The sequence below is a fragment of the Pelmatolapia mariae genome, linkage group LG8, assembly GCF_036321145.2.
Source record: "Pelmatolapia mariae isolate MD_Pm_ZW linkage group LG8, Pm_UMD_F_2, whole genome shotgun sequence".
NCBI classification, from domain to species: Eukaryota; Metazoa; Chordata; class Actinopteri; order Cichliformes; family Cichlidae; genus Pelmatolapia; species Pelmatolapia mariae.
This window is the reverse complement of record NC_086234.1, coordinates 23,307,463-23,595,820: the sequence shown is the minus strand read 5'-3', so window position 1 is coordinate 23,595,820 and position 288,358 is coordinate 23,307,463. Positions and strand designations below refer to the sequence as shown.

Sequence of the window (288,358 nt, the reverse complement as noted above, 5' to 3'; positions counted from 1 at the left end):
TCATTAATGCTGAATTCTCTCGCAGCTGCTCTATTCCCATCTTCTACTGCGTGACTGACAGCCTTGAGTTTGAAATCCGCTTTGTAAGCATGTCTCTTAACAGGTGCCATTTTGGGGTCCTTATACACACACCATAATACTATGTTGAAGCACAGTACGTATTACTCCGCGAGGCTCCTGACTACGGTAGCCGTAATGCAGCTTCGTAGCTTACCAAAGTTGCACTAAAACATTTTGACAGATTTTTAAGCGCTGTGTACCACATAAAATGGGTTCGAAGTCAGTAAGCACAACCAGAATTAAAACATAAGGTGCACCGGATTATAAGTGCACTGCCGATTTTTGAGAAAATTAAAGGATTTTAAGTGCGCGTTATCATCCGAAAAATACGGTAGTTAAAATAGATAATATAGCCAATTCTACTTCCTAAACACAAATAGATTTAATGAATACATACTTAAAAATGACCTAACATTAAATTATTTTTTAGTATTAAATAAATTGCTCAAAAGAAAGCCACCAAACAGCAAAGTGTATTGCACAAAAAGTTATATTGTTAAGATGAAATGTAACAGCATATAATAACAGTATCTATAGTAAATTAAAGTAATGATTAACCCTCTAATAAACAACGTAATTGCTGAAGTTACCAAATCAATAAATGCATGAAATAGCTAAAAGTAACATATAAATGGTATGTAACCTACATACATCCAAGCCGCTGTCCCTAGAGCTTTAGTCTAACCAAACTAGCCGAAACAGTGATATTATGTCCAGAGCTGAAGTGTAAAAATCCAATTGTTGTAATATTAGGGGTATGTGCTATTGGTAAATAGCATCTACTTAAAAAAACAGTTAAAAGAACATATTTGAAAGACACTTTAGTTTTCTGGCAGGACTGTTGGGGCTTGTCTGAGAGGGAAAAACTGTGTAACACATCAAACCAGTTTAAGAGCACACACGCACTCACGAGAAGGTTCAGATGTTGGTGGAGTACTTGGTACCAACTCTTTGAAAACAACAGAAGGTGGTAACTAGGTCAACAATACACGCACAGAAAAACACCTTAATTCATGAATTATTCATCTCTGCCTCTTACATTTAAAAGGAAAGTTTTTGTTTACTCGACACCTGATTAGCCTCAGTGGGGTGGTATTATTGGCAGGGGAAACTGTCGCTGCGCTCATTTAATAATGTCTCGCACAACAATGTTCCTGTGACTGATGGATTTACTTTTTCTACATTTCCTGTCAAATATCAAAGCTGCAAACACAGTCAATACGATCTCTGCCAGACTTTACAGCACTTCCAAAGAAAAAAAAAAGTGTTAGGCTATATTAGATCCAAACTTTTTCTCTTTATCGTGAATAACTTTTTCTCTTTATCGTGAATAACTCTCAAGCGTCGCTATGTTTTAATAATTTAAAACGGCCCAAAAAATAAGTTTGCTAATTCCACGTATTTATGGTTTGCTATTGTGGCCTATTGTATATCCATTTTTATTACTATGGACTATGGCCCTGACCTCTAAGCTGAACTGTCAGGTCTATCTCAGAAAACAGAGTCAGTTCTTAATACATAATGCATAAAGCTGGTTATATTTTGGTCTTTCTCTCTACTCTGCTCCGACAGCTGTTTGTTTACTTTGGGTTTGTGATTTTGAACTATATTGTTGCCTGTGGATATAAAACATTTAAGCGCCTGAAAAACACACGGTATCTTTGGGTTGATGTCGTGTAAATTTCACGAGATAAAGGAGGCATAGGGTAGGTAGGGATCTACAGTGGTGCATTGAATGTCACATATCTGTCACTTGAAGCATTTTTTGCATCAAATTACGCTCTGAGCCGAAGCCGAGACTCGGTGCAGAACAGAGCAGGCATCAGTGACAGCAGCTATGACAGCGATTTGGTCAGAAACAGGTTTAGGAGCTTAGGTGAAAGTGGGTTGCAAAGAGGCCTGCAGCAACTGAGGGCTGTGTTGGATTTGCCAGTTGAATGTGTGGAAGCTGAGCTGGCTTTGACGCCAGTCGAGCTCGTCTAAATTAATGCTATGCTCAATTTAACAGAATATTTAAGACCATTATCCACTGAGAACAGCGAGCGGCCAGTCTCAAAATGACTCTTCAACATGAAAATACAAATAAGAGCAATGATTACAGAATGTGCCACAAAATTACAATCTCACACAGAGAAAGACAATATCCAAGATCAAATCCACCAGCGCATTTGTACTTCCTAGAGGAAACAATATTAAAAGCAAGGGTTTCATGTCTTGCAGTCTAATGAACTGATGTCTTTGTTTTTAAGCAGCTAGCTGTTCATTAGAGGGAGTGTTTATGTTCCAGGATAATCTCAGTACAACATGAAAGGGAGTTGCTCAGGGAGTCTCTTCCATACATGCTCTATAAACTCAGCTCAGATAAAATCTTTAAAATGATCACATCAGCCTCCGCCACCTGCCCTTCTTAACTTTTACATGGCTTCATTTTCAAACTCTTTTGTATTCCCAACATTGTTTACTCGCTCCTGCCTCACTCCACCGTTTGTTGTAAGAAAATGCAGAACACTGCCTCATACATGGCAACTGGATGTTCTGACTTGGTGTAAAACACACACAAACACAAAAAAAAATGCACGAGTGGTTTTGTCAGGGTGGGTGGCAGCAATAAAAGGCGCCAGTTGTGTTGTGTATTTGTTTGCATTTGTTAGCTGACGGGGTTGAAGGGGAAATCAGATGAATAAATAGCTGTTGGCTGACAAAGCCGTGGACTGGCAGCGGAACAATGTCTTCTGACTTTAGTTCCTCTATTGTTTTTTTGGCCAAAATAAATAAATAAATCACTGAGCTCTACTGGAGAGTCAGCCTCTCTTCTCCCTCATCAGGTTCTTCAGCTCTTCATGTTCGGAAGCACTCTGCATATTTTAACATGTACATGAATCTCATGATTTTTAATGGCTCTAATTGGTTATAGCTCATCGCGCTGGAGTGGGCTTTAATCTTTTGTGTGCCAAGGTCTCGCCTCCCCTGCTGAACCAAAACAAATGAATCACTACTTGTCTCCATTTAACTCATCCGTGTTCATTTGCCTCCCCTCTTCTGTATGCAGAAAATTGCCATGTTCACACTTGTGAAAGAGGGGAAATAATGGATTAGCATGATCAGTCATTTCTGCGAAAGAGCAGCTTTTTGGATAGTTTTGAATAGTATTAACCACTTTTACATGTCAAAACAGCTGCCAGTGAGTCAAATTTTGGTCTTAATTAAGTGTTGACCAAAATATAATTATCTTAGGATTTTGTGCATATGGATTGCAAATAAAATTTGAGTGTAGCCACCGTGATGTCACTCACTTATTAGTGCTTTCCCTTTGTGAATCTTCACGCTGAGCCTTTCTTGTTTTTGGAAATCAAGCGTGATGAGTGAGTGCTGAAGCTGGGAGATACTGCACACTCACAGGCAGCTGCTTGTCGGTCACACGGTAGATGTTAATGAGGACCATAACATACAAAATAAACAGCATTTTGAGTTCACTTAGACTTGAAACTAACAGTTAAGACCATAAATTCACCAACAGAGTGTTTAATGAGGTAATAGATGAGGGAAATGATGCCCCATAACCTTCTATACAACTAGATTTCTTTCTGCAACTTGGGGAATCGCCCCCTGCTGGCCACTAGAAAAAAGGCAGGTTAAAGGTAGTTCTACGCACAATCTTATATCCCAATGTCGGTGTTGTTCGTATACATAACAATAATTTTAGTCTAGGATCTACACTGACCAATGACATTGTCTGAGAATTTGGTGGCCATTTGACAAAATTTGGCTAATGCTATCACTAGCAAATAAAGATGAATAACCAAAATCTGGCTAACAGCAAACTTACCTTGATAATAAATTCATTACATTGTATAAATTGATGGATCTATTTTTTTTCCTTTTTCCCCACATGGCCAAACCATGACATCACAACCATGTGATTAATGTATTTTTTCATTAGCTATACCTCTTTGTTGTTATCATTATCTGCAATATGGCCATAAATAACTATTTACACAATTGTATCTAATGGCAATAATGTAACAGACTATGATCAAATACAGTGAGTATGGACATTTAATAAAAGTCAGCTAACTCCTTCAGATTCAGAAGTTTGAGGCTGTAAAAAGAGCAGGTTGTTATTCGGTCTAAGCTAGTGTTATTTTGGCTGCTGATTGGTGCATTCCCTGCTGCCTGCTTTCTGCTCTGTGTGTGCCTATGTAAGTAGTGTGTGAGTGTGAAGCACAGGTGCGACTGGGGAAGTGAGACCATTAGCATGATAACACCATGACAGCGCCGCTCCCTTCTGGGGCACATGAAGTGTCATGCTTTCTGCTTTTTCTTTAGCTAGCTTCAAGAACAACATGACTGCTGATGGAACAAATTATTAGTTTCTGGCTGAGAAAAAACTCGTCTTTGTCTTGAGTTCTCTCTCCTATATTGAGGCGTCTCTCATATAGGCACCAAGTATTTATCTAGTGATCCCTGTAGACACGTGGATATAATCAATAAAGAATCTTTCATTTGGATACTGTATACAATTCTTTACCTACACGTGGAGATCAGCAAATTATTTCTTGTAACATCCTACCTTTGTTTTTGATTCTTCTTTCATTATTAGTCTATTCTTTCTCATCTTGACCTCCAGTTCTTTGGAGCCCACTGTCCCCAGAGAGATCAATAATTCATCCACCTTCACCTCAGAGTTGAAATAAATGACCAGAAAGTGGTGGCAGCCGAATGGCTTCCAGAAAAATGGCTTGGTGCAGACACCGCTGACCCCCTCACTGTTAACCATTTGACATCTCACTAACGCACGAGACTGGGGTCACAGGATGTGATTTGTGTCATACGCACGGTCATGCTCGCTGCCCAGCTGCTGTATGAATCACGGATTAAGTGGTCGAACATAGGGCAGACTGATGGCTAATGTTACATCACAGGGACACAGTGTGGGAGGAGAGTCGTGTTTCTGTATGGCGACAAGGTATATACTCGCACATGCTTGGTTGCAGAAACGCGAGGGCGTATAAAGACATTTGCATGTAGGAGCTCTGCATGTGCTCAGACAGAAGTGAATACAACTGCGGCATCCCGTGAAAAGGCGAAACAAACCCAGGCATCAGTCGTCGTGCTTCACCGATGGAGTTTTATGGAAATCCGATGGATAGAACACAAACCTCCAGCTAGTTATTTCTGTTCTAAGAACGTATTATCCAAAGCGATGAAGACAATTTTTGAGGTCGCTCCTGCTGGAAAATGCTCGAGACGCCTGCGCGTGCCCCCTCCCTTGAAGAGTCTCTGCTCCCTTCTAATTGCTGCTTCCCAAAACGCTGCTCGCTGACAGTTTTGTAACGAGTTTGACAAAAGCTGTGGGAAGAGGGGAGGAAGTGAGGTATGAAGAAGTGAGAAGAAAGGATGGAGGGTGGGTGTAAAGACAAAAAAAATGGTTAGGTTGAATTGCAAAGACTGAATATCAATATTGTTTTCTTTCAGAGAAATACCGTCAGTTTTAGCCTCAATGCCTGCTGGTGCTTTAGCATCAACCTCCACTGTCAAGAGCTCTGCAGTACCCTCCTGCATGAGGCACTTGGTTTTTATGTATTCATTATTAATCCCCACTGCTTTAAATACGAGCCTCCTCTACCCTGCCTTACTGTACGATATACCATGACCCGAAGGATTAGCCATGCCTTCTGTTTCTAGGTGCAACCTTTAAGGAAATAGGCTATGAGAAAATCCCGCATTTATGTGTCATTTTGAGTGGTCTTCATGGGCGTGCGGTTAAGCTGCGTACAGACTGAAACCAACTGCCAGCTTCAAATGTCATATATCACTCAACGGTATTCTTCACCCTTATTGGTTCACCACAGGTCCCGCCCATTTGGCTTTGCCAGCAGTTGTTTTATCCTTCAGCACTTGAAGTCACCAACTATCATTTACTTTCTATGATTTATGGTTGCCATGGTTGCTGCAAATCACTTTCAGTGTTTTTTTTGTTTTTCATGGAAAGGATGCTAGGATCATCCCCTGAAAACAGTGGACTGTGTATGAAAATGGCTGTAATTCCCCACTGATAATCATATAACTCATAATCAGGATGGCTGTGGATCAGGTGGTAGAGCAGGTCACCTACTAACCGGAAGTTAGCAGGTGACCTGCTACTAACTAATGAAGTTTCCTTGGGCAAGATACTAACCCCATGTTGCTCTCTGACACATTCATTGGAGTGTGAATGTGTGTGAATGTTAGTTAGGAAGCACTCAGAAACAGTGGAGGAAAAAAAAATGCTTGTGTGAATGGGTGAATGCACAAGTTGTGTAAAGTGCTTTGAGTTCTCAAGATAGAGTAGAAAAGCGCTATATAAGACATAGTACATTTACCATTCTCTTGGAAATCATATGACTGTATCTTGAATATTTGCCCTTAGTAGTTTAGCTAGGCTACCACAATGCCAGGACACCTGGAGGACAAGGCTTTAAACTTTTCAGAGCCACCGTTCATTCAGTGGCTTTCAAATATGTGATGGTAAAATGGTATATATAGATATTTTAGAGTATTTCATTAACCTACTTTTAGTATATCCCTCTTCATGGTCTAGTTGATGTCCTCTACAAATGCAGAGAGCCTCCGCAAAGTCTCTCTCAAAAATCGTATGATTTTGTTTCAGATTTTTTATTATTGTAGGGTCTTTACCTTACAGTATAACACCTTGATATGACTCTTGTTGTGATTTAGTGCTGAAATTGATTTAAATCAGCTCATAATCCTAACCCTATGCCATCAGAATACTTATGCTTATTGTTGGATTTTTAAAGGTTTTATCTTTGGACATTGTCAGTCTCTATATTTATTGATCTACCTCCAAGCAAAAAGATTATGTTCTTCTATCTTTCCTTGACGCCTCATTTTGGAGAAACAAGGATCAAGGATCTTTGGAAATATCTGGAAACAGCCTATGAATGGACTAAATTTGGATGGTAAACATAACTTTAAGTGTAGTCATGTGACATACAGCTCCAGAGTCAAGTTGTCGCACTCTGTTTGGCCTTGGATTGACTGGTGAAAACGCAGCTTAATGTGCCTGCAGCCTGCAGGGTTTCGACCCAGTCATCAGCCTCGCTGTGTGGGAAGCTTTCATCAATAAAGTCCCAGGCTGCGGCCTTGCCGGTGACTCCCACCTGCAAACTCTCACTCTGACAGTGTGTAAATACCCCTGTTTTAAAACGACTGAAGGGACCAAATCAGAGCGGTGAGTAAGTAATAGAACTTGTGGGTGGTTTAGTCTTGCATGCATAGTTTTATTGAAAGAACAAACAGTACTAAGGAAAGGATCCATTACTGTGGTTTATGAATCATATGCTGATCTTAATTTCAAGCCCCAGTAACTAAAGACAGACTTGTGTTTATTTGTATTTCATTCTGAATGTACTTTTTAAATGGATTTTCTGTCAATTCCTTCCACTAACATGCCAGTGCCTCAAACACATGGAGCCACGTGTTTTGTTTTCTCTTCTATGATTGCTCTTTTTCCCATTATCAAGCATTCTAGGAACAAATGATATCATCACTGCTTGCAGAGCCGATCGGTTTTGTAGAGGAAGGATATACAAAACGGTTTAAATACAGAAGTCAGCGCCCAACTGGCCAACATGGGTGGATGCAGCTAATATGATACTTAGTTCCCCGCTATCTGTGGGCGGATTTGTCAGTCATGATAACGTTACAGTGAGCTTTAGGCTACATGTTTGAAGGCTGATGCATTGGGACGGTACCGTGGCAACGCAGCAAAGGAGGCAAAACGATGTTATAATCATTATCAAAAGCTCAGTTGTCAAAGCAATTCACAAAAACATAGCAGGTGAAGGAAAAGGAGGAGGAGGAAGAGTGGGGTGTTAATGAAAGGGCAGGGAAAAAATGGCTGTAAAGGAGGAGGAGGAGAAATGGTGCTGTGTTTGGTGACTGATTACAAATTATCTTAATTATCTCCACTCCCTGGAGATGCATTAGACTTCATGTAAACAGCGGCATGGGGAATGGCTGGCTGTTCCCTCCCTCTCATCTAAAGTTGTTTTAGCCTGTACATTTTTTTCTCCATATTAGCTCCATTCCTCCTCTCTTCTGCTCTGTTTGAGTCCACCTTTTCTTTCTTGTTGTCCTGTTCTTGTTGTACTGTTGTCCTACAGTGACTATGTGTTTAAGAGTATATAAGAGATGTCATAAAAATCTGGAAAGAGTTTGATTGATTGTGACATGCAGCGACAGCGTCATCATTTTTAACCAGGCATCAACTATCGTGGCTGTGAGCATGCTGGCAATGAGAAAAGATGAAAATTTATTTAAGTCCAACTTGTATGTTTTTTTTTCCTTTGACTTTTATTCTTCTTCTTCTAGTGCACAATTTCTTGGAAATTATTTTGTACCACCAGAAATAAACAGAACTCCTTTGAGTGATTGGCACAGCAAGTTAACACTTTCTGGGTGGCACGATTGAAAGGCCTGTCCAACTATATATCAGTCCTCGCCTTTATAATGGCCCATAAAGTAAGGAAGTGACGGGAAAAAACATTGTTCAACCATGTTAACAGTGTTGATTTTGCCTAGTTTTCCCACCAGAGGGCACTCTGCAACTTCCCTGTTGGCAATATGATTGAAACATTACAAAAAACAACCACTGGATGCGATCAGATTGTAAAGACTAAGCAAGTAACCAGCGACTCGTCACTTGACAGTGACAATAACACACCAATATTTTTAAATAGTCCTGCCATATTATCTCAGTAAAGACTCGTATATAACTACACATAACAAATGTTAGCGAATCCATATATGTTTTATGTGTGTGCCCAGTATATCAGATTTTTAAACCAACAGATATCGATATCAGTATCGGTCTTAAAAAACCTGTATCGGTCAGGCTCTAGTCGTATGCTCAATTCCAAGTCTATATTTTTATAAATGTTTCTTTTGATTGGCTGCTTTAGGTCAGCGTTCCCCAGCCCCCGGGCCACGGACTGGTACCGGTCCGTGAGTCGTTTGGTACTGGGCCGCGAGGGTGTGAAATTCATGGTTTTCAGGGATTTTATCGGTTTTTAGTATTATTTTTTTTTATCGTTTTTATTGTTAACTCGGTTTCCCTGGTTCTTTTCCTGTGTATTATGAATAAATCTTCTTTTTTGGTACCGGTACTGGTTTTATTTTGTTGTACAGTGGTCCCTCGTTTATCGCGGGAGTTACGTTGTAAATTTAACCTACGATAAGTGAAATCCGTGAAGAAGCCAACTTTATTTTTTACAATTATTATAGATGTTTTAAGGCTGTAAAACCCCTCACTACACACTTTATACACTTTTCTCAGACAGGCATGAACATTTTCAAACTTTTCTCTCTTGTTTAAATGCTCTCAATGTTAAAACCTTGTAGATAAATAAGTGCAGTATTATAGAATGAAACCAAAGGCACCCGCAGCTGACTAGCGATAGAAGATTTATGTAAATGTGACAAGCTGAACGCATTCTGTACTGTACAGGAGACACGACATGAGATTAATTGACAATGGTCTACAGCCAATCGGGACGCAGAACACAATGCGCTGTAAAAAAAAAAAAAAAGCATACAAAATTGCACAAAAAAAATCCGCGAAACAGCAAGGCCGCGAAAGGTGAACCGCGATATAGCAAGGGATGACATTAAGGGGATGTATTTATCCGCGACACCTTAAATATTGTCGAACATCATCCATGGCGCAAAAAAGGTTGGGGACCGCTGCTTTAGAACATTTGAAAAGCAGTCAAGTATCACTGCTCACAGCCTAAACTGTTTCACCAAGAGATTTACAAAAATTGAGCCATTAGAGCAGTCTAACATTTTTTACTTGTACATATTCTGACCTCATTGTTTAAGGCTTTAGCCATTTTCAATGTGAGCAAATAAGTAATGAGCCCACTTTAAAGCTGAATTTATTATTCAAGGCCTTTATTTACAATGACTCGTGCAGGCGGCTTTCACTTTTTACTCTGATGCTGAAATACAAGTTTTAAACATGATCATTTTCAGGCAAGGTCTGGAGCTACAAGGACCATCCCTTTTTATACAATTTCTAAGCAGATTTATAGGCAATTGCAACTGGAAATAGCATATAATGATATCCTCAGGAAGCGAGAGTCATCACGTCTGTGTATTCAGATTTGACTGAGTTATTACTCGGAGTGAGCTGCTGCTGCTCCTTCTGCTGCTGCTTCAAGTGTTGACCACGTAGATAAATTGAAAAATTACACCTCACAAAGTCTTTATTCCTTCTTTCAGCTCTCTCCTCACAACTTTAAAATACCATGTACATATGGAGCCGTGTCAAAAATCGCTGTTTTCTGCCTGTGCCATCCTCTAGCTCTACTGTTCTCTGTAATTTTCCCTTTAATGAGCTGTAAATTGAGATCTCAGACACTACTCATCACCGCTTTGTGTCATCGCTGACAGCTGTAATTTCTTTCCATGCGTAAAATGTGACATGTTGGATCATGAGCGATAAGTAGTGTACGTTACCAAAAAGATTTGAAGTGCTAAATAATAAATAAGGAATAATTGAAGACACTAATGAAGTGTCTCGGTAATGCATTGTTCCAGAGCGTCTTCTGTTTTTTAGATTCTCCAGATCGACCGGAATGGCAAACATCAGTTTTATATTCTCTAACTGGATACTCTGATGATAGCTGTTGTAATATTAAAAGTAGCAGCAGTAGCTTCTATTTAAATCTCGATGGACATATAAAAGACTAATAATCAGACCCAATCTTAACTTAAAGAACTCATAGTAACGAATCACCCCAATGGAGCACTTCGATCAGTCTGTTGGCTTTCTTGTGGTTCCCTAGATATTTAAGAGTAGAATGGGAGGAAGAGCCATCAGCTCCCAGTTTGGATTCAGGAGACAGACACCTGGTCTACTTTTAAGGTTAGTCTTAAGATTAGTCTTAAAATTAGTCTGGATCAGTTAACCCTAAACACTACAGTATGCCTAGGCTGTTGGGAGCTTCCAATGATGCACTGATAATTTCTTATTCACTCACCTCTTTTCACTCTGTGTTTATAAATAACTCTGCATTTAACAATTAGCTATTATGGATCTCTGGCTCTTGTCTTCTGCCCTGTCTCCCTGAGCCGTCTTCCACTTCCTGTTAAAAGGGAGTTTTTCTTTCCCACTGTCACTAAATGCTTGTGTTGTTGTGACTGTTGTTGCGATTTGATGTTATGTAAAACTGAATTGAATTCTGCTGATTCTACTAACTCTGTGACCTCTTATATCATATATAAGGCATCTGTATTTGATGTAGGAAAACTATTGTTGTTCAGCCAATATATAAAAGCCACTGAGGGGCTGCTATACTCAGAAATAAATGGCACACGGTGTCGATACATATCTGGTTTGTACATGTGTGAAATTTCTAACTTTTCAGGAGTAATTCAGCTTACCTGGCTGATTCCGTGACCTAAACCTACATCGTTTTTAGAGAAGTGCAGTGGTGGGGGGAATAGCACAGTTTCAATCCCTTGTTCTACGAGCTCGGTAATAGAGGACAATAAAGTCGATTCATTAAGGGAGGCCTGCACTGTGAATGGCGAGTCACTATTGTATGAACTTGCAGTGCCCCTTAATTTCAGTCAGATCCACCCCTATGATCATAAACTCTGATTTCAAAAAACAGAGATGGTGACGGCTAAAATGATCCATTGGAGCTTTCAAAGGCTATATTCATAAAACCCCTGAGATTACAATTCTCATTTGCCAGGGTGTACTTGACCAGGATAAGCACCATTTTGGATGGAGGGAGAAACTACAGAAGGGTGAACATTAAAACTCCAAACAGAAGAGCCTTGCCTGGGTCCAAACCCAGAACCCCACCACCCAGTACGCCCCAGTATTATATTTGGTGGTAAAAGACTCAGATATCATTTTACTTTTAGCCTGTGAAGTGCCAACAATGTTCCCTCCTGGTTAATCAAGGTTTCATTATGATCACGGTGTTTCCTTAGTCACGCATGCATGCGTGTCTAGTACAATATTCCAACTAAGCTCGTCGTTGTTATGGTTGGCTCTTAATAATGCTGCACTTTGTGCTGAGCTGGAATGGAGCATTAGGCTCAATCCTTAAAATGTGCAGCTGTGTTTGTATCGCAGCGTGACCTTTGAACTACAGAAGATAGAGCATCATTAATGTGCCTTTCCGTGTGCATGTGTGAATAAATATAGTGGTGTGATGGGTGAAGACAGAGGCGACGGCACATTGGAGTGTCCGGTAAATGATGGACTAATTAGCAGCGGTCCAGATCCCCTTTTACTCCCCGTTCAAATCCAGTTTCGGAGCTTGGCTCCGGCGCTGGTCTGGTTTGTTTTTAACTCAAACTGCTCTTCTATTAATGCTTTATGTGCTACTTTTTATTCACTCTGTTTTGCATCCTACCCGTTGGGATGTATGATTGTCATACTTTCCATCTTTTTCGCATTAGCGTTATGGCTCTGACCGTATGACGAGATTGCCCGAGCTCGCCAAGTTTGTGGCTGCAGCTTGAGAACGTGTGTGTGTGGGTCTGTGTGTGCATGTCAGTATCAATGTGTTTTACTCCTGATGTTTGATTGCCCATATTTGTGGCTTTATAGATGATCTCAGCATTGCATGCTTTGTGGGCCTGTGTTGATGTTGTGTGTGTGTGGGTGTGTGGGTGGGTGGGTGTTTGGAGCCGGCGTGAGGCAGGTTTTGGGGCCAGCGTGTTGTGGTGTAGCATGGCCTCCCTCCAAAGCCCTGTGGCTGTTGAACTTTTATGGCGAGTCAATCGCCGCACAGACCTTTCAGTCTACCCGGTGCGCGTCGCGAACACACACACACACACACACACACACACACACACACACACACACACACACACACACACTGCGCACGCACACATCAGCAGCAGCCCAGCCTTCATTAGAAGTGCCACCAGTAGCCAAGCCTGCAGCTTGACACTTCAAAGAGCTCTCTCTCTCTCTCTCTCAGTCTCTTGTCTCTACCCTGTGCTCGTTCTCTCATTTTTGGGACTTGTTTTCTTCCCCTTGCCACTTTCTCCACTCCACTTTATAATTCCTGTCTTTCTTCTGCCTTGCTCATTCTTCTCTTTTGCTCTCTCCAGTCCAGGGAAAACACTTATAATTTGCTCTCTGTGATCTTTTAGAGGAATGCCCCAATGAAAATCTTGCCTTGTGCTGTAAAAACTACCTGCATTTACTTGTAGGCTTCAAAGGTAGCTCTGAAAGCTTTTTGTAGCCTGCTCCTTTGTGAAGAGCAGCACCTGTCGCAACTTGGATCCAAAGCTGGTTGTGCCGGGTTGAACCAAATTCTTTTCTCATAAAATAGATGGAACTGGAGGCTGTGTGAACTTGTCAATATCTTGATGAAAAAATAATTTATTTCTACTGTTTCACTCCTTTCTTATAACTCAGTGCAGGTTCGCCAGCATGTCTTGTAATTATATAAAAATGGAAGGTTAATACAATACCAGTTTTGTATTAGATTACTTTGCTGTCTCTTGCCTCTAAAAATGATGTTATGCATATAGACCAAAACTCTAATTCTTTGTAGGTTAATTAGTTAGTATATTTAGTCAGTTAATGGCTTCATTTATTTAAGAAATTTACTGGTTCCAGCTTCTTAATTGTCAATGTTTTCCTTCGCTTTTGATCTTTCACTGGTTTTTAGCTATTTTATGGCATTTCTTAGACAAACAATAGTGATCCATAATAATCTGGGTAAATGTGTCCATCAAAGTCGACCAATTTTAACATGTTTTTTCATATCACGACTTATCCACCGGGAGCAAATACACTGAAATATCTGACTTTCTGTCACAGTCCATGGTTTTGACTCAGGGTTTGAGTTCAGGACTTTGAATGTTGATCATTTTTTTCTTAATTTTTTATTCACATTTTGACTTTCATGTCTTTAAAGCTTCTTCATTCCAGTTTCTACTGGTGTTAGAGTATAATTGTTCCTCAAAGTTTGATTTCCGTTTAGTCACTGTGTCTTTTATTTTGTTTGTTTTGTCATTACCTTGTTTAATTTCAGCTATGTCTTGTTACCCTGGTGTTTCCAGGTTGTACTTGGTCTCCCTTCAGTCTGTGTCAATGTGTCTGTGTCCCCTTGTGTCTCTTAGTTAATGTTTTGCACTTTCTTGTATTCTCGTCCTTTTGTGCATTTTCTTCTTGTGGTTTCTTACCTGAACAGAAAGGTCAGTTTTACATTTACCTGGTTTGTTTGTGAGTCTTGCACTCTCCACATCACCAGTAAACTGCTTGACACGAGATCTCAGTTGAAGCTTCAGACTAATAAGGAAACATTTGCCTAATTTGGAAGCTCTATATGTATATATTCACACATATTCACATACAGTCATATGACAAAGAGTTTTGACAGGAATCTTTGCAATCCTGTGAAAAATTAAGTCCACCCATGATTTTGTAGCTTGTAGAACCACTTTTAGCTGCAATAACTTGAAATATCATTTTTGGATGATATCAGTGTTTCGCAGCATTGTAAAGGAATTTCACCCCACTCTTCTTTACAATGGTCCAAAACAGCATTGGTTGTTGAGGTCTGGACTCAGTGACTGAGATGCACATGTCCTGTGACACCAAAGTATTTCTGTTTGTACTGTCATGAACCATAAAATGTAACATGCTGAGGTTTGAGATATACCTCTCGCCTTTTTGTTATTTTTCTAAGCTCTGTTTGTTTGACCCCTATGAAAGTTTTGTAGAATACACAGTTTTTTATTGGGACAGAAAAAATATCTAATGAAGAAGTTGTATTTGATGTATTTTCCTTTGGACAGACCCTAGCTTGCGTTTCCTTAAATTTCCAGGCCTTTATATGCTAATTTTAGCACCTGTAGCTTAATATTTATAATTCGTGTGAAAATAAAAGCATTTTAGATTTGGATGAGCAGTCTGTTTTCCGACCCACAGTTTGTGCCAACAGGTGAGCAGTATTTGATATACTTTATGTACTGTACTTAAAATAATTTTCTCATTAAATTCTGTTGCTGGTAGCAGTCGACTGCATGTAGAGAGAGACACACGGCTGGAATCGGTGTTGTTCAGCACAGGCCAAATGGAGTAATATTCTTCAGCGTGCCAAGCAAGATAGAGCTTTCTCATATTCTCATCCTTTCATTATCTTTGTTGTGTCTTCCTCTGGTTTCTGCAGTTAAACAATCAGTAAGCACACACAAAGCACAGAGAGAGAGAGGGATGCCATTTCACACTCCATATATCCCAGTCTGAGGGATGCAGGGTGGTAACGGAGCATTATCAGATCCCAGATATTGATTGATCGTCACACGTATTGTTCCCAGGGAAATATAGCCCCACTGAGGCTAGCTGCAGCTGTGCAGGATGCTCTAGGTGCTATTGCAGTGAAGAAAAGTTTCACTGGGAGCTTGTAGATTATGGCTACGCATGCCATGATTCAGCATGCATGAGGCTTTTCTGATGAATTTCTGTGCTGATTCATAGAGCAATGATTCATAGTTTTGCATGATAACAAGCCTGGAAAAACAAACAAAACTCACACACAGAAAAAACCCGCAGCAGTGATGTACTGCTGAAACTGAAGTTTGCAAATATTTTTTTATGAGTAGAGTGAAATTAAATGCATTAAAAGGAGCATGTTGCTGAAATGAAATCTCTCACCTAAATTTTTGGTGCTCGCATCGCATTGCTGGTTTGGTGTTTCACCAGTGGCCATGTGGTCTCCAGCTGTTTGTATTCCATCACAGACCAGAGGCAAAAACTGTGCCTGGCTCTGACTCAGGGAGACCCCAAATGAGCGTGTCTGCGTGTGCTTGTGTTTGTGTGTGTGTGTAGGTGCATCTAATAGGGGGTAACCCTGACATACTTTGTGACATACTTTAACTTTGTTCTTTCATTGCGGGAAGCATCGCTTGCTTGTTTTCTTTTCAGCTCGTACCCGCTGCGTCTCTTTCTCACTACGAAACTTTTCTCTCTCGCTCACGTGCTCTCTTGCACGCTCATGCGCATGGGGCATTAATAATTCTGCTAATTGTGCAGAATATTTAGTCTAACGCCTGTGTCTACACGAGCAAGAGAGGGAGGAGAAAATGGCTCCCAATTAGCTCAACTTTGAAACTTTGGCCACTTTTCTCGCTCTTTTTTTTTTTCTAGAAAGTTTCCCCTTGCAGCCCCTAGCTAGGGGTGTGTATGTGTTGGTGTGTGTGTGTGCGTGTGTCATGAGCTTGAGGGTCTGGCACTAAGATGGCCAATTAAAACCACTGCCGGCAGCGAAGGACCAATGGGAACAGGGCGCCAATGCACTTCCCCACCGTCAATGTAGTAACGCAAACCAGATGCAGTTGGGCAGTGTGTGTGTGTGTGTCTGTGTGTGTGTGTTTGTCTTTGCTAAAGTCTACTGTATGTGTTTTTGCAAATACCTCTTTGCTGATACACAGTTTCTGCTTGTGCACGTAATGAAAATCTTTACCTTTTTGGAAAAGGAGTTGCAGAGTTTGCAGTTTTATTTATGTGAGAACCAAAAGGGTGCAACAAAAAAGGCTCGGATAACAAAAACACGGGATGAGAAAGAGAGGTATTCCCTCTTTCTTCTCAAAGCTATCCCAAAAAGCACAACAGCCCCTGCCTCTGAAATCTCACAAACACACTGGAGCTGCGCTGGCTGACAATCAGGTCTGACGTTCATCACCTAAAACACATCATCCGTCTTTTATCCTGCTCTGACGGCTTTGAATGGTAATTTCATGCAAAGTGATGTCTTGTTATGGCTTTCTTTTAAGTTTTTCAAAGACTTTTTATTTCATCCTTTTATACAGTTAGATCCTTTTGAAGTTTGAGTGTGAAAAGAAACCCTATTTCTAAAACTTAACAAACCTTCGTTTTGCTTTTTTTTTTTTTTTTTTAACATTGGCTACATATAGCGTTCATTCGCAGTATTATAAGGTTCTGATCATAAACATAATAAAAGGTGGACACTGTGACGTCATCCACCGGTTTATGAAGTCTGGTTACCAGTGAGACGAGCTTTCAATGTAGACATTTTCACATTTTGCAGGTGGATATGATGATGATGATGATGATGATGGGTGGCTCTGACTGAAACTACACACTCCTTGGTTAACAACCTGTCATTCATATCCATTGACCAGTGAGCATGTCTGAAATATAGGATGACCAGAATTTCCCAATTATACTAACAGTTTTGTACAGAGTTTGCAAAATTATCAGGAAGGTTTTTATTGATATTCGGATTAGGATCATAAAAAAACAGTAAATATATTGAATTTAGATCTTAAAACCCGTGGGCTAAAGATTATCATGGCCATAGTTCCATAGTGTGCTTCAAAATTTGTGCAAAAGTCCACTTAGACTGACTATTATATCTTTCAAACTGGTCTTGAGCAACAGCTCTCAGCTTTCTGAAGGTCTTTCAGTGTCCTTCAATGTCCTTTGAATGTCTTTCAAAGAGCCCAGAGAACCTTTCCTGAATACTACTTAAAGAAACTGCAAGACAACTTGCCTAAGGGAGTGGAAGAATAAAGGTAGCCATACCAAATGTTGAGTTTTCAAGCTTTTTGTTAGAGTCTGTTTTCGTCTTACATTCTAATTTCAGCTGTGTCTTGTTTCCCTGGTGTTTTCCAGGTTGTACTTGTCACATATACATACTATATTCCAATTTAGTCCATTTTCTTAGACTTTTGTGCAGTACGACTATTTTTAAATGTACACAAAGTTACCGTTTTCTGTGCAAACATGGCCAGCTTGGCATCACTTACCTTAAATAGCTGATAAAAAGGTTCAAAGTATGTAAATATATACAGTATATATTTACATATAGTAGGAAGAATTACTTGAAAAGCTTTGTTTATTCTGTTTTATTGGAAAATTAAGTAAGCTCAAAATACAAGCTCATGGAAATGGTGAAAAGTCTGTAACCACGGTAATATAAAAGCATGAAATGTGTTATTTATAATCAGGAAGTGTCCCATGAGCTACCCGACTGATCCTATTACGGTTCCTGTTTGCGTCAACCAAACCTTGAGGTGTCTGTCACTTAGCAGACATTCAGATAACTTCAGATAACTCTTTATGATCAAATACTTCCAGTACTAAGTACACGCCTATCAGCCTCAGGATCACATCATAGTCAGTTGTGAACTTAAGAAACCTGCTAAACATCAGCATCTTAGGATCATCGTTGTGAGCATGTTGCCGTGCAGAGATGAATGTCCGTTAGTTCAAAGTAGTTCCAACCTTTATTCTTAAACTTGTCAATCTTGCGACACTTCAGATTTATCGAGGATGTGACTGGCTGTAGAAAATATCTGGCATCTCCTCCAGACTTGCAATTTAAACCAAGATGGTGTCTGGAGATGCTTTCAGCGCTGGGGTACTTTAGGGATGATTAAACACTTACTTTCCCTACACATACACAGACAGATACACACATGCACAACAGCTGTATGCTATATGATGGATCTTAGCATCCCACAAGGCGTAAGAGGAAGAGATAAAGTGGATCAATCTGTGCATGTGCGACCGTCTTTATGGACGTGTTTGCCCTTTGGTTCCGTCTGTTGGCCTCACAACAGACGTACTACAGCTCTCGGGGAAATAGGGAGAGCTGTTTCTGATTACTTCCGCACAATCCGCAATGATAATCATGATGTTTGATTGTCTTTTCTTTCAGCGTGTAAGCACAGATTTTTCCACAAATAAACCAAAACCATGAGGGTGATGAATAACGGCGAAGCCTCTCGGGTCTCACTAGCTCTACGCGTGAACTGAGTCACCTCATTTAGGAGCTTTGACCGACCGTGGCACATTTCATTCTGTGATCAATGGTCTGGGAGTTATAGGCGGAGGAGGTAGTCAGAGGTGGGGCACAGGGATGAAGGATACGTGGAAATACGCAGCGACCTGTACACGATAGCCGGGAGAAGTTGCGCAGGGAGGATGATGCAGAGGGATGGACAGAAAGAGACAGGCGTTGAAAAGGAGGGAGAGGGATGGATGGAGACGCAGATAGAAAGTGACAGTCAGACAATGGGGCGGAGGGACTTCAGACTTCGTTGTCCGTCTCTGGATACAAGAACTCATGATCTGTGAGAGCGATGAAATTGTATTTATTCAGAGCATTATTGCTTTTGCGTCTGCCTCTTTGGGAATTGATGCTGGCAGCTTTTCTTTACTTTGTGCACCTGTGGAAATGTCTCCGAGTTTCATTTTGACTTTTCTAAATTCCAATTTTTCTACTACCAAAGGAATGGTGGTGCAGTAGATTAGATATTAATCTAATCTGTGTTATAACAATCCATCACTTTGCATTTGTGTGACCCGGGTAGGTTTAGGGGTACGTATATGCTCAAGGGTATGTGGTCTTCTCTCCAATGACTCTGATGTATAGATAAGTGTAGTTAACAGAAAGACAACTGTGGCGCGTATAATGGGAGCGTGGACACTGACATTTTGACTCTGTGTAAAGAATGCATAAAAAATTTCTGTACAATGGTACACACAAAGCAGCAAACCCAAAGGCTAAAAGTTTAAGATAAAGTGGAAAGACTGCAATTCCTAGAATAGCTTGATGAGACTCAAAAGCAAGTCCTATAGACTCCCATGCTAAAGAGCCAAAATAAAAAACACTAAAAGAAAAGCTTAGATTAAAAATGGCTTTGTTTTCTGTGAATATTGTCCACCTTTGACCTTCTATCTGGGGTGGGTGTGGCTCAGGAGGTAGAATGGGTTGTCGACCAATCAGAAGGACATCGGAGCGAATCCCAGGCTGCTCCAGTCTGCTGTCAATGCTTAAGTAATATACTGAACCCAGATCAGTTACTTTTTAGTGAGCGACTATGTGCCTACAGTTCACCTGTATGCTTTATGTATGCTCACCAAACAGCTTTCCGAAATATGGTGATCCTGAAAACATTTCTTAATAACATGATATTTACAATTACATAAGTCAAAATGGAAGTTAAAGTCTTGGAAGTCAAACATTATTATTTATGAACGCCTCAACCTTTATAAACACTAATGGGCCTGGTTTCACCAGATGTAATTGACAGTACTGGAAATAAGACAACATGCCTCCTAGTATCATCGCACTTCAGCGTTTTTAGGCATTTAATGCTGGAAAATGTCTAGAGCCCATCTGAGAAGAAGCTACAAGTGGAAATGTGAAGGTTGTACTGTCTGCAGTGGTAGAAAATAAGCACTCACGTACTTTGCTCTTATACAATTTTGAGGTATTTCACTTGAGTATTCTCATTTTCTACTACTGCTCCCATAGCCCTCTGTGTTTTAGGGAGAAATATTGCACTTTTGACTCGTCTGGATTTGTTTGACAGCTACAGTTAGCAGTAATTTTGCAGCTGAAGGCTTATCCTAAAACAGATGCAGTATAATGACTTATTACCTCTGGAAATAATTTTAAAGTAATTGTTTTAGGGTCAAAGTCCAAAATCAAAATATGTAATGTAATTTTTTTCTATAAAAAAACACCTTTTTTTCTTCTTTCATAATATTCCCACAATCCATGTTTATTTTCCCATTACACTTCTATTTGTACCCACTTTATTGGATGTAATCTAAATGTAGCAGAATTTAAACAGACCTATATAATAATAAGCTAGCAAGTTCAAAATAACTTTATACCCATCCTGGACAGTGCCATACATAGACACTGCCTGCCACCATATTGTTGTTTTGGCACTAAAAGTTACCATATTTGGCTGAGAAGGTGAAGTGCTAAAGTATCAGGAAACAGTACACAGACACAGATCACCAAAGACCGCCTCACAAAACCTGCAGCACAAATGTCTTGGATAGTTTATCAGATAATTTCATTAAAAATGGTCCCAAAGGTAGTTTAACAGAGGTGAAACTGAGCAGACAGGGACCAACTACTGCTGTTTTTTACAACAGGGGTGTCAAACATAAGGCCCGGGGCCCAGAATCAGCCCATCAAAGATCTAGCCCAGTCCCAATTTTGGACTTTTAACCATATTTTCCTATGTTTTACAGTTTTTCATGGTCATTTATACTGCACCAAAGTAATTAAGTTATTGATACTGTTTTTTTACAATGTTTTTTTTTACAAGCCAAATAGTCGTTCTGGTACATTTCTTTAATTTACTACAGCAACATTTCTTTGTAATGTAGAAAAACTAAGATGTACTAATGTAATTGCACTTCTTTATCTTATATTAATATTAATATATCAGAGTGATTTAATGACCTAAAGATGTGGGCTGTACATGGCCGACAGTGTAAAATGAGTTTGATGTTGTTGCTTTACAATATCAAATGGATGCGTTAGCCACAGAGATCATGTAAGCATGTTGCTTTCATGGTATGGCACAGGCATTTAAACATAGACTGACTCCATGTCGGAGCCAGCCTCAGGTGCCCACTAAAGGAACTGCAGTGGTCTCTTAAAGCCTTTTTGTGTTGGCCTGACTAGTATAATGACAGAATACCCTGGGCTTGGGATCTTTTTAGTAAACTGCACGTATTTGTTGTTAAGAACTGACAGCTGTGGCCCTGTCACCCGGAGAGGCTCACATTTTAAGCTTAGTTTTTCCAGAAAATGAAAGAAAGTCTCGACGGTTTCAGGTTTTAGATGAATTTTAAAAAGTAAACAAAGGAAAAGCAACAGAGCTTAACAAAAGATTATCTTCCACCATCCTCCCATCTTCCTATCACATCACAGCACTCTCCTTTCGGCTTAATACCCAGAATAGTTTCAGAGTTTCCGACAAACCTGACGGTAAATCCCAAAGCTTTACAGGAATCCTCTGTTAATTAGGATTCACCTTGTGTGGAGCGGATTTTTTCGGATGGCACTGTGGAAAGAAATGCTCATTGAGCTAATGGAACAGAGAGTCTTAGTCTCAAAACACGTTCCATCCCTGCAGTGGAAGAGCGCTGTATGCCTCGGGCCCCTGCGGCTTTATACCTGCTGCCTCCACATCACTGCTCCCAGGTAGCTGCCCACACACATTTACTACTTTTGTGGAAAAGACAACAAGATGACTGTAGTGATGCAGCGGTGCATATAAATGGTGGCAGGCAACAGCTTCCATAAAGCCTTTCGGTTTCACAGCAGCTCTGTTAACTCTGTGCACAACGTCGAGATAGTCTTATCGATCACACATGGAATGCCAGCTGATAATTTAATGCATTAATAGTGAGGTGGATAGGCACATGCGCGCAGATGTCAGCATCCCGGATCATGGATGCTGGGTTTGAGAAGAAAATAAAGCAGTTACCACGCTACAGATACGAGCGTGCACATTTATGTCTTAAAATAGCCTTCGCTATTTGAGTGTTTGTTTGCAGATCAATGCCGTCCTCCTTGTGTTTGTCTCTGAATGAAAAGATTCAGGGATTAAACTACCACTTCTAAACCAAGGAGAAAGACGAAGAAGAGAGAGATGAAGTGTGTGATAGACTTAAAGTCGCAGAGGGAGAAAAAGTAGACCGGCGGTTTAATGAGAAGCCTAGCTCCAATGCAAATGGGAATTGATTGGTGCTGCCGACGTGTCAGGAGATACTTAACTCTGACAGGAGGAGAGGGTTTGTGTGTGAGTGTGTGGGCAAGGATGTGCTTTTGTCTTTTGTCTATCTTATGGTCACCACGTTGTTGCTTTCATCTCCTTTACTTGTCACTTTATGAGCAACCTGCAATTATTCTTTTGTCAGTGCTGATGGATTTTTGACACTTTTGCTTACGCACACATATTACTATCTTTTGGGTTTTTTTTAGGTTCCTTCTTCACCGAGAGCCACAAAGAAAGAATATGAAGCCTACAAGTGTTATTGTGCGAAACCTAGCGAGTTAGCTTTATCGTCTCATGTTAGCAGAAATACCTATGGCTCCTGAGGGACCGCGTGTGACATTTAGAAAAGGCGAAGAAGCAAGGCCCTGTTGATCGATATACTCCAGTGTGCCACTGCAAATAAACAGACTTTCTTCCCCTAGGCCAAAACAGTATAGCAATATGGCGCCCCTGGGGAGCCATGTCTGTGAAAAAAGCATTTAAGAAAGCAATTATTCAGGTAAGAGGATACACACAGCTATTAAGAAACAGACTAAGGGTCATTTTCATTGACAGAAATTAACGGCGGTAATGAAAATGTCAAAAAGTACCAGTCAATCAAGGTCAGAGCTGTTGTTAACCGTTAACACCGGCGTGGCCTGTAAATGATTCGTAAAATTTCGTTTTTATGAACCGTCCTTTGTAGATTAACATCCTACAGCTCAGTCAAACCCTGTCATCTTTGCTCCCCTCCTATTTTTTATTCCTCAAAGCCAAGAGCCCTTTAAAAGTTAACAAAGTGGCCTTCAGCTCTCATTTGCGGACAGATCACTCATTAGGAGCTCCATTAGTGTCTTGTGTTGTGTGATCCCAGGGAATTAGCTGCAATCAAGCCGTCTTACTGATGCTAATCTGGAACAACTGAAAGAGGTTAGCCTAGCTGCTGCCGGCACTTCATTTAAGAGCCGTGTGAGTCACTTAAACAGTTTTCAAATACTGCAATTCAAAAGGCAATTTCTAGGGTACAGAAGGAAATATAAGTTGCACTGGCTTGCACTGGTTCCCTACAGCAGATATAACAGAGCCACTGGAGAAAATATTTGGATGCTAAAGGTCATCTATAGAGTAACTAGCTGTACAGAAATGGTAGAAAAAGGGCAACATAGAATAAGAATTTTGAGATAAATGTGTCCTTTTAACTCAACAGGCACAAAATTATTGTAGAGCAAAAAATGGACAAGTTAAACATGCTAAAGCTAAAAAGGGTCATTGTGTGACTTTAACTGGTGTATTATACACTTGCTTACCTAAGGAGTGCAAATTCATATATGTATGTGTATACGTACAGTATACGTATGGTAAATATGGCGTAAGCTAGTTTAATAGTCTAATAGCAGCTAGCTTGATTAGCCATGCGACTTGTGGCTAATCAATCTCTCTCTCTTGGAGCACATCTAAAACTTTTTACTTAAATTCTTTAACCTTCTTCAGTGACTCAGTGCAAAATTTGTAATGGTTTTTACCGTGATTATGTGTGGGACCATTTCTTAGGCCGATTTCAGGAACTTCCTGGAGTTTCCAATAGTTTCCTGGCAGTCAGTCCTTGCATTATTAATTGAGCTTTGGTGGAGCTGGGAGGAACATTTTGTTATCGTTGGACTGGGCCAGGTTGATTCTTTTCCACTGCTTCCAATTTGCTAAGCTAAGCTAATCAGCTGCTGGCTAATGTTTTTGGTTAAAGTTTAGAAAAATCTGTTTGCAACTAAATAGAATAAAGGCCATCATTGGGTAAATTATCAGTCATTCAGTCATTTGCTCAAGACAGGTATTATGTATTTCTGTGAGTGCACTGATGAATTCCTGAGTTATCATTATTTTTTTCAAATTTTAAAAAGAGTTTTTAGCTCAATGCTGCCAAGTGATACACAAAATTACATTCGTGTTCTATACCCAAATATTAAAAACAAGTTAGACAGTTAATAATATGTAACAAATATACAGTCACTTTGGCAAAAACAGAATTTAAAATGACTTAGTAAATGTAGTAAAAATAGAAACCAATGACAAATTAATTAATACAATGCTCATTTTCTTACTATAAAAGACTGAGGCAAATGCACTCACAATATTGCCTTTCGTCATGCTTGAGAGGCTCTTTGGGCTTCAGGAGAACAAAAACACTTCCACACACACACATACTTCCAAATAAAAGTGTGATGCTACAGTTATCTCGCACTGCTGCAGGACATTAATGGCTATTAGCCAACCGCTGGTATTTACTCAGCACCCATTAGGGCTGATTGTTAGCCTATGTGGCTAATTAGCATTCCCCAGCTGGCTCTTTCACTCTGTTATTAGGGCCCTCTTATCCACTAGGCGCTACGCTCAGAAATCTATCTGTAATGTGCATCTAACCCATCTAACTGACTTCCATGTTTAGCTCTGTGGCTATTAGCAGAATCGCTAATGATCTTCACACAAGTCCAGAGACTTTATTGCTTCAAGGCTGCTTATAATCAATCTTGATCTTTACCACCAGGCTCATGAAAACTTTTCCTTCTATTTGCCATGAGCGTTAAAGCTTCGTAAAGACGGAGAACAAAAACCCACTTCCTACACACGGCCTAAACGACCTCTGATTGTGGTCAGAACTATTGTTGTCCCCGTAAGCAGGTGTCTGTTTCACTGAGAAACAGATCAAACAAATGCAAATCAAACAGGTGCCCGGCAGTTTGGGTAGTAACACCTAAGCAGAAAATAGATATGTGATAGAAAACTCATGAAACAAATTGCCTTCAAAGGATCTAGTAGTGATGGGCTTATGGAAGTGTTTGAGCATTCAGTTTCATTCAAACGCAGCTGAATCAGAAACTTCACAAAGCCACCAGAGGGACCTTCAAATATGAAGCAGACTTATTACCCTGTCGCATTAAAAGTGAAGACTGAACACTGAGGAAAGATAAGTCATGATGTAATTATTCACTATCATGTCCTGGTTCCATTTTTTCCGTAAAATAAATAAATGAATAAAAGGGAGTATTGGCTCCCCAGTGTTTGTCAGAACAGAGAAATGCATGCTCTAATTGTGCTGTAGAGCTCCCTTTCTCTGTCTCGCTCCCCTCTTACTAGTCTCTGTTTCTGTGTCAAAGGCACATTGTTTGTGCCGCGTACACCTGGGAAGGCATCGGACACTTCACACAGTGCAGCCCTGGGTACCCCAGCTGACTGCTCCTCGTAATTCCCACAGCTTTTATTCCCCTGGTTACAGATGAGGCTCAGTTAATGTGTGTATCATTGTTTTATGATACAGATGTTTGCAAAATGGTTGTTTGGGGAATGTGTGTTGCAGAAGCAGCAAGTGTGTTTCCTACTGGAGCTTCCATAAGTTTAAAGTATCCTGTGACAAAAATGCAGAAATGTGCCCTCGTGTTGGTCTCGGTTCATAGATGGTTGGGTTTGGTTGGTGCTTGCTCATGCTTTTTCTGGTGCATGTTGGTAAAACTCTTACGCGCTGAGGGCAGGCGTACATTTCCACAGCCTTTGTATTTTGCGTGTTTGTTTCCTGTTTTATTTTGAAAACATTTTTCCTCGTATTTCTCAGTTGACTTTACTTCCTGTTTTTGTCTTGTTCTGCACATGATCCCTTCATTATTTCCATATCCATGTTTTCATAATCGTTGGATGCCAAAACTGGAATTAACATCAGGCTATTGACTCAGTCCAAGAAGGTTTAATGGATTTTACCAAAAGAGACCCCAAAATACAGGTTTTGATATTACAGGCAGTCAGTTTAAGCCACTGGTTTCCATTCAGTATGGTCTGCATAAAGTGACTTAGCAAAGGAACTTTCCTTATTGATACTTATTGAAAATCAACAGCTGTGGTAAACTCCTTACGTCTTTTCAATGTTCTAAAGACTGCTTCTTGTTTGTTTCTATTCTTTGGATTTTCCTTCATCACCTAATCTTTCCCCAGCTCTTTCTCCATCCATCTGTCTTTCCACCCACTTCTGTTTTTCCCCTGGTGCTTGCTGGTGTTCCCTCATTACAGGGGCTCGCCGGTGGCTGCTTCCCCCCGCTGCACTTCTCTGTGCGGGCTGCACACAGATTCTGTGTGTGTGCACGTGTTTGTCTCGCTGGGTGTGTGCTTGGTGTTGTTGTCGTAGCTCAGTTGGCTGTAAAAAAATGAAAAATCGTATATTGCTTCCAGCCATTTTTTTAGTTTGTTTTTATGCTTTTTGTCACGAGTTAGGAGGCATTTTAAAGAGATATGTCTAAAGATTAAAAGAAGACTCTTTTTCGTATGAATGACTTAATTATTATTAAATCCCTTTCCATTCGGGAGGGAAAAAGCTTTCCGTTTTGTTAAACTAAGAAGGAAAAAAAAACAGCCAATCAAAGCACTCGGTGCCGCTTTAAAGACATGCCATTGGTCAAACATCCAATTTCGAGACACATGATATTCCTGCTGCATCTCTGCATGTGTGTGTTTGTCTAATCACAGCCATATGTGTACACATTCCTGTACTGTACATAACATCAACACACACTCGCAACTCACGATGCCCAAACACAAAGATGCCGACTCCGTTGCCATAGAAACCGGATCCTAGCCAATAACTAGAAGCAGCCTTCTCGGGAGTGTAAACATTTTCTTTGTTGTCATGGAGAAATGGATACTGTTTGCATGCCACGTAACCTTTTTTGTTTTTTTCCTGATTTGTGAGTGTGTGACCTTCGCCGGGTTGCCCAAGGGTGCACAGGAGAGACAGAGAAGATCAGGGCCTTGGTGGTGTATTAATACCAGCACAGATTTATGGCACTCGCAGTGTGGTGTGCTTTTAGGTGGAGAGATGCTCCAGCTGACTCCACGTGTTCTGGACTGGCTGGCGGTTGCGGTTTGGAGCTGACAGCTGATGGCTGATGGCTTTGTACTGGCGTGCAGGTCTGGGGGAGAGGTTATTTAGGGTTGCTCTTCAATAACTGTTTGTTCTCGCTTGGCTTTTGCCACACGCTTGAACTTTATGACAAAGATAGCACCACCGCAGTGGGAGAAGACATTCAAAAGGAGCTTATGAGCTCAAAGATTTAAATTTGCTGTTGTTGCGTTCGCGAGGCCTTCTTATGGAGGTCGGCTTGTTCTCTTCCTCCTTTTCTTTCCCTTTCTGATCCTGGCAGGGGCCAACAACAACACAGACCTGGGATTTTTATATAGCTACAGAGAAAGTTTTGAGTCATCCAACACTTAATATCCACAAGGCATTCTCTGAGATTGGCAAAGCTTTTAGAGTCACTGGGGTTTATAGGCTCTTTCTTTCCCTCACACTCGCTCCCCTCGCCTACCTTGCTCTCCCCTTTCTGAGAAGCAGTTGGAGCCTATAGCCATGGCTTATTTGCTTTGTATAATGGGCTGCTCAGTGCCAGAGGATTGGCTTGGCTAGAAGGAGAGACCGGAGGAGAGGAGAAAGTAGAGTCAAGGGAGGGAGACAAAGCAGAGCTTTGCTCTGAGAAGACTGCTGTTCTGGGCCTGTGGCTTCCCAGGTCTCTATTGTAATGACTGTATCTGTGTGCATTAGCATGAAGTAGTGGTCACGAGCTGCAACCATGTGGAGACTGGGGATACTCAGTGCCCACCAGACATCAAACCACCCTGCCTGCCCTACTTATTATATACTTTTACCTCTCTTGCTAATGTCTTGGCGATGAGAATACACCCGTGCGTTTGAAGTATGGGGAGGAAAAGCTGGCCTCCACAGTAAATATGAGGTTTTTAAGGCTTGGTTTTTGGTTAAGGTTTGATTTGAAGCCTGTAGTGGTTACAGTCAAGGTAGGGGAAAGTCTCAGACACATGAAGTTAAGTCACTCCTTAGTAACAAAACTAAGTTAAATGGTGTGATTGTTGTGTGGGTTACCTTACGCTGCTGTTGTAATACAGCGCATGTTAGCTGTGTGTCTTTAAAGTAAGTTAATGCTGATGCAGTCACATCACATCTGATGTTATGGAAATTTCATACTGATACAGGATGCTTTCATAGCTATTAAACTGAATTTGTTTAGAGCAGACTGTGGTAGTAGGGTAGACAAAGCCAGCTGCAGGCAACAACTCCTCCCAGTTCTTTTAGATGTATAAAATGTTTTCATTGCTAAAGCAGAGTGAAGCTATACAAGAAATAGTCCATTTACCATTTTCCCATGTCGTTAGTCAAAGGCTCCTTTTCCTTCATTCACAATAAGGTTCTGAAATGATCTGGTTCCAGCTTCTAAAGGGATACAAACATCCTTGTATCCCTTAGCAAAAATGAAGGGACACTTTGTCGAAACCTGAGGTTTTGGCAAAGTAACAGGCCCTTGCTATGAGGAGGAACCTTATGTTTTGCATAAAAATGGTTAAAAACAATTGCACTTCCAACAAAACACCTTGAAATGAGCTCTGGTCCCCATGTAGCTGCTTAGTACCTATATTTAACTGCTCCGCTCTGAGTAAGATAGCACCTATCTGTACTGTAGGTGTATGTGTGTGGCAGTGTGCCTACAACCCAAGAACTAAACTTAACATCTCTCTCAACATTAGAAATATATTTCAGTACTAAACCTTTCCACTACCTCTCCCCCGGCGTCTGCAGTTTGAAAAATGTTTCCTTGTGATTCACCAGCTTATCAGCCTCCATCTACCTCACAGGGACATCGCCGTTATCAAAGTCAGAAAGAGATGCTACTGTCCGTGATTTGCGACAGACCATTCTAATACTCCTTTAATCCTTATTTTGAACATGACAGCAGGAGACAGGCAGAACAAGCTGTTCTGGGCTCCTTTAATAATGTTCACATGAGAGGAAGGCACAGACTGAGAAATTGGAGCGACAGTGCACATTGTTGCTGGTACACAGGTGTGAGAGGGACTTCAAGCTTGTCATAGAAAAAAAACGTATTCAGGATTAAAGTCACAATCTTTGTCAAGTTAAATAAAGGGAATTGAGGAAAGCAGTGTAGTAGGTGAGTATGAAGTACAGCGTGACATCCTCTGAAGCAGTGGTTCACTTGAGGTCCACTTACTGGACTTTGTTCTTTCAGAAAAGTAGGTCAGGCATTGGAAACCCAGCCCCAGGTAGCAGGGATAATACAGAATTATCTTCTAATCAACATTATACAATTTTGGTTTCTGTTCAAAGCATTTTACTGTTTCTTTTGAGGAGTTACATCAGTTTTTAAGCTTAAATATCATTTCCCATTGTTAGAACTGATTGCTAATTAGCTTTTCCTAGCCCTCTAAATATTTGGACCGTGTTTCAACACATGAATGTCCTCGATATCCTGCCTATGAAAGCTTTCATGTGTGCTAATTTTTATTATGTGTGTGTGTGTGTGTGTGTGTGAGTGAGAGAGAGAGAGGGAGCGTGGGTGTGTGTGTTTGTGTGCGTTTGTGCAGATTACAGTAGCGTGCCTCCGCTAACTTCCCTGCTATTAGCCTGTGTTCTGTTCCGGGGCCAGATTAGCTGCATTGATAAAGCTGACCTCCTGTTAATCATGCTGATTCTGGCACTGTGCTGCATTTTTCTCATATCGTCATTTCCCTCCATTTGCATATTTTCAATTCTTCACTTCTATTTTTCCTTTTTGTCCTTTAGGCCTTTATTCTCTCATTTTCTTGCTAGCTGACCTCTTGCTAACCTGTCTGTGCTTTACAAGGTGTGTTTTCCTTTTTCTCTCCCTTTCAGAATTAAGGGTCTATTTGTTTGCTGTGGCATTTAAATGGGTTTCCTAAGGACACGTTTATGTGTGCGTGCATTTGGTGCTAATTCCAGTGAAGGAGATGGGGCTCTAAATATATTTGAATACAATAGCAGTGACCGGGTGCAAGCGATAGAGACAGAGAGAAGGACCGAGGGAATGATTGTGTCAATGCTTAATTATCGAGAAGCTCCAGGAAACTGAAACACTGCCTGACCTCTTGCCTCGTTTAACACACTTGTCTGTCACTTAAACTTCCTTCCATACCAGATGCATCTTAAAACTTCTGAGGATATGTTTGGATGTCAGCCTTGAAAACAGGCTGTTTTCAATTTCAGCTATTTGTGGCGAAAGCATATGCTCTGAATTTGTGTATGTGAAAACTCCCTCAAGAGGATTAAAGCTTTATATAGCCTTCAGATCAATTATTCGTTGTTCATTTTGATTTATCTCAATCACTTTTTGCCTGTTTATGTGATCTTTCATCAGCTCCATCTCTGTTTTTATGCCTGTTTTTCAAAATTGGTGTAGCCCTGTTTCGAAGCCTCAGTCTTTAGTTTTATTTGGAGCCAGAAATGACCAAGTTTGGAAACAGTGGAGTGCTAAGTTACTGGCTAATGCTAGTGAGCTTGTTTAGAAATCTGCATAAACAGGCATGGGTACAGAAAAACGAATGATTTCACAAACCAAAACTGAAGAACAGACCTCTTTTAGTATAAATATTAGTTCAGTAACACCAGAATAAAAGTAGAATGTGGACCTCCCTACTTCTAGGAAAAAGTGGTTTTGCTTAGAACTTTGTGCATTTGGTGACTGATTGCATGTAGTTGTGTTGGGTGTAATGTGTTACAGTAATCACATTACATTTTTCAGCAATGCAGTAACCTAACACATTACTGTACTACATTCAATAATTACACTACAGTTACAATTATATAGTTAGCTGGGTTCATCAGTTATCTACATGCTATGTGGTTAGAAAAAAACCCCTCATCAAACAGATGTGCTTTTTTTCTTCCTGTGAACTTGTGCTACTGTCAGATCATTTCAGTTGCTGTGTAGGAGGATAAAAATGGTGGTTAGACTATTGCTTTGGAAGACTGGAGATATTGACGTTACTTTTATTATAATTGCACAAAAGGACGAGCGTGATGGTAAGGTGCAAACTGCATCTAGGAGAGAAACAACCAATCATTATGCTGCTAACTGCAACCGGCAAAGACTGCATGCTAACACAGAGCTAGCCAGGAACCCAGAGTAATGTTAAACCTGAGTGCATGCTGTACCCAGCCCAGCAGCCAGCCTGCCTTTTGTTAACTCCCATCCTCTGTCTTAACTTGTTTGTGATTTTATTACAGTATCACCATTAGGCTGGTTTGCATCTTTGCTTTGTGTTGTTGACCTTGTGTTCATACTTGTTCATACAGAAAGATTTAAATTTGGCAGCCATTTTTGATCATAAGACAGTTGCACGGATTGTAACAGTCTGCAGAAAATTTTTTCAGCTTTCAAGACAGGAGCTGACTGGTATGAGGTATGACGTGGTCGATTAGTGACAGAGACCAAACATTTTTACTTTCTAAACAACATGAAACACATGAAAACATATCTATAAAGAAAGGCTTGTTTTTGAAGTCAGTCTCAAGTGGTGACTCAAGGAACTGCAGGTATTTTTAAGCCCAAGGACTGGGCAGCTGTGGTGTGCTCTCTGCTTTCTGTAGGTCACTCTGCCTTCAAACAAATTTATATACTCTCAGTATATGTGCTTTCTGTTCCCCTGATGTGTGAAAGCTTTTGCCTTCACTCATACTCACACACATACCATACTCGCGAACCGGCCAGTGCATCATGTCAATTAGAATGACAGAGATGGTGCTGTATCTTACCCGACGGACACACATCTGCTAGTTCATAGTCTGGAGGGCGCTTACTGACCGCAGGTGTTTCTGTCAGTGTGTGTGTGCATGCATGTGTGAGTTGTAAAGTGTGGTGTCTATTTTACTTGTGCTTTAATAGATTTGACTATATTGTTGTTTTCTGTGTGAGGTTTTTGTCACTTTCCCATCAAAGGATCATTGCAGTCATATTAATGAGTTTCTTCTTTTGTTAAATTGTTTGACTAAATTAAACAGTTTGCTTCCTATAGAGAAAGTTATAATACGTTCCTGTAAATTTTGTTTATTATTTTGTTATGGATGTAATGGTGGGCTAAGAAAGGACTGAAAACCTTGTCTTATCTTTGTATGAAGAACCCTAACCCCTAACCCTAGACCTTGGACATTTGATCTCTGAGAGCCTAGATCAGTGTCTCCCAACCTTTTGGAGCCACGGCACATATTTCACATTTGAAAAATCACACGGCACACCACCAAACAAAAATGTCACAAAAAAGCATATTGATATTTTTCCCCCACGCTCCAGGCAGAGTGGAATTGCCTCAGTTTGTCCCCAGTATACCTTTTTTGATTTCCTTTGACCACTACTCATGCTAGGGCCTTCATCTGTGTTCAAATTTTCTCCAGGACCCAGGTCAGATTGACTACTTTTTCTTTTCAAATATTTTTCTATTGCTATTACACGCTGCGTCGTCTCACTGTATGACTATTATGTAATTTCTTCTTCATCTTCTTCTGTTTGACTGGCAGTCGGCAACCCATTTAATTAGAACAGCTACTACTGCCCTCTAGTGGAAGAGATTGTAATTGTTCTTACTCATCCAGATCGCTTAGAGTACTAATCAGGTGGAACCAGATAATCTTCAACGGCACACCTGATCATTTCTCACGGCACACCTATGTGCCGCGGCACAGTGGTTGGGAAACACCGTCCTAGGAAACTGAGCTTAGTGTAGTAAGGTGGAAAGCAATATCTTGGTGAGAACAACTGATAGGTGAACTGGTGAAGTAAACTGTCACTAAATCTGTTACATAAATTAGAAAAATCATTATGGCGCTGTCATTGCCGACTGAACCCTCGGGTGGTGCACTTTTCTCCGAGGAGTTTGGATGTTGTGCTTGTGCCTGTTAGGTTATTTGTTAATACGTCTTGATGCATGCTCAATCATCCAGGTAAGTAAATCTCCAAAGTTGATTCTGTTCATCTGGACGTAACGTCCAGATGAACAGAATCAATTTTTGGAGGGTTATTTGTTAATTCTCAATTGCACGGGTGTGAATCTAACACAGAGCTGTTGTATCTTTATGATGTCCAGATTGTCCAGAGTATAAATCAGCAAACAGGATATTTTTGTAAAAAACAACAACAACAAAAACTCTGTCACTCCAGGTTAGGGTTCAGTCTAACTATCCATATATTTTATGTGGCAGTAGGTGGTTTTCTCTGAATGTGTTCCTCTTCCAGTTGCCTGGAAGATTCTAAGAGATTGATGATTTAATTATATTGCTCTCACCTTGTGCTTACTCACACTGGTGAACTCAATAGCATAATCCCTCTGCATTACTCCAAGCGTGAACAGCAAAGTGGCGTAATCGCCACCGAGGATGGCGATTACACTCGGCATTAGAGATTCCCTATTACATAAGTGGCACACAAGAGGTTACTCTGCTTTTGGATAACTGCTGGTTTGACAATCTTAGATGTGTGGGTGAAAAAAAACCAACCTTTGACTGAGCAAATAATGGACATCATAAAAGTATACTGCAAAAATTAGCATATCTGAAGCAGCAGTGGAACGAAATACTGTTTCAACCTGAGATGTGCTGTAGTACAGTGTAGTCTTTTCTTCTGCCTGCACCCTGACTGTAGTGAAGATATTGATATTTCCTCCCATTGCGTCACCAAGGCAGCTGCTATAGTAGTGTAAAATCTCTCTCCCACTCCTTTTATTCTCTCTTTCTTGACTCTAAAAAAACATTTGCTTACTTTTATTTAATTGGATAGAAGACTAATATTTTTCTTCTCTGTGTGGTAGTTATGGCCGGATGCACAAAAACGGTAAATCTAGTCATTCATGGTTATTTCAAGTAGATCATCTATAAATCCAGTTATATGAAAAATGCAATAAACCAGCCTTGGCATATAGTTAAGGTTAAAAAGGAATGGAGCATAGTTCATTTTCTAGATGGTAATTGAAGATTTTGCTAAAAAAAAATGTTAGACATCTCAGACTTTCCAACACCTCCCTCAAAGTTCTGCTCGGTAGCTGCGACAACTCTGCCCATCGCCTCAGCTACAGATACCACAGCAATAGAGATGTGACTTCACAATACTTCCCAATGAAAGCCTGCGTTGCTAAGCAACTCGCAGTCCGCAGTGGCAAGATACAGGGGTGTTTCCTGGCTGATGAGAGTTATATATGTGTGTGTCTGTGTTTGTGTGTGTGCGTGTGGAGGAACTGCTTGTGCTGCGAGCTTAATAGAAACCCTATACCCCCGCATTTTCAATGTAAAACTCACATGTAACAGGCTGACTGCAGCTTAAATGATGCTGCATATCCACAAGGGGACATTTTGGAAGACGAGCTGGTTTTGGTACGGATCTTAACGAGGCAACCAGATAGTGAAGTCAGCCTTTTCTTTCACCACTCTCACATCAAAATTGAGTCTGCGTTGTCTCAGTATAATAGTTGGTGTACTGAACGCATCCATATTCATGAGCGAGGAGCTCGGAAGAAAGTTGCAGCGGATTTAAATAGACAGCAAGTTGGAGCGAGGGATGAATTTATCAATAATGTAAGCTACTAAAAGTTTCATGTTGTTTGCTGTCACCCATATTCCCTCATGGGAAATCGTTTGGTCAACTATCAAGCCCTCGACTCTCCCCTGCGCACACAAATGATTGCTGAGGTACTGTTGCAAAATGCTTTGTAGGGACATTAAACTGATAAGTTTGGCCCCGACTTCCTCGCTGTCTCCTTCTTCTTTCTTAGTCTTTCACATTTGGCCCCATGTACACTTTCTTTCATTCTCCACTTTTTTTGTTACAACCCAACCCCAGAAATCCATCCTATCCCCCCCATCCATCCTTCCCTCTGAGCTCTTTTACAACCCGTGGTAGCCACTGATACAGCCAGTGCAACAATATGCTCCTATTTCCCTTAACCTCCTGACTCAGGCTACTGATAAAGCTTGTCAGCAAGCGGTTGGGATCCACAGTGTTACACTAGCAGGATTTTCCACACCGTGAGCCGGGACGCTACTCTTTAACACAGCAGCCTTTCGCTAGGAGTCATGCCCGAAGCAACACATTTACGAGCACAGTGCTTGTTTTAACTAATAACTCAGAAAAACATGTTGACAGCATGCAGCAGAGCAAAGTATTTTATGACCTCGTATGATTTGTTTTGTCTAACTTTTTGTCTTTCTGGGTTTTGGAGACATTGGAACAGTGCAGCAAAACTGACAAATTTACAAAATGCATTTATTAAAAGCAACCTGTACTAACCTGCAGCGTCAAATGATTGCAGTTACTCATCACTGAGACAGGTTGTTAATTAACTTTCCCCACCTGTAACCCGATCTCGTGGAAGTATTTCAGATGACCACAACCTCTTCAAAGGGCAGCGCTGACAGCCTGAAAACAATTCAGAATGAAAGTAGAATATATTGTCATTCCGGAAAGTCCTCTATGACTGTTCTTCTCCGATGCCAGCCCCCGATGACAGGCTTTGCATTAGGATATCGGAAGTGTAGTGATAGGGGCTCAAAAAGAGTGGAGTTAGGAGTGACAGACCTGTGCCCACTTGCCAGAATCCCATGCATTACACACACTGCCAAAGGAAAACTTGTGCACCACTGTGGTACATCAAAAGCTTTGACACAATGCTATTATCCAAATAGCACTCTCGAATGAAGGGCTCGATTTGGAATGGTTCATGGTGGACACTACAATTCCTTGGAGGTGCAAGAGGTGGAGGTTTAAAGTATGGTGGTGTTTTGAATCAGACATCGAAGTTGATCACTATGGTGAAAACTCCCAGGTGCCAGTGATATAGATGACCCTCTGGTATAATTTCTACTCGTAAGTTAAGCAAATAAAGCTGCAAAATTTACCCGTCCTTTCTACAAACCTCTTAACTCTACAGCCCTTATTTGGTTAGGCTTTAAAAACAAATCTGTGGCGGCACGGTGGTTAGCACTGTTGCCTCACAGCAAGAAGGTCCTGAGTTCAATTCCACCGTCAGGCCAGGGTCTTTCTGTGTGGCGTTTGTGTGCGTTCTCCGTGTACTCCAGCTTCCTCCCACAGTCCAAAGACATGCAGTTAATGGGGATAGGTTAATTGGAAACAATTGCCCATAGGTGTGAATGGTTTTCTCTGTTTATGTGTTAGCCCGGGGGCAGACTGGCGAAGTGTCCAGGGTGTACCCTGCCTCTCGCCCTAAGACAGCTGGGGTAGGCTCCAGCGCCCCCCGTGACCCTGACAAGCGGAGGCGAATGGATGGATGGATAGAACCAAATCTTCTTTGTTTTTTCTGTGGACACTTCTTTTATTTCTTAGAGACTAGCTGCCTGTTTTTTCTAAGATGGAGGCTAAGTTGAAAATAGCTGTTCCAATGTTTCAAGATATTGTTTTATTCAGACATTTCACAGTTCGATGAATCGTGTCTTACCTTATAACTTATGCTTAACATGGAATTTTTAACTACCCTTTCCAGGCAGCAAAAACTACTATCTTGGAATACATCCTAAGGTGCTATGCTAAACTTGTAATTGAAATTGTTGAAACTTCAAAGAAGCCAGCAATCATTATTATTCTCCAAAATCTGGATCTTTGATCATCTCTGCCTCTACAGATCAATAACTGTTGGTAATTTTTATTCATGACCATGAATTTTCTCCAACTTTTAACACGACATTGTTCTGCCTAATCTTTTCTAAACCTTAAAAAATACAAATGGCAAATCCAAGACTTCTCTCTAAAGCACCTGTCCTGTTTAGCTGCTTGTCTTAGATACTGTGCAGTGTACTACTGGACCACCACTTCTAGATTCCTTCTTTAAGGAAACTATAATCTCAGATTTTCATATAAGACAAAGGCTTTTGTAGATACACCACTACATTAACATTCCCGTGCTCAGATGTGGAACAGGAAGACAGCCAAAGAACTGTCATCGATTTTTCTCACAAAGTGGCATTTTTCATGAGGATCTTGCAAAGGAAGACAAATAAATACAGATGTATAAATGCATGCATATCCGTGAGCACACATGCACATATTTATGCACAATGACGGAGATGGATTGTGAATTACAAAGGGCTGCAGCAGTCACCCTCAATATTTCATGAACATCCTTTCACTTTCAGTTCTCTCTTTTTTTATTCTGACATGTTCAGCACTCTTTTTTCCAAAAAAAGGTTTTATTTTTGTCAGTCTCCTCCCTGAAAAAAGCTGGGGTAAGGGAGTGCAGACAGGAAAGTGAAAAGAGAGGGGGGAAAAAAGCAATCACAGAGAAAGAAAAAGAAGCTTTGACGCATTTGGAGAAAGGGGGATTGATGGGAGACGAGCAGAAAAGGTGAGGCAGTAGCAGCGGCTGTCTCTGAACAGAGATGAACCTCACTTTTCACCCTTAGATACCTTCCTTCCTGCCTTGTGCACATTCACATGTGCCGGCTTTGTAAAGTTTACTCTTGGAAGAAAAGGCATTGCAACCCCGAGGAGACAAAGACAAAAACAAGGCTGGTTGTCATGATTGGTAAAGGCGAAAATGGTTTCGTAATATAGCGAGGCCACCGAAGTGAAGCAAAACCAAGGAAGGAGAGAGCGATTTTAATGTCAGCATTTCTCTTCACGGCGGCCATTTTATAATCATCTCCCTGGTGATTTCCTGTCTTCAGACATGAAAAGTTTCTATTTCCTCGCCTCGTTCCAACTAAGTTTGGCTGAATTTAAACTTTTAGATTTGTAGAGTTCATGAGTTCGTATGTTTCAAGTTGTTAAAAATCTGAGATAAATCCTCAATTGAGGTTTCAGAACAGGAGTCCTATTGTATGGGGGGGGGGGGGGGGGGGGGGGGGGACCATCACTACCACGATCAGGTTTGGGGTTCCCAGGAAGTTAATCTGCTTTTGCCCAGCCGCTGGTTTGTTCTGTCTTTGTAGCATTTAGATTCACATTAATAAGAGTCCAAGAGCTCATGTTCGCCTTCAGGGATCCGCGACATATAAGAGTTGATTAATTTGCCTCTGTTTCATGATAGTGATCATGTCAGTAATAATAATTGCATCCTTCAGTCCTGTGGTATTATTTCCTCATGGCTCTGTATATCCTCTTGTACTTGACATAAAGATATGCATGTCAGGGATGGGTGGATAACAGTCCACAAATCTAGATGGTAGACTCCCCATTTCTTATCATCTCCTTCAACTCTGTTATTCCTCCTCTTCCAAGTACAGAATAAATCGAGCCTTATTTCAAAGCAGTATCTGGCTTTCTTTTCTCACCTGGCTCCTTTCCCTTTCTTTAGCCCCGTTTCTCATGTTCACCTACCTTATCTGCTTCCTTTCCTTTCTACTTTCTCCTGCTGTTTCAATCCCGACTGCCTTTTCTTGCACCTCGCTGGAACCTTTTAATGAAGGAACGCACGCACACGTTCAGCTGAATGTCACTGCATTGGCCCAGCTCCCGCTCCGTCTCTCAGCTGCTTCCTGTGCCTAACACCTTGCTGATGTCGGGCTTGGCCTTTGCCGTACTTGAACTTCAGGGAAGAGTGAGTTTTAATCAAGACGACGTGGCTTTTCACATCCTCTTTCAGAGCCACTCTTGACTTTGATCTGAATTCCTTTCATGAGCATAATGGAGAGTTGTGAAGCCTGAATTTCACCAGGTTGCATCAAGCAAATCGTCCCAGTTCTGCACTGTACAAAGTAAGCAATATTCAAGCTGTTTTAGCTTCCATTGAGTATTGGTGATTGGTGGGAGATTGGTGCAACCTATTGTTAATGTATGTATTCGTCTGAGAGTTGTACTATTATAGTGATAATCTTATAAAGAAAAGGGCAAGGCTAAAATGACATAAGGAAGTCAAAGGAACAGAATCTAGTTCATGATTCTTAATTTATTGTTTAGCTAGATGTGTTAGTTGGTGTATCTTCTTTTTAGATTTCTCATGTTTTTGCTCAAATTGCTTACTTTTTCTCTTTTATGTTCAGTTTGTCACAAAAGACTTCACTTCCTGTCTTTGCAACACCCGCAAAGTTTGTTAGGCTCATTTTTTTCTAGTCACGACCACTTTAGTCAAAATAGGACTGCCATTCCATCTGAAGGCATTTAAGTGTGGCAGAATTGCTTTGTTCTGGCTACAGTCTCCCCAAACTATGTACATATATGAAAAGTTTGATGCAGGGTGGTCCACATCCTTGTCCTACCATGCACATGCATGAAGAAATCAGAAGCCTCTCAGAGAACACCGCAGGCATCCCCAAAAGTTCATTCTGTTCATCTGGACGTAGGTTTTCAGTGGGAGAAACATTTCGTTACTCATCCAAGTGACTTCTTCAGTCTCAGCTGACTGCAGGTTTCCCCAGTCTTATGAACAGTACATTTGCGTAATGACTGAAACTAGCACCACTGAATGAACAATGGGCTGACAGGTCAGTTCCTTGATCATTAATATGCAACTTCTCATGACCATTGATCAACAACCACTGATCAAAGCTCATTGATCAAAGACCACTAATCAATGGCCACGAGTACCATTCACAGAGAATAGTGAATGGTACCACCAACAGTGGTACCAACATGTTTGTTAACACTGTGATCAGTTGATCTGCTGGGATTGGCAGATGAGCTTGACTCCGTGGCTCCGTGGCAGATTTATTTGCATGCACTCTTTTTAGTCTTTTAGCGTCTACACATCAACTTTCACATATTATTTTGAACCTTTAAGCAGCTTTAAATTTATTAAAATCATCTATCTATCGATCGATCCGTGTGTGTTGTGTCCTGCTTTTTCCATAGCTTTTAATTAAAATTATATTATGTCCATACATTGCATACATTAAACCCAAGCTTTTTTACCTTTTCAGTTTGGAAAACTTGGAAAGTTAATGTGAAAACACTAACATGAGTGATCTCAATCTATCCTGCTTTTATGTCTGAATATATTTAAGTTGTGTAAGATAAGATATAGCACGTTCAGTATTTGCACATGCATCTTTTATTATATAGCTGTTTCACCCAACTGTAGTATCGTGCCATGAATTCCCCGAGTGAAAGATATAGATTTGGAGAGAGCATACGAAGAGCCAAGGCCAACCGGTATGTGTGGAGATGGGCAAGGCAGAGATGGATGCAGAACCACGTCTTGTGTGAGTTATAGTAAACACAATGAATAATATCTATTCAGAGAGTCTCGTCTATATCGATCGCTCTCAGAGTGCATGTGCGCACCTTATCTCATCCTGCTGAGGATTCATTTCCCTACTCTCATGAAAGAAATAAGAGGTGGAAAGAACTTGATGAGAAGGGTAGAAACTTTTTCTTCTTTTTCTTTTGCAACAAACTTTGCTCTTTTTTTGAATTTTTCTAACTTATTTCTGCTAACATACACACACAGATGTAAAGTTCATATGTACATACATTGATTTCTGTGTGAGATTATTAGGGCACAGAGTCAGCTGAGTGATGTAGCGAGACAGGGGAAGACACAACACTTGCATATTGTTTTTTTTCTCCATTAGTCAAGAAGAACTTGACTAAAGAGGGAAAGGGGGGAGCATGCACGCTGTGTTTGCATGTGTAAGAAAGAAGAAAGGCATTGAAGAACCCAAGAGAGCAGAATACTTGGTGCTGATGAGTTTGATTATGTTGCCTCTCACATAAAACTGTTGTGTGTGTTTTCATGTGTGTGCCTGTGGTGTAGAGCATGTGTGCTCCTTGCTTTCAGAGTTTTGACAGAGCATATCCCCGTGTATCTTTCCTCTAATTGAATCCATCCCTCAGGGTGTCACCGCTTGTTTATATGCTGACACCATGAAGGTGTGTGTGTGTGTGTGTGTGTGTGTGTGTGTGGTTTCACAATGAAGGCAGTACATTGCAAACTTTCTGCCCTTATTGTTTAATTATAGCCCAGCAGCTGGAGAGTCAGAGGAAGAGAACAAGGGCAGAAGAGGAAGAGTTATTGATTGCATTAGTCAGATTATTCATATTTAATGTTTTGCTTTGTCTCTATCTCACTACATAAACCCCCTCCTCTGCCTTTTCTTTATGCCTCCCTGTTATAAATCCACCTCATCCTCTTGTAAGACCTCTAGTAAACAATATTTTGTATGCATCAGTAAAACCTGCCCTTTACATCTTCACCTTTCAAAAGGTTTCCCTGAATTTTGAGTTGTTATTAACTATAAAATTATTTTATTCACAGTCCTTTAAAGTAGGACAAAGCACATACATTTAAAGACTTTTCTATATATTTTACAGTGACAATTTGACTTATAGTCTATAAAATTAAGTGTGTACTCTGTTGGAGCAAGTTGTAATCAGAGGATAAATAAGCAATTATAATATATAGCGTATATAGGCTAGCAGTAGCAGTGCCTGAAGCATTTATTCAGCGCTTGCTAACATTAGCTACTGTCAGACACCAAAAGCTGCTGGCTGTAGTAGACCAAGGCTACCTACAAACAAACCACTAAACACTCAGACACAAACTCACAGAACAGGTGTTCTGTGTCTTTCAGTGAATATCCATTATACGCCCCCAGAGGCTTAGTCAGCAGACTAGCCAGTGGGAGCTAGCCTGTTTTTCCTGTCTAACTCCAGAGGAAAAGCTGCTAATTGGGGATGCTAACTAAGGCTGTCTGTTACACAGTTGTAGACCATGTAGCACGAGTGCGTCTTAGCAGAACTACTTATTTACTTGCTAAAGAGGCTGAAAGATGCTGTATATTTGAGCTACAGAGTCAGATGGTAATTATTTTGTAATCAGGTTATTACTGGCACTGACTCCTTTCACTAGTTAAGAGAACCATTAAACATTGCAGAAGCCCCAACTAAGTTGTTTAATAAAAACACAAAATACAAGCTTGCATTGTTTTTTTTTAAATTATTATACATGTTTTTTCAAGTTCCTTCTTTTAAATGTCCGTTTATGCTTGTTGGTTTCATATCGGCATATACACATAAAGAGGTCGACAGTGAGTCCCTGAAATTTGGTAACATAACAGGGGAAATAACTGTTTAAGGTGAACAATCGAAGCTACTACCAACTGGAACGAAGAATGCTATTTGATTGAGACAGGGTGTTTAAAGGGTTTAACTATGTAACCAGCTCTAACTCTCCAAACCTCAACCTTTCTCTGTATTGATTTAAAACTGCAGCAAAATGGCAGCCTTGCTAAATAACAGATAATATAAAGTCTCCATTGAACCACCTATAGCGTGAGCCACTAAGGATCTATGAAAATATCCATTCATTGATTTGTAGCTAGTGTAGCTACCAACCAGCAAAGGGGAACATCAGATTGCCTAAGGTCTTGGGTATCTGTCTAGGTATTAATCTTCAGCCTGGGCCTACAAAAGCATTGCTAGTTGTTCTTGCTCTTAGATCTTATTCCTTGCTTCCAAAGGTTCATGTGTAAATTTTCAAATTTTCTGTTTTTTACACCATGTAAGTGTTTAATATAAATCATACTCTTCCCTCTCTTACCACTAAGAACATCCCAACTGAAGACGGCTCACAGAGCTTCAAAAATAAGTGGCCTGTCAGCACTCACTAATTTGACAGATCTTCATATTATTGCAGAAGAGATCATTTCTGGTGAAAGCGTAGGAGGCTGAGGGAAGAGGGCAGGGCCAGGGAGAGGTTGATTATCACATAGTGATTCTGCAGAGATGCATGTAGACCTGCCTTTCTTCGTACTGTACTGTAGATTCATGCAAAGTGCATACAGTTCCCTGTTCTATGTCCTTTGGCAGAGTACGTTTGCTTCCTTTATGAATGTTTTCTTGCTGACCTATCTAGTATATACACATTTCCTTAATGAGGACAACTTCTGATTTAATTACAGCACAGGCAGCAGCGTATTCTACAGGTGTAGATTAAACCTGTACTGGAAAAGCAATGTTTGGTTTTCTAAATTTGGAAGAAGCTAATTAGCACACATTATTAATAGATATATTTAAAAACGCATCTTTAACCATTCCCTGTCATATGCAGAAGCATTATTATTTTGTTTCAAAGGTTTTTGGAAATTAATTTATTATCAGTTTGCTATATTATTTTTGCACAAATAGGACCAAATTTGCCTATATTTGAGCTAGAAGGAAAACCAAGTTTCATCAGTGTTTTGTTTTTGTTGTCTTTAAAAATGAGTTCGATACCCCTACTTTAACAAATTAGCTTATAATGATTCGTTTCTGTTTATTCGTGGGCTTCTCAAAGTTTTGATGACTTGAAATTTAGCGGGCTAGTGTATGGTTAAGGGCAACACAGATAAAATGGACGCATTAATTAAAATAACTATTTATTAAACAGTTAGCTGATAAAAAGCTTTCTGACAGCACAGGAGAACCTGCAGAGATGTTGAGTGATTTCTAACCCTGCACATGCTTTCTAGGAAGTGCAGTTTGAAATAGTCCAGTAGTATAACAATCAAGCCTTGGTTGGCCTGAGTAGATATTAAGAAGTGAGTCTAGGTTTAGTTTTTTATGCTAATTTTAAATCATGTTTCAAATTTGGTTCACTCATTTTCTTTGTTTGTTTTTTCTTTCCAGTCATTAGTTAGGCGTCAGGCCCTAGAGACCAGTCTGCAACCTGCTGGTAATCTCCAGTTGTAGGACATGATGTGTATTACACAACTGGTTGGCGAGCGGTTGCCGGCTGTCACCAGGTGAAATTGGTCACTTGCTTCACTAAAGCATTTGCCCACTGCAGGTATTTTTTCTTCGTACGTTACTAATGCAATTTACATTTAAACCTGCTAAACAAAACATTTTCCTATTAATGGTAATTTGTTGGCCAATGAGATAATAAAATTTCTAGCTAGTTTTGTCTGGAGCTTGAAGGAGTTTTATGAGGATGTATGGAGAAACCTAGCGATAATGGTTTGCGCTGGTGAAGACTGCTAATATCAATCGCTTAAACAAACAAGCCCGTAGAGCTCATTATTTTTAATTAGCCCCGCCTTCTTCTTCCTTAACTGCAAAGACATGCTGGCGCTGCCATAGTGTCGATTCCAGTTTGCACTCTTTAAAACTTTTAGTGCCACTCTTCTCAAAGTAGAGGCCCTCGTGGCTGAGCTTTTGTTTCCTGCTTAATGATCCCGCTCCATGTACTGACTGATCTTTTTAATTGCATCCCTTTGGACTCAGAACTTTCTCTGCATTCTCCAGTGTGTGACATAATCAGGCACAGCCTTCCAGATGCAACAATCATTATCCAAGTGATGCTACTGAGGCTTCCATTGGACACAGACTTAAATATCCAGCCTACATCAATCAATACTCCTGTTAAGAACTGTTTGGAACTACCAAAGATTGTTATATTCTTGAATGCTTCTGCATAGCACAGGTAATACTTAGTGTCAATTAATGGAGGCAGTCAAATTCCTGATTTCTTATTTTTATGTATCTGAAACATTTAAGAGTGACAAAAAAAAAGGAAATCAGGAACATCCACACACGTACTCATCATCTAACAGATGCATTGGGGGTAACTTGGGGTTCAGTACCGTGACCAACGATCCCTGAGCACATGGACTGTAGGAGCCCAGGATTGATCCAACAAACTTCAGCTACCACCTGAGCCACAGCCCAGAAAAACGAATTCAAGACTGCTTAGCTGAGACATTTGAGATTCTTTTCTACTTCGTGTAAAGCAATCAAGCCAGCGGAGGCTTATTTGGACTAGCACAACAGAGGGTTGTTTAAAATTCTCTGTTTCACCATTGTCATCTATCCTGCTCTTGCTTTTCTGTGTTGACAGGGCGTGCTGACCCAGCTTCATAATGGGTCAGTGGGATGAACGAGCAAGTGGCGACTAATGCGATAAAAGACAGACAAGTCATTTGTCCTCACGGCCTGCACGCACACTTTTACACACCACATGTGTGAAATGCTCACACTTGGACACACACACATATGACAAACTGTTTTCTTTCTGTCTAACATTGTTAGCCAGACTGGATGCAGGGTGCTGCCTGCAGGTGTAGTGCCATCTATAATATGAGTGGTGTGTGTTTGTTTGCATGCATTCAGTAAAACTGCGGTGTGGTTTTGTGTGTGTGTGTGTGTATTTATTGAAACAGTATTACCCTAATCTGTGTTTAGTCTCATCATTGATTGGTGTCACATTGCTCTAGCTGGCATTTAGCCTAACCACATTAGGTCTGCCCACTTCGACCCCACAGTCAATAAAATTCATGCGCTATGCATCAAGATGTCGCCACGTTCACTAACTGTGGACTTCATCCTCCTTTTAGTCAGCTTTCCAGTCTTCCAGCATTTGCCTTTGTCGTCTTTTGTTCTGCCTCAGACGATCTCATCTAAAGTGCCTATCCATCTCCCTCGCTAACACCCTGAACAATTTCCAACATGCCTTCCTAACGGATCTTTGGTTAAGAGAAATGAGAGCAATGACTGCCACTCTGTACAGTTACAAGCAAGCTTTCCGATTTTCCAATTTTTCCTTCTTGGCTTGTTCTCCTCTCAGAAACAGCTTTTGATATAAAGAGATAAACATGCATCACTTTGTCAGATGAGGCTGGGATAATGAGGTCACTGGAGAAAGCCTTGAGAAATGCATATTTTTCTGCCGATTGTCACTGTAAGCTGCTGTCATCTCTCTGTGTTATATTCCTTAACTACTGTTCTGTACATGGTTCGAGCGAGCGTCCATGCTGGTGATCCTGCTGAACTGTGTGACACTGGGCATGTTTCATCCCTGTGAAGACATCAACTGTGACTCAGAGAGGTGTAAGATCTTACAGGTAAGGCTGTTCCTGGCTCAATATGATATGTATGAACTGTGTAAGTTGTAATTGTGCTTCACTTCCAGGACATCAGAGTTCCTATATATGTGTGTGATTGAACTTGCACAACAACAGCTTACTAAGAGTCAGTAGTTGTCATGTTTAAATTTGTATTTGCTTTTACATATTGTGGATTCAGTGTGTTTACATGAGTTGGGTTACGTGGGAAGAATGATATCCTGTACTTAAAACAAAATTAATTAATTCATTTTTAATCTATCTTAAACTCAATTTTATGAGTTGTCACCGGTAGAGGGAGGCCAAAACCAGTTGTACCAGTTACCAGAGCTAAGCTAACATTATCTGTCAGTTAACCTGCACTGAGCTTTTAATTTTAAATCATGTCTTATATCGGTTGGTTGATTTCATTCATTTATCACTCATATTTTATTAAGCAGGTTTTGAAGTAATTAAGTTTTTAATAATCTGAAGGTAAAAAGTTAATGATTTAATCAGCTCGTTTCTGTTTACATATTTCTCCAAAGGTTCTCGAATGATTTTGTATTGAGCTAATTTTTTAAGAAAGAAATTATAAAAAGGTTACTTAAAAAAAACAGTAATTAATACAATGTTTAATTACTAAATTTAGTGTTAAATTTTACAAGGAATTATGAATGCATGTTGTTGACCGTGCTAGCTAGTTTTAGCTTTAGGTGATAACTCCTCAGGTCAACAATCTTATCCAAATGTGGCAATGATTATGTTCACAGGCTTTGAAATTATGTCTGAAGCCCTTGTTTCTCAGACTTATCATGTAGAATAAAACATATACCCACACTTATACTATTTCAACTCTCTCAGCCTACACAAACCCCCACCCTCCAATCACCTTCAGACTTTAAACTGTATAAAACAACCAGTTGTTAACGTGGCAGATGGGGTGTAGTGGTGCATTGTCCAATATCTGCTTGACAAACTCTAAAATTCAAATTTCCACTTCATAAAATTTCATTTGCAGAGCAGTCCTTACCTTTAAAAATATCCTGACATCTCCCTCTCCTGCTTTGTCTTTCTTACATCTTTCTCCATTACTGGGTGTTGCACGCTGAGCTTTTTTTCCTCGCTCCGGGAAACACTGTCAGCTTGACATTAGCTAGCAGACAGATTTTGTGAGGAACTGCAAAAATGGTTTGTGTGTTTGGTGAGATTTGTTGAGCTGTTTGAAAAGTTGCATTTGAAATTACCACCCACTTAAAAACCTTATTCCTTTTATGCACACTCCTCTTTTGTAGCTCAGCTCAGCTAGTAGCTGAGTACTGCAACTGAACCTTTATTTACATCTGCACCATGAACATAACACAGAGATGAGAAGAAAGAAAGGATGTGTTGATGGGATAACTGATCTGTGGGATGTTATTATTTTCTAATAACTGAGTATCCATGCCACAACTGGAAGTAAAACCAGGCTCCAACACACAAAAAATAGCTAATTTGCAGGTAAATATATGTTTTAGCCAGTCTATCAGATTAACTTGCTCATCAAGTAATGGTACCAGTATAAGTCTGGTCCAGGTAAGCCCCTGGTTGTCAGCTAGGAGGTTAAGAAAATACTAGAATTTCACCCCAAAAAATGGAGCACAGACTTCTTGGGTGGTCTGCGCCTTACAGGAAGCTATAGTCCACTGGTTTGGTAATTCTAACAGAACAAATATGGTCTGAAGGTCAGCTTTACCACAGGTTAAGCTTAGCAGCCAGCTATCAGCTACAGTAGCCAGTGTCAGCACAACCGTCAATCAAAGCAGCCACAAGCCTAACTGTAAGCCTTAATGCTATCCACATGGACGACTTTACTCGCTGCCTGGCAATTTCCAACACTCTTTACAATCCACACCACCCATTTGCAATGCAGGCTTTTAAGTGAACTGTGGTTTAACAATTGTCCAAGAACTCTTTGCCAGATGTCCAAGTGAAAGAAGGAACATACATATGCATGGCAGCAAGACACTTCCTTTACTGGCGCTCATTTATCCTCCATGTTTTCTTTATGAAGACAAAAACAAGCAGTGTAACTGGAAAATATTAAACAGGTATTTCAGGGACAGCATCCACACACTGTATAGCAAGTACATAAGGACAACTAATGCAGAGTGTGGGAAGAAAACATCAGACGTTAATGCTGCGCAAATCCCTGTTTGCGTGGCAGATCATGAGGCAACACAACCATTATTTAAACAAAACTATAGCAGTTGACAAGGAGCAGGAACACTGAAACACTGAGATAAATTCTAAAAATGTCTAAAAGAACAACGCATTTAAAAGAATCCCGGAACGAGCTGCTGCTTTCCAGCATATCTGGTCTCTGCAGCTCCCCCCATTTACATTATCTGAGATGTAAGATAAACAACAATATTATGTGGAGGCGTTTCCATTAATTTACAGACCTGCTTTAACCCAGCAAACACTAATTGAGGAGCGTCGCTGTTCGCACTGTGAAAAGCAGAAGCCTAGAAAACACTTTGTTTTCTGTGCTGAGGGAAACAAGCGGAGTGAGGTGCAGCAGAATGGATCCGCGTTATCTGGCATTGTTCATCTTCTGCGGTGAGGAGATAATGTGCTTGCAAAGTGTTTCCAAATAGATTGAATCAGAACTAAGTCATCTTATTTTCTTGTCCACTGACTCTGAAATTCAGCAGTTTCATTCCAATATGAGATATCTACTTCGTGTATAGTCTCAGATATTAAAGTCGGCTTGGTGGGTAACGCATGTGCTGATCTGGAGTGTTGGAAAGGTAAAGATAGTAGGGAAAAAAAGGGAGGAAAAAGGAAAGCAAATAAATTAAGGTTAGGGGCAAGAAAGGAAAAAAAAAGGGAAATGAACAAGAAGAGGACATTTATGGAAAAAGGAAAAAGACACGATTAAAAGAAATCACAGAAGTAGGACATAGGAGATGAAAAAGAATGCAGGGAAGAAAAGGAAGGTAAAAGAATAAGAAAATGTGAAGCAAGGAAAAGGAGGAAGGGCAATTAATTAATTAATTAAATTAGAGAAAGGAAAAGTACTGAAGAGAAAAGATAATAGAAGTAGGAAAGGAAGAAAGGTGAGGTAACACAGAAAAACAGCAGAGAAGAAAGGAAAGGAAACGAAGAGCAAATAAATGAAAGTGGAGAGGAGAGGACAGAAAAGCAAGGGGATAAAAGCAGGGAGGAAGAGAAGACGTTAAAAAAGAGAAAATGGAAGAAAAAAAAGGGGGTTAAGAAAGGAGAGAAGAGGAAAGGGAAAGATTAGAGAGAAGTGGGAGGAAAAGGGGGAAAAAGAAAAGCAGAGGTGAGAAAAGAGTTACAAAGAAAAATGGGAAATTTGGTGAAAGAAAGTAGGGGCGAATTCGAAGAAAGAAGGTAGAGGAAGCAGGAGAAGGAAAAGGACAGGAAATCAGAAAAATAAAAATGGAAATGCAAAAGAAAAAGAAAAAAGAAGAAAGGAAATATGAGGAAGAGGTGATGATGTGACAGGTGAATATGGAGAACAGGATATGTTGAGTAGATTGTGGGGCGGGGGGAGTAACACACAGAGCAGAGGAGCAGAGCTTTGTGAGGGTGCTGTTGCCAGGGCAGCCCATCCACTCCCTGCATCTCTTCTGCGCGCCGACATGAGATGAGATTTAATTCAGTGGCTCTCCTCTCCGAAGCGCAGATGAATGTACGGCCGAGAGGCTAAACGCATTCTTATTAATTCCTCGCTTCCTCTATTCCAATCTCCCCGTCATTGTAAGCGATCATAAAAGCACACGACCTACACGCTCGCACCGCTCAGCTGTCTTTGCCGCACCGTCTCAGACGTCCTCACTCTCCAGTTTTGTCGGCCTCTTCTCGTTCCTCTTCCTTCTGTTTTCACGCTCAGGGCCCAGTTTGACTTTGTAACCTCTTTAAATGCATTTTTTTCCCCCAACAGTTATTCCTTCTCCATAGCCAAACACAAGCTTTAGAAGGCAGCTACAAGTTGATATTGTTGGCTTTATTCAGCTGGTTCAACAAACTGTAATACTGGTCACTCTCTGTGTTAAGTGTTAGTGTATAATAAATGAGCGATTTTATCAGACTGATGACAAAAGTATGGCCATAACTTTGTTACTGCAATCAGGCCCACAGACAGAGATAACAAAACCCAGTAGCAAAAACATAAATGCACACATTGACTGAGATAGATAAACTGCCATTATAAATAAACCAACTGTAATTACTTCATTTTACATCAGGAATTCTACTTTGTCTCCCTGGGCTAATGCGTTCCCCAGCTATGCTTTCCCTCTTTGGCTGTGTGTGATGACAAGCTTGAAGTCACGAAATTGACGCTTTTAACATTTGCTATTGGCAAAACATTTGTTTAAATATAAAACCTGGCTGTAGTTTCAATATGGATACCGTGCAAAATCTCCCCTCATTCATTATATTTCGCTTCCAAGGAGACAGACTTTCTTTTAAAAAAAGTTGAAAGTAATGAAAGGAGCTGTAGTTCTTCAGGCTTGCTGACGTTTTTCTTTCGACATTATTTGCTTTTTCAATCGTTTTCAGTCCAATCTGTGTACCTGACTGTCTTCAGAGTATTTTGTTGTTTTGTCTCTTGGTTGTTCACTAATTTATAAATCTAATCTATAAATCATTCGAGCATACAACAGTGGATGAACCAGTGTTGTATCCACACATAACAGAAAACTTTAAAAAAAAAACAGTTTTGAATTGCATCTTTAGGCAATTTGTTACCAGCAGCCTTTCATAAAAACACTTCATTTGACTCATTTCTGTAGTTGCATCAATTTGCATCAATACAAAATGAAAACAAAAAAATAAAAATAAAAGAACTCCATCCATTTACACACTAGACAAGTAGAAGATAGAAGAAGTGGTGGCTTTGAAAACTATCTATAGCAGATGAATAGTATCTGAAAGTCATGTTCTTAAGAAGCAGAATAAGAAAAATCTTGCAAAGATGTCACCCGACCTCCTCAAAATAGTCTCAGTGGAAGACTGACTTTCAATAAGCCCTTCCTTCTTAAGGAAAGAAAACATGGGAAAATTAGGTGTGCCAAATTACTAAAGAACTGGACTAAAAATTAGGTTTTATGATCATCAAATCATCAACATGTGTGGAGTAGATCAGAAGAGAAGTACAACAGTGAGTGTCTACAGCCATTTGTAAAACACGGTGGATGCTCTGTCACTGAATTTAAGAGAGTGGTATTTGGGATATTTTCAAAACTGATGGAATAATGAACACATGCAAGTATAATCAGATTTCGATCCACCATGTTGATTGGCAACACATTCATTCTTCTAGCTCAGGAGGCAGGTTAGTGATTGAAAGGTTAGTAGTTTGATCCCTGGCTCCAGTCTGCATGCCAAGTATCCCTGGGCAAGATACTAACCCCAAGTTGCTCTCCGATGCATCCATCAGAGTATGAATGTGTGTAAGTGTTAGCGCCTAGCTAACACTGAAAAGCATTGAAGAAAGTGCTCTTGTGAATGGTATGAATGGGTGAATGTTGTATAAAGCACTTTGAGTGCTCCAAGAGAGCACTAGAAAAGCGCTATATAAGAATCAGTCCATTTACCATTATGACAATGATCCCAAACACAGAGCCAATGCACTAAAAGCAGTCAAAGCATGCATTAAGGTATGCAGTAAAGGTGAACCTGGATGCACAATGGGTCATTATGAGTCATGGTTTGGCCTCCCTAAAGCCTGGAGTGTCATTGAAGCTGTGTGCGATCATCTTAATAGAGAATGGAACAAAAGGCAGCCGTCATCCAAGCTTAAAGAAGCCTGGAGAACTTTTCCTGAAGACTAATCAAAGAAATGACAAGAAAGCTTGCCTATCAGAGTTTAGGCTGAAGAATAAAGAGGCTTCTCACCAAAACCTAAAGAAATGGAAGGTGACTCAAGACTTTTACACACTAGTGTACTCCACATTTCCAAAGTTCTCAAAAAGCCATTTTTAAAGAAATACTTTTTCAAAGTATTTTCTTTAGAAAACACACTGTTGTGTTTTCTAAAGGTATTTGAAGCCCTTAACTTACCCCAATAACCCTCAATCAAACATGAGATCACCATTGCAAGATATTTTAGAAATGCAGAAAATCTTTTCCCTCTTACTTTCGCACTCTTTTAAATGCAGTGGCCTCTCTAGCTGCTCTACTTTAAAGGCCTGATTGATGGCGTGCTGCTGTGATGATTGCCCTTCCTGCAGGTTCTGCTCTCAAAACTGCGAACTACTGAAGCTCTGTTAGAGTGGCGGTAAGCTTCATGAAAAGTGTGTGCCTTTCTAAACTTTACCCAGTCAGTAGACTTTGCCAAAGGTTTCAATTCAGTTCTAGAGTCACTTCAGTGCTTGTTAAAGCAACAGGATTCAGCAAATTTGTGTCTAAAATGTAGTATTTTATAAAGGCTAAATGCTTCCTATCACATTAACGTTAATGGATCTGTGTTCCACAGTTGCAAGTATTAGTGCCTTAGCTCTCAGATCAGGGCTGTGCTTAACACAGATAGCATGAGGGCTAATGAGGGACCATCGCCAAGACTTTGCTCTGAGATGTCTCTAAATGAGCACTCGTCCTGACACGGCTAATGTCGACCGTAATGATCACAGGCCGTCGTGTTGCCGCGGGGTTGGAAGAAGGATGACCCCCTCGTCATTCTGCCGGGATTGTTGAAAGGTTGCCCTTTTTTACAATTTGTTTTAGTGGAAATGAATAGGTCACTTTAAATTCATTTGTTAGCAGTGTCATCGCTGCATGACTAAACAGTATAAAAGGCCATTATTTGGACCATTTTGAGACTGGTATACAATACAGCTTACATTTTTCTTCTCCTTTATGAGCATTATTTGGATCATCCATTCATCCGTTTTACACTTTAAGGTAGTATGGGCTCGAGCCGGAGAAAGTAAGTTCTGACTTTTGATGAGTCAGTGCTTATTTAAGTCTCCTAGCAGCCTGCATATTGACACTATATTAAACAAACCTCTGTTTATTGCACTCTCTCTCTTTTTTAAACTTTAATAGCTGCATCATCACAGTATTCTCATCTGTGCTGTCTGTAGACTAAAATAAGGGGGTTTTGTGCAGTTTGTAAGTGGAGGTCCACAGTAGCAGTGGCTTCATTAATTATGTACATCATTGGACATATCAGTGTGATTCACTGTAGTCTTATTAACTTGGATGTTGTTCTACACAACACAGTTGTGTAGAACAACTGTGTCGACCTCACTGCAGAAACTGCTGTTTCTGCAGTGAGGTCAGTGGGAACAACAGCAGCATGATAACTGTTGCTACATTTTTATGCTCACCAAAAGTCCGCATACCGTTGACACTTGAGTCGTGAACTGTTTTGGGTTTTTTCTGTGTATCAAGCACATTATAGAGTTTCAGTTTTGCTATAATATTTGCAGCAGTGGCATTTGTGGGAGCAGCATTGAATCGATCTGATCTTTTACATTGCAGAAGAGAAAAGACCTAGGATAGCTTGCATCATCACTGAATCAGTTTGTTGTACTCAGTCTGTAAGCTACTTTACATTTACTTTATATGCGTCAGTGCAGATCTCTGTCTGTTCTCTGTTTGCTGAAAGGCAAACAGTAATAAACGCAAGAAAATGGATTTCCCTTAAAATGCATAGCACCCCCCACCCTATTATTTTTTGTCACTGTGACTGTGAACATGTACACTGATATTACCACTTAGCTTAAAGGCATCACACTTGCAAGAAAAGTTGTAGTATTATTATAAATGCATAGTTTGGTTTTGTTATCTTTTTTTGCTGTTACAGGGTGGATGAACTGCATAATCATAACATCATTAAATCAATTAAAATGTCAATAAATTTGTAATCCTTATGTGTGTTTCTGTTGTCAAAAAGACAATAAAAATAGTGTTTGTTCTTTGTTTTCTGTGCTTTATCTCATTCTGAGACATTATCTTCAGTGGTAAACAGACCGGAGATAAAATCTTTGTGAGTACATCAGTCAGCGTTCCAGCTCAGGGTGGAAAACTAAGAGATGAGTGATGACATAGCCAGCACAGTAGTTCTAAAGAAATGCTAAAATCTCTGTAGCTTTAACATTGAGGATTGTCTCTCTCTTTTTTTTTTTTCCCTAAAAGAAAAATGGAGAACATTCTTCTTTAAAAGCTACACTTAACCCTCCATCATCTCCTCTGAAGCAGCTACAGTAGAGAATGTGATGCATGCGGAAAGCTAATAAAATCACTAGCAAAAAGGTGAGTAACAGAGATACAAGTACTATACGGGAGGAATTTCATTTGGAAACGGACAAAAGATGCTTTAAAAAAGATTCTCATATTATAATATCGCAGTCCCACGTATCACACTTTGAAGTTTCTGAGCTGTAGTCTGTAGTGATATGAGGTTTCTGCTGAACAGTAATGAGCGAGAGATGGGCAATGAACAGGAGACCAAATAAGATGAGGAAGACTAGGGGTACACTCAAAAAATGCCTTTTTTGGATTCACTTAAAAGAGGTTATGTCGAGTGGTTCCACACAATTGTATTAGCTAACCCCTAAATAATAGTTTCAATGAGATGCTCTGTTTTGGCAGCTTAACTCAATGACTTGACACAGTTGGGTGGAATCACGTGACATTCACTGAGAGATCTAATTTATGTGTCTTTTAAAATGAAGTATACATGCTGTGTACATACCATTATATTGCTGTAGTTTTTGTTAAATAAATTACTCATTTAATGGTTTTAATTTGCAACTCCTTTATTTTTTTATTTTTTGGCCTCTACTACGGTAGCTTTTCATGATTTACAGTACCAAATAATCCTTATTTATCTCATACTGGACTTTGGTGTAGCAGCCTAATCTGCTCTCCCCCTCCCTTTAAGCCAACTTTCTACTGATTGGTTGCCCCTGACAAACAAAAGATTTGAATAGCAGGTGGGTGGGACTTCTATCCACACAGCCAGAGACGTTTGCCTGAGATGACCATATTAGGATATCTAAGTTACATTATGTATACATATGACATAAAAGGAAATGTGCATTAGGTCAACGTTAATGTTTGATGTTATGAATTAAAATAAGCTTCGATGTAACAATGTACTGTGTTACAACCCTGAGTAGATATCAAATACACACACACATAGCATGTGACTGGAGGATGAGGAGATGTCACATTTTACGTGTGTGTCTGTGTGCACTGTTACTCTTGCCACTATGAAATGTGGTGATTGAGCTGAAAAAAAAATCTCACTACAATATTATCTCTCTCCACCTGTGAGGACTGGATCTCAGCTGAATGGCAGATTACAGTTAGCATATCCCATTGTCCTCACCACACAAGGCCTTCATCGGCAGGTATGGCTGTCTGCCTGCCTATCTGCGGGCGTTTGTGTGTGCATGTGATGAAAGCACCTGACCCCGGTGATAATGGCATTCAGGACTTGTGACAGGCAAAATTAGCATACATAGTGGCTAAGATTTATTTTGGAGACGAGTGGAAAGGAAGTGTTTTCACAGAACTGATGGCACCTGTTTCAGGTACACTGTAGATCCTGTCCTGTCTGTTAAGCTGCCTTTTATAGTAAAGGGCAATAAAAACAAACAAACAAAAAAACCCAGAACAAACAAAAACAGTTATCTTAAGGGAGATACAGACTTCTTTTGGAAGGGCTTCATTGGTCGATATCATTTCAGCTCATTCAAATGGTGACTTCAGCCTAAGAACAGGTGAACATCAGAAGGGTAAACGTACACAGTAGGAATTCGTCTATGTTTGTTATACCTTGATTGGTTTTTCCTGCAAGAAATCCGCTCCTGCAAAACAAGTAATGTGCTCACAATGCTGGCAGTGACTTTAGTGAAGCATAAATCCAAAGTTTGTTGCAAGCTTTAGCCATGAAAGGCACCGTAGCTGAACAGACAAAAGAAACAATAACAGAAGTGCTGAGCTCCGCAGCAGATCCGAGGAAGAAAAGACACGCTGCTTGACTGACTGCTGGGATCCAAAATCCTCACGGTACTTCCACACTGACAAACACAAGAAAGCTGTACAAAAGTTGAACTTTCCTCAACTTTTAGTGCAGTGGTTTCAGGTGTCACCAGGAAATTTACAATAATTGAACTGAATTTTATTTATATTAGCTTAGAATGGGATAAATCTGGTCAGTGTTTTGGTTGATAATTGTGGTTTTATTTAGTCTGGGTATTTGACCATTTATATTGCTAATATGGCTCTTTGATCATGCTGACATGACACTTTCCAGATCCAATTTTAATCATTCAGAAAAGCAAAAACCCCAAATTAGCTGCCTGGAATGCCCATTTTGCTGCATACATCAGGGACCTACACTACATGTACAGCCAGCTAACAAGAACATGAATACCTGAAACAGTAGTTAGTTGCAGTGCAAGCTTATCATGCAATCCATTATATAGGTGATAGCAGGACGTGAGTCAAACTTTACTTTTTACTGTCCAATCAGAAGTGAAAGATGAAGAGAAGATGAGGCTGACAGACTAAAGAGTTGAACATGTTGATGCCTTACTTCTAAAATCTACATGTCTATGCATAAGAACAATCCAGGCAACCACGATTTTAAAAATTGCTTTGGTAAACCATGCTATGAGGTGGTGCATCAACCTTGCTAAAATCAGCTTTTACGAGTTGATTCTCCAAGACTGGTGAGATTAAAGCTAATGCAACAACAAAAAAAGGCATTTAATGTTGTTACTCTCCAGCATGGCGTTGATCAATAGGCTGTGTTGGGTGATGAGGTCACCTGGCAAGTTGTTGCTGAACAATAACTTCAGTACAGCTAGCAAAGCCAACACTGCTAAAGTTAGCTAGTTTATGCTAACACTTGAAAACAATATTTAAAATAAGTCATGTAAAAAAATCGCACCATAGGAGTAGAGGCAGCTCAGACTTGTTCCATTAGTTGCTGTTTTGTTTGACTGCTTGTTTTCCTGAAGATCTAAATTGGAAGTGAACAGTGTTGGCAAGTTAGCATACGACAATGAGCTCCATCATCTGCATCAATGGAAAATATGCTGGGTTGAAATAAACACCTTAAGATGACTCTTACTGTGAGCTGGCACTAAAAATAAAATTAATGCACTAAGATTGTCTCTGGCTAGAATTACGTTGTCAAAGGTCTTACAACTGTTAGCAGGAAGTACCTCAGTTTTGTGTCCTCACTTCAGAAAGTAAGGATAGTTATAGTGTTTGGGTTCCTTTATTTAATTTTAGCAACTACTTCAGCACATACAGATGTGGACCCTTGACAGCATTATGTCAGCAACAACAGATGTTAACATTACATCCACAAATGCCCCACAAACTGTTTCATAGTTACTAATTATGGAACTTGGCAACAAAGGAAACCACTCGAAGGTAAAGTTTTTCTTTGCCACACCTGTTCACAGGTCAGTTGGTATCTTACTTTTCAACAGTCTTGTCTGTTTTAAAAGTCATTTGACTCCCATCCTGTCACGATGCTCTGATGAGTATTTACACACAGAGGCCTGCGCTCATGTCCACAAACACATGGTACTGGTATTCGAATCACGCAAAGGAATGCCTCTGCACATCTTGATTACTCGTCAAGAGCTGCGGCACTGCACTCTTGGGTGCAATACTGTATCTAATAACTGCTTTGACACTTGAGGATTTGTGAGTGAGCCATGTCAAGTCATTAGGGAGTGTTTTAAGTGCACTCAACATTGGTGATTAAGTGCACTTAACGCATAAAGGCTCCGTTCAGGGGGTGATGAGAGGGCGTGCAATGTTGGCACCCGCTTGACGCATTGATAACACGCAATCCAGATTGCTGTACTCGCTGATGTCTGTCTGAGCCTGGCGGACACGTGTGTTTACCCCTGTTCTCAGGCAATGTGAGAAGTAACAGAGGCGTTCACACACACACACACACACAGGGGGCTGTTAAACTGGTGTGTGGTGCCACTGTTTAGGCTGGGAGGTTCATGAAACACTGAATCCACATAGAAACACAGAGAACAAAAAAATGTGTTATGGGTTTAAGTGTGCCCATAAAGGGGAATTACATCTGAGAGATAGACTCACATGGTGGCATATAAACAAAGTTGAAAGTTATTATAAGCAGGTACATGAAAAATATCATAAACAGCAAATACATGCATAAATGGACCGTACCATTACCTGCTCACGCTGTCTCACTGTAGCTGCATACGCTATGAGGTGCACTGGGAGACATAATCACAGCAATGGGGGGAGGCAGTGGGACTTCCTTGTGTCACAGAAGGAGGCAGTGGGAGAAAGAGATAAGAAGCAGACAGATGAGGGAGATGGAAATTAGTGGTGGACTGCCGAGCAGGAGGAGGAGAAATGCCAGTAGTTCGCAAACAACAGGAATCCAATCCAGATGTTGCTGCCAAGAGAAAAAGAATGGGTAAACGCACAAGAAACAGACAGAAGACAAAAAGCTGAGGTCCCAGCTTGGATTTATTAAAAAAAACACTTTATTTATAAAAAGAAACACTTTATTTGCAAGTTTGCATGTGTTGAAAAGATTAAACCAGTTTGATCACATTTATTTACATCTAGAATTAGGATTTTAAGAAAGGAACTTCGCTTTCCATCCAGTGGAGACCTGTTGACATTGGTAGTGTTAATTAAACATAAATAAAGTGTAAATATACAAAGGGATAGTTTGAGGATTGTATTGGAGACAATCCAGGTCTTTAAAAACATAAAGACCTTAATTTTCTGCCTCTAAATTTAGGTTATTGTACTCGGCCCTAAAACCTTAGAAAAGGATGGCGTTGCCTTGACCTCCAGTAACACTGAAAAGCCATTTTTGAAGTCGTTTTGTCCTTCAATACAGATGTTAAACAAATATGTAGGACTGCTTTCTTCTGTTTCCTGAGCCTGGTTCAGGTGGAGGTTTTTTGCTCATATGGGGTCATATGATTGTGACTTTTCATCACCGTAACAACATTGAATTGTTGTTACGGTGAAGAAAAGTATGTTTGCAGTATTTGTGCAAAGACTGTATGTCAAAGATGGACATAGCCACTAGAGATGGAACTCACCAGAGTCCCAACGATACAATAGCTTCACAATGCTTCACTAATAATGCAATATTCTTGTGATTTCTAACATGTTGCAGTACTCGGAATACTGTACTAACAAATATGCAATTTATTACCTTTTTTCAACTGCAAATGATGTCCTGCCATAAATGTTGCCATAAGACAAAGTCAGTCTGATACCAGTCAGCGTTGAATGGGGTCAAGTTGATAGTTGCATGCAATCTTATTTCTGATAATACAGCAATTAACTGTGTTATCTAGTCAAAAATCACATATTTGTTGCTGTTTACAATCACAAACATCCACATTTAAGAGAAATTCACATTCAACTGTTACATTTGTGCTCAGCAGATTTCCTGTTCTATAGAAATATAAGCAGAATACAGCCAGTTAAGTTGAGTGCCCTCGACTTGTGCTCATTTACAAAGACTCATTCATACATGTTGGGAATGTGTCTGTATTTATTAGTTAGGTAGCATTTATTTACAAACTTTTGACAATCAGAGTGATTGCAGTCAGTCTGCAGCTGTTTGCAGAAAGGTTGCCTCCTATCAGACAACCTGTTATCATTCTTCTTGCATTCAAAGTGGTTGTGAGTGTGCAATATCCTCAAGCTCTAAATGTTATTTTACCGGAATACAATTTACAGGCAGGCAGCAATTTTTACTTTGTAGATGCACAGAGATATCTGTCCTATTTTTTTTTTTCATTTGGCTGAACCATTAGCTTAGAGGTAGCTGCGTCAAGCTAAATATGTCCAGTTTTGTTTTTTTGGTTTAACGGATTTAATGTAAGCTTGTGAGTTAGTGGTTGAGACCTCTTATTCATGGTATTCCCAGAGTATTTTAACTTACATGGTCACCATGCAATTAATTTTAAGCCTCAATAATCTTTAATAAATAATCTTTAATCTTCAATAGCTATAAAAATCAATCACCTACATATTAGTCAGACAGGTGAAAACTGCTTTGTATGGCAGTCTTTAAACATTGCATCTGCTCTAAAGTTGGAAAGTTTTTCACAAAAAGAGTCTATGGGGATTGGAACCATCAAAGGTTCATCCCCACTGCCGTCATTCCTCAGCCCGGGAGGACGCTTCTTGGATTCATATGAAAATGCTGTGCTAATGCATGCACGGCGTCTGTATTATCATGAACATGTGCATGCAAGCAGAAAAGGGTCAACATTCTGTACATTTGAATATGTGTAATAGGTTTACATTTGACTAATTAATTGCTACTTAATCATAAACAATCCCATAGAGAGAGTTTAAAGTACAAAGCTTTTACAATAGCTGTTATAAACAGTTTGTGTCTGGTTAGTCTTTACAGGGTCTGTCTGGTGCCCAGGAAGTGAAGGCTTTTCCATATCTGGCAGCAGCCACAGTGCTTTGTTTGGAATAAATATAGAAGGATGAAGAGCGTTACCTGCCACCTACGCAATATCAAAAGACAAAGACTTTACAGTACAGCCAGCACTCTTTCTGTTGGCAAATGATCTCTGGAAAATGAAGGGCAAAAGCAGCGTAGCAATGAACAGAATGAGCAACAGCAGTGCATGCAAAACATGAATGAAATGTTGGCCCTGTTAGGACTGGTTTTTGAGCTGTGATACGCCCATTAATTGGTTTCAATTTGCCAAAGGATACTGTATGACTTGGGTCTCTACTTTTATTTCAGCCATATTTTGATTTGATTTTCTCACATACCCCACCACTCCCAGTCGCCGCAAGTTCTCCCGCTGCCATTCGTTGGTCCATTTCACACTTTTGTGGCTGTCACGCCGAATGAAAGCCAATTTCGTGACGCCCGTCTGAACTGGAATTAGGCCGGATGATATAACATAATTAACTTTTTCGCTTTGTTTTCCCCTAATGTGAAAGTCCCATTATTCATTGGATGCGTGCCAAAAAGTTTGCAGAAAATTTAAAGTGGGGTTAAAGTATTCTGTCTGTCTCTTTAAGTCTCTTCCCGGGGAGAGGATGCAGTGGAGGGTAAAAATTAGGGAGTGTGTGAGCAGTGAGCCGTTCACCACAGGTCACTGGTGTCTATTCCCTCAGAGGCAGACGCATTTGTGTGTTCGTGTGTGTGTTCGTGTGTGTGTTAGGCTTCTCTGGTCTCTGCATGGACGTACAGTCAGTGAACCACAGTGACACACCACGCACAGAGCGACACATTTTCTTTCTAGTAAACACGTAGCTTTAGAGGAAACCTCAGAGACTTGCTTCGATGCCTGTGATTGATGTAGTACCTGCACGGCTTTGGCTGCATGTTTGGACATCGCATCTCATCGTGTTCATCGAGACCACGCTCCACTGATGTGTAATACAAGTTTCGGTAAATCAATATCCAGATTGCAGAGCCTGTAATCGTGTACTGCACCACCAGTACTGTACGCTCCAGTGGGAACGCCTCACGCCAGCCTGTCCTGTTGACTTTGATGAATACAAAATCCCAGCTGTATATAGAGAGTGTGTGTGTGTGTGTGTGTGTGTGTGTGTGTGTGTGTGTGTGCGCGCGCGTGTGTGTGCGCGCGCGTGTGTGTGTGTGTGTGTGTAGGCCTGGTTGGATCAAACACTAGAGAAGATTGAGCTGGCTGACATCCGCTCAGTGTCACTTTAAAGAGTCCCCAAAGGCTTGGTCTCATGTTGTATTTGTTCCAGTATGCATGAACACTGTACATTATCATGACTGTGTGCTGTGCGTCTTCAGTCAGGTGTGTTAAAACCTGTGTGTGTGTGTGTGTGTGTGTGTGTGTGTGTGTGTGTGTGTGTGTGTGTGCGCGTGTTTGTGAGAGAGAATGGGAGACTTAACAGAGTCATAACAGGGGTTTCTTATGTTACAGACTCTGCAGGCATGCATTGACTGTCTAACGTAAAATAGATGAGTAATTACTCCCCAGTGGAGACAGGAGAAATGGGTCCTTTCAGCAGAATAAAACAGAACAGAGATGGAAAGATGGGGTGTTAGAGGAGAAAGCAATTCAGTCGTTTGAGGCTCAGCGTGGCGGTAAATGTCTCTGCTCTTCCTCATTTCACACAACGCTTGTTTTCTTTTGGTCATGCATCTCGGGTTGTAACATCTGTCAATAGCTGGACCGTCATGTTGTTTCTTCCGACAGGCTGTTGCTCCCTGTTATCTAGCGGCTCTATATGCAAAGCATTTTTGGGCAGAAAGATGACTAACAAGGGCACAATGGAGCTTTCGTATGTAGCCTTTATGTAGGCGTACGTAAACCCTTCATAGCTAGTTATGCATGAAGAAATCAGAGTAAACGCATAGTTATTTTGAGTTTCACTGGAGTGGTGTGATTCAGCATACAGTACATTGTAATTTTGCTGAAATCAAAATCTCAGGTCAAGTCAACAATAGAAGGCTGAACTTGAACGGTTGTCAAAGAAATAAATCCTTGTTTATAATGTTTCTCTAATATACATTGTAGTTTTTTGCAGTGTGAATCGTTTCTGGGTTTGGTGACCAAAGGCAACCTGCAGGAAATGTCAAACACTGAATTATGACTGGAGTTCTCTTGAGCTACATGATGGTGTCATTTGGGGCTGGAGGTTGAACTGAGTGAAACTCCTCCTCATGTCAGTGTAGAGAAGTTGAACTACATATATCTGAGATATTTTAATATAAGAGGATGAAGTGCAGTTTCAACAATACATCTACTTTTGTCTGCTTGATAAAGAAACTGGAATAACTCTTGAGTTAAGACCTCAGAAAACAGTTTCCTGCTGACTAGTATCAAACCTTTTCGACTAAAGCACGGCGGCCGTCTTGTTAATTCTGGTCCTGATTAGAATCTAGAAGCACTATAAAGGACTATATGTGCCGCGGTATGACAGGTTGCTAACATATAAGAGTGTTATTCTCAGTCAGATCCGCCACTCCACATCACAGTGAGAATTCAACAAGTACTGTCTATCTTTTATATACAGTCTATGATTGGCCCTATGATTCCTAGTTGAGGCTATTGCTCAAAACAAGGCCTCAGGTTTCAGGCCGTAAACAAACGCTCCATGACAATGTATAAAATCCACATCATACTATCACATGTCAGTTTATGGCCAGTGTGGTCCCTTTCATAGAAGAGTTCCAGCATCCAAACAGTTCAGATTAAATTTAGATCAAACACTGAACACAATGTTTTGGGTTTTTTTTTTCTTCTGTCTTTTCTTTTGGGAGACTATGCATCACTAAGCAATCTGCTCTGAGGCTCTTCTGCCTCTTTGGAGTCAATGAGTGGTGCGTAAAACATCTGGAGTGATGTATGGTCTGCATTAGGGAGTGAACCCGGGGCAGTTATTTGCTCCACAGCAGTCTGATAGGTTGTAACCCTGGAAATAGCAGTGTGACCCTCATGTGTTGAGCATGGGGCGAGGTTTTGTTTAAATGCAGACTACATGAATGATTTCCAAAAATAGAACTGAATAAGATTTGAAATTGTAAACAGACTCTCACATGCATCGATTCCCACGTGAATCTCCATGTTTTACTTGCAGCAAACTTTGGAGCTAGCTTCTCTTTAAGCTAACAGGATTTGATGTATTTATACATTTCTCTCTTCATCTTGCGATGACTCATGTATCAGTGGGTGTCCTGCACCTTGATCTCCTTCCAGAAATTTTCTTGATTTCCTCTTTATTTTTTATTTTACTTTGAGCTGTATCCTTTTCCCTTCTCATTTCCGACTCTTCCTCCCCCCCGTTCATTTATTTATTGATTTTCATATTTTGAGAGTCAAAGTTCTCTTCTTGTACTTTCCTGTCCTCATTCCTCCGCTTGTTTTTGTGTGGAGTCCAGTTTGATAATGATTTGGAGTACCGAGACTCAGTCAGAGAGCCAGACAGACGGTAATGAGGGCAGGAATACTGATTAATGCAATCAGCGGTTTGTTTGGACTGAATGACGTTTCTAGCTTGAGTCTCAGTTAAGGACGAAAAGGTGGCAAAACCATCATTAGTCCCAGGGTCCATTGTGGATGTTGAGCATCTGAGTTGCTGAAGTGCCCTTAAGCAAAACATTAAATCCTTGGCAGCTCCAAGGAGGTTGTTATCTCTTTCTTGAGCCATGGGGAGCCTGACCTTCTAGAGACAGGCTAAAGAGAAAAGAGGATCCCTCTGCAGGAATTAATAAAATATCACGCTCCTGTCAAAGGTTCTCAGTGGGATATTTTTAAACATCAAACATATTGTATGACTAATATTAGAGCCGGAGTCTGGCGTAGATGTCGGCCACTAAAGTAGCAAGAAAGTGCTGTATGGGAATGCAGATATTCTCCATCAGGATAACTGTCGTGAAGGTGCTTATATAAAGAAGTATGTTATAGAAATATGCTGTGCAGCTTTCTTCAGTGATCACATCCCTTCTGTGCCATCATAACTGTGTGACAGACAGATGAATGTTTGTAGGATACGACACAGGCACAAATCCTTAGAGCTCCCGTGTTCAGTCTCAAGTTGTCCAGACTGTGTGCGATCATTTATCTTCCACCTTTTTTGCATATTTCCTGTATCTCTTTGAATGTCACTATCAATCACAGGTAAGGGATGAAGAAGTATAAATAGTTACATGTATCTCACTAATCTTTGGAGAGATTGCCTTAAAATTGTCTACAGACATTCACAGACCCCGTAGGTTGAAGCCTGCTGACACTTACTTGTAGTTGTAAATATATTTTCTTTGTTCCCTGGTGTTTTGTTTTGCCATGGTGTGGTGTAGAGAGGATGGAAAAGGAAAGCGAGCCTTTATTGGCTTATTTTCCTCTGAATTCACCAAATCCAAAACAAGAACAGAGATCCAAGAGAACATTAGGGGTAAAAGTGAAAAAGTGAAAAAGCACTACAGGGAGTTAAATGGATTATCTGACAAAAGACGAAAAGAAAAGATGTTATATACAAAAGAGATTGATTAGTGACACAAGAGAGGAACCAGACACAGGTGAAAGCAGTCAACAACAGCTGAAAGCAGCAGATGGAGAAGCAGTCAATCACACAGGAGGGGAACAAAAGCAGGAAACCTTAAAACAAAATTAAACGGGAAAGAATTGAGCACTGACTGAGACTGAAAAATTAATAAAAGGGAAAATAAAAACCAACAATCAATGTCGATGTCAGTCGATGTTAGGGGAAAACAGTGGTTTGAGACCAAAATTATTTCAACCACATTACTGCTTGGGATCTCATTGGCTTTGAAAATGTATACCAGGTCTGCAACCAGTCACAGTCATTTGCTGTCTTTAAATCATCTTTGGCACATCAAGAACTCCATAAAATGACAATAAGATGCAGTCAGTCTGCTGACATTTTGCAACTTATTGGGGTCAAGTTGGCAAATAATAGTGATAATGAGGCAATGGTGCAGTTATGTACAAACATTTGCCAAGCTGATTGTTTTGCTTGCCACCAGGCGACTTGTGCAATTGCACAGGTAGGTCGCCTCATCTCCTTGCAATCAGTCTCAGACTGTTCCACTTTTTCCCAGTCACAAGGATGTTGCTGTCCTATTTTGAACCTAGTGTAAGCAAAAAAAAAAAAAAGAGAATTACAATAAAATTCCAGATCTATAAACAGTTTCTGTTATTTTTGACAATCCTGTCGCAGAGAACCACTTCTTTAGCACCTCCATATGGTTATCAGCCATAGTTTTGAGTAAAATATCCAGCCCCTACTTAAGTCTTGGTTGTAAAATACTCCTATTTGGTAAATGTCACTGTCGTTACATTTCTAACACACTTGTTGTGGGCAAAATACATCTGATTAGGATGTTTAGAGGTGAAGGTGAGATGTCACATCATCATTTGACACAATTACCATAGTTAACCCTACTGGGTGTGCTTAAATGCCATTGTATAATATTTAATAGTAACTGTCGTAATAGGGATGCATGTAAGCCTAAACTACAGTCTTTCCTAAACCAAACGTAGTAGCCTAAATCTGAAATTAAATCTGGTTCCCAAAGGATGAACCATACATTAAGAGATTTGGTGATCCTCAACATTTCAGCAGAAGGTCAAAAGTCAACGTAGATCAAATCACAACATCATATTACAAATGCAAATCAAAATAAAATGGTCTAGCATAGCATGTTAGCATCGCATTAACATTACTATCTGCAAAAATGAAGACTTTATCTGAAAAACAATGACCATCAATACATATTGGATCTTGGTCCAGTATTTGGATCATCACATTTAAGGTATATTTTCAAAGAAGACTACTGTCAGACATGATTGCCTCTTAATCAACCACAGCTTTGCAGTTCTCATAACTCACTTACATCATACACCTTGTATTTCTGTCTCTTTGTGTCCATGCAGGATTTTGATGACTTCATCTTTGCATTCTTTGCCATCGAGATGGTGATCAAGATGGTGGCTCTAGGGATTTTTGGCAAGAAGTGTTACCTTGGAGACACGTGGAACCGTTTGGATTTCTTCATAGTGTTGGCTGGGTGAGTTACACAATTACACTCGCAAACACAAACACACAGGTGGCCAAGCATAACCGTGCATAAACACCGGAGGCTCGCACAAGGAGCAGCACGCACACATGCAACAAATTTGGATGATAATCAATCTGCAAGGCGGGATCTGGGAAAGCGGTGACAGATTCAAGAACAAGGATAGAATCTGGGGAGCACAAAAAGATGTTTTGAGCTTCTAGATGTAATTGTGTCACTGGAAGCCAAGATGCTGCAGGCAGAGGATCAAACAGTATTAGATTTGAAGCATGAACCTGGTAGAGCAAGCCTTCTAACTCGCACGAGGCCATGTCCCCGTGGGCTTTGCTGGATTTGCCCTTAAATAAATTTACTCTAAGTATGTCGTTAGAGGCTTTTAACTTGAAATCAGTACCACGAACCCTCTTAAATTCTTTAGTGTTCAGATTGTGTAGAAGCTGATGAATGCGTGTCGATTTCTTTTCTAATTATTATTATTTCAACTTTTACAGCACTTACAAATCTGCCCTTGCTCTATAGCACATTTATATACATTTTATGACTATACCGCGCTCATAAAATCAAGCGACACATGCGCGCACACCAATGCACACACACTGTAATTTGATTAAACATGTTACAGAACATAGCCCGCTGCTTTCAGTCTGACATTTTCATCATACTACATCCCCCGCTGGTTTATAATGCCATCCTTCTGCCGCAGCTTCTGTTGTCCATCAGTGGAAACGGGACACATTTCCTTTTGTGTGTGTGTGTGTGTGTGTGTGTGTGCGTGAGTGCACATTGTCCTTAACCATATATATATATATATATATATATATATATATATATATATATATACATATGTGTGTGTGTGTGTGTGTGTGTGTGTGTGTGTGTGTGTGTGTGTGTGTGTGTGTGCATACTGTATATAGAGATATAGAGAGAGCGAGATCATTCTCTTTATTCTACACTGAGCTACTGTTCCACAACTGAAGTGATGCCTTGGGTTATGTCTGCTCTCAGCTCACATTCAGTTAATTCCCGTGGTTTCCTTTCACTCCTCTTCTCTCTACCTGAATCATCTACGTGAGTGGAAGCCTTTATATGATTATGTTAAGAGCTGCGTCCTTCTCGGTCATCATGACTCAGGGAGAATCTGACTCAGTGCCAACGCAACAGAAGGAACTTGATGGGAAACACCTCAGTGTTTGATACGGAGGCATTTATCTCCTGAGTGATGGGGAGGTCGTTAAAAGCAGCTCAGGCTATAGCAGCGACTAAAACATCTGCGGGGGTGACATTGCATCGTTGCAGGGAAGGCTGTATCCTGTATGCTAGGATATCGCATAGGATTACGCATCTGCTGAAGTATTCCAGTGTGAATTTTTGTATTAGATATTTGTAATAGATAACCCAGTTTATTTTTATTGCTAGTAAAATCTTTTATTATTTTTCCAAGCATACATGGAACAGCAGACATCCCACAAAAACCTGAAACCTGAAACAGAGAGAGACATCTACATACCGGAAACAATTCATTTAATTAATCAGTTGTAAAATTTATGGCCCATATTAAATGCACAATTTTAATTTTAACTGGTTGATTTTAGCTGTGTGTAATAAAAGTAGTGGAATGAAAATCAGGTCCTGCTTTGCATGCAATCAGTTGATTGAAAATCCACTATCAGCTGAAATCACCCGCAAACCTCTGTTGGAGACAAACTTCATTTCTGTTCCCTAATCCCGATCAAGGGTTCAGTCAGGACCTCTACATTAAAAAAAATGCTTTTTTTAAATTTATATATCTTTTTGCATATATGAAAGAGCAACGTCTTATCAAATGCAACATGAAATTTAGATTGTGTAAAATGCAGGTTGCAAAGCAGCTTGCAGATATGTAATACCCTATCTGAAGTAATATTTATATTTAGTGGGATGATAAAATTCAAAAAGTATAACCTCTGAATTGGAATGCATATTGTTATGTGAAACCAGTACAAGTAACGTGAAACTTTAACTTTTGGACTTAAGTATGCACTGACACAGATCTTGTATGCATTGTGTTTTTGTCCTCCATTGCTGCTGAACTAGCGTATAAGCAGGGAAATGTTCAAAAATCTTGCTAGGATGTATCCTATGATATATGTGCACATATCACAGTCATGGACAGACTGTGATTAAGGTGGGTTGGTCTTGCAGCCTGCCCTAGCAAGTGTTAAGGATCTTGGTCCGTCCCCCCCCCCCCATCACTCTCTACCCTGTAAAAACCTCTTTACTCTGTAATTAATACCGCAAGAATAATTGATGGAAACGTTTGGCATCAGAAGAGTGTGTGTTTTTATCAGAGCATGCACAATATGGAAAGTGGCAGAAAACCAGTCTTATTTCCATGTCTGTAGCTGCTGGTGTCTGCACGTATGTTGGCTTACATCACAGAGTGTGGGCGTTGAGTGTATGTCAATATGTTTAGCTGTTTTCATGGGTTCTAGTATTTCTGAACAAATTAAAAAAAATAAAAATCTCATCTGTATGGAGAGCCCCCAGACTTGCAGAGACAATGGTAACCAAGGTAACGGCTGGTTGTCGAGCATTTGATATATCCTGGCAACAGTTGTTAAGTCTGCGGAGGAAGGCTCTGATGAACTGTTTGTTTCTTTCCTAGACGATAATTACAGCTAAGCTGCTTTTTCAGCAGGTCTGGACTCTCTTCTGCTAATCACCTCCCTGTCAGGAGGGAATGATGGAGGGATGGCTCCACCGAGCAGGTGGAAGGTGTAGAAAGGCAGATAGATGTGCAGGGGAAGAGTTTCTGATTTGTGAAAGCAGAGTGTTAAATAGATACCGTACCGCATTTGCATGATAAAGAGGGAGACTAGTAGATCGGGGCTTTCTGTCTTAATATGTTCAGAATCATTTGCATGGGACTTGAACGCAACAGCAGTTTTACAAAATGTGAATGGTAGATGGGTGTTGTTTTATTTCTTTCTGTTTCAGAGCATAAAGAAAAGTCAGTGTAGTCACATTAAATGTGCCAGACCTTATCCCTAACCACAGACTGTATATAAAAGATTGGAAGTAGATACCCTGACATTACCCATTGGTTAGTTAACCCTGGACATTTTCACTGTCACCCTCTTGGTGTTTTGAAATTGAGGGGATACAGCACGTTTATGTGGTTTTGAGTCTAGTCGTAGTATGAGTTGAGTTTCTAAATTGGTCATCAGCATTTACTGAGGTTACGGACGACACAATCTGAGGGTCGTTTCCACACAGACTTCTATACAACCAGACTTCTTTTTGCAACTAGAAGAGTCGTCTCCTACTGGACACTGAAATTAATGCTGGTTTAAATACTTTTATATGGAGCATGGGGTAGCCCTGATTGCTATACCGGACAGTCTTTGCCTAATTGCTTGTGATTTTCAAGTAGCTGAAGTCATGGGTAATCAACTTCAAAATGAATTTAATATTCAATTTAATATCACCCAAAGCTGGGTAGCATGGCTGTGTGGTGGTTAGCACTGTTGCCTCTCAGGGGCTGTTCTGTTTGTGTCTGTGTGGGTTGTCTCTGGGTCCAAACACATGCACAGGTATGTCAGTTGATGATTCAAAGTTGACACTCAGTGTGAATGATTGTCTGTTCCTATGTGTTAGCCTTGTAATTGATTAGCAACTTGTAGCTGGGATGGTACTCTAATGCTGAATTGAAGAAGCAGATGAAGTTGATGAATTACCTAATGTTAGCTACTAAGCCCATAAACTCATAAGACAGAGTTTACTGAGGTCAGTGAGGAAAGGAACCCAAGCACTAGTTTCCCATAGGCTTCTTGAACTGAGATCTGCTCAGACAGCTCGTCCCACCACCCAACCCTGGATAAGTGGTAGAAAATAGATGGATGAGTTCTATACATACTCTATTCTATACCGAGTTTTTTGCAGCTTCCAAGGTTGGCACCTGTTAGTCATTAAAAATAATGGAGTTAGATACTTTGGTGTTGGCTTCACTTTTCAGACCTGGAACATATGCCCATTTTCTATCCTATGCAAGGATGCTAAGTCCATCTTTTACTATATATAGGTTTGTATATTCAATTTGTTGGGTCTGCGCGTCCACAGGCCCCGCTGGTTTAGAAACTTATTCCCGTTAACAACAAGGAAGCAAGACGAACATCTTTAACCGGTTTTTACTTGCTAGCAAGGGAGGCCCGCTCGGTGTCTCAGGAAAGCACCCTGAATCCAACCACAGATGACCTCGACTCTGGCCTCTGCTTGCCGCCTTTTATTGAAAACAGTTACAGTACACACAAGCACCTCCTATTGTAAACCCCCCCTATGGTTACAAAAGATAAGGCACTATGTGTGTATGTGTGTGCACGTGTGTGTGTGTGTGTGTGTGTGTAGGTGCATGTGAGTGTTTGTGTTTGGGGGTGCGTTTGTATGACCTCCTGCTCACAAAAGGGTCATAAAGGCACGAAGTTTACTAAGCAAGAAAACAGAACCCTCACATAGATGTCCCTACAATAAAACACTTCAGCTCCCCCGCCGTTCAACAGTCTGGGGAGGTCAACAGAAACAAAGGAAAGTCTTTGATCATGCTGCTTGTACTAAGACTTACAAATTTAAGTAATACAATGACAACATTTAACAATTTGACTCCAACACAAATCAATTCAATTTTATTTCAATGGCGCCAAATCACAACAGTCACCTCAAGGCGCTTTATATTGTAAGGTAGACCCTACAATAATACATACAGAGAAAAACCCAACAATCATAAGACCCCCTATGAGCAAGCACTTTGGCGACAGTGGGAAGGAAAAACTCCCTTTTAACAGGAAGAAACCTCCAGCAGATGGGGGGGGGGGGGGGGGGGGGGGGGGGCATCTGCCACGACCAGTGGGGTGAGAGAAGGAAGACAGAGCAAAAGACGAACCAGAGATTAATAACAACAATAATTCAGTGCAGAGAGGTCTATTAACACATAGTGAGTGAGAAAGGTAACTACATAGGTGTATAAGTCCATGTTTCACTAATATCCATGAACCTCTAACTTATCAAACCTAAACTCATCAACATATGCATGGTAACTGTACTTTGAGATCTGAAAGAACTGATAATAAATAAGCAAAGCTCTGCACTATATTTTGAGAGTCAGCTGTGGAGTAAATTACCCGATAAGGGGGGTGTTTTCATTTATTTATGAATTTATTCATTGATTGCTGCAGTACAGGCCCAATCGATAGCTAAGGGAGTGCAGTGGCACTTACTGTAGCAGACAGGCTATCCTATCAGTACATCACCCTGTCTTTACACTCTCACTGCGGTGGTGATTCCACCCAGAGAGACAGAAAGGGGGGAATGAGGGGAGCAAGGAGGGTACAGGAGGAAGGGCAGACAGAGAAGACGAAGGGAAGTGAGGCAGAGGCAGTCAGGTCGATGCCTTCGTTGGACACCCTTAATATTTAATCTGGTTTGATGCTTGAAGAGTCTTTGGATGAAAATACTGATACTACTTGTACAGTTCACCATGGATAACTTTTCAGTGTAACTTATAACTTCTGCTGAAAAAAAGGCTTTTTAAACATGCAATTTTTCTGAAATTACCCATAAAGTGGCAGTTAAATGAAATAAAACATGTAATATCTCGCCTTTAATCATCCACTATTGTACACTGCCACAACTGAAGTCATTATATTGGATTCAAAATCAACATGCTGGCAATGTATGCAATCACTGCCTTCATCCACCGCTAGCTCTCCATCATTTCTGACCTCCACCATTGTGTTACAGCTGCAAATATACTATTATCTTGTCAGTTACTGTAATCTAAACCCTTTCTGGTATTCCATGAATAATGGCTGTCCTGTCTACTTTTGATGACAGTCCAGAGGAGATTCTAATACCCACTTTAAATGACAGATCTGCGTCCACAGCCAGAACATTTTAAGCCACTGTCATTGATATATTCCGAAATACATGACAACACTGCTGGTGGAAGTTGAAGTAAGAGCTGTGAAATAAATTTGCCCCCTGGAGACTACAAACATTTACACCTGTGGATTTGTCGTTTCATTTCTATCTTTTGGCACAGTTGAAGGAAGTATTTTAAATCACGAAATTAATACTATTTAATTTTGAGACTCTTTATTGGCTCGGCCACACTAGAGTAAAAATAGGATGGCAATCTCCTTGTGGCTAGGAAAAATCAATGGTTGCCTGCAAAATAAAAACTTAAATGTTTTTGTTTTGCTTTTAGAGATGGATGGCAAGTAGCTGCAGAAACCAACTTGTCCAGATGGTTTACGGTGTTCCACGCTCAACCTCGGGGCAAAGAGCTGGTCAAACGCAAGAATCGTGGTCCAGCTTACACTGGCAGCAATCACTCTCAGGAAGTTTGGCAAAGATTTTCAAATAACTGAATTTATATGTACACATTTAATTATATACATTTATAGATACATTTATTACCAAAAAATGATATATGCATGGATGGATTGCCAATCCATCTGCAATCAGTCTCAATGTGCCTGTGCCAATGAGGACAAACCACTGCAAATTGTTTGTATTTTGGCTAGTTCATTTTTATAAAAGTGAGATTGCTGAGCTCCTGTGTGATTTTATAGGATAATTGCCAACCTGCAGCAACTATGTCACTATTTGTCACTACATGACTACTGCCTGGACTCTGAATGTAAGTGCTTTATGTGAAATTCTGGTTAATATGAATTTCTTTGTATGCAGACACAAATAGATTTGCAATGGACAGCAACAGATTTGCAGTTGTCAGCAATCAATCACAGACAGATTTCATGTAGTTGCCAACTTGACTCCACTCAGTCACAGACCGACAGCAGAAGCACTCTGTCTCACAGAGATGGCAGTAATTTGGGTTGTTCTGGGATCTCCAACCACCGTCCCCAGCCTGACTGTAGCAAGATGGTCAGATCATGCCGCTTTTTGTGCTTTACATAATGTGCAACCAAGGTGAAATTGACAGAATATCAGAAGGATTTCATGTGTTGTGTCAGTGAGACCAGAAGTAAAGCTTTCAGAAAACCCCAAAGTATGGGCAGGCTTTACCATCATGTATGAGAGTAGGCTTGCAAAAACAATCACTGGCTAATTTGGGAGGCAGAGTGTTAGATATATATGTAATGTTACATACAATATATAATTTAGAGCAGGATGTGGAATTTATGTATTTATTTTCTTAAAAAGGCTTTTATAAAAGCTGTGGGGTTCATGTATATGCAAGCTGAGCCCAAACGGGAGTGACGGCATGTACCTGCTACAGAACTCTGTGATTCTTGAATGTGGCAAGAGTGGAGAATTAGTCATGAGCAACTTCAGAGATGTAGAAAGACAGAAGCTGTACTGGTATTTTTTGAGCTAGTTTTAGATTGACTGGACATTTTCTCCCCTGTTGGTTCTGACTACATTTTCAAGGCTTAAAGTGATGTACATTTCAAGGTTATGGACTCTACTAGAGGAGCTTTGGTCGACTGGCAGATCATTAAGAAAATCCCTATTCATCGTATCCGTGGCCTCAGGGCAGCATTTATGTTATCCCACTGTCTGACACAAGCTCCTCTGATAGGCTGCCCCTCGCAAACAAAAGATCTGAATAGTGGCTGTGTGCCTGAGTTGACCACATTAAGGATATGACATCTTGCAAAGACAAAAGCAGGAAAAACTGAGCTTTCAAATCACTGTAAAGTCTGAAAGCACTTGCACATAGTGTAAGTTTGTATGTATTTGTTTGGAAATGTGCTGCCTCTTGGCCAGGACTCCCTTGAAAAAGAGGTTTTTAATCTCAATGGGACATTCCTGGTTAAATAAAGGTTAAATAAAAATAAAAACCTCGGTGTTTTAACAGAAAATAAGGAAAAGCGTAATAGGTCCATCTAAGCAGAGTAGTATAAAAGAAGCCCGCATTTGCAGTCAATTAAAAGACGCTGTCCTCCTGATGAAAGTCAGAGGAGTCAAATTTATTCAAATAGTAGAGTTCAGAAAACATTGTGCAGTCTACTAGCCATTATCTTGACCACAATCAATCCATAAAGGTAATTATATGGAGGTATCACTGTGCTGATGCTTTAAAATGCAAGCTGAGCACCTTTAACTGGTTTTAAATACTTTAAAGCATCCTCTTGGATTTCAGACTACACACTAAAAAGAAGAGAAGAGAGAGAACCATTTTTTTCCCTGAGCATCGACTGCTTTCTTCTCGTTATGATTTATTGATGACACTTTGGATACGTTCCAGCTGACGAAAAAAAGAGTGTGAGGATGGAGGAGAGAAGGCGATGTGAGGCACAGAGAGAGGTGGCTGAAGATGTCTGGAGGGAGACAAAGTGAGAAAGGCCGATGGAGGGACAGACGTTGGAAGAGGTCAAAAAAAGTAAAAATAAAAAACAGGAGAAAGGTGAAACAGGAAGACAAGCATTAGTGAGTGAGTTAGTGAAGAAGCTGGATGCATTTTTTAAACCTTAATAAAGTTTTTTTTGTTACAATTTTAAATATGCTCATTTGCTTTCATGAGAAAATCGATATCAGCTTCACACCTTTGGGTTTAGCACAGACAAATGAAGCGTTCCTCGTTGCTTTGATTTCAATAGAATTTGTGTACGGTTAGGATGACTGGACCCGCTGAGCGGAGGCAAGCTGATTAACTAGTATTCTAGCCACTGGCCTAAATACTAATAAGCATCCCTATCTGTGAGGAATACAGGCATTTCTACCTTTATGTGAAATAATTCCCCATGCTTAAATTTTCCATTAATAAGCCTTTCATGGAACTGTGCTGCTGCCAGTTATTAGGTGCCTTGAAGGTGTCTTCTTTTCTTAAGCTCATATTTTGAATGATGTTCTGCTCAAGTTAAATACTTTAGTGATTATTATTATTTAGAGCTTCCAGCAAACCAGAATTTTATCATTCAAATCAAATTCATCTTTCTTATCTTTTTTCTTTCAGTTCATGACTGTATGGGAACTTATGCTAGCTGTCACAGGGTGAAAGGCAGGCAACGTCCTGGATAGCATTCATGCTATCAGAGGGCTAACACTCACAGTTATTAAATAATCATATTCGTACCGACAGGGAACTTAGAACCACCAGTTAATGCATTCCCACTTACAGAATCAGTTTGTTTGCTGACCATATGGGTTTATCCCTTTATTGACCGGCCCTTCAAATTTACCTTGCTCTCCGATGCATCCATCGGAGTATGAATGTGTGTGAATGTTACTTAGAAAGCACTTAGAACAATGTGCTTGTGCGAATGTGGTGTGAATGGGTGAATGCACAAGTTGCGTAAAGCGCTTTGAGTGCTCAGATGAGTAGAAAAGCGCTATATAAGAACCAGTCCATTTACCATTTACCAGTAAAATGGGCCCGCCGGTGGGCCCATGGTCAATAAAGGGTTAAAGGAAGCTAGGAGGCGAGGAAGCATGTACAGGGTGGGCCATTTATATGGATACACTGTAATAACATGGGAATGGTTGGTGATATTAAAGTCCTGTTTGTGGCACATTAGTATATGTGAGGGGGCAAACTCCTCAAGATGGGTGGTGACCATGGTGGCCATTTAGAAGTCGGCCATCTTGGATACATTTTTTTCTTTTTCAATAGGAAGAGGGCCATGTGACACATCAAACTTATTGGTAATGTCACAAGAAAAACAATGGTGTGCTTGGTTTCAACGTAACTTTATTCTTTCATGAGTTATTTACAAATTTCTGACCACTTATAAAATGTGTTCAATGTGCTGCCCATTGTGTTGGATTGTCAATGCAACCCTCTTCTCCCACTCATCACACACTGATAGCAACACCGCAGGAGAAATGCCAGCACAGGCATTCAGTATCTGTAGTTTCAGGTGCTGCGCATCTCGTATCTTCACACCATAGACATTTGCCTTCAGATTACCCCAAAGATAAAAGTCTTTTTTTTTTTTTTTTTTTTTTTTTTTTTGTCTGTCCCATTTGGTTCTTTAGCCGTCAGAATTGTTGTCTGAAGACCAACAAGGATACCAAATGGATTTATTTTGCCAAATGGATCATCATGGCATTGCCGTATTGGTCCATTTGATCAACTTTTGTTGTTATTATTTATTTTATTTTCAGTAGTTACAGATGAGACAGACATGATTGGGGGATAGGAAAGGGAGAAAGAAAGAGAGGAAGGAAAAGAAAAACAGAAGGGAAGAGGGACAGTGAGAAAGGGCACTTACAAAGACAAAGAGAAAAAAAAAATCTCCTGGATCACCTGTTGAGAGAAAAAGAATAGAAAACAAGCAAAAAAAAAAACAAAGCAACATACTAAACACAACACCATCATGTTAATCTAGCTAAGTGTAAACAGCAATAAATACTAAATATTGAATGTTGTTGTGCAGCACAGACAGCGCACAATGTGCTTTGAAGTAGCAGCTAAGAAAGGTGTAGTTTATGTCTACGAACAGTGAACACCCATGTGCACACCCGTGTGGATCAGCGCGCTTGTATACAGAAGGTTTCCCCATGTAACGGTCTGCTAGAGGGTGTGGAGGGCCATAGCCCCGTCCCCCAGGGCATGAAGCAGGCATGGAGGAGATCCAGGCTCCAGACATCCAGGGACCCCAGAGTGCGAGAGCCCAAGGAGTACCACCGGAGGGGCATCCGTGCCACCCTCCTGGGAAGGGCTCAGGAGATCCCCAGACGAGGGGTCACCCAGTAGCCACGGAGCAGAAGCCAGAGGGGGCTGCACTGGCGCGCCTGCTGGCTCTGCCGGCAGCCAGCTGTGCCAGAGTGAACCGAGCTGCAGGCCCCAAGGCCGGAGGTTCGAGGGCCCCCTTTGCCCCGGAAGAGGCCTGACCGAGCGACAGGCACCAGGCCCCGCCAAGTAGCCACCGGGAGTGAGCTGGTGTATACCTGAGCGCCCAGCCCCGGACACCAAGAACCACCAATGCACCGACCCCTGAGTGCATCAGTTACCGGCAGGGAGTGTGGTGAGGGGAGATAGGCCTCCACACTTTGGAGGGCCTGGGTGTTCCCAGAGAGGTGGAGTCTAAGACCTGACCTGACATATAAACACAGACAAACAGGCACACACAGACACAAACATGCATTCCCACCCTCATGCACACATATACAAACACTCAGCACTCATCCAACGTAGGAATAGACATATATGCACATGTACACACAATCGCACTCCCCAAACATACTCTATACCCCGGGTCCAGGTACCCTCGCCCCCAGAGGGGGAAACGGCACCCAGACCCAAGAGATGTGACCCTTTCCCCCCGGGGTGGAGGCAAGCAGACCGCCCCAGGCCTCGCAGAAGCAGGGAGGCCAATCTGTCAGCCAACACCTCCTCCCAGCCCCCCGCCCCGATGGCTGGCAGAGAACGGGGGTGTGTGAAGACCCCATACCTCCCTCCTCCCGCTCATGTGTAGTGTTGCTGCGTGTTGTTCTAAAGTGCATTTAAAACAGGGGAGGGCATGGTGCTGCTGCCGGAGAGCAGCAGGTGTTAGCACGGCCCCTCCCGAGAACCCTCAATGTCTACATGGATTCAAAATTGAAAGGTGGGCACCGGCGCCAGAGGTAGGGTTGAATACTCAGACCATTCACTGGACGCCGTTGGCGTGGTCACCCTCAAGGCCCTATATATATGTGTGTGTTATGACAGTGTGAATAATGTGGATGTCTAAGTTGTGGAATAAAATTGAGGCACAGGTGGCCAGAAGGGGACAGAGGGGGGGGATGTCTCCCCTGCACCCTGGTGACACACCCACACCCCAAGGCCCTACCTGTGTGGGTGGGTGTGGTGGAGCGGGAAGAGGAAGGCAGCCGGGGATGGGGAGGAAAAGAAAGGAGGGGCAAGATGATCCTCCCTAGGGCCAGCTCCCCCGCTGACCCCAGTAGGCACCCCCGTCCTCTGGCACCCACCAAGGCAAGGGAGTCCAGGCCCATCCAGACCGGGGCCTACGGCAGCAGCACCGCCAAGCCCCACAGGACCCAGGGAAGCCCACCCTACCCCACCGCAGAGGAAACTGTACCCACCCTAACATTCAATCATCTCCCAGACTACACAAGACAACAGACACCCAGGTTAGGTTTGTTCTCCACCTCTCCTATGTCTCTCCCCCACCTGCAGAGTGGACTTCTGCAAGGATGGAACAACCTCCCCGCCAGTTAAAGAGCCCCCCAGTTAGGCCGATGCACCAGAGGCCCCCTGCGCCAGGGCTGAGCCCCCGTGCACCCACCCGCCCACAACCTCGGCGACACACCGACTAGGACCGAAGCCCCAAGGCCCAGCCAGAGCCCCATCACGGAGACGAAGCACCCCCAAGCCCCCCCGCCTGCCCCGGATCCACTCAGGGGCAGCCAGGCCACCAGGCCAGTAACCTACGTCCGCCAGCACAGACCATCCCCCAACCCCCGCTGCACGCAGCCACGAGGAGAACACCCTCTAAGAGCGACCAGAGCCACTGACCAGGTTATGACCACAGCCCCCCGGGTTGAGCCCTCCCGGGATAACGTCTCTAGGGGTCCTTCAGGCGCCCTAAGCCCGTCCCAACCTCCACATCAACCACAATAGCTAAGACGGGACCAAACCACGACCCCCCACCCCCTCTAGGTGACGGAGCCGATCAAAGGAGCCCAGAGGGATTGATCTAATGTGGTGGCAGAGGCTGTATCAAGACTAATGTGATCTATTAGATGGTTTCTATATTGGCTAGAATTAAGATTATTTTTATTTTTCCAGTTCATGAGGATCGTTTTCTTGGCGATGCATAGGGCAGTAAAAACCATGTGGACTGTATTAGTTTCTGTAGTGACATCATCCAATTTTCCCAACAAGCACACTAAAGGGGAGGCTGGAATTTTACATTTCAGACACTTTGATAAGTCTTCACATATCTCACGCCAAAACTTCTGAACTGGTGAACAGAACCAAAGAGCGTGGATGTAATTGTCTGGTGTATTGCCTTGACAGTGTGAGCAGTTGTTGGAAGATGTAAAGCCCATCTTGAACATCCGATGACCAGTATAGTGCACTCTATGTAGTATTTTGTATTGTATTAATTGCAGACTGGGATTTTTAATCAATTTAAAGGTTTTTAAGCATACCTGAGACCAGAAGTTTTGGTCTAAGCTTACTGATAAATCTGCTTCCCACTTTGCAATAGGAAGGGATACTGATTCATCTATTTTAGAAAGTGTTCTGTATATTTTAGATAATAATTTGGGGGATTTAAGAGTAAGAAAATGTACCACACTTGGTGGTGTTTGTAATTCAGCTTGACTGGGGTAAAATTTCTTTTTTACTATGGATTTAATTTGTTGATATTCTAAAAACCTTTTCTTGTTGATCCCATATTGTGCAACTAGTCTGTCAAATGAAATAAATTCTGTTCCCTCTAATATATGTTCTAAGTATTTAATTCCTTTACAACTCCATTCTGGAAAATTAATCATATTATTGTTTTGTAATATGTCAGGGTTATTCCAGATAGGTGTACGTTTGCATGGGATTAATGAAGACTCCGTTATTTTTAGAAACTCCCACCATGCTGTCAGAGAAGAGCTGATGTTAACACTTTTGAAGCATTCATATCTTTTGATATGATAAAAGTCTAAGGGGGTCAGATCGGGAGACCTTGGGGGCCATTCAACTGGCCCACGATGACCAATCCACTTTCCAGGAAACTGTTCATCTAGGAATGCTCGGACCTGGCACCCATAATGTGGTGGTGCACCATCTTGCTGGAAAAACTCAGGGAATGTGCCAGCTTCAGTGCATAAAGAGGGAAACACATCATCATGTAGCAATTTCAAATATCCAGTGGCCTTGAGGTTTCCATTGATGAAGAATGGACCCACTATCGTTGTACCCCATATACCACACCAAACCATCACTTTTGTTGTTCCAACAGTCTTGGAGGGATCCATCCAATGTGGGTTAGTGTCAGACCATTAGCGGTGGTTTTGTTTGTTAACGTCACCATTCACATAAAAGTTTGCCTCATCACTGAACAAAATCTTCTGCGTGAACTGAGGGTCCTGTTCCAATTTTTGTTTTGCCCATTCTGCAAATTCTGTGCGCCGATCTGGGTCATCCTCATTGAGATGCTGCAGTAGCTGGAGTTTGTAAGGGTGCCATTTGTGAGTAGCTAATATCCGCCGAAGGGATGTTCGACTAATGCCACTCTCCAGTGACATGCGGCGAGTGCTACGCTGTGGGCTCTTGCTGAATGAAGCTAGGACAGCCACTGATGTTTCTTCATTAGTGACAGTTTTCTTGCGTCCACATTTTGACAAATCCAACACTGAACCAGTTTCACCAAACTTAGCAAGCAGTTTGCTAACTGTAGCATGGGAGATGGGTGGTCTCGTAGGGTGTCTTGCATTGAAATCTGCTGCAATGACCCGGTTACTGCGTTCACCAGATATCAACACAGTTTCAATCCGCTCCTCACGTGTTAACCTCTTCGACATGTCAATGGCTGTGAACAAAGAGAAACTTGTAAATAACTCATGAAAGAATAAATTTACGTTGAAACCAAGCACACCATTGTTTTTCTTGTGACATTACCAATAAGTTTGATGTGTCACATGGCCCTCTTCTTATTGAAAAAACAAAAGTTGTATCCAAGATGGCCGACTTCTAAATGGCCACCATGGTCACCACCCATCTTGAGGAGTTTGCCCCCTCACATATACTAATGCGCCACAAACTGGACTTTAATATCACCAACCATTCCCATGTTATTACGGTGTATCCATATAAATGGCCCACCCTGTATATGATGCTCCAAGCTAGCTATTTTAAGCTAATTTTATCTCACTTTAAAGAATATAAAAACCATGATACCATTAAGTGAAGCTCACAGTAGTTCACAGCATTGTCAGCATTGTCAGAAATGAAATCTTTCTGTGTCTAACATACCCCTTTAAAGCTTTTTGCCATGTTTCCTGCGATTATTTTTATTCAGACTTCTTAAAACCTACTGTAGCCAGATACGCTGCTAACCTTTACCGTTTGGACCAGCAGCAAAGGGTGGAGAGGGGAAGAAGAAAAAGAGATAGAGACCTCTGTAATGTTACACAAATCAGGCCTTTAATTCCTTTCTTACATGGAATATGAACAGAATGCGTCACACGCACAGTTTAAAGCGGAAAGCTCGACTGGAAAGAACAGCAGCTCTCTGCCTCAGATTTCAGCTTAAGCATCACTTAGCCTCGAATGCAGTGCACGCTGTGATCTAATAAATGAAGACTTGTCTCAGAGAATCTTTGCCAAATAGCTTGAATGCTTCAGCTTTCAGAGGGCTGGCTCGATTAGCATTTTCTGCCGTTATCAGGTGTGAATTTCATGGTATGCTGGGACTTGGAGTATGTAAACATGAGTGATGTTCTAAGAAAAATTCATGAATCTTCTGCAGTTCAGAAGATGTTGAGAAAATGTCAAATAAGGTTGATTAGGAGCTACTGTGTACAGAGGAGTTATTTGACGGCAGTGGCGCCTGCAGATGGAGCAGCGGCAGCAGCAGAGGGGAGCAGCCGAGGTTCAGAGCTGAAGATGTTGCCCACAGCAGCACAGGACAGCTGGAAATATGTCCGAAGATAATTCCAGTGTGCATATTTCAAACTAATGCGTCTATTGCTAGAAACAAGACACGGTAAAACGTATAAAATGCTGTACTTGTGGTACTCGTACACTTATGGTGTTACTCCTGTAACATATTTCTTGGATTGATATGCATATCCGGCTAATTGTAGTGGGGACAAGGCACATCTATAGTCACAGCAAGGTTACATGTACAGCGCTTAAACCAAATGATCTACTTAACCATCACTTCTGGTAAACACAAGTCCAGCACACCTCCCTAATCCAGCTAAAATTACAAATCATCATCTACAGAGTTATGTTCATTTATAGCTTAAATGAACCCAGAGACACAAGACTGATTAAGTCGAGTCGAGCAGCACCAGCTGTACCTCCAGATGCACATAAAACTGATTTAACTTGCGTTACATTATAGCACTTTCTATACAGTACAGCACAGAAGGCAAATTTGAATGTTGCACTCTTCGTGTAATATAACAGTTCGAGAGCAAAAGCAGACACAGAAAGGGCATCCATGAACAATAGTGGCCATTAAACAAACTGTTCGCTGTCCAGCAGCAGGTCTCCCGGACTCTCCCTCCTCCATCTTTCTATGAGCTTGTGCTTAACAGCATCAGGACTAGACTGCTGTATTTTTCTGTCCTGGCTGTCCTTATCCACCTGGGTTCTCCTCCATTAGCTAGATTATTTCCCCACTACAAGTGGGTCAGCAGATCGGCCATAGATTATCAGTCAGAGGGAGGGAGAGGAGGGAGAATGGGAGTAAGGGGAGGGATGCTGGAGGGATGGAGATAAGAGAGCTAGATGAAAAAGGTTGAGTTGAGATGTTTTATTGCTTCGTACTGTAGGGATAAATCCGGTCGCAAGACTGTCCCCATATTATCAGCCAAAGTAACATCGTGTTAATGGAGAGGAGGATTCTGTGGCCTCTGTTGTTTCACCTCGTGTTCCTAAATTAAATCTGCTTTCATTAGTCATTTGTGGGAAATCCTCTCTGTGCACAGAAGGTAAATGCTCTTAGAGAGGAGTAAAAAAAAACCAAACACTTTCCTAAACAGCCTTGAGCAATCTGACCGTGAACTCACTGAATGTTTTACAGTATGATGTTGCGCTTTGGCTGCCAAGAAGGGTGATTATCATGAAATGACACCGGTTTTAATAAATGAATGAATATGCTTGTTCTGTTATTTTCTGTGAGGCACCGGTGATTCAGTTTTCTCCACCTGGATGTGGTTGCACCAGTAATTCTTTAATCCACAAACAAACTAGAAGCTAAATTTGTATTTAAGTTTAAGGTTAAACTGAATATATAAGATGAAATATGCTTAGAATTGCACATAGATGTATGTATGTTGTATTGATGTGCGATGCTGCATCAATACAACACAGTAAATACAGGGCCAGTAATACCTATATCTATACTTTTATAAAGACAGCTTATGTGTCATGATTATTGAGATAAATCATCATTGATGATCAAATTCTGAACACTAAATCAGCGTGATCTTTATTTTGCACAATAATTGTTTAACACAACAAAACACAGCTTATTTTAAAATCCTCCCAAGCATTTTGGGTCAAGCTCTGTTGTTTAAATGTGCTAAAGGTTATAAATAAAATAGAGCTTAGTGCATGTTTGAGTTGGCATAAAATATTTATCCCTAAAATCCAACCCTTAAGTAATTTGATTACATGTAAATTTACCATGTAATTTTGTTACATAAATGCAATGCAAAACGTTAACTTTAATGAAATCTGCTCGAATGAAATTCATTTGACTGTTATACAGTTAGTCTATATCAACCATATGTTCTTTAATGATGAATTATTTGAATAAATAAACCTTTGATTTTTTTGTATGTCAGTTTTTATTCAGAATCATTGCTTCATGTTTGAGTGATGCAGAGTGTAAAGTGTCATATAAAGAGCAGTGCAATCATTTATGTGTGTTAAGTCTGTGCAGTGAGTCCAGGCTTAAAATAAACATTAGAAACCAGATGTGCCATTGTATTGTTGAGAGTTGCTCCATGAGGTATTAAAGATTATAATTACTGTGGTTATAAAAATTATTCTGGTTATTCTCGTCACAATGGGCAAATATGTTGCTTGAAGACAAAAACATTCATCTTGGTAAACACTCGTAAACAACATTTTCTTTAGATTTTGTCACCACGACTTCACGGTAACTCAAACTGAAAGAGTTTTCAGCTCCAGCTCAAACTAGATTGTAAACTGTACAATTTGCTGACATCAACATGCAGGATTTGTGTGCCTGTTATTTAAAAGACTGACCAATGACATTTTAAGAAAGAAAAAGTTAATAAGATAGTGTCTACCAAAGGATGTGCTGCAATTATAGGTTTTACTAGATAGAAATCTTTGTGGACAGACACATTATTATGATAACAAGATGCTTTTATGCATAATTTCTGCAGTTTTGCCTTTGTGCATCACCACAGTAGATTTTAGATCAAACAAATAAATACTTGAAGTGCAGATTTTCAGCTTTAATACAAAGTAAATGAGCAATTGCCTGACAACCAGTTTCATGGTCAGGTCAGGTTCCTTTTTTATTTCATGACAAAAAAGCTGGAGTTGATTTGCAGAGCTGAATTTGTGCATTATGCATATTTGCAGAGTATGTGTGTGTGTTTGAGGGGCCAAATCAACAATCTGGTAATCTTAAAAAGACTGAAAGTACTCGCCAGCTCGGCAACTGAAAGGCACGAAAGACAACAGAAAACAACTGAAGTGCATGATGACAGAATTATTTCCATAGATCAGGGAAAAAAAAGCCTCACAACACTTAACCAAGTTAGGAACACTTTAGTATTCTTCCATGGCTAAGTCCTATGGAAGGATTAGGGCCACTGGGAAAAAACAGCCCTTTCTCACTCCCGAGGCGTAATATACCAACGATTTGTCACGTCCCGAGGTGTTCCATGGGAAGGCGAAAGGTGACCTTCCGCATTCCTATGCTACATGCTAGGTTGTGGATGAAATCCAGTCGAACGACAGTCCCGCGGTAATAGACGTTCCAGCCATGTATTCCAGCCCTAACCCTAACCACCACTTTAATAACATTAGGTAGTGTTTTCCAAAGTGATTTAAGTAAAATAAATGTGCATGTGTAGATTCATTCCAAACGGTTCTCATGTTTCCTCATTTTTACAATCTCGTAATATAGCGACGTGTTAGGTGCCCGGAAGCGTAATATACGGATGATTTGAAACCGAGTGTAAAATGTTACGTTTTGGGAGTGAGAACGTGTTGGAAAATGGGAGCATCTTTTTGATTTTTTCCCCAAGAATTCTGAGAAAAAAGACAGAAATCTGAAATTGATCTCGGAATTCTGAGACATCACCATTGTTTTTCTTAGTGGCTCAAATCCTCCAGTTTTCAGTTTACATAAACGAGTGCAGAGAGAAAACTGCATTTGTTGACTTCCATGGGTTCTAGACTTAAGTCGCTGACTCCAAAGGATTTTCACTGATGAACAATCCTGCTTTTAAAATTATGTTTATTTATCCAACTAGTTTAAGCACCTGAAAATGTGCATAAAAACAACTTCTGTCTTAAACAGGATTAACCGAAATCATAAGGTTTAGCCAAATGTTGTTTCATAGAATAACCGTGATTTTTCATTCGGGTGGCATTTTCATGTTAACTAAGTTTAAATAAAAAGGTGTTGATGGACTGTAAATGGCGAGGGTGTCACCGGGATATGACGCTCTGCAGTTATTCAAAAAACAAAAAAAGCACTCTTGTAATTTTTGGATAATGAAAAAAACACCCGGCAGGGCATTCAGGCATTAACTAATTCTTAAGAAAATTGCTCTGTTCACTTTGATTTTGTTTGATCGGGAAACAGCAGGTCGGAACTGGGCTGTGTTATATGCTGGCGAGACGGCGTTGTTGTCACAGTTTGTGAGCACAGCATAAAAATATAACAATAAAAAACAGTTTTTGGAGAGAGCGACAGTAAAAACACAGCACTGTTTTTTTCTAATATATTTATTCATTCATGCTACCTTTTTAAAGCGAGTCCTATCCCATTTCCATTAGCAGAAAGTCTAAAAGTTAGACTTCCAATTTAGACATACAAACTCTGGAGCATCCAGGAGAAACATATTTAATACCTATCCTGAAGCAGTTCTCTCGCTAACATCTCCTAACCCTGAGGGGGAAAAGAAAAGGAGATTTCCCTCAGTATCTGAGAAATAGGGATATTCAGTCATCAGCCATGACTGTAAAGAGTAAGTTGGTTAACATTTGGGTTAGATAGCAGCAGAGTGGGTTGATGGAAGAAAGTGTTACCGATCAAAGGTTTTGAGTCTGATTCAGCATGAAAACACTCCATCTGTCTACAGAGTGGTTCCTCTCTGCAGGTTTTCCTCTCTGCACTTCTTTCTGATGATACCACATGCTCTTACATTAACATCATACTCCATACGGCTATCCATTTTCTTAACTGTTTATCTGGCTAGAGTCGTGGGAGAACTGGAGGGTGCACCCTCGACAGGTTGCCATCTATTACATGGCAATATCGGAATCATCACCCGTTGTTATGAATGCAGTGGCCTGAAATGCAAATGTTGCCTTTTCACACAAGCACACACTCAGAGCGATCCATCAGTCATAATCCATTTGCTGTGGGACATCTAGGGTGACAGCTTGCCTGTCACTGATGTGAAGGCGAATAGAAAGCAAACAATATGTGACTAAAGGAGTATCAGAGGAAGCAACAGATGACGGTTATTTCGTAATATATAAAGAAATGGCATGACAGACTATGACAGGAAAGTGTAGTCTATTCCTGGAAACAAGGTGAGTGTAGTTCACACAGTGTGGTGTAGAAAGTCAAAGCACCAGTTTGCACCAAAACTGCCAATAACTATTAGCAGTTTTGGTGCTAATGTGTTAATGAATGAGATTCAAATGCATTATTTTCTGAAGAAACATATTCAGTTTATTCCAGTTTTATTCTATAGCACCAAATGCTATAGATCAGTAGCTTCACTATGATTAATATTGAAATGAAAGATACTTCTTTTAGCGTTGACGTTTTCAGAAGGTCGCTGTTCCAGTAGCACTTTCTCCTGCGGTTTATGCAAACCTATAATCTATCTATGGATTCATCACTTTTATATATATTTTTGTCAGTTATGTCTACCATCGTTACACAAGGTACAATTTACATATTTTGGCTTTGCCTTATTTATTAGTAAACTCTTTGTACTCTTTTTGAAGCAGATGTTACATTAGCATACAGTGCATTAGCATAAATGACAAAGTCTACACCAGTTCAAGCAAAGAATATAGTAATGTTTCCACCATTTTCACCAGCTAGTTGGTAAACTTAGCTGCTACCATGTTATGCTGGCACTCACTAAAAAGGCAGCTGTTAATGTAAAAAGAAAAAAAACTGCATTAACAGAAGCTAACATCTTCACAGAGAGGAAGCACAATAACTAGGAATGACTAACATCTAACATCACCTAAATGGTGTTACATATTGGGTGTGACTTCATAGCTAAATAAACTATATTTTTTTAACTCCAAAATATCCAACTTAGTCTATAAACTGCAGGATGAAACAAGCATGGAAAATTGACCCTGACATTCAATGCTAATAGCTTCATATTAAAAAGCATTGCACTCAGTTTTAACCCTCAAATGTGCAACTATGTAGTAATAGAACTGTCACTGGACCCCATTTGTTTAAATTCCATTCATGCATTCGAGACATCAGTAGTGCTTTAGAAAGCAATTTCATTTCTATTAGCCACTCTTTATGTTGTGCTAGGCTAAACATTCCCTGGAGCTTTCTGTGCACTTTAAATTCACTACAAAGCTTTGTCTAACAACAGACATAATGTAGACATGATCAGCTTCTCTTTGTGCAGTGATCAATGGATAGTGTAGCAGTGGGTGTGCATACTGTATGCTTTACTGTCATGATAACTTTGCCTAAACCATTTCTGGATACCCAGTCATTCGTCAATGCGCTACGCAGCCTGAATCCTCCCCAGCTAACCTCATCAGTTATTCAGCAAGTGTATTTCAAACCTTATTTATCACAGAATTCCTTCACAGATACAACAAACTCCCTGGCCTCAAATCGAGCATGAAAACCGAGGAGGCTCCATCAAAATTTGTCAATTCCTTTCAGCATTTCGCTGTCTATCCATCATGATTTGCATAAAAATACTCCACTGGAAAGCCGGCCAGGGAAATTATAAAACAATATACAGTAGCGAGGTTCTTTTTCATATCTCGCACTATTGATTTCTGAAAAACTATCAAACAGACAGTATGGAAAAAAAAACATTTAAAAATGTCTTATGCATACCATGGATCGTTTGATATTTAAACATTGCTTCATTAGAAACAAATTGACAAAACAGACAAGCCCAATTTTAAATCTTTGCATGCATGCAAAGACGTGTGCAACAGACACCATAATATAGTTTCACAAAGGAGCAACCTCCAGGGCTGAAAAATGAAGCCTGGATCGAAATGCTTCAATGGCCACTCGAGGCTGGCTCCAAGAGCGAGTAAATCCCAGCAGACTTTCATGGTAAAAATGGCCATTGATTTCTTCCCTACTGTTTATGTGAGACTGGTGGCTACTTAATTTGATCACAGTACAGTTGCTGTGATCAGACAGATAGATACGCTGACTGAGGTGGACAGAAGATGGACAGACAGAAAGATAGAGGGCGACAGATAAAGGTTAGGTGAGGACAGCACTGGTTAAACATTTTGCAGTGTCCTACATTCCTGAGCTGCCTCGCGTACTTTTTCCTATTATAGTTCTTTCTGGGTGGCATTATGTCCGGTGTATTTGTGTGCATGCTCCGTTAAGAAGGTGGCATTGCTGGAAAGCGTGTGTACCATCCTTCATGTGCCTGGCTCTTCAGGCACAAACACACACACGTCTAGCCTTTGCGATAAGAGAGAGGACAAACCAAGAGGCATCACGCCCAGAAGTGTGTATGTGTGTGTGTGTGTGCAATGATATACACACTTTATGTCTTTGGTGGCTTTATTTTAAATTACATGAATTTCATTACACATTTCTGCAAGTTTGTCCTTGTGAGGATATATCTATATAAAGATATGCAGGGGCGCCGTATCAGTGTGTATACAGAGTACAAAAAAGAGAAGAAGAAGAAGAAGTGTTTTTCGTCCTCCACTTCACCCTCTTGCGTAGATCTGCTTCAGTTTGGAATTTGCCTCATGCAATCTCCCTCCAAGGCTGGACCTCCCCCGTGTTCTGCGTCCTCCTCCCCGTCGCCCTGCCCTCTATCAGCATCATCAACGCTGGCATGGACTCTGACAAAACAGCGCACGACTTCCTGCAGTTGAGATCGTTTGTTTGATACACTCCATTTCTCCTCAGCTGTTTCTTCATTCCAGATGAGGGGAGATGGGTCAGTTTTCACTGAGCACATCGACCGTCATCTGGCTCTAATCAGGGGCAGCAAGTGTTTTTACAAAGTCTATTTTTGAGCAGACATCATTCATCATCTGCTTTTTAAGTTTGTTTATGTAAATCTGTCTGAAGAAAAAATTACCCTAATATTTGTTGCTCTGGGGGATTTATAGCTTGTCTGTGGCGCTTGAACATAAGTTTTCCCATCCTGATGATGATACCGTAAATTTCCCACAGGGACCTCAGTGCTCAAAACTGAGATCATGCTGGATTTATTATATGTCCTCCTACTGATGAGATTCTTTCACTTTTTTGCCCTCACTGTGCTCATGTAAGCCGCTGTCTGGTTGCGGGATGGACAGTACTACGAAAATACTGTACACACCAAATGAAAATGAGGATGCTTTGAAATGCATATATATATGTTTTTCATATTTATTAGGAAAACAAAAAATGAATGAGCATCTACACACAGTAGGATTTCAGTTAATGTCATTTGAACATCATAGAAACAGTTGGTATTATTAAAGGGAAAATAGTCCCTTGGTGGAAGGGAAGTATATGCAGAATTACATCTTAGATGTGACAGAAATGTCCTACAACTTAAATATGATAACAGATGAAATTATCCGGTCTTTAAGTGATGATGTTTGAACCCTGCTTACGGGTCCAAACTAGTCTGTGTTATTAAGGCTGTTGTGTTTTTAACATGGTTTAATGCTTTGTATTTTGTTCTATTTAATCTGAACAGCCCCCTATCAAAAACGACGTGATCACTGTCGGCCTCTCTTGGTTTTTATTTCCACTATTCATTTTAAAGCTCAGTTTTTAAAACCTTACATTGTAACTACAGCCCAGCCCATGCAGACTTTATTAATGACTAACTTCATTAATAATGTGGATTATCTCAGTTGTTTGTTCTCCTGACTGAAGTTTGGTCCATTTACAGCATCCTGCCATGCGATTGCATTTGTCACTAACCATCGGGAACCCTCACGTTAACTTCAGCTTCACTGTGTTTACATTATGCTAACCATAGCTGTGTAGCTAGCCACTACGTAGCACATCATTATATACCAGCTAGCCCAACTTCAGTAACCCTACAAACATTACTGCTGTTTAGTTTTCTGTCTTCATTTATGTCTGAAGTGATAGCAGAGCTGAATGTTTCATTTTTTTTTTCAGAAATCTCTCAGTCAGAACATGGTATATTATGTTTGGGTGGAAACTAGCGAGCTAACTTCCTGCTAACTTCTAAGGCAAGGCAAGGCAAGTTTATTTATATAGCACAATTCAACAACAAGGTGATTCAAAGTGCTTTCTATTGCTTCTAATGCCGTTAAATTTCCTAAATTCTGTTTTCATGGATGCCTGGATGTTAAACTTAATTGTTACACCTGGCAAAGCAGCCACACTGATCATTTTGTTAAAAATGAAAGAATTTAGACAGTTTGTAACTCTCAGTGATGCCGCAGTGTTTGTTTGACTTTGGGACCTGAAGCGGTGTTTGGACCCGGACATGGCTAATGACGTCAGACTTAAAGATCGGATAACTGTTGTAGATAAAGAGAAAAACAAATTCACAGTGAAGACATTTCAACACAAGAAGAGACTTTGTGAAAGTAAATGACTTTAGTGACTCCACTGTCTGCTAACGATCAACGGTCAGCTACAAAACGATGTATGACGAGCAACACACATAACCACCTAAAGCTCCTTTGATTGCTCTGATATTCCCACTCTTAATTTGACTTTTTGATTTTTTTTTCAGTAACATTTGAATTTTGCTGTTAATTTTGTTAAAGTTAGCACTGATTCTAGCACATCTTGCCAACCAAGCTAGCTATTGTTTGCTAAAAACAAAGCAATCCATGCTCTCTTCCAAATATGAAATATGTTGATGTTTTGGTCTTTTGGTGCTTATAAACTAATATCTGTGTGCATCTATATTACGGTGAGGGTTACTTACAGATACTTTTTACTGCTCTTGCTTTAGACCAGGTGTCTCATACGTCCAGACAACTTCAGGAAATGTGAAGGACAATATAGATTTGGACTTTTTAACAGTATTTTCAAGTTTTAAAGAGTTCTCATTTGCCATTCATACTAAACCAAAGTAATTACCTCACAGATAAAAAATTAAATGACAGGAAAATTATTGTGAGCTTGCAGTAAAAATATTAAAAGAAAACTATTTCAGAATTCCAAGGCAATCTGGGAAATGAACTAACATTACTTTTTCTGTAGTTTTGCACATTTATCATTATCACCTCTCCAGCCCATTTAAGATCAAAGTGGGCCCTATATGTCGCCCACAATGTAAAATGTGATTATGGGAAATCATAACAGCATACTGTTCCCATAATCTAACAGTATGCTGTTTCCTGTTTTCTCATATGAAGTGAGATTATTTAAGGAAATTTTCTATACTTGACAAAAGAGCCAAATGAGGCACTTTCATGAGCTGATTTGAAACATAGGTTGAGTGTTCTTATAATGTTTTGATATGGTTGATATACTGTCTTTTTATATCAACCATAGTATGTGTAATATTTTGTCATAAAGCTGTCCTTACGCTGATTCAGTTCTGTACTTTCAAATGTCTTTCTTTTCTAAGTCACTGTTTCATGAAAGTAAACTGAATGTCCATAGCAACCATTACTGAATATTACACAGGTTCTGATCTGAGGTTCCTGTTTCCAGGGACTGGAAGATACCGCTAACCTCATGTCTCTGCTGGTTGTGGGAGGGCATCTCCATGCTGTTCTGTTAACTGTTTACCCATTTACCTTCTCTCTCCGGCCTGCAAGCCATCTGTCAGCTCTGTGTATGCATACTTGTGATTGTGTATGTGCGTCTGAGAGAACGAGAGAGGGAAGGAGTAGCTATTCTTGTTTTGCTCCAGTGTAACAAGCAAGAAGGGATTGTCCCGGGACACCTTAATGTGCAAAAGGCGGGCATTCATGGGTTCATTAAGGGAGTTTCTCCCACTTAAGGTGCTGCACACACACACGTACACACAACACACATACCCTCTCCGACATGTGTTGCGAATTTGTCAGACAGACAGACTTGGAGTCAGTTCGAGGAGGGAATTCCTTCATCTGCACGCTCCTTCAAGCAGCACATGTGCTCAGCATCTGGTCCACACACTCACACACACACACATATCCAACACACACGTAAGCAGAGGCAGTGAGTGTGAGAAGGGATGACGATAAACACTGATCAAAAAACAAGAAAAACGTTTTTTCAGGCATTCCACAGTCTCTCCCCTAAGTGTTGTCCTTCTAACCTCCCATCACAGTCAGAAAAGCGCCTCTAAAGAGCTGCTGGAGAGTGTGTGTGTGTGTGTGTGTGTGTGTGTGTGTGTGTGTGTGTGTGTGTGTGTGTGCGCCTGCGTGCATGTATGTGAGTGTGTGTGTGTGTGGCGTCTCAAGGTTAAGAGGCCGACTGATCTGATGCTGCTCTTTTATGTACTGTCGAAGCCATATCCTCCACTCAGTGATGAGTGATTCACCCGCTCTTGACGTCTCAAAGGGGATGCGCATATGCCACTCTCTGCTTTGAAGGCTGATTGTGCGAGGGTACATGTGAATATAAGCGTGTGTTTGTCAGGCTCGCAAACATTGCGCGGATGCTTTGCTCAGTGTGCAAGCACAAGCAGGCACAGCACTATGTGTGTGTGTGTGTGTCTCAGTGTCAGTGTGTAAGCGTGTGTGTGTTTTTCAAACTTTTCTGGACTTTCAGTTGCAGTCCACAGAGCGCTGGAATGAAAGCATATTGTTTGCCAGAACACATGCATTGCAGCCATGTCTAAAAGCAAGAATGTAAATGTGGTTCAGAACCTTATGATGATTAATCACCGCTTGCCCTGTGCGGGGTGGGAAGTGTTTAATACATGCAAAATATAATTGGCTACATAATAACGTTTTCCCATTTTTCTGTGTTTTAATTCCCAGCGTGATCGAGCACGTCCTGCAGAAACAGCAACAGCATTTGCCGCGGCTCTATTCACACATGCTTCCATTCTTTCTGTATGTTCCAGGATGTTGGAGTACTCGCTCAACCTGCAGAACGTCAGCTTTTCAGCAGTGAGGACGGTTCGTGTGCTGAGGCCGCTGAGAGCCATCAACCGAGTGCCAAGTGAGTGTAGACCTCTGCTCACGAGCCAGATCCCAGACCCTCATACACTCCGTCCTTTAATATCAATGCAATTTTGGGCTTCCTCTCCTTGTTTTCTAAAAGTCAGGCCAGGTTGTTACAGATAAGGACACAGTGCCCAACTTTTAGTCTGGGAATAGCTTTAGGCCAATTAGAGTTATTATTAAAAAGTAGATGGTGGCGGTGCAAGCGCAGGGTGAGAACACAGGTAATCTTCCAGTCTGTGAGGTTCAAGCGGCTGTGCTCTGACAAAAATATCACACAGACAGTATGGAAACATTCAAAAACACATTCAGCACACTAATTGTTTTGCTTCCTTTGATATCTCAGTATCGCTCCTTTCATTGGGCCAAAACAGTCAGGTCCAATTTTAAATGTGCTTGGCATTTTTCTTTTTTCTTTCTTTCTTTTTTTTTTAAATTGCATGCAAAAGCAGGAACCCATGTGTGCAACAGACACCATATCATAGTTTGACCAAGCAGCCAACCAACCTGCAGGGCTGAAAAATGAAGCCGGCATGGAAAAGCGCCAATGGCCACTTGAGGCTGGCTCCAAGAGTGACTAAATCCCCACAGTCTTTCATGTTAAAATGGCTAACTTCTGCTAAGAAATTAGCCTAATGCCAACAAAAAATTGTTCATGTGTTGTTTTGATCTCTATAATAACCACATAGCAGTGTTTTGGTTTTTTTTACATTCACTCCTTTGGCTCTTGTTTGCTACTAGCTGTTTTTCAGTATGCTTCAAATCAAGAGAGCAAAAACAGCAAAGAGTGACTTTTGTATTTTTTTTTTAAATTCACCTCTTTCAATCTTGTTGAGGCTAAAGTTAAAGTTGTTTTAGCAGACCTGATGCTTAGCAGACAGCTAAAATCAAGTCACTAAGTCGGACCACTCAGTTGTGTTCTCTTGATTCCCCTTGAAGCATACTGAAAAACAGCTAACACCTATCCTGTGCATTAAAATTAGTATCTCTTTTGCCCTGACCCTGTCTCCCCTCACCCTAAGCTGTTGCAGCAGATGGCTGCCTCTCCCTGAGCCTGATTCTTCCAGGTTTCTTCCTGTTAAAAGGGAGTTTTTCCTTCCTACCATCACCAAGTGTTTGCTCATAGGTGGTTGTCTGACTGTTGGGGTTTTCTCTGTATTATAGTAGAGTCTGTACATAATAGTAAAAACACCTTGAGGTGACTGCTGTTGTGATTTGGTGCTGTATAAATAAAACTGATTTGAACTGATGCTGAGGAGTCCTGTGAATAGAAATCAAAAGGCACATCCAAAAACTGACATTCAGTGACTTCCCAATGGCCAGCAAGCAATATTTTGGTTCTCGTGGTGAACTAGGCTTGATAGCCAAAGATATTAGCCATGTGATTTTACCTTATCTTATATCTTATATTGGGTCTATTTGCCTGTAATGTTGCTTGCTATAATTGTTGGTAATGCAGGTTCAGTTCCTTCACAATGGCGGTATGTAGGTCAGGGGCAAGTTGATCCACGGTTGGACACCTTCAGCGTCTCTGTGTTTTGCTATTCTCCCCATCCAGTCAGTTTTGGTCTCTGACAGATTTATAAGCAATTTTCCAATTCACCAACTTTTATTAAAGGACCGTAGTTCATAGCGACACTCACAGACTGACTGTCACACTTGTTCATTACCCTCCACGAATCCCTCAGTCACTCGCCCTGTCTCGCATCCTCGCCCATCTCATACTTACTCTCACACCCTCCCCCAGGAAGAGTGCCCCCTGTTCCCTTCCCCTTCTATTCCATCGGTCTTCATTACTGTTTAATCAGTGCAGATTGAATTTCCAGTGCACACATTAAGGTTTAAATAAATCATAAGGATTTCTATAGTACCCCAGCAGTCCACTTGGTGCCTTCCTTCTTAACTTGATATCAGCACCTGCAATGCTTTCATTTTAGATACACATCCTAATTATGTCATTGGCTTCTCTCAGAATCATTTCATCGCAATGTGTGTGAGTGTATGTGTGTGCGTGCAGGTGTTTACCCCATGTGGGTGCATGAATGGGATATCAACCCCCTTCCTCTCCCATTCCCCCAGCCGATGACACTCTTAAGCCCCTTGTATAATCTCACTCTCTTGTCAATCAAAGCCATTGCGGGGGGTTCACCCTTGCTCATTACCCCACATATGCAACACACACACACTAAGAGAGTGCACAGTTACTCACACTGACTCGCTCATTAGGCATCCAACCATCCCTCACCCTAATCATGGAACTAATAGTGGCATTCATGTGCGGATGATTTGGTCTGATTCTGGCCCTGTGGGGAAAATGTCATTGGGTAGATTTGTACTGGTGGTAGTGATGGGGAGGGTAGTGGGGGGGGATGCCTTTGGTGTGGCTTCTATCTGTCTTCTGCCCCCCTTTTAGCTTTTTTGCTGTCTAATCAGATCCTGTGGAGAAACTTGCAGCATTCATCATGACTCTGGGTGGGGATGTTTGTTGTGTAGCTCGGGCTATTTGGAGGTAAACTGAATTGAATCTGAACACGTGGGTTCTCCAGTTTTTCGATGTTGGCCATTCATGTCCTAGATGATAGACAGGTTTTAGAGTATGAGGCTTTTTCACATTTCTGTTTTTCCCCTGTTTCATTAGTCTACAGTGATACAAAGGCCAAAGCTGCAGTTTGACATTTGAAAGTTCACCAAGTTGATAAAAGAATTTGACTTGCCTAATTGGCACATTTGCCACATTTTAAAAGAGGTGATGTGGCTTTGAGTCATACATGCAAAAGCAGCTCTGTCCACATAATTAATTATATAATTTATTATTGATATACAGTGCTCAAGAATATTAAAGAAACACTTGGAAAAGTCATCAGATCATGCTGGATATCAGTACTTATACAGACTGGGTAAGGTGTTAGGAGTGAAAGGATACCAAACTGTTTGATGGAGATTGGTATTATCATTAAGGCTGAAGTCAAAGACACCCTGAAAATCAAAGCACAAATATGATGAAGCAGGCCAGTCAGTTCTGCTGGAATTTCATTGCATCAACTGAAAATGGTACTCAGTAGTTTGTATGGCCAACACCTGCTTGTTTGAATGCCTGGCAATGTCGGGGGAATTTTCCTAACGAGATGACGTTCTGCGGGAACCCCCCCCCCGATCTGGACCAGGGCATCACTGAGTTCGTGGATAGTTTGAGGTGCAGCCTGGTGGCTTCAGATGGACTGGATAATGTCTCAGGAGTGTTCTCTTAGATTTAGGTCAGGTGAGCGTGGGGCAGGTTAATGGTATCAGTTCCTTCATCCTCCAGGAGCTGCCTGCGTACTCTTGCCACATGAGGACGAGTACAGTCATGAACCAGGAGGAAGCCAGGACCCACTGCCCTAGCATCAGACCTGACAGTTGGTGCAGGGATTTTATTCTGATATCTAATGGCAGACCATCACTGACCTACCACCAAACTGCTCACTGTGACTAACGTTACAGGCAGCATAATATTGTTCATGGCTTCTCCAGACCCTTAGATGTCTGTCACATGTGCTCCGGGTGTGACAGGTCCAACACATGGTGCCAGTGTTGGACCTGCTAGTTCTGATAGTCTATCACGAATGCCAATCAGGATATATGATGCCGAATAGCAAGCAAAGGTCCCACTAGAGAATGTAGGGCCCTCGAGCCACCCTCTTGAAGTCTTTTTCTGATTGTTTACACCAATGACCTGCTGGAGAACATTTTTGTAGTGCTTTACAAAAGAATAGATACCAGTCCTGCTGATGGGTTAAGGACTTGTCCAGCTCTCCAAGAGTAACTGTCTCTCTCCTGGAATATGTTTCATGCTATTGAGACTGTGCTGGGAAACATAGGAAACCTTCTGTCAATAGCATGCCACCCTGGAGGAGTTGGACTACCTATGCAACCCCTGCAGGGTCCCAGTATCTCCTCATGTTACCAGTAGTGACAGTGACCATAGCCACATGCAAGATTAGTAAAAAAGCAGTCAGAAAAGATGAGGAGGGAGAAATTTTATTTGCCTTAACCTGTGAAATCATTCATTCATATTTTGGGGATTGGTGCTAATTTCATTAACACCAAAGCAGACACCAACACCAAATATGTTATCTAAATATGGTATCTTATATTTTGTTCTGATTTTACTACCTTATTTGGGAGGGGGGACAAGTGGTATATTTGACTTATTGGCAGGCAATTATTTTATTATATTTTTTAAGTCACTTAACACTTACCTAAGAATCACTAAAGTATAAAATGGCACCTCACTTAAGGGATGAATCATTTTTGTGTCTGTACATAATAAACAACTTAGCAGCGAACCCATTTTAAATAGCATCTGCAGGCACTTTGTTGCTAGAAGCAACACAATTTGCTCCCATTTCTTTAGCTGAATCTATAAAAAATGCCAAGGATAACACAGTTGGACAGGCATGAAATGATGTTCTTGCACCAACAAGGTGATTCCCAAAGAGCTATTAGCTGAAAACTTGGTACAGTATATCTCAGCATGGAATATAGTGTGTTTTTAGAAATTTGAGGAAATTGCCCTTCTTTTTCTGGGGCACAAAAGAAGAAGTGGCAAGCCTGAAAAACTATCTATAAAAGATGAACGGTATCTGAAAGTCATTTCCATAAGAAATAGGAACAAATCCATCAAAGACCTGACACAGGATCTCAGAGATGCAAATGGGACTTCAGTTGAGCCACCTACTGTTCGGTGAGGCGTCATCAGAAATGGTCTCAGTAGAAGGGTGGCTGTCAAGAAGCCATTGTTCAAAAGCTTCAGGAAGCCCAGAGGACTATTCCTGAAGTCTACTTAAAGAAATTGAACGAAAACTTGGATCAGAGAGTTCAGGCTGTGTTGAGCTACAAAGGTGGTCATACTAAATATTGACTTGCAAACTCTTGTGTTGTACAAACTCGGGCATTTCAGTAAATTCCAATCTTTTTCCTACTTGCCTAACGAAACACAAAGAAATAATGGGTGACTTAAGACTTATGGACAGTACATGAATGAAGTTAACGGTGATTCAGTGCTCTCAGAGACAAAAGAGAGATGTATCAAGTTAAGTTAGGGAAAAATATCTACCAAGTGGGAAAAAAGGCTTTTAAGAACATTATCTTCTATCAAACTAATAACCTTTCTATTGTGATTTTTACTCGACTTGACTGTTGATTCAATATTTGCAATTTTAGTGTCCTGGTGACCACCGAAATTCAAGTTAATTTAGTGCTTGAAAACAACTGCTGAAATACGAGTGCCTGGAGACCGAGTGGCATGATTTGCTTCAAGAAGGAGTTTTGGCGGGAAATTAACTCCCTGGTGTCTCTGTTTCGTCCACTGTGTGCACAGAGATGCATCTAGGCCAGTGTATTTCCGCTGTTCCATCTGTGCCTCACAATTAGCATTATATAGAGAGTTTCCTCAGTAAATCTGTTAACATGGTGTGAATATGTTGCAATCAACCTGGGGTTATTCAAATCCAGTGTGAATTGGGCTTAAGAGCTGCTTATGCATGAACATTAAATGCTCATGTTTCTAAGTGATTAGCCAGCATTCTGGGCTCAGGTGTAGAGCAGCTGACCACTCCACAGGTTGAAAGAAAGCCATTTGGCACATTAACAGCAATTACTCTAATGCAGTGAGCATCAGCTCTATGCAATGTAGGTGTTGTGTAGGAAAAGGTATTTTATTTAGCACCAGCAAAGTTTCAAATCACCAATACTGTCATTGCTATTTAGTATGGATGGGTATATAATGTCTAGACAGGGTTGCAGGGAAATGGGTCACCATACTCAATAGATCTATCTGTTTATCTATCCATCTATCTGTGATGACTCTGTAGTTTTAATTGTCAGTTGTGTAGTTCAATATATCAAAAATGTAAACGTAACTAAAGCTGCAGGTGACACGTGGCTGCACACCTCAGCTGATGGATTGTGTAGATAAATGGCTTATATGCAAGCACTTACAGGTCAGCACTTTTTGCTAATATGGTAAAAACTTTCCATCTCCAGCCTTGTATTTAAATTTCTTGTTGCTATTGGTCCACTGCTGCCAAGAATGTAAGTCATCTGAACCTGGCTCAGCAAATGTATAAACTGTTAAGAGTTCACATTCCTCCTTGTTGTTATCCGGAGCCCCTCGCGGGTCTTTTTGGACTTTTTTCTTTGTCTTACCTTGAGTCCATATTGGAACAGAAGGCTGAAGCTCATCTTAAAACACAGACACACACACATCTTCACACTCCCGTTAACGAGCACATTGTTCCTGGGCCGGTGTCCACGTCCGGCACTCTGGCAATGATTGATGCGCTAACATGGCAGTCCTGCCAGTGGAAGTGACAGATACATTTCGCAGGCTCCATCCACTGGCTGCCAACAAAAAAACAAAAATCCCAGACTGTGTCACCACCATATCACCACCCACCGTCTGCCATCTGATTGGCTATTACCCTCACGTCCAGTACCAGTCCGCAGGGACCTTGTACCAGCCTGTCATTGGCTAAATCAAGGCAGACATGACAGCGAGTGACATACCTCTGTGTAGTATTCAAAGGGAGTTACTGGGTGCTATTGTGTCCAGAATACAGTGTTTTCTTGGGTGACAGAGGAGCATCCCCAGCTTTCTTCAAGAATGAAATTTTTTTTGGTCTAAAATTCTTTACATGGAGTTAAACAAAATATCTAGTACAGATAAGGTCTGCTGTAGATATTGTTTCTGTGGATATACTGAAAATATCTCATTTTTTCTTGATATTCAAAGCAAAAGGTGCTTCTAGTAAGTATTTAATAACCACATTCTTTAATATTTAAATATATATTATCAGCAAATGCTACTGTTGTATCCTTGATTCAGCTGCTACAAAATTCAAATTGAAGAGAGCTGCATTAATAGGTTTTAGTTACAGTCCTTGAGGCACTGAAAGCTAGAATACTAACTTTAGAATGCTGAAATGTAATTTTTCCTGCCTTGTGTTTATAGGCGTAAAGGTGCCATTGTTATGCAGGGAAGGGGAAAAAAATCCTTTTTTATCCTCAGGCTTTAGTTCACACTTATTTTACTATGCAACACGCAGTATTTTCAGAATAGAAAAGGGATCCAGCATGATGGATTCTCATCTACCAAAGTTCCTAGTAGACTTACCCGCCAACTGAAATTGTAATTCCTTATTTGGTTGCTGGCGAGTTTTAATGAATTTTCCCACCGTGGTTATCGGCAAGTTCTTAATTCTGAAGAGCAGCTGCTGGGATTAAAGAGGAACTCCACTGGGTTTATGAATACATGACAGTTTAGTAGACATGTAGCGTACTACATAGCCTTTGAAAGTGATTGTAGCTGCAGAGGAAGTCAGAGAAAATACCGAGTGGTGATACCATCGGGACACTATGAATTTAAACGTGCATTTTAAAGTGCGTTTTAAAAAGTATGGGAACAAAAAAGGTGTGGGAACTGACAGACAAAGACATTTAAGGTTTGCATCATAGGACAATTGGGTTTCTGGATATTATGATCAGAATCCCAATATATACTTTTTGTCTTTATGAGACGCATTTTTAGGACGTAACCCAGGTGACCCAAAGTCATGTATTAGCCCTATTTTATGTCACAAATGGACACAGACATTTTGATAATATCATAATAAATGTAAAGGTACTGTGAATAGAATTTGAGGTTATTTAATAGACAAACACAATGTTGTACACATAAATATGCACTGATTAGTGCATCTTCCAAGAAATAAATGTATTCTTATTAACCTGGAATTAAGCCACTTAACCTTAAATGCGCATAAACATAATTATTAATTCCCAGTATTGTTGTAATTACTACTTCTCCAGAGAAGTGAGAACAACAACAGCTGGTTATAAGCTAACATTATGCCAGCTAATGTGCCGGCTTTGAAAAACAATTTGTGAATAAACTCTCATATGATGAGAGGATGTATTCAAAGAGCCCGAGTCCAACAGGGTTAGATCGACTTGCCGGCTAATAGCTGCTAACAGCAGCATTGACAGAAAAGTTCAGGATATCCTCAACAACTCGCCTCAGTATAGGTGTCATGGGACAGAAGTGAGCTTCACCAAATCATTGACTGATATCAAACTCCGATATTAGCCAGTCAGTTTTACAGCCATTTCCAGGGTGACGAGACGTGGACACCTACAGCGGCCACCATAGCTAGCATTGTGCACTTGAAGTAGGAGGAGTAAGAATTCAGTTGACTGCAATCTGACATCTAGTGGTGAGATTTTACACACGTACCCTTAATTTAACAAGCAAAACAAAGCCGAATCATTCTGAAGCTTAACACAACAAAAAATGCCAAAAACATGATGAGACAAGTTACAGGTACCGTCCGAGGTTTGTACTTTACAGAAACCGTTCTTAAACTTACTGTAGGAGCAGTATTTGACTTTTACTCTTATTAAACCTAATCAAGTCGTTTTGATTAAACATACCCTAAACACTGTCTGAAAACTAAAAGTCAAAGTTGCTGCCATCCCTCCTAACGTGGACGTGATTTTGTTTTTTATACTTCCTCATCTAGCGAGACAGTATTCTGGAGGACTACCCTGCACATTGCAAACTAACATTAAATATGCACTCAGTGCGTTAAATGAAGATAAGTTAGGAATGAGAATGTGTTGATCTTACTGAACTTTTGCCAAAGCTTAGTTCATCCGATTATGTCTTTAAATGAGGCAATAATTCATGGGTAACTTAAGAAACCGAATAGATTGCATCAGGTTGGAGGGCAAAGGTGGTTTTATGCCTCAGGCTTGCAAATGAGCAGACGTAACAAGATAAAACTTTTGCATTCCTCCCAGACTCGGTGAGTCTCGATGAAACTTTTGGCTGCTGCGAGTACGACACATTTGAGCGATTGATAAGCTGGAGGCAGCAGTCAATAGGTGATTATCACAAGACACACACTCTTACCCATCCCTGTCTTAATGAGACTGATTAATAGCCCTCAGGCACTTGCTGATTGTTGAGCTGCCTCATGTGCCCTTTTCCCCAGAGCCTTATCAAACTAGCCCACACATATGCACAAGTAGAGCTCGTACACATTTTCCTCACTTTCTCACACACTCGCGGACCTGCAGTGCATGCACATGCAAGCTGTTATTTCTACCCATGCATCAATAATACGTAGTGTTTCATCCTGTTCTCCACGCTCTGTTAGGCTTGGTGTTTGAGCTGTACCAGGTTCATGCACACTGTCTTGTACTTCCACCCAGATACGCCCTAAAGGCAACAGCAACACAGGAACATTATCAACCTCGCAGCTCCCAGCATGACCATGCCTCCTCCTCCTCCTCATCCTCCTCCTCACCCTCCTCCTCACCCTCCTCCTATGGCACATTGTTTGCCAAGCCACAGTACTGTAATTAAAGAGCTCACAAGAACGTCCTAGCTTCTATTCTTCCCTAAGATGTTGGGAGAAGGGTTTTATAGAAAGGCCTAAGTCACCCCCTGACTTCTGCTGTTTTATTGCGATGTAAATACAAGAGGGAGAGCCTGGAGGAGTCAGGGGACGGGTTTGATCCGGAGGGCTCCTTGTTTAAAGAGGAGAACTGAAGTAATAACACGCTGATAAGGTTAGAAAGAGTTCAGAAGAGGAAGTTGTTTGCCAGAGGATGAAAGTAAAGAATGTCGCAGCGTAATCCTTGCTCTCCGCTGTCAATCTTTTGCTGTAAAAAACAAAAAGCTCTTTTTAGTCGAATCTTATTATGACAAGAACACCCCCAGCAGCTGTTGGCGTGCGAGTGATATTTCCTTGCCTAAAGACAGAAGAGATTGTGTTTTACTTGAATTTTCGGTCCCAAGTCATTTTCAAGGTTTTAAGCTGCCACAGTTTCTTAAGGCTTGAAGTTCAGGTCTTTGATCAGCTGGAATATTCCCAGATAAGCAGAAGACGAAAGCACGCACAATCATCACCCCACAGCTGTGTTTTGTCAAAGAGATTTGAGTTGATGCAGAGGTAAGTGCAAGTGAACAAGTAGATGTGTAAAAAGGTGGAAAAATGTTCCTTTTTAAGTCATCATTTGTTTGAGTGAATGATGGAGTCTAGGGCATCATTTATCACATCCAATCGTTCCTTCAAGCTTATCCAACTAGCCTCACAGCTGGGCCGGAGTCTATTGCAGATGAAATGGTGAAAAAAGGGTAGTACAAAGAAGAAAAATAGTATCCAATCAAGTTAAACCATCTTCAAATAAATACATATAAATATTGGGCTGAGATCTGAGGAATTCGTAGTCCAATCAATACCTCAAACCATTCTTGAGACATTTCTGCTTTGTGGCTGGGAGCATTATCCTGCTGAAAGAGGTCACAGCCATCGGGGTATACTGTTTCCATGAAAGGGTGTATGTGGTCAACAATGCTTAGCTGGTTGTACATGTCAAAGTAACATCCCGGAAACATGATTTGTCCAAGCAGGCTACTTTCTTCCATTGCTTTGTAGTCCGGTTCTGTCCAGTCCAGCTCACGTGCCCATTATGGACAGGATCCAGTATGGTCACCCTGACTGGTATGTGACCATGCAGCCCTGTACACAACAACCTGTGATGCACTGACACGTTCAGCTACAGTAGCTTTTCTGTTGGACCAGACCACACAGGCCAGCCTTCACTCACCCTGTGCATCAGTGAGGATTGGCTGCAGACTGGCTGCTGTTTCTTCCTTTGACCACTTTGACCAGGAACACCCTACAAACCATCACATTTTGGCCCATGTCAAACTCGCTCAAATACTAATCTTTCCTGCTTGCTCGCCTGGTTCCTAATATACCTCACTCGCTATCACCTGATAGCCAAGATGAAAAGATAATCAGTGTTATTCATTTAACCTGCCAGTGGTCATAAAGTTAAGCCTGATCGGTGTGTTTATATATGTATATTGCACTCACTCACTCATATAAATTGTGTATCTTTAATTTAGGGATTTGTTTATCTGCATTTGCACAGCTATGCCACTGTGGGTTTGTTTGTATGGAAGGCCAGTTGTGGGAAAAATGGATCAGTCTGACTCAGTATGTAGAATAATCATAAGCATAAAACTATGTGAGTAAACTAATTTAGATTTTTTTTTCAGTGTCTGTTTCTCATAATTTTGTATCCACTGGTCAATACAAAAAAAAATTCCGGTGATTACAAAAGTTCAGTTCTAAGCCCGTTCTCTTCATCGGGTTTCATTTTTTTCCACATGGACTCTGGCTTTGAGTCTCATGACTCACTTACACAGAGGATTATTTTCATTTTGGGGACACGCAGTCATCTCTGTCTGGAGTCGCTTACAGCGAGCTTGTTGCCGTCCACTCAGAGCAAATAAGAAGAGACGCAGGTGTACGCTGCCCCTCGACTCAGAAAGCCCATTAGTTCACAGTACACAGATTACAAAGCTGGCTGGGCCGGAGCTGGACCTGGACAGGAGAGCAGAGGAAGCAGACCTAATCTGCCTGCTAACAGATGGCTCCCCCGATCACACGCAGCAACCCGCCTGCCAGCCGTGTTGGAATGGAGTGGCCGCCCACGGCGAGGTTGGAGAGGGCACACAGGCGGAGGAGGAGATGATTGTTATTGAATATGAAATGTCGATCACTTGGAATGAGCACACTGTAGAGGTCGGGAGAGGCTCGGTGGATTGATTGTCTTACCTCGGACATAAACAGAGGTTCTTCTTAAGAGATTCATGCTCGCGTCTGTCACTGTTTAACAAGTTACTCTCATGAATGGCTCTGATCCAGACGATGTATTGTTTAATGCCCTGATTTATACTCCTCTCACAATAGCACTCTGCAAAACAAACGGTTGCCACTTCAAATACTTTATGTCGTCTTACTTCTGGCTAAATTGTTTCCTAACTGCCATCACGCCTGTTCCAAATACCAATTGCTCAAAGCTGACTTCTTTAATGTTCAGCCATTACAGCCGTACCAGCTCTGAGACTCTTCTGGTTTTGATCATACTCTGGACATATTTCGAGTATATTAAAAAAAATAGAAAGAAAGAAAAGAAAAATCCTCCACATACCGTACTTGAATAACATTAATATGTTTACCGATGACTACAGCAATTCTAAGATGGTTAATGTGATGAATGTGTTGTAATGTGTTGCACTCTCACTGTATGTGAGAACCCAAAGTGCCCGAAGCTGCGGTTCCCCTCGTGACCACTTGAGGCTAGCTCTGAAAACAAGTCCCCAAATGTAATTTTGAAAGATACAGATAAAGTTTTCTTTATTTAAGTTGATTTTATTTTACTGTTGTGCCATTTGGAGAATTGAGAACACATGCTTTCTAACTAGGTGCCAAAACACTGACTTCAAAATGCAGTGTTTAGAAACCAGTGACATCATGATGGTACGTCCTTCTTTTATGAACAGTCTTTTTGTCTTTTGGTGGTTTTTTTCTCTCCAATTGAAATAACCGAGTTCACGTAGCTCTTTCATAACTCCAAGACAACATTTAGTTTCTTGGAAATAATGAGCCTCACTGTGAATGCAGCACAAGCAAGTACAATTATACAATAGATTATATGAATATGCAAAAAGCAAAATAACAAACAAACAAAAGCACTGCTATATATTACATATTTAATCTATCATAACTGGTACTGTACCGGGCTTCTGACAAATATAGCCACTTTTGACGTAACGTCTATGTATCTTGTCATGTTAGCAATAGCTGATTGATTAAAACTCACTACTAGGTAAGTTTTGTTTCCACTCATTGAAGTTATTGACTCTTTTTAGCTAATATCACTTATCAGTCTCAGTGCAAAATGTTCAGTTGTAACTACATTACCTTTTCATACCTGTCCTGCTATGATGGGAACTGTATGGACTTCTAAAAAGATTTAAAGATTTTCCACTTTTTAATCCATTGTGATTACATAAACTCTGCTGGAATAGGACAACACCATTTGGACAACCTACCTGCAAATCTGCAGGACAATGTAATTTGAAGTAGTTAAGTAAATAATTGTAATAATGTTTTAATTTGTGTGCGCATGTGTGTGCTTTACAAACATATTTCCACATCATGACTCTAAATGTAAATGAGGGCATTTCAAAATGAACATATTAAATTTTTGTTTTTAACATTATTGATATTTATCTTCCAGCATTTTTCAATATTGTAACCATTATACTTTCACACATTTATCCACTTCACAGAATCCCACGAAGGTCTGTTAAAATAATGATGATAACAAGTCTTGTGGGTGTGTAAGTCTGAGCTGTGTCAGTTATAGAAATCTCAGATGCAGATGTGTAGTACTGCTGCTCTGAATCACAGCATATGAAGCCCGTCATTGTGTGGACACTAATCCCAGCTGCTGTTGCTAACTCAGGCACAGCTAAGCAGCATCCTCAAAGCTCAGCACATTACTCTCTGAGAGCGATCACATGAAGGAGTCGCTGCTTAATGTGCACTCTGTGTGTGTGTGTGTGTGTGTGTGTGTGTGTGTGTGTGTGTCTGCAATGACCAAACACAGGGAAACACAGGGGTAGATTTACCTTTTGACTCGGGTCTCTCAGAGCGTATGGGCCCTCACACCTCTGAATGAATCCGTATATTTTCAGGCAGTTCAGGCAGTCGTGATGAAGGTGTCTCCCACCAAAGGGCAAGTGGCTACAAATGGCCACAGGCAGTGAGTCATGCCTTCATTTTTACATAACTCCTGCACTGGATTGCTTCCCTTGAATCATGACAGGATGTTTCTCTTGTAAACAGCCCTGCAGAGCCGTATTTAATAACTTGCACGATGACTGGAGCATCGCAGATAATTTCTTTACGCCTCTCATCTTGTGCCGTGATGGTAAATGCTATTTATGCTGCTACCGCGTCCAGTGCGTAATGTGGCAGCTATTACACAAACTGAACCGTGCTTTTCAAGTACCATTCAAGTTTCCAGGCTTTCTCTGCTGTCACTTTTCAATTTTAGCTGGATTTCACAGCTCCTGGATTTTTCTCCAATGTCTGCGAAAGACAGAATCCAAACACGCACGTTATCCTGCAAATGTTCAGCACTGTCACTCATTCTCTTGTGCCTTACCTTTGCTCCTCTCTTCCCTTCATCTCTCCCCCTGCCTCTCCTGACGGGCTGTGGCTCATTTTGTTCTCCAGATCTGAGAAAGTCCGCAAACTCCTTCTTGGTTTTCCTCCCATCTGTCAACACAGAAAAAAAAAAAAATCTGTCAGTGTGCACCCGATTAAACAAAAAAAAACTGAAACGAAAAACAAACTCAGAGCTGAAGATATGAAAAGTTTCTGATGCAGTTTTTTGTCACTCTCAGATGGCACAGTAGTCTAAACATGAAAAGGATGAAATTTCGCCAACTTTAAAACAGGAATGGTAAATGCATGCACTTTCACTCCAGACCAGAGGAGATTTTAGTGGATATGGACACAAGCAAAGACTTTACTGTGTATTCTGACAGTGGATCTCCTCCAAATCACACTTTAAAGTATTCCTGATATATGTATATTTAAAAAAAAAAACCCATGAAGATGTCAAGGGAAACCCACTTTGATTCATGAATTTGTTTTTCATTTCATCTCATATTCCCATTTTTTTTTTGCTCCTAACACAACTGATGGGATTTTAACTTGGAAATTGCTCATTTTTTCTGATTACCCTTTAATATTTTGAAGTAGAGCCCAACTGATTTCTCAGCAGAGAAATATTCTAACTTTCTCAATATTATAACTTAATGTTAGCTGTTTGCCAATATACTGGTATCCACATTCATCACAGCTAATAAAGACAAATTTAAAAAGTAAAGCAGAGATGGAAGAAACACCCTTCAATCATGCTGTAAGTGTTGATGTTGACTAGTTTATCTGCTAGAGGAAAGTTTGGAAGTTTTGGAATGGCACAAACATAACCAGATCCGAGCAGAGTCAGGCAGAGTGTAAACAAGTAATGTGTTGTCTTGTAAACTGCATTGTCATAGTATGTTATTAAGGACCCATAAATAACATCACATGATAGAACTGACAACCTGTCCAGGGTGTATCCCGCCTCTCACCCTCTGGTAGCTGGGATAGACTCCTGACAGCCTTCTCATCTCACTCGTCCGGTTCAGATTAAAACATTAAGGTTTCAGGATCTTTACAAGTATTTCAAGCGAGCAGAGAAATTTGGAGAGTTCTTTGTGTTATTGCTGGGTTTTTACCTCACAATATAAAGCGCCTTGAGGCAACTGTTGTTGTTGTTTGGCGCTGTATAGATAACATTTGAAATCAACTAACTGAATTATTTTGCTTTGATTTTTTTTTATCTGTATGGTCAGTTCTTAATGGTAAAACACTGCAGTTTTTTAAAGGAGGGAGATTCTTATATACCTAAAATTCACTATGAAAATATCACTGGCCCAAATTTTAAATGAGTTTGCTGAAATGTTGACATTTTATTAATTCATTACTTATTAAAGAACAAGATAGTTCATCATCCTGAAATGTCCTGAAAACTGGCACTAGTCTTTAAAAATTATAAAATGTTCTTACATTCATATATTTGGGGTTTTAAATACTTTTAGCATTGTAGACCAAAATAATGCTATTTTAATTTCTATACTCATTTAGATCACACAATGCAGCTGCATCCATTCCGTTTTGGATCAGACAACACTATAATCCACAGTCCAATTTAAAAGGTGGCAATAATGTGCCAAAACTGATACAAAACCAGCAGGACCCTATGCTGCTACCAGGAGGCTGAGTCAAATCCAAAACCAAATATTTGTGGTCATACGCAGGTGGCAAGTCAGTTTAGACAACAAGGCATGTGTGAAAACTAATACATGACAAAACCAAAGTACAATGCACAGGAAAAAATGAAGATTATGTACAATTTGAATGAGGTATGGAAAGCCTGGCTAGAAATGAATATTCTGATAATGACAAAGGGAAACTACAGCATTGTATACTTGAGAGAGTAAATAACTGATAGGATGCTGGTGTGGCCTGAAATTGAGGCAACATTAAAAAAGCACAAAGTGAAATCAAGGATTTGCACAAAACACAAAGTGATTAAACACAAAAACCAACACAAAACTGTAATGGGAAGTCTATCTATCTATCTATCTATCTATCTATCTATCTATCTATCTATAGATAGATAGATAGATAGATAGCTTGTTTTTAATTAAATTTGAGATCAAACTTAATAAGATTCAAATAATTTTCTCTCATGTTTTGTTTAACTCAAATTGTACTTAAAAGTCTTACAATTCTCAAAAGTGTCTAAATTAGCCTGTTTGGAGTGTCTACAAGTAAACAAATTATTATAATGTACATTTATATATCAATTATATAACTTATACTACTAAGCATTTGTGTCTTCTTTAGCTATTTTCAATTTTGGTACAATTTCATTCAAAATGATACCAAAATGTTTTAAAAGTCTTAAAATTAGCATGTTTTTACAGGGTGTCTATAAGTAAACAAATTGTAACCTTTTCTTTTATCAAATCCGCACCTGCCCTTTTGAAAGCATTCCCCAAATAAACTAATGAGCTCAGTGCCTTGGTTTCTTTAAATGGGACCAGATAACCCTTTGATTTCATATATCTCGTTTTCCCACCCTCTGCCTATTTGGTGCCCTTTCCATTGACTCAGTGTCCTTCCCTTCTGCCCTCTGTTCCTCGGTGCCATCAAATGAGGCTTCGATTCGACCTATCCAATTACCCAGAAAACCCCTGATCAGGAAAATGATCCTCATTATTAACGCCTGACTCAAAAACACAGCCAGAGAAGGAGACAGAGAGACAGAGAGATGGGCAGGCAGAGGTAGAACTAAAGACACGGAGGGGGAAAAGGGGAAACCGAAGCAGTGTGATGGAGAATAGAGATCACACATTGGCAAAAAAAAAGAGAGAACTGAACAAGGTTAGGTAAGATAGATGAACAGATGGTTGGATAGTATACAGCTAGTGAGAAAATCAATGTGAAAATCAAATCAAAATCTGAGGGACAGAGCCAGAGTTAGCAGAGGGAGTGTGTAGGCGGTAGGAAGTGTGTGTGTTGTCAGAAACTTGAGGGAACACTGTCCAGAGCAGACAGATTTAGAGATGTACTGTATGAAAGGCAATAAAGCAGGTCTTTTACTGTGGCTTTAATTCAGAACAAACTGTAGGAGTCCTGCTGGTACTTTCACAGACTGCTAACTACTTCCGCTTGACTCAGGACCGTTGTGTCTTCTCCAAATATATTTTTAAACATTATTTTAAAAGGGTGTTGCTAAGCACACCAACACAGTGAAATGACAGGTTTCTAGTAACTACTAAGCATTTATGCTGTCCGGGGCTCTGACTGGGATGTCACTTTGGATTTTTGCTACACCAGTGTCATCGTGGACAGTTATAGCACTTACAGTACTTTTCAGCAGCAGAAACTTTGACATATTTCACTGATGATCAATACATGCTGTTGGTTTGCACCACTTCTAAATGGCATCTCGCTAAATTTGGAAAGACATTGTCACTGTCACATTGGCATTCTGGTGTTGGACCAATTAGGGCTTACTGTAGTGTGTATACACTATATATTAGTGTTTATAATGCCTAGTTAGTGTTTTATTAACAATCATCGGATACTACTGTGAAAAGAAGTTGTGTTTGAGTTGTACTGTGGGCCATGTAGTAATTAGATTCTGTCAAAAAAAAGCAAACATAAACAATGTGTAGAATAAAAAGGCAGTAGCTAGCTATGTGTCAAACTGCATGATGTAAATTTCGTTGAGCATAGAGTCAGTTCAGGCAGGACAAGATCAATCTTGCTCCGCTGATACCTTTCTATGGAAACTCTAACGAGAGTTATTGGCTGCTTTAGCTTGCCCAACATTGCTGTACATCTGCAAGCCTCTTTGCAACCCACCTCCATCCCAGTTCTTTATGTTTTTCACATCAAAATGTGGAAAAAGCCTAAAAACTAAAACAAAAGCTATTGGTCCTGTCAGTGCAACATGCCATTTATAAGTCATTATTAGCAGTGCTTTATATATTAAAAAAATGGATGCACAAAATTAAATTCTGCTATACATGGCGGTCTACAGTTGTTCATTTCAATTTCCTGAAAACCGTTTTTACTGGCGAAAAATTACATCCTGAAAAACTGACACACTGAATCATTTCTGTTTGTCAAGGGCCCCATATTGTTTACGAGTGACCCACAGCACTGTACTTCGTCTCTTAAAATGAATGACCGTGTTTTGACAGTCCTTTAATAAGCCCTGTTTTGGTAGTATAAAACATAAAGCGCAGAGCGGCTATATTTACTAGATTATGACATGTAACAGGCTGTTATTTCTGTGATTCATCATTTTTGTTTCATTTTCATTAAACTGAAAAAAGCTACTTCGGCATCTGCTGGAAAGTGTGTCATTTCATCAGATGAATAAAACACAAAATTTTGCAGGTCTGTTAAAACAGGTAAATGCAACATTTAGTGTGAATGGTAGTAAATGGAGAAGTGCTTGCGCTGGTACTTGTTTGACTAGGATATATGCAGCGATGAAAAACGTTCTGCAGTGCCTCTTTAACTAAAAGAGCTTTGATTCTCCATTCAAACAGACCTGATCCACACAATGCAGCTACATGGATCTACTGTGTGCTGCACAGATGTTTGACCTTTGCTGTGTCTCTTCTCTCAGGTATGCGTATCCTTGTGACCCTGCTGCTGGACACCTTGCCTATGCTGGGTAATGTACTGCTGCTGTGCTTCTTCGTCTTCTTCATATTTGGCATAGTGGGCGTCCAGCTGTGGTCTGGCCTGCTCAGAAACCGCTGCTTCGTCGAAGACAACTTCTCCTTGTGAGTACCATGCTTTCCATTTCTACTGTACTCATGTATGCATTGTCTATTTTCAATTCAGTTCTATTTAATTCAGTTAAATTTTATTTATATAGCACAAAATCACAACAACGGTTCTCTCAAGGTGTTCGACACATTTGGTGCTTTCTTGTCCAAATTCCATTTAGACAAATTCCATTTAATGCAATTGTATTTATATAGTGCCAAATCACAGCAACAGTCGCCTAAAGGCATTTTGTGTTGTTAAGGAAAAGACCCTACAATAATGCAGAGAAAACCAACAATCAAACAATTCTCTATGTGCAGGCACTTGGTGACAGTGGGAAGGAAAAACTCCCTTTTAATCTGTTGTGTTCCATTTTATATTGGTTTAAAATTATGGATTCAAATCTTATACAACATTGACATTTCCAGCATGCTAGACTGCAGTTGAGTACTAAAGTAGTACTAGATTCCTGTATAGAGAACAATACCACAACCTGCATTAGATTTTACTTTACCTTCAGTGCCAAATAAGCCCTTTTAGCTAGCTAAAAATGCCCTCATCGGTGGTAATGATATATCCTCCTTCTACAGGCTGAAAATTGTTCAACTACATGCAAAGATGACACTATATTGAGAACAAGAAGTGTAACTAATTGACTGCTAGTAGACTTTATGCAGCCACACTTGCATTAGCACAATTAAGAATTAAAACCACCAACTCTTATTATGCAAATGTCACAGTAGTAGTATAATTAATTGTTAAAAAATGAATTGTTTTGACCCAGACAAATAGCCAAGCTTTCTATTAAATCTTTAATAGACAGATCTCATTTTTCAATCTGCAAAATTAACATCAATAGACACTAAAATATTGAATATGAATATTTTAAATTGATCGAAACGAATCGTAAACGATACAGATTATATAATCAGTTATTTACAGGTTAATAATTGACAGAGGATTTCTTTAAATCACCCTGCCGTTCTTCAGCTGAGACGTCTGAGTTAGAAAACACACAAACACTGCAGTTCCATTTTTACTCGCGAGGGCAGCCATGGACGCACGACCTGCGTCTCATCGCTGCCTGCGTTCTTTATTTATACAAGTCTGTGTCTGTGTGTGTGTGTGTGTGTGTGTGTGTGTGTGTGTGTGTGTGTGTGTGTGTGTGTGTGTGTGTGTGTGTGTGTGTGTGTGTGGTACAACTATAACAATGTCACTCCAGTAGCGGGACTTTCCCTTTTCTACATCTGTATGTTCTCGTAAAAGAGCTGAGCTTGGTCTTCTCTACATCTAAGTGTTAAAAACAACAGGATGCGGTTAGTATCTGCAGAAGTTCAGCACACAAGTTACTAGGTGAAAAGTCATGTAGAAATATGCTTCACTGATAAATATAAAGAATACATTTCATGTAACTGATCAAAACATAATTATCTTCTGACAATAATGGATATTTATACTCAACAAGAAAGAGCTATCAGTCATCAGTATTCCCAACCTCTTGTCCATCTAGATTTGTAGAGATTGGAAGAAATGGGGTGAGTGTTGCTGATTTAAACCCTGTGGTTCACAGGTGTTTTGTGTTAACCACCTTCTCTCAATAATTTAAAGGTCCACAAGCTGGAAGGATTTATTTATGTATTTATTATTTTCTTGAAAAGTGATGCTATTGCTGCAGCATAATTCTGCAGGAGATCGAAGTCAATCTGGGGAGTGAACTTTGACTGAGCACCCTAAACTAGGTCAAAAGGTCTGTGATCACAGAGTCTCATCATATTGATGAATGGGATAGACAAGCCTGGGAATAATGAGAAAGACGTCATGTGAACCAGGCACATAGAACATGGAAACCAATGACTTATTCATATTCCCTGTATCTTCCTGCCCTCATCGTTCCCCCTCGATGTATAACTCCTCACAGCTATAATTGAAGTTCATGGATAATGGCTTTGCTATGCAGGCATTTTTTCCCTCTGTCTCTTTCTCGTTTTCTCATCATCATTGTCAATTTTTAGACATTCCTCTCGTACCTGGAAAATCATTATCATTGTAATAGAAAAATGGCACCTAAGCCGAGTCATTTTTTTAATGTCCAAAGTCATAAACATAACTGTTTTAATGCTTGCATCCATTTCTCTTGAACACATATCACTGATACATATTTTAGTGCTTCGGCACAGGCTGTTAGCTTGGTTGACAGTAACTCTTTATTAGTCTGATCGAGACTATTGAAGTGGACCCGTGCGTCCTGTCAGGGTGTGATAAATCGACCGAACAACATACTGAGCTCATCAGAGCAATAAGTGCTCCTCTAGATCATCCCAAAGTGGGAAACAGATTTTAAGAATATATAAATAAGAGAGTGTGGATAAGTGGATAAGTAGCCACACAAAACATGTGATGCTACAGTGCAATTAATAAAACCCGCCAGCTGAATGTGTGTTGACAGACGAGCCAGATACTACAGAGTCACCAGACACACACCAGTTATTCCAGACAGGCAAGTGTTCTGCAACAGATATGCCAAGATGTGTTATAGCAGGCAAATTCTCTTGTATATCCAACTCATCCAGTACACACTGGGTTCTCCCTGGGTATTTGGCCCTGGGTATTTCAAACACAATTACAGCTAGCTTCACTGATTATTTACTCCAATCTGTTTGCACGAGTGTTAATCAGTGGAATCAGCTGCTGTAGTGTTTGCATGGATTTAAAACCTGCAGACTTTGGGATTTTGAAGTTGATCCACTTAAAATTGTGCTGGGTTTATAATAAAGTCTAAAAGGAACACCATTAGGAAAATTAAAAATGTCCCACCAATTATGACAATAAATGCAGGCTGCAGTTGAATACATGTGGAAAAAGATTATTCCCTGAGGAAAGATATCTCTGGACTTTTTTTTTTCTTGGAAAAATTCAAGGTCACATATTTAACCTGAGATATTTCGTCAGGCTGTTTTGCAACATGCAGCTGCTCAAATTTATGCATTACTTTTAAGATGATAATTCTTTCGGAATCATTTATAATTTATATATATCCTATTTGCCTCACTTTTTGAGGTCCAGACATTTAGTATGAGATTTTCAAACTTTTGAAAGAAGAAAAAAACATGGTTTTACTCTTATTAATAAAAATAGTTGCATTTTTGAATAAAATATGTGATTCTTTCTAACTGCAGTACTATTGTAGTATTGTTTCTACAACCCTATATGTCTGTCTATTCGACCTGGCCTTATCTTTTATTAGATTTAGTGTTTAGTTCAGATAAATGAATAATATTGGGTAACTTTAACATTCATGTAGACGCTGATGCTGACAGCCTTGACACAGATTCATTAAATTATTACACTTTATTGGGGTTTTTCAGAGTGAATATAACCCAACTCAGTGTGTAATTTAAACATATGGCATGCAAACATGCCAAAATCTCCTAAAAACACTTTTTGTCTGAGCATTTTTTGATAACACTTCAATGTAAAATAATGGATTACACTGCACTGGGAAATACATTTCATTACAGTAGATAATACAATAGTCTTTCTGAAAGTGCTGTAACTGAGTTTATGGAAGCAATTCCTCCAGCGTTATTATCCTCAATGCTGTGTGCCAACACTTCTAAATTTGGACAAAACTAGGGTTATTGTACTCGGCCCTCTTAGAAACATGGCATCTGACCAGGTACTTACTCTCGATGGCATTACTTTAGCCTTCAGTAAACTAGAGGAAATCTGTTATGTTTGAGCAGGATATGTCCTTCAGTGTGCATGTTAAACAACTATGTAGGACTTCCTTTATTCATTTGCACATATATTTTAATCTAAAAAGAAATCTAGTTTCAGAGTGAGGCTGAAAGACTAGTTGATGCATTTATTACTTTTCGGATGGACTATTGTAATGCATTATTATCGGGTCATTCTAAAGTCTCTCTGAGAACCATTGTGCTGATTCAGAATGCTGCAGTAAGAGTATTAACAGTGAGAGTAAAGGGTATATTCTGCCCATATTAGGAACATGGGCATCATTGACTGCCTGTTAAATCCAGAATAGGCTTTGAAATCCTTCTCCTCATATACAAGGATTTGAATAATCAAGCCTCGTTGTATTTTAAAAATCTAATAGTACCATAACATCCAAATTTGACACATCACTCTCAGATTGTAGGGTTTCTTGTGGTTTGCTTATTTATAGTTTATACTTAGGGCTGGATCAGATGGTCATATCCTAGTTATGCTGCAAAGCCTGAAGGCTTCTCATGATACACTGTTTCTTTTTCACTCAGCTCTTTTCACTCTCCATATACTTATAGATCGCTATTGCATATAGAAGTTTAAACCAACATTAGTGATTATTAAAATATGCTCTCTTGTCTTTCCCTTCATTCCCAACTGGTTGCACCAGATAGCTGCAGCTCCCTGACCCTGATTCTGGATTATTTAATTGCTGGGGTTTTGTTGGGGTCTGTCTGATGTTGCAGGGTCTTTTGGCCAACTCACTGCCGTTTTAATTTAGTCCTGATTTTTCTGTGAGTTAATGCAATCTGAAGTCCATACTAATATTTCCCCTTCTTCCTCCTGCAAGCCCTCTGTCTGTGGAGCTGGGAAAGTACTACCACACTGAAAACGACGATGAGAACCCCTTCATCTGCTCTCAACCCCGAGACAACGGCATGAGGGACTGTAGCTCAATTCCCAAGCTGTATGAGGAGGGGGGGCTGGAGTGCACCCTGGATATTGACTCTTATAACAGCACTGACAACACCACCTGCGTCAACTGGAACCAGTATTATACCAACTGCTCTGCTGGTCTGATCAACCCCTTCAAGGGAGCCATCAACTTTGATAACATCTGCTATGCTTGGATCGCCATCTTTCAGGTGGACAAATGGTCAGATTTGAAGATGCCAAAATAGTTTTTCTGCAGTGGCAACATACAGTATGATTTGGCCTATGCACAATCCTGTAATCCAAAATGGAGATGAAGAGGGAGAAATGGAGCCTAATTACCCCTGGGCTAGTCTATCAGAGAAAGAGGGCTTAGAGGATTAGCAGGTCACCAACATCGCACAACCAGACTGCAGCTTATTTTTTCCGCACCATTTCTTTGCTACCTTCACATCATCTGAATAACATTTTGTTGGAGTATTCAGTCATAGTTGTCTTGCTGGGGGGTGGGTATTTTTAGAGAGCATGACTGAAGATGTTTAGCCTGCGTGGGGTAAAACAAACAACATAAATGTTGGAGGATTACTCTTATGCTGAGTGCTGGTATTTCTAGCACTGGGAAATATGTCCTCTTTCATTTTCTATTTTTAAATTCCATTCTTTATTTGGTTTCTTCTTTCAATTTTTTTTATGTTTGTATGTACTTAACTCCTGGTGTTCATTTTTAGGTGATTACCCTGGAAGGCTGGGTGGACATCATGTACTTTGTGATGGATGCTCACTCCTTCTACAACTTCATCTACTTCATCCTGCTCATCATTGTAAGTATATCTGCACACGACTGAAGAAGAGGGTCAACTGGGGGTGTAAGCATCCACTGATCATGTGTGAACGTAGGCTGTACACAAGATGGACATAAGTACTGTGATATTACCCAATGGTTTAAGCCTCAATATTAAAATTTTTGCAGCTGCTAGCATATTTGGACAACAGAGTGGGGTGCTAAGATATTAGCTAATGGTTACCAAGCTTGGTAATCTCTATCCACAAACTGTACAAGTGTAGACAGATGCTAAGTAACATAGTATGTAACATACCTGAAAAAGCCCCAACAGCATAACATTAAGTAGAGGTCCAGCTGAATTATTCAGATTAGAAGAGCTAATTGCTAATGCTAACAACTACCTGGGTCAACGCATCTTTCAAACAAAGTTCTCTCTGTAGTCTTCATTCTTCAGACCTCAGTAACAATATCATCTCTCTTTCTTTCCCCTTAGATTGGCTCGTTCTTCATGATCAACCTGTGCCTGGTGGTCATTGCCACTCAGTTCTCAGAGACCAAGCAGAGGGAGAGCCAGCTGATGAAGGAACAACGAGTGCGCTTCATGTCCAACGCCAGCACTCTGGCATCCCTCTCCGAGCCAGGCTCCTGCTATGACGAGCTCCTCAAGTACTTGGTTCACATCATCCGCAAGGGGGCCAAGCAAGTGGCCCATATCTGCAGGCTCTTGGCCCGTCGTGCTGGGCTCAACATTGCTGCCTCGCCCCCAGCCACAGATATCCAACGCAGCCACAGCCAGAGGAGAAGGAGAAAGACCTCCAGGCAGGGGTCTGTGTCAGTTCATCACATAATGCATCATCATCACCAGCACCACCACCACCACTACCATCTAGGGAATGGTAGTGTGAGGGGAGGAGGGAGCACCAGATGTTTAGACAGTAGGGAGGCAGAAGGTGGGGCTCATAACAACAACGGGGGAACTCTCATAGCAAACACTGGAAGTGGGCATCTTGCCGTGGCGCTACCCTCTTCAGTGACAGCAGCAACTTCCGATATGAACCTTGCGATTTTGTCCAGTCCTGCTGCTGATTCAGCCTCAGTTTGCAGCATTTTCAACACCAACTCTGGAATTGCTCCAGGCTTCTTCTCCTTGGCTCCGGCTCCCAAGTCCAGGGCCATTAAGAGAAACTCTGTGCCCTTTGCTGCTCCAGGGCCTAAGAACTACCCCACCCTTCAAGCTCGGGCTCTGGCCGAGTCTAGAAGAGGGAGCATTGCAGCTAGCACCCTGACGAACATCAACCTTAATATTCCACCAATGCCCCAGGACAGAAGGCCATCGAGTCTGGTAGACCCGCTCAGTCCAACAGGTAGATACACAATGAGGCAGCAGATGCAGATACATTCTTGTGTGTTAGCTGAGCTGAATAAGAGAAAAAAATAGAATATCCACAGGTTTAGATTTTCTTGAGTGAGCTACCCTGATATATGACTGGCTGACCAAGTACAAGTGATTAGATTTGATATGATTTAATTTTCCAATTAATTTACTCGTGGATAATCTTCTCACTCTTATTTTGACAGTTTAGTTACTGCTAACTGCCTAACCCTGGTGCTTCATGTGTTTTCCCTACAACCTGGCTCACTGGACAGGTTGCTATTGTGGCGGTCCGTGATGTCACTCAGCTGATATCCACAGAGAGTTGATATGATCCCAAGGTCTCACACGGTTGAACTAAACTATCATGTTCTGCAGCTGGTAAATGGTAGCCCTTCTGCTCTGCATCCTCTGAGTTCGGCATGGCTGCACACAAACCAGTTGTCAACGTGCAGGTTGTATTTAGAGAGGCCATCCTGTTTGCAGTGGTCCTCCAGACCAGAACAAAGTCTACAATTGCCAGCTGTAGGTCATGATAGTGAAGTTGGAGTATGTCTGGCTATGGATAAGATCCCTTTTGGGGTAGCAGCTGAACGATTTGGAGGACAACAGTAACCTGGCCAGGGAGCCAGCTGGCAGAGAAAACATGAAAGGCCAGGACTAGCAAGCAAGTGAACAAAATAAGAGTCAGGGAATGGTCCAACAGTAAATCGATCACAGATGACATTGTTCTCTCAGACAGATAGAAAGAATTCAAAATATGCTAAAATTAATCATCACATACTGTATTTGGGGTGCCATTCATATACCTGGGAAGCCTGCCCGAGAAGACTCTTTGTGTGGGAAACACTGCTATCTCATTTACTCAGCCCATGCTAATTTCCATATTGGTGTTGAAGGAAATGATGTAACACACCAGTGGTTGTGTTCCTTTAACTGCAATCACGTATTTGGCGCTGTGCAGTATTGATTTGTTCTGACTAAGCCTCGAGCTACAACACTGTCCAGAAAGAGATTTTTGCTTTTTTCATGACAAGCAGATAGAGTGCTAATTAGAGTCAATAAATGTTAATGCCTCATGTCCAGCCAACTTTTTTTGCCTCTTGGTCAACTTTTAAAAAATGTCTTAGGCCAAACAAAAGTCAGTCAAGGTCTCTTCGGGTTGTACAGGTGGTGGAAAAAGGCTGGCTGGCGGCCAGAGAATCTGTAGAGACGAGGCATTAGTCATACAACAGACACACTGCCCATCACCGTCAAACACACTTTTCCTGACACACACGCAACTGTCTAAAAATGCTCCCATTCACAACCGATCTCTTTCATTGGATCTGACAATTTGTCCAAACCACTTCATTTATGTAATTTATCAAAATCATGCTGATTCCACCGCAGTACCCTTCTCTCTGCCTCAGCTTCTCCATCTGACCTTTTTCACTCCATTGCAGCCCAGCTCTCCTGCCAGCTGTCAGCCCGTGACCTCAGCACCACCAGCAGCGCCATGGACACGGCCGCTTTGACACTAGACCCTGAGAGCTGCCCCTACTGCGCCAAGGCCCTGGCCAACGAATCGGAGGGCGGGACCGAGGGCAACGAGACACCTGGCGACTCAGACAGCGATGGGGTATACGAGTTCACTCAGGACCTCCACCACAGGGACAGAAGAGACAGCCGGCAGCCCAAAAAGAAGCACCGGAGGCTGGGGAAAACGGCCGCCAAGGTTGTTCACTTCTGGAGGCTGGTGTGCGACACTTTCCGGAAGATCGTGGACAGCAAGTACTTTGGCCGAGGGATTATGATTGCGATTCTGATCAATACTCTGAGCATGGGAATCGAGTACCATGAGCAGGTTAGTTAATGTGTTTTTCTCTTCAACAAAAGGATGTGCAGTTGCCGTGCTGTGATATTCAAATGCCTTGAAAAATTTCTCTGTGGAAATGTGAAGTATCCTGATGCATATAGTCACGCAGATAGAGAACGATTGTAGGAAAGTATTAGTTTGACTTGTACATCCTCTGTGTGTGCGTGTGTCATTCTGTGCGATTTTGCAAGCAACACCGCTCCCACAGGCCCAACTGGAATTCCTGATGTCTCTCTCTGGTCTCATTTGTTTACATGAGCATAATTACAGCCATGTGAGAGAGAAAACGGAAAGAGACAGAGCGAGAGAGGGAGGAAAGTAAAGGGGTGATTTAACGGGTAGGGAAGGCCCAGCAACATCTGACGTCAGATTTTCTCACTCTTTCCCTCTCAATCTGCTGTTTGGTTGTTTTTATCCCTGCGCTGCTGTCTCTTTGACCCAATTCACACCTGATATTCACATGCAACATGCGCTAGCGATAGCTAGTCTGGATTAGGAATAATGCATGCTAATGTAAGGTGTAAATACATCCAACATGCTCGGAAGACCACATCTGGATGCGGTCTGACATTCAGTATGATCAGATGTTGCCCAGGTGTGAACCCAGTCTGTTTTAAGTTTCTGTGAGGAAAAACAAAGGATATCTGCTGAACGCAATGAGTGGTCACACTGGGCTTAGTCATTCTATCTTAAGCTGTCTGTTAATTAAGTTACAGTCAATCTTTTCATTGTCAAATATGCAGCACGTAAAGTGCTTTTTGACAGCTCCACCCAACTGTGTGTATTTATATTAATGCAGTTGTACTGCAGACTTTTATTGGCATTGATACTGTCTGTCTATTAGTAATGATGTAACTGATCCTCTTTTTCTGTGTCAGTATAACATTTGATCTTTTGCAGACGATTTCTCTGAGTGGAGTCTATTGATTTCTGTTGAGGTTACAGAGTTTAAAAGAGGTATCAGGAAAATGCTCATACTGGTTCTTTGTATTGGCCCAGTGCATCCTGAAAGTATTCACAGAGCATCACTTGTTCCACATTTTGTCATGCTGCAGCCTTATTCCAAAATGGAGTCAGCTCATTTTTCACCTCAAATTTCCCATAATGACAAAGCAAAAAAGGTTTGCTTGAAATTCTTTCAAATTTATTACAAATATATAAAAATATATAACATGTACTTAAGTATTCACAGCCTTTGCTGTGACAGTCAAAAGTGAGCTCAGGTGCATCCTGTTTCCACTGATCATCTGTCAGATGTTTCTACAACTTGATTGGCGTCCACCTATGGTAAAGTCAGTTGATTGGTTATGATTTGGTAAAGCACACACCTGTCTATATAAGATCCCATAGTTGACCAAGCCATCAAGTCCAAGGAATTGTCCGTTAGACCTCTGAGACAGGATTGTAACGAGGCACGGATCTGGGAAAGGGTACAGAAAAATTTCTGCAGCATTGGTGGTCCAAATGAGCACAGTGGCCTCCATCATCAGTTAAATGGAAGAAGTTTGGAACCACCAGGACTCTTCCAGGAGCTGGCCACCCAGCCAATCTAAGCAATTGAAGTAGAAGGGCCTTAGTCAGGGAGGTGACCAAGAACCCAATGGTCACTCTCACAGAGCTCCAGTGTTGCTCCGTGGAGAGAAAAGAACCTTACAGAGCGACAACCATTTCTGCACTACTCTACCTGCGTGGTTAAATCCCTTGAGTTAGCTGCCCTTTTTCTGCTTAAATGATTTATTGTTAAGTGGCTTAACAAACAAAATAGCATTTCACTAGCTGGGCCCACGTCCTCATTTTAGGTTTGACAGCATTTTAGTAGGTAAAGGTGAATGGTTGGACATGAATTGAGCTGCGGTTTGGGGAAGGCCTCGAAGGGGACTGGCGACGGCTCCTGGGCCTGGCAGATCCCCATGTACCAAATAGGAGTGAAGAAGTTAAAGAATTGAGAACAAGGAGGGAGGGAGGGGCACGTAAACGAGAATGAGCAGTTTGCAGAACTGGGGGGAACCTATATAGATGACAACCGGAAGGAGCGTTTGGAGGCGTGGTCCCGCTCCTGAAATTCCAATACATAATCTCCAATTAAAGCAAAATATAAAGACATGAGAGGTTGCTCAAGACTTGCGTCATTTATGTTTTGATATTTTTTGCCTTACCAAAGCTTTACTAATAAACACATTTTATCCGCCTAATATTAAAGTTCATTAAAAAAGAGAAATTTAATTAAAAAACAAAAACACAAAGTGTTGCATACACTGAGTACAGCTTTATTGTTTTCATATACATACACACACACACACACACACAAACTGTACTCTTTATATATGAGAGAAAAAAACACCTGTACAAACTGGTTTCTGATCATTTGCATGACTAAAAATTATGTCAGTAATTTGAATTGCTTTCACTACAGTTTCTCTAGTGTTGAGAATTTAAACTCCTGCTATAATTAGAAGTAATTTCCAGGGTCAACAAGTGTGTCATGTTTATTTTCCAAGCAAATTCCCTCAAAATTAAAGATTTGGTAGCTTCATGAATCTCATTAAACATCTGTTTCCATTCTTCATCAGTTATTTTTGTTGCCAACTCCATACAGGCACTGAATACATTTCAAAAGGTATTTAGCAAAGCAAAATGCTAGTCCTGGATATTAGTTGCATTAGCGTTCATGATTTACAATTCAATTTCTACTAAAATGGGAAAAAAAAGTTGTCTTGTGGTGTCTTTTTTCCTTCTCTGATGTTCTCATGAGTATTTTTTTTTATAGAGGACATAAAGAAGTTTGCCAAGTGCAGCTTTCAGGTTTGGGGTATGTATTGTGTTTGAGGCTATTGTGTTGGGTTATGTTTTTGGCACGTGCGGTTTTGGTGTAAAGTTATATAACACTAGGGACACAAGTATTGTGTTTATGTGTATGTGTGGGTGTGTAGTAGGAGATTGAAGCCTAGCCAGGTTTTAGGGGGTTACTTTCGGTCACTGACCCAGTGCCTATAAACATATCCAGATGTCAGAGACACACACACACGCAGGAAGTTTTATAGCTTTCTAGTTTCTACTTTCCCTTCATCATTTTTTTTTCCTCCTGACTTTTCCTCTCGTGCTCTTGCTCATAGCTTTTTTTTTCTAATTCTGGTTATACTACTTCCTCTTTTCTTCCTCCTCTGTAGACCTATTAGCCTCCATCAACCTCTTTTTGCTTTTTCACTTTTTGCTCGCTTTTGTTCACCTCCACCTCTTTTATTTCCTTTCTTCACACACACTGTTCTGCGTCAGCTTCTCCCCTGCCTTTTTTTTGTCCTCTTCAACCTTTTCAGTTCTTTCTCAAGTGCTCTTTTCTAGTTTGGGTAACATGGATCCCTCCAGTCTCCAGACAGGCAGCTGAAGACTTTAGTGAGACGCTTCATTGATTGTAAGCCCATCGACATCCAATAGCCACAAAGATCACTAAGCCTCCTTTTCCTCTGTAACTCCGTCCATATGGAGGAGAGGCTGCCTTTCAATTTCCATACATCCTCCAGCCAAGTTTCCTCCTGGAGTTTTGAGTGTGTACCTCATGCTGCCATTTTTCCTGTTAAAACTAGTTTGACGGGCAGCAAGTCTTCTGAATTTTCACCTACTGCGCTTAGTACTGCGTAAGTTCATATTTTATCTATTAAATTTTGGAGGAAGATGAAGCATTTTCACGAGGTTGAACAAATCAATCTGTAGTGCAAAAGTTAAAAGACAATATTTCTGATTATTTAATTTCTCATCATGTGGAGGCATTTAAACAAAATCATAAATATCCTCATCAAATGTTGCTGGTTTGCCCAAACTGCAATAAACACCTTCAGATTATATCCTGTAACAACTCTGGAGTCAGCATGATGTGCAATTTATTAGAAAGTAAAAAAATAAAGTGTTTTAAGTTAATTTAAAACATATCCACACTGAAATGTTTCATTTCATTTAGAAACATCCTGTCTCAGAGTGATGCTGAAACATTAGTTTATGCATTTATTACCTTTAGGCTGGACTTTTGGATTTCATTATTACCGGGTTGTCCCAGAAACTATTTCTCTACTTTTAAGGTTAGCCTTCAAATTTTGTTTTTGATAAAGCATATAGGTAGGGCTGGATCAGGTGACCATAAATCTTCCCTCTGTAGGTTAGACGTCCCATGATGCAATGAGTGTTTGTTTCTCACCCGCCTCTTTTCACACTCGATGTTCTTACACACCACTCTGCATTTAATCATTAGTTATTATTAATCTCTGGCTCTCTTTCACAGCATGTATTTTGTCCAGTCTTCCTCTCCTCACTCCTAACCGGTCACAGCAGATGGCTGCTCCTCCTTGAGCCTGGTTCTGCCGAAGGTTTTTCCTGTTAAAAGGGAGTTTTTACTTCATACTGTTACCAAGTGCTTGCTCTTAGGGGGGTGATCTGATTGTTGGGTTTTTTCTCTGTATTATTGTAGGGCCTTTACCTTACAAGATAACATGCTTTGTGTCTAACAGAGTTATGGATTGTCTTGCATTATCCTTGAAGCTCATGAGCTTTAGTGGCAATAGAAGTACACTTCCCTGTGTTGGTTGGGAAGCTGAACTATTGAAATGGGATGCAGTTGTCTCACTGAGCTGTCATGAGCTGTATTTTCATAATTGGGATGTCAGCATCTTTGGATGATCAAATAGAGCTTGGGCATTATTAGCTATACCAGTTGGACTAGCTCATGCATGGGAAACTTTAGAGAAAACAGAACTACAGAAGATAAACCGTGTACCAGGAAGGATCGTTCTCATGGAGGTTTATGGGGCTGTACTCCTCAGACAGATGAAGTCGATGCAAGTGCCCTAATCTTGTTGTTGTTTTAGTGGCCAGCATGGGTGACCACTGGTTTAAAAAATGATTTAGGAACACCTATAGGAAAACGTTGACCATTGTTTAACCAATCAGTAAGCAGTCCTCAGTCTCACACTCAGATCCACCCATTAAATTGCTTATTGTATTTCACTTCAAAGCTTTTGAGATGGTGACTCCAAAAAGGCCTTTCACCATCAGCAGGTGAAGTCATAGTGGCTGCCTCCATCTTTAATGTAGTTCATGTTTAAGAAACAGTCAAGTGGTGCCATTAGAGGAACTGCACTTTTTGACATTTATATATTGGCTTCTTTTTCAACCACAGTGGCTGCTTCACCTTGTTGTTTTTCTCTTCACAAACAAAAATAAATAAGTAAAATTACTGAAACGCTGACTCAGCCACTAACACATCATCATTGCTTCTCAATAATATTTCTTTTTACATCCTGTTGACATTCAAACACATTTGTTCTTTTATGTTGTTGTTGTTGTGGTTTGCTGTCTGTATATTTATTATTATACTTTTTTTTTTTCAAAATGAGGATAATTCTGCCGTGTGTGTGTGTATTACGTATTTCTCAATCATGTGTAAGTCATTGTGGATTAGCCATGTGATTGATTGGTGACCTGTGCAGGGTGTATTCTGCTTCCCACCCTATGACAGCTGCAGTGGGTTCCAGTTCTCCCAGTGACCCCAAGTTGGATAAGTGGATAAGGATGGATAATTGTGGCCGATTTGCATTCTTCACCTTGTTTGCAGAAAAACTCAGCAGGAGGGGCGAAAACCACAATGTCCTCAAAGCTTTCCAAGATCTTGATTTTTATATGAATCATTTCAAGTGTTTGTTTCCAAGTCTGACCGAAAGTAAACAGAGAAATTTGGAGATTTGATAAATATTGGTGTCCTGGCGACGGCGTTTCACCTTCTCAAAGTCTGGGAAACAAATGGGAAAGCAAAAATTGAGGTTGGCTAGGATGAATGCTCCGCTCTCCATATGGTAAGAATAAGCTTTTCCAATGAGTAAATAGCTGTTTTATTAGCTGGATATTTAATTAGCTACAACCGCTTCCGCACGGACGTGTTCTAAACATGAAAGTATCTACTGAAATTGGCTGATGAACAGAAATCCCAAGAGCAGAGATTAAAATAGCCTTTCCCGGTGGGAATTTCTGTATTTACTTTTGGTTAGATTAAAAAACAAATGTGTTCAATAATATATGGGTTGTGGCTCAGACAAAGTGGATGCATCATACACTAAAGAAACGAAAGGAACAATGAGAGGGTCAGTTAAGTAGCAAAATCCTTTGTTAATCTAGGCTAAGGTTAGCGTCACTGCTGCTAGCGAGGCAATACCTGCATCCTGCAGTTCCTCTAGGAGAGCTGGACAGGGCCATAGAAGGCCCTTAACCCACCGACAGGACCAGTACCTGCTCCTTTGTGCTCAGAGGTCTGTGTGTTCCCATGGAGGGACACACAGACCTCTACAGGCTAGGCAACCCTGAGTGCCATTAGGTCCTGGACCCATTAGGTAGTATCCTGCCATTAGGTATATTGATACCTAATGGAACCCAGGACCCACTGCACCAGACCCTACACTAGTGCAGTAGGTCCTGGGTTCTTCCTGGTCTATGACAATGCTCCACCTTGTGTGGTGAGAGTATACAGACAGTTCTTAGAGGACAAAGGAACTGATCAATTGAAATCATTGACTTTCCCCCACGTTTGCCTGAAATACATTCAATAGGACAATCCTAGGACATTATGCTTTGGTCCATCCGATGCTTCCAGGTTGCACCTCAGACTGTCCAGGAGCTCATTGATTTCAGTTTTTCAGTTTCCAATCATGTGGCATTCTTCCGTTCCTTACACAATGCCCAGACTATATCACTATATATATTTCTCCTTGAGATCTGATGTTTTTTGTGGCTGATGCTTTTGGACAGTGTAGATGTCATAATTATGGCTATAGCATGTAATCCAAACAAATCATCGAACCGCCAAAGTATCATCTGCTGTTTGCAAGTCAAAGTTTGTGTTTGAGGGGAAAAGAAAGAAAGAAAAACTACACCTTTAAGAAAGTGCTTCACCTGCGTTGAGTGTGACAGCTTATCGATCACATTGACCCGTTTTCTGGTACCCCCTTCTGTTCTGTAAATAGATGATACACACAGACACATAATATAGAGCTGGTATTATGTGTCTAATTCGTCTCCAAATGAGGTTATAGAGTTCTGGCTGAGAATTTATGAAGATGAAACAACCACGCTGATGAATAATTGATGAAGAGGCAAACATGCGAAACACGACTACAACACACGTGCAAAGTGAATTCAACTCGAAGCGCAACCTGTTTCTAAGAGCCCGTCAGGGTGTCTGCTGGAAATAAATGCACTGCACGTGCTCATCAATCTCAAAGTATGCAAAGTATGAGCAGATAGAAGAGAATATGCTTTCACTTTGCAGCTGTGTTTGTTGTATTTGCGGATTTCACTTTAAGATCCAGACTAACTGTAATTTCCATTTTTCTCACCAGTTTATTATCCATAATTCTATACGCAGGACAAATACCACAGCAGGGCACCAATATGGGTACACTTTAATTTTGAAAAGACATATTTTGTGGAAAGGTATTGAAACCAATGCAACATATTAAAACTTCTGTTGTTTGATATCCTTAATCTTCTGTGTTTTTCAGTTGATTTCTTTGGCAGTGTTACAAAAATATGTACACCTAACTTATGTGAGGCAAAAGTTCAGACCCTAAACACACTTTTTTCTTACTCATGGCTCTGATGTCAGTAAAAGCGGATATTGCTGTCAGGCAGACAGAGACTGTGAGCACAGAAGCTCTTTAACTGAGTGTCACACTTTGTTTTCAGTATGAGATTTACTTCCTTTACTAAACACAATGTAACACATTACATAATGGCCGGCCTGCAGTTAATTTGACATGCTTTCAAACGACAACTGTGTAGCTGTCTCACATCCCACCTTTTATATCTGCTCACCAGAGCCACTGCTGCTAACTTTGAAATATCTCAGCCACATATTCTGTTGCTAGTTGCAAAGACATTGTTGCACTCTATTGGTTTTGGATTTTTTTTCCACACCAATGTCCCAATAGTACAATTAAAGAAAAATCCTTAGAGTAAGCATGTTGCACAGTTAATGTGGTTCTACAAGCTAAATTCAGCTGGATTGTTGGCGCTCTTATAAACATCAAAAGTGGGGCATGTAGCTAATTTTGCCGAAGTCTTTCCTTTTTCTAAATCTTACAAGAATATACCTAGACTAAGACAAGAGGGTTTATGGTCATAGATTCAATTTAATTGACAGATGTAACAACTGTAACCCATAAGCTAAAGCTAGCTAGACTGGTTAGCAACCAGCGTTCATAAACATAGAGCCTGTCTAAAAGTGCCTGACTAATAAAATGCTTGAATTTTACTCAAAACTTAAACTTTTTGGATGGGCTGTACCTCAAAGCAAGCATGTGTTTTTGACATATAAATCCATTTAAGTGCTAGAAAAGCCACTAACAGTTATTGGCTAATATGCTAGCACACCTGTCAGTCAAGGAAGCCAAAGCAGCCATGTCCATAACTTTAAGTCTAAACAGTTTCAAAAAAGTTTTTAAAGAAATTCATTTGCTCCTCTATGCTTGCTATGGAGGGGGAAATTAGCCATTAAAGTAACACTCTGTAAAGTGCTGATATGTCATTGTTTTTTAAAGATTTTTTTTGTTGCTTAATTAGTTCAGCTAGTTGGCAGATTGAAACAACTGCCTGAAACATGTCTTGTATTTACAGCATAATTCTTTTCAAATTAGATTAAGGCCCACCTTAGTTTTTCATCTCTTTATAGAATATTTACCCATTATAGTGATTAAAGAGCAGATGTAATACTTTTGCCATGAGCCATGAGCTTTAAATACTGCTCTGCAAATAATTACTCTTTAGCTCAAGACATATAAAAGGATCTGACACACTGAATGAGTCCAAATGAACACACACACACACACATTCACATATATGTACAGTATGTGCAGATGTGACTTAACCCCTGAAATGTAAACCACAGGTCCAATTGATTCATATGCGCGTCCTTCAAAATACAGACCTACTGTTACCCTGCAGCCCCCTGTGCAGAGCTACAGCCTCAGCCTTGCTGTCCGTGACACATAACAGAACCCCTCTGTCTGTTTCCTATCTCTTAAATGCACACTCAGAAAAACATACACAAACACTTGAACCAGCGCACACATGCTCTGTGCGCAGAGGGGCAGCAGACCTTGCCCGCGAGCAGTGTATGTAAATGCGACACAGAGACGGAGATATAAAAAGATAATGAAATAGAGTGTTGGATATGGATAAGGGAAGTGTTAGGACTCAGAGGTGATGGGATAGAGGGGGTGATGTGTGGAGGGCGCGTTGGACGAGTAAAGAGAGGGTGTCTGTTTTAGCTCCCTGTGCTGTTTAAGACTGTTACCATTTATGGTGGAGCTGATGGAATAGTTGTGTGCATGCCAACTATGTGACACAGCCCATAGTCTGTTTACTTGGGAAGGTCAACCTCTTTCTCACTTTACATCTATACGGCCACAGAGACAGCCTGTCACTCTTTCCTCTGCATCCTTTTTCTTCAGCTCCCTCGTCGGCCTCTGTGCTCCCTCAACGAAGAGGCGCTGATACCAAAATAGTTTGAGTAGAAGTTTAAGAGGCATGGCAAAACAGAGGTGTCAAGGGAAAAGGTTTAAATGCATGGTTCCTGTGTTTTTTAAAATTGGTGTTGGTGTTATAGTGAAAGCTTTTTAGCACCGACATGAATATTGATTTGGCTATGCAGCTTTTACATGAGCACAAAGTGATCTGAAGTCACTTTTGGGTCACTTGCTTCATGTTTCCCATAAGCAGCAGTTTGACTTTATTTACCTTAAAAGCTACTCACTTGAAGAGGAAAAGTATATCGGTGCTCTGTGATCTTTTGAGCGCTAAGAAAAAAATGAAACATGTCAGCGATTGTGCATCGTGCACGTGTTTGAGCTTGTGTTCTTCCTTCATGAGTGTTGGAAAAGAAGCAAAATACACAACCCTAATGCAGCCCTTTTTGGACCATGTATACTTGGGGGTATTATAGGAGGAGCAGTGAAAATGGAAGCTCATATATGCCATATATTAAAGTTTTGAGGGTAAGCTTTTTAAAATCAGTGACACTGATGTTGTGTTTAATAGGTTTCAACATCAGAGTTATGTGGTTAATTTTAGGAAAACATCCTGCTTTTAGTTCCAGGCTACCTGTTTTTGGGAAATCCCCAATAGTCATGTTTTGTTGATTTTAGTAACTGATTACAGTGATAATTAAAAAAATCTCTTCACATTTGCTGGACGTGATGCAGAATTGTATGGGCACGTGACTATTTTAAGACAGCTCTCTCTCTTTTTTTTATAAAAACAGCCTGATAATTAATCCAGGAATAAAACAGAATCAGGTTCATTAAAGTAAGGTCATGTCATTAACCAAATTTTAAAATCCCTCTCTGTATTGCCGGTGATGGAATTAATAAACAGTGTGTTTATGTGCGATGAACACCTCTTTACATATTGCCCCATTGTACTGGGCAGGCATGAGCGTTTTTTTTCTGCCCCTGCCAAACCAAGAAAAGACCCTCTTGCTGTATTTCTCGCTCAAACCAGAGACAATATTTATTCAGCTTTTATCCTGCCCTGGCGGAGGAATGTAGAGTTGGCATGTGAAGACACTGGCCACCCTCCAAGACAGGCCTAGGAAATGTGTTTTTCTAATTTGTACGACGGTAAGACGGAGAAGGCAAAACAACAGTCCCTAATCCTGGCTTATAAAACGAGGGCTTTTCCAGCCCTGAAGGCTATGAAATCAAAAAGAGAGAATCAATGGAGTGATCAAATGATGGCTTCGGTTATTTCCTGGTTCAGTGAGATGTCAAATAACATGCTGCCTGTATTTAGAAAGTTCTCCTTTCAAGCTCTTCTGCTGGATCTGCCAATTCATCCCTATCTTATTGTTGCTTTAAGCACTGGTCTCAGCCTTTATTTTGCCTCGGAGAGCAGATGTTTATGCAGGAAAGATTTAACATTTCATTAAAAGAGGAAAAAAATGAACACACAGATTGATGATTCTTGAAAAAGAAAACCCAAAAAACTAAGTAATCTTTGACAAAACCTGTGGAAAGCAAATATTGTGGTCATGCCAAAAAGCAAGATATGACAGATCCTGTGAAAAACTGAGCTCACCTTTTGATTTAGTTGCTTGTGGAACCACATTTAGCAGCAAAACACTGAAGTAATCATTTCATCCCTGTCTGTATTCACTTTGCTGTATAGAAATTTTCAGCCACTATTCTTTCAAACATTGTTTTAGTTCACTGAGGTTTGCAGACATTCATTTATGCGCAGCTCTCCTAAGGTTACAGCTCACCATTGTAATCGGGTTAAAGGTTGCACACCAGCTGAGCCATTGAAATGACTTGACTATTTTCTTTTCTTGTAGATTTGTATAACCCGTTTTGGGCCACGCTTCAGCTTCTGAACAGATGGCCTTACATTTGACTTTAAAACACTTTGGTATACGCAGGAGTGAACAATCTACTCAATGACTGGAAGATGCCCAGTTCTTGAGGCTGCAAAACAAGCACCAGCATACTTGACAGTTGGTATTGTATGTAATATCAGTACAAACACAATTGGTGTATTTCCTATTATTACATACAAGATCTTGAGTATTGTTGCCCCATCTTAGGCCCCTCTTCTACGGAACCAGCTCCCGGTTTGGATTTGGGAGACAGACACCATTTCTACTTTCAGATTAGGTCATACTTTCCTTTTTCATAAAGCTTATAGTTAGGCCTGGATCAGGTAATCGGGTGACCACTTACTTAGCTTAGCTGAGTATTAATTCTTCACTTACCTCTTTTTACTCTCAACACTCTGCATTTAATCATTAGTTATTATTAATCTCTTCTCATCCACGGGTGTCTTTTATCTAGTCCTTCTCCCTTCACGGCCAACTGGTTGCTGCAGTTGGCAGTTGGCCACCCTGCACTGAGCCTTGTTCTGCCAGAGGTTTCTTCCTGTTAAAAGGGAGTTCTTCCTTCCCACTGTTGCCAGGTGCTTGTTCATACGCTGTCATCTGATAGTTGCTGTTTTCTTTCTTCATTCCTTCTTCTTTATTGCAGGGTCTTCAGCTTGCAATATAAAACACATTGAGCTGACTGTTATTTTGAATTGGCACTACAGAAAAAAAATTGAAGTGAAGTGAATTGTATTGAATATGCTGTGTTTATTTTGGCCAAATGTGGTGCTGTGCTTTATGATTAACCATCTCTACTTTGGTCTCATCTGTCCAAAGGACATTGTTCCAGATGTCTTGTGGTTTGCTCAGATGCAGTTTTGCAAATGTAAGCTTTGCCGCCGTGTTGTTTTTAGAGACAAACAAACAAGCCGGCCTTTTTCTAATTGTACTGTCAATAAGTTGAACATTTAACATGCTAACTGAGACCTGTGAAAAAAAACAAAACAAAAAAAACAAAAAACAAACAAAAAACAGAAACTGCATCTCAGAGTGTTACACGGATTAACCTAGTGGTGAATTTGCTGGACTGCTCACTCTTGGGATGATTGTGGCATTGTGTTAACACACACCTGAATGCCCCAGACAAGCAAACTGCCAAAACTTCTGCTTTTATAGAGATGGTCACACTTGCTGATAATTAGTTAATCAAGTGTATTTAATTAGCAGCACATGGCTGTGATTTAGGCTCTTAATTCCTACGGAGGTATTACTTCTTTTTTCACAGGACTGCCTAGGGTCCTGTGAAAGCTTTCTTTTTCACATGACTCTACATGCTCTTTATCGAAATTATCACAGTTTTTTATAATAATTTTCCTAAAACCTTATCAACACAACAAGTCCAATTCCATCTCTTAACTATTATCACTCAAAGGAACTTTATTGGTACTGAAATTTCTTACGTTTTCTTAAGACCGGGGGTAAAAGTTCATTTGACTTATATTGTTTATTATAACAGAATATGTCAGATGCCATAATAACAAGGTGACATTGTTGTGTAGAGAACTTACTAAAGCAACCATTATATTAATTGAGCCTTGTTGAACACCAGATTTATTGCATTAGTATGCGATATGATCTTTTGATATAATGAAAAATAAGCATGACCACTATAATATCTGTTCAGTAAATATGAAGCTACAGCAAGTAGCCAATTAGCTTAGCTTTACTCCCATTGTCAAGCCTAAATTTTAATTTGTACATTGGCCAAGCCAGTGTTGTCAGAAAAAGTTTGCATCCAGTTAAAGCACGCAGGTTCTTAGTTTTCCCTCTTCGGTCAGGTTGAGTCACTAAAACAGCTCAGAAACATCACAGCTTGGTCTAAAATATTCTTTTCACAACATTAACTCTGCTAACATGAAGCTCATGAGTAACAAGTGCATCCAGCTTGAATACAAGGGAACCTGGCCAAGAATCCAAAAATGAAAAGTTGGGAGTGAGACTGGTCACACTGTTGCCACGACGGATCCATGAAGGTACAATAAGCCACAAAAGACTTTAGCAACTTCCTGACGAAACTTTAAATAGTTCTTTCTGTTTGAATTCACCCCATCAATAAGAATGCTAATGTGACTTGCCAGTTTGTGGTTGGCACAACCTGAAACAATAATGACTGGAGTGCTGTGGTTTTTGCGCATTGCGGGTTTCGTAACGACAACAGAGTTGAAAAGGCAAGGCTTTAGCCAGGCTCAAGGTCAAAGAGGGAGTTACAATTTCATGTATAGCACTAAAAACCTACCATAACACTGTTACCTTATGTGTGGCACAGAGGGAACAGCAAAGTTATATTGCTGCAGCTCTTCACACATATCATGAGTGCAATCTTTTACTTATTTACTTTCTACACTGCTGTTTGGATGCCCAAAGTAGCAAGTTGAGAAGAAATATGAGCAAAAAATAACTAAATAATTCAAAAGTTTGTCACTTTACATTTTCAACATTGCATAGGCTCAATAAGGCTGGGACCAATGTTGTACCATGTATCTGTAGCCTACTACTGCTTCGGGAGCTGAAGCTTAGAAGGGCTGGAATGTACTATCTCAGAACAGCAGTAAAAAAGACAAAAAAGGGAATCCTGTAGTGCAGGGGTGTCCAGCTCCAGTCCTCAAGAGCTACTGTCCTGCAGCTTTTAGATGCATCCTTGTTCCGATGCACCTGAATCAAATGAATTGCTTGTTATCAGGCCTTTGCCAAACTTGATGGCATGCTGACGAGGTAATCCAACCATTTGATTTAGCTGTGTTGGAGTAGGGATGCATTTTAAAGGTCTCGAAGACTAGAGTTAGACACCCCTGCTGTAGTGTCACAGCAAAGAGAAGAAGAAAATTGTATATAATGCTTTATAAACACCAATTGTTCCATGTTGTTAACCTGTTTCTTTGACTTCAACAGATGTTGAGTTAAATCTTGATGGGTTGCAAACCTAAATCAAGTTAGCAAGAAGACTTCCAATGGTTGCACTGCAACTGCAACTTAAGAAAAAAATGCTGCAAAGCACCAAAAACAATGTTGTCTTTGTTGTGTCAAGTGGGGGAGGGCTTTTGTGGCATTTTGTTTTGTTTTGTGTTTCTATTTACTGGCATTTTCTCAAGTTGCAATGCGTTTCAGGGCCATCGTAGTATCAGTATGGCCAACAAAAGCCAAATTACATTCCGCATCATTATTTCATTTCATAATTATTGTTAAGTGGCTGCTATAGACTTCCTAATCATTAAATCATCTCAGACAAGGCAATGATGAGGAGATACTGTATCCTCCTCATTGTTATTAAATCACCTCTAACCCCAGTAGTGAGTGTATCATTGTCCGTTTCATACTTGAAATGCCCTCTTCTGTAGCGAGCCCATGAAAACCACTTGATTAAACTAACACACGCGCGCCGCACACACACCGGACATGGCGCTGCATCATTGACAGTCTGGAGCGCCGCGGAGCACAGCATCCCGTTTAGATTAGATCACATCAGATTAGGTGGCATTACATTAGTGCTAACCAGATAACGCTATTCCTCATCTAACACACTTTACCTCCTAATGCTCCCGCAGCCTCATTACCCAGGAAACAGCCATCGAAGGAAGCAATTAGAAAAGCAAGAGTGTCTTTCTCGCTTACACGGTCGTGCATGTGGACGCATTAATCTCTCTCTAGGTAGCACGTACACCTCACTGGCCATTAGTCAATTAAGAAATTTCTCCCATTTGATAAGTTAATGGCTGTGAGGCTTCTGTGACACTAGCGTGTGTGTATGCATATGTTGTTTGGTTGGTGTATCTTTCACCCTCTTTGTCTCTTGTGTGCTCCTTCTGTGTGTGAGAAACTCTTTTATGGTCTCATTCTCTTGCAGTAATCTTGCATGATGTCTGAGGAATGTCTAATATACAAGCTGAAACAATAGCAGAGCAGAAACAGTGGGGGAAAAATAATGACCTGAACCTCGGTCTCAAGGCCCAGATGTCTGCAGTCCAAGTCTCACCTCATAAAAAGTGTACTTCTTGTTCTGGCTTATCAACCACATCTATTATACAGCTGGATGTGTGTGTCTGCATGCATGGCTATAAGTGTGAGTCTGTGCAGAAATATGTGCGTACATTGTTAGGAGTGTGGGAGTGGAGCTGCACTGTGTGGATTTATGTGTGTGGCCTGTGGATGTGTGCGTGCACATGGCTATTAATGTAACTTTGGAGACGCCTCTTTGCACACTGCACTGAGTGTGTGTGTGTGTGTGTGTGTGTGTGTGTGTGTGTGTGTGTGTGTGTGTGTGTGTGTGTGTGTGTGTGAGTGAGTGTGCTTCTGCATAACTGTGTGTGAGGGCATTCATCTGAGGGAAAACACAAACATCTAAGTGCCCCCGCATTTGTTTACCCCCTTGAACTTTCCGTAATCGTGTATCTATGCGCGCGCGTGCACGAATATGAAGGATTTGCCGCCGCCACACTCGTCCCTGTACAAATGAATGGACACAATAAAGCAACGGGATCAAACGAACAGATTGATCTGTGTCTGTGAACACAGAATCAGACACAGGAGACACAAAGACAAAGAGGTGAGATGAAACGGGGGAAAGCTTGTTTTTCAGGAAGCAGGGTTCACTGATAGGAGCTGCGCCGCAGACTGTCGACAAATTATTCTTTCTTTAACAATGTGGCCCTCTCTGTACATGTTCTCTACCGTGTAGTGTAATACAGCAGCTGTGTTACATGCTGGTGCTCAACCTAAAATGCATAACGAGTGAAAGGGTACAATGCACAAAAACCTAAATATGACAATTTGTTGACCTATTCTCAAATTGCAAAGCACAGGAAATCAAACACTGAAGCCACACTGGTTGCTTGGAATAGCTATGGCAGTTGCTGACTTTCACAAGTTGCACACGTTCTTACTTTCTCACTTTCATTTACTGAACATTGACATGACTTTATTAGTTGGATAAGATAATGTCCCAGAGGTGTTCTACTGGATTTAGGTCAAGCGAGCGTAGAGGCCAGTCATCCTCCAGGAACTGCCAACATACTCTGCCGCACGAGGCTGGGCACTGCTGTGTACCAGGAGGAACCCAGGACCCACTGCACCAGGAATTTATCACGATACCTAATGGGAGTCGAGGTGTCATTGCCTAACCTGTAGAGGCCTGTGTGTCCCTCCGTGGATATGCCTCCAAGACCATCACTGACCTACCACCAAAACCGGCCATGCTGAACAATGTTACAGGCAGCGTAACCCTCTCCACGGCTTCTCCAGACTCCAGGGTGAACATGCTCCAGTGGTAGATTCTGGTATTCTATGGCAAATGCCAATCGGGCACCAGTGTGACCAGTGTGGTTTTGAGTGTCATTTCGACGGGCTCTGGCAGTGTTCATCCTGTTCCTTCCCGTTGCACAAAGGAGCAGATACTGATCCTGCTGATGAGTTAAGGACCTTCTACGGCCCTGTCCAGCTCTGCTAGGTATTTGCCTGTCTACTGGTGTCTCCTCCATGCATCTGAGACTGTGCTGGGAAACAAAGAAAACCTTCTGGCAATGGGACTTCCTAGAGAAGCACAGAAAAATGAATAACACGGAAGACAAATTGGTCATTCAAATTTTTATTTAGCACGTCAGACATACAAACAACAAAATACTACTTCACATACTACATGACACAAAGTAATCTTGAACAGTTGCAGCGCAAGAAACATAGATTTCAGGGCTCTGGGGAAACTAAAAAAAGCACTAGTGCTGGTATTAAGAACAGGAAGTCTGTTTGCACCCACAGCTCAACTGGTTGAATATAAACTGCTTTAGGTTTACCTCTAACTCTAATCTACCAACAGTCAATGTTGATATTATCAGCTGAAGTCAGTAAAACCTGTGCATTATTTCCTTACAAATCTCAAAAGCCAATTATAACCTATTTTAAAAATGCTAATTATAACAAGCACAGTCTGAAAGTTCAAGCTCTGAGTTATGGTGCAACATCAGCACTTGGTGTTGTTGGACTGATATTTGCCTCCAGGCCTTGTGTTAAATTCAGGGTCTTGTGGGAAAAATGACTTAATACCAAGCAACAACTTGTAAGTGTGTACTTGTTGAAACTCAAACAAGCTGTCAACACCCTTTATTGAAGTTTTCTGTTGATGGTGGTTGCTTTTGACTTGTTTTGTTTCACTACTCAGACATGCACCCAGTGAGTAACGCGATTCATCTTTAAGATTTAAGAAGGTTTTTTTTTAGCTGTTCCTCTCTCAGCATGCTGCCGCTGTGTACTTTTTGCACTTTTTTAGCAAATAAAATAGTGACTTAAGGGTAGGCTCAAAAAAGGCCTTTCTGGTTAAAAGCTTTTAAACGGGCGCTCATAACTGTGATCTTTTGCACCCATGCACACGTCTGGTAGTGTACTGAAAGCTGTTCTACTTGTGTGTGAAGGAAAGGTAATGAGCAGGAATTCAATTGGTTACAATCTCCAACCTTATCACAAAACAACACTAAAATCTACGCTCTGTGCCCGTATTCAGGAAATATTCAGATTTGCTCCCTGCAGTCTCATACCAGGGCAAAATTTTTGGAACTTTCTGGCTGTTGCTCCTATTGTAGCAATCAGACTGAAGACTCGAGTGTACGATTGTGTTGGCTTTTACTGCCATTTTAATAATGCATCAGTACAGACGCTCAGAGATTCACAGATTATACCCAACCGGTTGGCCCTTCCCTGAGCCTCGTTCTGTGGAAGGTTTCTGTCACCAGGTGCTTGCTCACATTGGCATCAACTGATTGTTGACGTTTTCACTCTCTTATTGTAGGTTCTTTACCTTACAATATAAACTGCTCTTAGCCTGACTGTTGTTGCGTTTTAGCTACAATATAAAATGTAATCGAATTGAATTTTCTTCTGGTTTTAACCAGAAGTTCTCCTCCTATAGTTCCACCTACATATAAGTGCTATATATCACACTTTTCAACTGACCACTTTTGTTTTTTACATCTAAGGACTTTCTTCCTTATTAGGATTAACACACACACACACACACACACACACACACACACTGACGAACCAACCTATGGAGGACCACAAGAGCCACGCGCATCGAAATAAAAATTTCTGTGCTTTAATAATGAATTGTAGAATAAATTCTGCAATTGTAAATTCATTTTTGAATTCCAATTTAATAAACTGCATTTCAAAATCCTTTTTCCAATTGCATTTCAAAATCCTTTTTCCAATTGCACTTTAATAAACTGCATTTTAAAATCCTTTTTTCAGTTGCACTTTAATAAACTGCAGTTCAAAATCCTTTTTCCACTTGCAATTTAATAAACTGCAGTTCTAAATCCTTTTTCCACCTGCAATTTAATAAACTGCAGTTCTAAATCCTTTTTCCACTTGCAATTTAATAAACTGCAGTTCAAAATCCTTTTTCCACCTGCAATTTAATAAACTGCAGTTCAAAATCCTTTTTCCACTTGCACTTTAATAAACTGCAGTTCAAAATCCTTTTTCCACCTGCAATTTAATAAACTGCAGTTCAAAATCCTTTTTCCACTTGCAATTTAATAAACTGCAGTTCAAAATCCCTTTTCCACCTGCAATTTAATAAACTGCAGTTCAAAATCCATTTCCCTTTCCTGTTCGCTCCGGGATTAGCTGCTGGATTAGCTGCTGGATTAGCTGCTGGATTAGCTCTTCGATTAACAACTTGCTGGAGGCTATTCAAATTAGCCACACCGTGGGATGTAAGGAGCTCTCTGATTGGTTGGTCAGACACAGGCTGTCTGCCAGCCTGGATTTTTCTAGCTCATAGCTTCGCCCTGCTAAGAAGCGTGTGTGCTTGTACAAAGGCCGTTCAGCCTCGGGATTTACACTCGGCTCGACACGGATATGTGAAGAATGAAGGGACCCTGCAGCGAAACGGAGAGCGCAACCTCTGACTGAGTGCCTGTCTACACAGTCTGACCACCTGTTGAAGGTAAGGTGCTAACATGGCTAACGCTAGCATCACCGCACGTAGCCCCGTTATTTTAAGGACATCTTAGTTTATGAAAGTTTTACGTCGCAGCTGTACGAGCTAGCTACGTGTTTTGTAAGCTGCTGTGCTCTTTACAAATAAAGCTGGAAGCAGCTCAGACTGTTAGAACCAGCACTGAGCCCTGTTACATTTATACAGTGTTAGAGCAATGGCTGCAACCTACAGCCTTTAAACTAGCGATTAAAATGCTGACAGTAAACTCGTCAGTCCAGATGTTACCACATTACTTTGTGATACTTAAAACAACTGAGACAGGCTGATTAAAATAACAGCTGTCAGTTCTCTCATTCCTTATATCAAGACTGGAGATCACACTACTGATTTCAGTTCATTTAATATGTGAGTGCACAGATTCATTCTCAACTGGACATAAATGATGATCAAAGGTTGTATATATGATGAATTCATCAAATCCCAGCCTCTAACACAGTGCGCTGAATCTTAGCTTTGAATGTCCAGTATATTCTAATCAGTGCAATGTAAGCATTCACTGAACCTACAGTATCTACACCTGTGTGGCAAATGTGTGGTAAAGATACAGATAATGAAATTTAATTATTAATACAATATACATCATGAAAAATGAAAGCTGAAATTGATTCAGTTTAGTACTTTTCTCTCTATGCTCTGTGATTATAAAGGCCTTAAATTCTGTGATATATACTGTAAATGATTTTCACAGAGGTCTTAAAGTACTTAAATCACTGCTGATAGTCTGGTTGTTTATATTTTCACATGTTTTTGTGTCTGTAGGGCTGTTTGATGACGATTTGGACTCCTCTGGGAGATGAGGACACACCCACATCTGTTCCATACTGCAGCTATGGATGGTGTTACAGCTCCGAGTCAGCTTTAGGCCATCAGACGCACACACTGGAAAAGCAGCACCTGGACTTCATGCAGGAGAGACGGCCTCAGTGATGATGGACTCTGCATCCTCTACCTCACCTCCTAATCTCTTTCTTCTTTAACACATAATTAAAATCACTCCAAAAGAGTGTAAACTTACTGAGGAAGTCTCTAACTTGTACACATTTGTACTTTTACTTGTTTTATGAGTTATTTTTAAGAAGAGTAAAGTTATTCACATAAAGTTTTTATTCTTCTGTATTTATTCTTTTGTATCATGTACCACAGTCATACTGAACTTTACAGACCTGGTGAATTGGAGAAAAAACACACACACACACACACACACACACACACACATATACATATATATATATATATATATATATATATATATATATATATATATATATATATATCAGCTTCAGCAGTATTTCGATTTATCTTATGAATTCCAGTCTAATGTCAATTCACTGAGTTCAGTTTTGGTCTTAAACTCCAGAGAATACCACCTGGTTCAACAATCTTTTTATCTGATTATTGGCAAAATGTTTTCTTCTGAGAGATGCTCCTGAGGCTGAAATTGAGCCCAGAGAAACAACAACAAAGTTTAGTTCCTCTGGATTTTCCATGGAAAATTGTTTTATCACTCATCCAGGTGACTTCTCCAGTGTCACGGATGAGTGATGAATGTATCTCCCACTGGAAACCATTGTGTCCAGTTAAAGTCATTCGGTTTTTTTAAGGAGAGTTGTTAGATGCTGTGCTCGTGAGGACAATGGGTTTTAACTTGCTGCACAACACAAAGCTGCTATACTGGATCAACGATCAAAACACTTAATTGAGCAGAATTAAGTCAAAATGTAATATCCTCATATGATGACACATCACACACGACCCAGCATTGTTCTAAGAATGCAAACTTTCTTATTGGAAGTTTCCACAGCTGCCAAAAAGGGACAGATTTCTGTCTGGTCTTAATGAGTGGTCGTTGCTCTCTCGTTTTCTCTGGAATTGCTGCACGGAGGATGTAACACCCATGATAAGCGCTGAGGTGTGTGTCCTTGTCAGAAATCAGCCATCCTCAGCTTCCAGGTTAGGAAAAGTGGAACCAGAAGATATTCAAATGCATCTCTTCACAGCTGCTGATGAATTCTACAAAAAACAAAGTTTGTTAAAAACATTTGCAGGTGAATCACCACTGATTTATCAGTGCCATCCATTTACTCAAAAATTACTGACAAGTGGATAACTAGAATATATAGTTTATAATTTCAAAAATGTCCTGTACAAAATCAGGGCTCGCAAAATTTCAAAATCCCTGGTAGCCCTTCGGGCAGGGACTCTTCAGTTTTTGGTAGCCCAAAATAAATTTAAGTAGCCCGAATAAATAAGGGAGCAATTTTTTTTATGTTTTGTTTCCTGTTTTGTTTCCGTAACGGAAAAAAAACATTAATCAAAAAATTGTTGAAACACAAATTACAATATTGTATAAAAATTACAATCATCAACTCAAATACTTGGTTGTAATTGAACAGAAATTTCTATGAACTTGTAAGAACTGTACAACAGGAATCAGTCTGTGTCAGATCCTGAATTTGAAATTTCCACTGGAGTCACGGGTAAGAGGCAAGTGGAACCAAGATCTAGGCCATTTGCTTTTTGAAGTTTGCAAAGACTGCTAAATTTTGCCAGTGGTAGTTCACTCTTTGCAACATAGTAGGCTGTTCTTAACAGATTTTTCAGGTTGATTTTTAGTATGTTATTTGCAGACTGAGCAATAATCAATTTCTTGCATTTCTCATGGGCTCTAATGGGGGCCTTTCTTAAAATTACTGGTCCCAGTAACAAAGGCACTTGTCGACTCAGAAATCGAGGGAAACCAACAACACACCCGGCAGAACATTATGTTATTTACACGGGTGCACATAAGTGGTCCGCATGTGCGCATTCGCTGTCAAAATAAAAGACGCGCACCAGATAAGAAGTTGCAACGCGCGTTTGCGTCCATATAAAAGGCAGTGTTTTTGTCTGCTAGAGTGGGATTTTCACGGCACATTCTGCACCAAATCTCTGTTCATCATTTGTTTAAAGCCAGCTCACCTCCTGCAACCACTTTTCCTAGAATACGCGCTTCTTTTGTGGTTCGGACTCCATCTGACATTTCTTTGGAGGTGGAGGAACACCAAAGTAATTGCTTAAAGGAGCTTCTTCGACATCTTTAAGAGTTCTAAACAAATGTCTGTCCTCCTCCAGAAAATCTTATGGACGCAAACACGCGTTGCAACTTCTTATCTTGTGCGCGTATTTTATTTTGACAGCGAATGCGCACCTGCGGACCACTTATGTGCACCCCTGGTTATTTAGCTTGTCATATTCCAGCCACAGAAATTATTTGTCCATGAAACCATAAAGCTGCACTTTCTTTTTGCCTTATAGTCTGATTTGTCATAACTTTTCCGTTTTGTGGTAAGCTTTTCTTTGGCTGTCACTTCTTCACCCTGACCGGTCTTATTTGGCTCAGCAGAACTAAAATATATATCCTGCTGCCTTTACACACGCACTCACATAACGCTCAGCGATTCTCTGCGCGATCAACCTCTCACATGTTTAAGCTTCCTGCGGGAGATTTCACTTGTCATGTTTGATAGCAAACTAACGATTGATAAGACGATGTCAGAGGAATTGGTGCGCAAATTATCGTCACTCACCAATCAGTACTGTCGCTCTCTATACGCAGTTCGCGCGATTGCAAAGTGAAAGCAAAAAACAAGCGCAAATTCAAATGCGATTTCAATATGTCACATATAGGGCTGCTCGATTATGGCAAAAATGATAATCACGATTATTTTCACTGAAATTGAGATCTCGATTATTTGATGATATTTATTTAACAATAACAATGTATTGAATAATGGCTTTAAAGATTGTCAAAAATAGTATAAAATAGTGTGCAAATACTGATAACAGTGCAAATGTTTGCAATATAAAAAATAAAATGTAAACATCTATGTTTAGTGAACTTTGCCATGTCGCTCTGTGGTGCAGCTACAACACCAAAGTTTACACACTATGTCTACTTGATCCACGTCTGACTCCGCGAACCCATAATGTTTCCACACCACTGAAGGGTTTTTTTTTTAACCTCTTTTCAACCAACGGCAGTCACTCTCCTCTCCAAATAACTTCTGCTTAGCTTTCCGAGCTTCGCTCTGTTAGCTCCTCTTAATTGTTGTGAGGCGTGTTCGAAACGCAGAGAGGTGCGCTCGATTTGCCACACGGAGCAGCGCGAGAGTAAAGCACGAGGGAGGTGCTAATAATCGGCTCAGTCATTTTTAATGATCGTTGAAAGCCCAGATCGTAATTTAGATTAAAATTCGATTAATTGAGCAGCCCTAGTCACATATTGACAGTGGTTCACCGATGCCAATGACATATTTACCCAGCTACATTTCCGAAAGAATGCAAAAGCATTGACATATATTTTTCCTTCCTATGATAGCCCGACGGGCAGGGCAGGGATAGATTCTGGTAGCCCGACTGGAAAAATCGCTAGCCCCGGGACGTCGGGCTAGCGATTTTGCGAGCCCTGAAAATGAACTATATATGACAAATGTGGTGCTTGTGGAATTTTTAACAAGGACCCTACAAAACTTTACTCATGCTGCCAAACTTTTGACAGCTAGGTGTGCAGTTCCTGCTTTAAATGCATCCACTTTTAAGATTAAGGAATCTAAGTGATAAGAGGCCAGAAATGTTTGAACTCACTTATGAACCTACATCACTGAGGCCATCTCTCCTGCATGAAGTCCAGGTGCTGGTTTTCCAGTGCGTGCGTCTGATGGCCCAAAGCTGACTCGGAGCTGTAACACCATCCATGGCTGCAGTATGGAACAGATGTGGGTGTGTCCTCATCTCCCAGAGGAGTCCAAATCGTCATCAAACAGCCCTACAGACACAAAAACGTGAAAATATAAACAACCAGACTATCAGCAGTGATTTAAGTACTTTAAGACCTCTGTGAAAATCATTTACAGTATATATCACAGAATTTAAGGCCTTTATAATCACAGAGCATAGAGAGAAAAGTACTAAACTGAATCAATTTCAGCTTTCATTTTTCATGATGTATATTGTATTAATAATTAAATTTCATTATCTGTATCTTTACCACACATTTACCACACAGGTGTAGATACTATAGGTTCAGTGAATGCTTACATTGCACTGATTAGAATATACTGGACATTCAAAGCTAAGATTCAGCACACTGTGTTAGAGGCTGGGATTTGATGAATTCATCATATATACAACCTTTGATCATCATTTATGTCCAGTTGAGAATGAATCTGTGCACTCACATATTAAATGAACTGAAATCAGTAGTGCGATCTCCAGTCTTGATATAAGGAATGAGAGAACTGACAGCTGTTATTTTAATCAGCCTGTCTCAGTTGTTTTAAGTATCACAAAGTAATGTGGTAACATCTGGACTGACGAGTTTACTGTCAGCATTTTAATCGCTAGTTTAAAGGCTGTAGGTTGCAGCCATTGCTCTAACACTGTATAAATGTAACAGGGCTCAGTGCTGGTTCTAACAGTCTGAGCTGCTTCCAGCTTTATTTGTGAAGAGCACAGCAGCTTACAAAACACGTAGCTAGCTCGTACAGCTGCGACGTAAAACTTTCATAAACTAAGATGTCCTTAAAATAACGGGGCTACGTGCGGTGATGCTAGCGTTAGCCATGTTAGCACCTTACCTTCAACAGGTGGTCAGACTGTGTAGACAGGCACTCAGTCAGAGGTTGCGCTCTCCGTTTCGCTGCAGGGTCCCTTCATTCTTCACATATCCGTGTCGAGCCGAGTGTAAATCCCGAGGCTGAACGGCCTTTGTACAAGCACACACGCTTCTTAGCAGGGCGAAGCTATGAGCTAGAAAAATCCAGGCTGGCAGACAGCCTGTGTCTGACCAACCAATCAGAGAGCTCCTTACATCCCACGGTGTGGCTAATTTGAATAGCCTCCAGCAAGTTGTTAATCGAAGAGCTAATCCAGCAGCTAATCCAGCAGCTAATCCAGCAGCTAATCCCGGAGCGAACAGGAAAGGGAAATGGATTTTGAACTGCAGTTTATTAAATTGCAGGTGGAAAAGGGATTTTGAACTGCAGTTTATTAAATTGCAAGTGGAAAAAGGATTTTGAACTGCAGTTTATTAAATTGCAGGTGGAAAAAGGATTTTGAACTGCAGTTTATTAAAGTGCAAGTGGAAAAAGGATTTTGAACTGCAGTTTATTAAATTGCAGGTGGAAAAAGGATTTTGAACTGCAGTTTATTAAATTGCAAGTGGAAAAAGGATTTAGAACTGCAGTTTATTAAATTGCAGGTGGAAAAAGGATTTTGAACTGCAGTTTATTAAATTGCAAGTGGAAAAAGGATTTTGAACTGCAGTTTATTAAAGTGCAACTGAAAAAAGGATTTTAAAATGCAGTTTATTAAAGTGCAATTGGAAAAAGGATTTTGAAATGCAATTGGAAAAAGGATTTTGAAATGCAGTTTATTAAATTGGAATTCAAAAATGAATTTACAATTGCAGAATTTATTCTACAATTCATTATTAAAGCACAGAAATTTTTATTTCGATGCGCGTGGCTCTTGTGGTCCTCCATACCAACCTGTGGTTCTGTATCTACTCTGGCATAAGATTAGAGGAGCCAGGGATTGAACCACCAAACTTCCACCTGGTATTTGACCTGGTCCATCTTCTAAGGCAAAACCGATCCCTACACATGCCCTCAGTACAGCATCTCCATACTAGTCTAAACAAGAAACAAGTGTGGCCAAGGTTATTATAGACTCCATTCAAAGTCTGCCAATAGATCTCTCCAAGTTCTGCACACTGGAGGAGGTGAATTCTTGTCTTTCCCATAGTTTGACATGAAAGCAGTGTAACAATACCAGCAGTGAGCATATTTCGAAGTAACCGATTGACTTTGCTGCTTAAGGGCTCTAGACAAACTGGTGCCACGATTCAGCACGTGGATCTGTTATTCAACTGGTGATGCTAATCTCTGTCTCCTTTTCTCTGTGTATCCTTGCTAGTGTTGTGTAATCGCTGCTTAAACAGTCATGGTGTGTAGTGATTAGTGACAGCCCACCAGGACGGGCCTTAATGACACACACTGTGTTTACATTACATTGCATTACCTCCTGGTTCAGCCGGGGGATTATGTTTCTGCTGGGACGATGACTCTATTTATACCCACACACACACACACACACTCACAGAGACACATACACTAGAGATACACTAGATACACTAGAGAATAGTGTATCTAGAGAAAGAATAAACGTAAAAACCCATTTTGGGCCTTCAACACCTTCTATCCTGTATGTCATGTCCGTGCTACGGATTTGTGTGTGTGTGTGACACCACGTTTTGAGCTGTGTAAACTGTTTATTGCATGGAGATGAAAGGCCTCATGAAGCTTGTCTGGGTTGCTGCACAGGCCACAGACACACACAACATCGTTCTGCCTCTTTTCTTCCCGCCAATAATTACTGATACCCGCTATAGAAGTCTGATTTACATAAAGCGTCACATTTGGATGTGCCGCGCCTTTTATCTTTGGCTCGCAAGCTCTTTCCCTTGTCTGTCTGCTTGTTCTCATTGCCTGTTTTCCCCTCTGCACTCAGATGCTTACAGACACACACACACACCATTTGATTGATCGAAATGTGAGCGGCAGTCCATTTCTCTGATGAGCTTTGAGCAGACGTTGCATGTCAGCACTCCAATCGGTGTGCTTGCCCCAGTGGAAGATAAAGACACTGTACATACATGCATTTATGATATATATGGTGTAATGCGTGTGTGAGAGACAGAAACTATGACCAATTTGTCATATTTTATTTGCATTTAGTCTTCGGCATATTGCCTTTTACTCATGTGATACAGCAGATGTTTATTCTGTAGTCATACAGTCAACTTCTGATCATTTTCAGGTTATCCTGAGCCGCTTTCTCTGTAATAACACATTAATTACTCCCTTGTTTGTCTTTCTGTCTCTTCAGCCTGAGGAGCTGACCAACGCCTTGGAGATCAGCAACATCGTATTCACCAGCCTGTTTTCTTTGGAGATGCTGCTGAAGGTTTTGGTGTACGGGCCCTTTGGCTACATCAAAAACCCCTACAATATCTTTGACGGCATAATCGTGGTCATCAGGTGAGGACTCGCTCTCTGGCAACAGGAATGCCCTCAAATAAAGCACGTATCCTTTTCTGCACTCGGTTTCTATATTTAAAAGGATGCCACTGGGAACACAAACCCTGCTCAGTGCAGTGAAAACGAATTCAACTCCCACATGAATTCTTCTATTTTTGTGCAGATCTCATACGGTGTCAGATCTTCAAACAAAATGTAATAAAATACAAAACGCAACCTGACCGAATGAAATGCACAGCCTTCAAATAATGTTCGTTGAAGCAAAACAAAAGAAAGGAAAAAGAGTCCCTGACATCATTGTGGTGGAATTTTGCAGCCATATCACAAACTTTGCTTTGTTTGCTCCTGACATTGACCTGGCCATTCAAAAAACTGCATTTTTATCACCTATGCTGTGTTTAGAAATTGCATGCTTTGGATCAGTGATTTGGTATTTAACGCGATTCTGAAACCTGTTCTTCAGGATTTCCTGTTAGAGACCAGAGTTCGTGTTTGTCTCTGTCAAAAGATCTCTGCCTAGATCAAGACCCAGTTGACCTTTTGGGTCTATCTTTTTGTTTTCTTTACCTGTGTTTGGTAACTTTTGTCTACATTGTCCTAAAAGAGGGTTTCAAGGTCATCTGGGTGCATTGCGACAAAATTTAGATGAAAGGTAAAGTTCTTCTTCCTTTACCTGACCACTCTGCAACTGAGTGGGCACAAATGGCTGCCCTTCCCGCAGCCTGATATTTTCAGAGGTCTCTTCCTGTTAAAAGGGAGTTCTTCTTTCCCACTGGTGCCAACTGCTGTCCATAGGGGGGAGTGCGATAATGAGAATTAGAATTTTCTCTCAAATATTTTAAGGCACTTACCTGTCAATAAAAAAGCACCATTGTTGTGAATTGGTCCTACATGAATTGAATAGAAAAAAAGGTCTTTTCAGTGTTTTCCTTTTACCATCGCAGTTGCTGTGGTGTGTGCGCCAGTGTAAGAACTAAACAGGAGGTTTCTTATTTAGTTTCGACATGTTGGAGAAGGGAACGTAATCAGCGATGTGATCCAGTTGCTAGTCTGGAGAGACGAGGTTGTTTTGGCTTTATTATTGTTTCCCAATCTCTCAATTTCGGCCCTGTCTTCATATCGAAACATTCATTCTGAATTCCTTTATCCCTGGGAGAAAGAAATCAGAAAGTTTATTTTAGAAAAGGTTTGTTTTCAGTCACGTAAAAGTGCATTTATTTATTTATTTATTTTTAAAAAAGCTGAAATGGAGAGAAAACACTTTTTTAAAAAAAAAAAAGAAAAAGAGAAAAAGAGAATACTAGTGTGCTTGTAGTTCTGGCTATTTTGATGGTTCTGAAAAATAATGAATTGTTTGAACGGGATTGGTTGTCATCAGGCCTCGGTGTGTCTAGTCCAGCTGCAGGTTATCAATGTAGTGTGGTAGTTCTTTGGATATATTAATCCAGATTTCTTTTTCTTTTCTTTTTTTGTTTTTTTTACACAAACCCACTTTGTATTGGGTAACCTTAGTCCTCCAGCACGCAATTATCACTTAATACTTTTATATATAAAACTGTGCATCACAGCATTAAATTAAATTAAATATAAAACAATTTCTTATGTATCAAAAACTAAAGACATTAGTAGAAAATCTAACACATTTTAAAGCACTGTCTGTGAAGATTTTTTATATTTATCAGTAATACCATATTTAGGACTTAGGAAAATAAGCCAAATGGGAGTTCTTCCTTTCCACTGTCACAAAGTGCTTGTTTATGCAGGTTTGTTTGATTGTTGGGGTTATCTCTGTATTGTTGTAGGGTTTTTACCTTACAATATAAAGCACCTTGAGGTGACTGTTGTTGTGATATGGTGCTTTATAAATAAAATTAAACTGAATTTAATTGAAATTAATTTTATGTACAACACTAAACTGGAGCTAGGCAAAGGTACAGAATAGTGTCTGGTAATCTCATAGTGGTGCATCAGATTTTTCCTTCACCTGGAGGTGGAGACCAAAACTGAGCTAAAAGGAGACGGAGCTTGTGTTTAAGTACATTTTCACTCATAAATTTCAGATCAGTTCAGGAGGATAAAGCTAAGATATTTTCTACAGTTATGTTGTGTTGTGTTGTGTTGTGTTGTGTTGTGTTGTGTTATGTTATGTTATGTGTTTGTTTACAGGTTTCTCTGCTGATCCAAAGTGGCCAGAAGAATAAATACTTTCATTCATTGATTAAAACAAAAAATCATTTTTAAAGCATTAAAAAAGCAGCACATTTTCACCATTTCATAACTTACTGAAAATGTTATTCTTTGTAGAAAATGATTGTGCAGTGCTAGACCATAATTTGTGTCAGTGTGGTCAGGACCACATCTGGGAACCCGCAGTGTTTAGAGAAAGTGAAAAATTGGGTTTTTGCTCGCCTGACGTGAAGACAGTTCACTGGAATTTGGACCTTACGTGAATTATAAATGTGTTTTTGTCTTTTCTCCGGACAGCGTGTGGGAGATCGTGGGACAGCAGGGTGGGGGTTTGTCGGTGCTGAGGACTTTCCGGCTGATGCGCGTCCTCAAACTGGTCCGCTTCATGCCAGCCTTGCAGAGACAGCTGGTGGTGCTCATGAAGACCATGGACAATGTGGCCACTTTCTGCATGCTCCTCATGCTCTTCATCTTCATCTTCAGGTATTCTTAGGGGGAGAGTGAGTGAGTCAGGCTGAAAAAATATTTATGTTTCAGTCTTCCACTTGTTTAAACAGTAGGGGAGGTAGGCACCACTCTATTTCTCAATTCTAATGGAAGAATAACATCAAAAGGGGAAGAAAAGTGTTTCAATCACTGACCGTGGAACTGAAAAGAACAAAGGCGATGAATGAAGGTAAACTGGTAAATCAGTACACGATAACTTCTGTGTGAGAAGCAAGTAGTGTTGAGAGCGACAGGAACAGTGAGATGATTTAATCGGGGTGAAAAGACTAAAGTGGTTCCCTCTTTCAATCAGCATTCCATCTTTCTGGCTGGTTAGACTTTGTGGCTGAGCCCAAAAAACCCACTCAATTGTTAAATAAGACACTAAATGCTTCTCTGTGTATTTCAGACCCCCACCTTTATTTAAGAGGGAGTGTTACGACTAAAGGAGCATGTCTCTGTGTGTATCCGAAGAATTTGCTGCTTCATTTCAACAGCTTATTGAGATTTGTGCCCTCACATACACGCGTGCACACAGACGTTTCAGTACACAGGCGCGCACACACAAACACGCAAAGTTCCAAGGGCCTTGTATATGCATAGATAAACAGCTCTTGATTTGAGTGAAGGCTTGCCAAGTTGACGCAGCGGAGGCCTGTTCATTGATCCCTCAGCTCCAGTTGAGCTTCAGTGTCTGTTCCTGAATAAAAGGCAGACTGCGGTGCTGACTCACTGCTGCTTCATAATAATAACACCCCCGCTTAGTTGTTACATGTAGCTTAGCTTTCTTTGTCTTTATCCCCTCTGCCTTTCATAGTTTTGCCTTTGCTTCGCTGTGCCAGTCTACCCATATTTAACTGTGTCACTGTATATGCGCTACTATACTATTTACTCTTTACCACAGTTCTTCGTGTGGCTGGAGATAGAGCTTTATATGGGTATATGTTTGGAGTTTCTCATTCCACATGTTGTCATGCTACAGCCTTTTTCCAAAATTGATTACATTTATTTTGTTCAACTTAAAATTCTACACACAATATCAGATAATGACAAAATAAAAAGAGATTGCTTGAAATTCTTGCGGATTTATTAAAAATAAAAACAAAAATATAACATGTGCATAAGCATTCACATCCCTTGCATGATGCTGCCACCATCATGCTTTGCTACAGGGATGGTATTAAGCAGATTATGAGTGGTGCCTGGTTTCCTCCAAGCAGACATTTTTCACATCGCCATTATGGGGCATTGTGTGTAGAATTTTAAGGCGGAAAATGAATTTAATCCATTTGGAATATAACATGATAGCATATGGAAAAAGTGAAGTGCTGTGAATAGTTTCTGCTCTGTAGTAGAAACATTTATTTACTTTATTTTTTTTCCCTTCAAAAAGGGAGTTGACAAAAACTATGACTGCTTTTGCAAACGTTGCTTCCCCCATGTCTCACCATTAAATGAATTATTTACATTTTCTTAACATGAGAATAATCCAGGGAAAAACTGTCCATGATCAAAAAGATAATCCTAGATAATGGATATCCCAAATCTATTCTGTATGCGATGATTGGTAATCAAACGGTTAACGTAAAAAGTGGAGGCAGGAGCAACCAGCTAGCCTGGCTCTGAATACATTTAGATATGTTAAAAGAAAATCATGAAAGGATTTTAACAGCTGTGCTGGAAAGCTGAAAGTGGAAGAGGAATAATAATTAGAGGTTCTGACTGAGGCAAAAAGTGTTAATTGTGGAGCACTGCTCTACTGTGAAGTGATGGGGTGCTATGCTAAACTAAGCTAATCCCCAGTTAAAGGTGCATACACACCGGTGTAGCTATCGTCTTATGCTTGTAAATGTCTCTTAAACTACTCCTTAAAGTTCCAAAGTAGAGGAAATCAGTCAGCATGTGAGTAATCTTCTGAAAAAATAAATAAATACATGAGGTGTCATTGTTGTGGGTTGTGTCACTCTCCATGGTGCTGAATCCAGTGAAAGCACTTCCATTACCATTGTTGGTCAAGAGATAGGGTAATAAAGTGAATGCTACCCAATCAGGGGCAGGACTCAGTATGTAATATCACCTCTGCAACTGTCTCAGGTCAGTATATAGTTTTATTTAAGCTTTTGTATGACTGTAGCTCTGTTTATCCTCCGCTTTTTTCTTCTTTTTTTCACAGGCAGCAATAATAATGGGTAAACATGTCTTTTCAGCAAATAATTTCTGTTTATTTGTGTGGTATCTAAGGGTTTGCTGTGATGTAAACATTTATCCCTCCTTTTCCTGTTTGTTTTTTCCTGTCCCCTCCTCCCTCCCTCCCTCCCTCCTGGGTCAGCATCCTGGGGATGCATCTGTTTGGTTGTAAGTTTGGGTCAGAGAGAGACGGAGACACTCTACCAGACAGGAAGAACTTTGACTCTCTCCTCTGGGCCATAGTGACTGTCTTCCAGGTGAGCTTGTCTTCTCTTCCCCCTCTTCCCCAGTGCTGTTTAGTGGTGTTCCAGGCTTGTTTGTTCCTCACTGCTTGTTCACAGTCACCGTCTTGAAACAATAAAAAATAAGCAGCATGAAGAAATTACAGCATGCATGTTCATCAGCTGCCTCTTTAATCTAACTGTACCTGTCAGAGTGGTCCCTCGAGCAACTAACCCCCAGTAAGATCTCCTTGAATCTTGGTGATGACTGAACATGCCCCTGTTCAGAGCCTGAAAGACCTCTTCCTCCTCCTGAATAAATAAAATCTATCAACCTCTTCCCCTATGGCCCTCTTAGACCTTTTCTGTCTTCTTCATTTTCTTCCAGTCATCTAATTTCCCATTTCTGGCTATCTTCTATAGGTTATGTAGGGTTTTGCTTTGCATTATGTCACCTTAGATTCATGAATTAACCGTAACTGTGGGGGTCCAGCATATATCACTCTCAATATAGTAACCATTTATTATTCACCTGACTGGCTCTAAGATGTCAGCATGTTTCTCTGTACAGACCGTTGTACTGATGTGTCCGTTCCCATGGAGAGCTCAAGTGTATCTTCACCGCTTCAATCTGTTGAACAGAGTGATGAAAGTTTACATTTTAATGTTGCGTTTTTCTAAACTGAAACATTATCCTTCAGCACACAACTTCCTAAATTCAGCAAGTTTTTGCCGTACTGCTGCACTTCACTGAATAAAGATGCAGAGATGTTGTTAAAACCACTTCTTCTATTGCAGCTAAAAGCCCTGCTGTTAGCAGGTGAGCCTTTGAGCTTTGATTAATGGCAAGAATGAGCATCTAATGCATTTCTTTAACTGATCTGTGTTACTACGACCAGGAATTTAAACAACATAGATAGGGGAGAGAAAAAAAATCACAGTTACTTAAAATCGGCATATTCTCATAATCAAATATTGCTGCTCTGTCAAGCTGTGAAATCTCACAAGGTGTTCTTTGGTGCTGGTACAGTGACGCTGGTTAAGGACTCTATTTACACACACGAAGCTGAGTAGGTACTAGTAAAAAAGGGCTATTACTAGTCAAATAAACATATTCTTGGGTCCTAATCAGAGAAAGGCTGAATGCAGTCTAAAGCAGAATTGAGAAAATACTGCTAGTATTTTCAAAATATGTTTTTTTCTGATTAACCAAAGATTTAAGTGTATTTAGACAAGGGTAGTCAGGAAGGAAGGTCAATGAGACACCAACGTCAATAACCAGACAGGGAGCGAACCTTCAAAGTAAAACAGGAAGTATACTGAAAGAGAGAGTCACAGAGGGGGAAAAAAGCAATGAGACAGGGACAGAGAGAACAAGGAGGCAAAGATAAAGAAAAAAGATAAAACAATACAAAGAAAAAAGGAAACTAAGGATTTATGAAGAAAACCTTTTACAGCGTTACAAAGACTTTGAAAAAAGTCCAATATTTTTGCCAGCAGTACACAAACAATCCAGCTACAGCAAACAGGTTTCAACTTCTAATCTTTACTAGTCACCATTTACTGCACGCTACAGTCTACATGAGGCCCAATATGTTGTTTTTTAAAAAAGGCTTAAATAAGTATCTCATTAACCTTCTAGGGTCTAAATCATCATCAGCTGTAACTCCAACCCTAAATAAAATAACCTTTCTGACTGACATGTGTTAACAAGTGTTCAATTTATTTTTCTCAGAAAAGTCATTTAGCCTCTCTGCTAAATATAGTTAGTGTTATCACCAATGACAGCTTATACCTTAGAGGATTAACAAGTAAATTCTTGCAAAAATGCAGTACAGGGGGAAAAAATGTTTGTTTGTCAGCAAAATTTGTCAAAACATGCCGAGCTGAATTGCACTGATCTTGGTAGGGGCGTGAAGTATGAAGCATTATCGGGACCGGTGAAGACTTAGATCTCGCACGGTTAAATTTCTAGAAGAATTGCTCAACAATACTTTTACCTATAAGCGCCTCTCTTTTACTTTCTCTGCAGATCCTAACACAGGAGGACTGGAACAAGGTGTTATATAACGGCATGGCCTCCACTTCTCCCGTAGCTGCGCTCTACTTCATTGCGCTCATGACCTTTGGCAACTACGTCCTCTTCAACTTGCTTGTTGCCATCTTGGTTGAAGGGTTTCAGGCAGAGGTACAACTAAATTGAAGTTAAATTATTGGGCTGTATCTTGTCAGATTGTTTCTCTTTTAAAGCTCTTGATGATTTGATGTACCTTGCTGTCAGATCTGTATTTGTTTATATCTTTATCTACATAGCACAAGAAAAAAAAATAAAGGAACACTTTTTAGTCAGTTAAACGTCTGGGACATTGATCTGGTCAGTTAAGTAGCAGAGGGGGTGCACTAGAGGGGCAACAATGAGACAACCCCCCCAAACAAGAATGGTTTTACAGATGAAGGCCACAGACATTTATTTTTACTCCTCATGTTTTCTGACTGTTTTTCTTCATTAGTTTTGCATTTGGCCAGGATCAGTGTGATACTGGACCCTATAGAGGTTGCACAGGTAGTCCAACTCCTCCGGGATGGCACATCAATACGTGCCTATACCAGGTTTTCTGTGTTTCCCAGCACAGTCTCAAGATAATGGAGGAGACTCCAGAAGGCAGATAGTTACTCCAGGAGAGCTGGACAGGGCTGTAGAAGGTCCTTAACCCATTAGCAGGACTGGTATCTGCTCCTTTGTGCAAGGAGGAACAGGATGAGCACTGCCAGAGCTCCAGCAGGACACTGGGGTGAATGTCTTTGACCAAACAATCTGTAACAGACTCATGAAGATGGCCTGAGGGTCTGCCATCCTCTAGTGGGCCGTGTAATCACTGCCCAGGCACCATGGATCCTAATTGGCATTTGCCATAGAATACCAGGATTGGCAGGTCTACCCCTGGAGCCCTGTGCTTTTCACAGATGAGAGCAGTTCCCTCTGAGCACACTGAATGATATGAAAGAATCTGGAGAAAAAGGAGAACATTATGCTGCCTGTAAAATCACTCAGCATGGCTGGCTTGGAGGTGGATAGCCAATCCATGGAAGGATGCACAGGCCTCTTCAGGTTTGGCAATGTCACCCTGACTACAATCAGGTATCAGGATGAAAACCTTGTACCCATTCTCAGACCCTGATGCAGTGGGTTCTGGGTTTCTCCTGGTGCACAACATAGCTCGGCCTCATGTGGTGAGAGTATGCAGGCAGTTCCTCAAGGACGAAGGAATTGATACCTTTGTCTGGCGTCCACGCCCACCTGAACTAAATCCACTAGAACACCTTCGGGATATTATATTTTGGCCCATGTGATACCACCAGGCTTCACCACAGACTGTCCAGGAACTCAGTGATGCCCTGATCCAGATCTGGGAGGAGACCTCCAAGGACCTGGGAGGCCATAAAAACTACTGACTACCATTTTTGAGTTGCTGCATTGAAGCTTCAGCAGAATGGACTAGCCTGCTGCATCATTTTTTTTTTCACGTTGATTTTTAGGGGGTCTTTGAATTAAGCTCTCTGCAGAATGATCATTTTCATCCTTTCACTCGTAACACATTGCCCAGACCTTATCAGTATAGATATCCAGCATGATTTTTTTCCCCACTGAGATCTGATGTGTTTAACAAAGTGTTCCTTTACTTTTTTTGAGCATTGTATTTTTTATGTAGTTATTTTGAAGCCTTTGCTTTCATGCTTCATATTTTTCAGTGCAGGACCATATACCTCAACAAAGAACTAATTGTATAAGCACTAACAAAACTTATCTTTTCTTGCACTCGTTGCAGCGGGTTATGTGAGGACACAGGGTTACGCATAGCAATGCAGTATTTCATTTTTCCTGTCTCCCCTTCGTATTCATCTCCCTTTCTTTCTTTTCTTTGCTGTCAGCCACTTCACCTCCTACGCTTTCCCACTATCTCAGCAGTCATCCTCATTATTGTTCTGCTTATTTGCCAGCGCCATAAAGTACATCATAAGAAAACTATGTCCGCTAGACCAGACTGTGCATCAGCCCACATCACCCAAATCCCCCTGTTTTAAGTTTCATGCTCAGATATGTTCTCGCCCCCCTTCTGAATCTTCCCCCTGCTTATTGCGAATTGTTTATTGTCATAAAACAAAGGTGATATGTTGTCTGCCACGGTGCTGTGTTTGTGAGCTCAGATAAGAGCAAGAGGCAGCTGGGGGAAACAGTCACAGGGCCGCAGGAAGAAAGCAGCTAAAACTCATTGAGAGAGCACTCTTCAGGTTTCAGCCAATGTTTTATTTGAGACAGATCGAGTGAGTCAGAAAAAGAAATAGAGGGTGAGAGTAAATCACACAAGTATCCAGTCTATCCCCGCCTAGCTGCTTGTCTCCTCCTCTCTCTCTCTCCCAGCTTTTAAAGGGTGACAACACCTGTGCTTTGATCTCTGACACTCTTTAGCTCTCCGGCTGAGAGGACAGAGAATAGATGGTAGGTAGCAGCAAGAAAGGTTGACTGGCTCATAAAATATGGATTAATTGGAATGGGCTGCTTGTTCTATTGCACTCATCTGCTATCAAAATATCAAACGCAGTATTATGGTGAATGGAATTCCACAGAGGTTTGGGTGCAAATCACCCAAACTGCTTCGGATGAAAGCTCCGGATGGAGGCCAAGAATAAAGTAAATGAATTTGCGTTGGCTTCTTGAAGTCAGATTGGGAATGATGCATTAATCCATCTATATTTTTTCATATATATATATATATATATATATATATATGTTTTGTGGCCAGAGTGCTGCTATTTTCTGTTAGATTAAGCATTGTAGTTATTTTTTGTCACCACAGCTGTGGCCATGTAAAAAAAAACACTGAAATGCAAGAAAAGCACTAGTGCGAATTAGCATTACTTTTGCTATAAATAAACGATTACATCTTGTGCACTGCTATCCAAAAGTTTTTTTTCCAGAGGAATGGTTTTGTTTATCAATCCACTAACACTGACTTATGAGTAATTGGAGCATTAAAAGAAAGCAGCTAACTACAAATGACACACAACGTTAGCTTCTACCTGGTGAACAGCAGGTAGGAGCTAGCACTGCTAAATATGCAGCTCTCTCTCTCAGGGATTGATTGGGACAAAAATAGTTTTTTAAAAAAATATATATACTCACATAAAAACGACATTTGACGACAAACTCTGTACCCTTACTGACGAGTTAAGAAACCTCTCTAGATAGATAGACTGATTGATGAAAGGTAATTTAAAAGATCATACTACTTCAAGATTTGCGTTTTAATTTTTTTTTTTTTAATTTTCCCATAAATGGCTGCTATATCCATTTATGTTAGTAACTATAAGACTGCAGCATATGTTGAATGTTTTGGTCATTAACTAATGTCATGTAAGCCTAATACTGTAGATAAGTGCTTATATTTTCTAACACGAAGATAAAACTCAGATTTGTGTTTGTGCTAATGTCATTTTGGAAATGTGAATAAATGTTTACTTAAGTAGAATAGAAACACAGAGTAGAAAAACAACTGCAGGCTCACACAGTACTATGCACAGCTTACAGCTGTATGAGGAAACCTTTATGCTCTTGTATTCCCCCTCTGCCCTCCTGTATTACTGCAGAGCTGCCGGCGTAATTCTCCCTACCTTCTTTTTTTCAGCTTTACATCCTTTTCTGCAAACACTAAGTTTATTTTTAGTCAGCCAAACTTTCCCTGCGTCAGGGTTGCTAGGTAACGGGCACTTGAATGATGTGAGCAAAGCCAGGAGACATGTACGCCGTTGGTGCCAAGTCACACACACATACAGCCACATACAAAGAAGTGGAGTACTTCAAATGTCCATATTGCTTTGGAATTAAAGACAGAAGGGAAATCTTATCATGCTTATCATTTTTTGTTATTTTAACTCCTTCCTTTACCCCTCACATCACCATACTCATAATCTTCCTGCTCTTTACCAGTGTCCACCCTCACCATTGTGTCCTTTTGTCAAGTTTTGCCCATGTGTCTGTTTGACAGAATCCAATATCCGCTGCAGAGAATGCAACCAGACCACCTTAGAAAGAGCTTTTAACAGAAGAGAGGGAAAAGTGTTTCTTTCTTTTTATTGCACTTCTCACTGTGACAATAAACATGCATTTGACACCAAAGCACAAACATGCACCGTATGGTCCAGATGCAGAGGAATGTTTCCGTGCCGGTTTCTACTGCACAGTCACGAGTCTGGAGGACTCATGCTTATATTAGGATCATTTTCATATCTGCTTTGTGAGAAAATGATTTCATCACACGAAACATCAGCGGGCTGCCCGGTGGATAAAACACGGCTGTGCATCACCTCTGTCCTGCAGTCCTGACTCCCTGAGCTTTCAGACCGCTGAAGTGCACGTGTACGGCTCACGACTGCACACTGCGATCCAGGACAGTTGCTTTGACATGTTCTGTCGCATGGTAAACTGCAAATGTTCCAACAGGCTGAATCTTCTCTAACCTTCTCCTTCTGCTCTCGTCTGCTGCTGTGATTCAACCTCTCACCTCTGTGCCTCTTTTCCTGTGTGTGCCTCCCTCTCCTGTCCGGCTGCACCGATCACTTCCGCTAATAGGAAGTGGCCAAGCGGGAGGACTTGCATGCCCAGCTGAGCCTCATTCAGCTGCCTGTTGTTTCAGGGGTATGTACAGCTCTGCAGCTCCACCTTCCCTTCTTCCATTTAACTGACTAACTGCCCTCTCGCTCCCTTGCATCAGCTCTCCCTCTCCCCCCCCCCCCTCCCCCAGCCCGTACAGAGACTTTACGGTGATGCCTCTGACCTCTCAACAGCTACACCTTGGAGTTCTGTTGCAGAAGCGCTGCTCATTAATGACTGATTGATGAATATCGCCATTCACGCGCCCCTAACATTTTGCCTACTTAATTAAAAATCCTAATATGTGTAAGTAATAAGAGATGGCTCTAAACACAGCTTGCTCCTCGTGTCTTAAAGGGACATTTTAACCAAATTAGGAAAACTAATTTACTTTCAAACTTGCCCCTGGTACCTCCTAGTCGTGCAGATGTAGTTTCAATTTTATTCACAGAAGTTTTGAGATCTTTGCTGCTGCCAATCCAATCCAGCAGAGTACTGAAGTGGGAGCTTTTCCAAGGCTAGAAAGGACATTAAACTCTCTTGGCTAAATTATGAGTACATAAGGTGAGCAACTGTGTTAGAAAATATCTGCTTCTCTGATTGGAAAGCAGCGAATAATTCCCAAGGAGAATGTTAGGAGGAAATCGTTTGTTCAAATGCTGCAAAAGTCTTTGTTCATAGGGCTGTAGTCTGGGCCAATCTAAGGTCAGGTTGAAAAACCACAATAGAGTTATACTTTTTTCAAAAAAATCAGTCTTTTTACATTTGACATCCTGGTGCCATGGCTGTCCTGTGTCTCGGTCCCTCCACCGCCCCAGCCTCCACATGTAGCATTCGTTCAAGATGGTTTTTTACTCATCACTCCACAATGAACGTATTCCCAGGAAGTGATGAGCTCAGAAACAAAACAAAGAAAACATCTTGAGATTGAAAATTGTGCTGCCTGCAGCATGTATTCAAAGCCATTTCCATAAAAACAGACATAAATATATAAGATCGCCTGCAAGCACCAAGTAAATACAATGAAAAATCAACATCCCTTCTTTCCTTTGTCATTATCCATAAAAGTCCTGTAATAAATCGTCAGATAATTATAACTGACCATTTATATTTCACAGTAATTATAAAAAACATCTGCAGACTCTCCTGTTGGCTGTATTTTACACTCAAGCTTAAAAGACCATGGAGCTAGTGGTAGATGGAAAAAAGATGTCTTTTAATAAAGACTTTTAAAATAAGCAGTTCAGCATACGTAACAAGTCAGCTAATTCAGTGTTGATTCATCACAGCTAAACAAGCTGTGTCTTCCTGAATGAAAAGCACAGAAAGCCAGTTTTAAGTCATCCAAGTGGCCTTGCGGCAAAAGAGCTCCAATGTGGCTGCCAGAGGAGTTGTCACATCATCTAGAAGTTCTCTGACCCTGCATGGTGTCTTTTCTGTTGATACTAAGAGCAGCACCGAGGGACTGCTGTGTGGAGTATCTGAAAGACAACATAGGCTTTGTTGTGTGTGTTTTCCTACTTTCTTGTCCTACCTTAAGAGCAGACTCCACATCAGAAAGCTCAACTCCCACCAGCCCTCCACCCGTTCTGTCTAGCCTCCAGATAAGAACAATCCACCAGCTCAGCCAAAAAATCCCCCCTCCTCTCTGTTCCTGTTTTATCTGGCTGGGCTATGCGGGAGAAACGGGGTGAGTGCTGGCTTTATGGTTGACCCCGGCACTGACAGAGAAATCCAGCCCGACTAAAGGATGTGAGCTAATAAATGGCTTGGGGGAAGAGGATCCAGGTTCTTACACTCAGTGAAACGAATCCTTTAAAAAAACAGATGAGTTTAAGTCGTGTCCTCACGTCCTCTAACTTTGCACACTTGAACGCTATCCAGACTGATCCGGGACTTTTTATGTGGTAAGATTGTTCTGAGTCCAATATCATAGCTGGTCAAAATTCAACAGCTTACTGGGGGCAAGTCTCAGGCATGACATGGAGAATTTGGGTGGAGTCTGCTCTCAAATCAGTTATTAGTTTTATGTCCCTCTATTTCCCTCAAAGAGCTATTAGTACTCCATAGTTTGGTTACATTCTGCATGCCACCCATATATGGAACAGAGAACCCCTTAAACCCTGTAAGATAATATTTTTTTTAACTTAATTATTATTCTGTGAACACAACTTAACTGACATGTGTACCAGCATAACAAGTCCTTTCAGGACTTTAAAAACTCTGAAGAATATTCACTCTTTAATTTCAATTGATTTGAAAGGAAAAGTCAGTTTACCATTCAATTTGATTGGCTTTCTGGCAGTGATATTTTTTTCTTTAAACTCTTTGCTGGCTTTTCACTGTCATTTTTCTTTCAGTGCCTTCCTGTGACTGGCTTGCTCCTTGGAGTTATCATGCCAAGTTTTGGATACATTTCCATGCTATAAATTTTTGGTACAGACATTAATAAACTGCACTAATTTGAATGAGTAAATCTTTAAAAAAAAAAAAAAGGCAGGTTACATAATCAGAAAGAAGTCAAGGAACCCAAAACAGGAAGTATGACTGAGAAGGGAATGGGTGAAATTAGAAAGACAAAGAAGCACAGAAAAGCCAACAAATAGAACTGAAACACTGCAAATACATTACAAAACTACAAACCATGACAAAAATACCTTGTGCAAAAATTACATAAAAGTCTGTATTATGAAACAGGTGGGGTAGTCAGTTATTATCCACAAGACTTCCATCCAGCAGAGGGAAGTTCAGTGGGATCAACTTTTAGTTCGTCCAGCTGACGGATCAACGAGCTTGATCCGTCCATTGTCCGTCCAACCCTCTGTTCACAAGAATCGCTGCTTCTCCTACAGCATTGGTCAAAACGTACACACAGTGATCAACTAATGGGTCTTCGCTCAAATTTTACTCAAGGCCTTGGTCATGTTTGTCATTTATGGGCACTTTAATATTTTCACAATACTCATAACACCTCGTTGAATATTGGTCTGATTTGAGTCAAGCAGCAATCACCTAACAGGTTTTCGCCATAGACAGTATAAAAGATGGAGGTAGCTACCGTTATGTCAGCCATTCCCCGAGATGAGTGTTTCCAACCTCACTATCTGCACTACTGCAAAACAGTGAATGTGACAACAAGCAGTGGTTCTGGCTGCTCAACCACATGCTAATGACTGATGATTGACAGCACATTAGCCAATGAGCGTGCATGTTCATTTTGAGACATGGTTTGGCCAAGATTTACAAAAAAAGACTTGATTTTTTAATCAGTATGACCCAAAATAAGTGGCTGAGCAGTAAAGCAGAAAAGTGCGTACCGTACACAAGATCCATCATTTAGGACCAGAAGTCTTTTTGCAACCACAGCATTCAGCATTTGGTGACCTGAGATAGAATGCATGGTTGTTTCTGTGGTGGATCATGAACCTGATGAGCTATTATGTTTGTTTTTTATTTTGACTTTATGTTGAGTCATTGTTTGGTCACCATGCTTTTTCACAAAGTAATGTTTACTTCTGTTTTCTGTCTAACTGGTGGACTGACCAGTTAGACAGAAAATATAAATTGGCTGAAAATATAAATACTGATTGCAAAAAAATATTTGAGGAGAAAATATCTCAATTAAAATTAATAATAGAAAAACAATTGATCTGAATTCTCAGCTAAATTTGTAGATGTTAGCATTTAGTTTAAGGATTTTAATTACAAACTTGCTAAAATAAATGTGGTTTTCAACAGGCTGCTTTTAAAGTCATGCATAACATAAATATACTTTTTTAAATTACTTTTTTTTCACTAGCTTATTCTTCCATAGATGTGAGTAGTGTTTTGGTGTTACAGGACAGTATACATAGGCAAAGGCAAAACTGATTCTGTGTGATGTACAGCTGTGGTAGGCTACAAATTTTGTGGACACGTGCACACACACAAACACACACAAACACGTAAACAATTACTCCACTTCCTCCTATCAACAGCCACCCTCCGTTTCCCATTTACACCCTTTTTGAAGCAACATAATTGAGATCCCCCGTGTGCTGCCGGTGTCTATTATTGTCCGGCTATCAGCAGCAGACCTGGTCTGGCCCATCTCCTGCTCCCACCACCGTGCCCAAATTGGGGTGGCAGAGTGTAAACAACCTATCCAAACAACCAATTTCAGGACCAGGGATTTCCCTCGAGTCCACCCCCCCGCTTTGGTTTAAAGCTTTTAATCCCCCCCCCCCCCCCCCCCCCTTCTTATCCCCAATGAAACCTTCATTGTGTAATTCTTGGTTAGAATACCAGATGCACAGACGGCACCAACATGCCAAAATAGCACAGCCAGGAATTAAACCTGCTATCAGCCAGTTGCTAAGTAATAGCATTAGCTATTTTAATGAAAATTTAAACATTGCAAAATTTTCTATCTACAGGATCTAGATAGATGACAATCTGAAGATTAGCATTGTCCAGATCTTGCTCTTTTGACACGGGTAGGGAGGACTGCCCTTTTTAAGTTACTCTGTCTGTATTGACCTGCTAGTGCCACCTGTAGATAAATCAAAGGTCATGCTGCTGCAACACAGTGATTAGATCAGACTAATATGCTCTTCAAGTAATGTTTGCTGCTGTAAAAACAAGTAACATTTGGATGGCATTTTTAGGTTATTACATAACAAAACTATTGAAGTACCTGCCGTATAGGAATATGCTAGAAAGATGGCACATAACAGAAAATTATTACATAGAAAACAACATATTTCACTATAAAGCACCAGAAATGATCTGTATGATATGTTCCAGGAGAAATCAAAGCAAATGTTCCATGAGAGCTCACCAAGATCTCAATTTTTTACAGTTATTTTTCTATAGTTTCACTATTTCATCTCTGAAGGGTGATGAAATCATACAAGATTAAAGCCTGAGGATCAGTGCAAAACAAAACAGGAAAAACTTGCAAAGATGCATCTTGTTGACCTCACTGTGTTTTCTGCCAGTAACAAAATTTATGTCTATCCATGCCTTCTAGATATCTTCTATTTGATTTTATATGCAAACCTGGCCTGTAGATGAAATGGGAGGGTATTTAATCACACATACTTTGTACTGTTTGATTCAGTCCTTCGCATTGAGAAATGTTGCACCTGTGCAGTGAGGGAGTCGTGGATGTTGATGTTTCTGTCAATGCCTAAACTGCTGAGCTTTTTTCTTTAAATGCTGCAGTCGATACCTTTAGGTCATCTTTTAGTTTTTGTGTCTTGGAAAAAAGACATTTCTCTTTACCTGGACCTGCCAGGTCTGGTCATTTACTTCTACCTTAAAGCCAATACAACAAAACCCTTGGCTTCCCTTTTTCTGTGAGTAAACATCTAGACACTCTGCCATATTGACCTTTACACTGAACAGAGAATGCAGGTACAAGCTCCTAACTTAAAACTGCTCACCAAGAACAGAAACCAAGACCAGTAGCACACGTACTTCTTACCTGTGAGACACACAGAGACAAGATAATACTGCACACTGCGCACACACCATCTTTTAGTGCTGACGGTCCACTGGCTTTGTCCAATCACAGCTGTCCCTTCTGATTGATTGCATGTGGTTTGATGAGCCCTGTGGGAAACAAGCTCCTGCAGCGGTTAAAACAGATTTTTTTTTCTTTTTTAAATTTATGTGTGGTGATAAATTGTTGTGGGTGTTGGCTCTGTGTTTGGTTTAGCGGTATGTCTGTGTGTTGGTGGATGTGTGACAATTTGTCTGCGGTTTAACGCTTCTGTTCAGACATTTTTCAAGAGCAGTGCTAAACGAATGTTAGCCTCGGTCTCTTTGCTCTAAAAAACAAAACTACTGGTTCATACAAGGCAAAATATTCAGCAACATACTCAGACCAACTAATCAGAACAGTTTAGCATCAAACTCTGAACGAAAAGGCTTTAAGGCAGGACTTAGTAACCGACAGAAGTCACTTGTATCAAAATTACAAGATGTTATCTTTAGAAGGTCAGAAATGGCCAAAATGTAGGAAGATCCTTAAAACTAATTATTAAAAAACAAAAAATAACAAAAACAGTAGATGTGCTAGATTTCTGTTTCAATGGAATTAGGTTGGAGGGACTTTTTTATGAAGGAGTATTAGGCCACCTTAAAAAAAAAAAAATCTTTTTTACTATTATTGTTCATTTAAGAATAAAGTGGAAATACTACTTTGAGAAATACTATTTTAAAGCCCATTTTTAATCTTTACATTTTGAAGTCAATGGAAATTAAATTTGTTGTTTCAAGTCATGACCACTATACCCACTATAAAAGGTAGGGCTGGGTATCGTCACTGATTTCTAGAATCGATTCGTTTCCGATTCACAAGGTCCCGAATCGATTCGATCCACGATTCGATTCAATTCGATTCGATTCGATTCAATTAAATTCGATTTGAATCTGGGAAATTTTGACAGTCAGAAATATTATAATTCAGATCAGTACATTTACATATTTTTGTATCTATAAAAAGGAAGCTGACACACGCAAGACTTTATCAAAGGTGTAAGCGTCACAGCAGACGCCTTTGTGTCAAAGTAGCTGAAGATAAAACGCAGAAAAACATGAAGGTGATTTTCCTGGCCTGGGATTTTATAAAAATATTCTGCAGTACATCAAAAACGAAAGAAAATCATTAATCAACATATGAACATTACCTCTGACGTTACAGCGGTTTTATTAGACACACGGCTAAGCGTTTTGCATTTTGCATAATTTTAAAAAGTTTAAATTTGTTCAGTATTGAACGGCAGAAATTAGGTTTTCTTTTCGGAAGTATGTATAACGAAAAAAAAAAAAACAGCGGCCGACAGCGCTGTAAACAACAGTAGACTTGTGTGTAACAAGCAAGCGAATAATGCAGAAAACAGATTTTTAGACGGGAAACTGTTCTTGAAGTACAGAGAGAGAGAGAGAGAGCTGTGCATGACGTGTGATTTTATCGTGGGTGAAGCAAAACAGTAAAAGTCAGAGTGATTTCATGACGATGTTTATGTGAAGCGTAGTTTGGATCTTCTTTTGTTGCTGGTTCGGTCAATATTGTTTGGAGAGAGATCAAACTAACAGCTTTAGAATCAGCGCAAAAAGGGCGTGAACACAAAGCGCGGACCCGCCGAAACATCAGAATCAGCGAGCTGTCGGCTTTCAGCCCCGACCGTGTCCGTGCTGCTGTTGTGCCAGAAAGTGATTGCCGTCCGCGGGAGCGCGCGCAGCCGCTTAAAGCTGCAGCGCCCGTCAGCAGGGTGAGAAAGGCGACATCTCACTGATTCTGATCCGCGGGTCCGCGCTGTGTGTTTACGTCCTTGTGCAGAATCCGTGTACCTGCTCTCATTTTCTGTCTTAGCTGTTTGGTGGTTGTTGAAATTTTGTGAGGTTTCACCTGAGATTCTGGCGTTTCGGGCAAAATAAATTTATATTAAAAAATCGATTCAGGATTTTAATGAATCGATTTCGCGTTATCCAAGCCAGAATCGATTTTAATCGATGAATCGATTATTAAAACCCACCCCTAATAAAAGGTCGTCTGTAGATGAGTTAAGTACAGTTAAGTATAAGGATGTTGAAAGCTGCATGTGGTCAGAAGGAAAAACTACACAAACCTGGAAGAGTTGGAAGAGCTAGCCGGATTGCGCAAAAAGAAATAGCTGGCAATGGACAGATGCAAGGATATCAATGGTTACACTCTCGTGCAGTAAAGAGGGGGTATGTTTTATTACAACAGTAACAAGACTGCTGATCAAGTTGTTTTGTTAACTCATCTACACAAGGCATTTTGTAGAGCAGTGTTTCCCAACCACTGTCCCGCGGCACATAGGTGTGCCGTGAAAAATGATCAGGTGTGCCGTGGAAGATTATCTGGTTCCACCTGATTAGTACTCGAAGCACCAGCGTGAGTAACGGGCAGAAGAATTACATTCTGTACCACTAGAGGGTAGTACAACTACCTGCTCTAATGAAATGGGCTGCCAATTGCCAGTAAAACAGAAGAACACCAAGAAGAAATGACATAATAGTCATGCTGTGAGTGAGAAAACGCAGCGCGTAATAGCAATAGATAAATATAGATCTTGTTTTTTGCTCTACTCAGTGCGAGGAAGCTAACAAAACTAAGTGTAGACAGACATCTTGGGTCTAGTTAAAGGCTTGCAGCTGGGTTCTTTATAACTTGAAGGTGACTGAGGTGTTCACAATATCACTTACCTTAAAACTAATTGCTACGATTTCTTGCAACTGGTAACCTTCTCTTTTGAAAAAAAACTAGTAGACTGACTTGATCAGTTGATTGACTTGATCAGCCAGCACCCAATAACAAAAGCTTCTGTAAGGTTGAAGGAGCGATTTAGACATGAAAAAAAAATCATGTTTTGATCAAATCATTGTTTGACTTTGGTTCTAACAGGAAGGTGCAAGTGGCGGATAACCCAAATCTATGAATAATATGTTTTAGGGGAAGAATGGAAAACGATAATGTTCCAAACTGGACCCTTGAAATAAAATAAAGAAGGATTACTTACTATTCTGACTTTTACTACTACTACTTATCTTCTAACCTGTGATAGCTGTCTGGCGTTTAACACAGATATTAAAGGAAAAAAGCTAATAAAACAATGACAGTTTTATCTTGTTTTTCGAAGTGGCTACTCACCTGGGTAAAGCCAAAGCCATTATCGGTTAACGCTAGTAGGACTACTGCAGAAGCTTCCATCCATCCATTCATTGTCATAACCACTTATCCAAAATAGGGTTGCAATGCAGCAGTTGTTAGATGGCGACAGTTGGGGTAAACCCTGGAAAGGTTGTCAGTCCATCACTGGGTTAATGCGTAGATGGAGAACCATTCATCCCCATGCTGACACCTAGGGTTAATTTAGAATCATAAGTTAAGCTAAAATCCATGTGATTGGACTGTGAGAGGAAGTCACTGTACCCAGTAGGTGCATAAATTCTATCGTGATATGTTGATAGAAATTACTGCTACTGTAACTACCACATATCTTCAGCTTCACGTTTCTTTCTGTGAGACAACAAATGAAGCACTCTAGATGCAGGAACGTGATGAGCAAGGTAACAACAGAAGACTGCAGTAGCCCTCGACTCTCTTTACATATTTTCCCCATCCTTTAGAGTTTAAGGGAAATCAGTCTGGGGTACAAAATAGTAGATTTAACTGCAGAGTTAAATGCAAATTGGTCTCTCAAAGATAGCATACCCAACACTCCCGCAGTAAACAAATACAATGTGCAATATATCCATTCCTCCTTTGTTTCTCTCCAATACTCATGGGAAGTATCAGGAAAGTAATTTGTTAGTTCAAAAGGAGGTGCATGGTGATTAGGTCCTGAGGCTTTTCTGCACACAGTTTATTCACTTTGCTACCACAGAGGTCTGACTCACTGGGTCGGCATTCTATTAATCCAGCATCCACCTGGCACCCTCACACATATTAATGGAGTCTTTGGGCTCTGGTGTAGCGCAACAAATACAAACAGGGACGCTGAGGTTCAACTGCAGTGGATTTGTAAATAGGAAGCAGCATGTGGCAGAGGCTAGTAGAGAGTAATTATAGGAGCTCGTGAAAAGTCGGTGAAAGACAGAAAGGACAAGTTCAAAGGCTGTAAATGAGAAATGATGGAGAACAAAAGAAGAACAAAACTCTTCGGCTGTTCTGATAAAAGTCAAACTGTTTTAGTGACTTATAGAGATTCTACAGTGGAGTATGTTTTATGGAGTTTTGCGTATTTGTATGTACTTGTGAAAACCATAGAACCAGCAACCACACTGAAGCTCTTAGCTGTTAATGAGTCACAGCAACTCCAAAGTTTTGAACTCATATTCCGGCCAGGTTCTCCTAAAGGCAAAAAAAAGCTTCATGTTACTGTTTAATTTTCAGTTTTTCAGTGTGGTTTCTCTTTGAACTCTATCACTTCTCCTTGCATGGCAACGCTTTACTCCAATGACCTTCCCCACCCGTTACCTGTGAGCGCCCGTCTCCGGGAGCACGAAGACCACACCCCCACCCACCTGCTTACAAAGAGAGGTTGCTTCTACTGACTGATCCGCAGTCAGGTCTGAACCAGAACTGACGTTAAGCAGAAAGTAGAGGTAGCTGAGCAGCGATCTGTGTTTAGAGGCAACGTCAACCCACCTGCTTTCTCTTAAATCTTGCAAAAATCCCCCCAGATATTTTCACAGATGTTTTGGGGTTTTTTTTTCTGTAACACTTTCTATGTGTGCTTTTTTTGTGTGCCAAGGGTGATGCTTCTAAATCATGCTCAGAGATTGATTCCTTTGCACGAAGCATGGAGGACGTCAACGGCAGCAAGAAGGATTTATCGGCCTCTGCAGGTGAGGCATGTCCATCTGCTGTTCATACAGCATGTACACAGACTACATATATTGATTTTAGCTCAACGGAAACAATTCAGTTCAAGCCTGTGGGATTCATTTAAAGCCCCTATTACGAACATTTGTTTAGACAACCGCCATCTGTGTTTGCATTTTTCCCTCTCTTATCTTTGCTAGACTTCTGTGGATTACACACTGTTGCATTTCTTTAAAAATTGTACGTAAAAGTTTGTGATACAGCAGTAAGTTAGGCCTCAGGCATTTAAAAAGTCCCCTGTGAAAACATTCCCCAGGCTTCTCTATGGCTGTAGTCTCCTATTGTCAGTCTCTTCTCCCGCTTCCGACCACTCTCGGTGGGCACGTGCCCGGCTGTCTCTCTGCACAACATCAAGTCGGCAGAGTGGCCTCATCCATAATTCCTCATACCATCCCCTCTAATAAGTGTTGGCGAAGACTGAAAAGCCCAGTGGATACACTACTATATGTATAGAGTACAACTCCCAGATGTACTGTATCATCTCCCCTTCAGCCCCTTCAAATGCTCTGTGTAAAACTGCTTACTTAGCTGGAAGAGCCTAACATCTTCTAGGCCTTGGATAAAGTTTCGAAGACAGGAATTAGCATTATTAAAATTGCATTCCCCTGCACGTCATGCATTTGTGTTGCTGCCAAACATAATATTCTCTCCTACGCATCCCATAAGATTAATGCCCTCTTGAAATATTCACGTTGCTCAATAACAGTAAGAGGCATATATTTGTTGTTTTTTATAGTCACTGTATGACTGAGGGTGTACTACATTTTCCCCTATTCCTGCTTTTTTTCATGTCTTTATTCAGTTTATCAATTTCACCACTGTAAAGTGTTGTTTTTGTCCTCTTTTTTTCATTTACTTTTCTTCTACTAGTAGTGCCTGCAAATGGTCATGTGGACTTGAAGTCAAACCTGACTCCACCGCTAATTACCCACACTGCTGCCACCCCCATGCCCGTACCAAAGTTGCCCGTGGGAGGTGAATCCAACCCGGGTTATGAGTCTCGTCGAGGCAGCAGCAGTTCTGTAGACCCAGCCTGCTATGACAAATCACCGGTTTGTGTATTTATTTAATATTCTCATGTACAAACAAAAGGGCATGCCAATTTTCATGTAATAACCATGGACTGTATTTAAAACATGGATGTAGCTACTTTGACATCACCCTTTGGCTTGTGGACTGCAATTTAGAAACATAGTTTAAGTAGCTAGCCAGTGCTAAGAACTTAACATCTGATTGTTGGGTTTCTCTGTATTAGTGTACAGTCTTTACCTTATAATATTAACCTACTGGTGACTGTTGTTGTGATTTGGCACAAAGTTAATGAAACTGAATTTATTTAAATTGACTCAAAACTATACTATGTACTTGTTAAAAGCTAGTTGGCTTGGTTAGCAACATGCTAGACTTTGTTACTTACTTTGTTACTAGCTAGCAAAAAAAAGGCAACATCAAGGCTCCCAGTATGTTGCTTGAAGGCATAATTTAGCTAGCCCCGATTTTTGTGCCAGTGTTAAAACATGCTCACTAAAATGAAAGTCTATGGCGTTTGACAGTTTGGTGGGGTTGAAGTGAGCCTCTAGTGGCCATTAGAGGAAGTTTAATTTTTGATACCACCCTACGTTCATTTTGGCTTCCTTTTTAAACCTTTTGGAAGTTACTGCTGGGTAATAATCCAGTTCCAAGTTGTCACATAGCTATCAATATCACATGTGTTGTGTGATAAATGCCAGAATTTACCCCTTTCCTGACAATTGTTTCCCCCAGAATGTGCGTCTAAAAACATTGTATGGTCTAATGATGTGTGGGGTCATAATGATTGATGATGATTAATAAAGTGTGCCAGCCTCACAGTCAACTTATTGGTACCACTGCTGCTCTTTATTTGACAAACTGATGACAACGATGAAAGCCTGACAGATTATGTTGATACCTACATTTGCTCCTATCTATCTGTCAGCATGAATCTCACTTAAATTCACCTCACACAAAGCCTCGTCGGTTTTATTCAGCTGGCTTTATTTGCATAACCAAAGCACTAAGCCACAAAATTAAAACTGCACTATGCAGTTACACTTGTGACATTTTTTTTTGACCCTCCTCCCGTTTGTTGCAACCCTCCTGCTCCAGACCAGTGTCCGGAGCTCTTCCCCTTATGCCCCATGGAGCTCCGGTAGTGGCCGGACAAGCCGCAGATCCAGTTGGAACAGCCTGGGTCGTGCTCCGTCATACAAACGCCAGAAGAGGCAGTCCGGGGAGCGACGGTCGCTTCTGTCGGGGGAGGGTGGCTCAAGTTCAGAAGACGGGGAGGGCGGAGGAGAAGGAGGTAGTGGACTGATGGAGGAAGATGACGCATCCCTAGCCAGGACGGACTCCATGTCCCAATCGCAGAGAGGGCCCAGGCACAGGAGGATGGAATCAGTGGAGACTCGGAGCTCAATGGATTTGCCACCTGATGCTTTACTCCAGGTAGACCCCACTAACAATTATCAATTTAAACCTCGTACTAATTGTTAAGATTCATGGACAGTATGACACCTGACTGGGAGTCGTAACTTAAAATTAGTTTCCATAGTTTTTTATTTACATTTTTTTCACCTCGTGTAGGTGCCCTACCGGTACCGCTCAGCAAGCATGCACAGCTCCAGACCCCCCTCCCTGAGCCATTTGCGGCCCCCAGAACACAGTGACTGCAACGGAAAGGGATCTCCATCAGTCCTGGGTCCCACACACGTCTCGCTGGAAGAGAACACCGAAGACGAGAACGCAGAGGAGGAGGTGAACCTGGTCAGTCACCGTGCAAGTGGGCTTGTTCTTATAACTGGTTTTCTTGCAGGTCTAAGGCCAGATAATTGTATAAGGTTAGCAATTAGGCTAAAAAAGTTTATTAGAATTTTAAGCAAAGGCCAAACTGATTATTGATCGGTTAAACATGTTAAAAGTCTTCAAATAAATTTGCATATATTGCATATCTTTCTAATTCTTGCCTATTTCACTGAACCCTGTTTATTCCATTGCTGTCTATGATACATATAAACCAAACAGGGTTTTAAGCATATATATTTCAGAAACTCTTGAACGGGCTTGTGGCTCATTATATGCAACAGGAAGTCGTGTGCAGATGAATAATAAATGCACTGTGCACTTTTTACTCTGTGCAGGGTCGTTTTGCCAGGTTGTTCCGCTGGCTGGAGAAAAAACAGCCGGCGTGGTGTAAGCAGAGAGATACCTGGTCGCTGTACCTCTTTCCTTCAGAGTCAAGGTAATGTTCACATCTCCAATCACCTCCACACTTATAGATCTTTGGCCTGCCCTCTTGTTTTTCTGCCATAAAAGTATCTTTTTTACATATTCATCCTGGGCACAGAACGCTGTTGTTCGAAAAGGAAGATGCTTATAAGCAGCTTTCTACTGTCGCAGCCATCAGCGCACAAAGAAAAAGATTGAAACAAGTCTTACCATTGCGTCTGACTGACATCCCATGATGCTGACTAAAATGGCAAAGAGTTTTTTAACCGCACTGCGACCGCATCAGCATTTTTTTCCCCTCTGCCGATATCAGCGCCTCTTCCGTCCTACATTCTCGCTTCAGAAGTCTCTTTTATCTGCACATTTCTGCCATGTCAGGGGGTGAGTAAGCGGGAGCAGAGGGAGGAAGGGAGTTTCTCCCTCTGAGTGCTGCATGTTATCTTGGCCACGTGCTGAATCTGTCGCTTCCCTCCCCTTCTACTTCGCCCCCTCTTTCCTCACTCCTCCTCCCCTTCTGGAGCTTTGATCCGAGCATCTCTGCTGTCTGTTCAGAAGATGTGGCTGCGAAGGCAACACTAAGCAACACCCTGGCCCCCAGCCTGCTGCCCCAGCCACAACAACATGCTAATTAAACATCCCAAAACAACCCGCCATGACAGGAGCTGTATTTTAGCCAATTCAACTCAGAAGATGCTTTAATCTTTTGCTGTGATGGTTTTAATTTAATGATGAATTTGGAAGCATAAGGGGAGTGTTAAAGACTCAGTAAAAAAGTTTAAATAATATCTATATATCATACTCATGGTTACTGGTTTCAGCTTGTGTATTTATATGGTATGTGTATTTTATGTTTTTTCCTGCAGTGGTATCAGGGGGCTGTGTTTGTTTGGCTCTGACTGAAATCATTGCTGTATTTTAACAGTGTGCCAGCTTTAACACCACTGGGTTGTGCACTAATTTTGACATAGCATTTTAATTACTTTGCAGCAATTTATGCCTCAGATGATCCACATTTATCCAAAGGTTTTTTTCCACCTAAAATCTTTGGACTTTTTTTGTTACCGACGAGTCAAATAGCTCTTTTTGTATTGGAATTTGATCCACTTGGTTCACTAACATTTAAAATGACAAAAAATATATATAATTATTTTATTTGAGCTAATTTGTGTGAATGTAACCAAGTATAATTCAGGCACAGGGCTTTAAGGGAGCAGATTTACTATGCAGAAAATTCTGGTATTTCTTGCTTTCTTCATAAAGTGAACAACAGTTGATCCTAAACTCAAGTTATACTGACTGATACATTATTTAAACAAAACACTTTATCATATGCTTTAAATTAAGATCGAAAGCTAGTGTACGTCCATATTATTAGGGATAATTTCCCATCTGTTCAGTGTTGGAGAGCTACAGTGCATATGTGAGTCTAAAAACTGTGGCTGGTTCTCCTCTCTGTTGGTCATATCTTATAATTTAGAAAAGGTTAATAAGAAAAGCTCCATGTATTCTGCTCCTGTTGAAGTAGTAAGAAAACTGAAGGAGCTTGACTCAAACTGGACTTCTAGCTGGCTTTCAGTCACAGCAGGCTGCGAGAGCTGGCCATCGTTGAGAGTGACACCGAGGACATAGGCTCAGCGTGGCGCCCATTCTGGCCTTGAACCACTGCAGACGCCTGCCTGTGCTCACAATCACATCAAGAGACAGCAGCACGGTGGGAGGCCAAACTCCAGCAGCTTTCACATGGACCCGAGTTCACCTCAACCTGCCTTTTCTGCTACGCTGTTGTTACTGCCGCTACTGATGATTACTGCAGGGGAAGTTTTTAATGAGTGGAGGAGTGGGCCAGCCGTGCAGGCAGACTGAGGTACAGTCACAGCGATTAGACATGTTCGCGGTAAGAAAGAACAGTGGTCTGTCAACATGTGGACCAGAGATGTGCAGGGCCCATGTGGTACCCCGTACAGACTGTGATTAAACCCAAAAGAAGGCTGCACTTTGTGGGAGAACTGACATGTCAGCAGATAGTGAGATACAGGCAACAATAGAAGAAACAGGAAGCAGGGAGCAGGTTTTAAAATTCCTTTAAATAGTGAAAGCAATGATGTGTGGCTCGTTTTTTTATGTGTGTATGTTGCCGCTTTCCACTATCAAGAAATATGTACCCGTGCAGGTTGAAGAAAATGTTAACTGTTCCCAGCATCCGTCAGCTCTTTCCAGGAAGGCAATCATCCAGCACACAGGAAGGGATGCGGTTTATATCTGTGGATTCTTTGGAATGCACACAAGAAGAACTGAGTAATTAGTATAAGTGGATTTTGTCTTTTTTAGCTACAAAGAGGTCATGCCTGAGTACTGCTGATAAAAATTAAGGCAGAGGATGTAAGCGGACCAGCCAGTCTACCACCTACACTGCTAGTGGCAGGGGAATTATGAGAAGTGAGTGCAATTTGTAAAAAGGGCATGAACAAAACACTCAATTGACAAAATTTACAAGTATGCTGAAAAATATGAATTTTGAAGCTATGAGCAGAATGTGAGAAAACTGTGAGTTTATGTCCAAAACATCTATAGTCATGTGAAAAAGAAGGTTTTCACAGGGAGAAACTAAGGAAGCCCTTGCTCTTTCCACAGAAATTAAGAAGTTAAGTAGCAGCCACGTGCTGCTTAGGAAATGCCTGAATTATAGTGCAGCAGGAAATCTATGTCGTAACATATGGCGTAACCAGAAACCCCTTCTTAACCCTGTGCTGTAAACTTCCATGCCAGTCGCTTTAGGCTGCGTCGACCTGCTACATTTCTTATCTGAAAGTGTCTGGAACAATGTCCTTTGGACAGATGAGACCAAAGTGGGGATGTTTGGTCATAATGCACAAACTGATTGAACATGAGTGTCAAGCACGGTGGTGGAGGGGTGATGATTTGGGCTTGCTTTGCATACATGGGACCTGGACGCCTTATTGTCATTGAGTGAACCATGAACTCCTCTAGCAAGTAGCAAAGTATTCCAGAGTGAAATGTGAGGTCATTGTTCTGACAGCTAAAGCTTGTCTGAAATGAGCTCATGCAACAGGACAATAGTCACAAATGGACCAAAAAACGACCCAGTCAAAGCCCAGATGTCAAACTCACTGAAATACTGTGGCAGGATCTTAAGGGCATAAATGCACAAATGCCTGCAAATGAAGAAAAGTAAAATGAAGCAACAATGTAAAGAAGAATCCTTCCACAATGACATGACAGACTGTTAATGTCATACATATAAGGGTTACTTCAGGTTATCAGTGCTAGGTGGTTCTGCAAACTACTCAATCACAGACCGCACTTGACTGTATTTACAGTGGTCCCTCGCTATAACGCGGTTCACCTTTTGCGGTCTCGCTGTTTCGCTGATTTTTTTTGTGCAATTTTGCATGCTTTTCTTTTTTTTTTACAGCCCATTTTGTTCTGCGTTCTGATTGGCTGTAGACCATTGCCAATCAATCTCATGCCGTGTCTCCTGTACAATACAGAAAGCGTTCAGCAGTGTGACTCTGAAGTGCCGTACTGTATGTTTGTAAGTTTTCTCAAACAAATGCAAAAAATGTCGACGAAACGTTTTGCACCATCAAAGGGAACCGCGGGTGCCTTTAGTTTCATTCTGCAATACTGGACTTATTTTTCTAGAAGGTTTGAACTTTGAGAGTGTTTAAACAAGAGAGAAAAGTGTGGAAATGTTTGAGCCTGTCGGAAAAAAATGCTTGTAAAGTGTGTAGTGAGGGGTTTTACAGCCATAAAACAATTGTAAAAAAAATAAAGTTGGCTACTTAGCGGATTTCCCCTATCGCGGGTTATTTTTAGAACCTCACTACCCCAATAAACGAGGGACTGCTGTACTGTGTTGAGGAGATATGAACTGAAGCTGAACCTGGAAGCTGAACCTGAATACCAGTTTGTACCACAAGTTGAGGTAATAAACCATGTTAACCTTTATTTCTTGTACATTCTAATTAACAATGGTGGCCAGTCTACAGAACCATCAACAGTTTCAGGGGATTCAAGAAAACGACTTTCAAAGCTTTATACAAGAGACGAGTTTTCAGACGCTCTTTGTGACATTTGAAAAGCTAAAACTAACTGCAATGAATAAGTCAATGATGTCAGCTGTCATTTAAAAGTTTTGATGCTAGAAAACTCAAAAGGTCAGTAAATATCATCTCAGGGCAAAGCTTCAAGCTCGTGTCAAAATCCTGTCATAGAAACACCAAGATGTCAGCGAGTGTTTCGAACGGAGCATTTTCCACTTCATCTTGTAGTGGCAGCTTTTTTTTTGTTTTTTCCCCCTATTTTTAGTGTGCATTTTGAAGAAGAGGAGGTTATTTGACTTTGACATGAAAGTTCACATCCAGAGAATGAGCTCTTCTAACATCAGAGGAGGAGCTGCTACGCCACTTTAGGAAAACACACAAATTCTTTATCATTAAGCCTCTTGCACACAGATATGAAATACCACAGCCTGTACGACAATGAATAACACACTCGCATACACACATGCCACACAAATGCAGCAAGTGTCGACACAGTGATGCTTGTATTGCCAAATAGAGCCTGAAATCCAGATCTGAGCCTCACAATATTGTCCTCTGCTGTACACTTCTGCTGATACGAGGCATCAAAGTGGATTTGATGCACAGTTTAATCCCTGCTGCCATACATAACAAGCATTCCCTCTTTCTTCCTGCTGTCACGAACCGAAAGCCACGAGGACCTTTTCATGTTGTGTAATGAAAGCAAGGCATAATTAATGACTCCTAAATCTACAGCGCTTCATTACAGAGTTACTGTACGCGAGACAAGCGCTCTTAAATTAAATGAGATAGTTCATTTCTTATGAATGCCCTTGTGCGGCACGTAGTATTATTCCAGGTTTTATAGAACACGCCTCCACTAGCATGAGCAGAACCATTTCGTGGCGCTTTAAAACGTCTACGCCAGTGCAGTTCAGAGGAAACACTGCACATTTTGCTCCAGTGTTTGTACATCTGAGGGTTTCCCAGACAAAACACACTTGAAGTGCTTGTAAAATGTGACACACTCTTACAAATTCAATGATCCAAAATCTCATCAGTTCAGCTATCAAATAAAATCAAAGTCCAGCCGACTACAATAACAACGCTACATGCACTTTGATGTATCTGTAATAGCTAATGTATGAAGCTGCAGTCTTTGCTTATTTACTGAAAGCTGTTTCTGTAGCCGAAGAAGCTGATTTAGTTGCTGGTTTGTTCCAGAAGTCGATGTGTTTTTTTAAATTTTAAATTTTATTTATACAGCGCCATATCACAGCAGCAATCGCCATAAAGCACTTTATATTGTACAGTAAATACAGAGAAAACCCCAACAATCCAATGGCCCCCTTTGAGCAAGCATTTGGCAATAGTGGGAAGGAAAAACTCCCTTTTAACAGGAAGAAACCTCCAGCAGAACCAGGCTCAGGGAGGGGCAGCTATCCGCTGTGATGGGTACTGTATTTACACTACCTGTTTAAGCTGTTAAGGCTGCTGTGTTTTCATATGCCACTGCAGTATCAATAGATATCTTAGTTGCAAGATTAGCCATGTTTTGGTGCAGTTGTTGCCATAATTGTTGCAACTGATTTACATCCATGATCCACGGTGTTTGGTTAAAGGTGCCGCTGTAATTGCAGCAGCTGGTGTAGTTGCTGAGTTGGTGTTGTAGGTTGCAGGTACTGCTATATTTTCTGTTTTGTATTGGTAGTTTAGTTGCAGGAGGTGTTGCTGTAATTTGAGTAACTGATTTACTTTGATTAGTCGCTGTGATTAGTTATTGGTGTTGCTGTAATTCCTGCAGTTGGTTTACTGTTGATGGAATTTGATGGAATTTGTATTTGCAGGATTTGCAACATACTGTTAAAGGTTTTGCCATAGTTCCCATAGCTGGGTAAGTTTCTTGGATTGCCATCTTTTGTTGCCGTAGTTGCCATAGTTGCAATGGATGATTTTTTTCCATGAGATGTTCTGTTTGGTTCAAGGTGTTGCTGTAATTTTAGCACTTTTTTTCCTTGCACAGTTGGAATTGTAAGTTGCGTTTCTATTACAGTAATTCCAGCTGGTGGTTAGTTTCATAGTAGGTATTGCTGGTTGCAGGTAATAATGTAAATTCAATTGCTTCAGTATTTAAAGGTGTTGCCATTTTTTTTTGGGGGGGGGGGTTGTACAGGTTTTGTTGCAGTTGCAGTCGCCAGTTAGGTTTTTGGGACTGCAGTGTGAGTTGCTAAATTTGGTTGCTATGTTTGGCTCTAATTGCATTGCAAATGTATTATTGTTCTAATCTTTATGTCTCAGCTACCCTAAATTAACACTACTGGTAATTCCCCAAAATCATTCTTTTATGCTTAATTAACTCCCGATTTCTGACTCCGACTCAATTTTGGATATAAAAACGAGGCCAAAAGTCTTGTAAGTAGCCTTGTTTTGTGGCAGCTAATTCATTTTTGTTTATATCAATTGTTCACAACACACACACAGGAGCAGGTAAATTCTTCTTCTTCTGCCAGCTCAGTATAAAAACATGTTTTGCTGCCACTACAAGTATTTATGGCGATGCTTTCCCTCTAGCTCAAAACCGTCTCCAGTATCATCATCATTGTTTGATTGCCGTGTGTCCACAGTTAGATATAGCCTGTTTGTCTACCTCTGAAGCACTGTGCTCGTTTGCAGGCTCAGAGGAGAAAGGAAGCAGACACTGCCTAAAGGTAGTGTTTAAGGCAGTCATGTGACAGTGAACAATGGCTATACTGTGGCTGTAGTGTGGATGGATTGGAGGAAATGTCCTGTTAAGGGAAATAGGACACTTTATGTACTTTTACTGTATATGCCAAGCCTATTTCCTCTCTCATAGAAATGTCCATTCTTTGTTTTTTGCCTTTTATTTGTAAGGTTCCGGATCGTGTGCAATAAGATCATCACCCACAAGATGTTTGACCACGTCGTACTGGTCATTATCTTCCTCAACTGCATCACCATCGCCATGGAGAGGCCTCGAATCGACTCCAAAAGTGCTGTAAGTGTCACAACATGTCATGTAGGTAGGTAGAGAAAAGGAGACAAACGGGAATTCCAACCTCTGCTCAGACAAACACAAACGCATGGAAAGAATCAGGTGTGTAGTTTTCTCTGTTCAGAGAAATGGAGTGGAGCATAGCGTTAACAGGGAACCACTCCTGTTTGACTGCAAGCCAGCAGCTTTGGGTAATCTGTGCTATACCCCTGTACCTGATGCACTACATCATCAACACCATCACCTCTTTCGCTAATGCGCCATTCCCTTCAAACAGAGGACTGGCTGGATGCCTTGCAGCAACACAAACACACACCTAACTCTGTGTCCTTTCCAGCAATAACAGCAGAACCGGGCCCAGACGTTCCATGCATAAACACAATAATTATCACTGTTTGATTTTTTTATTCTTTTTTCCTTCGCTGGGCAAGGTGTTCCACGGATCGGCCTAATTGCAGTTTGGTCTCGCTGGAACGTGGCGTTTTGCTTGTTTTGCGACTGAAACACGGAGGAGACAGCGCTGTCGTAATTGATTCAATTATCCGTGGGCTGGCGTACGTGGCTAATGTCCAGGAAAGGAGATGTTTAACAAATGGGGGCTGCCTCCACAGGCCGCCCGTTCTCATCAAGGCAGAAGGAACGCGCACACATACACAAGCATTGATTTCTCCCCTCTCACGTCTGCGATATCCAGCGCAGCAGCCGCTCTAGGATTCACATCAGAGAGCAGTATTTTCAGATGCACATATATTTCGCCAGCTTCCTGCCGTGGCCGCAGTGTCCGGCCTGCACCCAGAGGTCGTTATTGAAATGAGATGGAAATGTATGACGCAGCAAGCAGCCTCAAACAAGAGAATGAGCAGTCATTACAGTTGCGAGCTGCGATGCTTACTGCTACAGACCTCATTTGCCCGGGTGGTCATTGCATGATGCCATTTGTTTGTCTTTGCGGGTTGTTTTGAATTAATGAAGCCGATTGTGAATCAGCTTATAACATCCAAACATGTATAATTTATCACTGCGCTGCTACTCTTTGAAAGTACCTGCTCTACATCACCCCACTGCGCCAACTTGACACAATACATGTAATTTACTTTAAATAGAAATGTCAGAGATAAAGCGTCTCAGTCACAACATTTTAGCGTGGAATGCACGCTACATAATTAGTTTATTGTCCTGGAAGTTATGTCACTCGCGTTGCATTTGGCTTGCGGTCCATTACTGTTTTGGTTTGGTGCTGTGTGTTGCCTGGATACTGTCGTCCTGTAGCTCAGTGGAAATGATTGAGGATGATTATAGCACCTATTATGATTTATTATTTCTAATTGAACTAGGGGACAATGCATCACTGTCTAAAGCTCTAAACTGAATTATATCAGCGTGAGCAGGCAAATATACGATCCATCGAAGTTTTCAGGGGCCGCGTCATCTGCTCCAGACCACTTTAAGATAGAAGTGCCGCTAGACACAAAGAGAAATGCCAGTTTCTGCCTTTGGTTGCTGTTTCTAAGCACAGGCAGATTGATCCACATTGTGTTTCAGCACTTTTACCAGCTGATTTTACAGCAGCCCCTCTGAAAAGTACAACAACAGTATGTTGCTGGAAAAATACATATCTAGTGCTTTACGGTATAAACAGGTGTAAATGGCTATAAACAGTTAATCCCTGTGAAGTACATGCAAAATGTAGCCTGAATTAATTTGTCTGTTTTTTTTTAAAAACTATGACAATACCACCTTTGTGACACTTCTCATATTTCCTGGGCTGTACATTTAATGAACGCCACAGCCACAAAAACCTTTAAGAAATACAAAATTAAGATAGAAGGATACGTACGAACATACACAGGATGTGATGAAAGTTTTTTTTTTAATGTGCATGACTACATGGTGTTCATTATATAACTAATAATACTGAGTTCCTTTAAAGAAAAAAAGGCACTGAACCTCTAAAGGGCTTCCAGTGTAAATCGCCTACTGAAAGTGTTTAGTAATGGGTTTTGCTTTTACTGGCATATGGTTAAGCAAAGTACCTCTAGGTCATAGCTGGCTTTTGCCACTATATTTAGCATTACTTCAAACTGGGTCTGATTCTTGGGGTGACCAGACTTGTGGTCAGGCAAACAAGATTCCAGGTGTTGAACTGCAAATAACAGCACCACCACCACCGGAGATGAAGGTGAAAGAAGCAACAGGGAGGTGCGTTACTCCTATTGATGGTGCCCGGATTCCTGTCACTGTCCTGCCTTAGGCTAAAAATATATCCAAGATATAGAGAAATAGACCCAGAGGACATAAATAGAGAAAACTGTATTGCCTCATCTTGTTTGATGATATGATCAAATGAAATGAAAGATGACTCATCTTTGTTTTTGCCATTTAGCTAGCTAAAATGACACTGGGTAATTGCAGTATTGCAGCTAGTACACTATATTTAGCCTTCCTGTATATTGCCTTTATTTAGCCTGCTATATTTGTTTCAGCTTGGCTAAAATGTGTATATACACACATTATGAAAAAAGTGGAAAGTTTACATAATTGTTTCATGCTAGCTTAAATAGCTGCTAATGGAGTATTACGTCTGTTTGTCTGGTAGAGCTCCTGTGTTTACAGGTACTGTCAAACATTAAATGTACATCAAAAAGTGACATGATGAACTGCACGTTTGAGAGTATGTACATGACTTGCTTTTCAACCATAGATTACATTTTCATTCAGCAAACTTTGATTGAAGACATATTAAAACCTATGCTAAATATAACCTTTGATTGCATCATATCTGCTCATCGGGCGTGGGCTGTCCCATTCTTTCTTCTTCAATCTAAGGTGTTATACTAACTTAATGCAATATTTTAACTATTAAACATTGTTGCCAGGTCTGTGTGATAAAATAAGCGTGAACTCTGTCCTGAGAAGTTGGTGTTGGGTGGTAGGGAGCATTACAGCATTTGCACAATTGATACGACTTGCAAGATGTGCATATAAGTATTTCATAGGTATTTGTGATGTAATTACATGCCCTACATTTAGCTGTCTCTTCTTCAGACCGAAGCAGGCCCTTGAATGAATGACGAAATGTTTTCTCCCACTGAAAACACGAAATCCTACTGAACAGAATTAACTTTCTGGGATTTCCTTTCTCAGTGATTGAGCATGCATCAGGACAATTAACTCTCTGCAACACTTAAAAGGCAGCCCAATATTAGCTAAATAATAAAGTTAACTCAGTCAAAGTATCTAACAAAAGCAAGCTTTATTAGCTAATTTAATTCACCTCTGGCAGTCACCAAATTTATTACCATTGTATTTCTGGTATCTGCAGTGGCCAGCAACCTGCATTTACAAAATGTAGGCTCCTTCTTCTTCTACAGGGTTCTTAAAAAATGTACATTTAGGGCATTAAACACCTATAGTTCACTTACTGTGGTCCAGAATAGTGGACGACTTTATGAAGTTTTCTGTGGTTTGGTTTCTTTTCATTGCACCCGCTTATTGGTTAGAAACATCTGGCCAATCTGGCCAGACACATCTGATGTATTCATTGGAGTGTAAATGTGTGTGAATGTTATGGCGTTTTCACACCTGTAGCTCGTTTACTCTGGCCCAAATCAGTTGATGAGTTTGTAAACTTTAACTTTTTCCCGTGATTTGGTTTGTTTTCACACAGAGGAAAATCCAAGTGAACTCTAAGCGAGCCAAAATGTGTCACTACAAGCCACCTGAGAATGTTCAGCTTCCTTATTGGCTGATGTGTCTGAGGTGGATCAACAAAAGTAAATACAGGAAGAAGGTGTTATGTTCTGGACTACTTGAGACAATTTAAATTCATTCCACAGCTCGTTGCTAGCCTGTATAGACCTTTGCACATTTATAATAACTTGCTGCATCCCAGAAAACAAAGTATCCATGGCTATGGGACATTTTTTTAGCTCAAACTAGTAAACTACACCTGGTAGTTGGTTCGGATCGGGGTCAGGTCACCTGTTTACACCATGAACGAACTGCTATGGAGTTAATTTGAAAACATACCGTGACCACCTCCTCTAGTTTGTTATTTTTGGTCTGCACCCGAGCGTGATTACTGTGTTCACATCTGCACAAACGAACCGCAACAAGAGGAAAAAACGAACCAGAGTTTGATTTAAACAAACTAGAGCAACTGTGAAAACCCCCTTAGACAAAAGCACTTAGACATTAAAAAAAGTGCTTGGGTAAGTGAGATATATTATGTAAAGTTTCTTCCTTCCCACTGTCGCCAAGTGCATGTTCATAAGGTTTATGTGATTGTTGGGATTTTCTCTGTATTATTGTTGGGTCTTTACCTTTCAATACAAGGAGCCTTTAGGCGACTGTAGCTCTGATTTGACGTTATATAAATAAAAGTGAACTGAACATTAGACCAAGAACAAATTGCACTTTTTGCAGCGTTAGTCTTAGTTAGTGACTTTGTGTTTTATTCAGGCGCACACTTTAAAATTTAACATCAAAATTTCTGTTGCTTTGTAATGAATGGAGGTATGAACACTTGTTTACAGAGAACAGGAATGGCTAATGTCAAGGCTGGAATTTATAAACCCTCGCTACGACAGCATTCCCAGTGATGTCATGCCTGACATTCCCAGAGACTTCAGAAAAATCACCACAGGACTGCCATCTCTGTTTATACGTGTGTGCATGACTTTGCGTTCCACTGAGTATGTGTGATGGTAGTTGGAGGCCGTGGGAAAGAGAGCCACCTAAACCCACACACACACTCACATGCACACATGTACATTCAGTGGCAGGACAGGGTCGTGTCTCCTCAGACAGAGGGGATGCAGGGTAAACAAGCACTCAGTGAAAGGATCTTATTCGTGCTTGTTTTCTCTCCTTAGTCCTTGTTTAGCTCAGTAAATAGGCTCCCATCCTCTCCTGCATGCGCACACACTAAACTACTGACGGATACTGCTTCAGGCAACAGGGGAGCATGGGAGCGCAATGATATGACTGTGTATAGATGGAGATATGGTGTTGTATTGTGTGCATACACACAACTAATTAATGGTGCTTGTTTTTGAAAATGACTCTCTCTCTCATGAAAAAATAAAGCATCTGATGCAACATGCTTGTTTAATTGGTGAAGTTCCAATTTCAGCCTTTAATTGTTGTTTCTCAACACATGCACTGTGTTTCACTGTGAGAAATTTCACAGTTAACTTACAGTGAAGTACTGACAGTGTGATTTGTCAGCAGTTAAAAGCTGTGATTTTACAGTGTGCAGTATAATGTATACTATACTGAAAATATGCATTGCAGTATAATACTGTTCCTAGTGAAATTGCTAGAAACAGGTTATTATTGTAATATATGACTGTGTTTTTAGAACCAATAATTCGTTTTTTTAACATGATAGTAGTTTATTCTCAAAATTCCACCTTTCATTGTATCATGACAGTAAAAAGCATCATCCTTCTAATAAACACCAATGACTACAGGAGTCTAGATCACAGTGGAGCCACACTGCTTGCGTGTGTTTAGTGTTGTCCCCAAAACTAGAAAATGCAGTATTGAGCAAAAGTCATGAGCTCCCCTTCATTTCTTTGCATTTTGTTAGAAAAATGGGTAGTAGGTAGAGCGACTTATACATGGATTACAGAATACAAGGCAACAAACTAAGTTTGTTATAATGAACTTGAAAGCCAGAGCCACAAGCTTTCTAGTAATAAGATAAGATAAGTTAAGATAAGTTAAGATAAGATATGACTTTATTGATCCCATGGTGGGGAGATTTTTGCATTACCTCAGCTCAGGTGCAGATAGCAGAAAAAAGAATCCAAACAAATATAAAATAAGTAAGATAATACACTATATACAACGGTAGCATACACAGTATGTGATTATGGATATGGTTGTGTAAATATGCAAGACATAAATTTAACTATTCTACCACTACTATTCCTATGCAAGTATTAGATATCTATAAGTATTGACATGTACACGCACACACACATGTACACACATATGTATACATATGCATACACATATACCTGCACACGTCCATACGCATAGAAGGTGCATTATGTATGAAGTGGTGACCGTGTCCACAATGTCCAGTGACTTATGACATCGTGATTGAGGAGTTATAGAGTCTAACTGCTGTTGGGATGAATGATCTGCGAAAGCGCTCCTTCCTGCAGCTCCTTCCTGTAGTCTTCAGGAATAGTTCTCCAGGGTTCTTGAAAGCCATTCAAAGCTCTTCTTTGTATTGCCTGGCATTTGTTCCATTGTTCATCCCCCAGTGGCTGCTTGATAGCCACTAGATAAAGAGTAGATGGATCAACTGAAAGACCAGATGCATCTTTCAGGTCCTGTGTCAAATCTTTGCTGGATTTTTCTTTTCCTTTTTCTTAAGGACATGACTTTCAGATACTGTTCATCTACTTTAGATAGGGTTTTAGGCCTTCCACTTCCTGCAGGACACACTGCACAGCATGCCAAGATATCACAAGTTTTTGGCTGATAGCTCTTTGGGAATCACAGTGATGGTGCAGATGTACTATTTGATGTCTGTCACATTGTGTTGTCTCTGCAATTTTTCATAGATTCAATAAAAGAAATTGGAATAAATGACGTATTTTTGTGACAGGCTCTTAGGTACAAAGTGCCTGAAGCGTTTTGCTAAGTTGACACAACGTTGGTTCGTCCCTTGAGTTAGGCGTCATTTTTGTGGTTGAATGATTCATAGGTCAGTTTAAGTGGCTTCACAAACAAACACAATAAAACAAAACATTATTGAAAATGACCAGGTAAAAAGACCCGACTAAAACTGAGTGAAAAAGCAGCCAATGTACAAAGAAAACTGTGAAAGACCTTCAGAAAGCCTGGAGAACAACTATTCAAGACTCTTTAAAAAAAGAAATGAAGAAAGTCAGGTTCCTTGGAAACAGAATAATAAAGAAATGAATGATCACTCAAAACTTTTGCACAGTAATGTACACCAACACAAATAACTGAAATAACCATTACTGTGCTATTTACCTTTCCATACATATTAGAGACTCCTCAAAGGCACCATTGCTTTCAGCATTCAACTGTATTTAAAAGAACAATTTTTAAAGTGTACTGTTGTTATTATTCCACTTGTTCCCAGTGTAGTGCTGTTTATTCAGGGAGTTTAAGAGTTTTTCTATCATTGCATTGTTTTAAAAAACAAAAATTCCTTTTTTCTTTTATTTGATCTCATTTATTGTCCTGAATTTTACCCCTCGGGGATTTATGAGATATTTGAGTACATTTTTTTACCGCTCTTATAAGGTTGTGAGCATAAATACCAAAGCAGATCCCTTGTTTCAATATTTCATGTTGTTTTAATACAAAGTAAACTTTATAATTGCCTGCCAGCTATCATTAGAGAGCGCACAATAGGGGTGTTTGTACAAACACATTTTCAGATAGTGTATGTGGAAAGCAGCTCTCTCATGCATTATTCAGCTGTACACTAGTCAGCTTAGAAGCAAACAACAAACTGAGTAAAAAAAAAAGGTGCTCAGAACATTTCATGAGAACTACCTCTGCTCAACGAAGCCTCTCTTCTCACTCTCTTTTTTCCTTTTCCCTTTTGTTTGGCAGGAGCGGGTTTTCCTGACAGTGTCCAACTACATATTCACAGCAATCTTTGTGGCTGAGATGACTGTAAAGGTGAGTCACGCTGAATTGCCAACAATACCTTTTAAACCCCGGTGCAAAGTTTGTGAAAGGCTTTGCTCATTTTAGCCACTGTGTGAGAGGATGTTGCATACTCCATACTTACTTTTACCCTTTTAAAGACTCAAATATCTGCTGTTCATTCTCCCATGAAGTCATCCCTGACTCCTGTTTTTATTCACTTAGTTGATATCAGCTCTCGTGCCTCAAAATATTTGGTAGGTCAGGTTATTTTGGTGCCGTGAAAACACTGGTTGCCTCGCATCGAGAGCTCGACTTTGCTCGACTTTGCTCTGAAGTTTAAACGAAAGATGATATGACACCCTGGTGTTTGCAAACAAAACAAAGATTTTTGCATGAGAGGAAGAAACTCAAAGCGCACTCCCAAAACCACCAAGACACAAAGCTGTAGCGATAACAGAGTCTGCCTGATACCTGCATGTAGTGTAAGGATTCCATAATAGAAAAGACAGAGTGGGCATATGGAGGGGGAGGGAGGGGGAGGGAGGAGAGGGTGAGAACGAGAGAGGTGAACAGACAGTGAATGCACACCTTCTGAGGGCAGTTTCATAATGCTAAGAGGAGTATTGTCTCGCCAGTATTCAAATGGCCCAGCTTTGAATGGAGGTCCATGGTGGCGTGGGCAGGAGCTCGCGGAGGCAGAGGGGAGGAAAGTTCATCGGTGTCACTCATTCAAAGCCTCTTTCTCTATTTTCGGTCCCGGCGACTCACAAACGTTGGGCTTGCACACAAATACGCACACACAGAGCACTGGTTCTATCATCTAATGCTCAGGTAATCTATGTGTGATGCAAAAACGTAACAGTGGCGAATGGTTAGCATGAAAGATGTTAGCATTTTTAAACGTTGAGCATTTTGAAAAGGAAATTAAAATTAAATCTAATCAAACAAAAAACAAAACAACTATGCATCTACTCTTTTACCTCGTGTTTCAATTATAATACTATAATAAGTCTATTGCCCCATTTCGGAGGGAGTTTTTATTTTATTTTATTTTTTAAGAACAGCTGAACACGGAGTGGAAGCCTTTCATATTAAAAATAGATTGCATTGTTAAATATTACACATTGTATTTTTACCCCTGTTGACTTCTGACAGAAGTTCAGTGTGTAGTTGATGTCCCATGTCGCCTTCAGGTGACTGAGCTGTTAGCAGTTACATGAAATGCAACTGAATTTTTCATCTATACTTTTTCAGTGACTGTATTTAAATACTGTATATTATCTATTCATATGCTGTACATTTATTTATTTAATGAAAATGAAGCAGTGTGTGAGTAAGTAAGTGCTGTGTAACTGTTTCCATAGGAATTCAGAGGGTAAGTAGCAGCCAGAATTAAGTAAGTGGCAGACTAACTGACACGTAGTCAAATGGTCTTGACTAATTGATCATCAGCAAGTGTGAGCACCTCCATAAAACCAGAAGTTTGCACATTGTTTGGCAGTTTGCACATCTGGAGGACTTAGGTCTGTGTGGTTTGTCTGTTTGGAAGGGTTACAAGGCAATTTACAAACAATTTGAAGTCCATTATTCTACCGTGAGAAACATTATTCACAAGGGGAAACCATTTGAGTCAGCTGCTAATCTTCCTGGGGTAGATGTCCCAGTAAATTCATATCAAGGTCAGGTTGTGCAATGCTCACGGAAACTGCAAAAAAAAAAAAAAAACCAACCCTAAAAACTAAAAAGTCACTACATGCTTCAGTTAAATGTTAAAGTTCATGGGAGACTGAAAAATTATGGCTTGTTTAGAAGGGTTATTAGACGAAAGCCTTTTCACTCTAAAAAGACTATGGCAGCACAGCTTAGCAAAACTGCAGCTGAACAAACCACAAGATTTCTGGAACAGTGTGCTTTGAACAGATAAGTTCAAAGTGGAAATGTTTGGCCATAATATGTAGCAAAAACCAAATATTGGCACAAATGCTTCAGCTCTGAAGCACGGAGGTGGAGGGTGATGATTTGGGCTTGATTCGCAGCAACAGGACATCAACACCTTGCAGCCACTGAGTCGACCATGAACTCTTAGGACTGCCAAAGTATTCTTGGGTCAAATGCGAGGCCATATGTTTGAGAGCGAAAGCTTAGGTCAAACTTTATCATATAAGAGCTGAAAATGTACAAGAGAACAGCTGAAAAAGAAATGAGTCAAGTGTTGCAATGGCCTTGTCAAGTCCAAATCAAAAACAAAGGCCTCTGTAGCAGCCTTTTTTTAATTAATTGTCCGCTATATTGATTAGTATCGACTTATACAAACGATCTTATCGCCTCTCATCTTTTCAGTTGGAGTATTGTGAAATTGCGTGATGCAAAAACAGTTGTCTTGGCCTAATTTAATAAGTTTGAGCTCAGGGAAAAATGTTCTGGAATACAAATCGCTTCATCGGCAGAATACGTGATGAGTCGAACCTATGGAAACAGAAATGAAGTTTGGAGCACTTGCAGCTTTTATGATCTTCACTGCCAAACAAACAGTCACTTCACTAAGTCAATAAGCTGGGCGTATGGGACATTAAGCGCCGACTCCTAATAAATAGAACACTGGCTAGATAAACAAATTGCAGCCACAGTGACAAAAATAGATATTAAATTACTGATTCGTGTATCATTTGTCAGCCACTTATTCATGGTGAATAATTCATTTAAACTAATATCCAAACCAAACTGGCACTCGGCAGTCTAAACTCAGTGCTTTCTGCTTTATATTAACATACTGTGGTCTTCTTTGCTGTCCAGATCGTGTCTATGGGCTTTTTTTTCGGGGACAAGGCGTACCTGAGGAGCAGCTGGAACGTTCTGGACGGGATGCTCGTCATGATTTCTGTTATAGACATCCTGGTGTCTCTCATTTCCCAATCCGAAACCAAGATCCTGGGCATGCTCAGAGTGCTGAGGCTGCTGAGAACTCTGAGACCGCTACGGTAAGTCACTGAACGTCATAGATAACTTCCCCTGGGGATGGTTGTTGTTAGCTAGGACTGCCACGATTAGTCGACTAGTCACGATTACGTTGACTATCAAAATCGTCGACGACCAATTTAATAGTCGACGCGTCGTTTGAAGCTTTGTAAGATCCCAAAAGATGCAGGAATAAGTAGTAGGATTTAAGAGTGTAATAACGGACTGAAACAGAAGATGGCATGAAGAAGGATGAAGAAGGATGCCAGCTGCCGTTAAACCCCGAAGAAGAAGAAGCTGTGTCCCAGAATTCACAGTGCGGCCCTGCTCAGTTTCCAACAATGGCGGCAGCTAGTTAGTTTTAATATTACTCTTATTATTCTTTATGGGTCACAAAATAAACGTTTAACATATTTTCAGGCGAGAATGTAGTTGTGCAAACCTCAAATATCTGCTCAGTTTATGAAGACACCACATATTTTCAAAAGCGCTCCGACGTTTTCGGAGACGTCTGTTACCCACCAGCTCGATAGTTAGCCGAGGTTCAAGGCTCACTAGAGCCGGTGAGAACACCGGACTCCCGGCAAATCGTTTTCAAACCCACCGCCGTCTTTCGCTACTCAGGTTAAACATGATATATAAGTCACTTAGATAACTTAAAAATGTTATTGTTTGGCTTTTTTCTGTATTTTATTTGTTCCTGAGTAAATCAGTTTGGCTGAGATTAAAGTTATAGTTTTTACACAGCTGAATAAACATCAAGCAGACAACTGATTATCAGAAGTGTGAGATGCTCGAGAATATACTCCGGTGTCCTGTTACATTTTAGATAGCAAGGAGCAGACGGCTGAGTTTATTAAACTTCACCGAAACAATCTGCAAATTTCATTAAAATTTAATAAACTATCATCTTGTCTTTATTTTTAGTTAGCACATACCTTAAACACTTAAAGCTGTAAACTGTAAGCAGATGCATGCTGGTGCAATAAGCTGTACATTTTACGTCCAATGGATGCATGATCTGATTAGTCGACTAATCGCAAAAATAATCGGTGACTAGTCGACTATCAAAATAGTAGTTTGTGGCAGCCCTATTGTTAGCATTTTATTGATAACAGCATTGATACCAATACTTCTTATCAATAAACGTATTTGCTGATATTCCTGGCCTGGGGTAAAATGGTTATGGCTGCTTTTGATGCATTAGTACTAGTGCTGTCAGCGTTAATCTCATTAAAATGACGTTAACACCATAACGCGGCAAATCTCCATTAGCGAGTTAGTGCGGATCGCCCCGTGCGTAGGGCTGGATGGTGCTAACAAGCTAATGAGCTAACCGCGCTAACGCATTGACGCCGCGCAGCCCTGCCAACGGGGCGATCCGCGCTAACTCTAACGCTAACGGAGATTTGCTGTGTTACTGCGGTAATGGCGTTAATGTCATTTTAACGAGATTAACGCTGACAGCACTAAATAGTACATTTTTTCATCTGAGCTTCACTTTGGAGCAAGCGGTTGTGGTAAATGCCTTATAGTTGAGAATGTGAACAACCACAGACAATATGCAGTTGCTTATCTGTGTCAGGACTATTGATACCAACTTTGTGTTATTCTGATTAACAACAACTCAGACTTACTTTAACAGAGATAATGAGTTTCTGTGTGGTCATGGTACTCTTGAGAGGTTGAGAAAAAGAAGAAAACTGAACTTTAGGTTTGATGTCTTGTCCAAGAAACTTGTCTTTGAAGGTTCTCAGTCATCCAGGTCATCGTAGTCTAAGCAGCTTGGAAAGAAAGGCATCTGGACTTCTTTAAATTTCACCGCTCATCCGAGAAGCTTCTTCAGTTCTAAGAGCAACTGGTGGGAGTGTCCCTAAGAGGGTCATGGACCCCCTATTGATCCTCTATCTAATCACACAAGCCAAGGTGTGAAAACGGGTGTAGGTCACAATCAGCCAGGGTTTCGGGTGAGCTCATTGTGAAACCTAGCCCCACTCTATCATGTGATTTCCTGAGGTCAGATGGCCCAGAATGTGAGTGGGCGTTAAGGGTCTGGGATGGGATCTCAACACTGGATTATAGATGGCAGACAGTTGGTGTCGTAAACTACCGCCTCTGTTCAAAGATGGTCGTTCACAGTGGACATAGATGGCTTCTTTCACTCCTCTTTCACACCATCTGTCTTCTCTGTCCAAAATGTGAACGTTAGCGTCTTCGAAAGAGTGACCTCTGTCCTTTAGATGCAGATGGACAGGTCTTGTCCCGTCGAGGTAGCTCTTCTATGCTGTGCCATAAGTTTATGAAGTGGCTGTTTGAGAAGCTTTGATAATCTCCACCAGTTGCTCTTAGAACTGAAGAAGCTTCTCGGATGAGAGGTGAAACGTCTTCAAGAAAATGAAAGAAGTCCAGACGCTTTTCTTTCCAAGCTCCTTAGATCCAAGAAACTTCTACTTCTACAAGCAAAAGGTGGAGAGTCCAAGATATTAAACTCCTAGTGTTTTTTTGTTCTGTTTAGAGGTCCTGTTGATCATGTAAGTGGAAAGTGTGGAAAAAAGGGTCTACAAGCTCTTGAATCATGGGGCGTATTTATTTTTTTACAGTACTCTATACAAGTCTGCGAAAACCTCCTTTTTCACATGACAATATAAAATAATAATAATCGGTAGCTGGTGAGCAATGTTAAAAGACACATATAGGAAAGACTCTTAAATACAGCAAACGTAAATACAGCAAACGTAAGTGTTGCTAATGCTTGGTTTAACAGTTCTAGTAGTAATAACGATATGTTTTCAAGTGTTGTCATAAACTGAGCTTCCTCTCAGTCTCAGTAAGGAGATGCAAGTGTGTCAGTGTGTGTGTCTATGTGTGTATGCATTTATTTTAGCATGCATTCATGTTAATGTCAGCATGCACACAATTTCACAGTTGTGTTCATTTGAGCAGAAATAAATCAGAGATCACCGATTTGAACCACGTTTTTGTATTTTCCAAATATGTGCACTGCTTTGAGTTTTATCTATTCTTTGTGTGTGTGTGTGTGTGTGTGTGTGTGTGTGTGTGTGTGTGTGTGTGTGTGTGTGTGTGTGTGTGTGCGCGCATGCGTGTACACATGCAGCCTCTTGGATGTCTCATCTCGTGAAGGGGAGCTCTCCAGGCTTTGCCCTCTCTTGAATATTTATCGCAGTTCTTGGGAAGAGCACAAAAATCAAATATTCATTTTCATCCTGCCAAATTTACCCGCTGAACAGCACTGATCTCTTTCCCCCATCCTTTTGCTTTTTTAACTTTCACCTTTGACATGAAAGCGAAATCTTTTGATGAGACTGCTCTTGCTCTCCTGCGTTCAAAGCGCTACTTTCGTCTTTGACTTCGTTCTGTAATGTTTGGGTTTAATTAAACCGGGTGAATTTGCTCTTAGTTGGAAAACTCCGGGTTATTTTTTTTTCATCACTTTTCTGTCACATTGCAGCCTTCAGAAGTTACTTGGTTTGGGGTTTGTTTGTAGTGTTTTCTTCATGTTCCTACATGTAGGCGTCAGTAGTTTGGTAGCTACAATGCTGTTCTTTTTAAAAGAAACTATGCTCAAAACTGCATTAACTTAATGCCCACATTGTATCTGTGCGTTTACTAATATATAACAATAGTTAAGTGTCTGTTATCAGTCAGTTTAAAACCTTCTACAACAACAAAAGACTGTTGGATTGTGTGGGTTGAATGAGAAATGGAGGCATAAATATAGTCTCTTTTAAACTATTGTAACAAGTCATTAACTTCTAATCTTTACTAGTTTGTGCATGTTCTGTTTAGAGGTTACGGATGTTACTAAAAAGGAAAGGCTTAAATAGATATCTCATTAACCCTCTGAGGTCTAAATTATTGGCAATGACACCAATCCTAGCCAATCACAATTTGCAACTTTTGTTTTTATTTAATTGTTCCCTCAAGTCTACTCGATCAGGGACAAAGAACATAACCATTTTCACTGATATGCACCAAAAACTGTTCCATTTATATTTGTGTTGGGTTTTGTCTGTTTGTTGGAGTTATCACCAATGACAGCTTAGACCAGGGGTGGGGGAACTCCAGGCCTCAAAGGCCGGTGTCCTGCAGGTTTTAGATGTGTCCTTCATCCAAATGGCTAAATTACCTCCTCAACATGTCATGAAGTTCCCCAGAGGCCTGGTAATGAACTAATCATTTGATTTAGGTGTGTTGACCCAGGGTGAGATCTAAAACCTGCAGGACACTGGCTCTTGAGGCCTGGAGTTCCCCACCCCTGCCTTAGACCTTAGAGGATTCATAAGCAACTTCTTGCAAAGTGCAATCTTGTCAGCAAAACTACTGAGCTGAATTGCACTGATCTTGTTGGTGAAGTGAAGCATGGGCAGATGAAGGACTGAGTGGAATTTGGTGTGGATCCATAATTATTCTCTGCAAAAAAAAAAAGAAAGAAGAATCTAAACAGGGAATTGGCTTTTGCATTGACATTGCCATTGGCAGTGACACTGGCATTTGCATTGGCACTGGCTTTGGAAGGGGAATCACTGTGAGTGCCCTTTTAGAAAGCCCGTGATCTTCCTGTGGATAATTCATTATGGATATATGTTTGGGCTTGTAGTCACACTGTGGGATGAATTTGTAACTAATCGAATCCCTCAATGCAAAAATTCAGTCTTTCTTCAGCCCTGGTGCTGAAAAACACACACACACAAGTGTGATTTTGACTGAAAATGGTAATGTGACATTAAAAGTATAAGCTTGCTGTCAAATGAGTGGCTTCCTAATTAAATCTGGTGCAACTGTGACAAAGTGAATGCTTGAAGAGATTCACCTGTTTCTAAATGCCGCTGAATCCTCTTTAAGTCTTCCTGTTATATGCCCTGCCTTATTTAATCCTCAGATGACAGCTGAGTTTGTATTAGCAGGGCTAGCAACGGTTTTAAAGTCAGATTAGAAAAAAATATGGAGCAATTACAAGAGGAAATCAGACCCATTTTGAATCTGGGGGAAATATTTTTAGGAGCAAAGGGCAACAATTTCCTTCGGGCATGATGTCACCAGTTTGACAGAGATGCAGAATGGCAGGGAACGATGGGCAGATCTAGATTCGATACAAAGAGAGACAGAAAGCAAAGGAAAGAGAAAAGACAGAAAAAGAAAAAGAGAAGAAGAAAGAGCTGAGCTGTGCAGCTTGGTTCTCTCCTCTGCTGAGGCCGCAGATGAATTACAGGAAAGAAATACCAAAAATCATTTTTAAGTTATTAACTTTTAATCCATAAGAAGGAGCGCAGCATTAAAGGCTATATTAAGCTATAAGTTTGCTGCTCTGGTTTATACAGTATAGTCTGATTATTGTGTACTGCGTACTTAAAACTGTTGCTTGGAAGATGACAACACTGACTGAATTGCAACTTCAGAAGCGAAACAATTATCAGCAAAAAATTTTGCTTATTGAAGCTAGCTACTGCTAAAACTAATACTAAAGTGTTAAAAGTTCAATCCAGCCTCATTGGGAAGATGCAGACACAGCTGAGCGGTGACACCTGCAGCTGTGTTGGCACGGATAATCTCTATTTTAACAGGACATTGTATGAACAGCAACACTAGGTGTCAAATCATATTCCCTCGTGTTCACTAAACAAGCTGACTAGCTAACTTTTCCTCTTCATTTAAGCAAATAAAACAAATCGCATAAAATGCAGGACCACTGACAGCTGCTACATAGTGCAGAAGCTGGATTATTTAGGTTGGGCAGGACCCAGGTGCAGCAATTGGAGACAGAGATAATTAACTAAAAAGCAGCTTTATTGCCAAATCTAGAGGCTCAAAGGAAATACAAAAAACTAAATTCTAGCAAGGAAGAAGCTAGGTACTAGGAACCGGAAACTAGAAAACATGGAAACTACAAAAAAAAAAAAAAAGGAACTCACAGAAAAATACAAAACCACACAGCATGAGCTGACGACGCAACCACGAGCAGAGGGAGACTGAGGACATAATTACAGAAAAACTGGAAAAAGAAAAATCTACAGAGAAACAGATACGGGGACAGCAACGATGGAGACAAGAGATAAACAAACATGAAGACAAGGCTGACTAAACACAGGGGAAGACGAGACCCTGAAAACTCTAAGATGACTAAGAACTGAAGGCTAACTGAAGCATACTTTATGCACAACGTAAATATAACCATGAAACTATGAATCACACAGAATATTCCAACAAACAAGTCCGGAAACACAGAAAGACTGGGTCAAAGACCCAGTATCAGGACAATTTAGTGTTATTTGTCTGAGAATGGAATAGAATACAATAGGTACTTTATTGTCATTTACAATATAGAGCAGTTAGTCTAGTTAGTTTAAGAACAGAGTTTCGGTGCATTGACTTGCCATCAGATTAATGTGAGATTTCAATGTGACTTCTTGAAATTACATATTTGGAGAACAGAATAAGCACAAGAAATGTATGGATGGCTAGTAAGATTCTTAATGTCAAATTTTAACTTTCAGCCACAGTAACTGCTGAGTCCTTACTTAGGCTGTAGTGACACTAGAGAAAACAGTGGTTGGGTACCATAGTGCAACAAAAAACTATTACCACTTATGATCTTGCATAGCGTTGCCTTTAAAATGGGTTGCTTCAAAGATGGTCATCAGGACTGTGCCCACGTGCTATCAACTGCTATGTTCAAAGTGACTTTGATGTGTCAAAACCACAATAAAACAGCAATTAAGCTGAGTCAATTTGCTATCAGTAAGCAATAGAACGGTTGGGCAGTGGCATCAATTTGGCAATTACATTGAATCAGTTTGTGGATACAGTGATTAACCATGATATATCAGTGAAAATCCAAATCTATTGATGTCTAAAATTTACATGAACCTCACAGATTTGAAACTGAAATTCAGAAAGTTTAAAATTTAGAAGCACTGAGGTAGTTGTTGAAGGTCAGCGGTTTAACTGCAGAATGGTTGGCATGCTTGCTGTTTTAACATGACTCTGAATACAGCCAGAATACAACCAGATAAGTTGTGTCCCCTAGTTCAGCTTATAGGGGCAGAATGATTCAGACTGCAGTCAGTTGGGTTAGGATCCTAAATATTTAGAAACAGGTTGCCTCCAACTTGAGAAACGTGAACAATCACCTTGCGATTAAAAGTTGTTGCCACCTGTGGGTGTTGCACCCTCAACCTCAAGGTCACCACTTAGGCCTGGTAGCCACAACTACTTGCATTCAGTGTTGCCAACTCCTCAGTAAGGAAAATCGCTATTGGTTGTCCTAAAAGTCGCTAGAAGTCGCTAAATGACGTCATCACCTAATTTGCATAATTGGTCATGCTAATATAATTGTAACCTCTGTTGTTGGAGAGAGAAATAACATCGTGGAAGAGACATAAAGTGAGTAAAAAACGTCCTAAATGCATTTAGAGTTTATTTAGAACTACAAATTAAATTTCTTTTAGCAACGTCACAATTCCAACCCTGCTGCTTTACCCGGGCTTGGACCGGCAAAAGTGACCCGAAATAGGCACTCTGGTGGAGTTACTTTGTGTGTGTGTGTTTATAAGTAGTTTTAAACCTTGTGATCCACAAAACAGCATAAGAGTAAAAGAGTAAAAGAAGAACTGACTGCGTTACAGCACCCGCTGCTTGTTGAGAGTAAAAGCGATACGCGCTTTCACGTCTTTTTTTAGCGACTTTTTTTTAGAAAAAAAAAGGGGGGTCTGAAAACTCGCTAAATATAGCGACAAAGTCGCTAAGTTGGCAACACTGCTTGCATTTGGTCACTGACAACAATATGAATAAATAAATGAAAATAATCAATCTCACGGGCAACCACCAATTTCTTCTTAGTCGCATGGAGGATGCCAAACTATTATGCTCAATTCCAGAGTTTTTTTCCTTATTTGTTCCTGTATTAAGACTGTATTAAGTGCAGAAGCCCAACCCACCAGCTGTTCAAACCTTCTGTTTACAAGGGGCAGCCAATCAGAAGAAAACTGGCTTAAAGGGAAGGGGAAAGGAGCTAAAATGACTTCGTTCCAACAGAAAATCAACTGAATAGCTGCGCCAAGCCCCGGTATGAGACAAATGATTGTTTTCCAATCATGACTCAATGCAAAGCTACTTTAGTCGAGTCCAAGAATAAAAATATGAAGCAGGAAATGAGCACAACAGGGCCCTTTTAAAAATATTTACTAGAACATGTCATTACCATTTTGCCAGTTTGCTAAATAAAAAATTACAGCAACCGCTCAACCAGAATAATGTATGTGTAAAACTTCCAAACTGTAACATTAAATCAGTTAGTCCCCCAAATTCCCCAAACACACCAGAAAACAGGCACGGCTTCATAAAGCTAAAGAATTTCCTTCAATATCAGCTTGTTATCACCCCAATTCAACTGTGGCAAACTCACACTCACTGGGCATTTTAATTAAATATGAACTCGTCTGTGTTTTCCCCTCCGGCACCGCGGTGGCACATGGGGGTTCACGCAGGCAGCATCAGAGCTGCCGACGCCGATATGAGAAGAAAACTCAATCAACAATCATTCATGTCCTGAGGGGCTAAAAGCTGTGGCAACTTAGACGACCAAGTTTTAAAGCTACAATACTTAGTTACAATACGCACTTTGCACATCTTAAGTGCGATAAGGTGAAGCGGTAGCTCTAAACTAGCCGTGTACGTTGGATGAGTTTTACTGCAACAGGCGTTACGCAGGAGTCTGTTGCTGTTTCCTCCTCATTAGAGATATTAATGATAGCATTCATTGCACGCATGTGTGTGTTGTGTGTGTCTGTGCATGTGACAGAATGATGCATCGGCTTTGTTTAACAGGGAGCACGCACACACCTCTGCAGTCATTCATCAAGCCCACTACCTGAGCTGAGGGCAGTCCTTGGGGAAGTCCCGCGAGTTAACACCCCATGTCATCGAGTGGCACTTTTATGTCACCCCACAGCACCTACAGCTCATCGACAATTAAGGTGCAACCTAGAAACCCCTACCCCAAAACCCTCTCCACGTTCATCATTAGTTATAGCTGCCACCGAGCTCTATCGCAGGCAGACCGGAGTGTCGAGGTCAGAGAGAGCCAGCATGTTGCTTTTATCGATGAATCCCCTGCTGTGGTTGACCTCTGTCGGATCAGCCTTTTGAGCACACCCGTCAGTTGATGATGATGTAATTACCTCAATGCTGGTGGCCTAATTGACTTATAACATATAATTACAAGTGCCTAACCCTGCAATGTGACATGTCACTGTCTTTCTTTTGCATTTCCGTAAGCACAATGAGAGATTGGGCTGAAGCGATGACGAGGAACGCCAGCTGGGGGCTGATAAGGAGAAGAAAATTCACAGAGCTAGGTGGAGTGACAGGCAAAGTTCTGACCAAAAAAAAAAAGCGAGAAAAAAAGCAAGAAAAGAAGAGCTGCCTCATTTTTTATTCCCTCTGTATTCCTGCAACTCATCAGCCCTCCTCTCCTCCCTCTGTTCCCTATTTCTATCTCTCGGCGTCGCTTAATTACACCCAGTGTTTGCACTGTGGGAGTACGGCTGCCACTTATTGCCCTACTTGTTGTTCCCTTTACTCCGTGTGAGGAATAAGCTGGTGGTGGAAGGAGAGGAAGTGGGAGAGAGAGAGAGATGGGTGGTGCATGTGTGCAGGTGGTGAGGATCGTGGCACGCTCCTCATTGCTCCTTTGTGCGGTGCAAAACAAGGACACCGCCATGAAATTATGCAGAGGTAGATCAGACAAAGCAAACTTCTTTCTCTCCTTCTGCTCTCTCCATTCAGCTTCCCCTCATCCTCCTTTTTGTGCCATATGCAAATAGACATAACGGAGAGAAGCCCACTGCAGCGTGTCCTTCATGTACCGCATCATCAGAGTGTATTGACTTAGAGTGAGAGCCTCGTCTCTCCATAGTTCCTCTCCTTAATAAGCCTTTTCACTTCAGTGTACTTGTTAGAGTGTGGTCTGAAAGGACGTGAAAAGGTACAGAGGCTCGTCTGAGGTGTTCATATGCGACTCAGCAGTGTGCAGGAACTAGAGCAAACTGGTCAAATATCTTGTTCAATTATTCAGGCTACTCAACACACAACCACTTGAATAGGTCGGTTATGTGTATTTCAAAATAGACGTGTGTTTTCAGAGATCTGAACGTTATTAGTTGCATCGATCCGTCCGTCCTTCCATGGTAAATGGACTTTTCTTCTACTTGAGCACTCGAAGTGTTTTATACAACATACTTCATTCACCCATTCAAACCCATTCACAGCCATTCATACAAGCACTTTTTTCTACACCTGAACTCTTTCTAGCTAACATTCACACACATTTACACACATTCACACTTCGATAAATACATTGGAGAGCAACTTGGGGTTCAGTATCTTGCCCAAGGATACTTTGACATGCAGACATGCAAGAGAAGCCAAGGATTGAACAAACAACCTTTCAATTAGTAGGTAATATGATCAGGGGGTAGATCATCCCTCCATCCATGGATGGATGGAGGGATCCATCCACCCATCCATGGAATTCAGGGTTGTGGTGGAGCTGGAATTCATTAAGCTATCATAGGGAGAGAGAAGCGGCACATCCAGGACATCAGTCCATTCCAGAACCAGCACAAAGAGAACCATTCACATGCTCAACAACAACTATGGCCAGTTTAGAATCAAAAGTTACCTGATCACACCTGTCTGTGAACTTTGAGAGGAAGACAGACATTGATACTAGATTGTTTCAACATGAAATAAGCATACCATACGGAGCTGCCCTGTATCAGTTTTATCCCACTAGCTATTCATTAGTCTGCACAGCTGAGGTTCTGCTGTTCAAAGTCCAAAGTATTTTGTGCAGTTTTAGGTTGTGAGCCCTGCCATTGTTACCACATGATTATGTTGAGTTATTCCAGGCGTAACCTCTCCACCAGGTTTAGGCTGAGGAAATGTGTTCTTTTTTTAGACACTAGCTCAGGGATGGGTCGGTGTCCTGCAGGTTTTAGATGTGTCCTTGATCCAACACAGGTGATTCAAATGGCTAAATTACCTCCTCAGCATGTCCTGAAGTTCTCCAGAGGCCTGGTAATGAACTAATCATGTGATTCAGGTGTGTTGACCCAGGGTAATATCTAAAAGCTGCAGGACACCGGCCCTCGAGGCCTGGAGTTGCCCACCCCTGCACTAGCTACAACTATTAATTTAACTAATATTTGTATTAGCCTGCTTTTAATACTAATTTGGCAGTGTTACTTTCCCCCATAAAATCCACCATGAAAAGAAATATGAGTAAAACCTGGACGTCATTTGGTCTTTTTTTTCTTTTTCTTTTTTTTTTTACCAGAAATGACTACAGACAGAAACTGGACTTTGATCACTGTCATTGCCAAGGGACTGAATGCAAACATGCTGTCAAAGAACAGGAGAATGAATCCCAGGAGACATTCACAGCTGCACTCCTTGAGTACTAGTGCCCTCTATAGGCCAGATGTGGAGCCTCAGCCTATTATGGCAGTGAATCAAACACATTTGAGCCACTTTGGTCCTGAGCACATTACAGTATTTTGGACTCTCACAGAGACTGAACCACTAAATATTAAGACCAAATGTGAACAGGACCTGGGGTGTTCTTTTGAAGATGGTGAGTGGAAGCCAGAATGTGAGGGAGCACTACCAGCCACCACAAGGTTTTCCACTTTTAACAACAGTGCCTATTTACACCAGAAAGACACCAAAGACGAATAAATCAATTTCAAATTTTTGCCCTAGATGCAAAATTATAGCCAATAACATGTAAAAATTCAAACATTGCAAAGAGATTCTGAAAGAGATTCTCAGATTTGAGATCCCTCGCTCTGCTAGATTAACCTTTTTTAGACAACATGTCCCATTTCCTGTTTGCCTGAAGAAAGAATCTGCAATGAATACTGGCAATAAATATGTCTACGCTGATTAAAGCAATCTCCTCTGACATGTTTTCAGGCTGCGACATCGATTGGGTTCTGTACTCACATGTTGAAGCTTCAACATTTGGTTGTTGCCATGTTTGTTTATTTGCATCCAGACGCAGCCATGTTTAGACTACAGTGTGAAGCACAAAGGTGCTAATGCAAACTAGTTTCTTTAGCATGCTATAGCCATAAACGTTATAGTTGTAACTCACAGATATACTGTTTAACTCGGTGAAAATGAAGCACAAGCCTGCTGGGTAGTCTTTAATACAAAGCATGTCTTCTTATTTTGTCAGATTAGAAATATACTCCAAGAGGCGCTGATAATAGAAAAAGAATGGAGAAGTTCTGTCACGGGTAATGGGAAAAACGGACTCAGTCGCGGAGCTTTTGATGCGAAGCAGACAGTGCGTTTATTTACAGTGCCCAAAAACAATCCCAAAACAAAGCGAAGTGCAAAGTCCAATGGTGATCTCCTCCAACTCCCAGTGGTGCACAGGTGAATTTCCACAGTGATCATCCGAGTGTGTTTTCTTCTCCTCCGAGAGCTTAATTCCGCGGGCTCCTTCTCCCCAACCTCCTGCTCCGTGTTTCCTCCTCCTGAAAACGAGCGACACAAAACCGGTGAGAAGGCTAGCCGGCTAAAGCTAAGTTGAAGTTAACAACACTTTTAACTACCGAGCTTCAAGTACAATCCAGCGTCGACTGCCGTCTGGACACACAGTTAAATACCCCAGCTCATGACGAAGGATGATCAGTGACAGCTGGGTGGTCGATTAGGTGCAGGTGTGTCAGCCGCTGGGTGGAGACAGCAAGGGTAGGGAGGAGGAGAGAGAGACACACACGCACACACACACAGGCAGGTCGCCCCAGGAAGGACCGTCTGGTCATGACAGTACCCCCCCTCTAACGGGAGCCTCCGGGCGACCCACGAAACTTGTCCGGGTGCCGACGGCGGAATTCCCTCACCATACCGGGATCGAGAATCGCGGACCGCGGCACCCAGGAACGCTCTTCCGGACCGTACCCCTCCCAATCCACCAGAAACTGGAAGCCCCTACCGCGGCGCCTGGCATCCATTATGCGAGTAATGGAATAAGCCGGAGCACCAGCGATATCCCGGGCGGGTGGTGGGGGCCCGGGAGGCAGGCACAACGGGCTGGTCCGGACCGGCCTAAGTTGAGAAACATGAAACACATTGTGTACCTTCATGTTGTGCGGGAGGGCCAGCCGGAGAGTCACTGGATTCAGGATGGCTTGCACAGAAAAGGGTCCAAGGAACCGGGGAGCCAGCTTCTTGGACTCAGTCCGCAGAGTGATGTTCCTAGAGGACAGCCATACCTGCTGGCCCACCCGATAGGCCGGTGTAGGGACGCGGCGGCGGTCAGCCAGTCTCTTGTTTTGTGCGCTTGTACGTAGCAGAGCCGCTCGGGTCGCCCGCCAGATCCGTCGACAGCGTCTCATGTGATGTTGTACAGAGGGTACGGCCACCTCTCCCTCCGTGATGGAGAGGAGTGGGGGTTGATACCCCAGGGATGCTTCGAAGGGAGAAACACCCGTAGCGGCCGACGTGCTGGAGTTATGGGCGTATTCGGCCCACGCCAACTGCTCACTCCATGACGACTGGTTGGAGGACACGACGCAGCGCAGCATGGCCTCCAGCTCCTGGTTCGCCCGCTCAGTCTGCCCGTTAGTCTGCGGGTGAAAACCAGAAGACAGGCTGACCTGGACCCCCAGCTCGGTACAAAACATCTTCCACACCCGAGAGGTGAACTGGGGCCCACGATCAGAAACAATGTCCAGAGGAATGCCGTGAAGGCGAAAAACATGCTGGGTTAAGAGCTGGGCAGTCTCTAGAGCGGTGGGAAGTTTAGTAAGGGCAACAAAATGGGCAGCCTTAGAAAAACGGTCAATGATGGTGAGTATAACAGTTTTACCAGAAGACGGCGGGAGACCAGTGATGAAGTCCAGAGCGATGTGCGACCAGGGCCGGCTGGGGACGGGCAGTGGTCTAAGGAGTCCCGATGGAGGTGAGTTGGACGTCTTATTTCGGGCGCACACAGGACATGCGGCCACATACTCCCGGACGTCCTGAGAGAGAGAGGGCCACCAAAACAGCCTTTGCAAAAAGGTGACAGTTCGATTCCTGCCCGGATGGCAGGTAAACCGTGCAGTGTGTGCCCAGTGGATGACCTTACCCCTGACCGCTGAGGGTACATACAATCTACCTGCTGGACCGGTGCCGGGGTCAGGCTCTTGTTGCTGGGCATCTCGGATCACCCTTTCTATCTCCCAGGTGAGGGTCCCCACAATGCACGAGGCCGGCAAAATGGGTCTCTCCTTCTCCTCGGGGTCCGTGTCTGGCGCGAACTGGCGTGATAGGGCGTCTGGTTTCGTGTTCCGGGACCCGGGCCTGTAGGTAATGGTTAGGTTAAACCGTGCAAAAAACAATGCCCACCTCGCCTGTCGGGCGTTCAGGCGCTTCGCCGCTTGGAGGTAGGCAAGGTTCTTGTGGTCCGTCCACACGACAACAGGATGTTCGTTCCCCTCCAACCAGTGCCGCCACTCCTCCAGCGCCAACTTGATGGCAAGAAGCTCCCGGTCGCCTACGTCATAATTCCTTTCGGCCTGAGTGAGACGACGGGAGAAAAAGGCACAAGGGTGTAATTTACCTTCCTTGCGCTGAGAGAGAACCGCCCCAACTCCTGAATCAGAAGCGTCCACTTCCACCACGAACGGCAGGGCGAGGTCGGCCTGGGCCAAGATGGGGGCAGAGGCGAAAAGGCTCTTGAGACGGTCGAATGCTTGCTGGGCTGCTGGAGACCACAGGTACGGCTGTTTGGGTGACGTAAGTTGTGTGAGAGGCAATGCTACCTTACTGAAGTCCCGGATGAAACGTCTGTAGAAGTTGCTGAATCCCAGAAAACTTTGCAACTTCTTCCGGGAGCCGGGCACAGGCCACTCCAACACAGCTTTGACCTTAGCCGGGTCCGCTCGCAACTGGCCCTGTTCAATGATGAAACCCAAAAAAGAGACAGTTGAGGCATGAAACTCACATTTCTCCGCTTTACAAAACAGCCGATTCTCCAACAGGCGGCGTAACACCAGTCTCACATGCTTAACATGCTCAGCTCTGGACCTGGAGAAAATCAGAATGTCGTCAAGGTAAACAAACACGAAGTGGTTCAAAAAATCTCGTAGAACATCATTTACCAGGCCTTGAAAAACAGCAGGGGCGTTTGTGAGTCCGAACGGCATTACCAGGTACTCAAAGTGACCCAGATGGGTGTTGAAGGCCGTCTTCCATTCGTCCCCCTCGCGGATGCGGACCAGGTGAAAAGCATTGCGGAGATCAAGTTTGGTGAAATGGGTGGCTCCTTGAAGGAGTTCAAAAGCTGAGGCGAGCAGAGGTAAAGGATATTTGTTTTTGATGGTGATTTTATTTAGTCCCCGATAGTCAATGCAGGGGCGTAGGGTCTTATCCTTCTTTTCAACAAAAAAGAAGCCTGCGCCCAAGGGGGAAGTGGAGGGACGGATGATGCCGGCTGCCAGGGAGTCCGTAATGTAGCGCTCCATAGACTCGCGCTCAGGTTTAGAGATACTATAGAGTCGGCTAGTGGGCAAGGGGGCGCCTGGGAGCAAATCAATCCCACAGTCGTACGGACGATGGGGGGGCAGCGACTGGGCCCCGTCTTTGCTAAAGACTTCACCGAGATCGTGATATTCGGCAGGCACGGTTGACAAGTCGGGGCGAGTGGGCGGCCCAGCAGGATCATCTGACATACAACCCGGCACCGCAGAGCGTAAACACTGCTCATGGCAACGGGTGCTCCACCCCACGATACATCCCTTGGCCCAATCAATCTGTGGATTGTGTTGCTGGAGCCAGGGGAATCCCAAAACTAAGGGTGTGTCAGGTGCCTCGAAGAGAAAAAGGAACATCTGCTCAGTGTGATTGCCGGAGAGAGTGAGTGTGATTTCTTGCGTGCGGTGAGTGACAGCAGCTAACGGTCTGCCATTAAGCGCTGACACTTGAAGCGTTTCAGGGAGAGGAACAACGGGCAACCCCATCTTGCGGGCCAAAGCCTCATCCAAAAAACTTTGTTCAGCTCCCGAGTCTATTAGTGCATCACAAGAATGGGTGCGGGAAAGAAACCGTAATTTAGCGGGGCAGCTGAGGTGGAGGAATGTCTTAACCGGCGCACCCGTCAGTATCCCCACCTTTACTGACGGGCTGAGTCTTTTAGCCGTGAGGGACAGGCGTCCGCGAAATGCCCCTTCTTCCCGCACGCAAAACACTCACCCACCAGCTGTCTTCTGCTCCGGGTGATTTTAGTCCGTCCCAGCTGCATGGGTTGCTCCTCGTCAGCATGTGAATCCGGTTCCTCCTCTCTCCACTCGAGAGATGGGAGTCCAGTAGGAACTCCTACGCCCCCTACTGACCGTCGCCCCTCTCCAGTCCGCCTGCCAAACTCCCGCATATGGTCATCTAGACTGATACACATGTTAACCAGGGCACTTAGTGATTTAGGAAGCTCTTTAGTGGCCAACTCACGTTTGACATTCTCATTTAAGCTGTTTAGGAATGCTCCTCGGAGCGCCTTCTCCTCCCAGCCAGTCTCCTCGGCCAAGATCCAAAAGTCCACGGAGAAGTCTGCCACGCTCCGCCGGCCCTGCTTTAAAGTAAACATGCGATGAGCAGCACTGTCTGGGTTTGATCCCTTGTCAAACACACACCGAAATTTGCTCAAAAAATCACTATATGAGATGGAAGGCTGGGCGCTCAGAACTGCTTGAGCCCATAGCAGTGCTCGTCCGGTCATGAGCTCAACCATGAGGGTGATCTTGGCGATATCAGAGGCATAAGCTCGAGTCTGCTGCCTAAAAATCAGAGAGCATTGAGTCAAAAATCCCCGGCTTTTGTCCAAATCTCCGCTGAATTTTTCAGGTACAGGTAATGTGTGTTCTCGCTGCGGCGGAGGTGGAGATGGAGGAAGAGGACAGGCCGCTGCTACATTAAGAAGCTCTACTGGTGGTTGTGGTTGTGTAACGGGCTCTGGTGGGTGAACGGGTGCTCTAGGTGTAGCTAGCAACATACCTTTCAGTTCAGATACCACCTGTAGTAGCGCGGACTGCTCCTCGGCCACATGCTGCAGCATTTTTTCATGTCGTTCCAACCGTTCAGCTTGAAGCGCGAGCTCGCGCTGGACGGGAGTTGAGTCCGCTGAGTCCATTGCTGGCTGGATTGTTCTGTCACGGGTAATGGGAAAAACGGACTCAGTCGCGGAGCTTTTGATGCGAAGCAGACAGTGCGTTTATTTACAGTGCCCAAAAACAATCCCAAAACAAAGCGAAGTGCAAAGTCCAATGGTGATCTCCTCCAACTCCCAGTGGTGCACAGGTGAATTTCCACAGTGATCATCCGAGTGTGTTTTCTTCTCCTCCGAGAGCTTAATTCCGCGGGCTCCTTCTCCCCAACCTCCTGCTCCGTGTTTCCTCCTCCTGAAAACGAGCGACACAAAACCGGTGAGAAGGCTAGCCGGCTAAAGCTAAGTTGAAGTTAACAACACTTTTAACTACCGAGCTTCAAGTACAATCCAGCGTCGACTGCCGTCTGGACACACAGTTAAATACCCCAGCTCATGACGAAGGATGATCAGTGACAGCTGGGTGGTCGATTAGGTGCAGGTGTGTCAGCCGCTGGGTGGAGACAGCAAGGGTAGGGAGGAGGAGAGAGAGACACACACGCACACACACACAGGCAGGTCGCCCCAGGAAGGACCGTCTGGTCATGACAAGTTCAGTTTAGTGAATTAGCTGAGGTTAAGCCTTATACCACATCTAATAGCTACACCTGTCTTCCCTAACTTTAGACCAAATGGCACATACACACACAAATGGTTGAAACATTCAATAAACAAATAGTTAAAATAGAAAAAAGCATTGAAGTGCAAACAGGAAAAAAAAGGGCAGCCACTAACTTGTAATTCTCTGATCAGGGCTATTGATCACTGCGACCTTGGTCAATCTTGGCTCCTTATTATCTCATGTCTTCTCTTAATGTGCTATCGACTGTTCTATCACTCAATTGTCAGCCTGGAGAAAAACATACAGTGTAGACAAAGACAAATAGACAGTGGCAGAGATGATTATCGCCTCAGCGGCTTTAGCTGCTGAGAAACTGTGCGGCAGTTTGTTTTTTAATCATCTGATCACCTCATATGTTTGGTGCTTGCTTGAAGAGAAAGCCCGTGCAGGCGAGCGCGTTACCCGTTAGGTTCCGTGTAGTATCTGTGTATTGAGTTTTTCCATGTCAGAGAAGCACAGCTGCTGTGCAGTGCAGTGCCAGGTGCCCTGCTGGTGCTAATGAAGCATCCTCATCAGTCCAGTGGCTTAATTAGAAGACTCTGTTTCTTTGACTGCAATAAGCAAAGAGATGTGTTTTTAAAGAAAAGGAAAGAGGGAGCAAATGAGAGACACGGCAAATAAACAAACTGCGATGGGGGGAGGGGCGTGTATAAAAGTGCCTGGGGTGAAGGCCTGGGGGGTAGGGGGCATGATGAGGTTGCGGGTTGGATCGCTGCGGGCATCCATTCTCCATCTGGTGTGAGCTGCACAGTAAGTGACCTAAGAGTGTCCTGCACAAACCCCCACACACACATACTGCACTAATACCCCATTGTGTGCCATGTTCCAGCGTGATCAGCAGAGCCCCGGGCCTGAAGCTGGTGGTAGAGACCCTGATGTCATCCCTGAAGCCCATCGGCAACATCGTGGTCATCTGCTGTGCCTTCTTCATTATCTTTGGCATCCTGGGAGTACAGGTGAGAGGGGAGGGGGAAATGGAGAGTATACGCACAGACCTAATGAGAAGACTCTGTAAGCATGCTTGAGCAATTTGACATGTGATTGAATGCTCGCGCAGGTCTCCACCCTCTCCCGAACCACCTTGGGTGTATGTACATCTGGAAGGGCTATCAGAAAAACAGCTATTTTTTTATGCACTCTCCGACTTATAACTCATAGGCCTGGACGCTTATGTATGCTTATGTGGCCGCAATGAGTTTTCATGGCTAACAGCCCAAGGACCAATCCATACACACAAGCTCTGTGTCCTTGGTGTAGTTCCAACTCCTGTTTGTCTGCCGTCAGGACATTAATGTCCTTTAACCATCTGTCCAAGTAAAGTAAGGTCATAAAGGGTTAATGGCTGTTATGACACCATGAGGCAGCAGTTGGAACATTCACTCATGAAGTGCAGAATTCAACTTCCAGTGTTCCCAACGCTACCGATCCATATGTTGTCGCTCAGTGTCAATGTGCTTTTGGAGCTTTTTATAGCTTCAGTAAAGAGCATACACACTTTGGCAAAGTACCATATCACCCTAAATCGTGTAATATGAAATACATAAATGTACTCTCAGGGTTGAACTAAAGCTTTCAAAACCTGGAGTCCAATCACGGCAGGGTCGCCTATAAGCCATACAAACTTAACAGTGTTTTTGTGGTGGTTCAAATGTATGTGTGTGTGTGTTTTCTCCTCAGCTTTTCAAGGGAAAATTCTTCATTTGTCAAGGAGAGGATATAAGGAACATCACCAATAAGTCAGACTGCTTGCAAGCCAGCTATAAGTGGGTCAGACACAAGTACAACTTTGACAACCTGGGACAAGTAAGACATTCGAAATGTCAACATTCCTGATGGACAGACGCATGAATAAAAAGAAACTGATGATGTTGATCATGTTTTTCAACTGCTTTTAACTTTAGTCTGTGTTTACGTTTCAACCCTGTCATCCTGTCTCAGGCCTTGATGTCTCTCTTTGTGCTGGCGTCAAAAGATGGATGGGTCGACATTATGTACGATGGGCTTGATGCTGTGGGAGTTGACCAACAGGTAAATATTAAATTGCGCACACAAAATGTTGGCAAGTCCCTTGGCTGTTCAATATAATTTCTGGATTTCGTCTAATACAGCCGTACCTGGCAGGCAGTCATTACTTAGAATGAGTGATGAAGACTTCTTAATGTAAAAAAAGATCCTCCACATAGAGCTAAAAGAAGATTGATGTTTCCGTCTGCAGCAAGAGCCCTGCACAGAACAGAGCAGGCAGCAATGACAATAAAATAAGACACTGAAGACGTCAGATACAGTATGAAAGGAGGAGGCGGGTTGCAAAGCAGGTTGCAGCTACAGAGCACTTGTGAGTAAGGTAAAGCAGCTTTGCCAGTTAGATGTGTGGAAGGGCATTACCTGGGCCATCAGCTGACGTGGGCGGGCATCAACATCAGCTGATCTAACCTGATTGTGTCTGAGCCCAGGTTTGCAGCCAGCCTGAATTAACGTCCTTCCTGATTTTTCTGTTGTTTTTCAGCCCATAATGAACTACAACCCATGGATGCTGCTCTACTTCATCTCCTTCCTCCTGATCGTCGCCTTCTTCGTGCTCAACATGTTTGTAGGCGTGGTGGTGGAGAACTTCCATAAATGCCGGCGCCACCAGGAGGCCGAGGAGGCCAAACGCAGGGAGGAGAAGAGACTGAAACGCATGGAGAAAAAGAGACGGAGTAAGGAGAAGGAGCTGGCTGGTCGGTAGTCTTTCCACATCTTTCTGAGTCCTGCTTGATTCGAGCTTGAGCCTTTTTTTTTTTCCTTTTTGCTTTTTAATTTGATTTGGCCGAATACGGAAAAACGCAATTAGCGAGCTAGTATCAAATATAGTTGCTACTCTGCGGTAGAACTCCCTTTCCTTCGACCATCCTCTTTCCCTTTTACCGTGAGTAAAATGGAAAGAATTCTTAATCCAGTCTGGTGGTCACCTGCTCTGGCTCTGTAGAGTCTGCTGCAGGCTGTGGAGGCTTTTCTTCGACCCCAGCAATAATTAATCAAGCTGGATGTTAAGAAAAGCTCCCACAATCGGCAGGTTCGCAGAATTAGGACTGATGACTGCTGGAGTTAGCCGCCACCCTTTCCCTCCTCCCTTAACTTGCCTGGTCTACCGTAGACACCGTGCTTGGGATGGCCCCTTGGAGCATGCCCAGTGAGTGCTGACAGATGGGGCTTGCATGGTGGTGGGTATACAGAGCTAGAGGGAGGGGGAGTCAATGATTTCATCACCGTGGCCCGAAAAGGAGATGACCCCCCCTCCCTTCCTCTTTTCTGCATGCGGTTTAGTACAGCCGGAGGAGCAGGGATAGACCAAAATCTGGAAGAAAAGGAGGAAGAGTTTCACCTGTAGCTTGTGAGATTTACGAAGGAGTTAGAGCTAATTCCATGCCTGTCCCACCCTCACCTCCGGCTGTATAGGAGTTGATGACAAACTGCTTTTTTTTTTCTTTTTACCTTTTTTAATACTTTCCACTGCCTCCTACACCCCCCAAAACAGTGCTAGCTTCTGCTAGCATTACCCTTCTTGGGAATTTGAGGCCTATACTCATGCCTTTACAGTATTTTGCCAAACCTATTCCAAAGGCACTTTTTTATATATATGTCTATATTTTGTACAAGGAGCAGTGGACACTTTTTTTAAAGCCAAAAGGCAAAAAACCCAAACCTTTTCATTTCTTTTATATATATATAATTTTATTTGATAACCGGAATGTTTCCGTCGAGCTCTTGAGAAATACAGATGGAAATTGATCTTGCTTTTACAGGAGGTGTCCGCCACGGCTATCTCATCCAATCAAGAAACTCACCCCCGACCCTGTCGCACACAGTCTACGTGTACACACAGTATATGTCAAGAGGCCCCTTTAACTCGTCTTCTTCCACATCTCTGAGTTTCTTTCCCTGCTTTTGTTTTTCTCCTTCTCTAATTTTTTTTTTCATTGAAACGGTTCTCTCCCTAATTTCTGGCTCAGTATTTTTTGCCAGGATGCTTTTTTGTTTTGGTCTTTAGGGTGGCTAAAGGGCAAGATGTTGATTCCTTAGTAAAACGGCAATACGAAAATGAAAAGTTGCTCATAACAGTTGCAGTTGTAACTCGACAATTTGTAAAGCGGGTGTTTTTGAGACCTTTGGTTTGTGACATGTGAACGGTTTTCATCCAAAGAACTGGACTCAGAATCTCTGGAAAGACGAAAATAACCATAGGCACACAAACCAGCTTAACCTTTCATCGCTACCTTCTAAGCCTTACTCCATCCCTCTTTCCCTCTTTCTATCTCTTTGACTCTCTTCTGTCTCTAACTTTCAGCCATCTTTCCTTTCTCGCTTTCTTCGGCCTCTGCCTGACTAACACGCTCTCATTCCTCTAGATTTATTGGTTCCGGGGGTGAGTTGGGCCCTCTCTGACGGCACACTGAAAGGTACAGAGTTTCCAGCATGTTCTGTGTGTCCCTTTTTAAAACCCCACACCGCCACCGACCACGACCACCCATTAATGGTGGCTAGGGTTAATAAGTTCAATGATCACGGGAGGTAGGGCCCCATCTTGCGTCCCCGCCCCCCTGCCTCTCTCCCATCAGCTCTCAGTCCGCTGGACATGCTGTTACCTGTTTTCTCTGTCGTGCCTTTGTCTTTCACAGCTCTTCCACACCGCTCGTGATCCATCCACTGTTCACAGCACCGCACCGCTGCTGCTGCACCACCAACACCACAAGAAAAGAAGACTTTGATGTAAAATTAAATTAGCAGGGAAACTCAGGTGGCGAGAGGGAGAGAAGGGAAAAAGATGTTTCCAGATAAGAATTCCAGAGTTTCCTTTAGTGTTTTTCAGACAGACGTGGTGTAATTCTCTCAGTATATGCTTATGATGCTCTTTTCTTTTAGTTACAATAATATTTTCAATCAGCACCAAAGCCATTTTGTCATTTGAAAGCGTGGTGACATTTTTAGAAGAAAGTGTTACAGAGAACTGAGAACATAAATGTTGTAATGGGCATAAAAATATACTTTAGCATAGCTGTGCTTTAAGCTAACTCTTATTGTCAGCATGCTAACATACGTAAATTCAATAAACGCAGTATTTGACATTTATATTATTTAGTTTACTGTTTGATTGAAACACAAACCTCAAGGTGGTACTGGAGGAAACTTCTCGAGATCACTATAGTAAACAAACGTTAACATAGAAGTTTAAGTAAGTAAAATTGAGCTGTCGGTGGCTCTAGATGAAAAGTCGCTACCACATTCGCTAGTCATTCATCATCTTGGATTCAAACAAGACTATAAACACTTTGTTCGATATTTCACTCTGAATGAAAGTGATCAGCTGATAAGTGGAGTCACGAAGTTAGTAAAGCCGGCCAAGAATCTATAAGCAGCTCTACTTTGACTTTGAGATCTCAGCAATCTATTGTTTTCTTGGTTTAGTGCAGCTAAACTCAGATAAGCGAAGCGTGACAGATGGTTACTTTGACTACACCAGCATTATGTAGGAGTAGGTCACGGATAATAGGTACTGATTTGTAAATAACTGGACATGTGTCATGGCGAGGTGCGCCGGTGTGTTTGTTAGAGCGGACCCGAAAGCAGACACTGGAGGAAGGAGCTGGTTTGCGAACAGAAGGCGAGCCTTTATTTCAGCTGAAAACATAAAACTATGGAACACCAAGAATAACTATGAGAAACTATAACTGACTATGATAACAAAAGGTAAAACTATGAGTATGACTCAGACTGTGACTAGATGATATGAGGGAAATTGGCAGACGTCCTGACAATGAACAGTAAGAGACACATGACTTAAATACACACATGAGGTGATCAGGGGAAGTGGAGACACATAAGGAAACAGCTGACTAGGATGAACATAATGATGCACAGGAAATGTAATCTAAAACACAAAGACATGGAAACTGGACTTTCAAAATAAACAGGAAAACATGACAAGACACAGGCATGACAGCATTAACCAGGCAGACCAGAAACATGACAGATAAGACACAATAAACAACAAGGGGAACTGTAACACATGGGAAGATGACCCAAAGGAGACCTGCTAAACAATGAACAATAACTACAACTAAGGAACCCAGGATCTAAAAGTACTAACTATAAACAATGAATATCAAAATACAAGAAAACACAAAGCGCTGGGTCATACGACCCAGGACTGTGACAACATGGTCAAATGTGACCTGATCTTAGCTGTAAACTATAATGTGATGTTAAGAATCCCCATATACCAGATCTTTTCCTACATTTTGCCAATACAAACAAAGGCAGCTGGATTTTAAGCAGAATTTTAAAGATAAAAGACATTTTAATGAAGGTTTGACCTTAATTGACCTTGAGGAGAGGTCATATATCATTCCCTGTATGCCTATATATTGTCAATACAAACAATGGCAGTAAGAAAAATAGTTTCAAATAGCTCTGTGTAACATTTTCATTACTTTGACTTTCAAATCAGCCTACTGAATTTAGTGAAGGAGATGTCAGAGCTCAAATGTAACATGACATTTGAAATCTTCCTGCAATACTTTTATATGATAACAACACACACCACACTTATAAGAATCATAGTTTACAAGTTGACGCTATCATGCCAACTCTTATTGATCAGCAACAAAATATGGTAAGCTATGGAGCCCCGCAAGGGACGATGGAGAAAGAAAAAAAAAAAGATGAACTTTTGCGAGATGTCCCTTGCAGGGCTCCGTAGTAAGCACATCAAATAAACAGGGCATGAATTTTTCTAATCTTGATGTTTAATTAAAAAAGTCTTTGAATTTTCTCAGTTTCCCCCACTGGTATCAAAGACTGCACTGAGTATTTCAGCATCAAGTTTGAAATTCTACTACCGCAAGCTGCGACAACACTAGATGATAATACTGATCCTTTTTTGTTTTATACCGTTTACCATTTAGTAACAAGTTCTGGCAAACGTATTCGGTACTGACCAAAAAAGTTACTGACCTATCAAAACCAATAGGAAAGAAGCTAAAGACCAGTTTTAATTACTCAGAATTATTCGTTAAACTTTAATAATGTGTTGGATTTCTCTCTCTTGCATTGTGTCTTGTAACTTCAGCTCACTGCTGTCACTATAGATTGGTACCAAAAAGGTATGGATAAAATCATCTATTAAGGCTTACCAGCCTCTATTAAAAGGCCACAGAGATTCAATCAAGAAATTTCTGTTATTTGGTCCCTGAATCTTTGCTCAGTTTAGAAATCCTCATTTAGGACATCCGGAATCAGAATCTGTAGATGTTGCTATATTAAACTGCAGCAAACTGAAATCAGCTCCAGCTTGTTTCGCTCAAGGGTTTAAACTGTTCCTTTAGTCTATTTCTACTTTATCACGTGTGCATCGTTATTAAATCATGATCTCAAATAGAATAAAAGAATGTCCGATTCACTAGGAAACACTGTGTGCAAAGGTCGCATCGGTATGAGTTGTGATTAGCCGAGACCACAGCAGGTTTGTTCACAGCAGCTGGCTCATGTTGGGCATAAAAGGTCATCCTGGGGCGGTGTGACCACTCTGCCTGAATTGTCACAAGTAGTTTCCATGGAAATCTGCTAAAGGTATTGTTATGAAAGATGGAAGCTGCTGAGATCTTGTGTAATGAGAGTTTGTGTGAGTAGGCTTAGCTATATCCCGATGGTCCCATCATCGCCTCGGTTGACTTACAGCGGGAGTGGTGTCTGTTAATTTGCGGCACGTCCTGGAAGGTAGACCCGGCTGTGTTGCTTTGTATTCTTGTGTGCATATGAGTGTGTCAGGGAGCAGATGGCTGCAAAACAGGTTGTGAAATATGCAGGAGCAGCTATCTCATCCTCAAATCCCCCCCCTCCTCTCAGTGTGGATGAATGTCTGACCCCCACAGCCTCTCTGTTGATCCTTTTTTGCCTCAGTCTCTTGTAACATTTAGGTAGTTTTACCCGAAAGGTAATTACAGCACTGACACGAACACTCAAGTCCCACAGAAAAACCATGCCTGCACACTGTGTATGTGTATTTGAGGTGTCCGGCACACTCCACACGTGTGGGGTCGTTATCATTTGTAGAGACTCGATGGAGGAGTGGAACAAAGAGAGAGGAAAAGAGGTGATCAAGGAGGTGCATTAAGATTTCCACTGATGATGCAGGGAGGAGGAGAAGATATGCACGTGGGTGGAGGAGGTGGCAGAGTTACACAAACACTGTATCAGGCTGTAATAATGCAGTGATGTAAGCACAGACAGGTGCACGCTGAAGAAGAAGTGGCGATGCATTGTGACATGCAGAGAGCGAGCGCAGGAACACCTAAGGCTAAATTTGAAACTCTGCCCTGTTGTTGGAGTTGACTTGTTGTGTTGAGTCACAGTCAGCTGGCTGTGGCAGACACATCAAGTGAAGCTACAGTGCACTGCATGGTGTATGCAGCAAATTGTAAATATAGCTGCGTGCTGCTTCCTCCCTCTCGAGGAGCTACCACAATGATAGCGTTCTGGATCTTTTGACACACAGCGGCTTGCATCAGGGTAATGATGCTCTTAGTGTTGATGCCTGAGTCTATAGGCTGTTGGCTGTGATTATGCAGCCATAGTATTAAATGTAGTCACAGTTACTCTATAAAAAACTCTATAATGTCTTTTACAGTAACAATTTGAAGCTTGTGGACCTGAGAAGAAAGGCCCAAGTTCCCAGACCCCATCACGTTGTCAAATTAGTGTAGAAAGTCTAAAACTGAGAGGAATTCTACTTTCAAAAAATTGTAGGGTTGCAAAGGAAATCAGCATAATTTCACTGCACTGCTTGGTTAATTCTGCAGATCTGCTCGTTATCTGTATTCCATACTTCAAAGTAGCCAGATAGCTACATTTCATTACCACTGTACATGTTATAGAGCTACCAAAAATACTGCTGTAATACAGTTTAAAATGTATATTTTATACCAAGGAACCAAAACGCTACCTTCTTATACTGCACAGAAGTTGTAAGGAAGCGGTCAAACCAAATCATAGAGTTACAAAGTAAAAGCTAAACAATTAGAACAGAAACTATGAAACAAAGCCCAAGACATTCGCTTCCTCTTAGATGAAGTTTGATGACGTTTTTACCCCTCAGTCTTAAGGATGATGGGATATTGTTGTCATGGCAAAGCAGGCTTTCGGGTGGCTTTTAAAACAGGATGTTTAAACTGATACCAGAGGTGCTAAAAGTCTTGGACATCTTGAAAAAATATTAATTAAAGTGATATAAAAGTGATGTACCAAACTGTAATGATGGCTGAAATAAGAGTAATGAAAAAAAGAGATGTATCCTTATAGAGGCATCATTGTAAAATCCACAGTAAGTTTGTAGAACACGGAGATCTTTAATAAAACAATAATTTTCTTGTTCTGTTGTAGTATCTGCTTCTAGCATTATTTGAGAGTGTTTACATACACATAATATGGACCATGCAGTGTAAGTGTAGTTCTGTGAGGCTAAACAGAGAATAAAAGTTGTAATTAGGAGCAGAGAGGAAAGTAACGGGCACGGTTTAGAGAAAAGCTTTGAAAGCTGCAGTATATTTGAAGGTGAATGTGTTGTGAATTTGTAAGGTGATGACATGCTAACTGTTTATGACTAGAATTTAAAGTCGTACTTTTAATTTGCATGTGTTTGTGTGTTCATGTGTGTGTGTGCGCACACCATACTCCGGCTATAAGTCAAGTCTGAGGGAACCGTGGTTCTGTCGTGTTAACAGATGGCCCTTGGCTTCCCAAACACGCCGAACAGATCGCGCTGTATCCCAAGCAGCTCTGGCTGGGTCAGCCCCCACATGAATTCACTCTATCATAACACACTTGTCATCACATCTCACCCCAAACAGTGAGCTGATCAAGAAATACAAGTGCAGGACAGCGTAATATAAACCCAGAATACTGCAAACAGTCGCACACAAACATGGCTATCTGTATACCTTCACACTGACTCTCTGCTGTTTATCTGTTAGGTTTAACAGCTGTCCCTTTTTGCAACTTTATCTTTTTGATATAGGATTGCATGATTTTAACACTGACCACATATGTTTTGAGCCGTTTCCATCTCTGTTGGTGGTCTCACGTTGCTGTGGAAACTGGCATATTTAAGAGCTGATTGCCAGCTGATACTTTTCTGTAAATCAGCCTCCTACTCTGAGCCCAACAACAACACTTTCATGCTGTTTATCCACTAACCTTTGTGTTGTGGAACATGGCAGATTAATATTATTATTATTAATATATCCTGTGAACTAAATGCAATGTCATTAGCAGCAGATTGCCTTAGTAAATCTAGTTTTTATTTTAGTTAACGAAAAAAATGTTCATATCTAGTTAATCAAATTTTTTAGTTTTGTGTTACTTAACCATAATAACCTTGTTCCTCAATCAACTGTGTTAACATCAGCATAAAAACAGGAGCTTCACTGCATGGGTTCACATGGTTAAGCAGCTCCTGTGGATGTGATGTGTAGATGGCCCAGTAGTTTTGTCCATATCCGGTCTTTAAATCTGACGTCATTAGCTATGTCTGGGCCCAAACTCATCTGCAGGTCCCTAAGTCAAACGATCACTGCGGGATAACTGAGTTGAAAAACTGTCTAAATTCTTTCATCTTTAATAAAATGATCAGTGTGGCTGCTCCACCAGGTGTAACAATTAAGTTTAACATAAAGGCATCCATGTAAACAGAATTTATTAAATTTAACGGAGTTAGAAGTTAGCAGGAAGTAAGCTCGCTAGTTTCCATCTAAATGAAACACACCATGTTCTGACTGAGGGATTTATGAAACAAATTAAGACGTACTGCTCTGCTATCACTTCCAACATAAATGAAGACAAGAAACTAAACAGCAGTGACGTTTGTAGAGTTAATGAAGTTAGGCTAGCTGGTATATAATGATGTGCTACGTGGTGGTTAGCGACACAGCTATGTTAGCATAATATAAACAGTGAAGCTGGACGATGAACGCTAACTTTTTTCCACTCGATAAAAGTTAACGTTCCTGATGGTTAAGGACAAATGCAATCACATGGCAGGATGCTGTAAACGGACCGAACATCAGTTAGGAAAACAACTGAGATAATCAATCCACAATACAAGGTTAATCATTAATATACTGCTGCATGTGCTGGGCTGTAGTTACATCGTAAGGTTTAAATAACTGAGCTTTAAAATGAACAGCGGTAATAAAAACCGAGAGGCCGACAGTGATCACTGACTGTTTTTAGGGGATTTTTGAGATTAAATAGAACAAGATACAAAGCATTAAAACATATTAAACGCAGGGTAGTTTGGGCCCGGAAGCAGGATTCATCACGTCATCGCTTAAAGACCGGATAGTGAACACTCGTACATTCCTATAATAAGCTCATATTTCCCCATGTAGATTAATGAATTTCATGTTTATTTTTTTGTATAAATTCAAGTCACATATAGTAATAAGTGATTAAAAAACAATGTAATTAGTATGCTCTACTGCAGCGGTCCCCAAACCCTGGCCATGGACCGGTATCGGTCCGTGAGTCATTCGGTACAGCACCAATAGTTATCGTTATTTTTTTAATCGTTTTGATTGTTAACTCGGTTTCCCTGGGTCTTTTCCTGTGTGTTATAAATAAATCTTCTTTTTTTGTACCGGTACTGGTTGTATTTTGTTGTATTTATCCGTGACATCTTAAAGGCCGGTGTCTTTATTGTCAGACATAAACCAGTCCGTGGCGCAAAAAAAGTTGGGGACCGCTGCTCTACTGAGTTCTTAGGCTTTTTTTCACTGAGCTCCAAATGCATGTAAATGTATATCAAGGTTCACAAAGTTTTCCAGCTTTTTAAACTTCTGACACCAACTATAAAGACACATTTTGCTTAGCATCACACAGTGGAACTTTTTAAACTCAAGGGAAAACTTGACAGGGCTTCATTGCTTCCCCACATATATAACGGTTTCTCTATTTGCAAAAAGTGTGCCCACAGCGCTGCAGATAACTGCGCAGGCGGTTGATGTGGACAATATGACTGTTGTATTCTTCATGTCGAGTTATAAAACTTCGCCATCTTAAGTTGGGTAGTTTATTCTTATGTCACGCTACTAATCTTTGCTGTCGACACACGTCCAGCAGTTAACAAGAACACAAGGATAAAGGGATCATCCCCTCTCACGTTGGTTCCCCTGGCACCAAAAACATACACTGTGACATCCAAAAAACATTAGCGTGGGTACACAAAGCAGCTTGACATTCCATGAATAGCTTTCTTCATCTATTAGCTTGGCGCGCATACACATATACACAAGGAGCCACACAAACCCAGCCGGTGCCAATCCATAGCTGTATCTGGGTCAGCGCTAACAGAGATGAATCGAACAGAAGTTTCACATCGCCCCTCTTTCTTTCTTTCTATTCCATCGCTGTAGAAATGTAATTAATAACTGCAGCACTTTAGGGAGAGGGTGAATGGGAGAAGGAAGAGAGGCAACAAAAAAAAAGTCTCAGAGGGGAGCAGGATATGGGGGAAGGAAGTGAGAGACAGTTATATATCTTGGCAAGAAATCCCAGAGATCCACCTCAGGGGTGTAAAAGTTTGATGCCACAAGGTGTAAGTAGCAGTGCTTAGTGAAGTGTTAAATGCGATGAATCTTTCATAACTTTTGGCGGTTAGCAACAACTGGACGCTGTGTTACCTAGAACAGTATCCTAAACTGTAATAATATGTTTTGAAGTTACCTCATCCAGGATGCAGTGAATGAAGCTAATTTGTTTTAGTGCAATATTACATATATTCATTCATCTCTACTTGTGGTGGTGTGAATGAGGGATGATTGATATGTACTGAAAAAAGCGAGAATGCAAACACAAAAATCAAAAAGCGTCGAATGACTAATGAAGTTCATTCATTTGCACAGAAGGCAGCGTTTTAGCTTTAATAAATGCTTCAACTATTCTGACAGAGCATGTAGTAATTACATAGGTTGACTGAAAAGCTGTAAGTAATTTGTGGGAGCTGCGGGGGGGGGGGATGCGCCAACAACACTCACTATGAATGTTTCATGTTGGAAACTTTCTCCATGAATATTTCATCTGCAGAAATGTCAAAAAGAGAGCAGCATGGAGCAGAGTGGGCAGACAGCCTAATATTGTAGCGCTGCCCTGCTGCACCGAATGTAGTGATGAAAGAGACATGAGGCAGATTTTTTTTTTCTTTCTTATTTCTCCTGGGCAGAGTTATTTATGCAGAGGGCCATAACTAAAAGCTGTGTCTTAACCATTGTGTGTGTTTGTGTGTGTGCGGTGTAGTCAAGAAGAAACACTCAGTCGGAACGCCAAAAGCTGTGTCATGAGCTGCACGTGTGATTGAATCAGGCTCATTGTTATTTTTGGCTGGGTCAAACAATATCATTTGATGAAATATATTTATGACATTTTTCCACTTTTGTGTAGTTATGGGCTACTTGGTGGTAAAATATTCACTAGCTTTTCTGATCTATTGTACTAAGTGGGGCAAGTTAACATAATGGCTGATGTAAGTTTGAGTTCTTCAGGTGATCTGCTAACAATGCAAAGACCAGTGCAGTCTATCAAAAGCAGCACAGATATTCAGTGTAAGGACTCAGTAAAGAGCTGCAGGGTAGAGCTAGCCTTGGCACAGCACTCATAGCTTTGAGTTACCCATCTGCAGTAATTACATGCTTGTTCTGATAACAAATCCTTCTGGCAACTGTTTTTTTTTTCTTGCATTATCATTTTGACACAATTTTCTGTAAATTACCTGCTGCAAACCTTACTAATTTATGATTCATTTAAATACTCCCCAAATTGTCTGTGCTAAGGAGGAAACTTGGAAAATACTTACAATACAATAAGACCAGCTGTAAAAAAACCAAAATACTTTGTCTTCATCACGTTAACGCCATAACCGCATTAATGTGGCAAATCTCTGTTAGCGAGTTAACGTGGATCACCCCGTGCATAGGGCTGCATGGTCTCAACGCGTTAGCGCGGTTAGCTCGTTAACCCGTTAGCACTGTGCAGCCCCACTCACGGGGTGATCCACGTTAACTCGCTAACGGAGATTTGCCGCGTTAATGCGGTTATGGCGTTAACGTGATTTTAACGAGATTAACGCTGACAGCACTAATAATTAAAAAAAAATTTTAGCACCAAAGAGAGCCCAGTGTGGTCCTTGATTTTTAGTGATGTAATCAGGATGATTAACTCAAAGCATAAATACAGTGTAATATAATATGTATCATATACCATCTTCACCAACTTTGTTTAATATATTAGCTTAGCAAGTTTGTGTGAAGCTGATAGAAATGTCACTGATTGGTCATTAATGTTAAATTTGTCAAGTTTTCATGAACCAAAACCTATTAGAAAAACGTTGTCGTTGATGGTAACAATCTTGATAATCCCTCAATCAAACTATTGGAATGTCAATGAGAACCTTAAATCTTATTTTCCATTTTCAGATTTTGCGCACATATTTCTGAATAAATGCAGGAGTGTTGAAGGATTTTAGCATTCTTGTTGATTCAGGAACATGCGAAAATTTTGGCTTTTTGCCTAATAAAACAAGTGGAATCACAGTCTGTCAATGTCTAGTGCGTTGTTGTAAAAGCTTACTCGGACGTTTCATATGGGATCTTTTTCTTTCTGTTCTTAAAAGTAGATTAGAGCTTGTCTTAAAATATGTATCTGTCTTTAGCAAGTATTGCAGATCTATTATGGAGATGCCTTTTGTGTGGTTTACAGCTGTATGATGAGTGGTTGTAACGGGAAATATTATATGAAAGTGTAGGCAAAGACAAAAAGTTGGCATCAAATATCAAATCCAGCCTTCGCCCAAGAAAGGGTGAAGACATTAAAATCAAGGTCTTGCTGTTGTGCATATTGTCGCTCTCAACATAAACACAAATGCAGGTAAAGGAAGAAGGGTTAAACGCAGTCATTATGCTGTTATAAAGCTTCCCATCCGTTCTGTATCTTGTTCTCACCGTTTTCCCTGTTATTCCGCCTTCCACTCACTCTGTCCAATTGCTTGCATTCACCATTCAGTCCCCCATTTCAATTGGTCCATCCTGCTCAAGTATGACTCAGAAAGGTGTGTCGGTCTACTATGTGAACCAGCACAATGTGTGTCAGTGTGGGTGTGTTAAAGAGTGCTGGCGTGAGTGGGTGTTACCATGCCCTGTCATTTTGAACGATGTCATGTTTTCTTATTTACCTCTTCTCCTCTGGACTTTTCAGTTTGCTCTGCTGTTCCTCTGCGCTGCTTCCAAATCTGATGCGAATTCCGTCCTTCGCTGTTTTTGTCTTTTTCTCACCACTGTGTCGCTTCCTGTCTCTTTTGATGTTCTAAGCAGGACAGCAGAGCATTCAGGAATTCCACTTAAATCTTTTTTTGACTGTAACTATTCATGTTGACAATCTTTTTTTTCTTTTTTTTTAGACTCAGTGTTTGCTGGATATCAAAAATGGACATCCGGTCCTTGACAATGACGGTTGACATATTTTTTTCCGGCAGACGCTGAGTCTCAAGGTTTATTACTGAACCATTCACCATGAAGGATAGAGGCATAAAAGCAGCCGCCGCATCCACCCAAACACCTGCCCCATAACTGTGTTACTTATTTCCGTTCGACCTTTAAAATGCATCGTAGCTGCTTTTACGTCCCGTGTCCTGCTCTTCCCTTCACAGCCATTCCCATTCCAAACTTTTAAGTCCACTTTAATCCCTACATCTCATCCTTTACTTCCATCCATATCAATTCACACTCCTTATCCCACTATTCCAATCAGCTGTAAATGTCTGACAGAGCCTTCAGATACATTGAGAAGCGATCCAGCAGCCATTACGCCAATGAATCAATGCCAGAGCAGTGCCTCGTATTGTTTTCAGATTCACTGTCAGGCCTCCTTTTCATGAGAGTAGTCGACACAGCATCCCTTCCACCTCACAGCTTACTCAGGACATCCTCACATGATCACCAGGTTCTGAGAAACTTTAGGCCCTTTTTGTTCCAGAACCATATGTCACATATCCAATCAAACCCAACCTGCCCTCACCCACACGGTCACAGGATACCCATAGTGCTGTGCTATGGGGTTCTTTACCATCAGTCCAACAACCAAGGACCCTTATTTTGTCTGTATTTCCCAAAACAAGACCACCTTGAAAATGTATGCCTTCATGTTTTTGAGTGTGGCCACGTCCAAAAGCAACTGCCAGGCCAAAATCGTAATCTTTTTAATGTCACCTCCCACAAAGGAGATGGTGAGTAAGGGAAGGTGAGTAAATAAAGAGGAAAACTTGGTCTTTGAGTTGTTTTTGGACAGGGAATTGTTTATGTCCTGTTAATTCTAAGAGTTTTTTCCTCCTGTTTGACAGACCCTTGGGCAAAATTTCAGCAGGGTTTTTAGATCTCCTTTACGTGCACTTAAAATCATTAAAGTAAACCTAAAGCCAAATGTCCACTGGATTGTGGCTCTGCATTCGAGCTGAGCTACATTATTGTAGTGTGTGCAGGAAATGTTTCAGGGGTGGAGCATCATCCAGCCTCTTTTCTAAGATACTTTTAATTTTCTGTATTTTACTCTTTTAAGTGTGCCAACAAATGCTTTTGGGTAGTACTTTAACTACTGGTTGACCTCAGAACCTGGTAGCCACTGATAAAACTCATAACCTCAAACGTCTATCCTTAACTAAGACAACTTGTTTGAGATGGAGGTTGTATTGAGGGCTGTACTAACTACTAAGGCAGTGTATACTCTAACTTGAATAAGGATGACATTTATCTTTTGTCCTGCCTCCCTCCTCTCACCTGCTCTCACCCCTAGCTATTCGCAGCAAATTGCTGCCCCTCTGTGAGCGTCTGCTGGAGGTTTCTTCCTGTTAAATGGGAGTTTTTCCTTCCCACTGTCACCAAGTGCTTGGTCATAGGAGGTTGTGTGATTGTTGGGGTTTTTTATAATTGTAGAGTCTTTAACTTCCAATATAAACAAGGTGACTGTTTCAATTTAGTGCTATAAAAATAAATTGAATTGAATTAAATTGAGCAGTTTAGTTGGTAATAATTGTAATAGTTTGGTCTCCTCTAAGAAGGCAACATTTGCTTTGTGGCTAACTCTTTTTGAATGTTTATAGTTGTGTTAATAACACAAATATTATCGTTAATTATTTTTATCAGTACAGCAGCAGCATGGGGATGACTTGGGGATGAATGGCAAATATATGACTTTTATAACTAACAACTAAATGAACATTTTTTCTATTTAAGCTCCATTAGCTAGGGTACTAATAATAATGATAATTGTAATCGACAATATTAAATCATTTTCCAATAAATATAGACATTATAGATTCTTGTCCTCCAATTGCAATAAAGCTTATTCATTAGTAGAGACACAATGACATGGAGTCCCTCAAGACAGACCTGTCATCTCAAAGAATGGAGTCAGTCTCAGATTACATGATTTTTCTTTTTCATTTTTAAAATTTTTCTTTATACAGCACCAAATTAAAACAACAGTCACTTAAGGTTCTTTATATTGTAAGTTAAAGATTCTGCAATAATTCAGAGTACACCCCAACAATCAGATGACCCTGCTATGAGCACTTGGCGACAGTGGGAACGAAAAACTCCCTTTTAACAGGAAGAAACCTCCAATAGAACCAGACTCAGGGAAACAGGACAAAAGACAGACTGTGGATCAGAGCCAGAGATTAATAACAATAACATGATGATAAGACAGAAGAAACTGAGACAGGCTAAAAAAATTACTAAAATGATTATGAAATTATAACATTTTGGGGTAAAAAATTCATAAAGACAGATGAATGGAGCCATTTGAATGGCAAAAGGTGCTCTGCTCAGCTAAGACAAAGATGCAACTTAATGCAGCCAAATCTGGTGGACATTAACTGTAAAAGTAATGAAGTTGAAGTTGAAATAATTGTAAAGTTTTATTCTGTATGAACCCCCAGCATTTTCAGGGTTCATTTTTAACCTAACAGGGAGAACAGCAGTCATAAGAAGCTCTAAGTCCCTGCCCCTTTTGCCCTGGCTGGTCCTGTTACACTTTCACACAAAAGCGGTGTCGCGAATGAGGATGGAAGTGCAAAGAGCAGATGCCGGGACCTTCACGGACGGTCGGTCACGGCCCCTCTGTGCATTTGCGCTCATCCTCATTCCCTTTCAAAGCTCAGAGAGGAGGCTCCACCTGCTACATCAGTGAAGGACGTGCAAGGAGAAGGTGAAGTGGAGACAGAGGAAGCGAAAGTGGGAGCTGAAACAAAATCATTTTCCATTCCCCTGAATGTTTTGGTAGCCCAGCTGGCTTAGGGGAGGAAAAAATAATTGCCAGCGTGATTGAAAGCAGGAGTTGCGTGAGCTCTACTCCTCATTGAGGAGAAGCTTTCTTTTTCTCCAGTGCAGCGGGAGTTAGGGCAGGGGAGCCGGGGCAGTCAGTGTAATTTGGCTCCCTAAACTTTCACCTTCTCTTCTCACACTTCATTCGCTATGCTCCTCCAGAGACTAGTTGAGTTTTAGCCAAACGGTTTATGTCTCTCACTTTCTTCTCCCTTATCCACATATCTCTTGTTGGGCCCTGCCCTTGCTGCCACATCCATAATGTTAAGGGCAGTGCTCGCTTACTTCCTCAGATCACTTTTTCAGGGAGAGGAAAGTGAGCCAAGCTTTAGCTAACTTTAGCTATGGTGTAGTAAACTTTTTCTTTACTCTAAAGGAATGTAAATAGGACAGTAGGACAAAAAACCAACATGTTATGCAGAATATCTAAATGAATGAGAGGAGAGGATATAGGAGATGGGGTGGTAAAGCAAAAGTATTGCTCCTCTGTGTGTGTGTGTCTGTCTGGCTTAGCCGGCAGTGCACCTGCAGACGGTAAGTAGAGCAGAGTAAAAATAATGTTTGCTCATTCAGAGATGATGGACGAGCTCGTAAATGCAAACTCCCAGTGAATGAACCAAGCTGTTGCGTCCCCACAAGGACCATGCCCAACTGCCCCGTTTCAAAAAGCATGTGTCCCAGACATTTTACATCTGCTTTATCACTGTCTACTCAGAGGCCAAGTGCCGAAACATCCATAAGAGTTTGGGCGTTTATATATATAAATATATATGTAAAAAGTCGCAGACAAGACGAGGAAATGTTGGTGCGGAGATAATTCCGGGTGCCGTCCTGCTGCAAAAGCAAAGCAGGTGACGGGAGCGCGTCAGCTTGTGTTAGCACATTAATTTGAAAAGCCAGACCGCTCACACCAGAAGCCACATCGTTTTCACTGTCTGGCACGCACATGTCTGCGGTCAGACTTCCACCGCTGGCCGCCCCCGCGGTTCTGCCTGCACCACTGACATTCAGGTTCATCGCTCCTGCTGTCAATATCAATAATTACCAGCGGGCACAAAATTGGCTCTCAGCGAAGATGAACTGGAGCACAAATATAGAATGAATTCACTTGAAGGCACTCGGTAGAGTTCAGACCTCAACAAGTCTTCAACTCTCCGTTATTTACCTCGACAGCACCAAAGACAACAAAGCAGGTTTATTATCAGAGGCAGGCCTTATTTCTTAATGTTCTGTGCCCATGAGTCTGACTTATCATATGTGGCATAAACAAAAGTTTTCAGGAAGAAACTATTAAAAGTCAAACACCTTAACTTATTTAAATATCGCCGATTTAGGGACATATTTTCGGGCATGACCCTTTAGCTTCTTAGTTTTAGATCCCTATCTGTAAGTAAGACTTCTGACCTCTTCGTGCTCAGTGGAGGACCGTTGTTTGCATTGTTGTGCATGCAAAAAAACATGCGACCATGCTTTATTAAATAAATAAAAGAAATAAAAATCAGCTTTCTCCTCCATCCTCCGTCGAAGTCCACCATCTTGAATGACAGCAGAACGGCATTGAGGGCTTTCTTTAAGATTGCCACACATGAAACTACTAAATGGGAAGGAACCAAGCTGACTGGTGAGCACTAACTGACCTTTCAAAATAAGAGGGGAATGTCAGTAAACTGATCATCTTGCACAGATAGAAAAGTGTAAATAAACTGCAAATGAAGCCAGGCCTTAACGATAAATCCCCACAGCACTGTTTCCACCAATAGAAGCAATAATAGATTAGACATATCACATCATTGCTTTACTCTGAGTTTCTATTTTTAACAGAAACATTAGACTCGATCCATAATTCCAGGTGCTGCAACTCTGCTAGTCTTTGTTTAGCGTGCTGTCAGTGAAATGATCAACCTCCCACGCAAGACTCTTACATCAAAAGCTTTTCGGCAGTTCCTATGAGAGGACATCAAATCTTATAGGAAGTTAAAAGTGGCATTTCTTTCACTTATTTAACACTGAATTGCATGTTTTAGCTGTAATTAATTAATGTTATCAGTATTTTTGCTGCTATGAAGGAGCACTTACATCAGATCGATAGGTCTGACCGCTTCCCTTTGTTGTATCGCTAAAGATCACGCAGCGAAAATGCTAAGGCATGCCACGCGTAATTATAGCGTAGGCGGTTTCATCCACTTGAGCGCATTTTATCCAGCCTTTAATTGATGTGTTTGTGCCTGCAGTCAGTTTTGAGGAGGCCATTAGCTGACTGTGTTGTTTTTATTTTGAAAATCACGCTTATATTTTAATTAGATTTGTGTCTTTTGTTTGTATTTAATTGGGAAAAATAGCCTAAGTCAAAGATAACAGTACTCGAACGCGCGATCATTTTAGTTTAAAGCTAAACGAGCAGCGCATGAGTTCTTCCTCCCTTTTTGTCAAGTCACGCTCAAAGTTTCTGAAGGGCAGCCAATCACAGGTTTTGACATTGACCGCCATAAATACAAATTTGAATACTGCAGTGGGATAGATGGAGCTCAACATTTATAACTTTGCACCTGCTAAATTTTATATCCAAAATATAGATAGATAGATAGATAGATAGATAGATAGATAGATAGATAGATAGATATGTGTGTCTTTTTTCTATACTGGTTTTCCTGATTCAATAGGGAACCCTGTAGGCACACACCATGAATGGCGCACACATACACACTGGGAATAGTCTGAGTTCAGCACAGTTGCAGTCACAGTTAATTGGGTAGACAGGGAGTGTTCACAACACCCAAAGGATTTTTTTTAAATGTGTGTGTTCCCTTTTACATCCCTTTACTCATGTGACCTAGAGCCTCTCCTTCACTGATGGAGTGTTAGGGTGATAGATGGAACGAGTCTCCTCTCTCTTCCTCACCCTGACTCCCAGCCTATGCATCCATCCATCCATCCTCTCTGGACAAAAGGGAAGGGGTGAGGAATGAAGTGATGGATGAGTATGGAAAACTTTCCTAATGCGTTAATGTTCTTCTCCTGAGAGGAGGTGAGCAGAGGAGATAAGGAGAGACCGTGTCACATGATGATCAGGGAGAAAAAGGGTGAGAGGGCCACATCTCCAACCTGGAATAGCCCGACAGCAGCCGCCTCCCTGGAGTTTCTCTTTCAAACCCACGTTGAGCACTTGCTATTTGTCTCTTATCATTTCAGGGGAGAGTTATTTTAAAAAAGAAAGAAAGCAAGAGAGACAGAAAAGAAAATTTGATCAGAGGGGAGGGGATCTGATTTGATTAGTCGTGACTCCAGACCACAGGAGCGCTTGGCTGTAGTCTCTCTTTCTCTCTCTTCATTATCTGATCGGCCTTCTCTTTTTGCATCTCTTCCCATACTCTCATATTCTTAATGGGAGTCAGCCATTGTGAGTGACTTTAATGCATTGATGTTCCACTAACAACTTTCCTTTAAAACAAGGCTTCGTCGACTCCAGTCCTCAACACAGCAGCTCTACTGTATGTTGTCCCAGTGTAAAACCTCGCATCTCACTTTCTGAACATCACCTCCTCCTCCTTCTCCTTCTCCTCCTCCTCCTCCTACTCACCCCTGCCTTCACCCCAACTCCCCCCAACCATTTCCCACTTCCAACAGAAGCTCAGAGTAAGCCCTACTACTCGGATTACTCCCCCACCCGCCTTCTCATCCACAAGATGTGCACCAGCCACTACCTGGACCTGTTCATCACCATCGTAATAGGCCTCAACGTCATCACCATGTCAATGGAGCACTATCAGCAGCCTAAGGTCAGATGTTTGGGAAAACAGGATGCTGGCTTGGCTCAGTCCTTTGGGGGGAAAAAAGAGAAAAAGGTTTTACACATCTGTTTACATGTCAATCTAAAAAAAAATCACTATGTTTGAATATTAATATGAATATAAATGAAAAAATATTAATGTTAAATATTAAAAATTCCTTTGGATGTTCTTTTTCCATGAGTGGTTTTTCATTACCATCTCATATCAGTCACTTCAGATGATATAATGAATACAGTGCAGCTTCTCATAGTCCTACAGTTACAGACAAATGCATGCTCTTTTGTTGTGTCAGGAGTCTAATTCTTCAAATTTTGTCAATTCTTTCAAGTTTTTCTGCCATGAAAATAATATAAAAAGCTGATTATTGGCAACGCACGTTGGCTGTTAGACACTCCATTCCTTAATCTTCAGGTCAGTGGTATCTAAAAACGAATGTTATTGGAATTCTAGTTCAGCCTTCCAGGAACATGAGGTTTATAGCTTTGAATGCTTTAGGAGACAGTGTCAGGTGAACAAGCCTTTCCAACGATAATAAAATACTAATGAAAAAAAACCCCGCCTCACCAGTTCTTTGAACAAGGCTGAGAGAGGGATAAGGTCATCAGGGAAAACAAATGAAAGTTAGATAAGAACTGTAAAAAGCTTGGCTAGAAAGGCAGTGGTAAACTATAGAGGGAGGTCAAAACAATAAATACTGAATTTTTGGACAATCAATGAAAAGAAAAAGTCATATTAAAGGACTTTAAATAATGCTCCAACTGTAGAGAATTAAGGTAACCAGGTTTAGCCCAGATCCAATCCATTAAAGAAAGGTAATTATATGTATCCTGAGAATCACTGAGGTCTGGTTATGGATTCTTAGGATTTATAGTCTATATTTTAATCACCATCAGGCATCAGGCTTTGCCAGCTGGGATTTCTCCAACACTCATTTTTGAAATATGAGTCCATCACTTCATGTATCACATTGTTGGCCAACTGCTTAATCAGAGAACTGAGGTGGATTTTTGAAAAAATAAATGTGACTGAGTGGATAAAGTTGTATTTAGCAAGATGCATCAGATATCAATGGAGAGTCAACAAAAGTATAGGATTGCTCCTGGGTGGATAAGGGCGTTGTAAGGCATGGTATATGAAAATGTAGAGCAGGAAGCTAGATCCTAGCAACATGCTAAGAATATTAGTAGACAGTAAAAAAAATTACATGAGCCCTAAATTGAAGTTGTTTCTGAATTCTCTAAATATCTGGCCAGTACCACAATATAATGTTTGAATTGTTGCCTCTGATTGCCATCACAGTGGATTTTAGATCAAACAATGAAGTGCAGACTTTCAGCTTTAATTCAGGGATTTAATAAAAGCCTTGCATTAACTGTTGATGAATTATAGCCATTTTTATGCATGTTTCCCCATTTTCCGTTGTTTCTGAGGCAATTGATTGACAAGCAGGTTCACGGGCATGTGAGGTGTCACGGTTGAGGATGGTCAACCGTGGGGATGTGGGGAAGGAGGACCCAGGCGCGGAGCTCTGTGTGTAAACAGTGCGTTTATTTACAGTGTATGGAAACAAACAACAATAAATCCCCGTGCTCTCCCCTGACTCCCGTGTCGTGTCTTTCCCTGAAAAGTCCGTGTCTTTGTGCTCTCCGCTCCCGTGTCTCAGCACTCCTTGTGCTGGCTGCTGTCTGGCGCTCCACACTTCTCCTGGGGAAACAACAGAAGCAGCCGTCAGGACACTTTACAACTGCGGGCATACACACACTAACTTTACTAAGCTGAAGACTAACGTGGAGTCTCATGCAATGATCTCGCGTCGGTGGGAGCTCCAAGACTCTCCTAAGTAGCTCCCCCAACGAGCCCTGATCAGCAGCAGGTGTGTGGCAGGAGCTTCGGGTGTGGCCAGTCCCCTAGCAGGGCCACACCCACCAGGCCTGAAGGCGCCTGTAAACCGGTGCTCGCAGAAACACCTGCTTCCGTACACACACACACACACACACACATATCTGCAAGTATGGAGAAGAGGGGCAGCAACACCAAAAATACATATAATATAACATAAGTCCATAACTGCTCGGGGATCTTGGGTCGCTCAGACCCAGGACCCTGACATGAGGCCCAGGTCCAGAGAAAGTGAGAGAGTCTATCTTAAAGCTGAAAACAATTAACCTATTAAACAGACAGCAAAACTTTAGGAGTCACCAAGTCATCAACTAGTACATTCTTTAAAAAAGGACATGATGACAGAATTCTTTCCATGGTTAAGAAAAACAACTTGACAACATCTGTCAAAGTCAAGCACACTCTTGAGTGGGCATATCATTGTCAACCCTAAAATGAAGAGACGCCTTCATGAATGTAAATATAAAAGGGTTTACAACAAAGAAAACATCCGACACAGTTCTGTCACTGGAGCCTATCCCAGCTGTCTTAGGGCGAGAGGCAGGGTACACCCTGGACGGGTCTACAGTCTGTCACAGGGCAAAGACATAGACACAACCATTTGCACTCACATTCACTCCTATGGGCAATTTAGAGTTTCCAGTTAACCTAAGCCCACTAACTGCATGTCTTTGGACTGTGGGAGGAAGTTGAAGTACCTGGAGAGAACCCACACAAACACAGGGAGAACATGCAAACTCCATACAGAAAGACCCTGGCCTGATGGTGGAATTGAGCTAAGGACATTCTTGCTGTGAGGCAACAGTGGTAACCACTGTGCCACTGTGCTGCCAGACAGGTATCTCAGTAGGTTTGCCCCATGATCAAAAGGTCAGGGGTTCAAATCCGTACCATGTCTACACAATGGCTGCCCACTGCTTCACTGAGTGAATGGCTTAAATGCAGAGGACTAATTCCCCATGGGATTAGTATATGTGTATATATAATTTGTATAGATGAAAGTGAAATTATGTTGGGGGAAAAGGATTCAGAAGAAGGGAAACAGCTCATGATCCAAAGCATAATACGTCATCTGTCAAACACGGTGGAGGCTGCCTGTGGAAGCGAGCCACTATTGTCTATTGATAATGTGACGTTACCAGGAGAAGCAGGATGAGTTCTACAGTATACAGAGCTGTGCTCTCTGTCGCTGCAAAAGATTTTCATCCGAGTGCGGAGAGAGTCCTTACATTTAAAATAATGCTAGTTAGTTCAGTTACTTTTGAGCTTCTGAAAATGGGGTACCACATGTCAAAACAGCTGTAATTTCTAAACAGTTACCACAGTTCAGCCAAGCTTATAATAAATCTGCGAGTACTGCATTTGGGTCCTCTTTCTCTTCACACCTGGCCTTGACAACCCTGAGGTCGCATCTTTATCGTTTGATTTAAAATCTACTGTGGTCACAAACTGAGTTACTCTCCAAATATTTATGGAACTAACCATATAAAGCTGATCTCTGTCAGTAGGTACTACAGAATATGTTAAGGTACAAAAGGTTTGGTGGTTTAGAGCAGTGATTGGTTAAACTGAATGATGTTTTCAAGGAACCGTTGGTGTCAGATTAGAAGCTTTTTGGGTAGAATGTGGGGGTTTTACTTTTTAGTACAACAGAAGGTTGTACCAACGAATACCCTTAAGAGAAACAGAATGTTGTTTGTTAGAAGGCATTAAGACTGAACAGTGTTATTGGGTAGGATAGAAAGTTTAGCACAACAGATGGTAGCCAATACAGTGCAGCATCTCTGGGAAGAGTAAGAGGTTTGCTAAAATGCCTTTTGGTAGAAAATCTGGAATTTGTTTTTTGTTTGTTTATCTTGTACAACAACATCATTAGTAAAATTGTTATTAGATAGAATTGCTGAGTATAGATATTAAATAATGTTAGGTAGAACTGAATATATTTGGTTTGAATAAGAGACTACTTGGGAGTATGATATGTCAACAGAGAGTGCTAGCATAAAAGGTTGTAATAAGTGTAAAAACAGACATCTTCCTGCAGGAATCAATCAATGGTCTCTGACTGCTTTTAAAGTAGAACAGATTGTAGAAAGTAGAAAATAATAGATGGCTGGCATCAAGGGATTTATCACAAACTGGTGCCAACTGTTAGTGTATGAATTGCCACCAGTGAGACTTTAGTCCAATCCCTCCTGATGACCAGTTCCCTCCACAGCTCTCTGTTAAAGGTCAGTTTTTACATGCAGATGGGAAATGTGAATTCTCCCTCCAGCAAAAAAAAAAAAAAAAAAAAGAAGAAATGGCCACTTTGATTCTAATGGGCTTTTCATGGAGAATGAGGGAGGAACAGAGGGGATGGTGTGATCTATTCATGGAATGGCTAATTCTGAAGAAAGGACAGCCTTTGCATTATGGACCCTTTAGTATTTTATGAAAGGATTATAAAAGCATGAATGTGGTTTATTTAAGCTGCAAAACTAAGCAGCATAACAAGCCATTCAGTTTAAATCAGTGTTTTCCCATTAAAATATGAAAAAGATAGCAGCGAGGTGAGATCATTTCATTGGTTTTCTCTGCAGCTTCAGCACATTTCGATAAATAATGAAAACCACAGATCGCCATGGTGGAGTAAGAGAGAAAATTTAATGCCGGGTTTACAGACTTGTTAAAATGGATACTTTTGCACTTTATGAATCTGTAACTTTTTTTTATCATTTCTCTCAGGAGCTGGATGAAGCACTGAAGATCTGTAACTACATCTTCACTCTCATTTTTGTGCTGGAGTCGGTCTTCAAGCTGGTTGCCTTCGGCTTCCGACGCTTCTTCAAGGACAAGTCAGTATATAAATCTCTCGCAAGTTCCCCGACGTGTCATGTTGACCTTTCCCACACTGACACAAAGAAAAACTGAGATTCTGAATAAACATTTGCCTCCTGTTTTTCGGTTCTGACATTTGGGGTGGATGTGATATTTTAGTAGATTAGTGGTTGCTAGCACTTGTCTTTAAATTCTGAGTCATGTAGAAAATCTGAGGCAGCGTTCAGAGAAGTTAAATGAGCTTTTTCTAAGGTGCTCCAGTGACTGGTTCTCAGAGAGGCCTGCATGAATACAAACAGCCTTGTTAAACACCAATAAAACACAAATGCCTTAGATGATTTCATAGCTTTGAAATCTCTGGCCCTCTGCTGAAAACCACACAATAATACACAAACACAATCCCAGCAGCATTGCTGCATACTGGCACATGTTGCATATAAAGAAATACACCCACTAAACCCACACGCTTCAGTGGAGACATCGTGTTTCTGGACCAGAGCTGACCACCTAGGAGTCCACGATGTCTGTCCCGTTCGCCAGAGAAAGACCATTATCCTTTTCAAGTCTGGCAACAGCCCAGTTTAATAACAGCTCAGTCCACAACCTTTTATTTTTGCACACATGATCAGGCTGTTTCCAAGTACAGCAGCATTTAGCCAAAGAACCCCTGAGCTAATTTGAAAATACATATATAATTTCAGGTGGATTGATTAATGCAGTTTCAGTAGATATAGGGATATGTGGAATTAAATGTCAAACTCTGAGCAAAACAAAGCCTCACATGGATAGAAACAATATAAATAGCAGTGCAATAACCAGGTTACTGCGACCACCCACCTCTGTCTTCAGGTTTTATACATTTACTTCATTCCAGACTTGTCGTTTATTGAACGGCAACTTCAAAACTGGTCATGTCTGAACATTTTGTGGACCATGCCTATGTGACTGGAATCATATCGTGGCTGCTTTTTAAAAAAATTTCCTCATAGCACTTAAAATAGTCAGCACGCTCTCACTGTCATGGAGAAAATGATCCGTCTCTAAATTTCATGAGTTATTTGATTAGTTAAATATGCATGACTAAAGCTTTGGAACACTGAGGTGATACATTATACAGAATCTTTTGAGCGCCACTGTAGACTTAACAAAGGCCATGAAAGCTGTGTTGTACCCAGGATTCTTCCTTAGCGTTATCCATTTTCTATCCATGTTGAAGTTCTCCTAAATAAGGGACCATCTCTGTCATGATGGGATCGACCCAGCTGTTTACTGGGCAGAATGATGGTGGAGTTCTTACTATTGTGATGTCGAATTTTGGAATGTGTTTCCTCTAAGCACTCCAACTTACGGGGAAGTATAGCTTCCTTGCTAAGTACTGCATGAGAAAATCAAACATCTCTGCTCATATGACACTCGAGCCAGGAGGTGATTAGCTTTGCCAAAGCAACTAGAAACAAGAACAGTAAAATGCTAGTTGTGAATGCGATAACTCGAGAACGAATCAGTGCTGTGTCTTCAGACACAACAGCACTTCTTAGCGCACTCAGTCAAAAACATAAGACTGTAGTTCTGAGTTGGACTGTTGTCGATTTCTTAAAGTTCAAAGTCATCAGATCTGTGACTCAGTTCTGACTGAAGTCCACTTCATATGACTGGAGTTCACACTTGTGTGATGGTGGAAATGACTCACATATGGGTGATTTGTTTGAGTCCATTTTTGCAGCCAATCACATTTATCCGAGGTTTCAGTGAAAACAACTAACCCAAGTCTGTGTTTGGTGCTGATGAGTATGTTTTGTGTACGTCTGTGTGTGGTTGTTGGCGTGTAGGTGGAACCAGCTGGATCTGGCCATCGTGCTGCTGTCCATCATGGGCATCACTTTGGAGGAGATTGAGGTCAACGCTTCTCTGCCCATCAATCCCACCATCATTCGCATCATGAGAGTGCTGAGGATTGCTCGAGGTATGACACTCCCCCTTGCTCCTTTTTACTGCTAATTCCCCCCCCCCCCGACCCTTACACAGTGTGAGACACCAACGCACAGCAAACTCTTTCAAGGTGCTGTACTTTGAAGATGATGTAAAACACACATCCCCGGGACTCCCCTCTTTGTCATTTTTTGCATGGCAGATCTCAGCATGGTTCGGGCAGGCTGTGAGCCGACCAGATGGCACAGAGACACACAGTCAGCTGACAAACTGAGAAGAAGCGAAGGGAGAGAAAAACACAGGGTGAGGAAAGTGAGCTTAGGGTGTGAGAGAGCCAAAACACACTGTGACAGTAAGTGAACTAAGCTGCAAGAAGCTAAGGAGAGGATAGGGTACCGTAAAGAAGGATGAAAGAGATGTAAGAATAAAAGAGAAATAAATGAAAGAGATGGGACTGATGAATGACTTCTGACCTTAAAATAGACTACCAGGAGGTGAGATGAAATCAGGAGTGAAAAAGGTGTGCAGAGTAAAAGAGGTTCAGGCTGATTATTGGAAGATAGGAGAGATAAGAGGCTTTACCAGAAGGCTTGAGGAGAGGAAACAAAAGGAAGGAAGATGAGAGAAAGAGGAGCTAAGACATGCAGAATGGGAGCCTGTCTGTTTGGTCCAAACACTGAATGTGCAGCGATTAGGTAGCATGGAAGTCGTGATTAATTGTTGTCGCTCAGCCGACCCAAACACATTTTTTCTTTGTTTGTCTGTGTGTATTTGATGGGTCCAGTCTTTCTGTCTGGCATCAGCATGCCTCTCATAATCAGACTGAGCAGGAATCTGAGTTAGGTAGATTAAATTCACATGTTGTCAGCAGTGGAATCAAAAGGCGGTGGGTTTTCTGTCCAACGCTGTCAGTGAGATGCATCACATGTGTGTCCTTTGTGCACAGAAAAGCTGGCAGAAATTCCAGCTGTGTAAGTTAACAGACTAATCAATATCACAACTCAGACACAGGAGAATCTGATGGATTAAAACTAAGTGTTGTTTTACATTTAATGTTTAAAACAGAATGTAGGCTTCGACCATGTGCGAATTTGATGTAGTCCACAAGTACAAATAGGTGTCCTGGTTTAGGATAACCATGCTCATAGAACAATAAAAATGTTATAAAAGTGCTTACAGCTAACAAAGAAAATTCAGGGAAGAAATGTCTTAGAAATTATATTTATTACTGATGCTCTAAAACTTCAGAAACTGTTGAAAAAACTTTTCCTTCCTACTATCCAAGCAGAGGTTTGAGGCATCTTCCAGGAATGGTGAAGCTATTTTCCAGAGAACTGTTTGGTCAATTGGATTTTTTCAGCCACTGAAGACTTGCTTTCATTTCATTTTTGCGTCTGCATTTCAGCCCGAACTTCAACATGAAAGATGAGATTTTTACTACATTACCTTTTGATTAGATTAAAGTGCTGATTAAATCAGCTCAAGTATTTTCAGTTTTTATAAAATGAACTATTAAACTCACTTCAAATTGGATTAAATTACCATAATGAAAAAATAAGCACCCTAACACACTCTTGTGTTTTAACAAAATTCAATATTTATTAGTCAATATTTACTATTTTTTTCATTTCACAAAAGCTGTAATTACACTGGTTTAGGCACCAATAAGTGATGTGTTTAATAACTATCTCAAATAAATAACAAAAGCAATTCCTCATACTTTTATTGCTTATTATTTTACTATATGGCAAAAAGTAACAACTCACTCACCATAAGCAGTGAGACAACAGCTTGAGAATCTTCAACCCACCAACCCCTTGCACTCATGGTGTCACAGCTTAGCAATCCTAACATGAAGGCAAATAAAACATTACCACAGTGAGTGGCATTTTACATGACCTTATGTGCATATGCTTTGCTCTTTCAAACCTTGAACTTGCACAACACACCCACACAAAATGCTATTAATAGACATGGGCATAAGGTTAGTTGTCGGCTTTTATCCCTCTTAGCAATTTCGTGGTCAAATCCATGATTCAAAACACATGCCTACTTAATTTGTAAAGTAGTTGAAGTTGACAGTACTCAATCCTTTTAAAAATTGCTTTTGACATTTATATTGAAAGTATGTGTTAAAGTGCAAAATAACAAGGAAATATCTGTTATCTCGTGTCTTGCTAGTTTATGTTGTGGAGTTATTAGTTACTGTAGCTCGAGTGATTACACCAGAACATTATAAAGTTAGATTGTTTTGGAAAAATCACCTTGAGGCAGTTTGAACTGTTACTATGTTTTCAAGGCTGTCTTTACAGCTGATTAATGGATGTAATGTTTATCAAGTTATGGTCAGCGCTTTGCTAATCTGTCTGGCATATGTTTAGATGTTTCAGTGGTGGCAGCTGAAGTGCAGACAGATGCCTTTCAGTGGTAAATGCATCATTAGTGGCCATATAATTATTCAGAGAAAAGTGATGTTTCTCACTGGAATATGTGTCATGTTAGCTGAGCTAATATATTGAAGCTAACAGATGTATGGCAGTGTGGGTTAAAAGTGTGTGGTTAAAATAAAAGTACATTTTTTTGCAAATGTGGGATTTCCCTTTTTTGTGTCCTATGTTTACTGGTTTTTTGTTAATATGTGAGTAATTGATATAGATAAAAATATATCTCTTATTATTCCATAACATGTTTTCTTCCCAGTTTAAAAGAGATCACGATAGCACTGTGATTCTATTGATGCTTATTTAGATTATTCATCTTGTGTTTAGCAGGACTATACATCTATTTTTATTCAATACATTATGTATATGCCAACATTAATGCACATATCTAATCAGCTAATCACATGGCAACATCAGAATAGGTAAGACAGGTAATTTAAGTGCCTTTAAGCATGATATGGCTTTGGTGGACGATGGTTTGGTGGTTTGTTGATCTTCTGGGATTTTCCTTCACAATCATCTCTGGGGTTTACAGAAAATGGTCTGAAAAGGGAAACTGTCCAGTGAGCGGGAATTCTCTGTGCATAAATGCCTTGTTGATGTCAGTGGCGCATGGCCAGACCACTTCGAGCTAATACAGTTATGCAACACTAACAAAAAGAAGTCTGTATTACAACCATGGTCTGCAGACGAGCATCTCTGAATGCACAACACACAAACCTTAAAGCAGATGGGCTACAGCAGCAGAAGACTATACCAGGTGCCATTCCTCTGGTTCACCAAAATTGAACAATAGAAGACTGGAAATCCTTGCATACCCTGATGAGTCTATAGTAAGATCAGAATTTGACTTAAACAACAACAACATGAAAGCATGGATCTATCCTGCCTCGTATCAACAGTTCAGGGTGGTGGGGGATATTTTCTTGTCCCCTTTAGCACTGACCATGTCCATCTCTTTATGACTACAGTGTACCCACTGTTTAAAGTAGTTCACAGGTAGTAAAAATTATTATCATTTCATTAACAGTGAGGATATTGACTAAGTTTTAATTTGCTGTAAGTTTTACTAATTTTTAGTAAGTATTATCAAGCTGTTTATGTTGCGAGTCTTTATTGGCTGATAAATCCCAAGTCACTTAAATTAGGATGACAAGTGTTATGTCTTAAATCTGTTGTCTGATTTTTGTGCTGTGTATTCAAAAATTGCCCAGGAGGAGTGGGGGGGTCATTTGCTGCCTAATTTTGTTTCCTCGGGTTAATGTTTACACATTTGCTACAATGTATCATCTGTCATTCTTGCTGTAGTTCAATTGGTGCTCAAGTCATACTGGTAACCCTACCGAGTCACTGGGGGATATGACCTCAGTCATGTCGTCTTAAGAGCTCAGTGGTGTTTAATACAAGAAAATGAGTGACTAAGCTAACAGAGCAGGATTAGACTGTAAGTGAGAGAAATGTTGTGTCCTTTCAGTTCCACAGCAGGCCTGCTCTGTTATGTAAGACTGAAAAATCATAATATTGGTGAGATTTTGTTTTTTCATTCTGTGTTTGCGTGTCCCCACAGTATTGAAGCTCTTGAAGATGGCAGTGGGGATGAGAGCTTTGCTGGACACCGTTATGCAAGCCCTGCCTCAGGTACGCGCCGCTAAATAACACCCACCAAAGCCGCGAAACTCTACTTCCGTCCTCATCTGCATTTTTTTTTCCTCCATGGATTTCACATCCCACAGAAACTGTCCCTAAAGTTACATCTCAAAAGCATTTCCTTTTTGTGTGTGTGTGCTGCAGATTCTGCTGTTTCAGGGCGTCGTCTTTCCCACGAGTTTTCTCTGCTCAACTCCAGAGACCCTTATTTGCATTAGAAGCCCCCTGCAGAGATTGGAAAGTGAATGTAGCTTCAGGTTTTTGTTTTGAACCCTAGGGTGGGTGGATTTGTGGGTTACAGAGTTAGTAAATTAGAACAACTTCTGCAGTGTTTTGCAGAAAGTCAAAAAGTCTTATATTCGCAATGTTCTTTCATAACACCTCTGTCGTTCCTTTTCAGAGAGACACAGAGATCGAGTGTTGTTCCAGGCTCCTTGAGCTTGTCAGAAGTGTTCATTATTAATAAATCTGATGATAGGCGGGTGGTGGAGGTGCGAACAGGTTGCTACATGCTGATAATCATTGACAGCAGCAAACCATAACGCTTTTCATTATTTAAACCACCCCTGTGTCAAAGCTCTAATCCCTTGTTTTTCCTATCACTTTCTACAGCTCCTCTTTTTATTTTTATTCCAATCTTGCACCTTTATTTTGTAGACTGCATATAAAAATGGATTGGCTAGGAAGTCCTTTCTCCATATACAGGTTAATTATATGGCTACTTCAAGGCTGCAGAGACATTTGACTCAGTCGTACAGTGGCAGACTTGGACAAGAGCCTCAGAAACACTCTGTCATCTAAAAAGAAAGTCCAGTTGAAACAAATCGTTCAATGACACCTCCTCTAAATGTACCGTTTATGCATTAAAATCAATATGATTTGGACTGTTTCAGTTAGTGTCTCTCACAAGGCACTCTGCACACCGCTTTGTAACCCACCTCCACCCCAGATACTGCTTTCATGCTGTGGCTCACTTGTTCAGTGTCATGAGAAAAAGGAAAAAAGAAAGTGCTCTAAAGGATTATTCAATAGGTGCTCATCAGTAGGGCGAACACAAGCTCAATTTAAAAAAGGGGGAGGTTGCTAAGGCACTCTGTCAAGGATAAAATGTAACGAATTTATTCTTGAAGCAGTTCAGCAAGAAAAACAGGCCAACACATATCGACTACATCTCTTCATCAGGGCGTCACAAATACACAATCAGTCAGGATTAAATACCACCAAGTAATTTAACCCCTAGACGGTACAAAAAATTAAAAAGACAGATTAACAAACAAAATACAAAACAATCTGTGGATTAAGGACAAAAAAGTTTATTCTAAATTTACCGTAAATCAAACTAGAACATAATCAAACGGTTAAAATACTGCATACCGAGTAGACTATTTTACCAGACAAAACATGAGTCTGGGGAGGTAAAGAGACCTGTCGGGACCAATGGTACTTTCAATCAGTTGTAAAATCACACACACTAAAATCCATGGCTTCTCTAGTCCACAAGGTGGGTTGCCAGTGTAATAGCTTTTATTGGCTTAACCCCAACATCTGGTGATGTTTAAACAACAAGGCCAGAGAGTCATGCCCAGTGGAACCTTTTGACGTACAATGATCTGTCTTCTATTTGGCATTGTTCTTTTTTCTTTTTGTTTGTTTGTTTTTTCTCATCTCTTTAATGGCAAATTGCTAGCTAATGTACACCAGCAGGAGAACACCAAATCACATTTACCCTTATTAACAAACAGATTGATTAGCCCTTCAGATTCAGCATTTTGAAACTGGACACATCAGTCACGATGCTGGCCTGCTCGAAAAAGATCATTTACAAAATGAGAGTCATGTTGTCCTCAGAGAGACTTAAACTAGCCACTGAGATGAACTCAGACTCCCCAATAAACTCCAGAGGGGTTGCCTCCTTCAGAAAGAATGCAAGGTTACAGCACATCCCTGATGACTTAACTTTTCTAACCCAAAAGCAACACCAATCTTTTATACAAAGCCTACCTGCACTCATTGTCAATTTATTATTTTCCAGATGATCATGCTAGATGTCTAGATTCTAACACATTAACTAATTTTCAAATTAACAAAATAAACCGCCCGAATACAATAAACAACTGGCTGTGAGTGATGTCAGCAGCGCTAGATGGCAGCGCTGACGTCTGAGATCATTTTTTTCTTCACTTCTGGGAGGCTGTGGTGCTGTCCATCTTTACCTGCTTTGTGTCAGACACTCATTCACATCATTGAAGCATGCATTCGCTTGGATAGGAGATGTGTTTTTTTAACAAATGCTCAGTCACTACAGCTTATCTTATACTTTCTCTAACTGCTCTAGAACCATCCTCCATTCTACCCCGCCCCCCACCCCGAATGAGATGTTTGTTGTCCCTCCTTATTGGTTTATTTTCCCTGGGCTTTATCTCCTCTGACTAATCGCTCTCTTCCTTCCTGTTGTCTCCCTGCAGGTGGGCAATCTGGGTCTTCTCTTCATGCTCCTCTTCTTTATCTTTGCAGCGCTGGGAGTGGAGCTGTTTGGTGACTTAAGTAAGAACACATGCACAATAAAGAGATACTGTGCAGGCAGTAGAAAAAGAAGGAAACGAAATCTCACACTTAGTTTCCACTCAGGTCACACAACTCTCCCCTCTGTGGGTTTAATTCATCTGATATTAATTGCTTCCTCGAATCCTTCGTTGAAATACTATATTGATCTCCTTAATTGTATCTTGAAGCTTTCAGAGCTATAAAATGCTATCACAGTAACTATTATATTATAGGAAAATCCAACTGAAAGCCATGAACACTGCTATCTTTTTTTGTTTCATTCTCTCCTTTACTCTCTGGCTAATCCTCTTTTTGTTTATCTCCTCCCACTTCCCTCTTGTCTCTGCAGTTTGTGATGAACTCCACCCCTGTGAGGGTCTGGGGCGCTACGCTACATTTAAAAACTTTGGGATGGCCTTTCTGCTGCTCTTCAGAGTTTCCACTGGAGACAACTGGAATGGCATAATGAAGGTGAAACCAACTCTGCAGTTTCAGATCCATAGACCACTCATACTCTACATTCACTCTTTTGTATCTGCACATTCTGCAGGTCCAGTTCTGTTTTAAAATGACTCGGCAATATGACTGTTTAAGTAGAATTGCAGAGGTAACATTGAGGAAGTTGTAAGGGATGAACAAACTATCACATTGAGACCTTCACACCATTCTGGCTTAGTTACCCATTATTGTATATAAGTTGTCAACCACTGGTTTGAAAACTACTGTTTAAAGCCTTGATGTCAACCTTTAGTGTGGCCATCACATTTTTGTAACCAGATGTGGCCATATTCAAATAATACTGCATTTACAGTTGGGAGGACAGTGGTTGGGACCATAGTATGACCAGTCTTATTGTGACAGAGTGCAATGAACTTGCAGTTTTGCTGCCAATGAAATGGTTGCTTCATAGATGGGGACCAGGTTTGCCACAACTCTGTTTCAAAGTGATTTTGTTGTTTAAGAAAACAACAAAATGCTATTAAGACGGAATCGGCTATCAGTTTGCAGTTAAATGGGGTCAAGCTAGCAAATACATGTGATCTGTTTGTGATAAAAGAGCATTTATCTGATAGTGGCAAAAATTGCAAATTCAATCTGCATACACAAACATTCACATTAACTACTTAGATTCAGGTTCCAATCAGAATCTTGTGTGTTTGCAATAGAAATTCAGAAATTCTTCCACAAATAGTGATGTAGTTGCTGCTGGACTGCGATTCAACGGTAAAATGACAGAAGTGCCCTGCAATCAGAATGCAACCAGCTAAATGGAGTCATTCTGTGTTGCTTGGAGGCAGATTGCCTTATGGTTGAAAGAGGTCACCCAGAAGTTGAGAGTGTTGCACATGCTCCAGAAGTTACAAAAATCAATTGTGCATCAACGACCGATATTTCCTAGTCTCAAGGAGGATGCCGTCCTGTTTATTCTCCAGTGTGACTGAGTGAGCCATAGGAGGATGTACAGCTAAATTATCAGCTTAAGTTTGCAAGCTCAGCTAGCAAGCTGGATCCACTGTATAAGAACATTACACAAACACAGATTCCTGCTAATTATAAACACATAAATAAATAAAATACTGGATCTTCACCACCAAAACCAAAGCACAGATATTTTGGATGGTGTGTTAGTACAGTTAACCAGGAAGCATTATTAATGGTGAGATAATTCACTTTAAAATGCTCCCAAAGGTAAAAACACCACAGACCAGCTCCACATTAGTGATTAAAATTAGCTTAGGTGACACCTGGCAGACATCCAGGAGCTAAATCCATCAGTAAGCCAACAAGACGATGCCCCAACTTGAGTGATGGGTCACTGCAAACCAGTACAAAGTTGTTCTTACTTTGCTGTTGTAATGATCATCGGCTGTGAATGGTCACCCACCTGTAGGTGCATGTTCTTAACTAGAACATTTAACTAGAATACTACTAAATCCACCGTCTGTACGGTCTTTCCAGGATACGTTGAGGGACTGCGCCCAAGATACAGGCACCTGCTACAACACTGTGGTTTCTCCCATCTACTTCGTCTCCTTTGTCCTGACCGCTCAGTTTGTCCTGGTCAATGTGGTCATCGCAGTACTGATGAAGCACCTGGAGGAAAGCAACAAGGAAGCCAAGGAGGAGGCGGAGCTGGAGGCGGAGATGATGGAACTGGAGATGGAAGCGGGGGACATAGCAGCAAGGTCGCCCCAGCTCAACCCTCTGACACTGGGTATGGACAGGTCGAGTTCTGGGGGTTCCCCCTGGAGGTCTCCCAGAGGAGTGGATACAGAGCAGGAAAGGGATGGTCCTATGGACTCACCCACTGCTGATATAACCAGAGACTCTGTAGGCATCAGAGCAGAATCCCCTTCATGCACAGAGCCCCAACTGGAGGTAAAGAATCTGGTTGTCCTGCTTTTGTGGTACGTGTGTGAGTTAGACATGGCACGTGTGTTACTGGCTGTAATTTTGAAGGAATTCTTCTCATAAGCTTTGTTTATGTTTGTGCATTTAAATTCTCTCTGTCCGTATTTTGGCTGATGCCATGTTGTCTTTTTCCTTTTTGTCTTTTGGAGGTAGAACTGAACATGTTTGGTTGAGTCTAGGAAATTTCACAAACAGCTGCTCATATGTAACAAACTAATCTTTTTTTTCTCTCTGTCTCTCAAAAAAAAAGTCAATCTGTACTTCACAACAAAGCATCACTATTATTTGCCAGATAATCCCATTAAAAAAAGAGGTGAATAGACCTAATTCAGTTACTCAGATTAGCTTGTACCAAGCTGGAAACATGATTTTTAATTCTGTTGTGCATTATAAGATGATTTGGACACTGCTGGAACCGGGGCCAGGCTGTGAGGCTCGTTAGATGACCCCTTCATTGTCGTTACCTCTAACTCTGGTTCAAACCATTAGTTGATTCAGCAGCTCGCGCTGAGTAATGCTGAGAATGTGGCACGCCATCTAAAAAAGTTGATTACTTGCTCTTCGCTGGTCTCGGTGCAATAACTGTAGTCCACCCATAAATAAACCAAGCCAGGGATGGCTATATTAGGCTGTGTTTACCAGACAGCCTGACATCATCTCAGAATACAAATGGATGCATTTATCTGAAACGTACCCAAAACGGTTGTCATATTTTGAAGCTCTCAGGTGAAGATCTTTGTCTGCTGCACGTGTACAACGCAGGACTGGACATAGCTCCCTCGCATATCAGACGCTAGTTTGCAAATGTCTGGGTTTTTCTTGGTTATGCACAGTCACATCCAGAAAATATAGCTGCTCAGATTTATTATGCTGTGTGACCCACGCTGGCCCATATCGGGATGCTTTACAATTTGTGTGCATTCACGGCTATGTCTGTGTGTGTGTGTGGTTATGTGTGTGTCTGTGTTTAGCTGGTCCCTCTAGAGGACATGCCAGTCACAGACAGGTCACAGTGCCATGGGAAAGCTGGACCACAGGGCCTTGTTGTTCACTTCAACAGCTATTTCCAGACAACGGGGAACTTTGGGGATAGGAAATAGAGGTTTCGCTATCGTTATCCCTCCCTCCCTAAGATCTTATCCTTCTTCCCTCTACTCCTCTCCCAAAACGTGAGCGGTTAAGTCACACTCTTCTCCCCCAGCCTTCTTGAAGACCAGCTCTGCTGCGGTCTTGTAGTGCCCCCTTGTGGGTTTGAGTGGTAAGACATTGCTGTTGACTAAGAGGTGTTTGTTTACTACATTGCTGTGCAATTTGAAAGACTCGACAGGTCATTTAGTAAGAAGCCTTTAGCAGCCCACAACAGAGCATTTGTTCCCTCTGAGATGTTTCTCTCGTCTTTTGTGTTTCTATAACTGTTTCTGCCTGACTGTCCTTTTCTTTGTGAGCCATTCTTCTGTCCATACTTATTCATGTATCTTTGTATGTAACTCTCCCCCTGTCCTTGTTTTCTTCTTTTTTCTTTTTTCCTCTATTTCTGTCTTCGCTCTCTCTCTCTCTATTCTCTCTGCATTATCCAAGTTTGTCCAGCGGAGGGCACTCTTTGACTCAGTCTCCCTGGTCATCCAGGGTTCAATGGAGGGGGAGATGAGTCTCATGGACAACCTGTCCGGCTCTATCTGCCACTACTACGCGCTGCCCCCCAAGCCCAGCAAGCACAGCACCGACAAGAAGGTCAATAATCACCAGAAGCATCCCTGATGGATCGCCTCCTCCATGTCATATGTGGTTTCGTAGTGTCTTTATCTGTGTGCACCATGTAGGGCTGCTCAAGTACGAAGTAACGAAAATACTAATATTTATCTTGTACTGTCACATCTGGTGCTATTAATATAATACACACACTTGTTTTAGTAACACTACAAATTATCGATCGATAATAAATGAAGTATTGATTGTTAACTGAGCTTTAGGTCATAGGTATAAAGGTAATATAGATAATATGGATACTATAGATAATAAAATGAAAAACAAAGGTGTACTAATTGATTATTTACTAGTTAGTTGGACTGTATCAATCAATCAATCAATCAATCTTTATTTATAAAGCACTTTTCATACAAAAAAAAACTGTAGCACAAAGTGCTTTACATGGTTAAAAGCAGCCCACCCCACCCCACCCCACCCTCCCACTCATTCCCCAGACTCTCATTAGCAGAAACGGTCATGGATACACACATTCTCTCTCACCCCCCCCCCCCCCCCCCCCCCACACACACACACACACACACACACACACTTAAAGAGTAAAATTGGGCTGGGTACGCATTAGCCAAGTGAGGAAACACTATCACAGGGAGCTGTCTGCACCGGGAGCCAGTCACAGACCGCAGCCTCCAGGCTGGGCACACAGCAGGAGGAAGGCAAAGAAGCCCCCCAGCCAGGCTGAGAGGGTCCACAGAGCCCCAGCAGCCACGGTCGATCACAGCCCCGGTGCAGAGAGCCCCCTCTGAGGAAACACTGGAGATATGACCTAATAAGAATATAAACAGGATAAAAAGATAAAATAAATAAGAGTGGGATACAGTATAAATATAAGTATAAACAGAGTAAGAAGATAAAAAATGAATAAGAATACAATCAATAAATATTAGGTAAAACTAAATTAATAATATAAATAGAATAACAGGATAGAATAAATAAGCATAAAATAAATAAACGTTAGTTAAAAGCTAAATTAAAAAGGTGGGTCTTGAGCCTGTTTTTAAAAACATGAATGTTCTCTGCGGCCCTGAGCTCCTCCGGCAGGCTGTTCCACAGTCGAGGACCATACCACTGAAAAGCTGCCTCTCCGTGAGTATGTGTCCTGACTTTAGGGACAATCAAAAGGCCAGTACCAGAGGACCTCAGGGTCCGCGAGGGTTCATATGGTAAAAGCAGATCTGAAAGATAAGAAGGCCCAAGACCATTAAGACATTTAAAAACCAATAAAAGAACTTTAAAATCGATCCTGAAACACACGGGGAGCCAATGCAGCGATTGTAAAACCGGTGTAATGTGGGCCCGCCCTCTGGTCTTCGTCAGCACACGAGCTGCAGAGTTTTGCAAAAGTTGCAAAGGTGAAATATTCTTTTTGGGGAGACCAGAGAGCAGGGCATTACAATAATCAATGCGACTGGTAATAAAAGCATGCATCAGCATCTCCGTAGTGCATCAAAACAGTTACATAACTATTAAAGAGTTTTAACTGATGCTAATAATGTTTTATAAAGTGTTTAAATAGGCAGCAGTGTTTGCTTGCACCTAGTTTAGAGAAAAAAGCTAATTATTTAATACCCTGCTGGATTTGTTTGCTCGCTTACAAAGAAATGAACACTCTCTAATTTTTATGATGGTCTTATAAAAACACATTACATAATTGATTTACATATCACTGAGTAAAATGAGTATTTGATTCCCAAGTAAAACATGACTCATTATTTATTTACTTATTATTATTAAACCCTTTGTTGGCAAGTACAGTGGTAAGATGTTTCTCACAGTTGGTCACCAGGTTTGCACACATCTAAGCAGAGATGTTGGACCACTCCTCTTTACAGAAACTTTCTAAATCCTTTAGGTTTCTTGGCTGGTTTTTAGGCAACTTTAAGCTTGAGCTTCCTCCACAGATTTTCTATAGCAATGAGGTCTAGAGACTGGCTAGGTCACTCCATGGCCTTAATGTGCGTCTTCTTTAGCCACTGCTTTGTTGCCGTGATGGTATGTGTCACTGTCATGTTGGAAGATCCATGCATGACCCGGCTGAGGGAAAGAGGTTCTCGCCCAAGATTTTACAGTACAAGGCCCCTTGATGTGTTAAACTCAACCTGTACCCATTAGCAGAAAGAGCCCCAAAGTATAATGTTTCCAACTCTGTGCATGACAGGGTAGATGGTGTTCTTTAGGCCATACTCAGCATTTCTCTTCCTCCAAACACGGCAGCTCGAGTTGATGCCGGGAAACTCAATTCATCTCCTAAATCTTCTCTGAATTATTTAAATGTTCACTGGCAAACTTAAGATGCATGTGCTTTCTTGAACAAAGGGACCCTGCAGGGACTGTAATATCCATTACAGTATGGTATACTGCCTTCAGATCATTAACAAGTTCCTCCCGTGTTTACGTTCAGGTTGATTCACCATCTTTTTCACAATCATTCTCATCCCATGAGGCAAAATTTTAATGATGTTAATTTTATATTTCTTCCATATCTGAATAATTGCACCAGTTCTCACCGAGCTTCTCGCTGTTGGCCTTGTAGACAATTTCAGCCTTGTGTAAGTCAACAGTCTTGTCCCTGTTTTCTGACCGGTCTTTTGTCTTGCCCATGATGCTGAAGAATTAAGTATGTGAGACACAGATTCTGTGGTTAATTCTGGCTGAGTTGTAGGGGATCAAATACTTATTTCACTCAAAGCATGTTTGTCACACTTACATGTTTCACTTTTTCCACATAAGTAAGGTTTGGATAGCATTCTTTCCCACTAATTGAAGTCATTATCAAAAAACTGCATTTTGTATTTCCTTGCCTTTGTCTAATATTAAATTTTGTTTGATGATCTAAAACAGGGCTGTCCAACTCCAGGCCTCAAGGGCCGGTGTCCTGCAGGTTTTAGATGTGTCCTTGATCCAACACAGCTGATTTAAATGGCTAAATGACCTCCTTAACATGTCTGGAAGTTCTCCAGAGGCCTGGTAATGAACTAATCATTTGATTCAGGTGTGTTGACCCAGGGTGAGATCTAAAACCTGCAGGACACCAGCCCTCGAGGCCTGAAGTTGGACACCCCTGATCTAAAACATGGAAGTAAAAAAATACAAGTGGGGGCAAATAGTTTTTTACAGTATATACATAAGCCTTGGCCTAGAAAGCAGCAAACAGAAGTATGAACTGTCCAAAGAACTCAGTTTTATTAAATAAAGACATCCCTGTCTGTTTAATATCCTGCAGCCCTACAGCCATTACCATTTTTGTACTGGCATTCTTCTTCATTGAATATTTTCCCCTTACTAACCAGCCTCGCTGCCCACCAAAGCACAGTGCGTCATGTCCCGCCTCAACTATGAGCTCATTCCCTCATTCACTTACACTCATTCATGCTTGGCAGGTTTTTGGTCTGCTTCTGCAGCCTCAGTGGCGTGGTTTAAAGTTTGCCCGTCTCCCCTACACAACGTGTTTCTGTGTCTGTATGAGGACGTGACAATGCTTGTGCATTTACTCAGGTGATTGTGTCATTTGCCAGTCAGTCACAGCAGAGTGATAACCACCTAAAGCCAGCAGATCACACACTGTTAAATCCTGCACAGATGTGGCTCAATCAATAGGCTATGGATCACTTGAGCCATTGAATAATGCATCTGGGTGCCTGTTTTTCTCATTTGAAGTCAAATTACATTAGCGCTGTAAAACCCCCATCTTCTAAAAGCTTTAAATGGGTTTGAGATCTCAGCATTAGATGCCACAGGGCAATGTTCTCCTTCTGATATGTTAACAAATAGCGAGTTTCAGTCCCTGCATTTTTATTCACGAATGACCCATTTGCCTGACAGAAACAATTTCCCCTGTTAAACCAGTGTGAAGGCAAAAAAATAAAAAATAGCAGCTCCTTTGACATGAGCCAGAAATACTGAAGACTTTGAAACACTCAGAGATGAAACCAATCTCTGAGGTGTTTTACAAGAAGTCCCTAGAAAATTAGGTTATTTGGATTCTTCTTCTTTAGCAACATAAGCAATTAAATGTGCCATTTAGTGCTTAATGTAAATGAATCCCCGTCCTGTCTTGTAATGTCTTACTGGCATCATATTTCGCTGTTAAAGAATCACTCTGCTGTGCATTTTCCTGTGTCACAAAAAAAGTCCACTAACAGCTGACTAAATACAGCCGTTTTTTTGTTGTTGTTTTTACTTTGTCCTTCTTCCTCTGTTGTTTTGCTCTGCTACATACTTCTAGTTTATATGTGGTGTGTTTTTTTAAACTTGTATTGTTCTGTTAGTTTCAGGTTTTATCTGTGTAACGTCCTTCTATTTATGTACTGCACAGAGTGCGCCTTTGTTTTCTCTGCTCACCAGCGGTTGTCTCTTCCTGCCTAGATCCCTCTAGCGGAGATGGATGCTCTGTCTCTGGCCTCTGAGAATTCCTGGTCCCTAGCTCTGACAGACGACTCAACCCCCGACGATTTTAACCCCCTATTTCTAACCACTCTGGAATGCAATGTACTGACAGTTCCTCTCTTCATCTTTCTCCATTGTTATTTCTTCTCCTTCCCCTCTGCAGTGGCTTGTACTGTCTCCTTCACTGGGTATTTCCAAAGTCACTTGACCCTCCCCACCACCAAACTTACACACTGGTGTAAGTAACAAGGGGAAGCCAACTGGATGCTAAATTAGCTAAAAATATATTTTTAAAAAAGATGATAGCATTGATATGTACCACTAATTACTTATTTTTGAAAATAAGTAAAAACCACCCACTTGTTTTTCTTTCTTCATAGAACGTCTGAATGAGCTCTTTGGCGTGCAGCTCATTACAATTCTATTTGAAGTCGGCCATGTTGTGTATTTGGGTTTCTTTGCTAAAGCTGCTGCTTCTAAAGCTGTGTCCCAATCATAGGCCGCATCCTTCGGAGGACCCGGCCTTCGCGGTCTACGTGAGCCAAAGAGCTCATTCAGACATTCTATGAAGAAAGAAAAACAAGTTTAGACCAGGAGGGCCGGAAGTGCGAGGCTGTGAAATGGGACGGTCTAGCCTTCAGATTTGCGTCACCGCTGTCTCTGTGGAGTTTAATAAACTCAGCTGTCTGCTCCTCACTCACTAATATATAACACGACACTGGAGTAAATTCTCGACCATCTCACACTTCTGTTTAATCAGTTTTCTGTTTGACATTTATTCAGCTGTGTGAAAACTATAACTTTAATCTCAGCCAAACCGATTTACTCACAAACAAATAAAACACTGAAAAAAGCCAAACAATAACATTTTTAAGTCATCTAAGTGACTTGTATATCATGTTTAACCTGAGTAGCGAAAAGACCGCAGGGGTCTGAAAACGATGTGCTGGGAGTTAGTAGTTCTCACCGGCTCTAATGAGCCTCGACCTCCCAGTCAGCTATTGAGCTGGTGTGTAACAAACGTCTCCGAAAACGTGTCTTTTTTTTTGTCTTGATAAACCGAGCAGATATTTGAAGTTTACATGGCTACATTCCCAGACCCAGAAAGAGTAATAAGAGTAATATTAAAACTAAGTAGCTGCCGCCATTGTTGGAAACTGGAATTGGCTGGGCCGCGCTATGAATTCTGGGATAGTTTGGGCCACGAAGGATACACCCGACCCATCCCTCAAATTCGGGGAAATGAAGGACGTATTAGTCGGCCGCATTTGGAGCAGCCTTCAAATAAGGACAGACTTTGTTGCCAAGCTGTGACGTAATCGGCCTTCAAATGCGGCCTCTGAAGGATGCGGCCTATGAATTGGGACCTTAACTGTTCTGGAATGGGGCGTGGCCAGCAGCAGCTCATTTTCATTTAAAGCTACAGCTTATTTGGAGCTGAGATTAAAAAAAATGTAAGCATAGCAAAAAAACAACCAATCTTTTTTTAGTTTAAACTTTATAGACAGATTCTGGGAACGTGTGAGACTTTATTGAACTTGTCAAAATTGGATTTAATATGGGAAATATGAGTGGAGAACTTTTTCTGTTTCCTGTGTAACTGATTCCAAATAATTAAATAAATAAAATGTACAAGGCTTACACTTTATACCTTGCACATACAATAATAATGGGTCACTTAAACCATAGTTGACGCGTGACAACTGCTAAACAAATGAGACGTTGTGTTAAGTATAACAGTGAGTAAGGGTCTTAGTAAAAGAACATTTTAGACTTGCTGGAAAGAAAGCCAGGCATCTTCCACATCCTGGCATTCTTTGTCATGACCCTGTCCATTATTTTCTTTGAACATGTCGTCATGCACTGCAGCCCATATATGTGTCCTCACTGCAATTAATCTATAGATCCCTCTATGACATGCCATCCTACAGGCTCTGAAAATGAAATTGAATGTCATCTGGGTGTCAGAGTATTATTAACCACCGGTTTGGGTCATTAATGATCACATGGCTTCATGACCAGAGAGGGTCACTGTCACCTTGGCTCAGCGTTGCTGCTGAATCAATACATATATCATCAGAAAAAAAGAGCGCTGGCCAACGAGGTGCTCTTAATTGGATTGTTCTAGGACAAATGCAATAGAAAAATAAAGACAATGGAGCGAAGAGGTAGAGGTGTTCAAGTGGCTTTGAAGTACCCTGGTGAAACAAATTTATCTTTATTTCTCATTCCGCCTTTTCAGCCTGGTGTGTTTTACTTTCCAGTCCAGTCCAGTCCAGTAGAGTAGTGCGCCTCCTTACCTGCCAGTTTGCAGTTTTCTCTCCTTTGACTACTTTTTTCACTTTCTTCTCTCTCTGTGTGTAAACTCTGTTCTCTCCCCTCCTTCTTTCTTTTCCTTTGTGCTTTACGTGTGAGTCTTCGTCTTTTCTCACAGTCCTTTCCTGTCAGCCTACTTCTGTGGATGTGCTGTATGCTGTCCTCTGGTGGTGTACTTTTCAGTCTCCTCTGAGTTGCCGTGTGTTTGCTACAGGGTTGTAAAGTGTGTTGGACCCCCTGTAGCTCTGTGCTGAATGGGAACTGATTCTTTAATGGGTCAGGCTACAGGACACTGCCCTAGCTGACACACAATCACGGCTTAATGTAAAGTTATACGACCGACGGGCTAAAAGCAGACACAAGAAGCAGAGTGTCACATGCTTTAAAAAAGGAATTGGAAATGTTTCTGTGATCTGTGGCAGCTCTGTGCCAGTCAACTCCAATGTGCAAAGATCCTCTGTGTTTTCTGTGTATGCTGATGATCAGTGCCTCTTTGTTGACATTGTGTCGTAGACAGTTGACAACCTGTGAGTGTACTGGTAAGAGTGTGAGAGTAAGTGAGTTAAAGAGCAGCCCAGGCTCTTCGTGTTCTAGGGCGACCCTGATTGTTTTCTCTGCTTCCCCAGGCAGAGCAGCTCGGTCCTGGGGCGCTTCGGGACGACAACCTGTTGAGTGTCAGAAAGCCTGCGGTAGGACGCACGCACTCCCTACCCAACGACAGCTACATGTTCCTCTCACCACAGCCTGTGGGGCAAACATCTCCCACTGCAGCACACCCACAGGGGCCCCAGCACATACTGGGCACTCACAGGGCCCAATCGGGTAATGCCGCATTTCTCTTTAATGTCATTTAGCGTAGAATTTGTTTCATTAGGACAACAGAAATGGGCGGACATGAGGAGGTTATTTTCTCTAAGGTAAACACACCTACTGTAACTGTTGTGCATTCATTGAAGGTGTCAGCACTGTGCTTTGTGTGCAGGCTCCAGTGGCTCGGTGCGTTCACAACCCGCTGAGTTTTCCCAGCAGCTGACCGTTCCCACAGACCTCTTCAGACCCATCAGCCCACACAGCCACTCAGATTCAGAGAGTATACCACGAAACCCACCATCTAGACGCACGCACACATTTAGCCGCACGTTACGCAGACAGGTGAGCAAAACACACCGCTTCAGATTTTCACTTGACTCTAAATTTACTTTTCTAGTTTTATCCTGTCTTTTTACTAATTAGTGTGATAATATATATCTCTGATGTCTATACTTGACTGTGGTCCTTAACTGTCTGTTCATACACTATACAGGCTTATACAAGCTGCTGGAGTTTTTACTGTTTGCTGCCAGTGGAATCGGTGGGATATGGGTTCTGAGTATTAGAACCACTCTGGGAGAAAAATCATAATATATTGAGTGGAAAGCAGTTATTTTTAAACCATAATAGCTAAAAAGAAAGTTTTGTTTTTTCCTGCTTTCTTCTATAACGCTGAATCACTAATTTGTAATAAAAAAAGAATTATACATTATAACAAAATAATAGTACCTGTTATTAAATATGATATTAAAATAATTTAATAACTAATGGCAGTTTTACATGAAACGATCAAGCCTTATTTTTGCAGATATTTGTGGCTACAAGTATTAACTATGCTCAACGTTTAGTGTATTAGGTAGTATTGTTTTATTGTGTCTTCATTTTCACCGTAAACCACAATAAGAAAACATGCCTCCTACACTGTTTTTTTAATTTATTTATTTATTGTATTTATTACAGTGTTATTATTAATAACAGTTTAATATATATAAATATAAATAAGATGCTGATGAAATCTCAAAATTAAAATGAAAGGAAATACACTTTTCTGTACCAAAGTTAGCATAGCGCAGTTAGCATAGCATAAAAATGGTTTAGCTAACCTTGCCCTTTCAAGCTGCGCTACACAGGCCAGCTAGCTTAGTTCAGTCCAAATGAAAAAGAAAACAACTTTCTACCAACATCTAATGAAAATTGTCAATATGGCACAATTTAGTTCCACTCTAAACTAACTGATAAGAGCATATTTGTGAGTAGTATTGATTTTTTTGTTATATAATCTTGTGTTAGCATAACTGCTCATTTGAATGTCTTCCAAGCCTTGAGAAATATTCCTTAAGAGTATTTAAAGAATTTACAAGAAAGCTTACCTAAAAGAGTTCAGGGACTGTGTTAAAAAATAATAGTCAAATATCAAGCTTGTTAGAACTGCATAGCCTTATATACTGTATTTCCATTCCACGAGATTTCGATAAATATCTGCAGCTATTTTCCATTTCTCTAGCAAACTATTAAGAAATGAGGGGTGGCTCAAGACATTTAAAACACTTTATGTCACAACAAGAAAAACGAGCATGTGCTAAAGCAGTGATAGCCATCCAGTTCTGCGTGCAACCTTTCACATTTTTATATAACCATTTTTATCTACTCCATGGTCCAGATAAGGAAATGCATAGTAAGGTTCTTTACTATCTTTCAAATTAGATAATAAGCAGCCTGAAAGCCCGTCGGGTCCTTGAGGTATCCAGATAGAGAATGCCTCAGCAAAGACATCAGCGAAATTCCCAGCCATCATAACTTATTTAAAAACACCACCAAAACTAACCAAAAAGGAAAACTCTATTATATAATCACATTTGGAATATTAATTGTCAGCTTTACCAAACAGAAATTAATGCGCCTATAATATGCCTTTTTTGATAAATCAGGCCTTTAATCTTAATTCAAAAGAGTCTATCCCAAGAGTGGCTCTAAAACTCCATGAAAGAGAATCATTTAAAGCTTTCTGCGTTGGATGTTCTAAACATATTCACTTTTCCCCCTCTGTCTGTCTTCTTCTTCCTGGGGTTTTGTTTATTATTAACTGATCTGCTGTCTCATTTTTCCACACTGTATCTGTTGGTCTTTGATCTCAGCTCAGCTGGGCCCAAAAGCCGCCCGACCCTGAGCTTCTGTTCAAACACAGATACTCCTGTTTCTGAAACAGACAGTAGACTTTAGCTACCACTGGGCCTTTCAGAAACATTGGACTCCATGTTCATCTTCAGAGAGACAGCCCAACAAACACACTACTGCATTCACACACACACACACACACACACACACAGAGTCCTCTCTTGCCCCCCTCCCTTCTTTGCCACTCATTGACCCAGATGTTTGTCTACTGCTAAGCATCAGCCACAGAGTATCTTTAACTCTCTCAACAGGTAGTTAGTTAGCCTGTAAGAAGCTAACTTAGTGAGAGTTTATTGATTTGTGCAAGTGACTGGAACTACATAGCATCTCATAACTGGATCTTCCAGTCACATGATAGAATGTATTGCAGCAAGATACAGGTGAAGTGTGGCTATGTCACTCATGGTACAGTGCACTTAATATATTACAAACAAATACAACTCAGGGGATTGCTACGAAACAGTAAGTGCTGTCCATATGTGTTTGGCTATTTTCTACTCAGAATCATGATTACTGAACACCAGAGAATTTTGTATTGCCTAGGTTAGTGCTTTAATAGTTGTTAATAGTTGAGTGTGGTACTATTAAGTCAGTTTTGCTTATAAAAATAGTTTTGAAAAATTAACTCTGACAGGGTGATCCTTTTAAGCTTCGTTCCAGTGTGCACTCTTATGATTTCCTACCTGGTGTTGCATTGCTGTGGCTGGTGATTGGCCAGGCCTGCTTGTGATACCTTCGCCCACTTGGTGTCACTGTGGTTACAACATTCTCATACAGGGAAACCCCCATAAATCCAAACACTGCTCCGAGTGCTATGCTCTAAAACTCATGCATGTTTTATTTCCTCATCTCTATAGATTTAAGAGCATATTCAAACTGACCCAATTCAACACTGTTAGATTCAAGCACCCTGCTATCAATGCCCTCTCCCAAGTCTGTGAGAGATGAAGAAAAAGTCATGAGTTCATCGGGACATTTTAGCGACCACTGTGCTTATTAACCTTTCCTCTACTGCAGTCGTTACATACTGTTTTCCCTCAGCCTGCTGGCCTCACACCCTGTACATGGTTCTGAATAGAGGTAAGGGTGATCACAATTGGTTGCAAACTCTTCGTGAAACTGCAGCGCTGACGGCTAACAGGGTTTTGTATGAATGGTCAAAGGTTAGACGGTCATTTGGTCTGGCTCGGAGCTCACTGTGTCGGCCAGCGGTCAATCGGTCCATAAAAAAACCCAAAATATAACAAAACAATAATCAAAACAATAAAATACTATACACTTTTTCCAGCTACCTTCCTTCTTTAAAATATTATTCACATATGTGTTTAGCTATATTGTTCGAAACCTTATTAATGGACTGAGTTATTAGTTGAATTAGTGAAAATATATGCCTTAAAGTTCAGGGTAAATTATTCAGATCAATGTAATGTGCCGAAACATCTACCTGGGTCATCTTTCTCTAAATCTACTAGATCTTTGCATGATTCAACGAGCATAATAATCTTTATTTGTAGTATACTGGAATGACACGTGTTAGATCAGTGGTGTCAAACTCCAGTCCTCGAGGGCCAGCATCCTGCTTGTTTTTGAGATATCCCTCGAGGCCTAGAGTTCGACACCTGTGTGTTAGATTGTCTGCCTATAGAGGCGTCCTCCAATTAACTCAACATTTTTTTCTGTTTGGCTGCCTGTCACAAACATACAGAGCTGTGTGCCTGAGGCTACGTCCACACTAATGCGTTTTCGTTTGAAAACGCATCGTTTTCTCTCCGTTTTGGCTTCCCGTCCACACTGAGGCGGCGTTTTCCCCGAAGGAAAACACAGGGTTTTGAAAACGCTCTCGAAAACAAATACATTTGAAGACAGTGCTTTCGCGTCACAGTGTGGACAGCGAAAAGGGAGACTTTCGAAAACGATGACGCATTTTAGTCATGTGATGTAGTCATGTGACCAATTAAACAAAGATAGCGGAGGGCATTATACAGCAGTTTTTTTTTTTGCTCTCAATTTTGACAGCCCTACTAAAGATTAATATCAGTCTGTACATGCTCCACGTTTCAACGAGCCGGAAAGTAAATAAACGGCAGACAGAAATGAATCTTCTTGCGTTTCACGCATGCGCAGTACTGGAACGTAAGCGTTTTTGGCCGTTTCAATGTGGACACACAACTCTGTGAAAATGACTGAAAACGCTAGTGTGGATGCGGAGCGTTTTCAGACGAAAACGCCATTTTCAAATCTAGTGCTAGTGTGGACGTAGCCTGAGATGACCATATTAGGAATATCCCCTCTTTGTGCCATCACGCTGATCTGGAAGTAGAAAAAATGAAGTGGAAAACATAAACACTGAAACAATTGCTTGTACTTAACACTTTTTTGTTTCTTTGTTTAAAGAATAAAATTACCTACTTAAAAATTGCAACAGTTTTGGCTGCGTATTGGACTCCAAACTATTTATGTTGTGGCAGTTTTTAAGTATTATAAGATTTCTATGTCTCACATTATGATTTGTAATAAAAGTAGTCCTTTTGCAGTTTGCTACGGTGGCCCTGCAACTTAGGAAAACACCAGCCAATGCTGCAAAAGCACACAAAACAAAATGTAAATAGAAAAAAAACAACACACAGTGGAAGTTGAATAAAACACAACAGAAGTGCCACAAAAGCTCACAAAAAACAAACAAACAACCCCAAAAAGCACAAAACAAAACTCCCAAAGTAAAACTAAAAAAGCAAAATGGAAGTCTTTCTTTGGTGACAATAACGTGACAAAACAGTTGCAGAACTGCAACCTCTAACATACATGGCAGATGGCCGCCCCTCCCTGAGCCTGGTTGTGTCGGAGGTTTCTTCCTGTTAAAAGGGAGTTTTTCGTTCCCACTGTCACCAAGTGCTCACTGAAAGGTGATTTGATTGTTGGGGTTTTCTTTGTCTCACTTTAGTGTCTTTACCTTAAAGTATAAAGTTCCTTGTGGCAACTGCTGTTGTGATTTGGTGCTATATAAATAAAATGAAACTGAATTGCAGAAGTACCAAGCTAACAGTAAATGGCTAACAGCAAACATGTAGCTACAGTATTGTATGAATCACATGATTAAAAGACATATTACCTCACATCTTTTTCTCCCTCACGACGCTGAAGATTCCTTTGCGTCGTGTAAATGCGTCTCAGTGCGATCCTTCACATGTTTTGGTTTCTGGCTTTTTGCAGTGTTTTAAATTTACCGGTGTTTCCTTAAGTTGCAGTGTGTTTGACCTCCCAAGGCAACCATAATTTTCTCATTATTTTGCATGAAAAAAATGCAAAAAGGTTTACTTTCAAAATTAAATCAGATAGTAGGGTCTTTACCTTACATTATGAAGTGCCTCTCAATAAAATTGAATTGAATTAAAATTAATTGAATTGAAGAATGAGACATAAAATCTTACAATGCCTACGTGAAACAAACATTTACTAAGTTTTTTTTGGCTTCTTTTTTAAACGTCAGAGCACAGAGTAACTTTAAACCTTCAACACATGAATGTGAAAGCACGGAAAGTATCCGCTAATGTCAGATGTTTCTTACCCAATTTACTCTTGAGAAATCTTAATCTGAAATATTGACATTGAGCAACATCATCTTACAATTATCACAATAATGTTTCTTAGAAAACTAAAATAGTACACAGAGGACTGTGACAGTAAGCTGGTCAGACTGTGAACTTTGACCCAAACTGCTGCTTCTCACCCTCATCATCTATCACTAACCAATCTCCCCCCTCTCATCCCCCCCCCACCTTCCTCTCATTGCACATTTACTTTAATTCCCCTCCCCCCACCCATTCTCCAGGTTGCGGTGTCTACTGATTCTCAGGAGGCCCTTTGTACCGACGTAGGGGAAAGCAGTGAAGGACTCGTGAATGTGGCCTCTCTTGGCCTCCCTCCATCCCCTACCCCCTCCATCTCCTCTACCTCTCCCTCTTCCTACCATCATCATCATCACCCTACTCCTCAACAACCAGCTCTGTGCCTGGTCCCTGCCACACCGGGCGCCTCCCCTAAACCATCACGTCCCAGCACAGTGCACACCCAGCACCACGACCAGCATTGCCTCGCCTCCTACTCCCCCTGCCCTTCGCCTCCCCCTCCCATACCCGCCAGGCCGCCCCAGCAGGAGGTGTCAGAGGATCGGGAAGTGTCCCTCATTAACCAGGTGGTGTTGGCGGGCAGCGACAACATCACGGCTGAGGACAGCAGCAGCAGCGGTGGGAACGAGGGTTACGGCAGCTACGCGGGCTGCCAGGAAAGTCGGAGTCCATGTTTGAGGCAGCTGAAGAGGTTCCACAGCGCTGACACACAGGGCCGCAACGCCCTCCTGCCCCGCCCCCGCCCTTACTCCTGGCTGGACGACCCACGGCGCCACTCTGTGGAAGTTTGCTCCCCGGTTGATTCCAGCCCCCAGTGCAGCACCAACTCCACCTCTTCCGGCTTTGTGTCTCGGGCCGACAGCCTGCAGATTCAAAGCCAGATCCCCGCTCAGACCTCCCCCCGCCGCAAGAAGAAAATGAGCCCACCCTGTATATCTGTGGACCCCCCTGAGGGACTGGAACCCCAGTCTGGCCTCTACCCATGCCTGGGTGGGCTCGGTGGCATGGGACTGACTGGGTTAGGGATGCCCCCTCCCCTACCCAACCGGGACACCTACTTGAGGAGGAGAGCACCCTCCAGTGACTCCAAGGACTCCTTTGACCTGGCGGTCGGAGAGGGTTCAGGACAGGACGGAGGTTCACCGAACCCCAACACCAACTCCAAGTTATTAACTCTTCCCAGCTTCTCCTTTGAGAAGACAAGCTCTGAGCACTGAACACCAATACTCGAATACACACACGCACACACACACACACACACACACACACAGCCGGACGAACCCTCCACACACATAAACACACGATGCACTCTGTGTGTCTGTGATGGTGATAGTTCTAGTAATAATGCTGTAGAAAGTAATAATGGTAAAACTACAACAAACAGTAAAAACATCCTTGGTTTCATAAGGAGTGCAGTACTGTAGTAGTGTGACCATCCCTCGTCTTTGTATTGTTACTGCCAAAACAGCCAGAGAAGAAGAGAACGACAAATATTTCTCTGGCTGCAGCTTGACCCCATAACCTCTGGAGTGACATCAGCGCCTGGGTTATTAGCGCCCACTGTGGTCGCCATATGAACTGCCTGGTGTTAATACAGAGCGGACCTGGTCAGTGGAGGTACAAAGCAATATTTAGAGACACTATTTTCTTAAATTATTGGCCCATAGTGTTTGTACAGGATGTTGTTTTTAATTTCATTTAACTGTTATTTTCATGTCTTTTTGTGATTTTCTTTCTTTTTTTTTTGTTTTTTTTTTGGTCAACAATGGTTTGTCTTTGTCTTTCTTTTTCACTGTAGGATATTTCTAGCTTTCTTGGTTTACTAAGGAAAGTGAACGTTTTTCAAAGTGGTGAAAACCAGTATTTGTAGGAATAATATATAAATATATATATAAAAAAAACAAAAAACAAGTCATTAAACTGAGCTTGGATTTTTAAGCACACGCAGACCTTGGTGGTTTGATTGTTGGACGATAACCTGATTGCTTGTTTCTTTCATGTGTTCCTGACAGCTCCAAAGCCTTTTAGACAGAATGACTGATGAACAGTCTGAGAAAAACAGCCATGTCAATTCTTCTCACATTTCATGGCCACTCATCCCAGATTCAGCATTCTTAGTCTGTACAAAAAAAATTCTCATGAAAAGAGATCTTTTGATATCTTAGGTAAGTACAAAGGTAATACACCACATTTGTAAGAATGATTGATTGATAGTTTAACTGATATGGAAATGGCTGCTTTTTAAACATACTGCATACACAACAGTGAGGTCTAAGTTGTATTTCTGCTTCTATATGTTGTGGCACAAGTTCTATGGCAATGATTGTACAATCTGAAGCTACACCGGGACCTCTTCAGCAATGTAAGTACAAGTTAGAGCTACAGTGGGAGAAATAGAATCTGCCAGCCAACTTCAACATCTTCCAGAAGATTGGGGTTGTCTTCGCTGGAGTGAGTGGATGGCTACAAAATCCAGTCAGTCATAAGACAGCGCAACATAGTGTTGATTAGCAGTTCATAAATGTATTCCTATACAACACGCGGTGAATTCCGCTTCATTTTTTTTAACTTTGCTTCAAAGTGGACAGACTTATATTTTTTAAAGTGTTCTTGAGCTTAATTTTTCAGTAATGCAGTAAAAGCATACCTGGATAGAAATACACGCAATGGGATACAACCAGTCATGGATTGGTCTCCCCAAAGCTCAGACCTCAACCTAATTGAAGCAGTGTGGGATCATCTTGACAGGGAACAATACAAAAGGCAGCCAAGATCCAAAGAAGAGCTTTTAATGTCCTCTGAGAAGCCTGGAGAAATCACAGGAAAGCTGCCTGAGAAAGTTCACTCTGCGGTAAAGATTAAAGGTGCTCATACGGTATCAAATATTGATTCTCAAGCTCGAACTTTACAATAATGTACTTCCATGTTTTCATTAAATTCCTGAACCTGTTTCCCATGTTTCCGGAAAACGATTAAGAAACGAAAGGTGGCTTAAGAATTTTTGTAGCCACTGTGTTAGATTACGCATTTTCGCTGCCATGATGCGGTTTATGAAGCATAAAATCATCATTTGTGGTGTAAGAAACTAATGAGGTAAGAGAATTTCACTAACCAAAAATGGAAGCACAGAAAAAGTTTTGCCACCAAAGTAACATGCACTGGTTTGCAGCCTACTTTTTACTGTTATTTATATCTTTGTTACTAGCAGCCAGTGCAGCATAAGCATATCTAGACAGAAAAACATTATCAGTCATTGATTGGCCTCCCCACAGCCTGGACCTCAATAATATGTGTTGCAGCATTGTGGTATCATTTTGACAAAGAACAGAATAAAATGCAGTCAATAGCCAAAAAAGAGCTTTGAATGTTCTTTAAGATAACTGGAAAAGTATTTCTGATAACTGCGTAAAGACATTACAAAAAAGCTTGCAGTTTGCATTGTACTATTAATATCTGTGCCTACTTAGAACCCGAGGACAATATGAAAACCTATACAGCAGTGATTTGACAGTTTAAAGACAGCCATGCCTTAAGCACACTGCTTTATCATCTGTTTTCAATACAGCATGAATATTATGCTGAGAGACCACAAACCCTGCTGGAAAATGTTTACTAAAGCAATGCAGGGACTTATGCATTACCTTAACTTTTCAGAACCAGAGGCCATGTCCATCTTTTATATTCAGTCTTTATAAGTCTAAGCTACTTAAGTGGAACTCCACTTATAAAAGTATGTTCGCAACACACTGTAAAAGTGAAGAGAAACCTTGGGAAATATAGTTAAGGAGAACTACACTGATGACATATGTCAAAGAACCTGTGTAAAGGTCTCAAAGAATATTACAGATGATTAATAGGTGTGTAAAAAGCTTTATGAGGCGACATATATCTGCTCTGTTTCTCTGTCACCTCATTCTTTGCTAGCTCATTTATAGCACTGCTCCTTTCTCACGGAAAGTGGAACTGATTGTGGAGACATTTAATCTTGAAGGCTACATCTTTTTATTCTACATCTTAGATTATGCCTCCTATTTCACTTTGAAAAGTCTGTTACACGAGTAAATGTGCAAACCACCGATTTGAAAATGAAAATAGGGTGTGTGGGGGAAAAGAAGCTCGATAGCCCACTCATCTCTGTGTACAGCTAGAGAACCAAGGCTACATTATCCAATAAATAAATAAAGCAATCCTCTCCATCTCATTCCAGCAACACCACAGGTGCCAAGGGCAAACCGCTGGCACCTGTGGTGTTGCTGTCGAGTGGTGTCTGTGTGCCTTTTTCATGGCCAGTTCTTTTCCTGGCTCTGGCTCTATCTTTACATGCTGTGTCTATTTTTACCTAGCTGACTTGCATGTTAGAAGCTTCAAATTCACCTGTCAAGCCATGTAGTAACACTCAACTTTATTTTTAATGCAATATCAACAGATATAGCAAAACCTGTTCTAGTTGTATAAAGTAATTAGCAATAGAGAGATGTGGCCCTCTTGCTCTCTGTCATCAACTATCCCGTCTTTAAGTGATGATGTTTGAACCCTGCTTCTGGGTCCAAACTAGTCTGCCTATATTACGGCTGTTGTGTTTTTAACATGTTTTAATGCTTTGTATCTTGATCTATTTAATCTGAACAAGCCCCTAAAAATAGTCAGTGATCACTGTCGCCTCACTCAGTTTTTATTACCACTATTCATTTCAAAGCTCAGTTTTTAAAACCTTACAATGTATCTACAGCCCAGCCCATGCAGCAGTATATTAATGACTAACCTCGTATTGTGGATTATCTCAGTTGTTCTCCTGACTGAAGTTTGGTCCGTTTATAGCATCCTGCCATGTGATTGCATTTGTGTCGGGAACCCTCACGTTAACTTTTATCGAGCGGAAAAACGTTAGCATTCACTCTCCAGCTTCACTGTGTATGCTAACATAGCTGTGTCGCTAGCCACCATGTAGCACATCATTATATATCAGCTACCCCAACATCAGTAACACTACAAACGTCACTGTTTAGTTTTCTGTCTTCGTTTATGCTGGAAGTGATAGCAGAGCTATACGTTTAAATTTTTTCAGAAATCCCTCAATCAGAACATGGTATATTATGTTTGAGTGGAAACTAGCAAGCTAACTCCCTGCTAACTTCGAACGCTGTTAAATTTTATAAATTCTGTTTTCGTGGATGCCTGGATGTTAAACTTAATTGTTACACCTGTTAGAGTAACCACCATTTTAAAGATGAAACAGACAGACAGTTTGTAACTCTTAGTGATGCCACAGTGTTTGTTTGACTTTGGGACCTGAAGCGAAATTTAGACCCGGAAACTGCTAATGACGTCAGACTTATAGGCTGGATACTCTGTTTTAATGGTTTAATATCTAGAACGCGTATAGACTGTGAGCGACCCCCTCACAGAACAGAGCAGACAGTGGTGCCATTGGAGCCAGTATTGGTAATGTCAGAAATTACATGAATACCATAACATTACAGAAGCTTTGGTGGAGCTGGGTTGCGAAGCGGCTTGCAGAGGTAGCAACAACAGTACAGTAAAAAGCACAGTCCATGTCTTTTCTGTCCTTCTGTCTCCACCCCTTTACCTCCAACCGGTCTTGGCAGATGGCTGCTTCTCCCTAAGCCTGGTTCTGCTGGAGTTTGTTCTTCCCCCAAGTAATCAAGTGATTGTTGAAGTTCTCCTTTTATTATTGCAGGGTCTTTACCTTTATCTTTACCAGTACAACTGTTCCAATTTGGCACTATATAAATAAAACTGAATCAAATCGAATTCTGCTATTTGGATGTTCAGAAGGGAACAAGAACTAACACAAAGGTTAAGTAGTTGTCATTCACCCATTATACATATTGCACATTTCATTAAAACTGCTAGCAGTTAAGCTGTATTGTGGGTAATGTGTCTTGCAGTCCTGTTGCATCAGTTTTAAAATTGTTTTATTTTAATCTGTTCATGAGAGTATAATCACACCTACAGTTCATTTGCTCTGGTGCCAATCAGCTGATGAGTTTGTAAACTTGTAGCTTTACCTCATGATTCATGATTTCTTTTCAAACTGAGAAAAATCCAAGTAAACTACAAACCGCTTGAGAAATTTCAGTTCATTTACTGGACAGATGTGTCTGCGGCACGACCAATAAAAGTAAGTGTCCAGTATTCTGGATTATTGGAGAACATGTAGAATTTATATTCATTCCATGGCTAGTTGCCCACCCACACAGACCTTTTCACAACCTATTGTACCTTGCTGCATCCCAGAATACAAAGCATATGTGGATACAGGAAGTGTTTTAGGTCAAACTTGCAACATACACACGGTAGTTCATTTGAGGTGGGATCACGTTCACACTGTAAACAAAACGCTCCGGAGTTCATTTGGAACCACACCGAAACCGCCTCTTCCAAATTGGTCTCAGTGCGGTTGTTTTGGTCCGCACTCGAGTGCGATTACCGTGAGGGGGAAAATAAACCAGAGTTCAATATAAACTGACGAAACACAGCAGGTGTGAAAAGACCCTTACAGTGTGACTGTTTTACTGCAGGATGTCTGCTCTGATGGGTGAAATTCAACACTCCAACTGTAAGTCAGGTGGAGATTAATGAAGGCTAAAGACACTTTAGATTTCTAGGTTTTTAACACCTTTGTTTTCAGTCGCTATCAGCTACAAATTAACGAGCTCAAGCAGAGTATCAGATCAGTGATAAAAAAGACAGGGAATGTCTCAAAGGCTGTGGCAGTACATGCCATTCCATGTACAACCTTCATTTTGTCTAAATGAATTTATGACTTTCTCTTTTCATAATTCACAAGTATTGTAATAAAATGTATGATCATGAGGCACTGAGAAATGTAACACAGAGCTCTAGCTATATATGATATAACAAAAGTGTTGTGACAATAACTCAATGATTGTTCACCCTCAATAAACATGAAGCAATAATGTTTAATTGAATACAACTGAAAAATCTAAAAGGTTTATTTATTCAAATATTCAATCATTAAGGAAAATGGGGATTATATTTAACCAGATTCCATTAAATGTGAGATTCTACATTGTCCTTTTGTTAGAAAATTACATGGAAAATTTACATGTAAGTAAATGAGTTAAAAACAGGATTTGCGGCAGAATTTTCTTTTCTTTTTTGTGATTTAAAAGAGATTCACATGCAACTGTAGCCCCAAATATCCAATCTAATATTAGCACAGCCAGCCAACAGGGAGATAGATTCCACACAAACGTGAATTGGGTTGAATGTATTTCATGAACCACTGAAGCATCACTATACACGATTTCTCCTCTTACAGGTTGAAATTAGGTGCAGGCAACATACATCAACGTTCATGATACACCGACATTGCCAAGGGTATCGTGTCAAATTCTAATGAAATCATTCAAAGATATTTAGGAAAAAATATGACTCTTATCATTTCTTTTTCATGGTAATCTGGGTAATATAAGCATTATCAGCTTTAGAGCAGAGCTATTTGCGTAAGAATAAACCACATTCAGAAATTAGAGGTAATTATGAAAGCGCTAAGATCTGTGCTGAAGCAAATGGGAACTCCTGAGGTGCTTGTGTTTAAATAATAACTGCCTTTGGAAATGTATCTAATGACGTGATGCATAAAAACAGGAAGAAAACGGGTTTAAACAGCGATAATAACAAAGTCATGCTGTTTAGAGGGGCTCCTGCTGCTCGGTAGTTTAAAGACAATAAATCTATAATTTAAAACTTGTGAAGGTGGTGATTAATAAATTATAATTATGTTATATTCTTTTTTACTCAGACAGAGGAACAAAAAATGAAAGTAGGAGACCTGGTTCGTCAAAAAGAGAAGAAAAAAAATCCTTAAAATCATAACGCTGCCATCACAAACGGGAAAACTGCTGCTTTTGTTTTTGTCTCTCATGTTTTAACACTGCATTTGAGTCACAGTTGTCCCACTGGCCTGATCAGCTTTCAGACTCTGTCCTCTAGTTTTAAAAAAGCCAACACAGCAGGGCAAACTCTTTTCAGAAGTCTAACTTTTATCCATCTATAAAAAAAGCACGGGAGGCTCTAAGATACATTTTCTAAATAGGAAAATCGCAACCCATTGTTGCCACAAAGCCACATGCTACACAAAGCTCAGTGGGATATAACAGAAACCAAAGAAGCAAAGAAAACACAGCTGTAGATGGACAGATGCTGACGTTTATTCCACAAAGGATAGAGGCTGGGTCAGGCTTACAAAGTGAGAAATATAGGGCAAAGAAGGAAATAAATGCATTTGTCCTGCAAACAATGACAAACATGCTCAGCACATGGATGTGAACAGTGGCCACATGACCATTTCTTCATGTACAAAATTCTCTTTCATTTTCAGTGACGGCGATATTCTTCCCAGTGCCATACGTGTCTTTAGCAGAAAGACAGAGTCAATGACAAAGTCAACACCCCCCAAGCAATCAGCTGACGGTGTTGACTACACTCGTAAAAATAAACCCAGTTAAAACCCTTTCAGATTAATCGTTTGTTTGTCATTTCTGAGCTGAATTTCTCTGTCGTGTATCTTTTTGTCCTCTGCGCGGACGACTTCACCTTTCTGCACATGCCTTGCATCTTGCTTACTGTTTGATATGCAACACTGCATAAGTCAGCAATAAAACAGGTGGGATTGTGTTATAAATGCACTCACATTCATGGAAATACAACATCAATATCGCATCAATTTTAAAATACTTTTTTATACATTTAAGGCAATTCATCTCCTCTCCCCTCCATATCTCTTGGATTTGGTTCAGCATCCCATCTCAGTGTCTCAGATCCTCTTCTTCTCTTTCTCTCTCCGTCGCCTCTCCTCGTCTTGCAGGGCTTTCAGCTGCTCTGCTCCTCGACTTTGGAATTCCCTACCTCCTGATATAAGAAATATCACTTCCTTTTCTCTTTTTAAGTCTAGACTCAAAACTAACCTGTTCAAAATAGCTTATCCCACATAACCTTTTCCATTCTCCTATGTTAAATCTATTTTCATGTTCTATAATTTTGTAAACTGCCTGTTTTTATGCTTGCTTTGTTCTGCTGTGTACAGTGTCCTTGAGTGTTCTGAAAGGCGCTTTTTAAAAAAATGTATTATTATTATTATTATAAATGTACCAAAAGAGTGAATCGTGAAATAGCCTTTATTGTGCATCATTGGGGAAATTCAGTCATCATCAGTTGGAAAAATTGTTCATATTCTCAAAAAACCCATGATCCTATTCAAACAGTGTTGTACCATTATAAATTGTCTAATGTTGTAGTTTTTACTTGTTTATCTAACTCAAAATAATTTAATACCAAATAAATATACAATAAATCAATTAATATATTATTCAAGATTAGGTTAATATTTATCAATTATAAATATAGTCTCATACATTTAAACATCTGTGTGCACTTTTTGGAATTGTATTTAAGAGAATACACCAATTTTAAATGTTTTGGTTAGAGTGGATCCACTTTCTGACATGCACTACTAAAAATGCTAAACTGAGCTCAGAATGTTTGGTTTTTAACATCTTTCAATGGATTTGGCAAAAATATCTGGAGCTGTTTGGTTTATTTTTTTTTTTAAGGTCACTAATGTTGAGCATGTTGTTGGTGTCGGTCGATGTGTCTTGGTTCTGCTGCACTTCATATGCTGGGTAAATTTCTCTCCTTTTAAATGTAAAGCAGATTCAGTTTCCATGTCATGGCGTAGTCTAAAAATAAACCTGCATGTTTTTGTGTGGCGCTTTAGTTGGCTTAAAATATGCCTTTGAAAAATATGTATGTTGCCCCCTCACAGAGAGCGTAGGCAGCTACAACGGATTTCAGAGGCAAAATCAGCAACAGAAATGAAAAGCCCCTAGTTTATTATAAATCACTAAATATGTTTTTGTTCTTCTTCTGTTTGAAGTTATGTTTTTTTGGGGGTTTTTTTGTTGTTTTTTTTTTTCAAAAAAATCCAGACTGCAGCTCCTGTTAGAGATGCAACAAACTACAAACCTTCCAAAACCACTTGGCCACCCTACAAAACTGTATCCAAACAGCCACACTGTAAAATCCACATGAGCCATGCAGCATGTTAATTACTGAAACATGGCATTTCTCCGTGTTTAATAGTAAATAAATAAAGTACAGTGTAATATACCAGTTATACTGAAAAAGCTCAAGGAATCTGGGGAACAGAACAGGTGTTTAATTTTGGCAAAAACCAGAGTTCCCATTGTTATGGCCAGTAATCCTTACAGAGGATTTCCTTTAAATGATCATGCACCTTTGCCTGAAGCTGCAATTTCCCATTTTTACCTGGGTCACTTACATGAGTCCTTACACATGTGTGAGCCTCTGATCCCACATAATGCAGTGGGCTAGCACAGGGTGGGCTTTACGGTGAAAAACAAAACAATATGACCAATATGAACCACAATTTTTCCTTCATTTATTTGTTTGAATTCTATTTGAATTTCACAGGTTTGCCTACAGGAACAATATACTTATACTTCTAAATAGATCTTGTGGACCAAGGGTGAATCTTTGATTTTTATTCAAGCTGAATTTCACTGTGAGTGAGTCTAGCTGTTTAGGAAGAACTATTGTAAGAGAAATTCCAAGGACTCAAGTTAAACTAGCAGCAAGACAAACCCCAGAACAAGATTAGAAAACATCCATCAGGTGGTGTTTTTTTTTTCTTTTTTTTTGATATTTAAGGGTTTGTTCCCTGAACTTTTTGATCACACCTCATACAGTACTGAAATGAAACTAGAATTAACTGGATTTATGGTGCCACCTAACACAACATAATCTAAAGCATCATTTTAGGCAGCTGCAAAAGGCTTGTTAAAAAGTCATGATAGGTGCGACATGACGTGCATGGGGTGACCCAGCATCTGACAGCCAATCAGAAAGCTAAGCAGTCTCTCCTGAGATAATGCATTCAGAGTTCACTCTGCAGTCTGGCTACTGCCCATAAGTTCATTAGTCTTTCAGACAGAGTCTAACTTCTGTTGATTTATGTGCGTTCCAAGAACCACACAGACCAAAGTAAGTTTACTTCACGAGCTTTGTGTTTCACTGTTTCTCTCCTGAGCTAACGAGGCTGTGACTCGCAGGCCACACTTGATACTTTACAGTTCAGAGTGTGATATCATTGCTTGACTGGCCATGTTTCAGCTGATAAGTTGACTGTTAATGTAGATACCCAATATTTAGCAGACAGTATTATGGTGTATAATCATATACACCTCTTATTTTCTGATAGATGAAAAGAACTCTGACTACGTTCATGGATAGGCTTATTTCCCTAGAATACAGTTAACTGCATGGGACATTTGAGATCAATGGGACGAGAAGACAGAGAGGATAAAAGACTGTAAAGAAAGCAGGAGGCTCCGCTCAAAGCAATGCAACAGCTGAGACTACATAATGAGGAGCTGTGATCAGAGAGTAAGAGTGATCAGAGAATGGAGCAGCTTCGCAGCCAAACTGCAAAGAGGAGTCAGAGCAGTTGTGATGTGAACAGCTTGAACATCTCAGTGGTATTATTCATCTGCTGCAGTGTGCCCACAATACAGCGCCTGCTCAACAGTTAGAGCAAAGAAACCAGTCCCCACAGCTGGATAAGACTGGCAGTCCTGGCAACTACAACCAAGCAAATTCTGATGGCTGTGAAGTGCTAAATGCAGCTTCTATCAGCGAGGATAAGAGACACACTCTCCTGGATTCTGATCACACAGATCTGGATCCGGTTACTCTACAGGAGCCTTATTTAGTGCAGCACCACTCTCCAGATTATTACCATCCCAACACTTCAGTTCACCTTCACTCAGCTGAAGGGTATTTTAATCTTTGCAGTCTGGTCTGTATTAACAGTGAATCTAAACTGTATATAAAAATAAAAAAAGACCCACCTCATACGATTAGCACAAGTCAGTTTCCAGGTATTAAATAACAGGACCAGTTCTCCCACCTTCTGTCTTCCACGTCTTTTTGTAGTCTTACTATGTAAATTTTTAATAATGTTAATAAACAAAGTGCCTTTAGGTTGGCCTTTTCAAAGTCAGCACTGTGGTATATGTTTATCTGGGAAGTATCCAAGATGAATAATTACTAGCATATCTTTCCAAAAAGTTTGGATGGAGGCCACACCAGATGACTTCCAGTTAATTTAAAGTTTCTGTTTAGGAGCAAAGAAAAAAATAACATTTAATTTTCCTCAACAAAGTTCTCTCCAAAGTAACATTTCCTTTTTAAAAAAATTAAAAATTTTTCTTCAAAGATTACAGCTTACAGCTCAACTTAATCTCACTAAGAAATCATTCTGTTATGCTTGCCTATAGTAGTTGAATGCTTTCCTAACAGTATCGACCTGTTGTTAATGTTAATCAGTTGTTATCTGATTAACAGATTATTAATCTGATGTTAATCAGACTCCATGTCAGTTTAAAGAAGATATCCTAATATAAGAAAAAGAAGTGCAGGTTTAACAGTAAGCCTCAGTTTTTCGACTTTTGTCACAATGTATAAGTAAATGCGTAAAATTACAGAGTCATACAGCCATAGTTTTTATTTTTTATTTATTGTACTGTCTTTTTTTTTTAAATTTTGTTTAGTTTCAGTGAGTTTCCAGGGTGGATTTTCTTGTTTCAGTTTAGTCTTTATTGTTTAAAAATGTTTAGTTTTAGTTCAATTTTTATTAATTTTAGTGTTTGTTTTAGTCTATTTTTTAATATTATTGTAAGGAGGGAATACATCAGAGGCAAGATTTCGTAAAATTCGTATAGCTATTACAATAAAAAACGGTAACTACTTGAAAGTAAAAGTATTAAAACCAAGAAAACAAGATAATATGTCCTCCATATTTTTTTCAAATTTATTTTAGTTAATTTTCCATGTTCACAAAATTGTTTCTGTTAGTTTTAATTATTTTTTATTTAAATTAGGTACATTGTAGGGTTTTTTTTTTTCGTTTAGTTTGAGAACTTTGGTGTTAGCCTATTGCCTGGACTCTAATTACAAAACCCTATTATCTATTTCTTGATTTACTTTTACTTTAGAGTATTATTGGAAATGGGTGAGGTCTTTATCAGTAGGAAAAGCTGTAAAACTGATAAAAAAAAACACAGTTAAAAGTCCAAAATTTATGCCCCCTTCACGTTTTACAAAGTCACCCTGTGGGTAGGACTTTCCTGGAGCTATTCTGGCCCCTGAGCCTTATGTATCATAAAAATTTAAATCTGAATCATTAAGACTGCTTATTGGTTTAAGAAATAAAACATGCAAAGACAACAAAGACAAATTTGGCATATTACCACTACAGGACTGTTAAATAAAGATTCACATATTCAAAGATTATGATCCGCCATCTTTCTTGTCCCATACATTCTTCTTCATGTCAAACCCAGCATGTGATTATGTAACTGAACGAGGAGTCAAGGTTAGTGTACCTGCACAGCTGTGACTGATTTCTACCTGGTGTTGAAAGCAAATATGAAAAGTGTCATTCTTAAACTTTTCATTTACTATTGTAGACTTGTTATTCTTTCCACAGATATGCTCAGTTATGTTGACAGTATCCAAAAGTGTTAAAGTATTGATACAATCAGCTTCTACATTATTGCAACCAAGTAATACACACCACACATCCTGTGTTTTCTGAGAGCATACGCACAACTTTTCACTGGTGTAGCTCTGTAAAACCAACAACGGAGTCAGAGGATCACCAAAGTCAGCTGGGCCTCATCATCAGGGAGTTATGAATATTTCATTCTGATCCAAACCAAAAGATCAGTGGACCACTGTACAAACAGTTGACATTGAAATTGTGGACAAAGAACCGGGCAGCTGCAGTTTACAGTCGCAGGGTGTTGCTGTCATATATTTGACCAGCAAAGGCTTATGGGATGAAAAGAAATTAAAAAAAAAATACACATGAGTCGAGAATTTCAATTCAGTATCTAGAGATGCATCCAGTTCTTTCTAGTAACTTATCCAGGACATCCAACCGCCTGTTAAAATGCACAAATGCATATGAAAGAACAGCAGTGAACCCTCATACAGAAACTAATGCTGCATATGTCTTTGTAAGTGTGTAAGACAGTTAGCTGTGGTAGTCCTAACATGATTTTCATGGTGCCTTTTATAGTGAGAAAGCAAGAAAAATAGTTTTGTTCCATGAACTTGTTGTGATTGTTGATACTTCAACCATCCTCTCAGAGACAGGCTTAACAGGATTAAAGGATATTATTTCTCATTTTCTTTTAATGCGTGCCAGTGTGTCCCAGTACGGTTTTATAAAATGGATTTGCACTTTTTAAAGTTATAATTTTATTTTAGAAATAAACCTTTCCAACTCTGAAATCTATATAGCGTTATAAGATTCAGAATTTTTAAATGTATGAACTTTGTTTCATGCTGTCTTTAAATAACCCCAGACCATGCAATCCTGATAACAGGAACAACAACACTGATTTAGGCGTAATAAAGCACATTAAGGCAGTGGATGGCCTGGAAGTAATAATCCCTATCCTGGATTTGTGCCTAAAGCATGTCAGCATGTCATATATTTCAAATTTTAAAAACAGATGTGAGTTAGATACATTTCTAGGAATAGAGAAATCTATATATGTACGGGTAAACATGGGTTAAAAATCTGGCATATCAATTTGTAAGCTGAATTGTTAGTACCACACTGCTAACACATCCTCATCACCCAGTATTTCCTATTGAAGTGGACAGCAGAACAAGGTTAAGAGAGACTCTTCAAAGATGAAAAGATTGATGTAGCCACCATGACTTTAAACATTAGTTCTGGAAAAACAAAGAAATCATTAAAAGGCCAAATTTAGATGACATTCATGCCCATTATGAGTGTACATGAAACTTCTATAGCCAATTATCACATTTTAGCATTACCTAAAGAGAAAGCTAACATTATAGAAAATGTCTGCCTGCACATATATATTTATTGAAAGGGTCTGTAGCCTATGTACATTTCAAACATACTTAGTATATTGACTTTACCTCATAACACTGAGTAGATATTAGTAACATCTCTACTACAACATACCAAAGAAGTCCCACAAACTCCAGCTGGTGCCACTCAAAGCTGTCTACAGTCAATCCCCCACAGACTGCCCTGTTAAAATGTAAAATTTTACGACAGTAAAAAGCTCGTTTACTGCCTGGTACACAAAGTGGTTGTGGCCTCTAGGGATAGTTTCCTTCTTTGTTACAACTCTGAGGAGGGTATGTTTTTTATAGCACACTTATCTGGATACTGGTGTTAGCGACACTGACATTGATTGATGACTTTGTGCTAGGCCTCATATGGACTAATTCGAGTCAGTGAACTCGACCTCTCCACTGTGGAGAGGTCCAATAGCTGGCAGTGTGGTCCAAACCATCCAAGAAGTTTGTGCTTCACTTTTGGTGGGTTAAAGTCAAAAAGAGACAAAAAACTTTATGTCTCTTAGCTAGCAACAGCTTACTAGCTTGCTAATGCTAGCTGTTAACTTAGCACTTTGATTACACCTGGCTTCATAAAACCAGGATAGCAGTGGCTAGAACAAAAGACTTCAAAATGTGTGATTATTTTCTGTGGGACTAACATCTTTAACTCAAAGGATTACGACTCTTCAGTATGGGCCCAGGTTACAGGTATTTTTTTTTTAGCATAAGTGAAAAACGCTTCTTATCACCCGCTCAAAAATTCATGACGATACTTGCAGAATGTAATGGCTGTCCTTGCCGCCATCACACTAACTGACTTTAACATGTGCACTGACGATTGTAGGACTGGATGCTTTCCATTAGCATATAGCTGCACACTAGGGAGTACGAGAAAGAGACGTTGCTGATAATTCTTTACAGCCTTGTTTTCCCTTCACACAACAAAAGAACAAGGAAACAGTACAGTAACAGCTTGCAGCAATGTGCAAGCTGTACTGTAAAGTATCAGTCCCTTTTAAACCAATAATACAAGTGTAATAATACAGCTTATCACCAACAGTCTCTTTTCAGATTTTACTGAAGAGTAGCAGGAGCAGCATTTTGTGTGGGGGAGAATATTGTTGCAAACTTCTTATATTTCAAAGCAACAGTATTTCTCTGAGTGCAGCGAAAAGCAGCTTCTAGCAGAATATTTTGTGAAATCCTCTTAGCTAATGATCAAAGATGCTTTGATGCCTGGATTTTTCGTTGTGAGGATGACACAGTGCACGGACATAGATTTTCCTTTTTCATGCTATCTGATGTCACCAACTTGCCTTTGTTGCTTTAGCTTCTCTTATACTCTTCATACTATTTTCAACATTTATCATCAAGCAGCCCAATTGAAATGTGTAAACTCCGATTAGGCTGCTGCGGAATGCTTATCTGAAATCAGCAATTGTTTGGAAAGTCTTCTTTTATACATAAGGGAATGTGCAGTCATGGTATTGAAAGAACCATGATATTGTAAACCTGAATCTTATTCAAATCAACACTGGAAACAGAAAGAATCTGAGAAAAAAAGAGTTTTTGCAGGTATATGATATCCTCATCCTGAGGGTTAGTCTTACAAAGCATGCAGTGACTTTGGGATTAGTTGATGCCTCAAATGGATGAATTTAGTTATCGTAAGGTCTTATTCACAAGTAAGGGTAGACTGACAAAGGGATTGGTCCAGGATGAGGCTATTATTATAGCAAAACTATTTGTGCATGTGTATCTCAGTCTGGGTGTGTGTATTTTGATCTATGTGGAGATTGTGTGTGCATGGTAAAATTTGTGTGTGCATATTCAGATCTGTGTTTGGTAAAAGTGCATACATATTAATGGCTGAAAAATCATAAAGTTTTGCAAAAAGCAATAAAAATAAATGCAAGTCATCAGACTTTTGCTACATGTCTGCAATGCCAGATCCATAAATGGTGTGTGGAGAGTATGTTACTCAGTACGCACCAGTAGTCTAAGTCTTCATGTATGACATTAGTGGGCTGGTAGTGGTGGTTGGATGCAAGACAGGCTCAGATGGACAGATCACAAAGAAATTACCATAAGCTAACTTTAAGTATGAGCTGAGTATATATTAAAGTCTGGCAGCTAAATAGAGGGCATTGCTATCAGCTAAATTCTGTTGCTCCAAATCCATGCTGTATGAGCACAGTGGCCTCTAGCATTCATGAATAGATGATGTTTGGAACCACTAGGACTCTTCCTAGAGCTGGCAGCTCAGCAATCTCGGCCTTAACCTCCTAGGACCTGGCGTCCACATATGTGGACATCACATTTTGGGTTGTCTAGACCAAAATACAAAATTTTGCTCTACAAGGGCCTGATATCCACTTACGAGGACATTATATTGCCACTGTTCTATCGAAATTTAAAACGAAGGTCCTCGTATCTGGTTCTCATTTTTCTCAGAAACAAAAATCAGGTAATTCTTTGTTTTTACATTCATCATCATTCATTGATGAAGAACATCATGGTTACTCTGACAGAGGTCCAGCGTTGCTTTGTTGTGCGAGGAGAATCTTCCAGAAGGACAATCATTTCTGCAACACTCAAAAGTATAGCAGCACCGCTCATCACCTGGTCAATATGTATCTTTTTCAGCACCAGGAACTGGGAGCCTCGTAAGGATTGAGGCAAAGATGAATGCAGCAATGTGCAGTTCCGTCCTTAATTTTAACCTCTAGATGATAATGTTCCCCATCAAACCTGATGGAGCTTGAGAGGTTCTGAAATCTGCTGTCAAAGGTGTTTCAGCAAAGTATTGGGCAAAAGCTATGACTGGTAATGTACATGTTGTATTTTTGTTTTTTATTTTTAATATATTTGAAAGAAATTTTTGAAAGAATTTTCAAGCCAACTTTTTTACTTTGTGATTATGTGGTATTGTGTGTAGAAAAATTAATTTCATTCATTTTGGATTAAGGCTGTAACATGGAACAAACAAAGCGCTGTCCGTGTTACAGCCTTGTTCCAGATGCACTGTACACATGCACACCTTGGTTGTTTGGGCTGACTAGTTAGAGAATGAGCTGACGGTAAGGTATTTTGGGCATGTCCAACCGAGAAAAGGCCCCAGGACAAAGTCAGACCTAGGACACGTACGAAAGATTAAATCCTCCCTGAAGGGCGGGAGGGACAGGCAGAGGAGAGGCAGGTTCTGAGCTCAGACCTCTGCTCCTTTAACCTAGCACAAGATAAGCTGAACAGGTGGGCAGTGTGGTTTGTAGGAACATCTTTGGACATTTATTATCTAGTCAAATTGATTTGTAATTATATAGGATGGTTGGACTGTAAAAGTAAGAGACTCCCAAAGGTGTCTAAACTGAGGTCAGCAGTAATAATATGCAATCAGTGTTGGGAGGTAAACGATGTTGGCACTCTGGTGTTTTGACACTGCTGTTGCTTAGAAGAAGGATCAGCAGTGTCAAAACTAAGCACTTAGGCAACACATAGATATTGTAGCAGGTGAACAGTGTAATGTGAGTTTAATTAAAGGGATGTAACTTTAGTTAAGGATGGGAAAAGTCGCCATGAAGACAAGTGGTACGTATCAAAAGTTGCTGAATCCTCTCCTTTTGGCTCTGACATCACTGATGTTTAAACATACTGTTACCTGCTTAATGCAGTCAAAAGCTGTTACCATGAAGTTTAAATTTGTTGATAACAGACTAAGATACAGATTCTTACGGATGTTTATTAGTTATACTGTCCAAAAGTCTCAAGCAAGATCATTCAAGATGAGGCTTCACCAACCTGTGGATGGATCAACTGAAGTAAGTAAGTAAGGTTTATTAAACATTATTATTAAATGTTATAACTAAATAAAACTAAATGAGCGCAAGTCTGCACAGATGGCTCTTAGGTTTCTTTTTAAAGTATCAGTAGGGCTGACGGACCTTAGGACCAGTGAAAGAAAGTTGGGGACTACAACCTGAAAAGCAGGGCCAGATGAAAGCCCAGCTACATCCCTCAGGCCTTGTGTAGGGTCCTGAATCTTTTTCTTCCAATTTATTAAGGACGTGAGTTTGAGATATGGTTCATGCACAAGGACAGTGTTTAAATCTGCCACTTCATCTTTTGGAGTTGGATTTTTTTTTAGTTTGGTGCAGCTTTACACATTGAATGATTCATTAGATCAGTGTTAAGTGACTTAATATATAAGAAAATAAAATGCTCTAATAATGGCAAAGTACCATGACTGAGTCAAAAAGCAGCCAGTTTCTCCAAAAACTGCAAGAAGGTCTGGCTCATTGAAAGCAAAATATTAAGACATGAGGGTTGGCTCAAGACTTTTGCACAGTACGGTATGTATGTGGTTTAGCTCTGCTACAAAAACAGGCTGGGGCCTGTAGCCTGAATCTTAACTGATTCCTCAGTTTTAAACAGCTATTTGGCCACTGAAGTAACTTGATCATTAGATTATCATCAACAAGATATTAAGCTAATGATTGTACCAATCATACTATGATAAGGGCTGATGAAATACAGAAAGCAGTTATTGTAGTGATAAATGTGCTTACTAGTAGTTAAAATTTCCAGTTTCTGTTAATGCAAAAATGATAATTAACTGAAACTGTACTTATTCCTCTACCAATCAGTTTTACTCACTAGCTTTAACTTCAGTTAATTAAAAAATCCACCAACACATGATTTTTGCGGAAGAGATAAAAATAAAAAAAAAATCATATACAACAGCTGGTGGAACATAATGATCACAAATGAGCCTGCTGTTTTTATATGATGTGCACTGGTGGTAGTTCAGACTATTGCAAAATGTACCCTCTGCTCTTTGACCATTCCTTTAACACTAGAATTACTGAGCCTTTTTTCCCTGGTGCAAGTCCCTACTACTAGATTTACTGGCCTGCGCAAATTTGCGTAAATTCCCCCCGACCTTAACACCTCTTGGCACCCCGCTGAGATTTTCACAGGTCTTCAGCTCCATTGTTCTCCTGCTTTTGTTGTGCAAACACACCCTCCCCCAACCCCTAACCATGAGAGATTCAAGTTTTTCCTTCCCTGCAAGGCTACTTTCCTTCCTTACCTGCCTGCATGCCTGTCCATAAACATATATACACAGAGTTGTACATATATTTATATATTTATATAGCCACACCTTATATAATATGCATAAAGTCTAGTTATACACACACACACATATATATATATATGTATGTATATACATATATACATACATACATACATATATACATACATATATATATATATACATATATATATATATATATATACATATATATATACATATATATATATATATATATACATATATATATATATATATATACATATATATATATATATATATATATATATAAAATGTTTGTATAGTGCACTTTCTATACCTTGCTCTGTCCACTTTTTTGCAATGACAATGCAGATTTTCCACTTGTGGGACAAATAAATGCAGATTTGCTGTGTGTGTGTGTGTGTGTGTGTGTGTGTGTGTGTGTGTGTGTGTGTGTGTGTGTGTGTGTGTGTGTGTGTGCGCGCAACATTGGCATTTGTTTACTCAGATCCAAAGCAGGCCAAACCTCTGTGTTACAACCTACATACAAAAGACAGACATTCACAATATATGGGTACACAAGTCTGTTTTATTTCAAAGTGTTTCAAACTTTACAGCGTTTGCAGACCCAGTGTCCATCATCCCTGCATTTGGCACAGGTGAATTTCTTACATGTTGCACAGGTAAATCTGCTGCGATTCCTGTTGCAGCTCTCTTGCACCTGGCACTGCGTTGTCTTTACAGTCCCTGGCACAGCAGCTGCAGCAGCCTGCCTCTGTGCTAAGATTTCCTTGTGCTGCATGAATCGGCTACGAAGTTGCTGAGCTAGAAGACGCAGAAACAATTTTCTTTTGCCTGTCCACCCTGTACATGCCTTGTACAAAATGTAGGCATTCACTGCCGCCAGGTCCAGCATATTGTAGAAAACCGCTACTGGCCACCTGCGTGTTGCTGATCTTACAGAATACATCCGTGCCATTTGGTCCAACACGTCTACACCACACTGTAAAAGCAGAGCAAGAGAGTCATGAGTATATGTTTTTTTCTATAGGCCTGTATAGCACACATCAGAAAACATTGTAGCACTGGTGTAAAATTGTACACACATTCACATACCTTCATGTGGTTATAGTCTGTGATCGTGTTGGGTTTCCTCTTTCTGCCGTCACCGATCGTCACGTCTTGGTGCATGGAACTTAGAACACACACAGTCTTGTTTTTTTTAGGTGCATAAATTGTCAAGGAGACACTGCCACTTCTAAGCACTGAAGTGGAGAATACCTCTCGCTTTGCAGTATCTTTTGCAAGTTGAGGAAGTTCACGCCGGACTTTATTCACCGTGCCCAGTAATGTTGTTTTGCGCTGCAGCAGTCTGTGCGACAGTGACAGTGAAGTAAAGAAATTGTCCGTTGTGACATTTCTTCCATCATCCAAAAACGGCTCCATCAGTTTCATGACCACGTTCTCTGCCAGCCTCTCTCCCTTCTGACGACTGGGGTCCTTTCCCAAGTAAGGAGATGCACTGCAGACATATTTGGTGTCCAAATCCGTGGCCATCCAGAACTTGATCCCAAATTTGTCTGGCTTGGTTGCAATATACTGGGTGAATGGACAACGAACCTTGGTAGGGAACAGCTGTTCATCTATGGTCATGTGTTCCCCTGGAGTGAAACTCTTAGCACAGTTCTCGTTGAAGCGTGTCCAGATGTCGGTGATCGCTGCAAATTTGTCTGTTTTCACCCGTTCTGCCCGCGTGTCCCTGTCATCAAATCGAAGGTGTTGCATAATTGAAATGAATCTATCTCGGGGCATTGTCTCTTTGATTAGTGGCACCAGAAAACTTTCTGACCAGCAATCCACAATGGCACCAACAGGACACATGATTGCTCTTACAAACAGGATTGAAATGGATGCCATAAGTTCATGAACTGCCAAATTCCAGTCCGGCTCTGTTCTGCGGGCTTGATGTACCGTGCACTCTCTGATGGTCTGCAGCATTCCCACGTCTAACAGGCAAAGGAAGCTTTGGAGCACACTTGTAACTTTACGCTGTCGGAAGATAAACAAATAGAAAATGGTAAATTTACATGAACCTCACTCTAAATGGGTTCATATAAATATCATATCTAATATGACAGTGACAAACCTTGTGGGTCCAGCTTGCGCAGTGAAGCACGAACGATTTGCTTCTGCACTGGGCATTCCAATGTCCTCCTCAACCCACACAGTGCCGTCGTTTGGCCTGACTTGGACCATTCTTTCCTTCCCTGCAAGGCTACTTTCCTTCCTTACCTGCAGCGTACTATACACCATGGTAGTTTCTATGTGCAATATTTCTCATATGCAATATTAGATCTTGTCAATCCTTGTCACTACATTGGATGCCTGGCCATAAACATATATACATAGAGTTGTACATATATTTATATAGCCACACGTTATATAATATGCATAAAGTCTAGTTATACACACAGACACATCTATATCATATATATATATATATATATATATATATGATATAGATGTGTGTATGTGTGTATGTATATATATATATATATATATATACACACACACACACACACACACACACACACACACACACACACGTAGATAGATAGATAGATATGTGTGTGTGTGTGTGTGTGTACGGGTTCGTACTATCCTGGTGGGGACCAAAATCTGACTTTTACTATCCTGGTGGGGACTTTCTGCACCGTGGGGACCAAAATCCAGGTCCCCTCGGGGTTGAAAGCAATTTTCACACTCAAAATGTGGTTTTACTGTCAGGGTTACAATTAGGTTATGGTTAGGTATAAAGTAAGGGTTAGGGTTAGGCATTCATTTTTAATGGTTAGGGTTAGGGTAAGGGGCTAGGGAAAGCATTATGTCAATGGGATGTCCCCACGAGGATAGCAAACCAGACATGTGTGTGTGTGTGTGTGTGTGTGTGTGTGTGTGTGTGTATGTGTGTACGGGTTCGTACTATCCTGGTGGGGACCAAAATCTGACTTTTACTATCCTGGTGGGGACTTTCTGCACCGTGGGGACCAAAATCCAGGTCCCCTCGGGGTTGAAAGCAATTTTCACACTCAAAATGCGGTTTTACTGTCAGGGCTACAATTAGGTTATGGTTAGGTTTAGGGTAAGGGTTAGGGTTAGGCATTCATTTTTAATGGTTAGGGTTAGGGTAAGGGGCTAGGGAAAGCATTGTGTCAATGGGATGTCCCCACGAGGATAGCAAACCAGACATGTGTGTGTGTGTGTGTGTGTGTGTGTGTGTGTGTGTGTGTGTGTGTGTGTGTGTGTGTGTGTGTGTATATATACACACACACACACACACACACACACACACACACACACACACGTAGATAGATAGATAGATAGATAGATAGATATGTGTGTGTGTGTATACATAGACCAATATTTTTGAATATACGTGTCCATATTTATGTTTCCAGATTGTTTGTATAGTGCACTTTCTATACTGTGCTCTGTCCACTTTTTTGCAATGACAATGCAGATTTTCCACTTGTGGGACAAATAAATGCAGATTTGCTGTGTGTGTGTGTGTGTGTGTGTGTGTGTGTGTGTGTGTGTGTGTGTGTGTGTGTGTGTGTGTGTGTGTTTGTGCAACATTGGCATTTGTTTACTTAGATCCAAGGCAGGCCAAACCTCTGTGTTACAACCTACATACAAAAGACAGACATTCACAATATATGGGTACACAAGTCTGTTTTATTTCAAAGTGTTTCAAACTTTGAAACGAGCATTTCTTGCAGCTGGCAACAACGGTCGTGCATTCAGTATAGTTGTGACTTCCGCAAAAAATGTGGTCAAAATCTCATGAGTAAGTTGAAGCATTTCTACCAGGCATTTCTGAAAGTTGTAACACAGAGGTTTGGCCTGCCTTGGATCTGAGCAACTCTGAGTGAGCAAATGCAAATGTGCCAGGCCTCAAGGATAATGGGTGGTTTGCACAACAAAAGCTGTAGGAGAAACAAGCTGACGACCTGTGAAAATCTCAGCAGGGGTGCTTAACACCTCGGGACTTGCACCAGAAAATAAAAAAGCCAGTAATTCTAGGGGGTGTTGGGTTTAGGGAAGTTACGCAAATTTGCGCAGGATAGTAAATCTAGTGTTAATCAACTTTTAACCACAGCTATGAATTCTTTAAGATTGTGGAAATTACTTTGGAGCTGACTCAGTAAAATTAGACAGGTTTACTAAGTGTAATATTACCTAGCTTACTCCAGTATTGAGTTGCACTGCAAACTATGAAGTGTATGAGTAAAGAGTAAAATGAACTAAAAACTGCCTCTGGGGAGAAGATGAGTGGCGGGTTTTGCTGCTGCTGTTCCTTTCAGTGTGAAATCTTGAAACACAACATGAAAATGGAATAAACATGTTTCACCTGCACAGTACGCATGTTTCATTACTTGTTGTAGAATAATGGGGGGAACTATATTCAGATTAAATACAGGCCTGGTAATTTGTTACATAAATGATTAATGTGCACTCATGCATCAATGGGTATTAAACAGTCCTAATATAGCAGTCTAAACACAGTAATAGAATGAAGATAATCATAATTGTAGCTCTTGATAAAACAAAGAGAGTAAGATTAGTGTCAGTGACGCTATGTGAACAAAGACTCATTAAGTCGAGATCAGATGGAGCGGAAACCGTATAGTCTTTGTCCTTGCTCAATAATTGAACCAAGCTGGAGGAGAACAGCAGGGATCCAGTCTAATTTGTTTACAAGATGAACTGACAACGGCTGATTTAAGGAGTGCCACAACATGAAGTTTCCATTTGCTGTAGAGAAATACACTTTGTTTCTTTAAGCACTGCTCTCCTTTTTTTTTTTTTTTTTTTTTTAGCAACACTGCAGCGTCCTGAACTGTAACAATGGCCAAAAATAGACTATAACATTCTGAACAGTAGTAATCAATAATGCTCATTCAGGTTTAATTCACATAAATGTCCCTTAACAATTTCTGATGTTCCTACACTGTCAGCTCTGAGCTCCAGAACCTACTCCGGATGTCTTGAAAAATGGTTTCATCCTTTGACTAAAAACAGGCACAATAATTTTCTGGGAAGAGATTTTTGAAAAGGTTACTTAGAACTCGATTTCATTGTGTATTCACTGGGTGTCATTTTCAGCTGTAGATTATTCAACATTTGGTGCCCTCGTGAAGCATTCTGGCAGCAAGGCGAATTTCACCTTTTCTCCTTTGCAGGCCTGTCATGTTTAAGCTGGCACTTAGAGAACTGGACTTGAATAGCTTATTTTTCTCTGTTTATGGTGTTCGAGCTGGAAGTCAGTCCAGATCATCCACTTGTTATTTCATTCATAATGTTTAACAAGAGAAGTTCATGCATATTACTAGATATGTACTCTAGCTCCTCCTTAACAAGTGGGCCAATCTGAACAAAACATAAAATTTATTAACAAATATGTTTTTAAAAACGATTTATTTGATTTTTGATTTCTTTTTATTTCTGTTTATCCCCTTATGAATGTAATGTAATG

General features: G+C 40.8%; 1 protein-coding gene and 1 long non-coding RNA gene across 6 annotated transcripts; one reads left to right on the top strand and one right to left on the bottom strand.

Annotated features, from left to right (window-relative positions):
* The first annotated feature begins 46,144 nt into the window (after positions 1-46,144).
* cacna1g (calcium channel, voltage-dependent, T type, alpha 1G subunit) lies at positions 46,145-264,985 on the top strand. 5 transcript variants are annotated; one of them, XM_063481622.1, is made up of 37 exons: positions 46,146-46,252; positions 66,643-66,776; positions 93,870-93,967; positions 112,642-112,801; positions 117,364-117,658; positions 118,175-118,267; positions 118,724-119,594; positions 121,048-121,448; positions 148,823-148,974; positions 151,459-151,644; positions 153,977-154,091; positions 156,088-156,243; positions 160,684-160,749; positions 170,973-171,066; positions 171,974-172,155; positions 173,231-173,569; positions 173,708-173,887; positions 174,262-174,362; positions 181,285-181,408; positions 189,014-189,082; positions 191,846-192,030; positions 210,668-210,794; positions 211,516-211,641; positions 211,777-211,866; positions 212,345-212,537; positions 231,864-232,015; positions 236,651-236,760; positions 238,573-238,706; positions 242,681-242,751; positions 245,226-245,304; positions 245,654-245,775; positions 247,264-247,683; positions 249,295-249,447; positions 253,846-253,968; positions 256,809-257,004; positions 257,165-257,334; positions 262,997-264,984. In XM_063481622.1, the coding sequence occupies exons 1-37, from the start codon at positions 46,160-46,162 to the stop codon at positions 264,008-264,010; spliced, it is 7,374 nt and encodes a 2,457-aa protein (XP_063337692.1). In that variant the 5' UTR covers positions 46,146-46,159; the 3' UTR covers positions 264,011-264,984. The 5 variants fall into 5 exon arrangements, with proteins under 5 accessions (XP_063337696.1, XP_063337692.1, XP_063337695.1 ...); XM_063481625.2 differs by having other exon boundaries at positions 212,345-212,558; XM_063481626.1 differs by lacking the exon at positions 160,684-160,749 and having other exon boundaries at positions 46,145-46,252.
* Positions 142,163-146,673, bottom strand: LOC134633271 (uncharacterized). Its single transcript, XR_010094696.1, has 3 exons — positions 146,512-146,673; positions 145,520-145,700; positions 142,163-142,906 (listed from the first exon to the last, which is right to left on the bottom strand). It is a non-coding gene; the product is annotated as an uncharacterized LOC134633271 (long non-coding RNA).
* Positions 264,986-288,358: the final 23,373 nt, after the last annotated feature.

Coding starts and splice junctions, on each gene's coding strand:
- cacna1g (XM_063481625.2), top strand. CDS start 46,160: ATGCTGGTGATCCTGCTGAACTGTGTGACACTGGGCATGTTTCATCCC. Junction 121,449..148,822: donor GAATCGAGTACCATGAGCAG/GTTAGTTAATGT, acceptor CTGTCTCTTCAG/CCTGAGGAGCTGACCAACGC. Junction 247,684..249,294: donor GCACAGAGCCCCAACTGGAG/GTAAAGAATCTG, acceptor GCATTATCCAAG/TTTGTCCAGCGGAGGGCACT.